This window comes from Pelmatolapia mariae, linkage group LG13 (genome assembly GCF_036321145.2).
Source record: "Pelmatolapia mariae isolate MD_Pm_ZW linkage group LG13, Pm_UMD_F_2, whole genome shotgun sequence".
Taxonomy (NCBI): domain Eukaryota; kingdom Metazoa; phylum Chordata; class Actinopteri; order Cichliformes; family Cichlidae; genus Pelmatolapia; species Pelmatolapia mariae.
This window is the reverse complement of record NC_086238.1, coordinates 13,062,311-13,292,686: the sequence shown is the minus strand read 5'-3', so window position 1 is coordinate 13,292,686 and position 230,376 is coordinate 13,062,311. Positions and strand designations below refer to the sequence as shown.

The 230,376-nt window shown below is 39.7% G+C and overlaps 9 protein-coding genes across 26 annotated transcripts; 6 read left to right on the top strand and 3 right to left on the bottom strand.

Moving 5' to 3' along the window:
* Positions 1-10,556: 10,556 nt before the first annotated feature.
* Positions 10,557-35,323, bottom strand: prim2 (DNA primase subunit 2). Of its 2 annotated transcripts, none has more exons than XM_063491511.1 (14): positions 35,238-35,323; positions 34,263-34,412; positions 34,018-34,130; positions 33,274-33,368; positions 33,052-33,172; positions 30,988-31,083; positions 29,845-29,982; positions 26,592-26,659; positions 24,560-24,632; positions 24,135-24,320; positions 17,446-17,572; positions 17,169-17,251; positions 15,061-15,129; positions 10,557-12,802 (listed from the first exon to the last, which is right to left on the bottom strand). In XM_063491511.1, the coding sequence occupies exons 2-14, from the start codon at positions 34,405-34,407 to the stop codon at positions 12,575-12,577; spliced, it is 1,542 nt and encodes a 513-aa protein (XP_063347581.1). In that variant the 5' UTR covers positions 34,408-34,412; positions 35,238-35,323; the 3' UTR covers positions 10,557-12,574. The 2 variants fall into 2 exon arrangements, with proteins under 2 accessions (XP_063347581.1, XP_063347582.1); XM_063491512.1 differs by having other exon boundaries at positions 35,233-35,286.
* Positions 35,324-36,814: 1,491 nt separating this feature from the next.
* rab23 (RAB23, member RAS oncogene family) lies at positions 36,815-43,883 on the top strand. The gene is made up of 7 exons (XM_063491409.1): positions 36,815-37,194; positions 39,339-39,572; positions 40,486-40,571; positions 40,810-40,966; positions 41,095-41,177; positions 41,277-41,369; positions 41,476-43,883. The coding sequence occupies exons 2-7, from the start codon at positions 39,418-39,420 to the stop codon at positions 41,607-41,609; spliced, it is 708 nt and encodes a 235-aa protein (XP_063347479.1). The 5' UTR covers positions 36,815-37,194; positions 39,339-39,417; the 3' UTR covers positions 41,610-43,883.
* A 921-nt stretch (positions 43,884-44,804) lies between these two features.
* Positions 44,805-47,559, bottom strand: bag2 (BCL2 associated athanogene 2). Its single transcript, XM_063491774.1, has 3 exons — positions 47,244-47,559; positions 46,828-46,937; positions 44,805-45,558 (listed from the first exon to the last, which is right to left on the bottom strand). The coding sequence occupies exons 1-3, from the start codon at positions 47,363-47,365 to the stop codon at positions 45,164-45,166; spliced, it is 627 nt and encodes a 208-aa protein (XP_063347844.1). The 5' UTR covers positions 47,366-47,559; the 3' UTR covers positions 44,805-45,163.
* Positions 47,560-48,667: 1,108 nt separating this feature from the next.
* Positions 48,668-57,667, bottom strand: znf451 (zinc finger protein 451). Of its 3 annotated transcripts, none has more exons than XM_063492030.1 (13): positions 56,784-56,909; positions 56,474-56,537; positions 56,142-56,225; positions 55,921-56,034; positions 55,270-55,381; positions 54,736-54,883; positions 54,502-54,628; positions 54,255-54,414; positions 53,932-54,070; positions 52,275-53,791; positions 52,137-52,205; positions 50,153-50,218; positions 48,668-48,781 (listed from the first exon to the last, which is right to left on the bottom strand). In XM_063492030.1, exons 2-13 carry the CDS (start codon positions 56,531-56,533, stop codon positions 48,741-48,743), a joined length of 2,637 nt encoding a protein of 878 aa, XP_063348100.1. In that variant the 5' UTR covers positions 56,534-56,537; positions 56,784-56,909; the 3' UTR covers positions 48,668-48,740. The 3 variants fall into 3 exon arrangements, with proteins under 3 accessions (XP_063348100.1, XP_063348099.1, XP_063348098.1); XM_063492029.1 differs by lacking the exons at positions 48,668-48,781; positions 56,784-56,909 and adding exons at positions 48,792-49,614; positions 57,610-57,667; XM_063492028.1 differs by lacking the exon at positions 48,668-48,781 and adding an exon at positions 48,792-49,614.
* Positions 57,668-60,065: 2,398 nt separating this feature from the next.
* On the top strand, positions 60,066-164,897 carry LOC134639590 (dystonin). 15 transcript variants are annotated; one of them, XM_063490846.1, is made up of 99 exons: positions 60,067-60,440; positions 60,796-60,827; positions 61,982-62,170; positions 66,059-66,272; positions 81,954-82,015; positions 84,941-85,030; positions 86,891-86,989; positions 88,068-88,145; positions 90,660-90,752; positions 99,597-99,763; positions 99,965-100,077; positions 100,187-100,293; positions 100,377-100,496; positions 100,747-100,842; positions 100,937-101,064; positions 102,899-102,992; positions 103,078-103,232; positions 103,325-103,793; positions 103,889-104,017; positions 104,100-104,177; positions 104,284-104,445; positions 104,695-104,799; positions 105,011-105,106; positions 105,191-105,316; positions 105,404-105,556; positions 105,649-105,803; positions 105,912-106,038; positions 106,207-106,390; positions 106,998-107,155; positions 107,246-107,424; positions 107,523-107,661; positions 107,747-107,940; positions 108,054-108,216; positions 108,295-108,378; positions 108,575-108,682; positions 108,774-108,872; positions 114,886-115,032; positions 116,207-116,295; positions 116,381-116,489; positions 124,676-124,828; positions 124,917-125,150; positions 125,261-125,545; positions 125,829-126,377; positions 126,920-127,096; positions 127,928-128,051; positions 128,722-128,930; positions 129,054-129,371; positions 129,455-129,621; positions 129,759-129,915; positions 130,350-130,476; positions 130,664-130,714; positions 130,975-131,210; positions 131,357-131,486; positions 131,736-131,935; positions 132,033-132,531; positions 132,640-134,108; positions 140,996-141,157; positions 141,257-141,427; positions 141,717-141,883; positions 142,023-142,182; positions 142,403-142,729; positions 142,882-142,966; positions 143,660-143,901; positions 143,996-144,202; positions 144,294-144,413; positions 144,536-144,643; positions 144,731-144,949; positions 145,037-145,240; positions 145,552-145,783; positions 146,026-146,252; positions 146,342-146,464; positions 146,549-146,650; positions 147,546-147,647; positions 148,002-148,175; positions 148,455-148,610; positions 148,875-149,072; positions 149,409-149,537; positions 150,104-150,274; positions 151,255-151,410; positions 151,754-151,960; positions 152,218-152,337; positions 152,871-153,040; positions 153,127-153,286; positions 153,823-154,017; positions 154,104-154,232; positions 154,585-154,728; positions 155,023-155,211; positions 155,341-155,470; positions 155,663-155,826; positions 155,914-156,076; positions 156,161-156,315; positions 156,396-156,470; positions 156,671-156,688; positions 159,492-159,609; positions 160,287-160,352; positions 162,431-162,621; positions 162,881-162,991; positions 163,557-163,683; positions 163,799-164,897. In XM_063490846.1, exons 1-99 carry the CDS (start codon positions 60,257-60,259, stop codon positions 164,053-164,055), a joined length of 17,190 nt encoding a protein of 5,729 aa, XP_063346916.1. In that variant the 5' UTR covers positions 60,067-60,256; the 3' UTR covers positions 164,056-164,897. The 15 variants fall into 15 exon arrangements, with proteins under 15 accessions (XP_063346918.1, XP_063346916.1, XP_063346919.1 ...); XM_063490848.2 differs by lacking the exon at positions 160,287-160,352 and having other exon boundaries at positions 60,066-60,440; XM_063490849.1 differs by lacking the exon at positions 86,891-86,989.
* On the top strand, positions 117,246-124,464 carry LOC135933739 (uncharacterized). The gene is made up of 6 exons (XM_065471888.1): positions 117,246-122,556; positions 122,660-122,806; positions 122,925-123,140; positions 123,219-123,362; positions 123,453-123,689; positions 124,282-124,464. Exons 1-6 carry the CDS (start codon positions 117,331-117,333, stop codon positions 124,462-124,464), a joined length of 6,153 nt encoding a protein of 2,050 aa, XP_065327960.1. The 5' UTR covers positions 117,246-117,330.
* Positions 164,898-171,047: 6,150 nt separating the features above from the next.
* Positions 171,048-186,721, top strand: zmp:0000000760 (collagen alpha-1(IX) chain). Its single transcript, XM_063490877.1, has 26 exons — positions 171,048-171,126; positions 172,178-172,301; positions 173,664-174,057; positions 174,158-174,235; positions 174,330-174,425; positions 174,507-174,560; positions 177,980-178,033; positions 178,128-178,181; positions 178,254-178,307; positions 178,437-178,490; positions 178,578-178,631; positions 178,710-178,763; positions 179,162-179,215; positions 179,316-179,360; positions 179,438-179,491; positions 179,586-179,639; positions 179,731-179,784; positions 179,926-179,997; positions 180,083-180,118; positions 181,026-181,070; positions 181,167-181,199; positions 183,467-183,613; positions 184,093-184,269; positions 184,986-185,076; positions 186,180-186,257; positions 186,519-186,721. Exons 1-26 carry the CDS (start codon positions 171,048-171,050, stop codon positions 186,719-186,721), a joined length of 2,292 nt encoding a protein of 763 aa, XP_063346947.1.
* A 6,532-nt stretch (positions 186,722-193,253) lies between these two features.
* col21a1 (collagen, type XXI, alpha 1) lies at positions 193,254-216,972 on the top strand. The gene is made up of 29 exons (XM_063490867.1): positions 193,254-193,370; positions 197,508-197,635; positions 197,763-198,317; positions 198,491-198,656; positions 198,748-198,976; positions 200,062-200,232; positions 201,505-201,582; positions 202,692-202,775; positions 203,977-204,039; positions 204,455-204,508; positions 204,595-204,648; positions 204,739-204,792; positions 208,543-208,596; positions 208,687-208,740; positions 208,816-208,869; positions 209,246-209,299; positions 210,767-210,811; positions 210,905-210,958; positions 211,030-211,083; positions 212,119-212,172; positions 212,726-212,797; positions 213,098-213,133; positions 213,756-213,800; positions 214,156-214,188; positions 214,279-214,425; positions 214,532-214,586; positions 214,669-214,860; positions 214,940-215,017; positions 215,154-216,972. The coding sequence occupies exons 2-29, from the start codon at positions 197,539-197,541 to the stop codon at positions 215,339-215,341; spliced, it is 2,874 nt and encodes a 957-aa protein (XP_063346937.1). The 5' UTR covers positions 193,254-193,370; positions 197,508-197,538; the 3' UTR covers positions 215,342-216,972.
* A 1,177-nt stretch (positions 216,973-218,149) lies between these two features.
* bmp5 (bone morphogenetic protein 5) lies at positions 218,150-228,567 on the top strand. The gene is made up of 7 exons (XM_063490882.1): positions 218,150-219,076; positions 221,419-221,611; positions 225,692-225,840; positions 226,201-226,398; positions 227,114-227,190; positions 227,316-227,426; positions 227,559-228,567. Exons 1-7 carry the CDS (start codon positions 218,584-218,586, stop codon positions 227,706-227,708), a joined length of 1,371 nt encoding a protein of 456 aa, XP_063346952.1. The 5' UTR covers positions 218,150-218,583; the 3' UTR covers positions 227,709-228,567.
* Positions 228,568-230,376: the final 1,809 nt, after the last annotated feature.

Genomic DNA, 230,376 nt, shown 5'->3' with positions numbered 1-230,376 from the left:
GTGGAAAAATTCATTCTTTTCTTAACCTTACCATTAAATGACTGAAGACCATGCTATCACTGTGCTTAATTGGCCAAACAAAACCCAATGATACATTATGGGGGTTCAGGTCATACTGGGTTATTGCCATACAAGGTTCAGACAAGCTGAAGGCCATTATCAAAGGAAGGCTAAAGTAACACCTTCATGCCACACCATAGTGATGCAGTAAGTTGTGGCACAGGAGCCCCGATCAAGTTCTGAGTGTATAAATGAACTTACATTTCAGAATTTAGAAATTTCTGTATCGTGTAGCATATATTTTTTATTGATCTCTCTGAGTTTCATGAGCTATAAGCCAGAATCAAGGCTGGAATCACTTTACGTAATTTTATTTCTCTGACACTGATAGCAAATTCATTATATCACTTTAGCAGCTCAATGCATTTATGCAGGCAGACACGTTCACAATGACCTGATGAAGTGGCATAGTTGCTGTTAGCAGATGGACTGGTCTGAGTATTTTAGAAAGTTCTGATCTACTGGGATTTTTCCACATAACCATCTCTAGGGTTTAGAGAGAATGGTCTGAAAAAGAGAAAATATCCACTGAGTAGCAGTTCTATGCGTGAAAATGCCTTGCCAATGTAAAGATCAGAGGATAACAGTCAGACTGATTCAAGCTGATAGGAAGGCAACATTAAATCAAATAACCACTTTTACAACCAAGGTATGCAGATGAGCATCTCTGAACACACCAAACCATGAAAGCACATGGGCTACAGCAGCAGCAGGCAACTGTGGGCTACAATTTGCAAAACTGGACAACAGAAGATTGGAAAAACATTGACTACTAAGCCTATTGACTACTGAATGTCGATTTCTGCTGTGACATTCAGATTGCAAGGTCAGAATTTGGTGTAAACAACATGAAAGCTCTTACTATCAGCGTCTTTTAAAAGCCACAACCTACCTGAGAATTGTTGCTGACCATGTTCATCCCTTTATTACCACAGCGTACCCATCATCTGATGGCTGCCTCCAGCGGGATAACACACCATGTCACAAAGCTCAGGTATTCTCAAACTGGTTCCTTCAGCAAATGCCCTCCACAGTCATCAGATCTTAATCCAACAGGGCACCTTTGGGGTTCATTTAATGAATGTGCCTCTGACATATTTGCAGCACTTATGTGATGCTTTCATGTCAGCATGGACCAAAGTCTCTCATGAATGTTTCCAGGGCCTTGTTGAAAGAATTAAGGCAGCTCTGACAGCAAATATAGTATATACACCCACCAGTCACTAACAATGTGATATTTTTTAATTGTCTGTTAACTATATAGGCTTACTTAGGCCTCCATGTAACCAAAGGTTAATTTTAATATAATCACAGACAGAAACAACATTCCCAAGTCACAGTTAAGGCATTACTGAATTATCCCTTCACTGCTGCATTTCTTTACTAAAATGCCTTGAGGGTTGCTGCAGCAAGCTGATGAAATCGATTACAAGCTTACATTGACTTCACCTTATCAGCGAGGCAACCCTAGGGGAAGTATTAGCACTTTGTCTCAGTGAATGTTTTTCACATCATTTTCAGGATCGAAGAAAAGCCAACTATACGGGAACTGCACACAGAGCCTCTCTGGCATTTTGAATTAACATTTCTCTCAGTTTTTCTCCGCAGACTTACTTTTCAACCATGATTTGTGAATGGCAAGGAAATGTTAACAGGCCTTTAACAGAAAATACTTCTTAGCCTGAATGCAGGCACTTGACGGACTACTTTAAAAGCTCAATTCTGTAGGTTTTGTGCCTGATTTGATTGTCATGTACACATTTTCATGTATAAAGCTAAGTATGACATAGATTCCATTGCTGGTGAAAAATATGAGTCATTAGTCAGTGTGTGTTTGGTGTTGGCATTATGCTCTAGGGTCACACTGACGTAATTCAGGAGAAGAAAAAAGGTATCTTTTTGTAGCTCTCTCTGAAGTTGCTGGCACACATGTGAGGTCTTGACCAGCTAAGACATCAAACTACAGACAATTATGGGGCCTGGGAAAACTGCAGTTCTCTATAGCGAGTGCTGCTTCAGACCCTGTGAAGATGAAACATGCATGTGAGTAGTGCAAAAAAAATCCCACCTCCCCGAGGGGTGCCGAGGCTATGAACTACAAGGAGGAGATTAACCAATGCAGCTGCGGGAGAGAGAGAGAGAGGTGAGCTCCTGCACCCCACCCCCGCTCTGGCTGAGATTATTTCAAAACAGATTTATTTTTTAATAAATGTTCAACGGCAGGTGTGATTTAATGGAGCAAATAATTTGTGTCAACTTCCATGGCCCAAAGGATGGTTTGTTCTCTGAGTGATAAATGCAGTGCTTTTGAGAGAATAAAAACAAACTTACCAATTTAAGAATATACTGATGTTTCACTTTATGGCATTCATTTTCTTTTTATAACTAACCATGTTTGAGAAGACAGTAAAGACCATTCCTCTGTTATCTCATTTCCCAAAATGTGCCTGACAACAGTTTACAGAGATGAGCGAAGTGAAGCGGTTAAACCAGCCTGCCTTCAGGAACTTATAAAGGGATACATCGTGTAAGGTCTTCATCTTAAAGCAGGCTTCAGATTTGAATTAAACGGCTAAGAAACAATAAATTTTGACAGTGTTTTCATCTTACTGTAACACCCCCTTAAGGAGGTTATCCGCAGTAAAAATAAAGGGGCAAAAAAAATTCTTTTGTATCATTCAATCTCAAGGGGGCAATCTGGTGGATTGGTGAGATGTGGCTCCTCAATTTATCAACGTCAAAGAGACAATCCAGGAGATTGCTCCCAACTCTTTTTTTTCCCCCCTCACACTGCCCATCTTTCAGTTTCTTATCTACTGTCTGTTCAGACCGCTAACTCAGTGTCAGCTCACGAAGCATCAACAAGCTCCAGCTCTCCGTCTTCACCAACATCCCCCTGCAGGGAAAAGGGATGGGCACAGAGCTGGTTGATTGTCAGTGCCATTATGTCGCCCCAACATCTCACAGTCTCCACTTCCACAATTCCCTCCATTAACAAGGGGGTTCGCTTCCCATTTCCCCTTTGATGTGTCACACTCTGCTGCAGATTTGGTTTTAATATGTGTGACAGAATCCACTTAACTGGTAGTAGGAAGACGTGAGGGGGGCTTCTTCTTTTTGTTCCTGTGGAGAAACAGCAGCCATTCAATACAGACATCACATTTAAATTCAAGTGGGAGTTTCTGAGAATTAATTTAAACAAAAATCAATTATAGATGAGTTATCATCAGATATTTGCAGTAGGCCGCAAATGCATTTTTAAAAAAGTTTGTGTTTTTACTTAAAGGAATAGTTTGATTTTGAGAAACACTCTAATTAGCTTTCTATTGGATAAGAAGCCATTTATTTTTACAAAAAAAGTATTTTTACTCCCTCTTGTGATGATAACATATTTTACTTATCAAGTCACTGATGCGGTCTGAGAGAAAGCAAAGCGAGTTTGAAAATTTAAAGGTGCTCAAACTTATACTGTGATTATTTCTACACTCGTGTGTTTATAATAATCCAAGCAGAACATGCACCCAAGCAAAACGAAGGAAGGAAAGCATTGTAAACAAAGATCTAAGTCATTTTCAAGTCAAATATGGATGCACAATATGATCTCATTAAATCCAACCTTCAAAGCTCAAATAACTCAGGGGAAAAATAACTAGAGAAAGAAAGAGGGAGAGAGAAGAAAAATGTAAATGTACGTTCAGTTAAGCAAACTTGGTAGAGTTTGGGGGCGGAAATAGATGGTCACTGTTTACCAAGCTGTTTGATCCAGAACAATACGAAGAAGCGTAAAGCCAAGTCGCATGCGTGCTGCTGCTGATTAAAACATTCCTGCAGGAGCGAAGGGGGATGTTTAGAGCAACTAACGCACCACTTTCACGGGTTTTGTCCAACACGAAGCGACAACGTGGCTGCAGGTAAGGCTCAGAAGGAGCGCGGAGTTTGCGAGCGAAGTTAATCACATGAGAAGAGACTCACACATCTGTCAGGTTAATGAGACAGCACCCGCAGGAATAGTGATGCATTTACATACAGCTGCAGGTGGTTTTGTGTCCAGTTTTGCAATCGAGAGTTTTGTCACGTCTCCTGGCTAATTTAGTGTTTGGGAACAATCACGATGGCAAATATATTGTTTCTTAAATTATCATTTACGAGCCCAACATCACACTCTACAGCACTGCAAGAATTGCCAGGATTCACAAGAATGAGAGAAGATGCTGATGGGAGTGTAACCGATGCTTCCATCTGGTGTTACAATCAATACCAAGCAGTGACACCAAGAGACGGTAACGGACACTCTCGGTTCTCTACATTTAGATCAGTGGAACGATGCCAACAGGTGCACGGACAAAGACAAGTAGTGTGTAACACCTGCAAATGTGACAAAAAAATCAAAACAAAATAAAATTTATTTTTTAACTAGTCGTTGTAGAATATGCCATGGTGGGATAATTGAAAGAATCTCACTATAAACACTGGTTTAGGATTATTTTTCAGTTCAATTATTGTATTTTGTGTGTGTGTGTGTGTGTGTGTGTGTGTGTGTGTGTGTGTGTGTGTGTGTGTGTGTGTGTGTGTGTGTGAAATATAAGCCACGCCCATGTGGAAGTGGGGATTCCACTCTAGTCCAGCTGAGTACTGGGAGTAGTTGATTGGTGTGGATTTGGGCCCTTCTCTATAAATAGGACAGAAAGGCAGAAACAGGAAGGAAGTATGTTGTAGGACATGGTTAAAGCTGGTGAGAGAAAAAGGCATTTTAAAGGACAATAGTTTTAACTTGGCCTGGATGGTTTAGCTGTTAAAATAATTAAATTTTACTGGAAGGAGGATTTGTTTTAATTTGGGTTTATATGGATTTGTTGTGATAAAAGACCGGATTGGAAGCTGCTGGTTTGTTGGACCTGTGTATTAGGGAGTTTAAGCCTACTCTGTAATTAGGGGGTGACCAACCAGAAGAAATCGCTCACGACCTGGAGGGGAAGAGCTTTAGAGTTGTATTCCCAGGACCTGCTGTGAAAACGTAGTCCCTACTAATGCAAGGCCTATCACAAGCCTTTCTCGGGAAGATGCAGACCTTTTCCTGTTTGTAACCGTGGTGGCTTCAGGTCTTGGATTCCAGGCCAGAGCTAAGCCTTCAGTCCACTACTCTGCTTAGAAAGAAAAATAAACCTTGTGTACTCTATTTTAAGTGAGTGTGGTGGTTTTCTACTCGTCACTATTAGAACTTTTTTTTTCTTCTACTGAGGCCTTTTTGTTGCCCACTTCTTAACATAGTGCTGTGTGTTGCTATCCGTAGCATCAGTATTCGGATCGATCCGCTCTCCTCTAATTTAAAGACATCAAAAGAAAGTACAATCTTTCACTTCTAAGGTTTTACATATCAGGACATAATAAAAATTATCTAGTCATTACCATACATATTACAGTGTCATTATTTATTTAACTAAAACTAAGCTAAAATGAAGAAGCAGCAAGTACACTTCATGATTCAGTAGCTTGTAGAACCACCTTTAGCAGCAATAACTTGAAGTAATGGTTTTCTGTGGGTTTATCAGCCTCTTACATCATTGTGGTGGAATACTGGCACACTCTTCTTTACAACATTGTTTCAGTTCATTGAGGTTTACGGGCATTTGTTTATGCACAGCTCTCTCCACGGCATTTCAATCAGGTTGAGGTCTGGACTTTGACTGGGCCATTGCACCCTGAGTTTTTTTCCTTCTTCAGCTACTCTGATGGAGATTTGCTGCTGTACTTGGGATTGGCAATTTAAAGAGGGTGTACTTTCTTTTTACCATGACTCAGTCTGTGCACACACAAAAAAAACAACATTTCTATTCTAGTGGTTTTCTAGGGCAATAATTCCCCATACACAGGACACAAGACATCACTAAATGGTTTGAGAAGTATAAAAATAATGAGTGCCGTATGCTATAGCCTTCGCAATCACCATCATCCACCCAGAAAGGCCTATGAGAGATTTTGGGGCACCCTGTTGCCATTCTCCACCATCATGATCAAAACACCAAATGAGGACATATGTTTTAGTAGAATGTAGAATTCCAGAAGACTTCCAGAGGCCTGGAGAATCATTTCCAAACAGCTACCATAAGAAACAAGCAGGTAAATGAGGATACTGAAAGAATTTTAATTTGGTTGAATTAAACATTGACTCATAAACTGAGTCCTGTGAACTTTACTGCATGCTCCGGATGATTAAAATACTCTAACTGAACGATGAAAATCAAACAGAAATGTAATCAAAGCTCTAAATGTTGGAAACGGTGCTTAGTAATAAAAGACACTTTAAATAGAAATTTCTATTATCGGTCTTGCAACAAACTGCAACACAGTTGTACAGCCACTGCCTTCAACTTTGCAAACTAATCTAGCAGGACAATTTCTTCAATAAGTGTCTCCATTATTAGTGAGTCATATGAGCGCTCACGGGGAAGTGAATTTGTTGAAAATTAAAAAATATTTTCCTGATTGGTTGTGTGGCACATCAGTTGTTTTAGCTGCTGTTAGTGGATGGAAGAAATTTTTTTTCATGGAAATAGTTTGTCTGCCAGAAAAGTAAACACCCAAACAATGTTGGTTTTATATGTTTCAGAGGGACTTTGAGATGGAGGACAGACTCTGAATATTCTTTTTTTCAATATTTGGATTATACCACTTAGGTTTATTGGGAAACCACAGGAATCAGATACTTAAATAAAACTACATTCATATTTACACACAGATACATTTAAAAGCAAACCTAAAGAAAGCTAAAAGAGCCCTTATTAGACCTTTTTGTTGGTCTTTATCTGCCATATACTGCTACAATGATGGATGCTCCTGTTAAAACATGACCAGAGTTTCAAATTTTAGATCAGCAAATTTACAGACAGCTCAGAACATGGTTTCTCACAGTTTACAGTCCAATAGTTTACTCTCTTGGATGTGTGATGTCAAAGAGATGTGATATCCTTACCTGTCTTTGACGGGTAAAGTACAGCCAGGCACACAGCTCTGGCTGTACTGTTTTAAACTGTGAACTGTGCAAAGCAATTCTAGTATATTAGCAATAGTGACCTAGAAAAAAAGTGTAATAGATCCACTTTTAATAAAACCAACTACCTTGATCAGTTTGAACTCTGTGGTCAGGTTACTTCTTGTTTTTCATTATCTTGACATTTTAGAAATGTATTAAATAGGCTGTACACTAGCCACATGGCTAGATATACAGTTAGGTCTAGAAATATTTGGACAGCTAACGTTTTCTCATTTTGCTTCTGTACATTAATACAATGACTTTTAAATAAAACAACTCTGATGCAGTTTAAGTCCAGACTTTCAGCTTTAATTCAGTGGGATGAACAAAAATTGCATACAAATGTGAGGAACTGAAGCATTTTTTAACACGATGCCTCAATTTCAGGGGCTCAAAAGTAATTGGAAAAATGAAATAAGTGAAAATAAAATGTTCATTTCTAATACTTGGTTGAAAACCCTTTGCTGGCAAAACAGCCCGAAGTCTTGAATTCATGGACATCACCAGCTTCTGGTTTCCTCCTTTGTAATGCTCTGCCAGGCCTTTACTGCAGCAGCTTTCAGTTGCTGTTTGTTTGTGGGTCTTGCTGTTCGAAGTTTAGTCTTCAACAAGTGAAATGCTCAGCTGGGTTAAGATCAGGTGACTACTTTGCCATTCAAGAATATTCCACTTCTTTTGTTTAATAAACTCCTGGGTTTCTGTAGCTGTATGTTTTGGGTCATTGTCCATCTGTATTACAAAACACTACCCAATAGATTTCACTGCATTTAGCTGGATTTGAGCAGACAGTACAGTAATCATGTATATATGTCAGAATTAATTCGGCTGCTTCTGTCCTGTGTCACATCATCAATAAACAGCCAGTGCCACTGGCAGCCGTCAACGCCCAAGCCATCACACTGCCTCCGCCGTGTTTTACAGATGATGTGGTATGCTTTGAATCATGAGCTGTTCCATGCCTTCTTCATACGTTTTTCTAGAACTGAACTTTACTGAGACTTGGATCGATACGCTTACCTCCTGGAGAGTGTTGTGAAGGGGTTTCTCTTCACCATGGAAATTATTCTGTGATCATCCACCACTGTTGTCTCCACTGGACGTCCAGGTCTTTTTGCCGAGTTTACCAGTGCTTTCTTTCTTTCTCAGGATGTATCAAACTGTAGATTTTGCCACTCATAATATTTTAGCAATTTCTCAATGTTTTTTTTCCCTGTTTTCGCTTAATGGTGGCTTGTTTCACCTGCACGGAGAGTTGTTGTCTGTTCACAGCAAAATCTTCCAAATGCAAGCAACCCACCTCAGATCAGCTCCAGGCCTTTTATCTGCTTAACTGATAATGACATAGCGAAGAAATTGCCCACATGGTTGGAACTTAATGCAAACATACACACATAAGTTCATATTTATCATCTGTTTCATCCAAGTCAGGAACCTCGGCATCCATCATTTTGGACATTGATCTAAGTTTTGATAATCACATCAATAAGGTCACCATAACTGCTTTCTATTACTTAAAAAATATACCCAAGGTTAATTACTGTTTCGAAGTGACTCTGAGAATTAATCCATGTAGACCAAGTGGTAAAATTATTGTAACGCTCTGTTTGCAGGAATCCCCAAATCAGCAGTAGGGCATCTTCAGGAACTTGATTGGCTCCTAGAGCAATATAGACTTACCTTTAAAATGTTTTATATTAGTTCACAAAGCTCTCAATCTCTGACTTGCTCACTGGCTGCAACCCAGTCAGACCTCTCAGGTCATCAGATTCAGATCTTATAATTGTTCCCAGAATCAGATCTCCGTCTGCTGAAAGTGCTTTCAGTTATTGTGGTCCTGTTCTTTGCAAAAGGCTGCCTGCTGATCTGAGATCAATTATATCTGTGTGTACATTCAAAAACAGACCATTTCAATTACACATGCCTACAGTTAACAGGTGTTGTTCCCCTTTGCTGTTTTCACTGCTCTGTGGCATTTTTTTAATGTCTTCTTGTTCCATATTAAGTACATCAAGTTCTTATATGATGAAATGTGCTATATAAATAAAATTGCCAATTGAGGCATTTAGACATGTTCAAATGACCAGATGAAGTGGAATGGTTGTTGATGGCAAATGGGCTTTGAGAAACTGCTTATCTGCTGGGATTCCCACTCTATGCTTTATGGAGATTGTTCAGAAAAATGGAAAAATATTCACTGAGTGAAAGTTCTCTGGGTGAAAATGTCTTGTTGATGCAAGAGTATAATAACCAGACTGCTTCAAGTTAATAGGAAGGCAACAGCAACTCAAATAACCACTCATTACCGCCAAGGTATGCACAAGAGCATCTCACAACACATCAAACCGTGAAGCACATGTAATACAGTAGCGGAAGACCACACCAGGTGCTACTCCCGCCAGCTAAAATCAGGAAACTGTGCAGCGCCAGTCTTAAAAATGGACAATAGAATATTGCATTATTATCGTTTGGTCTGTGAAGCCTTAATTTCTGCTGAAACTTTTAGACGTTAAGGTCAAAATTTGACGTAAACAGCCTGAAAACATGAATCAACAGTTTAGGCTGCTTTCGTGGTGTTGTTGTCACACAAGACCTGAACAATTTTCCAGCACTTTTCTTAATCTATGCCACAAAGCTCTGAGGCAAAAGGGAGTCCAACCCAGTAAGTGCACCCAACAAAGTGGGAGGCGAGTAAGCTTATTAACAAATATAGAATTGGTCAGTTCAGCATTCAAAACTAAAATGCACCCTGAAGTAAAACTAAGTAACAACAACATTACATCTCAGCAAACATGTTACACACCACTGCATGCAGAATGGCTCACTGACTCAGTTTTACATAATGAACCACAACTTTGACAAAACAGTCTTTAGTTCTTTTAAATTGAGTTTAAAGAGTTCACTCAGTAGCTGTTTTTCTTTCGTAGCTCTAACTCACATTTCATGGTCTTGTAGAAATGGTTTCGCAGTCAAAGCAGCGACTGAGTGCATGATGATTTTTATATTTTTTCTACTATAAAGAAAGAGAAAAAAAAAGAAGCAGCAACAAGTACATGACTTTAAACTCACCAAACTAAAAATCCATCCATCATTCACCTGCTTAACTGGGAGCGAGGGGACTTCCAGCTTATCCAGCTGACACTGGAGCTAGGCAGAGTAAACCCTGGAGAGGTTTCCAGACTATCGCAGACCTTCACCTCAAGATTTCACTTTAACCTGCGACAGGCTTTTTTTCTAGAAAAGCTCAAACTTTTTAGATTGAAGAAAAAACAGTGAGACACCGCAGTGACAAAAAGGACTCTCGGCTCATTTAAAAAGAACTAAACATTGCCAAATCCTCCCACTGAAAAGCTAACACTCCGTAATGACTGCAAACCATTTATTAGATCTGAAATAAGGACTGAGACAGTTATCAAATACATTTTGCTAATTTTAATACAGCTCAAGGGTGAGATGTACAAGTATGCATTATTAGATGCTATCTAATCCTTAAAAAGAAATAAACTACGTGCACACAAATCTCCAAATTAACCAGAGCTGCCTCTGGTGAGGCGTACTGAATAACAAATGACACTGCTGCAAATTTAGTCCCCTGGGTAAAATTATGCTGCATTAGGACAAAAAGATACATCATGCGCTGAGCAGAAATGAACAATAGAGTCAGAGAAGTAATCATTACCACTGATGAATAACCTTTTGATTCGCTGTGGTGCTCTTTCACATCCCAACAAATAACAATTGAGTATTTTTTTTTATGTTTTCTGTAACTGGCTCATAGTTTAAGCTTAAGGTGCCTCTTTAAATTTTTTAAGTGTTAGTCAATATTATTTGCCTGTGAATGGAAAACAGATGAACTTGGGGATTTTCCAGATTGCAGTGCATTCACAAAGCTGCAATAAAGGCATGGACGTCACTTTCCATATGAGGCTTCTGAAACAAATGCTGCGATTACCTCTTGGATTATGTTTCTCACCCTTTGCATAATGCACCATCCCCACAGTACACCCCTGGTCCATGTAATGACTACAGGAAGAGAACAAATCACACAACGAAAGCAAGTTCATGACTAATGATTGTAAATCCATTTGAAGGAGATAAACACAGTCCTAGTCAACTGCCTGCCCACAGTCTAAGAAAGTGCCAGCTTTGTCAGATGTAGTCATGCTCCACCAAATATTAAACATCAAGGGTCTCTTGCTGACAGCAGCCCGGCTGTGCACTGTTATCCAGTTGCCTTATTATACTGAATAAATCCTCTCCATGTCAAGCACCATGCTTGGATTTTAAGACCTAATTTAATTCCAGCCATGCGCAGCTCGGGCGCTCTGATGTTTAAAGTGAGAGACACCGATGCAGGATGCTTTGCATATGCCAGAGGAAGTCGTGAAACAGAGAAATGTGCATTAATGGTACAAATTATTATGTTTTTGGTCATCATCAGGGACATTTGGCTAAAGTCATCTATGATTAAATTACAGATTGAGGTTTCCACAAAATGACCCAAATGTTTCCTCCAGCCTCCTGAAAAATGCATTTACATTCATAAACTAACACTGCTGTCCCTCTAATTGGATCCAAAGTTAGCAGTCTGGTAAAGTGCATAGTATGAGGGGAGATAAGAGCACAAAACTGTACCTCCTAAAGAACCGAGATTAGAGTCTGTGTTGCTAATTCCACAGCAGCACAAAAAGGTTAGACTTTTAGACAGCCACCTTTTTATTTTTTTAAACAAATTATTGAACTGAGGCTCAAGAGGAAATATCTCTTGACCACGTATGCTTTGAATAAATTGCATTGTGCACTAGGAGGCAATATTCCAAGGCAGCATAATACAAGTGTGGAAATTGTTTATTTTCATCCGCCCTCCTGCCACCATTCATCCATACTGCTGCCAGCAAATACAATGACATTGTTTTTGAGACAGCTGGGAAATGTTCTAGTCATCACCCCCCAAACCATGTCTCTGCCAAAATACTGTGCACTGAGAATATAAGCCATCTGAGTTCAGACCAGTGTAAAAACAAAGAAAGAAAACAAACCAAGAGAGCAGTTTTAACGCATGGTTACGCAGAAATAAATGCAGGATCACGGACATGTGAGCAAAGAATATCATACAGCGGGAAAAAAAGAAAAGAAACGTCTGTGTGAATTTTTGAAAGGTTGACTCAAAACCTGCAATAAAGAAAATAGAAAAAAACATTTTTAGACAATAAAATACAAAAGCTTACTGTCTCAATTATAGATTTTTTAATGCAATTTTTGGTCATAATCTTTCTATTTTTCCTTTCCATGAGCACTGTGGTGCACTCCTTTAATTTTCTTCACTTTTTCTCCCAAAGTCTGCTATGCTGGAATTAAAAGACTGAAAGACAGATTTTCAACTTTAATACTTAATATAACAGTTTAGGGAATTTGTAAGATTCAGCACAATTCAGGGCATGTCCAGAGATACAGAATTATTTGTATGTGTATTTAAAAGTTTGAGAATCAGGCATCTTGAAAGAAAGAGTCCAAATCTTCTGTCATCTCGGCCAAATGATGGGAGGTGTTTGCTGCCACCTCTTGAGTTGCGGTGGATCCTTTGGAGGCGGAGTTTTCCTGTGACCTCTGCGGGGCATCCATCTCTCTCTTTATGTCCTTGCCTCCACCCAGAAGTTTCTGGCTCTCCAGAAAGTACTGGTTAGGGTGATTGAGTGAGAATGATGAGTCTTCAATCTGTTTAAAAAAAAAAAAAAAGAGAGAGAGAAACCACAGGAGAAGGAAGGTCAGGAGATAGTAAGAATAGCAGGTTTAGTTTTCACAAAAGTGGCAGGTTGCTAGCGCAATGATTGACTGATTCAATAAAATGTCACCTTTTATAAGACGGTCATTTAGCATCTCCGTTAGTGAGGGCGATGTGCAATGGTTTACTAATTTACTAACGATTTACTAATGAGGACAGGAGGCTTTCACAGCCACATTAGTGAGCAAAGTCACCTGCTAACTATTCTATCGGAGCACAGTGAAAAGATGAAATGGCCTTTCAGGAAATAAAAATGTCAAAATCATTCATGATGAGTAAAAAACCCATTAATCAATTAGTGGATGGAATACAAATTCTCTTTCTGTGACCTTTTCTGTGATTTTCTTTTAAATAATTAGGTAATTTGATTGATGTTTTCAAAACATTTCATTGTGGAAAAAGTAAATGATTTAAAATACCCGAACAGCGTGTCAGCATCTTCAGTTACCAAGGAGATATTTCACTGGCTATTCATACCTATTGAACCGCTAGAGTACCGGCCTTCCTTTTAATAGTATTTTAAGGTATCTGCAAGTAGACCTAAATGGTAGTCCGTCAGCTCCTAACATTTCTCTGGCTCAAAGTCAGCCTCCCTCTCTCTCTCTCTCTCTCTCACTCTTTTTTAAGTTGTTGGGATGATAAAAATTAAAAATGTGCATTCAGTCTATGTATTGCCATGTGAGGCAAATAAATTTATTTTACACATGACTGCAAAACATACTGTTTATTATTTTATTATTTGTTTGCCTGGAGAAAATAAAAGTACATGTAATGACTTTAACTAAACAAGTGACCCACAAATTATAAATGAAAAACAATAAACAACCCACGTAGCCCCGGGAATATTCCCCACAAAGGAACATCAGAGCAGATGTTCAACACCAGCACAGTTTATATCAGTGAACCAAATTTTGTTGCACTACTTAATTATACAGATAATGACAGCAAAGATATATTTTACCAGTAGTAACTGTTTCAGTTGGTAAGATTTATAATGAGCAGCAAAAAGATAAGGCACAAAATAGACTAAGTAAGTCAATCTTTAGCAAATTAGAGTAAATTAGAGTTCTAATGTATATTGAAATAAAAATGATTGACATTATTTTTTAAAAAGGAGATATGCATGTAAAGTCCTGGAAATCTACAGATTTAAGATTGACATGTAACATGATAAACACAGGCTAATGGATCTATGGTCTAAATTAAGACCATGTTGAATTGAACTACTAGATGTACTATTAATGTACTCATCAATACACACAGGGATTCACTGCCCAAACCTAGCAGACCACTGTTTCGTTTATACTGCTTTAGTAGAGTGAAGAGATATAAATCACTGACAGAAAGACTGAATTTTAAAAATCTATCTAAATTCATGTAGTGTACATTTTTATACATTGAGTCCATTTAAATAAGGACAGGAACTTGTAATAACACTAAATATTTACCTTACTAAAAGTGCAATGTGTCATTTTCCCCTATCAGCATTAATTGTAGTGATGCCTTCCTTTTGACAACTGAACACAGTCACCTGTTGGTTTGTGAGCTAGTGGTTTTAGGCCTCATGTGAGGCCTGGATCTTCTCATTACGCACCGAATTAAATGTCAAAACATGAAGTCGCCACATTCTGACTCATACCTTGCTGTTAATGTTAGTATAATATAAGTATATGTAAAGATGTGCTTAAGAGGATAAACTCAGTATTAAAGTGTTTATTAAGGTAGGATTAGATGTAAAGTTTGACTTGTTCCTGAAGCCAGAGGTGTTGCCCCCTGCTGGCCATTAGAATGAATGAACTTCCACGCTGACCTCTACTGTCCATCACACTATACCAGAAGCTGTGTAAATGCAGCGCATCCATGTGTGCAAACTCCAGCTGAATGACCTGAGCAATCTGCAGTAACAAGAAAATGTGTTGTCACTTTCAGTCCTAGCTTTACTGACTGAACAGGATGATGACTCAGGCACATAAAACAGCTTAAATTAAATAAGCATCCACAGGGGGGCAAAATAGATTGGAATGCTATAATAAACCTATGAAAATTAAGCGGCTGTGACAGACTGCTAATGATGGATGGGATGACAGTTTTGGGTCTCTCCTGAGCCTTCATGCATGAGATGCAAGGACCAAACCCCTGCCTCTGACACAGGTACCCCTGCTTACTCCCTGCATCAAATCACTCCACTTACATTGTGTGTCAGCTCAAAGTATTTCTGGCATGCCAGCTGGTAGTGCATTCCTTTAACCAGCTCCAGGATCTGCAACAAAAGGCACAGTTCACAAAAATTAAGGTTAAACTTCTACACCTTAGATACTGATACAGCAACTCTACAAAGAATACTGTTGCCAATTTTTGCTTCCCCAGCACTCTATTTAAAATGACTTTATACATTTTTTATTTTTTTTAGTAAATCATCATGACAGAAGTGAATACATCCTTCAAAAAAATCTCTTCAAACCTAATAAAAACAGATCACATACATATTTAGACTAATCTAAATATTCATGCCCTGGGTCAGCTCTTTGGAGAATAACCAGTGGCAATGATTACAGATCTCAATTTTGGGGGATTTCTATTTTTTTTTGCCTTCTGAAGCTCTACGAAGTGGAAAAGGGAGAGGGTGAACACCCAGCCTGCAGCCCAACTTTTTACTGGGTCACATAAGAACGGCAACGTTCTGGTAATAAAGCCACTGTAGTGTGCAGTGAGACTGCATACCCAGGGTGAGTGACCTGCTGAAAAAAGAAAAATCCCAAGTTATCAGTACTCACTAAGAGAGAGACACTTCTGAGGAGTCTGCCTGAACTTAGTTCCTTCATTATTCCCCAGATTCCTGAAGGCTGCCTCCAGCGTGAAACTGCCACCAGCATGCTAAACACTGAGGCTGGGGTTAGATCAGTGTCGAGCTACGCACCGTTTCAGTCAGACTTTGCTGTTTTAATCAGAGCTTTAGTTTGCTTAGTGGAATATGAGGAGCATTTGCTAAAATGCACACAAACGATGGATAATAAAGGAAAAATACAAGCTGTGTTATTATGGTAAGGCTTTTACTTTGTGAGGTTTATTTCTGAAGGTTCCTCTGGGATTATAGAACAACGTCTTAGATTCACAAGACATTTCGTGATACTATAACAGCCTTAGTTATCTTTACCTTTTTGGTCTCTCAGAAATAACTCTCTTTTATATTCACAAAACCTCATGTGTGAATATATACCCAAACGTCTCTACAAATGCTGCACAGATTGCCATAAATTATTGACTTGTATATTTGTTTTTCACCTTTTTTTGTAAGCAATCTGCACACCATCTCCCTGCTGAAAGAGTTCAGAAATTTTTAGAAGGCTATTTATTATCAGTAAAACTCAAAATATGTATATTGTAGTTGTATTTACCTGTACTGATTTTTCTGTGTAAAGCTGCTCCAAATCAAAGCTGTACCACATGGCATTAGCTTGCCCCCATCAGATGTGTGACAAAAAAGGTGATAATGTAGGGTCAAGTGATTAAAGCCCAGAGACCAGTCCAAGACCATCTGTGATGGAAAACTGTATTTCCAGATTGATTGACCAGTCATTGATGGAGGCTGATGGCAGTCGCTGGGAATTCGATTGCTAAAGACCCGGTCACACAGGCCTAGAGGCAGGTCAATGATTGGCAAACACCAGTCGCTAGGGTATATGCTGATCTGTTGGCAAAAAACTTCTTGCGATTGTTTTGGTGACCAGCAGATTGCTGCAGTCCCCCGTAGTTTGCATGAAACACACCAACTTGTCTCCAAACACTTCAAAGTCAAAGCTGTGCCTCAGTGTTAAAGCAAACATGCTTTAGCAAATTTTGAAGGAGAACATTCTCCTTTTCTGCCCTCGGAATATGTTACTATCACTGGGCTAGCAGTCAGCCAGAAGACTAGTGGGGGTCTTACGTGCAAACTACGGGCGACAATGGCAATCTACAAGTAAACCTATATATGTATATAGGTTTACTTGTATATACATATACATATATATTTTATTTATTTATTTATTTAAACCCCCCAAAAACAAAAGAAGCTCTATTCTGCAGGGGGCATTTACGATATTTAAGACCAACTGCCATCGGCTACTGACATGAGTACTATTTGGTGGTTTCTAAATTATTTCTTTGACAGTTTTTATAAATCCAATAAGATTGCTGGCTGAGTTTTGTGAGACTGAAGAAGAAACATAACCCACATGCTGTCCCCAGTCAGAGAAGGGAATTGTGGCTAGAGGGCTGTTCAACCATTTGACAAACCGACTGTGGACAGATGGCACCCACCTGATTGATTCCACTGGGAGACACTTTGTACACTTGAAGCTTCTGCTTCAGCAGCTCCGGGTCGCTGTGACGGAATGGACATCCTACAAAGATAAGACGGGATTTTATTTAAAGGAAAAAAAAAATGCAAATAAAGAATTTCAACAGTTGGAAGAAAATAAAGGAGCATGAAAGCACATTAAACTATAACTGCAGATTTGCACAGATTTAGCGAACACATAGCAAAATGTGTTACTGTTTCCAAGCCAACCACTTCTTCCAACAGCCGTCAACTCACCATGATGGTCTCCTTGGCTGGGTGGGTTTGATAAAATCACCTTCATGCAACTGTAGGGGGTGTAGTCTGTTCGCTTGCCTTCTTTGCCAAACATGTGGCGGATGCTGTAGGCATATGCTTTGTCAAACTACAGAAAGGGAGAGAAGGAGAGAGGAAGCGAAAGGCATTAGTGAGGATGAGAGTGTAAGAGGGACAAGGTAAGGGTGAAAAGAGTCATTGTCATACATCATGTCAGTTTTGACAGGGTGTTTTCCTCAATGAAATATAGAGCTATTAGAGAGAACCTGCTGTAGAGGTGTCGCCACACTCGAGATAGTTGAACCACGGATGCTGTAATATGGCCATCTTTCTCAGAACTTTTGCCCACTGCCCTGTAGAAGGACTCAACTCAATATGAAGTAGATTTTAAATTCAACAAAACAAAGCCCCAGAACACAGTTTAATGTGCACAGCACTTTTGTAATCCTCAATGTGCAGCTCACATTCAGATGAGTTCAGATGAGCAGTTCAATCCTCTAAACTGCTCTAATGAGTTTACTGAAAGTAAAGCAAGCATTTTATATTTCAGTACAGCAGTTGTTTGTGTGAACGTCTGCCGTTGCCATTCATTGTGTAACAGGCGTTTTGGATTCAACCTATTGAAGGTGACATGCTCAACATGCCAGTCGTTTTAGCTTTGACCTGCCCAGAGTGGTACCCTGCCTTTCGCCCAGTGACAGCTGGGACAGGCTCCGGCCCCTATGATCCCAAACTGGAAAGCAAATTAAGAAAATTGATGATATTATGGGATGGATATGCTGAATACATGGACTGTAATTACTACTTTTTATATTTTATAGACTTAAAAAAAAAAATATTGATAGATTTCTTGACAGTGAAAATGATCGTGTTTTTTGCCCTGCATAAACATGAATATTTTCATTTATACTACAGCTTTGCATTAGTACTAACCATCAAGTGTACAGTCAGACTGAATTTACACTCAGATAAAGCCAGGTCTTGTTATATCTTATTCAACAGTTCAAGGGCTTAAAGGCAGCAGAACTATGCAAATCCTGATTTGATATCTTGAAAACCCTTTACCTGATCTGCCCTAAAAGTAGGAGATCAAAGTCAAGGACACACATGAACTGTATTACAGACCTCTGAAATCCTTCTCATCATCTTCTAGCTGGTTATACTTTTTGATGGGGGTCATTTTACACAATCTTTGCAGTGAACTTTTTATTGCACAGTAATTCTGTGCAGTCATTAAAATGCATCGCAGTGACCGTGCCTTTAAAAATCCGACTGTAAAATACACAGAGCGTGCTCTGACAGTGGCAGAACACAATCAACATGACTGCACCCATCATAACACATTAATGTTGCAATAAAACCCTGCAAACTTACTAATGTGCCAAGCTGCAGTGGCAATTTAAAAACTTGTAAAACCTTCTTTAAGTACGATAAATCAAATAATAAATATAAGAGGTCTTTTCCTGATTTAAGACTCCCTTACTCTATTAAAACAAAGCACGGGAACTCCACAAGTGTTACAGCATATTCAAGATGTTACCTGGAATTTAAAAAACGATCACTTCTAAGCTAAAAGTGACACAAAGCCTCAAAAACGATACTAAACAGTCATTTGTCCCAGCAAAGCTGAGGTAAAGCACAACCTGCCGTGTGAATGAAACCCCTCTGAATGTGTTTTTTTATGCTTTTGTTTTGCCTCAACCTACACTTCAGATAATCCTGGATATACCCCAATACAGCTGACCCCCAAACTGAGCAAATTTACAAAAGATGCGTTCAATGGAGTTGAGCCAAAGCTGCTCTTATGCATATCTTGGCTCATGGGACTACATCACTATAACATCCCCCCCACACTCTACAGCACATTCACAAAATCCTGAATTAGGTCACAATCAAAGGGATTACTTAAGAGTGTGTGTGTGTGTGTGTGTGTGTGTGTGTGTGTGTGTGTGTGTGTGTGTGTGTGTGTGTGTGTGTGTGTGTGAGAGAGAGAGTCTGTGTAAACTTGGCATGGCTTCTTAGGCTCAGCCCATAGTGACTGATGTGCTTATAGCTCCAATCCCTCTCATGTTAAATACCATTATAATACATTCCCCTTTCAATCTGCACAACGGGCCTTTTCACACCAAAAAACAACAACATAAAGGTGAGTGACTATAAAATGCAGGAGCAGCACACGAGTTAAGTAGTTTGATGTTGCAGAAAAGAAGACTTTGATCGCTTTTTAAAAAGGTCATTCACGCAAGATTAGCATTTAACTAAATGGCAGAAAAATTAGAGCAGCGAAGTCACTGAAACACAAAATCTGTAACTCACGAAACAGCTTAAATTAAATGGGAGGACTTAAAAAAACTAAAAAAAAAAAAAACATCACTGTGACAGCTAGAATTTTAAGGAATTTTTAATTTTAGCCTATTTTGACATGTCACACTAGGAAAACCGTGTGTGTGTGTGTGTGTGTGTGTGTGTGTTTGGAGGGGGTTGCATTGGTTTCTTCAGCTTCAGAGTCCTGGTGTTGCTGTCTCACTGTCAAAAGTGTCATGGCTGACTGTTCTGCCTTAAAAGCACAGCTTTTATGCTATCCCATGTCATAACTTTTGCAGTAGGTGCCTATTATAGCTTCACCAATACAGAATTTGACATGACTGCCAAGACACATGGGCTGTTATTCTTTGCTGACAGATCCCATAAATTAAAATTTTGAAGAATTGTGACCAAAATATTGCCACTGGGTAGCTTTGAAACTCAGCATGAGCAGTAAAAATAAAGGAAACTCTCGGACTATCTGGCTTTTAAACATTATATATCACATAAGTGATTTACTGGCAAATATTCTGTTAATTTGGGTCTGGAATTGAGACACAAAAATTCTAATTAATTCCTACATCCTGATGCTACTAATGAGTTGAATGTTGTTTAAGAAAGAAAGAAAGAAAGAAAGAAAGAAAGAAAGAAAAAGTAATTAAGACAAAAATCATCTCAGGATTTATTTAATATGGGGTAGCAACAAAGAGGCGTGGGGCTCCTTTTAAATTCTACTGAAAATACTAGAGATAAAAATAGCATGGTGCACATTTGTAACACATCTCCAAGAGCAGTTAATATGACATGCCATCTAATGACTCATTTGTTCCACCTACATTATGAAAGAATGTGTCAGTTAGTGAAAGTTAATTAACCTTAAGTTAACATTTGAAAAACAAGTAGTTTAAAAGCAGGCCTACCCCCTCAAGGCAATGCAACACACTCAAATGTGGTACAAATAGACACTCCTCCAAATGAATTGGCCAACTTCTGTAGCAAGAATAATGGATAGATCAAGTTGATTTCATCAATTTTCTCTCCCCCTCTAGTCTAATATTACATTGCCTCTTCCTCCGGGCCTCCCTTTTGGCAATGCTGCCTCCCATCTTTTTCCTCTGTGCCTGTCGCATACTAATGAGCAAGCTTTGTGCAGCCTGCCACAAAGTGCAGTCCCTGACACAACACATACATCACTGAGAGAGCTGCGATCTGGTCAGCGTGATTCTGCTGCCTCTGCTGTGGAACAAGAGCAGAGCTTTGTGCACAGCTACTTGCTCTGAGAACTTGTACACGGGAACCAAGCCACCTCATGTACAGGGTGCTAAAGAGGGCTGTGCTATACCATGAGGCTCTCACTGAGACTGCTTTACTAGGGTTAGTAAAGGGTTAGTAAATTAACAGCTTGAAAAAAAGGGAATGGAATACCTTTGTGGCTCAAGTAAAATTCATTTTTTAAATATCTGCATTCAAGAAAAAAAAACCTCACTGAACTAAACTCTAAAATAGCTATCCTGACCTCAATCATGGTTCGCATCAGTGCAAAACTATTTCTGAGAGCTCCACAAATTATTCAGTGATATTTTTACTTTTCATCTCCTTACTATGCATGTATCTGTATGTTCTCCAACCAGAATTACCCTACTTTAACTATTTTTTGGAGTGAATATCTATATTTAAAATGGCAGAGTACATCTTTTAATAACACTCCTATTAACCGTTCCCAGAACACAAACACTATATATTGCCAAAAAAATATGCCTATTACAATTTCCAATCAAATTTTATGTCCTAAACATGCAACTTTTTGTGGCTTTTATGGATTGCAATCATGCAATAAACAGCAGTGAAGAACAGTTTTGAGTCTCTTCGATTAATATTAGACATTAGGGTTGCTAAAATTCATTACCCTCCCACTGATCCCATGTACACCCTGCTTCCGCAAAGCTGGTCTTTACCATGCAGCAAAAAGATTTGAACCTTACAAATGACCTGCTTTCTACGCAGCTACAACCATGTGCATCTTTGTGTATCCATTCTGGTCAGAATCCTGTAATCTGTCTCCTTATTACTCTTTCAACTGAGGCACCAGCAAGAAACAGGGGCTCAAGACAGTCCCACATGCTTGGACAAAATGTCTGGCTGATGCAAAACATGACCCAGACTGGAAAGAGCGCAGGCTACCTGGGGTAACATGACCAGGATGCCAGCCGTGTGATCTACTACTACAAATTAGTATTCAAAGACTACAGGGCTCTGGGATCAAGGCCCGTCCATAAGGACAACCACGCCAGACTGCTACATCAGGTGTCTATTCAACTCAGCACAATCACTTCTTGGCACTTGCTGTGCAGTCTGTTAATAGTGTATCTTTTGATGAGCACTCAAAGCTGCAATCCACTTATGTGTGAGCTCTGCATGGATGTCAGCATTAGTCAGATCCACAGTATTTCTGCACATCTTATAAAATATAAATGATTTGATGACAGCAGGTCAAAACAGCTCATACGCAACTACTTTTGCAACTAACACAACCAACGTTTTCTCAATGCATCTTTTAATCTAGAACAAACGCACCAGGATTTAGAGGTTTCCAGAATATACTACAAGACAATGAAAGGTACCCATTTAAGAAAATAAAGCTGACAAATATTTTGGATTTTGCATGTCGAGTGGTGCATGTAATTAAAGTGAATATAATTGCTGACTAATCAGCTCTTAAATTAGGTTGGAACAGAGCAGCAAACAGTCATAAGGTGTAACAGTGAGTCAAGTGTGGAAGAGCAAAACACATTCAAAGACTTTAGACAACTTTAGGAGAGATTGTTTTCACATCTAATGAACATTAGAGTGCATCTTTTAGGAAACGTGATATCTCAAGAAATTCCCAAATGACCACACTGTGGATGGAGCATTTTAAAACAAAAAGCCTACTCAAAAACCACAGGGCAGCCATATTTCACGTCTAAGATAGCCCAGACAAGGTGAGGCATGTGAGGAGGTTTCCAACATTCTGTAGTGCTTACTGTAAAGGCAACTAAAAAAGCAACTTGATACAACAAGAGAAATTAAGAAGTTATTTTCTTGATAGATGATAAGGAAATGCTTTAACATTTATATGACCAGACTTTGAATCGATGTACGCATGCCAGACCAATTCAGAGACATCCCATCTAACAAAGGAGGTATGATCACAAAGTCCTGCAATGCTGCAAACCAAAAATACTTTGTGCGCTTTGATGCATAAAGCATCAAAGGGAAGGCTTGAACTGTGGTGAGTACAACACAAAGCGCTCGAAAATATGCTTGTTTTTTGACATCAACAAAAAAGTCTCCACCTTTAAAGGCTGTTATTTTTCACAGAGAGAGGAAATCCAGCATGCATGGCGAGTAAGTGTGTTCATATTGCTGGAAGCCAGAGGTGAATAAGAGGATGGCCTTGAAAGTGAATAGCAGCATAGTTTGTGCTTTTAATAAACCCACTGAACTTTCTGATCACACCTCCTAAAGTATCTGCAACTATGGTGAATGAACACGGGAAACAAATATCCCCTGCCTGTTAACATAACACAAACAACACGATCATATCCAAACTTTTAGAGTCAAGTCAAAAAAATCTAAAAAATTAATAGTCTAATAAATTTATATTTAAAGCCTTACAAGACTAAAAAGCATGATTCATAGCTACTTAACTCCACAGCATGAAATTCTATTTGTTCTATCTGAGCTGGTCCATTATGTGGAGTCTCCTGTCACTTCTCTCTCTTACTCACATAAAGAGTGAGCGTTTTCTTCATGCAGAACAATTTTAATGTCTTTACTGTGTCTGTCTCCTACCGAGAGACATAATAACCCAACTCATAACCACTTCAGTTTTCATTAGCCTCATCAAAGCACTGAGTGCACCTAATGACACCAGTGAACTTTCCTTCAATCAATAAAGCTTTGATGGAACCACTTAATCTCCAATAAAAACAGCCCCACCCACTGAAGTGTTGAGCAGACCAGACCAGAAACCCTCAGTCTGAGAAATTCAGACATCACTGTATCACTAGATTTTACTTAACAACTTTCAGCAACATATGTACCATCACATGTTGTAAAATAAACAAGAATGTTTTGAAATGGGATCAAATTTAGTCTGTAAAATAATAAAAAACTGTAGCCCATGTCATTTCTGTGATGGATGAACGATTACTGAGTGATGCCTGTATGTTATGTAACATTTTGTTGACTATGAACCAATTATGAATAGGATGGACTGAACCACCCTTCACCAGGAGAGCAGGTAGTAGGCATCTGCTGACTTTTTGTTTTAAAGATACTCAGAAAATATTCATTTACAATGCATTAAAATGTATCACCATTACCTTGTCTGCATCCACTTTGCCTCTTATGAACTCCATTTTCCAGAACTGCAGTGCCTGCTCCAAAGACAGGCCGATACCTTTGAGGAAGAGACCATATTGCATCCGACCTCCGTGGCGGAGATGATGGTTTTCTCTAAGAGACTGGTGGAGCTGCCTCATACACAATGGGAATGACTTCCCTGAAAGCTGTAAGCAGGTAATTGTTAATGACCAACCTGAAGATATGTATTATATAATTTATATTTCCTACAATTATCTATTTTGCATCTATGGAGTACAAAGGATATTAATTAAGTGAAATTAAACACCACATATTTTTGTATTCACTGCCCCAGACCAGCAATAAGGCCCTTCTATGCAAAAAGGCACCTTGAAGAATTTGCCATGCGAAGAAATTTCAAGAACAGATGTTTAAAGCAACTTACTGAATCAATCTGATCCAAGGAGATTTTCCCAACATTCTTCTGGATGCTGTAATCCTGTCCCACATAGGCATGACTAAAAGAAGAAAAACAATACATTATATGTGTGTGTGTGTGCACGCATATATATATATATATATATATATATATATATATATTTATTAGGGGTGCAACGATACACAAAATTCACGGTTCGGTTCGGTTCGATACTTTGGTGTCACGGTTCAATATTTTTTCGATACAAAAAATGTTCATGCTTTTTTAATTTGTCATTTATTAAAATTATAAATATATATTTTAACTCAAAAGTACAGTTTTTAAATTTAATGTTGCTGAAACGACAAAGTAATAAAAACATAAATATCTCATGGAGAAATCCCTCATCTTTGGAAAAGAGAGTTTATTACAGAGAAATGGCTCTTTCCAAAATAAAAGCTATACTATACGCTTCTTCTGGGGTATACTCTCAGCAGCATATTAAACATATCAGGTCCCCATAAGGAGAATCATGTGCTAACGGCTGTCTAAATGACTCTGGTAAAGTTTGTAGCATGCGTGCTTGTTGTTTTTGTCTGCTTCCACTTGTCTTTGCACTAGGATGATGTCGGAGTAAATGTGCAGTCATATTCGTTGTGTTCCCACTAGTGCTGTCAGCGTTAATCTGAAATGACATTAATGCCACAACACGGCAAATCTCCGTTAACGAGCTACCGCGGATCGCCCCGTGCGTGGGGCTGGACAGCGTCAACACGTTAACGAGCAAACTGCGCTAAGCACTAGTTCCCACCCATGTAATTGAGCATTGCGTGGCACATCCGACATACTGTTTTACTTTTGTCCATGATGCGCTTACCTTCAGGGTCATACTTCATATGAAGACCAAAACAGTTCCAAAGGCCAGATCTGAATGAGGGTGGGGGAGGTTCAATTTGCCATGTTGCAACGAGCTAAGCTTCTGTCTTGCTAGCTTGCGCTGCGCTCAGTGGCTCTGCGCTCGACAGTGCAGCCTAGGCGGAGTAGTCGAACGCAGGTCCACTGAGCTCTCAACACAGACAGCATCGTCAGAAGAAAAGTTGATAAAATAAATTAAAAATTTTGTATTGTTCGATACACATGCGTACCGAACCGAAAGCACTGTATCGAACGGTTCAATATCGATACGAGTATCGTTGCACCCCTAATATATATATTTATTTCCTCCTACATATTCTATGATTTGCTCTGAGTGTGTAAGTGGCAATATTTAAAGTGAAAGCATTTAGGAACCATACCAACTCAACTGCAATATGGCAGACCACGCAAAATTACAGAGTGCTGAGGCACACGGTACATAAAAGTTGTCAGCAATCTGATGACTCAATGACAGCAGAGCCTCAAACCTGTGCATGTGAGCTTCATATCATAGGTTTCCTGGCTGAACAGCACCTGTAGATGCTATAGTACTTTTAGCCAGTCTATTCAGTGTTTACTGTTTGCCAGGAACTTAAAGTAGAAAACTCAAATGATCTTTTTTAGATACATTCAGCAGATTTAAAAGTATTATACAAACACCCATAACAGCTTAAGATGACGTCTTGAATTGTCTTGCTTTGTCCAACCAAGACCACAAATAATAAAAAGAAGCCAAAACCAAAATATTTTCTATCAACTCAAATATCTATACCGTTTATTCCCTTACCTTGTTCTTAAAACTGCGACTGTCTCTCCACCTTGTAATGACCCATGTGAACTAACACGACTATCATCTAATATTTTCTCCCAGAAAAGCAGCAGGCATGGTAGATAAAACAGTGCACAAGTTGGATATTTCTAGTAACTTTATGATGGAAGAAGCATTAAGATCAGTATGAGATTATGCTGAACACGCACTAAGGGGCAAAAAGTTTCCACAACATCTGGACTTTATTTAAAGGGCCAGTCTGGGTTAACTCAGACCAACCGAAGACACTTTGGTGCAGAACATCAATTATGCTAGAAGTCTTTTTCATGGCCACACTGGCAAAACAGCAGCGATGTTATTCATCCTTCTTCTTACCTGAGGTGGTTAAGGAGAGGTTGGAGCCGTTCATCAGAATGCACTGCTGGTAGCGAGCGAGCTGTCAACTGCAGGAGAGATGGGCATCACATGAGTAATGGCAAACAGTCTAGGTCAAAGTGTTATAACGGCCCAACATTGCAGGTTAAGTGCACCTGATTCGTTTTAAGCTATTTGCACTTTAAACTAGCGCACAGAATCTCGTAATTAAAACTGTCTTTCTGGACCGCTGTTATCCAAACAGATCAGAAACGTGTAAACAATTTAAACCAAAAGTCGAGTTCGCCACAGTATCTATCATTAAAGACTTTGATTATGTGTTGCTCAGTGTTTACTAATTTCCAACGAAAAAAAAGAAAAAAGGAAATTGCTGGCTGTGTGATCAATCCTGCGACACCTATAAGAATCCACGACATTCAAAACAAATTACAAAAATCCTGATTTATTAAATGTATCCTTGCAGCCTCTTGTCAGCTTAGTGTGTCAACGCCCTTAAGAGTGATAACGTTAATGCATCTCCATGCAACCTTGGCTTAAAAAACAGTAAGATGATTTTTCTGACTTCAGGTTGAGCAAATCATTTACGCAACACATTTTAACACCATCCTAAAACATGTGACAGCAACTGTCAGGCTATTCTTTACAACATCCTCTGACTTGCAGCTTTCGCATGCTGTCTCAGTCTAAAAACAGTCAGCTGTAGGCCTGAATTATGTTTTTTTATTTAAAAAAACAAAACAAAACAAAAAACACCCCTAAAGATCCATGTTCATCCGTCTGCAAAAAAAAGCTTTAGTCTAAATCCTGACTCTTGACTTTTAGCCAGTTCAAGGTCTGCCTTACCCATGCACCAAAGACATTTTAAGATGCAGCATTCTGTTTGTTAAAATGAACAACAAACCAATAAATGGAGTCACATGGAGAGGCAGCTTTCCGTTTCATACCTTTTTAATGACACGTTCTCTGTGATGTCCCCTTGCTGTCCCCAGCGAAGGAGAATAACCATTACAGTAACACACTGGCTGGCTTACAAGAATACTAGTTTTGTTGAATTATTCCATTCCAGCAGTTAGTGGTCTGGATAATTACCTGAAAATTGGAGAATTGCAGAACTGAACAAAGTTGGTCTTTTTCATTTGAGCTTTATTTATCTCTTCTAATTTGGAAAAGCTGGTCCTGCCTGATCAACTGTTGTATGTGAACAATAGTGCAAATGCAGTGACTTCCTGTACTATACCATCCATGCAAACAGGTTTCCCGACACTGGTTATACTACAACCTAAGAGGTTTTCAGAATCATAGGGAAAACTTCACCTAAATGGTACACTTCTTTCTTTTTGAGAAATAAAAAGCACCAAATTGCTCTGCATTTATTCTCAGCTACATCTAAAACTACTCTCAGAAATCACAATCCGATCATTCTGGTTATCAAACAATTCATTTAGACAGAAGGGAGTTTTAGATAAGTAGTTCAAATTGCCAGAAATTATTTTAGCTCAGTGGCTCAAAGAAGCCCACTCTTTGTCATGAGGACACGGTATTAACTGAGAAGACAGTGAAAGTGGCTACTCTGTTACAGTGACAGACAACATAACACAACCACATCACAAAAGCTGAAGTGTGCATTGAAATGATTTTCTCTTAGAACTGCCGCTCCTTTGTTTAAACTACCAGACTCCAAATGTGGCGTCTCATTTAACTTAAAAACCTTCGCTAAAATCAGCGCTCTAGTTTAAAACACTACACGGAAGACTGATGTACAATTATAGAGGGGAAATCAATATGAAAGGTATGTACGGTAATGGCTGACACATATTTTGCAGGTACTGATAACATACTGTATGTGAAAAAAGCAAATGAAATAATCATGAAAGGTCTTTGAAGACAAATAAAAATAAAAAGTGATTAGTGTTTTTTTTTGTTTTTTTAAACAGGTGCACTTTTGAGAAACTCAAAGGTCGTCTCTGGCTGTGTTACAACATGTGGCTGTACAAAGGAGTAATTTTGTCATGTAGAGTAAATGTATGTCTGTCGTCTACTGGTTAATTAGGATGTGAGAACCTGAGTATTGATGTTTTGATGGGTGAATATAGTGAACTCTGACCACCCGATGTGGATCTATACTGGGAAAAGAGCCAATTTTCAGCAAAGGGTGCCAAACTATAAAACACTGACCCCTCATATCGATCCAATATTTACTCCACCTTACTGTACCAATTAATGAGCAGAGTGTGGTCTACTTCAGACAACTTTGAGTTTCTTCCTACATTTTCAGCTTCTTGTGCCAAAAATAAAGCGACGTTTTCTCTATAATTCTTTTAAACAATGGCTTCTCTAATCTAGAAATATGTGTAATTCCTGTATCCACCGCTCTTACCACTCTATAACACAAAATGTAATTCACAAATACTGGTAATTGTAATGAAATAAAATATTATTTTCTGTGTCTCAGTACAGCAAGTCATCTATTTTAAGATTTCTTGCCTAATTAACGTTGATTAATGTCTATTCATAAACCACAAACTGACACTGCCTTTAGTTGCTGCTCCTTGTGCCCATTTCGCCATCTGGACTGCTCGCCACCATGGAGCTGAACTTGGGTTGTCTTCTCACATATATTATATATTATATATTTAGAAAAAAAAGGCCTCTGGTTCCCAAAACATTGCATTTCAAGTCCCTCAGGACATTCTAAGCAATGCAAAAGCTTGGTGATACGGTGCCATCATGAACCGCCTTCAGCAGCCTTTAAAAAAAACATCATGCCTGCAGGGACAATAAGCACTTTCCTACTAGATGTCCCCAATCTTTCCTCCAGACATTTTATGTCACATGTGCATACTTATTCCCCTCATTTGAACCCTGTGTTTCTACCATTTCCCTCGGGGCACTGAAAGCAACAATGGCAATTTAATGATAATTCTCCTTATGGAATCGGGGATTCTGCATGCACAAATGGCATGAAAATGGCCACTAGTGTAAAATAATATAAAGTGAAGGTGTGATGGAGTGAGTCACAAAGGTGATGATTAAAGATGGTGTTGTACTGGAGGCAATAAAATGGGCCTACATGTTTACTGTAGTCTGAACAATACTGGAGTTTAAAGTATATGCAGATTTGGAGGTTTTAAAAAGCTCAGATTTAAGTTTGAACTCTTATGTTTAGGCTTAAAATTCAACAAAATGCTGAGAATTCTCAATTGTGCTCCTCCATTATTGTGTTAACAAAACAAAAAAATAAAATTTCACTTACTGCAAGAGCTTTAGACAGCTTTGTGCGGAAATCATTGAGAACAATAGTGACAATATCCTGATGGGGAATGTACGCATAGCCTTGTTTGAGGTACACTTTCCTCAGTCGCACAAGATCCAGGGCATCTTGAAAAGGCACCTTTAAAATGTAATGACAGTTGGAGGAAGAAAAAAAACAATTAAATCATGAATGTGTTCACAATATAAAGGCCAGCCGTGTGTCCTTAGTAATTTGGCTGCTTAAATTGTGATACAAGGACACAATTTAAGCTCAGCAAACCAAACGGGATGATTTACATTCTCCCAGTGAAAATGATTGTCAGTAGCAAGGAAATTTAAATTAAACTCCAGTCGTAGCTTTTAAATTCTGTTAATAGAAAAACTGCATTTAATCCATTTGCATGTTAAATCATTATGAGTAGAGACCTGACTGACAGAACATAATCACAGCCTTTAAAAGATTTGCCTACTATGCACATCAGAATATACAACATAATGTCAATGCATTTCTTTAGTAAGAGTAAGATAAATACATGTGGCGTTGTAATTCTACATTTGGAAAAGCTGGATTTTTTTCCATAATGTTGGTTTAAACTGCCCCGAGGAGAAATATTTGCTCATTTATTTCATATCGGTGATGATCTGTCTCCATCTGATGAGATACTGGCTCCCGGGGATGAGGGGTTTATTAAAAAAAAAAGTAGAGCTAAGCAGACAAATCAGAGTTTTACTCCAGTGTATAAAAGTTAAAGGTAAGCATTACACAATACATATGATGCAAATGAGAAAGCTTGGGTGGTAATTTGTCCAAGTCTAATACTAGACAAAAAAGAAGACGTTACTAGAATTCAAAACACTCCTCTTCACAAAAGGATCCAAGATGTTCTGCAAAGTCTGACCAACCTACCTTACACCATATATTATCATGCACTGTGCTATTAGCTTTAATGATCACTACTTCAAAAACTCTCCTGAATGACTCTCAACTATGCAGAAAGAGAAATCAAGCCATCATGACACATCAACCTAACAGGGCCACTGTCTAGATGTCTTGGAAGTTACATTCACTCTGTGGTGTGTTCGTGAATATATGTCTTATATATGTCTCCCATCACTACATGATGCAAAGACATGAGCAGCTCACCTTGTAGAACTCGTGTTCCATCACCTTGACTCCACTGACGCCAAAGCTGGAGTTTATAAGTTCATCCTTCAGCTTCAGCTTCTCCTCACTGCTAATCTGAAAAGTTGTGAGATTTCATTGAGGAGTTGCATAAGCTGAACTGTTAATATGATGTTAATAAGCTTGTGGAAAACAAACATTGTTTAAAAAACAAAACAAAAACCTAAAGTTGGCTTTGCATTCTTGCTTACACCTGATTCCCACCCCGCCACCACCATGTTATCCAAACCTACTGTAGTTCTTTCCTTTTGTGAGCCTAAAAACAAAACAGAGACTAAGTACACTATAATCGTGTTATATTTATGTTTTGGGATTTATTATTTAAAAAAAATAATAATAATAATAATAATACACACATATTGGAAATATTATTTCTTCACAATTAAATCTTTTGCTGAATAGGGCCAACTTTTTAAAGATGGAAGATGTTATGATGATTGAACAGCTCCACCTAGTGAAAATACAACTGAACACCACTATGCTGTGTATAGAAACGACTTGCATGGATTCAGGCCCGTCTCCTCTGAGCCTGACTTGGAAACAAAATCCAAGATTTTCTAAAACACATTATGCTGAAGAGGCACTTTTACATTTAACTTTACACTTTATCACACCAACATCATCCTTTTTGTTAAACATATTTGTAAATTATTCTACAATTATGCTTTTGTCACATTAATTTTATAATTTACTAATATGAAACTTGTAAAGTCGTTCCCATATTTTTATTCTGAACATTTACGTTCGTCTTTCAATGTCAGTACAGAAACACAGTTGAATGAATTAGAACGTTTTTCAAAGGATTGCGAAAAGTCCTGTGAAAAACTAAATCCACTCTTAGTGTTAACTGGCATCAGCACCTTTATAAAAGCAGACATGTTGGCAGATTACTAGTCTGGAGCATATTGCTGAAACTGGGGCATTGTGTTAATACAATGCAACAACATTCCCAAAAAGCGGATAACCCAGCAAATTATCCCAAGCTACGGCCATTTAATGGTAAGAGAGACTGCAAAAACCCAGAGTCTGCAGCCCTCACTTAGCATGTTAAATGTTAAAATAAATGTAAAAGCACGGCTTTGGTTTGCAAAGTTGCATCGGGATTTATGGATCAATGTAGAGATGTTCGGCCTTAATGTACAGCACCACATTTGGTAAAAAATTAAACACAGCATTACAACAGAAACACCTCGGACCAACTGTCAAGCCTGATGATGGAGGGCTAGTTTAGGCTAGTTTTGCAGCCACAAGACTTGGACACCTTGCAACCATGGAGTCGACCATAAACTCCTTTGTGTATCAAAGTTTTCCAGATTAAATGTAAGGCCATCTGCCTTACAGATACCAAAAAAAAAAAAAAAAAAAAAAATTCTTGCCACTCAAAATTACCGCCAGATTTATGATTATTACTATTTATTTTGATCTTACCACGATGCATACAATAGTAAATCATAGTTGTTCGGAACCAACAGTCCAGTAGACTCGCCTTACAATTTGCATACTATCTGCCCCGTCCCAATTTTTTTTAATATAAGGAAACATATTTACTTTCAGGGAAGCAGAGAAAATAGTGATTGTTCTAAGAGAGAAGCCTGCACCTCTAGGCAAGAAATAAGGAGAAAAGCTGTAGAAAAATAAGTAATAGTGTTTGAGGTCCAAGGAGGCAGCTGGAAGAGAAACAGCTTTCCAAAGTGTTTCCATTGGACTGATGACTGTTTTGTTTTGTTTTTTCAATTACTTAATTAATTAAAAACTCTCAGGCTGAAATGATGGGAGAGAAGAATATAATTTTCCCAGAGAAACTCACTGTAGCTCAAAAAAAAAAAAAAAAAAAAAAAAAAAAGGCTGAAGGTGATATAAAAAAAAAAGACGATGATATAAAAAAGGTATGTTTCTGAATAAGACAAGAAGACAGAAATTTCAAGTTCCCAGTCGGAATTTTTTTGTGGTAAGCCTCCTTAACTCAAATTTCCAGAACAAACCTGTTTTTGAAATGTGCCAAGTGTTTTCTTTAGAAAAGCTTACTGTGTCATAGCAGAGATTATTCTTGTGAAGAAATGCCAGTTGTTGTTCTGGGTCCAACTCATTAAAATGGAAGCGGAAAAGATCAACTTCCTGTTGTATAAACCAGCGTCTCAGATCTTCCCTTTGAAAGACAAATGGAAATAAACATTTATCTTTTGCAGCTGAACAACTTATATTCTGACCACATCTTTCAGTATTCCTAAATGGAGACTAAGGACTTACGTTTGGCAGTAGGCCAGTCTGAGAATGAAGTGGGAGATATGGTCTTTTCTTCGTTTTTCATATTCACTTGGTCCACTTTGAGATTTCTTGTCATTCTTACGAGTTAGAAAACAATTAGGTAATTTGAAAGACAAATAGACGTCAATCATTTAATCATCATTCACTACTTCTTGTCATGTTGTACAGTTTTTGTTTTATGTACATATATGAAAAAATTATCATATACTAAAAGTCATGTTTATGGTAGCTGTACACTAACTTCCATTATCTCAGGCTCTTGTAATTCAGCATAGGGTCTTAAAATGTTAGTAAATGAGTCGTGTTTTCAGCAACACCCAGTAGTGTCTCTTCTTTCCTAATACAAATACATTTTATTGCTAAATCATGCTATTTCATCACTATTGCAAAGAGAATTTGATGGATCCTGCACAAGCTTAACTCCTCAAAGTCAATACTGTGTCAATACACATCGAGCTAAACACTGGTCTCACTCTAAAAGCTATGCCAGTTTATTAGATACGTCTCACTGTCATTTTAAGGGGATCACAAGCACCATGAAGTGCAGTGCGATGTTACAGGAACCTAACCAAATCCAAACCCTGTGTTTTCATTAAAACACATAGCGGGTAAAAGTTTAAAAAGAAATCTCTTTGTGATAAAGCTTTAGTTGAAGTTGTTGACAACATAACGCAATAACTGACTCATTAATACTGTTTAAAGGTGCATAATGGGAAACATACTCACAGCATCTGGTCTGTAAGGAAAGTTCAGAGTTCTAAGCTGACTCTCAAGTTTGCCTTTATACTGGTCTGTAAGCTTGACATGGCTCACGCCCAAGTTCTCCACAGTCTTCAACACTACAGTGGCATTAAAACAAACATTACAAACCACACGTCCTAAATAAAATGTATTTCACAAGAGCAGAGAAAACAATGCTTACAGTAATTTTCATCATTTGAATTTCACAAGTAGTATGAGACAAATCTTACACTTCAGTCGTTCCACAGCAAATGTTTCAAATTCAGAGAGAGAGATGTTTTCAAGAGGAGGCTGTCCATAAAACTGCAGGTGCTGCCCATAGAGCTCCGACAGAGGGTTAATGCTATTCTTCTTTCTACTGCCTAGAAACTGCATAGTGCCTGATGGTAAAAGAAATCAAACATGTTTTAATGTACCACTTGCTAACAAGCTGGGACCCAAACCTGCCATATCTGATGTAGTAAGCCATTGACCAAAGCGACCTTCAATACAAATTCATGAAAATGAAATAAGCTGTTCTTATTTCAAATGCATAACGCTTGATTTTGCCATTTTCTCTTTACTAGGAGTTGAATAAATAAAACACACTATTGTGGAGAAGACCCGAGCCACCATTTAAACGCTTATGACTAACAAACATTAAGAAATTCACTGAGCTTCTTTGATTTCACACAGTAAAGGATGCTGCCATACAAAATCAGAACAAACGAATTGCTGCACAGCATCTGCTATTAACCTTTAACCAGTCTGTGCAGAAGTGGCACCCGGTATAACTTAAAGCAAAACTTGGCAAACGGAGTTTCTCCTTGACTAATCTGCATCACAGTCTCTCAGCTATGGATTGAAGAGAAGAGTCGAAATGTTCCTGACAGCTAGAAATCAGCCTCTGCAGACAAACTGAACTGACAGGGTGAAGCTAGCTATGTTTTGTTATGTTACACTGGCTCAGTAACTGTCGTTCTCATAAACTCAATTTCTACGCTCAAGGCTAAATGTAGCCGCTAACAGAGACTATTTAGCTTATGTTAACGATAGAGCCCATAGCAAGAAGTTAAGGGTAGTGAGAAACACTCCAACTTTGACGTTTGCTAGGTATCAGATTTGAGTTTAAACTGCGTTGAAAAGACCGAGCTCAAACACAGCCCGAGAAACTTATTTCACGGTTGAGGAGCAACAAGAAGCATATAATACTGTCCTTACATTACCGATTAGATGCTGCTTTTAGACTCCTAATAACGCAGTCCCGCCAAACAAAAGGGGCCGTTCAACAAACGCGGGTAAAAATATGACGTCGCATCCGACACCGGAAGAGAACGAAAGTTGTGAAGTGGTGTGTACTCGTTTTACTTTTCAGGACAGCCCGCCCCGTCTCTCAAAATAACGATGACCTCCATGAAAACTCAAGCAAACGCTTTCTTTTAAAATACTATTACCCAAACTTGGCTTGAGCCAAGACAAGCCACTGCCATTTCACACTATGTTTCCATTTCTGTTTTTTGGCGTTTGAACCAAATCCGACACAAACTCACGGGCGCACGTGTATTACATAACAAACGCCCCAATAAAACGCGGGTTCACCTTATCTTCAAATCAAGAAAATCATTGTTTTTTTAAAACGATTAATAACAGCTTTAAAATTAAAACCAGATATTTAAAGATATTTAAAAAAAAATCATACAGAAACTCCTTTCCCAAATGCCCATTTGATAAGGTTGGTTGAACTGATTTTCTTCTAAAATATCACTACTCCACAGACATTTTACCTATCAGATCAGCAAATTTCCACAAATAAGGATTACTGGCACTGTCCTTAGCATATAAACTTCTCTTCACACAGACACTGCATATGGATATACGGGTGTGTATGTAGGAATGAATGAAACACCGCATGTTTGACACAAGAATGTTAGATTTAAAATAAACAGAATATATTCTGTAAAGCACTTTCTGGAAAGGTTTAAATTCCATGTCATTTATTCCTATGATTTTTGTGGTCGAAATAGATCAGACATTTCGCATTTATTTTTCCACTGTATGTAATCCAAAGTATTCTGGTTTAACGTACAAAAGTTTTGTATTTAGAGAAATTGGTAAATGGTCATGTTATATTATAGAGACATTTTAGTTTATTTTGTGGCTAACTCAATAAACAAAACAAAACAAAAATTCTAACCCAAATTCTGCTCATTTTTGCTAAGTTTCATATGCATACAGTAAAATGAACCTATACAAAAACAAACGTCGTTACGTTTTTAACTGACATCAACCATTGCTACAATTTTCTCAGCAGAGGGTTAGGTGTTTTCTGCCTTTTAAAAAAATGAAGCTGCAGTTATTTAAAGTTATTTAACTAACTATTTGATAGTTTCACATTAATGACACATATTCAGAAAGGGAGAAACTGTAGTGGAAAGTACATTTACTCCCTTTTAACACATTTCCGTGTTTCTGCTTTATAACATGCATTTTACTTCACATACCTGAAAGTAAAATGCACGTTTTAATCCGGTTGTGAGTAATTTTCACACGCTTTTTTCTTGGTTGTTGTGATCCGTCCACATAAAACACGCGTAGAAGACATATATAATGGTTGTGAATAAAATAATATCAAAGCCGGGTAAAAATGTGTGCGATAATGACAATAATTCAGCGTTTAAATAGTTGTGACTTTTAGGGCTAACATATGAGAACTACAAGTGTTCCCAAGACTCCCGAGGACAGAGGCGCGTTCACGCCGACTCTCTTGCTTTGTGCATTCTTTGGCTCTGCTGCTTAGCAACAAACACTAGCGAGCTAGCCAACAGCCTGCCTGGCTAGCTCTCACACGCAACGTAGCTCACTGAAATAGGCAGCAATGCATATCCATTCTATAAATGTCATGAGAGTGACCTCAGGAGTTGACAGTCAATAAACGGTATCTTTCGTTTAGGAGAGAACGTTTTTGCACTACACAGGAAAGAAGTCGTCAGCGAACGGAGCAGAAGGTTGTCTTCCTTCTGTGAAAAGTGGCTAATCTTAGCTAGGCACCCTTAGCACCGGAGTCTCTTGCGTCTCCTCTTGCCACGGAGAAGAGCGGCGGGAGGCTGTAGATATGTGGATGTGGGTTAGCTGACTGCATAGCTCGCCTAATGTCATTGGATGAGTTGTAGCGTCGTTTTACAGGTAAGAAACTGCACGCTTCTCTGGCATGCTTTCCCATCATTTCTTCACCGTTTATTTCACCCAGCTATAACGCACTACCTCGGGAGCTGCGCTGTACTTCAAGGGGAGCCTCCTTTCAGCAATTCAACAGGTCTTATCTTGACCAAGGCAAGGGATTTGAGTGAAGAAGAGGAGTGGGAAGTTGACTTCAAACTTAATTCCCATCAGAGACTATGAACGCATTACATATAGCAAAAGTCTTCGACAGAGTTGAATAGCTTAGTTGCGTGTCATGGCGTTTTGATCTGTGTTATTCAGTCTTTGCTTCAAAAAATTGTGGTGCCCCGCCTTGAGGCCTGGACAAGTAACGGTGAGTCTATGAAGATGACTCACTGTCTAGCAAGGGGGGTGTATTATCTGCTTCATACTGAGCAGAATTCAGTACTATGTGCATAGCAATGCAAAGCATACCCTGCTACCATGTTATTTAAAAAAAAAATGCAGTAGGCCTGTATATTTCAGATTCTGTGTTATCACATTTGTATTGTATGAATGGGGTAATGATGACCTGAAAGCCCAGAATTTACTCAGGACAGTTGTTTGTGCAGGTATGGAGAATATTGTGTTTAAATGTGTAGCTGATACCTGTCTTGAAGTGTTAAACTGCACCTTCCAGTCACTTCTTTAGAGCTTGAAAAAAGAAGGCAGCTGGACTTCTTTCAAGAGGCGTTTTCCCTTAAAAAAACAAATGGTGGAAAGTCACAAGTATTTACCCTGGGAGCACCCTATTGGAAGTGATCCTTATTGATAATGTGAGTCACGAAATGAGCCAAGATGTTAAAAAAAAACAAAACAAAAAAAAAAAACAACTTGGGTCACTCACATTACCATCAGTGGGGGTTCAGAATGAAACCTCTGTGAGGCCTTGCCCTAATATGACCTATTGAGATCACCTGAGGAGAGTTGTGATTCATTTCAGAAATGTGGGGTATAAGACATGACCACAGTGCAAAAAGATTGCCCCACACTGTTGTTGATACTAAGAGCACAATTATTCAGATCTCATTTTCAAATACTGTTAAAGCGAATCATCATCATTTATCTAAATCTGAATCATGTTGTTCTGAACTTATAGTAGTTATAAATAAACAATACATAACCAGCTTCTTAATCTCCCAGGTTGACAGTTTCTGTGATGATAAAACATATTTAAACTACAAATCCCGAACCGACTACACTTGAATATGAGAGGACTAGCTGCTTGAAAGGAAGAGGAGGTCTTTGTTCAACTAAAGTGAAATGCAAAGTCAAGACTTTAAAATAATACAAAAGTTTACATTAAAAGAAGAGCATACTATTCTATTTTCAGCTGTATTTTGCCTTCATGTTATACCAACTGATGTGTCATTCAGCTCAATTACAGATACATATTGTGACTCAAATTCAGGCAGGCTGTTGAACACTACAGTCACGCAGTAGGCTGTCAGTGTCCACTGAGAACAGCTTTCCCACAATATGTTGTTTAGCATAGCACTCAGCCACTCCACATATATAGCTGTGGGGACCCGGTTGCTATGCGGAGTCTGGAGTTTTCTGCACTAATGGAACAATAAACATAGTGAAGCACCTCTCCAGTCAAGCTGAAAATTTGTTTTACAACAGTTAGTAAAATGTGCACCCATAACAGTTTAAAGGCTAATTACAGACGTTGTGTATGTGACACCGTGTATTAGAGTGCAATGAAGTGCTTGTGGTGCTGGCGAATATGATAATTATATTATTAAGCCTATAAAAGTTGAGTTGTGACTGTTAGCTATAAAAATGTATTGTAAAACATTTTTTAGGCTTTGACAACTACATTTGTAACAGTATATTGACATATCAAACTGAAAATAAGTTTGATTAGTATTAAAAAGAAGTAGCAGTCAGTTGCGCCTCTGCTAATTTGCTTGATTGTCAACCGCACTTTAACAGCATTTATAAGTAACTTATAAACTCAGTAACAATGTTGGTTTTCATCATATTTGTTCAACTGACAATGTCTCTGAAGTGAGTAATTCATATATAAACCACATTTGAGTTGCACTTGTCCAGTGTTTGTGTGGCTTTTTTTGTTTGTTTGTTTGTTTTTTTGTAGTATCTAATATTTTATTTTACACTTTCAGCTGGTACATGTGCTCCCGTCACAGCTCTGAAACAATACAGGCACAGTGGAACTGAGAAAATCAGCCAGACGTCACCACCATGTTGGAGGAGGACATGGAAGTGGCCATCAAAGTGGTCGTGGTTGGCAATGGAGCTGTCGGCAAGTCCAGTATGATCCAACGTTACTGCAAGGGCATTTTCACTAAAGACTACAAAAAGACAATTGGAGTGGACTTCCTGGAAAGGCAGATACTGTAAGATATTCATTTGAAAGATGTTCCACATTATTTATCAGTTATAGTCTATAATCAAAGTCACAGAGGGTCTGTTAACTAACTACAACTTCAGCTGTATAAAATTGTTTTACAATATTAAATACATATTGGATAGTGGAATCCTGTTGGTACCCACATTTTAGGTTTAATCAGAAATTACTCTTTTTTTAAAAAAAACTGAATTTTACTAAATTTGAGACATTTTACTTAAAAAGGCCACTTTGTTATATTATATTTAGCTGTTATTTAATTAACATTAATTATTATTATTTAATATTTTATTAACCACAGCACAGTGGTGCAGTGGTTAGTATTGTGGTTTCTCAGCAAGATGGTCCTGGGTTTGAATCCACAGGCTGGCTCGGGCTTTTCTGTGACTGCGTTGGTTCTCTCTGGGTGCTCCGATTTCCTCTGACAGTCCAAAGACATCCATGTTGGTTAATTAACCAGATTTTTTTGTTTTATTTTTTATTTTACTTCAATTCTTCTATTTAATGCCTATGTAGTTTTTACTTTTTTACTTTACTTAGTAACTGTGTACTGTATGTATGTATGTATGTATGTCATTACACTCCTGGAGGAACAAGAGCCCTCTTGTGTCCAGAGTTAAATGAAATAATTTTCCACCCTAGAAGAAAACATGATAAAATATTTTTTTCCATGTTATAAATAATAACTAAAAGAGAAAGTTATTTGATGAGAATTTAAAAAATACATATATATTATTACTTTTGTTTATTGAAGAAAATGTTTTATTCCAAATGTCTTAAAATTGTAGTTTTTGTGATTGTCTATTAACAGAAAAACAAGTAGAGTGTGCTGAGTAGGATATAATAGGATATTATAGATGGATGAATATGTAACTAGTCAATATTTTTTCTCATCGTTTTAGTGTAAATGATGAAGATGTCCGACTAATGCTTTGGGACACTGCTGGGCAGGAGGAGTTTGATGCCATCACTAAGGCCTATTACCGCGGTAAGATCGCACCTCTGAAACAAATGACTTTTGCTTATCCCGTATTTCTAGGCTTTCAACCAAAGTGTAAGCACTAGTATATATATACATATATATTTCCTAGAGGGCTTATTCTTAAATCCAATCTGTGTTTTTGCTCTCGGACAATGAATTATGCAACATGTGCAACATGCTTTTTTTTACAAGATGTAACAGCTTGAGAACGTGAACTGTTTGTGTATGTGATCTTACTTTGCAGGTGCGCAGGCATGTGTTCTTGTCTTCTCCACTACAGACCGGGACTCGTTTCAGGCTATTGACAGCTGGAAGGAGAAGGTGGAAGCAGAAGTTGGAGATATTCCCACAGTTCTTGTGCAAAACAAAATTGACCTCCTGGAAGAGACTGTTATAAAAAAGTAAGGATTCTGTGGTACAGAAAAGCAATTAACTATTAAAGAAAAGAGTGCTGACTGTTTATTGAAAATAAGCCTGTTAATTTACCAGAAAATTAAGAAGTGCTGTATTTCCTTCACTTGTACTGCAGTGAGGAGGCAGAAGCATTGGCTAAGAGACTTAAGCTAAGATTTTATCGCGCTTCAGTGAAAGAGGACCTAAATGTGAATGAGGGTAGGTTACTGAAAATCTGAACAACTGATCAGATGCAAATAAAATGGCTTGTTTCTTAATGTTACTGTCATAACATTTCTGCTTGTTGTCTTCATTTAGTTTTTAAGTATTTAGCTGAGAAGTATCTACAGCGACTCAAACAGCAAACAGCAGAGGAGACAGAGGTGGTCCACACAACAAGCAATAAAATAGGTAAGAAATCTTTTTCCGTATCACAATTTAAGCTCTGGTATTTTGTTTTTGTTTCTTTTAAATAGCCTTGAATTACTCATTCTTTCTGGGGTTTTTTTTTCCAAAGGTGTTTTTAATACAACAAGTAGTAATGTCTGCAACCAGAGCTCCAGCAACGGCAGAGAAGTCATCACTTTGCGTCCTAACAAGCAAAGAACCAAGAAGACTAAAAATCCCTTTGGAAGCTGCAGCCTCCTCTAGAGAAAATCATTTCATTTTACTGACCGACAGTTATTTCTGACACTAGATTGGTCGTTATTGTAAGCTGTTGAGGTAGCCACAGTTAGTGACCAAAGCTCACATAGACTGGGAAACACTACACTATATTACTTTATTAACCTAGTGTTCATCTTCCTCGTCCCATGTTGATAGGTGTATTGCTGTCTCGGATATTCATCAGCGATCTGGGCACAAAACCTAACCTTTGTACACACTTGGATCCTCCTAATGGTTGCCTTAAGAAACAACTGCAGCTACAGTATGTTGTGTTATTAATTTAATGATGCCCAAAACAACTGAAGTTCTAGCTGTTGGCGCAGGTGGATTTTCCCCCTTATGGCCGAGGCTTTTGCTCTTTTTTTCTTTTCTTTTTTTTTTCACTCTTTTTTTTTGTTTGTTTGTTTTAATGAAACTTGACATACCGACTCTCATCAAAGTATGTAACAGCAAAAGTTGCACTCCATGGAGACTTTTCCTTCTGTACGTGGTTATTCTGTTTAACATTTCAGCTGTGCAATACATTTGCATGTATTATAAAAGATAAGCAGATTATTTTATTCCATATTTTTCTAACTGTTAAACAGATAATGGTTCAAACTATATTCTTCGTCCTGATTGAACGCTGAGTTAAATCTCTGTGCGTGAAGTATTTTTGTACGAAGCACAATAGCTTTGACTGATCTTATGTGCCAAATTTTCTCTTTCTGAGCTGTGGTTAAACATGTGCTCTCATAGATATACGTATGTAACCAATGACACAAAAATAGTCCTTTATCTGTCTGCTTACACTTGTTAACCAAATTATTTTAGACATAAAACACGATTTACACTAAAAAAAATCTCTGTTATTTCAATCATAGTACCTCAAGTTACAACCAATTGTCAGTTACAATACAATACTATGCTTTTGATTGCAGTTGTTTACATTGTTTTGTTTATTTTGGTATAGCTTTGACATATATATTCAGAGTACAATAAACACAGTACAGAATTCTCCTATTAGTTTTTTGACCTGGATTGTGAAGAACCTTCTACAGACTATAAAAAAGGAGCTGTATTGGGGCCAGAAAGTGAAAAGAAAAATGAAAGCTCACTGCTCAGTAGGTACTGTACCTGTGGTGTGGAGTTTAGGGTGGGATGTAAACTAATGCTCTCAGAAGGTGTTACAAAAAGTTGGCAATCAAGAGGGGATGTTTTGCTATTGAAACGCTTACGTGTGTCTGATTATGCAAGAAAATTACATTTCTTTCTAACTAAATGAGAGTACTCCCAGAAACAAATCTCCCAAACTAATCCTTAGTTTTCAATACAGCTAGCTGTGAAATGTGTAATGTATTCACCTTTCCTTCTGTTTTTCAGAACTCATTATTGGGTTACACAGGTTTACCAAGCACAACAAAATATTTAGTAATATAGAAAAGTCTTAGATTAAACCTCCTGTCTTGAATGAACATCTCCTTAGTAGTTTCAGTTGTAGCTATCTAATGGAATTATAATACATAGGTCATCTGGGAATACATGTGCATGCATGCTTTACTCTTAAAAGAAAAAAAGATTTCAGATCTGTGTTCAGATTTTTTTCTATTGTGAAAATACCAAAAGGTGCTTAAAATGTGTTCTACAGTTACACCATTGGTACTAAGATTGTGTCACATTTCAAAGTTTCCCATTATTTTTTTTTTTTTTTGTAAACTGTGCTGTTTTGAAGACAAGCAAAGTGGCATAACTATAATGCATGCAGGCCTTTTTTCCCTCCCATATCAGTGAATGTTTAATCATTACAATGCCTTGTCAATGTTTACATTCTTCAGAGTACACATTTTAATCCATCCTTTTGCTGTTTTTTTTTTTTAATTGCCTTCACAGTAGATCTGTAAGTAATGTTTTTCTCAAGCTTGTGCTAGTTTGTGTTTACTTTGTCTTTTGACTGACTTGATTCACTGCACTTTATCATTAAGATGGCGTATAATTTTAAAGAATCAGCAGTTAAAACTAACCATACTTAAGTGCTGTCACTCAGGTGTAATCTTTGTCTTAATTTTACTTTTACTTTTTCTCACATGACTTCATGAGCAGATTCACACCTTTAGAAAGACAAACCAACTTGTGTTGGCTTTCAGCCTGAGAAAAACGACACGACTTGCAGTTTTGTTGTGTCACACCCTGGAGTGTGCCACACAACTGTGTGTCTGTTGTTTTGTTTGCGAGGCAGTGTTTGGTGGCAATCTGATATGAATAAAAATTTTCTTGAGCATCCATTGTATGATTTCTTGACAGTTTCTTTAACCAGAATGTTATTATTATTTTAACTGGGTACATTTAGTTAGAGTGAATAAGGTTAGATAATTTTAGAAGTGCAGACAGTTTGGATAAAAGATGATTGTCTGTACCCGTGGCGGTTTTTCAAGTTAATAAACAACTAACATGGGTGTAGAAGTTTAGCCTTGCTCTTAGTACCTTGACACGAGAAACTCATGATCCTCATATTCTATGTTATTTCATATCCTTATGCCAAATGCCAAACAATAGATGAGTTTGCTCAAATGCCATCCGCTGGGGAAGAGCAAGTGATAATATGTAGGGCTCCTAGACAAAGGCAACCTTAACTTACTTAAAACATTGTATGCCCTTTGCTTTGCTGACATTGTTTTTCTATTTGACACAACACAACTAAGTGCTGTAAGTCTCAATTTTTAAATTTGTCCTATAGATTATCCTCTACACCACGTGTGTGGACATTCCTAAATAAACAGAGGCACTTGCCACATGCTGCACTGCACTTGTTTGCAAGTCTGACCTTAGAGCGCCATTATTTGTTGCCAACTAGGAAAGAATAAACTACAAAACATTTAATTCAACTGTATTTCATGTGAGTACTTTGATTTAGCAGCAAAGACCAAGGAAGTATTTCTCTCTAATATCAAGTCCCCTGCTCATAGCAGAACATTCTTAACCCTGACTTGTCAAGAAATTGAATATTCATCTTATTAATGGTTAAAAAGAAACCAATACAAAAAGCAATGAGGAAATGCTGATCTCAGCACGAAGTCATCAAAACTTTAAGAAGGTCCAAGGAAAACCATCTGGGAGGTTGACTGCTGAAGAGTACTGTATATTTAAAGAAGTCTCTGCCCGACACTCATAAGACAACAGGTTTATTTAGTTTCTTGACACGTGATCTGAAATAAAACTCATATGTGCAAATACAAACTAAAATCCATATATCTTGTGTTGATTTCACACAAAGAGGTAGTGCGTGCACTTACAAAATCAACTACCTAAATTTAAAAGTGAGGCAATGAAACAAAAAGAGCCTTATTTAATTCATTGCTGTTCAGCATCTTTTACTGCACTAGGTGCATATGTGAACACACACGTACATTGTATAAACATTAAGTAACCAATATTAAGTAGATCAATGTAAAAATGACAATGATTTGGTAAAACTGGATATCTGTTGCTCACTTTTCTTGCTACAAGTAGCAGCCTTCTGAAAGCGAACATTCAAGGCACATTTAATGCTTTGGTGATGAGTCTTATTGACTACCGTTTGCTTTTGTGTTCTCGAGTTTTTGATGATCCATAATCTTGATGTTCTTTTCAGCATTTTCAACATTTCTCAATAGAGTCTCCAGCCTCCGCTTTATGTTCTTCTGGTCCTCCAGAGCGCAACCGATCACAATGGCCTGAAACTTCTGGTTGATGGGAACGGCCGGTGCTTCAGTCACACATGCGGCGTGCAGGGCCAGCAGCTTCTGCCTGCTCCCCTCCATGTCGTCCAGCAACTTTTTCACTATTTCATCTATGATGGATGTGGCTTTTTGTAGCGCCTCCTCCTGCTGCGGGTTTCTGATTGTCCCAACAGAGATTTCCACAGACAGCGTCCGGCCCATTAAACGGTTTGCAGTTAAAGTTAACTCCTCTCTCTCTCCTAAGAGACACAACACATGGAAAAAAATAATAATAAAATACATACTTTAAGTGAAAAAATACATTCACCACAGATAACTAGGTTTTGTAAGGGGTAGCATGTTGGCTAGATTTATCTAAATTCAAATCCTTGCCCTTGTCTTTATTATCTGAAGTTTCTATGTTCATGACTGTGCTCAGTCTACCACAAGCCAGGGACACAGTTATTTTATGCAGTGTAAAACAACAGGGTGGGCTTGCACATCTGCACTTCAGATCTGCAAGGCCATCTTGTTGCAAAGCCTTTCTAAAACAATTCTCTGAGAGACAAAGCAGCTGGTGTAAAAACAATCTACAGCAGATAAATAGTATCAGAAAATCAAGTCTGCTGATTTTGAATTTTCTGCCTCAAACTGTCATCAGTATGTATGGAGGAGGTCAGGAAAGAGATACAGCAGTAAGTATCAGCGGTGTTTGGGATCTTGTCAAAATTGATAAATTATGAACACAGAAAACTACCGTCAGATTTTGATCCACCATGCAGTACCATCTGGAAAGCATCTGATTGGCTTCATTTTTCAGCATGACAATGATCCCAAACACATTGCTAATGGATTAAAAGCTAGACAGAGGAAACACACAGTGGAACACTATCTGTAATGGACTGGACTCCCCAGAGCCCAAAGCACAACATTACTGAAGCAGGGTGGGATCGTCTTGACAGAGAACAGAACAAAAGGCAGTCGCCCAAATTCTGTTTTGCCACATATATTTTGTATTTCCATTTATTTTTGCATGTTTTACTACATCACTGCACTTATTTCCCATTTTACTGGCAATATATAAAGAAATAAGGAGTGGCTCGAGACTTTTGCCTAATACTCTACACAGTAATGACTTATTTGCAAGTGGACGCTTTCTTTGGAAACAACACATGAAATACGGGTAATCAGATAAAGACTGCAGGTGGTTTTCAATGAGCATGTTCAGCCTACTTTAGTGCCTTCATTCAAATGGAGCTTGATGTATAAATGACATCCATGAGCTGTAAACAACTACTTGGGTGGAACTCTTTAAATCCTCAGACATTCACGAGCCCACCTCCACCCAACAGCAAAGTTAACTTTCAAGCGTGTCCTCATTGGATCACAATGTTGCAGTGGCATCAGAGCAGAAAATACAGGAATTCAAAACACAGCAAAAATGATACTAGGAGGCTATATGTTCACAGTGACATCAACCAGCGCGTGACTTTTGAGTTCAAGTTGTGATAGTCAGCAAGCCGCCTCACCAGCACAGATGTTACGCATTTCTTGGCTGTTCTGTAGAGATTGAATCATTTCCAGGATGCACTCCCTTTCCTGCTCCATGGCCGATGCCGCTTCGCGTAAAGCCTCCACCCTGTTGGAGACAACAAAGCATGACAATAACCATCCATTGAAAAGCATCCTTAAACTGCGAGAGTAATGATTATGAGGCTGTGAGCTACGAACTAAAAGCAATCCACCTATAAAGCATATGCGTAAAATGTGATCATTAACTGTTCTCGGAAAACCGCTAAGAAATTAAAGCTACTTTTATGGCACATTTTAAGCGCTATAATAACTTGTTATAGAAGATGTGAGCAGTCATCTATATCCCACAAACGACAATGGTTGAATAGGTGGCTCGACATAAAGCACATGCTAAGGCCCGTTACTTAACTACCTCATTTCCAGCTGGTCCAAACTTTCCAGCAGCCGCCCCGAGCGATCTGCCATGGATAGCGTCCTGCTGAACTTGCTACAGGTAGCCTCGTTCATCTTCGCCTGTATTTTTGCCTGAGCCATGATGATGAATACCCGTCACAAGGATGATCCGTTCCGGAGTAAAAACAAATCCCGTATGCGGTCAACTTCGAGCTGTCCAGCTGACTGTAGCTCCACCGGCTGCTGCAGCAGCGCCCCTGGGAGAACATTTCCAAACATGGGCTGCAACTTCCTTCACTCACTCCTCATAGAAGCTTCCCGAGGAGTCCAGAACTATGCTCTCAAAACGAGGGTCCGAGGACCCCGGAAACGGCCGTCCGGTCCACAGAAATACTAGCTAGGATTTAAATTAATAGGATAACAGTCACTATTTTTTGTTCAACAAAACTAGTTAATAGACTTTGCTGAATCCACCACCAAAACCTTTTAACTCTGAAAGTGATTTCTATCAATGACTAAAGTACTATATAATATAAAAAATGTATGCTATATCATAAATTCCTTACATTAAATGAGGAGTTTTTCCTCACCAACAAAGGCATCTTCACCTCTGGCACTGCAGTTAGCCTGGAGCTGCCAAATTCTACAACCAGGAGCCCAGTGCTAATTAACTTGTACTGTGTCAGTACACAACACCCAAGTCTTACCTCATAGTCCATTATCTCAAAGCTTTTGCTCTTTAGCCCACTTGCCCAAAATCAGATATTTGGCTTGTAACAGCCAAGGGGATGAAAACCTTCATGGATATATTGCAGTTGATTACAACACGATAATTCTAAATGCATATTTTTAGTGTTAATCCATGAAAAGGAATTGGCTACCCAGATCAGTGTATGCAGGGATGAGCTGTTAATTTTATCCAAGAGCCCACATGAGAAACTGGTACTGCGTTAGTCCCAGTTTCTAATGTGGGCCCCTTGGGAACATTAATTGCTGGGCATACGAGTTTTACTCGAGTGCACTCTTAAGGGTGTGCACCAAAATAACACATTTTTGGAGCACAAAAATTATGTGAATTTATATTGCAGACTTCTGGGTATTGCAAAAGCTTTTTCCTTAAGAAAAATAATCTAGCATTCTAGCGTAGAAGGATCGGGATTCACATGACACCATGCAAAGAGAGTCTGTGACATACAATACACTGGAAAACAGAGCGCAACTGGAGACACAGCACTGTGGTCACATGTCCAGCTCAGGCATCTTGCAGTGTGGTGGATGCCATCTATAGCACACGTGTCGAAACACTCTGGCTCCTCACAAGTGTCAAGCTTACAAAATTGCAAATCTGCAAGGTTCAGTTTGGTGTCCACTTACTGCAAATAATGAAAAACTCAGAAAAAGTAAGAAACAGGACAAACATTTAATTCTTTATTATATTCTGAACATGTTACCTTGTACAAAACATTCTAGTATAACGTTCGATGAACAGCATGTTACAAAAGCACTACTGGCTTTCTCAGAACTCCAGAAGGCTTCTTTTGAGAGCTTCTTCCAACTCTGTGAAAACAAATTACAACAGAAAACCTTCATTCATACCAGCATGTCCATATGGAAAACACTACAAACTGTATCATTTCAACAACACTGAGAACATTTTATGTTGACCACAATGTCATAACTTTGACATTTCTATTCTTTCATATCTCCAAATCTATTTATAGTGATCCCCAAAATGTTTCCTTCGTCTTTGAGCCAGCAGAGCCTTTAGGTCATCCACACTCCCCGTCCCCCTCTTCATGACGTCTCACAGGTGCCATAAAGATTGACTCTCACTCCGTGCCGACATCATTCTAAAATCTTCTCCTGGGAAAAATATTCTTTCAGTAGGCAGCTGCTTTGTTTTAGATTTCATGTTTTGATGAAATCTAAAATCTGGACACTGATTGGAGTTTCTTACGCCATTCAAGAGATCAGCATGAATGCTAAATTTGGACTTGTCTGAAAATAACACCTTCAAAAGCTGCAGACTTTCTGTGCGTGTTATTTGCAAATTTAAGCCTAGCTGTCCCAGTCTGTGAGCTGGATAGTTTCCACTCCCCTCTACCCACACTTCGAATAGTCTTTGAACCGAGCTGTGTCTGTAATCCTGCTCAAAGCACTCCTCTGTGGTGTTTCTAAGCATTTTTTGTAATCAGATGGTGGTCTTTCTGAGTGCCTTTTGTTCCGAGGACTGACTTCTCTCTTCATCTTTCTGAAAATATTTCATAACCATGGAGGATTGAAGATTGAGATGGTCGGATGAACGTTGTGTCATCCTATGCTTGAGCTCACGTCACCGTCTTTTACTGTTTGCCCCCAGTAGGAAGGTAATTTATGAATTTCTGAAGAACCTGTTTACACAGATGTAATTCATCACATTACTTTCCGATTTAAGCAGCAGGTTCATGCTTTCTCAAATGTAAGCCTGACATCATTTTGGTACACAAAACTACAGTCGAGTTTCTTTTTCATCCTTTTGATCAAACACATTCTTTGTCTCGACATTTGTTAAATGTGTTCAAATTCCTCCAAGCAGTGAGTCACGGTTCGATTCCTGGCCAGCCAGACTGCGAGTGCACATCACACTGCATCCCATATTTCCTGTCTGTTCCTATCTAATAAAAGAACAAAAAAAAAAACCTCTCCCAAAAGGCTGGGAATAAACCTCACTGAACCAACTGTTCAAAAATTTTTAGGCCTGCATGTTATCCATTGACATTTTCATTCCTTAATGTGCAGGGCAATGTTAACAATCACCGACTGTATAACGTACTGGATGTTTATCTGAATACAATAAATTCAGCAAAACAGACAATATGTTGTATTGTACTGACTTACAAACTGTTCAAAAGAGAAAAAGACTATATCCTCAGCCCTGCATACACATACCTGCAGACTCTTGTGCTTCTTCTGCACTCAAAGACAGCGCGCGTTTCATTTCGTCATCCGATTCAACTGTAACAGAATACAGAGTCGTTTATCCAAGCTGTTAAAAATCAAGATTAATGAGGATACTTTAAGACAAGTAAATCAGTGTGTTGTTGTTTGACAGGACATTCATAGGATTAAATATGCAAATAATTATTAGCAGTTGAGCTAAAGCAAGAGTTCTCTTTAAACAGACAGCCGTTAGGGTCTCATGACAAAAAGAGAGAAAAAAGAAGTAACATTTATGTAGTATCTAGCCTTTTCTTTCTAGTTACAGGTGACAACAAAATTATTAGTCCCCTATGAAAATTAAAATTTTGTCCATTTCAAATTTGCTCTAGTGCTTTTTTAATAGAGCTAAGGATTTTCAGCATAGGATTACTAAACACACTAGTTTTCTTTAGGAAGCATAAATTATTTTTATTTGCACACAATAACAGAACTGTTTCAGAAAAAAACAAAAATTACCAGGGTCGATAATATTAGCTCCCTGAGAAAACTGGCCTTTTTATTTAGCTATAGCAAAAACCACCACTGTGCAATGATGTGCTTTATTTTTGTAATGCTCAAAGCTTGTAAAATCATTAAAACTGTGGGTTTATCTTCCAATTTAAAGAAAGCATAACAACCTCAAAAAGAGTTTGAGTTATCACGTGAAAAACACCTTTGTCAAAGTCAAAGAAATCCTGAAGGAAAAAAAAAAAAAAAGATTTTTAAAGAAAACCAGGAAAATTGGGTCTGAGCAGTCACTTTGTCTTCCAACATGACAACATAAACAATAAGTCACTCCTGGTGAAGAACTACCTCCAGAAGACCAAAGTCAATAGGGCTGTGCGATATGACTAAAATCTAATATCCCGAGATAAAACATCTATCGTCCGATAACAATATAAATCAGAAAAATTTTACATTTTCTGTTTATGTGAATCTCGGGCAGCTCGACTTGCGTGAAGTGTTTCCAGCTGGGTGTCGTGTACCTGGAGTCGAATGTTTTAACCAATGCATGAAACGATACATTTTTAGACATAAGTTGTAACAGCCGCCGTTTTCTTTGTGAGTATTTATTACACGCCGTGCTGTGGGGAAAAGTCTGTTCTAACGTTTGAGTCTAAGGTTTATTTTTTAGCACCTGACGGCTCTTTTTTGCTTCTCATCCCTAAATACTCTGCATACTCTTTGACGTGATTCAGTTTATTTTGAAAAGTCTCAACAGGATCTTGAGCTTTATTCTGAAAGATTTATGTGGAAAATAAACAAGCGGACACGCGATGGTTTTACCGTCGTTGTTGCTAACGAACAACGCATAAAAACATGCTCTTGTCCGTCTGTAGCGTGGTTATATTAAATATAAGAGAAAGAGAGAACTTTAACAAATTAATATAGCCACTACAGTGACCATCAAAACGGTGAAAAAAAATATTGCTGTAAACAGTTTATTTTGCGACACCACGAAACAAACGATAGCGTAAAATGAAACGATAGACGTTTTTATATCGTCATCCGATATATATCGTTATATCGAACAGCCCTAAAAGTCAACATTACTGGCTGGACTGCTCAAAGACCTGACTTGATGTGGGGTAAACAGAAGACCAAGGACTATGCCAGGAGCCCATCAAATCTGAAAGCATTTGAGAGACTCAGCAAAGAGGAATGGACAGGGATTGCTCAGGCAATGTGTGTGAGACTTGTTGAAAACTACAAAAAACTATTGCAGGCTGTTATCCAGCAAAAAGGATACACCACCTACTAGCATCAGGAGGACCTATGTGGTAGTTTGTGTAAATAATTTGGTTCCTGTGTGCAAAATAAAAATAATGTAACCAATAAAAATCTAGGATTTTTGGAAAAGCTGTGATTAAAATTCCTTCCTCTGTTTAACAGGGCCTAATAATTCTGGCCTCATCTGTATATCAGTGATATATATGTATAGTTTACTGCCTACCTTCCTGCACTTCACTCTCGTCATTGGTGTGATCAGTGTTGAAAAATGTCAGCGTTTCATCGTCAATCTCTGCAAACATGAATACAAATTAACATTCAAACACAAGACGTTAAATGTGAATCAGTTTAACCGATTTACCGTTGCTGTCTGGTTTGCTCTCCACAGCATTAGGTATTATTGGAGTGGTGGGTTCGGCTTTTGAGCTTTTCCTGCAGGTCCTGGAACTCATGCAGGGATCCAGTGTACAGTGTTGCAAGTGGTAGTGTTTATGGAAACTCGGTACATCCATAAAACTCTCTTGGCAGTCTTTGCATCTGATGTCAAAGCTCCTGTCCAGGTTCAAGGCTGTGTGTTTTGTGTGGACATGAGTCTTGATCTGTGCATAGGATGGAACAGATACATCACAAGGCACACAGATGTATTGGCATTTTTCTTCCGCAGCCAGATTCCTCATGCATTGTGTGTAAGTGGCTTTCATGTCCTCTTTACTTTTTTCCGAACCCATGCACGGGCATGTAAACTGACTGGTCCTCTCAGCGGCAGCAGCGGCATCAGCGGCATCTGGCTGAACAACTTCAGCGTCATCCATGCAGTAGTAGTCCTTACTGTGAAGATTCTTGTAGTGCTCAAAAAACTCCTCCTCAGATCCGAACTCCATGCTGTCGCAGAGGCCGCAGAAATAGGAAGTTTTTACTAGCCCATCATGCTCATTCATACAGTGTCTCCGTACGGTGGACTCTTTGAAGAACTTCTGAGGACAGTGTCCGCAGACGAATCTCTGAAAGCTGTGGCTACTAACATCGCTGCAGTGTTTGTGGACGGCAATCTCCGAGTCAAACACATCCTCGCACATCCTGCACATCCAAGACTGCTCTACTTTTGATGAAGACACCTCTGTGCTCAGCTGGACTTTGGCCACAGACGAGGAGTGAAATGTGACGTCACTGCTAGTGGATGGCTTGACATCAACGATTATGGGAAGCTGCTCAGGCACTTCTTGTTCACTGAAATACGTGTGTCCGCTGTGAGCTCCTGCCACGTGTGACAGGATGTCTTCGTACCGAGGCATTTCCACTTTGCACTTGCGGCAGTAGAAGAGGAAGTTGGAGAGATGAGCGCCCCCGTGAAAGCGACTCATATGCAGGCGTGCAATGGAAGACTCCCCCATATGTTTGCCACACACGCCACACTGATGGAAAATTTGGTTCACAGCCAGAAGGTGCTTACTGGCTCCAGCCTCGTCTGAGAACTGAAGACCACACTCGCAGCACCAAGCTGTTACGCTCCCGCTACTGGTGACAGTCACACTTGTGCCCTGGCTCTGCCGATTAGCTGGAAATCTGTCATGGTCGCCGCTCTTCTTGTTTCTTTTGAGAGGTGTTGCAAGGCCAGTGGTCTCCTCTGTGTCTTTTGAGTCTCTAGCTCTCTTCGAGTGTTGAATTTCACTAAACCTGCAGTGCTGAAGAAGTGCTTTTGCCATTGTTTGGTTGAGTTCAACTTCATGCTGCATCGACTCCCTGTGTCTCTCAATTTCAGCTTGGCTGAGGAAGATTTCACAGCAGACAGAACACTGTCCTCGCACTTGCAGCTGCTTCATGACCTGCACTATTGTCTTGTCAGCTTTGGCCACAGCACAGCCCTGTCTGCAGTACACACTAAAAAGAGGAAAATGAGGGACAAGGGCCATAAAAAGGAGTTTCATAAAGGATCTGAATACAATCAGTGAAATATATATAAAGAGATTTCACTACATTCAAATGTTGTAAAAAAACCAAAAACAAAACAGTAAACATACTTAAAGTGAGCTTGAGCTGCTTGATGGGAGATCAGTACGTTATGACACAAAGAGCAGCGGACACTGAACGCTACATCTTTGCACAAGGCGATGAGACGATTCTTGACATGTTGAGGGACAGGGACTGGCAGCGGACTTCCTGTGGGTTTTTTTTTTTTTAAAATCAAATGTAAAATAAAATGCAAATTGGCTCAATTAGCTACTTTCCAGTATCTAAGATCTTCTAGAACCACACAAACAAAGGTAACCTGAGTAAATATAAAATGCTAAGTTATGATTTTATTTATTAGAGGAAAAAAAGAAAAGAAAAGAAAAAAAATTACCTCTTAAGGCGAGTGAGTCTTTGAAGTGGTTTTCGGCTGACATGTGCTGGAGACACTCGTCTCTGAGGTTGAAGAGGTGGTAGCAGGCAGGACATGCAAAACACACAATTCGCTGATACATCTGGTTGATGCTATGACCATCGGCATTAGATGAGGACACCTAGTAACCAAAACAGTTCTGAATTATTACACCATGCAGGGATTCAGGCTGCAACTTCTAATTGCACAGTCAGAAAAGTGCACAGACCTTCGACTTAACATGGTTCCTCCAGGATTCTTTGGCCTGAAAATTCTTTCCACATGCAACACAGGCAAAGAACTCTGACGGACTTCCTTTAAGATTGATAGTCGGGTCACATGGGGAGTGATCAAACCTGCATACAAGAGCTTTTACTCAATACATGTGCAAGAGACAACCATTTTTCGTGAGGAAAACAGTTAAGCCGCTGCACCAACACACTCACGAATGAAAAATTATTACCTTTTCAAGTGTCCATCAAGGAGGGAAGCATTATCATAAACTCGACCACAGTTAATTACTGGACAAGTATGCCTAGTTGAGATACTTCTGTGGAAAGAAGCTCTTTGTCTTCCCTCGGAACCACCACTGATCGCTCCAGGTTTAAGACCTAGATAAACACAATATTGCAGTATGTTAAGTCCCACAAGCCAATCCACTGACAACTATAACAAAAAAATCAGCCAATAAATCATTGATTTGACCCCGGTGGATGCAAGCCACTCTACATCACTAGAAAGTTTGTTTAGAATTCATTCAAAACATTTCAAGCCATTGTGTTTACAGATAGACAGAATAGCATGTACACATGCAAACACTACCAAAAACATGACCTCCTTGGCAGAGGTAATTAGCATACTGATAGAAATGTAAAAAACAAACCAAAAAAACCCCCAAAACAAACAGCAAATACATGACAGGAAAATGTTTTAAAAGTCATTCTACTTATTTGAGTAAAAAAACTACAACAGGTTTCTAATCCCGATCAATAATTACCTGGCATCTTTAACCACATGTCTACACAACGTTTGGCTTCCTGATTAATCCCATTTACAGCGCTAACAGCCAGCTCCTGTTGTCCATGAGCTTTTTGTAGGATCTGCTTCTCCTGAAAAAGGGGCAAAGACGTAACAGGTAAGATATTTGCCTCACATGGAAAAAAAACAAAACAAACAACAACAAAACAAACAAACAAACACATCAGTGAAAACCAGCTGACTGTTTAATGTTGGTTCTCTAGGTAATGTTGCATGTTAATTAATAGACTACCTTCCCCATCTTTTGTGCCCACAGGGGGGCACTGCTGCTCATAAAGTTGGGCTTAATCTACCCATACACTAACCCAGTAAAATCTTGGTGAGGATCTAAAGTTGAGTTTAAATTTCATGTTCTTTGTAAATATGTTAATGAGCACATGTACGTGTTAGCAATTTAAAATTCATAGTAAAATTTATTTTACAACAGTTCACATAAAGCATAAGGCAATGCATCTTCTACTTTCCTGCTGTGCATTTAAAAAAAAAAAAAAGGTACAGATCTGAATGGAAACAGTGAAAACAGAATCAATTTTCTGACAGGCTAAATGATTAATGAAAGTCCAACAAACAACAAATGACAGTGACTCAGTTTATTTGTCAACAACCTTACCTTGAATGCTCTGCATTTATCTGCTCGTTCCTTTTTCTGTACAGCCACTTGGTGCGCCAGTCTGTCCAGGGTAGACGTAACACATGCTTTATGTCGGCTGATTTTATCTTCAAGCTACAATTGAAAGAAACAGTGCGTTTTTAAGAAAAAAAAGGATATTAACATATCAATTAAAAGGATTAAATAACCAAATGATCTGTTAAAAAAAAAAAAAAACTTACAGTAACGGGCAATGATGAACATCCCTCATCCTCACTGTCACTCAACAGGTCAATACATTCCAATACTGGTCTGAGAGGGCCCTCCTGCATTAAAAAAGGAAGAAAAAGAAAAACATCAACACTATTTCAGGCTTATAAAACACATCTAAAGTCCAAATCATAAGGACCTGGACAGTATGAGACATCAGTGAATGGAGAGGAAAAATAGCAGTATGTTTATTAGGCTTCATTAACGTGACAGTGAACAATGCCACTAGTTTGAAAATCAAAAAGCGTGTGTTATCATTTTCAACTAATATTTATTTAATAGAGCCAGAGTGCATATGACTTACTGATACAAACTCGACTTCTTTTTCCACCTCATCTTCATCTGCGTCAACTGGAGAGGACATGTTCCTAAAGGAAACGGGAAGATAACAGACGTTTTCAAGCTGGAGTACGTACTTATAAAGCTTAGCGACAGTTCTTCGGACAATATAGTAACAATTATAATTACTTCTTTTGGTGCAGTTAGCTTAACGGTTACGTTTAAGCTAAGCCTGAACAACACAGACAGTTAGGCAAAGGAAACAGTAGCAGCTGGATAGCTTAGGTCTCGTAGCAAATATGCGAGGAGCTGAACAAACGAATATTAGCATGCACCTTTTTTGAAAACTTCTTGTCGTTGTCAAGCCTTTTAAAAGTAGGAAAATACGACTTGCTTTAACGAGGGTCACCCGTGTAGAAATTCAACATGGGGGCATAATTTCTTCCTCGTTTTGCCACCTCATTTAGTACTTCTCTTCGGTGCTGCCTCTCATGTGGGAGCTGCTCTACAGCAACTATTCAACGACTTAAATCAGTGTTGTTGCAGTATACATATTAAACCAGCGGCGGCAGTAGTGAGCTGCGAGCTTCTAAACAGCACTTCAAAAGTGGAACGAAGAAGAAGTTACGCGCCACTACACTATGGTGGTGCGTTCACGGGCTGCATGAAGTTCAATGATCATAATATGTAAATCAAAGCGATTTTTACACACATTGACATGATCGAAGTTAAAAAGCCCTACATGTCACCGAGAATTTCACTCGTCTTCTGCTGGGGGATTGTTCTACCAACCATACTCTGGTGAAGACTATTATTAGCAGTGATATCTCCACTCTGAAAGAAATAACTCATGGGTCCCAAACACTCACTGTGTGAGATATGCAAGACAATTTTATGTTGTGTAATGTTAGATTTAAAAAATTTAAACACTGCAAACAAGTGTTTGCAGTTTTGGCGTTTTCACACCGCTTAACTAATGTCCGCTTCGTAGGCCATTACTGGAAGTGTTTCTGAAACTAAAACCCCCATTCCCACAAGGTGCTACACGACCTTCTCTAAAAAAAATAAATGGATGCCGATGAAGGGCAAACGTCCGGTAAAACCGATGAAATACGGCATATCTGAGACTCATAGTTTAAATTAAGATAAGCATCGCATTACCTGTACCTCTGTTGCTCACTCTGTCAGATTGGTAGCTCACTGCTACAACATCCCAAATAAACGTAAACGCAGCTAGTCCGGACGTCATGTATAGCGGGTGCGGTTTTTTTGTTCACAGAGTGTGCGCCGTGTGGACGGAGCTTGGGCTTGCTACAAAATACACGAGAGAACAAAGTCCGCCTCTGCGCTCTTATCTAATCCGGGACGAAGTGCGATGATGTTACAAACTACTACTACTACTACTACTAATATTCTAGTTATCCCCGCCAGAGGCGCCAATTTTACCTAGATTCATATTTATGTATCATATTTAACATCGTTTAGTGGAGAGATGAATTGTACACCTTCACATACATAAACACCAAACACATATGTAAATAGCAGCATTACATGGTGCTCATCTGCGCCCTTCTCTACCACGTTGAATGCAGAATACACATCTACTCTATTCTATAACTCTAGTTTCATCCTGCATTGATTTGCAAATCTCATAAACAAATATTTTATTCACAATAGAAAAAAGTATAACACATCTCAAAAGGGTGGGGATAGGGCCATGTTTACGGCTGTGTAGCATGCCCTCTTCTTTTAAAAGGAGTCTGTAAACGTTTAGGCAGTAATGAGTCCAATTGTTGGACTTTTGAGAGAGGAATCTTTTCCAATTCTTTTCTTATATAGGATTGTAGTTGCTCCACATTCCTGGGTCTTCTTTGTTTTATGTTATTTCGTGATGTGTTAAATGTTTTCAGTTGGTGAAAGTATAGAGTTTAGTGTCACTTGTTGAAATATGCACACCTTACAGCACTGATTGTGGCTTTCCAGATGTGCAACCACAGAACAGTTTTGTACTTTAAAAGAGTCAATTTTAAGGGAGCTTTGTCTCAGATCAGACAGCAGCATTTCGGGATCATGTTCACATAAGCTTTTCTTGTTTGCATGACTAAGCTTTAACTTGCATTTGTGGATGGTACAGTGAACTCTATTCAAAACACATGCAGTGATTTCCATAGCAGGATCATCAGGTTCGTCAGCCTAGTCCCTTGCAACATGCTCCTCCAGTTGTTTCTTTTTAGCACCACTTCCAGGCTTTAGTTGCCCAAATCCTGACTGTTTCTAGATGTACTGATAACATCAAATTCAATAATAATTTTTTTTCATGAAATAGTAAAATGTCTTAGTTGAAAGATTTGATTTTTTTATAATGTTCTATTGTGAATAAAATATTCAGTTCCAATATGTTTTTATCTACATTTTATACAGCATCTTACTTTTTTGGATATTGGGTTTCATTCTGTTCTGTTCTGCTCTCTTCTCTTCTCTTCTCTTTATTAAAACTCATATGTTACATATTTGACACAGGCAATATGATATCACTGCATAAATGGCAATATGCATTGATATTTATAGCAGGCCATGTAGTTAGAAAGTTAAAGCCAAGCACACAGACATAACCAGGATTCAAACAAGGTGAAATGAGGTCTATAGGTTGTGTTTTGTTGTTGTTGCTGCTGCTGTTTTATGACAAATGATAACACTTTCAGACATTTTAGTATAGCCTTGTGCAATCTAGGGCATCAGTTGCAGTGTGTAAGTACACAGCTTTTACAATAGTTTATAAAGATTACATTTTGTAACACATTTGAAAGCTTTCAAAATTATACAGTTTAATTCAATAATACTGAAAGCTGTACTCTAAAACATCAAAGATGACCTGATGGATAATGAGAACTAATTATTTTATTTGAAAAATAAAATGTCGATTTTTATGTCTAACTGTTGGGATGATTATATTTGTAAGTTGGTAAATGTATGAGTGACACATACAACTATGTTGTTATACGTAGGTGGAAAACTGTATTTACTAGTCTAAGAATTTAAATAGTCTAAGAATAGTCGTATGTAATTTACATACCTACACCCACAATGTGCGGTGTTGTATAAACACGTGTTTCTCTCCTGCCACACTTTGCTTGTCTGAGTCTTTCATTTAGCAGAAGGAGAGATGATGTCATCTCACCCCAAAATTACATAACCCGTGTTGGCTTATGATCAGAGTTTCTGCTCGCTCTAATCCTCAAAGTATCTGTGCATAGGACCTGCCTCATCTCAGCACCTATCAGTACATACATTTTAAAACTATACTGGGTAGACCTGCTCTACAAAATACGAACGATATTTCATTTCGGGGGGGAAAATGCTGTATGTGTATGCAGTGGCGATGACACTCTAGATCACATTTAAAAATATTAAAGAATTGTATATCGTCCCTACTAGTGCAGTACATCCACGGGTCTACACGGATTAGTGTTATTTACTATTGCAGCGTTATTCGAGTGGGCAGCCCCCTCTGCAGCAGATTACAGTGATGCTGGGATGAATCTGCTGACTCTCCCTGCCCCCTGTTAAAAAAAAGGAGAAATAAATAAATTAAAGTGGCGTCTCTGCTGAGTCATGCATTGTACCCCACAATAATGATATCAATAGTCTGGGCTGTCCTTTCTGGACCTGTGCGCTCTCCACGGTATACTGTGCGATGCTTCACGTATGTCAGTGAGTGTCTTTATTCTCTTGCCGAGTTATCAGCGACATAACGGCAGCGGAGGAGCCGGCAGTCTGAGGCTGCCAGATCTGCCCTATATCTCGTCTTATGATGATCGCTGCGGCGTTTTTGGTCCTACTAAGGCCGTACAGTATTCAATGTGTGCTGCTGTTGTTGTTGCTTTTGCTGGGGACTATTGCGACAATTTTGTTTTTCTGCTGCTGGCATCGCAGGCTTCGTAATGGAAAGCATCCAATAAAATCTGTGCTCTCTGGACGCCCCAAGAGCCGCGGTGAGTAGCGTACAGGCCAGCCGCATCTTCTCCTCCTGACAGCTCATGGTACATATATTCATGTAGCCTACAGACATTAGAGATACGTGTAATCGTTCATAGTCTGATTATGTTTGTCTTTTCTATATAAAAGCAGAGTCACCACTGTTAACGCCTGTTTGGGCTGTGAGACTCAGAGGTGATACTGTGCGTAAAGATCTTGGATTTTGTTTTTGTTTTTTTACTTAAAGTAACCTGAAGCATCTTAAACTTGTTATTACTTCTGACCAAATGCCTATCTCATAGCCGAGCTGCAGTCCTTGCAATGTTTTACACCCTAACATCTTTTTTGTAACATCTGTTATCTGTCTTATAGTTGGCCTGCGAACGCATCATTTTCGATCAGAGGTAGGATGAACTTTTTACATAATGGCTTTGTCACCTAATAGCCAGGAGGAATGATGACTTGTGTTAAAGTGAGACTACGTGAGCTTTAAGCTGTGATTTAACCAACGCTTCACCTTAAAGAGCGTTTCTTTTAGACTTTTATCGAGGGCTGCATGGCTATTTTAGGGTCTATGCTGTGCGCAGTGCGCATGTGTTATCAATAAATGATGTGGGTGATATTGCAGTTTCACTACTGTTTGTTCCCAGAAACACATGGGTTAGAGCTAACTCTGAGTCCACAGAAACCGCTTTTTTTTCTCCAAATGATCCACAATATCATTATGTTAAATGTCATTTGGTGCTGACGACTGAAAACATGAAGACCATTTTCTGTCGATCCGTTTCCGTTTTAAGCTTTTTTGCTTTCAAAATAAAAGTAGAAATGGTTTAAGAAAACAGCCATGTAAGTACTAAGCTTTTAGCCTGGAAGGGAATGATTACGAATAAAAATAAGCGCTGCAAGAGCTATGCTAAACTAAAAATTAACATTATGTTATGGATAAAGCTGTTTTAGTCGACGGTTTTAATCTTCCTGACTTGGCCTATGAAAGAGAGAGCCTCTTTTTAACTACAATTGCAACTATAGAGTTGTTGGAAACTAATTACAGTGTATTCCAATAAGGTTTTAGTAAAGCTATTCTTTATTTCAAGTGCAACATTGGCAGACCAGTGTTATGGCCAACCACACTGCTATAGAATGCAGTCTTCTTGTTTTTATAGTTGCAAAACCAAAAGCTTGCCTTCCTTTGTAGGTCATGTTATTGAACCACATGATACTGAATCCCTACTGACTCAGTACTTTAGCTGGTAGGGATTCAGTATCACATTCAAGGACATCAAATGCAGGGCAGTTTTAGAGCCTTAATGTTGTAAAACAGTGTCCTCAATCTTTAAGAAAACTTGAGATAAATGTAATTTCAAAAAGCACGTTTTCTCTTCAGAGTGACTGAAGTTTCTCTGTGATCAGCCTATAAAGTAACAGCATCCCACCTCTACTTTAAACCTGACTTACAAACGCTGTAATTCTTCATAATCTAACACAGCTTTTAACTTCTTATGCTAAGGTATGCCTAATGCATAATCTGTTACCAGCTTGACGTGTTCATGTTCCCCAGGGCTTCAGGCACAGTCCACATCGCCCGAGAAGAAGCATACATGCTCGAGTGACAGAGGAAAAGCCCAATCTGGTCGAGGTTCCTGAAAGTGAACCCGACTCATCGTCGTCTCTAAGAAAACGCAAAGTGAAGAAGAGAGTCCTGCCAGAATTTTACCAGTCTGTACAAGTCACCCCTACACGTAAACCTGTAGGTACCCCGCTTCACTGTTACCATTAAGACTAATGATAACACAATACGCTGGATTTGCTTGCTCCCCTCAACAGGAACATCACAATGTACATTTGATTCTGGAAAAGGAGTGCTAACTTGCTCTAGGGCAAAGGGGAGATGCTTATTTAAGGAACCTGAGACTTGGGTGTGCTTTGAATGATGGGTTTCTTCCCAAGAAATGAAACGTTGCTGTGTTGATACCGCATGGTGTCTTGTTCAGTTTCTAATCATCATAATCAAGACCAAAGATTTAAAGATTTTTTTTTTTACTGCCAATCCGCTACCTGTACAGGACATACTGAAGAATTGAAATACTGTCTCTCCCTCGTCTTAGTATAAAGAAGAATTAAGAAAAGATAAAGGACACTCTAAGGAACTACTGCCACTATGTAGAATAGTGTCAGTGGTGCAAGATATACATTAAATAAATAAAAATAAAGTAGCCTTTGAGCTGTACATGGACAGTAGTGCAAATAACCAACAGCTTCATTTACATTTAAAAATTTAAAAAAGATATTTACCAACAGATCCTGTAAACTTTGCTTTAAATATTTTTCCCCAGAAATTAAAAAGTACATGAACTCAACAGAAATAAAGTATTCTATGGATATGCCCCATGCCGCGGTGTTTTAAAGGAGCTGCATCATTAAAAAGGTTTAGTGCACTCAACAATCCAAACATATTTCACTTAATTATAACAATAATTATAGTAATGAACTCTGGTTTTGCTGCAGCTTGAAGTTCACAAGTGAATCACCCGTTTTATTAGATTTTATGACTCCTTAAATAATTTGAATTAGTCATCCTAGCCTGCACGCTAGTGCGTGCCTTTGGAAGCATAATATGGTACGCTCAATGTGCCCTTTAACTCACCGCAGTTTTAGATCTTCAGCTTTTCCACATCACCTTCTTTGTGTTATCTTGTCTGTGAGCTACACTGCTCAAGAACGCGAGTGGGCCTGTTGTCCTTTAATACTTTTGTTACTTTCAGATTGTGCTGGTAAAATTTACAGTAAGGAGAGACAGGGACAACATTTGACCCAAAGACTGAGTGGGTGGGGGGATAATGTATGATTACAGGAGCACAAAGCAGAAGAAGGAGGGGACCTCCCCTTAAAGAAGGAGACTTACAGAAACAAAAGGTGCAACCACATGAAAGTCCTTTGGTTTGATGCCCTTTCTTTATGTATTGCTCCTCCAATCTGGGAATATATTTTTGAATTCCTGAGACAGAAATTCTGATTTCACAAAATCATCTTTTCTGTGGGTGTTTTTGAATGTGTCTGATTCAAATGTGACTGCATTGAGAATGTTAAATACACTAACCAGCACACAGCATACCCCTACTGCTTTACATGTTGTTTAGTATGAGTGTATACATTTAGACTGACAAACTGTCCAAAGGATCCTATTGATCTCCTCACACCCATCACTGGTGCAGACTCCACCGATAGTTGTTTGTTGTGTTGCAATACTGTAGATAACAGAAACACTTTTGTGCTTTTTATCATTTAACTGGTCAGCAGACAAGATGAATAACAACTTGACTGGAGCCAACCATGAGGAAAGACTTATCTATGAGATGTAGTCATTTGGCTTCTGAACTGGATGTTTTGCTGCCACCAGTTAACATTTTATGTGACATTTTATTTATACATTTGTTATGCAGGTGAAATGTTTAACCAAGGATTAAGAAAAAGATAAATGATGCCATGACACAGTATTGTTAGTCTAACAACACAGCAAGAAAAGGAGGTTTGCAAATTACTTGAATCACAATGAGAATAACAGTTCAGAGATGAATGCAATTATGAAAACAACAAGATCAGTGAGCACGGGCCTAATTCAGGCCACAATACATCATTTATAATGTGTTTACATGCCTAGCTCACAACAGTCTGTGTAAAATGAATAATCCACCATGGTTCTCTTGTTGTGATAAAACCAAATGTTGTTTGTGTATTTTTTTAATAAACATGTAATCTATATAAATGACACTGACCAGCAGCAGAACACAGCTTAAACAAGCAATTTCAGCCCAGTGCTGATTCAAACCAGGTCATGAGTGGAAAAATTTGGTATCTTTTACAGTAACCAAAAGAAGTCTTCACCATTAAAGAATAACCTTCGTGATGATCGTGCTCATATTATTTTTAGCACCAGTAACAGCTCTTGGGCAAAGATTATGAGGTTTTAAAAAGTAATAAAGAATCATCTACTTCCCCAAGTGATGTGAGAGTGGCTCTAATATTTCAGCTAGTCTTATGCCTGTAATTTTCTTTAAATGAAACTAAGTGCAAACTGACTTCTGAGAACATGCTTTTATTCCAGTAGTAAGTTAGTACTAACTTTCCTCGAATCGTGCAGTTGTTTTGCATTTTATGAGTAGGAATTATGAAGAGAGCTGATAAAAACTGCAACACTAAGCTGCACTTTTTAGGACTGATCTCATCCTGATGAAAAGTGATGCGACAATTAAAAAAAAAAAAAGGCTGCTAATATTAACAGCATGTTGCTTTTATCAGCTCTGCAGACAGCCATGAAAGCAGCTGCTATTTTAAGCCACAAATCACTTTCTGTCACACCAAAGAAATAATATCCTCCACTTTCACAATCTGTGCAGAAGCTCTAGGTTTACCTTTTAATAACACCAGGACCAAGAGGAAGGCAGACCTCTTCCTTTTCTGTCCACAGATTATCTGTTTCAAGTGTCATTAAACTGCACTTTTGTCACTTAAGTGATTGAAGTTGCTATAACTTTGCCCCACCCTATCCACTGGGCTGTGCTTGCCTGTATTTGTTCTCTTGCCCAACCTCAGGTGTGTTAGGGTGCAGCAAGGAATTGCAAAAGAAGGTAATCCATTTACCAGTCCTGCCTTTGAGCATTTTTGTTGTGGCTTGTGTTACAAAAGGAGAATGTGTGAGAACTGAACTAATTGGTCAATCCTGGAACTAAATGTCAGTTATTTTGGTTTTGTTCTAAAATATACATTTCTGATTTAATCTTTAAACCAAGTGTGTCGTGTTGTGCAACCGCTGGACTCTGACTAGCATAGTGGTTTACTGTATTCTCTGTTTAACACTTCAGTGTCCATCCGCACGTAATTGTGTAACTGTGTGCAAAGTCAGAGCAGTGACCCAGGGGGGTCTGTTGTGGAGTCCTCGCCATGGTAATCAGTGGGATTACCCCCCCGTCTTCATATTAACCCCGCGTTTAAGGTCGCTATTTGTAGCAACACATCAGATTTGTACAAGGATGGCGCTCTAACACCACCGTCGCTGCTCCTGGAGCTGCTGTTGTTGGCTACCGGGTGTGACGCGCAGACACATGCATTCTGCTCTCCCATCACGGTCCAGCTTTGCCTCGACAACACACAGCGTATCATCCCTCCAGCCCTCTGGAGATCTGACATCACCTCACATCTTTAATGCTCCGACAAGGGACGAACGCGTGGCCGGAGCATCACTCAAAGGGCGTGGCACCTTGTGAAAAATGTCTATGAAGTCTGAAAGCTAATAACACGCATAAGGATTTTTTTCTTTTTTTGCCTTTCTTCCAGCTGACAGGTCTCCATGTATACAGTGGTAAGTGTTGTCATTGACCTGGCGGGGGAGCCAGATACTATTGATTTCGCATCGCTTTCATTTGCCTCGTTCGCTTATTGTTACGGGTCATTTGGAGTTGGTGGATCAAGTGTGCGTCCTCACACCTAACGTGCCCATATTTATGCACCTTGACCCGCGATGGTGAGGCGGGGAGGGGATGGGTTGTGAACGTTTTAATTGCTTAGCTGTGTTTCTCATACATTTCAAGACAAGCATTGTTCTTTCCACCCTTATCCCCATTTTTCTTTTGTCTCACAGAGCTCCAGTTCGGGCAATCCTTCCCTACACTGCTCCATGTCTTCCTCGGCGGATTTTTCGGACGAGGATGAGTACAGTCTTAAATCTGGATCGGCGTCTCCTGCACCCGGAGACACTTTACCCTGGAACCTGCCGAGACATGAGCGGTCCAAGAGGAAAATCCAGGGAGGATCCGTGCTGGATCCGGCGGAGAGAGCTGTGCTCAGGATCGCAGGTGAGGGGGAGTCTCCTTAATATGAAGTTATTAGATAGCAATGTGCAGTAAGGACAAAAACGTTATGTAACATAACGATATGTTACAGTCCCCACATATGATGTATTTAGAGGAAAAAATGATAGACCTCCTTAAGTTTATTATTTTCTCGTGAGCTCAGGTTTATTTGGGGACAATCTTGTCTGTAGTGACGTGGATCTGTGGCACATGTGATGGTATTTTGGTCTGCCTGTTTTCTGCTTTTAGACTGATGCTTTAAACCCAACCAACAAAATATTGATTGTCTAGTGTAGTTTTAACATTTGTCCCTTGTTATTAACCAAAAAGTAAAAATTTATAATAATAATAATAATAATAATAATAATAATAATAATTTTTTAATGTATTTGCTGATATGCACAATCACAGTACACATTTATTGGCGCCATGGGCTGGCAGTTGCTTCACACTTGATAACTTGATCGGAAAACTTGTTTTATAGCACGTAAGCATTTTATAATGATACTTTGACTCTAATTAACGCCGTAAAATCCCTACGAGAAATAGCGTTTCAGATACAGATTGTCATGCGTGACGCGTTCAATGAAAGCTGGGTATCCGTAGGTTTAATGTAGAGCTTATGTCGGCAACAAAGATAAATATACGATTTCAAACGTTTTGTTTGGGCTAAATCAGCCAAAACCGCTCGGACACGCCATAGCTACACGGTCCTCTAATTGGAGAGGCTGACAAGAATAGGCGTTTATTTTTGCGCACTCTAAAGAAACGAGCAGTTAGTATGTTTTAGCCCAGTTTTAAAATCCTACTGAGATGAGGTTCTTCCAGTTTAATGAAAATCACTCGCGATAAGATTTTGAAATGGCTTTAATTTATCTTTAAAGCCAGTATTGATTTAAGTGACATGCTAAAAAAAGTGAACCTTAGGTTGTTTTTTTCCAGTGTAGCCTGTACGACAGTCATTCCTATCAATCTGGTGAAGTCCGGAGAGGAAGTGTCGCCTATTGGTCGGAGCGCAGACAAGGGAGGGTTGTAGGGCGTTTCCTTTCGTACAACAACAGCGCCGATTACACTCTGAATCCACACACATACACACGCACACACACACACTCACCCGTGCTGTGTCCCTGTCCGTCGCTGGTGAATGTCCAGTTTGGGAAGCCCGGGTTATGGCTCAGTACACACCGCAGGCTTATGCGCTTTCGGACGAACAGGAATACCTCCAAGCTTATGAGGATGTATTGGAAAAATACAAAGGTAGGAGAGTCAGTGTTGAATGGATATCTGTCAGCTTTAGGGCGAAGAAGAAATTGCCTGATTGCTGCTTGACAGTTCAACAAATGTCAGCCTGCTCCCCCGTTCTCTCTCTCTCTGGTGACTGGCTGGTGTTAGTGTCTTTATCCCCGCTGTGGAAAAAGTGGGAATATTTCCTGCATGACATCACATTTAGGTTGAATTTGAGTAGTCCAAACAAAGGCTTTTTGTCATCATAGTTGTTCACTAAATAGGAGGCTTATTAATTATTTTATTTAGCTGTTATATTGAAAACATTAGTCTTGAAATATGTGTAGGAAAAACTCTGATTGCGAGCGTCAAATTGAAAGGTCCAAGTGGATAAAACAAGTCTGCAGTATGAGCAAATCATATTTTCACAATGTAAATGATCATTATTATTATTGTTATTATTATTATTATTATTATTATTATTATTATTATTGTATGTTTAAAATGGTCTCGCTTACAGGAATGAAATTCAAATGTCTGGTGCTTCAGACCTGGCAGGACAATGACATAGCAGGCTACACGTCAGCTCTCATCAGTAGCTTTTGTAGCTGCTCCTTTTGGGTCTATCTCATTAAATAGAACAAATCCATCACACGTAAAGGGCTAACTTCATTCAGCATATCTGTGACGGCTAGATCTTGACATCTCATAATCATGCATTCTCGTAGCAGGCTTCTGGAGATCCGGTAGGGCACAATTCAAACAGACAGTCGTGCTTTTAACTCTTGTATTTCCTGTTCACTGAATCTGAAGCATCAGAACAACATGTAACTATTACTATGCCCTGTTGGACCAGATAGTTGTTGCGAGTATGTTCTCTCAGCTGTTGAGTATTTTAGCCAGCAGGCACAGTCAGCTGTGGTATAAGGCTTAAACGCCCCGAATGCACTCTAATGGGATCATATGATGTAGCATCATTAGGAATCTGTGGCTGGTGTCTTCCGGCAGAAGAGCTGCAATAAGACAACAAGCAGACTTATTTTTGAGTGTTCTTTTGCCATCATAGCTACTCTGTGATCCGCTTTAGATGTTATAAACTGATTTTAGGGAAAACGTTAACTCTGCATCAACAGTTGCATGAAAAATGAACTTATCAAGGAAGGGTAAGGTGCTTCTTTTCTGTTTTCCTCATCATTTTAAGAAACTATTTTGCATCAGTCTGAAGCATTGTCGTTGCAGAGTAATGCTTATATCTTACCGTTTAACCAGTTTATCACTATGTCAAGAAAAATTAAATAGGTTTAGTGTCCTTGTTTTGGACTTATTGATATTATTCTGCACAGAATTGTTTGGACAGACAGACCCTGGTTAAAACTTAAGGTTTGTTTGTGAGTTTTCTTATAGCCAATCTGCTTTGGTTACGTTCTGCACTTCATCGGAGAAAAAAACAACAAACTTTGACGGTTGAAGTAAAAAGATTTTTCAATAATTATTTACCAGAGTCTGTCAAAGAAAGCAGAAACACATTACTTATGAGCTGAAGTAATTCTTTACAAAGTTCTGGATTGTTTGCATCTGCAGTTTTACACAACAGGAACAGTTTGATAAAATTACTGGATTGAGTTGCCTTAATAAGTCGTGTTTATAAGCGGATGATACCCATATGGAAAAGAAATATAAAAAACTTATAAAAGACTTGCATCAGATGTGGCCTACTTCATATAGTGAATCATATAAGGCTTATATGATTTACTCATTAAAGTGGCCACTTTCATATATTGTTTTAGTAAGTATCCAAAACATACAAGTTTCATTTATATAATTTTTCTAGGGATCTTATATCTGTTTTCACTCTTGTATGCTTTTCATACAAGTTTCACACAAGACAGATACAAACTTTATAAGATTTATATATATTTTTTCCATATGGGTAATGCTGATAAATATCTTTAAATCAATCCTGTGCAACCTTTTGTTCATTAAGTATGTTGTTTTCTTCAGAGCTGAGACATTTTTCCATTGGACGTTGTCTAAAAATCGCTTTATTTTTTTAATTTATTTCCAGTTGATACGATCACAGCCCGAAGCGTCTCTCCATGTGATGGCCAGAGTATCAAAGAGGCGCTTTTTCATAGCAAACTCATCAACAGTAACTAAGCAAACACAGACCAGTAAACAGAAAAGCCAGCGAGCAGGCTAAGAGACAGATTTTTGTTTGTTTTGTTTTCATTTTTAACTGTTGAAATTCAGGCAGTTGTTATATTAATCCACGCACACTAGGCCTCCGTGACATGAGGAAGCATTTCAGTGTGCGATAACATTTCTCAGTACTGCAGTGATGACAAGATTTGTGACAAGTAAAGAAATAATGAAGTGTGCATATTAAGTATACACTTCTATACTGTGCCTTCAGCTTTAAGACTTAACCATGAATACTCTGCGCTCACTGAATAAAGCTATTAGATAAATTATGTCAAACATGTTATTAGTGAAAATAGAATAGTGGTGCAGTTTTGATCCTCCTTGTCAGCTTAGGGCTTTCTGTGTGGAGTTTGCATGTCTTCCCTTTGTTTCTGTTGGTTTTCAGTGGATGCTCTGCCTTCCTCCCACCGTCCAAACATGCTTGTTAAGATAATTGGTGATTGGTGTGTATTATCTGCGATGGACTGGTGCTCTGTCCGGGGCGTACTCCGCCTCTTGCCCTATGACAGCTCGGATAGGCTCCTGCAACCTCTAAGAAGATAAGCAGTAAAAAAAAAATGGATGGGTAGATAATGCTGCACTGGGTCACTGCTGAGCGTGAATGCTTTGTTCAATAAATAATAACTTTTATAATTGTTTGGTATCAGTTATGTATTTATCACTAATGCTTATATTGCAAACACAAGGAAAGTATACGTTTATTATGCTGATTATTGTCCTTACACTTTTGGCTTTAATATATTATATTACCTTCTGTACACTTTACCATTGAAGAGTTAAATCAGTTTACAAATATACTGTGGTTCTGAGCTAATGTGAGTTCACAGGTCTTAGAATTGCCACAATTGCCATCAAATGAGGGCAAGTATGTTGCTGTTATTATACCTGATTTGGAATGTGGCACTAATTAGGTACTTGCACTAATAATACGTTAAACAGAGCGACTGCTTTGGGTTGAACTGAAATTCAATGCAGGGTACACATACAAAAGACTGTAAACTCGAGGAATGAGTTAAAGACATGTTTTTTAGAAACATACAGTGCTTAATGGCACTGGGCAGTGGCTGTATGGGATCACACTGTTCTAGCAGAGCCTGCTTGGTAGGCTGTCAGGATGAAGGGGCCACTGGGTTTCTTAACAGCTGATGATCCTTCGACATCAGGAAAGATTTAATGGATTAAACATTTGGTGGTTCAGTCAGCTTTTCTTGCAGTTCATTTTGTTCTTAAGAAGTTTGATGGCCTGGATGGTTTTATTACATTGGAGGAACAGTGTATTTTGAAATAAGAACCCCATATGCATATGTTTTGCCTGCTGATAAAGGAGAGTCTTGCTGGAAATGTTTATTTAACTAGTCTTCTTCAAGAAGACATACATGAAAATAAATTTTCAAGAAGATGTGTACTGTAACCAGCTAGGTACTAAAAATATGTGTTATTTGCAAGTACTCATACAAAGCACTGAACCGGTCTTTAGGATGCCTGTTCTGTTTTTTATTAGGGTGTGGTCTGCCAGTGTGTCTGTCAGATTTCTCTCTGTGAGTCTCTGTGCTCTTCATTATGACTTGCAGGACTATTGCAGATACTTGAAAATATCTTCATATGATTTAAGCTAACCCCTTTTAATATTTTTATTGCCTTGTTTTATCACACACAGAGGCAAGTGAGAGCTTTGCATTTTTTGCACAGTCACTGCCTTTGTCCACCCTCCTGGGCTGTGCAGCCCAACCCCTCTGCTCTATGTCGACAGCCCACTCATCACATTCAAATGGCCTAGTGGCCCACACACAAAGCAGGCTGGCTGTATGGAGACAGTCTGCTACCGTACAAAAGATACTTTGTTTTAATGGAAGGAAGATACAAGTTGCAGACACATGTTCATTTGCCATGGCGATTAAGGTGACACTCCTGAAATTCATTTATTTATAGGAAGTGTTGAAAGGAAGAAAATGAGGTTTGCCCTGTCATATTATGCATCTGATAGCTGCAGATTCATGTGCTCATGACTGAAAAATTACATTAGATTTCTGGATCAGTTTCTGATTTCAGCTTTATCATCTTTTTCTTTTTTTTCCGCGTCCTGTTCGGCATTGTTGTCTTGAATTGTTGTCTGAAGGCCAAAAAATGCCAAACAGATTTACTTTCACAAGTGGAGCCTTACAGCTTTCACTATAATTGTCCACTTGATAGTCATATTTTATTAGAAGTTAACTTGTTTTTTTTATTTTGGATTATTACAACCATAACGGATGAGACTGGGGGCGGAAAAGGGGAAAAAAAAGGAAAGAGAAGTTGGGAAGAAAGTTAACAGAAGGAGAAGAAGGGAAAATAGACGAGATGAAAAGGGATAAAGAGAGAAAAACACTGCTTCAACAGCTGTTGAGGAAAAAAAGCAGAGCAACCACAGCAAGAACCAATATATGCATAAAAAACAATGTTACTGAAAAACACACAGTAATAATACAAGATTTTTTAGAGGCAGCAGCAGCCCAAGATAGTGTATGTTTCTCAGTACCTGTGTGCACACCTGTGTGAACACTTTTATGTACACCTGTTTGTGTGAGCGCGCTTGTGTTCGTAAGGTTTCTCCATGTAAGTGGGTAGCTGAGGACCTGAAGCAGGCATGAAGGAGACCTGGGCCCCAGACATCATCAGGCCCCACAGAGCATGAGAGCCTCAGTAGGACCACCGCAGGTACTACCGCGACTCAGAGAAGAGCAGAGGAGAGACCCAGCATCCATGTTGCAGAAGCACCAGATGGCTGCAGTGGTGCACTGGCAGCCAGCTATCCCAGAGCAGACCGAGCTCTGGGCCCAGAGACCTGAGACCCAAGGGCACCCCAGCCCCTAGCAGAGGCTCAACAGAGCCAGCGGGCCCAAGGCCCGCCAAGTGGCCCTTGGGAGTGAGCCAGTACACACCAGAGCACCAAGCCCCAGACCCCGAGAAGTACTAATGCACCAGTCCATGGGGACACCAGCCACTGGCAAGGAATGTAGCTTGGGAAAATAGGCCCCATACCTGGGGGAGCCTGAGATGTTCTAAGAGAGAGGGAGAGTCTAAGATGTGACCTGACACCAGACAAACAAGCATACACAGACACAAGCATGCATTCCCTCTATCACATACACATACACAAACACTCACACACACCCAACATGGAGGCACACAGAAATGGACGACGTACACACACTCACACTCTCCATACCCTCAGAGTGCTCTCAGTTTCGTTTTGCAGGTTTCGCCAAGATGCATTCCTAGATCATACTGCTTCTTATCTACAGTCAGTAATCAAATGCCTGATTGTTTTCTTGATATTGGCCAGTACATTTTGTTTACAGCAAGTGCTAAAGCATGATGTTGTTCTTGCTGCGAGGTCCTTCACGGATCTAATCAATAAATCTAATTTCAAAAAAACATAACAACTCTTAAAACACTTCTTTACTATTCCCTTGTCTTCAGCGACAGAATTGTGACTTACTATTTTTGTCATATCTATCTATCTATCTATCTATCTATCTATCTATCTATCTATCTATCTATCTATCTATCTATCTATCTATCTATCTATCTATCTATCTATCTATCTATCTATCTATCTATCTATCTATCTATCTATCTATCTATCTATCTATCTATCTATCTATCTATCTATCTATCTATCAAGTTGTAATATGGCTTTACTGCAGTCCAGTGTCGTTGCATTAAAACAAATCTGTGCCTGAGCACAGTGCATGCTCTCTGTTGTATTTATATGCTGTCATGGTGATGAGACCAGCATGACTGAACCTCATTCCACAGGCCCGCTTAGCTCCGCTTACATGAGATCATCTTGTGAGTCTCTGTGTCCCACCCCTGACTCATGCTCTGGAGCCTTTCCTCTCCCGCTCCAGCAGCAACACCCTTCTCTCCCAAATGCAGCCGTTGCTGGGAAGCAGTGCCACAGTGGTGCAGTGGCAAGAGGAAGCAGGTTTCCTTGCTCTATGTTTTAAAGTGGAACAGCCATTAAATGAGTTGTTCCATTGCTTTTTGTTTTGCCTTCACATTACGAAACCTGCTGGTTAAAAACCATTTCAATACTCTTGTGATTATCCTTATACCTCGTGTAACTGGTGAAAATGAAAACATTATGAATTCATATTAGATTTAGCTATTGCTATGCTCACTTGTAAGAAATTAATGTAGCATATAAGCTTCGCAATAATGGCAAATTAGTGGAAAAACCTGAATAAATGCACGGAGATACCTGCTTTTGTACAGCGTGAAGGGAATCATTGTTTTGACTGAAAGCGGAATGGTGCTAATCATATCTTATTATTCCTTATGAGGAAGTATCTGTGGGAAAAAAAGAGGTAGAGTTATTTAGTAAGGACCACTGAACCACCTTATAGATACCATTGAATATTCTGTCTCTTTTAATATTGTAAGAACAAATCTAGATAATTCTTAGCTTTGTGTATCTTATACAGTAGAACTATGCATCCATCCATCCATCCATCCATCCATCCATCCATCCATTCTCTTCTGCTTATCCAATTTAGGGTTGAAGGAGGGGTAAAAACTATCCCAGATACCATAGGCCAGGGTACACCCAGGACAGGTTGCCAGTCTGTCACAGGGTTAACACAGAGAGGCAGACAACTATTTGCACTCACATTGACACCTATGAGCTGTGTAGAATCACCAGTTAACCTAACCCCAGTAACTGCATGACTTTGGACTGTGGGAGGAAGCCCGAGTACCTGGAGAGAAACTGGGAGGGAAACTAGGACAAAATAATTCAGCATGATGGAAAAATGTGGCTTTGTTTAATTTTGTTTTATTCTTATGGTCTGTAAAACACTGTGAGTTGTGAATCTGTGTTTCTTTAATTTAAAAAAAGAAAAAGAATCAGTTGTTGATGTTGAGTGGTCATTGTTTTACAACAGTGGATGGCAGCAAAATTTGAGTGCGATCTGGGTGACGTCCAGCACTTTTACCTCAATTAGGATGCTGGCAAACGTTGTGTCGGGCAAACCTGGCCAACAAAGTTATGAGATGGGCTTGATGTGTGTTATGACAAGTGTTTTGTGGGCTGCATATAGAGTGAACCTGTGGCTGATTCACCCTGAGTCAATGGTCTTAGTCAAGGCCAAATATGGCCCACAGAAATCTACAGATATGGGTCACATTTGAGCCAAATATTCATTGGTGTCATGGTCCAATAAGGCAGGTGCAGCTGCTGCACAAATGGAAGCTATTGGATTGTTTGCAGCTGTGTGTGTGTGTGAGAGCGTGTGTGAGTGAGTGTGTGTTTTCAAGCAAGTGCCGTAAGTCTGTATTTATGTGCCATTAGCTATCATTAATGGCTCTCTGTTTCCTCTGCTGGACCTGAGTAGTTACAGCTCATGTCTGTGGGTACGCTGCCAGCTTCATCTTTATGCTCCATTTGTATTTTATCAAGGGTCAGCTCACCCGTGGGTGTAGCAGGGCACATCATTATTACACCAGAAATGGTAAGAATAGTCATTAATTATTATTTTCTGTCTGTGTATCCAGCTAATATTGCAGCTACTGCACGTTTTCAGAAAGCGATGGCTCTTTTAATTTAATGATATGCAGCATTGGTTCATGCTGTCCCTTTTTTAATGTAGAGCCTGCACTTTCTCAGCAGCAGTTGTAGGAAAGGAGTCATAAACAAAATAATATTATGGTTTCTTTTTAACGTTAGTCTCCAAAAAAGCAAAGACTGAATGAACAGGCTGCTCTGAAGGCTTGGCAACCTGTTCCAGTCGCATACCTCTGTCTTTGCCCTACCTTTAAACTGGCTACAATATTTCACTTACAAAGAATGGGAAAAATGCACCTTCCGGTATCTCCCCCTCTATGATGTTTTCTGTCTTTGTTTACACCAGGAACAATGATGTCAGCGTGCCTATTAAAACACACACTGGTTGCAGCTGATCATATTGAACTGAGCCACCAGTCGTCCGCTGTTGTGACTCAGCTTATATAAACCTCCAATTTATAGTTTGACAGGCATAAGCTGTTGAATAATAGAATCAGTAATATTAGGTTGCTGTAAGTTGCAAGAGACTTGATGTTTAAGGGCTGACAGTCTCTCGGTCCTATCACTATTTTTTTCTGATTTGATTGACTGTGGTATGTGTCATGTGTCTCTTACATAGCTCCATCACCATCAGATTAACATTTCATTTTAGTTTGGATTATGAGTTATGGCCCTCAAAGCTATACCAGCTTAGCCGTAGACTGTGTTTATCACTAATTAGGAAATGCAAGTATGCTATTTAGGGCAATATGCTAAGATAGCAAATATGGTATGTATTTGGTAAACATTCTGACTCGCCATTGTCTTTATGTGCACGTTCGAATCAGGAGCATTATGTTAGTAGAAGAAAAGGCAGTTGAAGTAGTAGTTTAGACTGTTTTTCCTCTACTTAATCTATTTTTTGGTAATAAATAAATTATTAAAATAATTAGCAAAACCCCCAAAATAAGAAATTGAAAATGCAGTTAAAGTATCAAATAATAATAAATAGCCATGTTTTGCATCTCCATATAGATTTTTTTGGGGGGTAGAAAAATAGCTCAAAAATGTCTCTTTCGATAGCAAAGGTTGCCGACCTTCGTTCAACAAAGACCAGGGGTCACCAGCATGTTGGTGTTTTGCTCAAAGCGCCACTCTTCTAATGTGCAGCCTCACAAAGCCACAGCTGCAGGGCACTACTGTGCACTCTTGCTTCAAAACATAATAAGCGTTTAAATAATAAACACCATAATTATGATGTAGAGTGATATAATAAATATATAATATAAATATATTTATTTCAACATTTTCAAAAGGAACACGCAAAGACTGAACAGGTTTTGTCCTGATGGAGTGTTTAGTGAAAGGTTTAGTTTTTTAATTTTTTTAATGTATGTTAGTGTATGAGCAGGATCACTACTGTGTGGAGCAGGGCCTTATCATTTGAATTATTTCAGAGTTTTTTTAAATGACCAGAGTCACTGTTAAATAAAGGTGCAATGGGTTACCTTGTACTCTAAATAAAGCACACAGGCCTTTGCTTACTGAAGTGGCTGCAGCATAAGAGCTGTGAAAGGAGGCCGTTTAGCAAGAATGTTCATTGGGTCCTCATCAGTGGGTTGAAAGTTGAGTGCTCTTGAGTTTAGGCTTTATGTTTGTTTTTATTTCCTTCACATATGAGAGCAAAGGGATTACATAGGGTGGACTGTGATTGGTAGAGCTTTCTTTGCTCCTCTCAGAATGTGAGGATATTTTAGGCATTGTGACATAACAAAATACCAAAGGGTGTCCCTGTCCTTCTCTGCCAGATGTTCTCAGGAAAACTGAAATTCATCTGTTTGTGTTTCTGCTTCTGTTTAAACAGAATTATGAAATTACAAATTGAACAGCCAGTGAAAGGGTAGGCTGTACTACTGCTGGGTTGATTTTCCGTTTTCTGAAAGTCAGTTGAAAGCAAATTAGAATCTGAATTGTTTATTTGGATACAAAATCAGTGTCATATGTTGAATATGTAGTTTTGAAAATGCAAATTTGACGCTGGTGAACATATCATAGGATTTGATCCGTTTTGTTTTGCGCTACATCAATCAGATTCTAAAATCAAAGGATACAAACTTATACAACTTTAATCTCTGTTCAAATAAATAAATAAATACATTCACTTCTATTACAAGGACGACTTTGCTTCACTCATCTTTGCATGGCAGAAAATGAAGGATGTCACCTGAGTGGCACAGATTATGTAGCCTGCAGTTGCAGGGGCAGCATGGTTTAGGGTTGTAGCTATTTATAGCCATGCACATGTGCTTTGCTGAGGTCTACAAATAAGTGTCTCAGGCTGACCGTTTGAATGCTGTGGGTGGACTCTTGGCTTGCACTGGGCTTGGACTGCAGACCGAGTGCACACAGGCCTCACAACAGTGTTATGCTCATCATCTAGTTTTATACAAGACTGGCTGCTGTGGCTAATGATTCACAGCACTGCAGTTTGCTGTCATTGTTAAAAGAAGCTATTCACTTGAATATGTTCACATACTTAGTTATGATGTAAGACTGTGCAGTAAACAACACCTTAATTACTACCAGTTTGACTTCCTGTCTCGGTGTAAATTTGCACATCGGAAGAAGGTTTTGATAAATGCATTCTGTAGACATCGCCTGAGGTTGTAGACGTTAGGATGGTGGTTTGTCAGGTCGGGCTTTCTACAACTTGTGATCCTTCAAACATCAACCGTTTAAAGTCAGAGGTCACAATCCAGTTATCCGGTTCCCAGACTTTTGGTGGAGGTGAATCATCTACCAAAGTGAGAACATTTAAACAGACACATACAAGCAATCACACACCGTAAGTTTAGTTACTTTGCAAACCTTTACGACAAAAGGCGTAAAGGTTTCCGAACATCATACATTTACTACCTCAAGTATTGAGTTATTAATTAGTTCATATGATTTTTTCCTCACTTTCTTACTTATTTATTGACAATATAATAGTTTTTGGCATCATTCAGATAACTGCTAAAATGAACTGCATGGATGTTGTGTGTCACTGATGTCACTGAATGCGGTTGAGCCAGTATATTAAAGAGATTTCATCTACATGCTCAAATGATATACTAATTCAGTATTTCAGTAATAAATAACACATGTTTTAGTCATTACTGAAATGCTGTATTAGTATCTACATGTTGACTTGTGACAGATGGGCGATGTGTCCAGGGTGCACCCTCCCGATCACCCTGTGACAGCTGGAACAGGCTCCCGCAAACCTAAACTGGATAAGTGGGAGGAAGTAGATGGCTCAAATGCAGCCACACAGGCCAAGAGCATGGCCAGCAACCTTCTGGAAACCTCTGGTTGCTAGGGAAAAACGTGTATTGCTGGACCAGTTGGTGAGCAGCTGATGGCTGTCACTGGGTCACAAAGTCACAGTGTGTGCTAGCAATCGCTAGCAGGGGTCACTTTGACCGTGTGCAAGCACTCGGCAACCAATTTTCTCAAATGACCTGTGGTTGTCAGGGGTGTCATTGACCAGTCTTTAGGCCTGTGTCACTGGAACCTTAAATGCAGCACCGGATATAAGGTGAAAAAAAGTCCAAGCAGTGCAATCATAGAATTTATTAACTGTGATAAGTAAGTGTGCGATAAGACTGATAAAGTTTTATATCATGAGGAGACGTTTGTATAAACACATTAGGTCTGACTTTAGTTTAGAGGGACAGAGATTGAGTACTTGCTGTTTAATATCTGATCTTCACTGATTTCATAGCCAAATAATATATCACTAGAATTATAAGGCACTTTTCAGGCTGCGCTTATAGAGTACTTTTATTCTTGTTAAGTCCTCAAGAGGGCACCATACCACTAAACTCACTTTAATAATATTTAGGAAGCTTATTTACAGAAATAACTTGCTTTGTAGCACATAATAATATGCTAAATAGTTCATTATCTATTTATACTGTATTTAAACATGGATGGCAGCAATAATGTCAACCTGATTGCCATGCCATGACATTTATTGATATGAGTGTATTGACTGTGCGGTATCAGTAATCTGTGAAATATGTGAAATCATGTGCTCTAAGGTTATCTGTTACTGACTGTGATTGAAAGCTGGTTGATGACACTTCTTTCAGCTCCTGACCTCTGCTCTGAGCTGGAGAGTTTCCTGGAAAACTTGCCCAGTCAATCTATATTAATGAGCTTTTCAGGAGAGGTTTATGTATTATGCAGCAGAGAGCTTAGACATGGGCATTACACACCAAATTGGTGTCCTGCTGCAGAGTGCACTGCTTTATTTCTGTGTGATTCAGCTGCACGACGGAGTCACAGGGACATTCACATCAGCAATGACACAGCAGTGCTGCTGGGAAGGGGTTTCACTGCATCACTCTCGCTTTTCCTTTCAGTTTGCTTCTCCTGATTAGTTTTCTTGCACTGTATCCTTTTTTTTAAATTCAGTCTTTGAGCTTTGTGCAGATTATCAAAAAAAGGTGATAGTTATCAGTCCAACCCACTTTTGAATTCTCAGCTGCTTTTAATCATGCACTATTTTTAGATGAGCTAAATGTACAAATCTGCAGAGAATACAGTCACAGAGCTCTGAAGGCGCCCTGTTCTGAAAATGCATGTTTCTAGCTTCATTATAAACCTGAAGGACTCTTCCTCTTCACATGCAAAGATGCTATATCATTGAAAAGGGAGCTTATATACTGTCTGGGCATCTTTCAGACTCTGTGACTCCACAGAGAATATGCTGTCCTTTATAAACTTAGGTAGATACAGAGTGGCTCACTTCTCGTTAGAAACTAATGCTTTCAAGAACATTTTACACACAGGATTACAATATTACAAACAAATATTATAGTTGTTTATCAACCAGGCATTGCAATACATTTGCAGTGTGTTGGATGTGAGTAATGCAAGTTTCTGAAGCATCATTTGTCACTACAAGAGCACTTTCATTATTTGTCTTATATAACTGTGATGTTCAGTATGATAAGAAAACAGATGAAGGACTTCAACTAAAAACTGTTATTATTCATGTTGCATAATAAAAGGTGTTGGCCGTTCTTTGACTTAAAGTGTTCTCAGTTGTTTTTCCTGGAGTAAACATTGTAAGTCTTGGCGGCAGTTGAACAATAGAAAGATGATTATTTTTGCACTCTTGAAAATTGGGGCTCACAGTTGAGCATGTTTATATTGCATAAGATGCATCTGATATGTGAAATAGTTAAGTGAGACATGATGTCATGAGAAAGCGTGATACATGGCTTAAAGAAACTAGTTCTTCATTCATAGTCAGCTAACAAGGAGCATTTTCTCTATTTTCCTTTTTTCCATGAGGCACACTGACTTTCTTATATGATTTTTGAGCGCTGCTGCTAGATAAACAGTGAACCACATGGAAACCAAAATTAGCAAGCCGCCATGGAAAACCTGACAGGACTCGTTCTGGAAGTTTGGCGAGAGAGGGAGTCACAGCTAGAGCCCTAGAGGGTGATTGGCAAGCAGGCGAGAAGAGGGAGACTGTTGCTGCCGCCTCTTCTTCAGTCACTTATCCGCATGGCATCTGTGTACCTGGATCGCGATCCTCTCGACAGCCCTCAGGAAGGGGTGCAGACCATGAAGTACCGCCTAATGACAGAGAGGGAACGTAGGGAGCGCTGGGTAGCGCTAATGTGCTGCATGGGTTAGTGTTCGTCTTACTGGTTTTTGTCATTTCCTTAAAAAGATTAGTCATGCCTGTACTTGCTTCTTACTAACTGCAGGTAAAATGACCTTACGCAAAACTTATTTTGCAAGCCTAATCTTCCACGCTGAAGATTAGTAAAGACAGGAGGTTATCTGTGTTGTTTGTCTGCAGTAACAGCTTCAGGCTTCCACAGTGTTGCTGGAATGAATGTGATCTGGCTGACAGATGGTGTAGTCATGTTATTGATTGAGCATGTGAGTTTTTTTCTGTTCAATGAGGATGAGTTGCTGGAAGCTGGAAGATGTGGAATCAGGGGAAATGAGTCATAGCTGTGGTGACAGGGTTGATTCTGGTTTGCCTCTGCCAGTGAATGGACGACCAACTAAAAGAAAAATATGATGAAAAATATTAAACAAGTCACTGTTTAGAAAAGAGTGTAGTTTTTCTCAGTCGTTATTATGTTACTGAGAAACATATTTTAAAACTTAACTCGATTTCATTTCCTAGTTTTCTTTTTTTTCTCCTTTAATTGCATCCATTTGTTTCCTGGTTCCACCTATATGCCATTTTCTGCAAGAAGTCTGGCTGCTATGGTGACGCAAAACAAAAAACACTGTCATACAGTTATTTCTGTCTCTTTAGAGACACTGGGGCATATTTTCTCTACTTACTTTTCAACATGATTTTCATCAAAGCTGTAAATCCACAAACTAATATTACAGATTGACTTACTGGCACAGGAAAGACATGATTTTACTTGAAACACTTACAGCACATTTTAGATGCCTGTCTGTGGGGAAAAACAACCACCTTTACCTTCATACATACGTTGGGGAAGATTTTATTTCACACTTTGCATAATGTAATCTATACAGCACTTGTTAGTGTCCTGTTGCTACTTTAAACACAAAGCATCCCAAAAGGTTATGTAGAATAGGTATGCATAGCAGGATTAAGCTTCTTTAGTGGTGGCATGTACAAAAAGGGGTGTATGTTGCCAAAACACCGAATCTAAAGAAAGTGTTTTTTTTCTCTGCAGATGAAAGAGACAGAGTGCAAAAGAAGACATTTACAAAATGGATAAACCAGCATCTGGTGAAGGTAAGAATCATTGCTGATTTATGAGTGCTTCTTTTGAACTTCTAAAAAATTTTTTAATATCCACATTTCTGTGTCCATGGCGTTTATAGATTCAGTCTGAATGCCTGTTAGTGTTCCAACATTTTTTCTCCACAGCAGCTTGAAAAACCATTTTCATGTTCTTCATTATTTATTGGCTAAGTAATATGACTTTCCCTGTTAGGTCTTAACACGTTAACATTCCTCCTCAGATGTTATTAAAGCTTATTAAAAGTCATTTAGAAGGACATGCTCTGCTGCACCATTGCAGCAAATGATTGCCTTTTGTTGACTCAGGAATTTGAAATGCTTACTGTGGCGTTTTAATCTGTGGATTTAATGAAACACTTTAGCAGACAGACAGACAAGCACCGGCACGTCTCATCTAATATGTCTTTGTAATAAAAGAATCTGGGCGCAATCTACAGTGTTGTCTTTATGAGGTTCTTGCATAAGTGGTACATTAATCACCAACGTCTCAATTATGTCCAGTATGTAATGCAAGTTATAAATATGTAGTTCAGTTACATTTTTTTCAGTTTAAATAAAGTCCCTAAAAAGAAAAGGAAACATACTGAAGCAGAGAAAAAAGTGAGCTGCTCATTAGTTCTGATTAGTTCCTAATCCTATGCTCCTGTGAGTAGGACGTCTTTATCTGTCTGTGGTATTAAAACTGAATAAATGCCAATACAACAAACATTTTGAGGAGCATTTTTAATCCATTTGTAGTCAAATGTGGTGTCATGCAAAAATAAATTCAATGAACAAAGCAAAATATAAAAAAGCATTTTGACTTTATATTATATATATATATATAGACATGCATGCATCTGATTGCTATTAAGATTGTGATATTTCTGGTCTTGGGCTTGCACTGACAACGGTGATCTTGTGGCTTTTCCTACATCAGTGTCAGTCCAGAGTTTTCACATATCCTATGCCAACATCAACATTTGGCATTCCCCACACGATGAATCCTACAGATGTTAATGATCCCCTGACTTTTTTCCAGCATCAGCATGAAGTTGAGACAGTTTTGAGTGAAATGTCCCTGAAACATTGCCATGAAGGTTACAGTGCTTTGATGTATGGCCAGTATACACACTAACCTCCTTATTAGGTACACTTGCTAGTACTGGGTTGAAGCCTCTTTTGTACTCAGAACTGTATTAAGATTCAACTAGCTGCTGGAAACATTCATCAGACATTTTGGCTCATATTGACGTGATAGCATCGCACAGTTGTTGGAGATTTGTTGCAGATGTTTTGGCTTTGGGGGTCATTTGATTACAGTGAACTCACTGTCATTAAAAAAAATACTGTTAGAGTAGGATAACTCCTGCTGATAGCAGCCATCAGAACATGAGTACACTGTGGTCATAAAGGGATAGCATGGTCATGGTTTGTAGCTGACAAAAGTGGCACCTGGTGTGGTTTGAAGTGTTGTGCTCTTCTGCATTTGAGTTACTGTTGCCTTCCCATCAGCTCGAAGTAGTCTGGCCTTTCTAGAGAAATGCAGTTCACTGCATATTTTCTCTCTGTCTTTTTTTTTTACTGTTGTCTGTAAACCTTGAAGATTGTTGTGTGGGAAAATCCCAGTACACTAGCAGTGAAATACTCAGACCAGCCTGTCTGACATTAACAATCATGCCATGTCCAAAGTCACTTAAGTCACCTTTCTCCCAGTTTTCGATGCTTAGTTTGAACTTCACCAGATCAACTTGACTACAGCTAAATGCCTAAATGCATTAAGTTGCTGCCATGTGATTGGCTAGATATTTGAGTTAACCATCACTTGAACAGGTGTGCCTATTAAAGTGTCTGGTTAGTCTATATATGATGGCTTAAGAGTATTTTGTGCTTTTCGTGCAATTATCAGTAAATACGAAGATAAACTTGGAATAAAGAACTGGTTTCTTAAAATCAGTCGTCTATGGGCCTCCTATTATCAGTGACTGGTTATGATGTGTGGATAGTTGCATATGAGGTTAAGCAGAAGTGTTTTATTATTTTCAATAGTAAAAAAAAATAAAAGGGTGAACGAGAAGAATCTACTAGTTCCTACCTTGAGGAAATGCTTGCTACAGCTTGCACCAACATACCATGTAAACTTTACCACAATCTTGGCAGAAGAAATAAGGAAATAATGTTTTCTGTCTGTACTACAGTAAAAGCATGACACATCAATAAATCTATAGATAGTAATACCATCAGAAACGTTTTACCCCTAGTTGTTTCAACTTGACTTAATGGTTTTACTGTAATATTTACATTAAATTCTCTGATCCACCGACAGATTTTGGGCCACTTTGGGTTATTGTAATGTCTGTGTGAGCAGGCCTCACACGTGTTCCCGGAGAATTCAGAGGTGCTGAGTAATAGTCGGGGACCTGCTTTGCTGATCCAGTAACATAAGGGTACAGGACTATTTTGGCTCTACAGCTGTGGCCACTATCTGCGATTACAGTGCTGAAAGCCCTGTGTGAAAGCAGGTCATCGGGCAGCAGGGTGATTTCAGAGGCGCGGTATTTAGGGCAGGAAGGAGAAATTGGCCTGCTGTAAGGAGGAAGCATCAAACTGGATTTGCAAAGTGCCTTTCGCAGGTGTTAAGATGAGGTGTCACAGTGTTATCCTGCTACAACTCAACAGATTCAGCGTGTTTTAAGAATGTGATCTAAAACAAGTTTTCCCCAAATTAGACCTTAAATGAAACCAATTTAAGTGATTGACACATGGAAGCATCAAAAACAATGACTGCCATACCAACTTTATGAATGTAATAGACCTTCATTGTTTGTGAGATCTGTTCTTAAAATGTTTTTAAAACTACATTTAAAAAAAGAAAGTCTGGTATTAATATAATGCATGCAGTTAGTTTACAGTGTGGTTTCTTCCCTGTTTCTGTAGGTACGAAAGCATATAAATGATCTTTATGAAGACTTACGAGATGGACATAACCTGATCTCGCTGTTGGAGGTTTTGTCTGGAGATACACTGGTGAGTTCATGTTTTTCTGTTACTCTAGTCATAAACACTGACAGTGTTTTGGTACTTGTGGATCCAGTTGAATTCTTAGCCTGAGGAGTTTCCTATGAGACCAGTCTTACAAACCCATTCAGATTCTCATTTGACTTTAATAAACAGAGTGCGAGAATTATACTTTTTCCCATGGGGCACTATGTCATACTTTCTCATAACTGATGCACTGGCCCTTCCCTCTTCTTACTCACATGGCTTATGGTGGGAGGGAGGGATTCTTGGGAGAAAACCATCCGATCACTTTTTTGTATCCACCAAAACCCACTCATCAAAATCCCACTTTTAATTAATTTTCCTCTCTGTCTTCTCTGTGACATCAATGCAACTTCCTCATGTGGTCATTCTTTTAATTTATTGAGCTGTTCTACTCAGTCTAAGCTGAATGTGAGCAGTAGAGTATGTCTTTTGTTTTTTACATTCACATTTTGTTACTTGTTTATTTGTGATAGTAGTAGTTGTAGTAGTAGTGGTAGCAGTATTACTTCTCAAGTTGTGCCAAGCTTATGTGGGATTTGATATGACATTTAAGTAGTGAAGGAATTTTGTCTGTCATTCAGAAATGTAAACTCTAAATTAGCTCTGTGGTTGCCCACTGTGGTTTCTGACACATTAATTGGCGCACTTAACAAACTTGCTAACAAGCTTTTTAGCCCTCTAACTCCTGAGGCTGCTTTTAAAACAAGTGATATAAAAAGTTGCATCACAGCTCAGAGGAATAATCACTTTACTTTCAGTGCTTCACTCAAAACAACAAAAAAACAGTCTCTACCCTCATGAGCACGAAGCAATAATTTAGAGTAAAATGCATGTGAAATAAATAAAATTGATGTTTCATTTATGAAAACAATTAATTATTAAAAATAATACACTTGGTTTAAACTGAATGTATGCTAAAAATGTCAATTTAATTTGACAAGATGCATTACATTTCATATTTTATATTTGACTTTATATATACGATGTAAAATCTTTTTAAGTGCGGCAGAATTGCATTGAAAAAATATAAACAGTTAAAGTCAAAGCGTTGGGATTTCTTGTAGTTACTGAAGTCTCTTGAACACTTTTAACTCTCCCATAAGAGACAGATGCTACTGTAGGTCTGTGCCTAAAAAGTCATGTCATCTCCCATTAGTCCAATTGGCATTCAGAGGACAAAAATAACAGAAGCTTTTGGTATCCTTTTGCAAGTTGTTTAAAGTAATTTTACAGTCAATAGCAACAGTTTGCTGAAGCCACTTTCTGTCATGCAAAACCTGGAATGACCAGGAAGTGAAACTGAGATTGATTTTTTCCAACATCATCGGTCACCACTGTTTTTTCAGAAGTTGTGTTGTTTCTGACCAGCATTTTGCAATATGTTAATCTGAAGTATCGAGTAGTCGTACTGTGAAAATGTATACTCAAACAAAACTGAAAGTAAAAACTATGTAGCTGCAATGCTTTGCTCCTGAAGTACTGCATGTTATCAGTATTGAAGTATTTCATTCATCTGTTAACCTGTTAATCCTTCATTTACCTGAAGTACATTCATATATTTTTTGTGCATACTGTAGTACATGTCAGTGTTAATATGTTGCTACTCTGTATATTTAGACTGCATGTAGTCCCATGCAAGGAATCCGAGCAGTTATTCCCCGTTAGTATGACTAACTTTCATCCTCCTACATATCTGTTTTCTGTTTACATCCCACTTTCCTCCTCCTCTGTTCTCCACTCTTTGACTTGTTTCTGTCCACTGTCTAACTTCCTTATGATTTGGCCGCTGTGTGTGTCCATGTCTTCCTCTTCTTCCCCATGTGTTGCCTTTTCGATGATAAGCCAAGGGAGCGTGATTTTCTGAAGACTTTGCGGTTGGTGAGTGGGACAGACGCATGCGCAGTTGAGCAGCATGGAGACACGGTGGATGATGATAAGGGGGTACGTGTGGCTTGCCCTCCCACCCCCTTTAGTAACAAACTAATTCAGGGCGTGCTGTGATCAGTTAACAGAAGCACAGACACAATCCCACTATAGGATTTGTGCTTACTGTAGTCTAAAATACTTGCTTTAGCAGGGAAGAATTTTACAACTTTTCCTTCTATGAAACACTTTATTTCATAGTCACCTTTTTTCATGAGCACGTTATATAATTTCGTTTATATTATAATGTGATACTGATGGTACAGAAAAATGTGCCCTTGATCCAAAGACCCAGGCTTTTTAATTTTCAGTTTTTGTTCCTGTTAAAAAAACGACAGAGCGATTTGGCTCACTGATCTTGCAAAATCATTAAAAAGATTCAATAAAATATGACAGAAGCTGTCCATAAAGCTTGGGCCTTTATACTCATTTCACTAGCTTTGCACATCATTAGTCATACAGTCAAAACTCTTCAGTCTTGCGTGATGATCTGGACATTTTTCATATGCTGCTTTTGAGAAGAAGGCTTCGAAAGGGGAACTGAGTATCATTCACTACCCAAATGGGGTTTATATTTATGGTGTCATTTCATCGTTACTAAACAAAACAAGGTAGCTGAATGCAGTGCAAGTCTTTAGCTGCTGCTGCATCCTGGCATGAATGCATTTTCCATTTCATGACCTCATTCAGTGGCCCCTGACTATTCACAAGCATCTGCCGCAAGAGATCATATTATGCAACTTTCTGTGATGATTTGAAGACAGACATGTGAGCAATATTGATTCATTCAGGTCAAAGCTAAGGAAGCGTGATTTGTTATGACATGTTCAGGTGGTAATGGTGGAAAATGTTCTAAGACGGTACGTGATATGTAGCATATGCACAGAGTTTTTCTTTAGGGAGATGGCCACTGTTGTTGTGCAAAGAGCTTTTGTGTGTTTGCTCTTTTATGTCATCTTACCAGAATAGTGGGTAAGAACCTTAGACGCATGTCCTGTTTCCTCCATGTCATTTGTATTGTTTTAAAATGTGTCCTTTAACATTGAGAAGATCCTGATTTGCACACATGGCTCCCTTTCCCTTTTTATGTCCACAGCCTCGGGAAAGAGGGAGGATGCGCTTCCACAGACTCCAGAATGTACAGATAGCGCTGGACTATTTAAAGAGGCGGCAGGTATGAATAGTGACTGGAGTCATTTCACCAATATTGTCACGCTCTTTTTAAATTATACACCATCAGCTTGACTATTGGAAATCAGCTTGCATACAAAGCTGAAAAAACAGCTGAAAGTTTCCATAAAAAGTAGCTGTAATTTTTATACTTAGATTTGGTAATGAATTAGAGTTAGATCCATATGTTTTTGGCCAATTACACTTTTATTTTGGTCATTTGACCTCTGTATTCCACCACAGTGAATTGTAAATAAAACAGTTAATATCTGATAGAAATGCAGGCTTTCAGCTTCAATTCAGGGGGTATTACAAAAGTACTGCATTAACTTTTTAGGAAAGCAGTTTTTATGGACAACCCCCCATTTTCAGAGGCTCAAAATTAATTGTTTTGTGGTTAGACCTGTTCTCTCATTATTCCTGATAAAGCATCTGGCATTGATTCCAAATTTTGAATTGGAGCTTTGCAGCTGTTCACTCTAAATCTCGATATGAGGTCCGTGGAGGCCATCATTGAGCTGAAAACCAAAAATGAGCCTACTAGAGAGATATCTAAGATTTTAGGAGTGGCCAAGTCAATAATCTGGTATCTTCTTTAGAAAGGAATGGACTGACCTGCTCAGAACCAACAAAAGGTCTGCACAGAAGACAACAAAAGTAGAATATAACACAAATCTTTCTTTTTTTAAGAAAATCAGCTTCTCAGTATCTAACCATGTCGAGCCCACATTCTTGAGGAGGTAGGTGTATCATTACCAGATTTTGCATTCAAGAGACAAAGAGATAAATAGAAATACAGTGAGTTTGCAACAAAGTGGAAGCCACTGGGTGCTCTCAAGAAACAAGAAGGGCAGATTAGAAACAGCCAGAGCCTGCAAAATTCTAGAAAAAGATTAACAAGTGAAACCAAGATTAATTTTTACCAGCATGATGGGAAGAGAAAAGTATGGAGAAGGAGAGAAATGGCCTTGGAGCATTTCACCTCATCTATCAAACATGATATAGAATATATCATCGGATGGGAGTCTATGACTGCCACTGGAACTGGGTCACTAGTGTTTATTAATGATGTGACTGCTGATAGATGTAGTAGGAAGAACTGTGTACAGAAATGTACTTTCTGCTCAGATTCAGACAAATACTACAAAACTGACAGACAGAGCTTCACAGTACAAATGGTTAATGACCCAAAGCATACTGCCAAACCAAACCAGGCTCTCGCAAGGAAAAAGAAATGGCATATTCTTTAATGACAAATGAGTCACCTGATCTCACCCCAAGAGAGCATGATTTTCAGATGTGAGACCCACAAGGAAGCAGCAGCTGAATGTTGCTGCAGTAATGGCCTAGCAGAGCACCTCATAGGAGGAAACAGCCTTTGGTGACATCTATGGGTTTTAGACTTCAGACAGTCAATGACTACAAAGGATTTTCATTCAGCTACTAAAAACAGCCCTTGCAACGCTTTGTTAAACCCCTTGAATTAAATCTGAATGTCTGCATTTCAGTTACATTGTCATTTGATTAAAATTTGATTAATGTGCAGTAAAATTGTTGTGTTGGTGTACAGAGGCAACATTAATTAACTGTCTCATGCCCTCAAGAACCTATGGATTTAAGTACACATAAAGGCTTACAAATGATTTACACAAATATATCAGTTCGTGTTTAGGGGTAGCTATCTGTTTGTTTATACAGCAAAAAAGCAGATATCTGGGTTCAAGCAGGTTCTCATACACTGCCACCATCAGACACAGCTGGATTCATGGCATTTTGCTGTTTCCTTACAAAAAATTCATGAAACATGAACACTAATAGCAGCATTTAAGGAGCGCTGACTGCAAATCCCATCAGTGGGATTTCAGAGAGCTTTGATTGCATCCCCCTCCCCCACCATGCTCAGGATGAGAAGACGAAGGCAGCCTGGTTGAGCCACAGCCAGATGTGACGCAAGGCTCGAGACAAAGGATTCATAGATTGCAACAAATGAGTTGTCCTATTGTTTTGCTTCAGTACATACCAGACACATGATGCAACTTCTGTAGTCATAGCATGTAAACTGTCCAAACTGAACTTTGATTGATTACAGCTGTTACAGATGATCTGATGGCCAGTGGAGGAGTTCGTTATTAAATGCTATAATATCTAACTGTGGTCAGACTATTTTAGTTTTTTAGTAGTTTCCTGCTTTATTTGAAGGGGGTGTTTAAAAAGTGCACTTTTTTCATTATATTATGTTATAAAACAATTCATGCAGGTTTATAGCGTTTAATTACTACAAAACATTAACGAGTTCCCATCAGTGCCACACTGTGATTATGGTAACGATGTTCCCTAGCATAATACAATGGCGACTGTGCCCTCTTGTGGTGGTTGTGGAATGACAGGCATAATATGGTAGAGGCAAACTCATTGTTAGTGCTTAAGGGTGAATATATTAAAAAAAGAAGAAGCAGGCTATGACTACTTAAAGACAGTATAAGTCTGCATGTGCTAAATTTGCATTTCCTTCTACCAGGTCAAACTTGTAAATATAAGAAATGACGACATCACAGACGGCAACCCAAAACTGACGCTGGGATTGATCTGGACCATAATTCTGCACTTTCAGGTCAGTCTTGCACTCCAGTTATTTTGTCATCCTCATGCTTTTAATTGCCAAGTAATTAAGATCTTTGCGCCCTCTGCTTTTGAATGTTTTGTGTTGGGCTACATGAGGTCAGATGTTTTAAAATGAGTTCACAACATTACTTGTGTGTTTCTGTTTTTGACCACAAGGTGTCAAAGTTGTGCAGCATTTGTTATGCTGGGTTTAGAGAAGCACATTATTTGTGTTTTCAGTGTTGCCATAGCACCATAGCACCATGGGGTCCAGTTTAGCTTTCCTATTACATTTGTATGACTAATTTGCTGGATTGCCCAACAGTATACGATTTTAATGAATTTTCTAAAGGCTAAAGTGAAGGTGACTGCTACATTTTCATAAGCACCCTTACTGGCCAAAGCCATACCTCTGAGATCCCTTTAAAAAGTGTAGAGACAACGGCTCAGGACCTTCAACTTAAGATATTATGCACACCCAATCTGTACTTTTATATTACTGAAGAGGTGTTACTGTTACAGGAGACCAAGAAAACGTGTATTTTAATGCCTGCAGAAGCTAACAGCTTAAAATGTTTTCAAGAGTTATAAACGCAGTAACAGAAAAAGAATCAACTATTAACTTCATCTAACCTTGGACTGTCTTATTCTGCTGTATAAAAGGCGCGACAGTTTGTGGTGACATAGGTCCTTGTTACCGTGGTTAGTTTTGATAAGTAACTTAGCGACAGTGTTTACTTAGGCCATACTGACCTAAGTAAACACTTGTGAAAAAGTACTGCGTGACTGTTGTCATAAGAAAATAACAAACTACATTCGCTGTTTCACGCAAAAGTGTGGGAAAAGCAGCATGAACATTTAGAAAAGCCTGATGCTTTGAATGATTTATCTGTCTAATCTGATGTAAAAACACAGCATCCTGTACATGAATTTAAACCATGTAAAGTTGAGACTGTAGGTGGATATGTGTGGGTATGTTATTTGTTGGAAGGTGCCAGGAAGGCTGCTTGCTTGATATAAACATCAGCCTTATTATGGTTCCTGAGGAACATACTTAAGGACACTACAAAAATATCCAAAAATGTTTACAAGTTAGAAGAAAAATAACCGCTTATTGATTTCATATATATTCATTACTTTAGCCATTTTTTCTTGATGCCTTTTAAGTTTCTTGAAACCCCTCTCTGGATTTCATGGTGGTCATATCCACTGCGATGAAAGCATCTGCCATCACAAGGCCCGTCTTCCACTGTTGGGATGCACCAAAGAGAAACTGTGTCCCCTCTCAGACCCTGGAAAATCATCCTGTTGGGCATATATACTGGAAGTTCATCACTGTCACATTTGGTAGATGAATTGCTGTAGCCAAAGGGTGACCCAAGCACCTTTCTAACTTCTTGATGTTCACTGGGCAGTAGGTTCCCCCCAGCCACAGTCCTGGCACAGCCACTGCAACAGACCACCACTTGCAAATAACCCTTCTTTCCAAGATCATCATCTCACCACGATCATCAAGACGACACCCATGATGCCACTGTGATGGGACATGCTTGCTATACTTCACTGCTTCATTTGTCAGCCAGAGATGTCTTTCTTTGCAGAGGCTGACTCCACATGCAAAAAAAGGCTTGTATATTTGCACTAGTCCAGATTAGTAGCTTTAGTTAGCTCTTAGTGGGTGCTGACCAGCAGTATATTGGTTGGCTTCCTTCCTGTTGGCAGTAGCAGCTATATTTACAAATGATATAGATAATTTTTATAGATATAGATATCCATATAATACATCTCCCCTCCAACATGAGCACCTGTAACGGCTCCCTTCTGAAGGGAACGCCTCTGTCGTACCTTCTGATATTATTCAGTGTGTTTCCTGTGTTTGTTGTTGCACTGGGAAGTATCAGCAGCTTAACTTGGCATAATTCTACTGCTTCTATTATAGCCCCTCCAGTAGTATTCAATATCAGTTGTGTAATTTAGAATCACTATCATCACCTCTGATGGTGTTACTTCACCCCTGCGTGAGTGTCATCATCTGGCCTGTGCACTTGTGTGAAGTGCTTCGTCACAGCTTGGCTTTACTTAGACACAAAGCTGTTTATGAGCACAGAGATGATGTGACAAGTTGTTACAGACACAGTTGATTCATTTGTAATTAAGTTTGTTAATATTCTAAGCATAGTGAAAAAAAAGACCTTTCCTTTTGATAAGAATGAGTTCTTACCCCTTCTGAAGCTGGTTTGCCAAGTGCCATACCCCCCATCAAGCCCATCATCAACATTCATCTCTCTGGGCTTTTTTCTGTCTTTCTTGACAATTTACTTTAGTTCATGTTTAATTCATATCCAGTTGTAACATCAGATAGCTCCTAGCAGCCTAAAGGGCCTTTAAGGAATATTAAATGTCTAAACAAAAGGGAAATTACTGAAAAAGAAAATTTTTTTTAATGTTCTCAGTATCTCGGGAATGTTTGTGCACACATTGGTACGACTAAGCATTAGTGTGCATTAACAAAAAAAGCTTTGGGGTATCGTGTGCTCTAGAGTTGGTTATTTTTCCTCCTGAATGCGCTCAAAAATATTCTTTCACTGAACTGTCGCATATCATGCCAAGCGAGCTAGTCTGCATGTGCGTGCCAGAAGAATGTGAGTGTCCACCCAGTATGCAGTCTTCTTCTGAAGTCTAGCAGCATGCAGAAACTTCACCCATCTCACCTTCTTTTGTTATATTAATTGTATTTTTGGCACGTGGCAGTTGTGAGTCAGAGGAAAAATATTGCAAAAATAATTCTGTGTCTTACGGCGTATAGTGTTAATAGAACAAACATCTGTCTGACTATCCCTAAGTGAATTAATGGAGGAAAAGTAGCTGATATAATTTTGCTTGGACATGCTGACAGGTAGCGTCTGCGAGGATGCCAACACCTGCTGCTGTCGGTCTCACGCAAGCCCTTAAGCTGTCGATGTGGCAGCAAAGGGCCTGTTTCTTCTTGATTTGAAAAAGGATACAAGGGTACTTCAGGAGAAAACTTGAGCTTTGCTGATAGTGTACACCTTTGGTTTTTATTAAATGTCACAGCTGATAGCACACTGGCATGTATGAACTCAACACTAGTTTTATATTGCATGAAAACAAAGGGTTGTTTCCACGACACGCTTTTCTTATACCTGCAGGCTACTTTAGTATGACTTATGCAAATATTTGACTTCAGTTAACTCGTTATGTCGCTATTCATTGTTTATTCCTGTGTGTGCAAGAGGTTTCCTTGCTACGCAAAGCCGACAATATTCCTATTCTCGAAATGGTGCACACTGTATTTATCTTTATTTTTTTTACCTGTGACATGGGGAACCAGTACAATATTAATTTTAGTGTGGAGGACTAGATGCCCCTGGCATGACAAAGCACTGCTGCTGCTGACTGAACCAGTTTGTTTTACCCTAATGAAGTATCACTCTTTCCATGTGTGCTGTCATTTACCTAACACACACACACACACATTGATGAGTGATTCATTCATGTTTTATTTCATTCACTATAGAGCTTACCATTAACAAAAAGCCACATGCTAACACACTCTTTTGAAGATATTAGCATGTTTACTGTCAGATGTATGAACATAGGCTAATACTGCAGCTTGGCCAACGTAGTTGTCTCATGAGGTGAACGTGAGAAGAAGCAGGAGTGATCGGCAGTTTGGACTGTGCTGGCTGTCAGGTGACTTTGACCTTCAGGGACACGTTTAAATGTTACACTTAAAGCTATTTTAAGCTTTCCTGTGTGGTGGCATTATAGTTACACTTTAACACACTTATTATTCACTTTTTTCCCTCATTTTTTCTGCAGTGCGTTTGTCCCGCTCTTTTTCAGACAGTGTTTTAAGTGGATAAGTGTCCAGTGTTATATAATTCTTTTAATTGCTAGAAGAGTTTTATGCGGTGAATCATTTCTCGGGCACAGCATTTGCCCCCATGTGAACTGCTGCCATGGTGATCAGCTGAGATCATATTGTTTGGTTAAACCATTGGACTTAAGCCCAACCTCTGGCTCAGCCATTGTGCAGAGTTTGAGCGATAGACAAAGTGAAAGCACTATGTTGTCCGGCTCGGATCTGCCTGAGCTTGTTCTGCTCTTTTTGGCCTATATACGTTTCTGTTTTTCAAAGCTATTCTGACTCGTCGCATTAAACGGAACTTTAAACTTGTTGAACCAAATTCTCAAGCAGCATAGCTCGTGGTTTTCTACTGGCATGTACTTTCAGTTTGAGATCCTTCTCCTCTTACCCAAAGAAACATTATGGCATTACATAAATATTAGGACAGGAAAGAGGCGGCTATCATATGCGTGTTTACTGTTTTGTTGCAACAGACTAGTCATCCTGAAACAGGTCTATCCACAACACTTTTTCATTCCTGCTCTGAGGGCTACCAGCACACGTCTGTGTGTGCATTTATGGTGTTTGTGCTGGATTATCAAAGCCAGAGAAATGTTTCAAAGGTCAAAAAAGATTCCAGTGTCAGAGGAGAGACGCATGAGAGAGCAAGTGAGAAATGCGGAGTGAGAGAGAGAGAGAGAGAGAGAGAGAGGGGCTGACCGGTTCTCCGCAGTCAACAAAAGGACGGAGGCAGCTCTGCTCTGAGTGGAGCCAGCTTTATGTCTGGCTGCCCTGCTAAGCGCTGCTTACGGTGCTCTACTTGCAAAGCTGTCAATGGCTTCATGTCGATGGGATCCTGCTTTTTTAGATCGAGTAGAGCTTACTGGATACTTCGGCTGAAAACCGGTCGCTGTTTGGAGCTTAACATTGTGGATGTTTAGGACACCATATGATTTACAGCCATGGGAAACACCTGTGGTTGTGTTCGGGGTCCGAAAGAGGAATATTATTTGGACCCCAAAAGGGCTCCTTTGAGACCTGAATCCAAAGATCTTAAAGGTCGCCGCTATTTTCAGAGGAAAAAGAGGAAATCGGAAGACTTACAGCCTGCTGGATCTCTCAGAAGTCCTGAAAGTGAGACTGTCGTTACAACCAAGGCAATCTGCAGTGGTGGAGAGTGTATAAATGACCCAGATGGCAACACAGGAGAAAACCAAACCGAGCTGGATGAGCCATCAGGAGTGGACAAACCTCTATCTAGGCAAGACAGCATCAGCAAAGGTGTTTATGTTGGAGAAATACCAGTTCTGATCCTTCGGGATGGTCAGACTCAACCTCTTGCCACAAGGTTAACATGCAGGTTGGAAAAGTTTTCTACAAACCAGGCAGATGGTGACAGAAGGAGGTGCTCTGTAGAAGAAAGGCTCCATGGTGTCAGCACTACTTCCAAAGGTGTCCCGGCTAAGGAGGGTTTGCTTGTAAAGAAGCTTCTACAACGCCAGTTAAGGAGGGCGGTTAGCTTTGGAGCAGTGGAGCACACGCTGCGGACACTGAGGGGTAATGACAGACCTGGAAGTGAGGAAACCTTTGCCAAGATTATATGGGGCTCTCAAGCACACCGAAGGAGAAGACGGAGGGCCTACACCTGCTCTGGTTACGTAGAACATGCTCCAGCTCTGGCCAAATGTATTTCCAGCGAACACGAGGTAAACCAAGAAACCATGTGCTATTTGTAGGCGGTACAGGGGTAAATAATGATAGATTAGGGAGAAGGCTGATACTGTAACAGTGCAGTGGTGTCCAAGTACATGATAGGAAAGCAATATGATAAAAATACATGATAAAATAGGTCACTCTGCATTGTTAAAAGCTTTTTGTAGACGCAATAACTCAAAGATCACATGAGAGAAAACGATTTGAAAACCATATTCAGGTCACATAATCACATTAGCTAAGAACTATTGTTTTGAACTGAGAAGAATATAATAGAATAATTCATTATACGTGTATGTTTTTGTATATTTCATATAGAAAATTTTTGATTTACATTAAAAAAAATCATACTATACTGATGATCAGTACATACAGTACACGATATTTTAACAGTATTTCAAAAATAGTTTATAAATATGGAAAAAACAGTGAAAATAAGCTCCTAATTTCTGTTTTACCATTTGTGAACGAGTGAAAGCATTTTGTATAAATGTGTTTTAATGTGTGACTATTCTGCACTCATCTCAATGCTTTGAGAGGAAATTCAGTATCTGTACTTGTGTACTTGAGATTCACTGATTCAATGCAAATCTGATATTTTGGTCCAAACATTTGTGTTTGTTCTATATAAGGCACATCTATAGATCTCCTTATAGACTGAACAGTTTATAATATTACTGTTATTACATCTAAGAGTAGAGATGTATATGATTCATTTTTGCTTTGCTCAGTTTGCAAATGACTTTATCTTGAAGTATGGGAGCTATTTCTAGTGTCATGCTTCTTAGAAACTTGTTTGTCATTATTCTTCCTCCTTCAAACAAAATCTACAAACTCCTGTTGATGTTATCTGCGTTAGCTGGCTAACACTATCAGGGAATGCTGAGTATCATTCAAATTCATCTTCATCTTCATCTCTTTTGGTCATTAGCAGCAACTTGTGGTGAAACAGAGAAGCGAGAAAACTGTAGTTCTCCACAGAGTAAAGTTTGGTAGGAGATAAAGTAAATATCTGTGGTGCATTATCAATTGGCTGTTTGGGAGGAAGTGTCAGATATGTGACAAAAGTATTTGCGCTTTCATATTTAACTTTGTATTCACGTATGCAACAAAAAAAAAAGTGTAACCTCAAACCATTTTGCAACTCAGTCACATCAGTAGTTTTTGGCACTTTTTTCCCCATTTGTTTACAAAAATAAACAGATAAACCATATCAGAAAAATAGTTACTCAGATTTTGCTTTTGAATATTTAACAGCTCAAATATTAATTTGTATTTTTACATATTTTTATTATAATATTGTAGCTTCAGTGGGTTATGGAGGCTAAAATGTGCAAAAGTAAATGATATAGTGATTCACCCTGAAATGCATCTCTGCTGATGATCCACCAAATTGCTGTTAGTCTTATTAAATCTCCTTTACCCTTGTGTTGTGGTGTGGTATGGATGCCATAGTCATGTGAAGGCATTCATTTAAATTAATGAAGTTAATCAGATTAAGCTCTTTAACACCTCTATTAAGTGCACTTTGAAGAAAGCTGTGGTTACCCTGGCTTGTCCGTAATAATCCCTGGTTGGGAAGTTTGACTTACCACCACAATCATAATTAAGTCAGATCTATACTCAAGTGGAAGATTGATATTTTGATTTGCAGTCATTTATATTTGGTGGCATGATACTGTTCTGGGAAATCAAAGCCCTTTCACGTGTATACATGCAAAGAGGAGACAGAAGCAGCAAGTCCTCAGCACAAAACATGGCGTCAGTGACAGATATGAGATTCTCAAGGTGAAAGCTAAAGCTGGGTTGTAAAGCAGCTTGCAGATGAGCATATAAGTGCTCTAGCAGCCTAAACAGTTTGATTTCCTGTATGTCAGATAGTGAGTTGTATATTGATATCAGATAAGCAATCAGCTGATGTGTACTGGCATTGAGATCAGCTGATCTGCTGGAATTGTGGCTATAATATAATAATAATAGTAGAATTGTTGCATAATTGTGCCCGATTGTGCTCACTATATATGGTTTCCGTTTAAAGCATAAAAAGACTAAAGTGGTGTCCAGTTAAACATAGGTTTATACATCGCTGTATTTTATTTATGTGTATGTTAAGGGTTTTGTTATTTGTTCTTTTTTTGCCATGTTTTTGTTGTTGTCACCATGTTCCCTACCTGAATAGATTGATTTACTGATCAACTGACTGATGATTTACTGAACTGACTGCAGTTCATTCTGTAAAAAACCCACAGTCTGTGATTTTTCTGCTTTATGTGTAAAGCCTTTCTCTCATGCATAATGTTTCCATGCTTTCGGCTACTTGGTATCTGTGTTCCACAAAAACAAACTCCTAAAAAGTTTTGAACGAAAGTTAAAGAGATTTTCCAGATATGAAAATAAACTTTAAAGCTAGTGCACCAACCACACATTTTTAATACACGTTATAAACACACAGCTGTAAAATCAACCTGTGACGTGGCAATGTTTGCTTTACGTCATTATACCATACTGAAGCTGTATAGTGTGCTGTAAAACTATTGGATAATTTATTATGCAACTCTGTCTCACGTTGCTGGTATGTTGCAGACATTTTCAGCAAACTTTTTCATATTAATCAAATCAAAACTAAAACTTTCCTTATAGAGTTGAATATCCTCACTGTGAGCGAGTTATCAGGCATACAGGTGTCGATCTAGCAGTCATTTAAGTTACAGCTGTTGGTGTTGCTGTTCTTGCATGCCCTTCCCCTCATATTAATAATAATAATAATAATAATAATAATATTAATAAAAAAAATTCTATAATGCACTTTCAAACAAAGTGGTAAATAAATAAAAACAATACAGTTAAAAACAGATAAAACAAAAGAGAACAGCAATAAGAACCAGTAAAAACTTTAGGCATAAGATTAAGACCAGCAGGATAGAGTGAACAAGCTGGTCTTTAACTTAGCTTAAGTTAAAGATGGGGTATGAAAAGAAAAAGCACGCTGCCCAGTAGTTCTTCTTCTGGTTTTGGGAACTTTTTGAAGGCCAGGGGCCTGAGATCGGAGAGGATGGGATGGAACACAGAGATGCAAAAGGTCAGAGAGATATGAAGGCGCCAGACCATTTAAAGCCCATTATAAAACAGGCAAATCAGTGAAGATGAAGTTTTAATGCCACAGAGCAGTGCATCGCAAGTTTATGGGTTTGATTTGATGTCTTTGAACCCTCAGGCGTCGAAGTCATGCCAGTTCATTTCAGCGTTTTGGTTTTTTTTGCCTTGCTGCAGATCTCAGAGATCCATGTGACGGGAGAGTCCGAGGACATGACAGCCAAGGAGAGACTGCTGCTCTGGTCCAAGCAGATGACAGAGGGCTATGTAGGTGTGCGATGTGAAAATTTCACAACCTCCTGGAGGGATGGGAGGCTATTCAATGCCCTTATTCACAAATACAGGTACTATAACAAACACACACACAACACAGCATGTTTTTGTAGAACAAGAGTGCTTTTGGTTTTCTTTTGATTTATTCAAAAAATGCTGCTAATATGGACATCACTGCTTGAGTTTATTTCTATACCTTTAGTTGCCCTATCCTTACAGTAATACACCGTATATACCTTACCTCTACCTACCTCTGCCTCTTTCTATTACAGACCAGACCTTGTGGACATGAGCCGTGTGTCAACACAGACCAACCGATCAAATTTAGAAGACGCATTTTGTGTAGCTGAACAGCTGGGGGTGGCCAGACTACTGGATCCAGAGGGTAAGAGCCACATACAGAGTCATACAAATCATGAAAAATAACTCTCAGAGTGCAGCTTGCTCTTGTTTGCTGTCATTCGTGACCCCTGGGTTTGTACGTTTCTCATCAGATGTTGACGTCCAGTCTCCTGATGAAAAATCAGTCATCACCTACGTCTCAACACTGTACGATGCCTTCCCCAAAGTACCCGATGGAGTTGAAGGAGTTAGTCCTAATGTAAGTTAAGCGACTTCAACGAGTCCAAGTTAAAAGGTTAAGAAATCCCTTATTTCTCATGATTCTTCTTCTCTTATAAACAGGACGTTGATATCAAATGGGTCGAGTACCAGAACATGATTAAATACCTCAGCCAGTGGATCAAACACAATGTGGCTATAATGTCAAGTAGATCATTCCCCAATAACCCTGTAGAACTCAAGGTATGGTACCACAACAAGATGAGCTCCAGTTATCTTGTTTTACACTGTGTTTGGAATGTAGGCATATCTGTATGTCTGAAAGATAAAGGATAATTGCAATTTAATGCACAACTTAAAGCGATGCTAATGATGTGAGAGGGCAGCTGCATCCGTTTGCTGCATGAGAGATTGTTATGCAGGGGGTACAGAAAAGTGATTGGACACTTTTAAAGTTGTTTTTTTTTAATGTAATCTCCTCTTTATTTTACAGGCACTTTATACACAATATCTTCAATTCAAAGAACATGAAATCCCACAAAAAGAAAATGAGAAAACAAAAATCAAAAATCTCTACAAAATGCTTGAGGTACGCATGTGCACGATTGGATTACACATTTCCTGCATTTATGGTCTTACACACTGCAGCGATAATAAGTGTGTGCCGGCGTTGTCCCTGACAGATGTGGATCGAGTTTGGACGTCTTCAGTTACCCCCGGGTCATCATCCGAATGATGTGGAGAAGGAATGGGGTAAACTAATTGTCGCCATGCTGGAAAGAGAGAAGAGCCTGAGGCCAGAAGTGGAAAGGTACGTGTGCACTTTTTCTGACCAGGCTCATCCTAATGTGATTTAAAGTCTCATCTTTATAGTCTCTATAAACTAATTTATTTATGACTTTATGGTTTTATTGGGCAGCAGAAATTAACTCTGCTAATGTGTAGGCACAGAAGTCAGTGTAGTGGGTATTTAATATGACAAACTGTGTGTGTGTGTTGGAGGTCACACGCAGAAATCAAACCATCACTGATGAGCTGCTTTTCTTTAACCCTAGAACACTATCGCTATAAATAGTAACACAATCACTAACGCCGGGTGATTTGTACCCGATATAATATGACCAACTAAAAGTGCTTGTCATCAAAATATATCAAACACATGACAAATCAGAGTGGTCAGCTTTTACTTTCAACTGTGCCATGTCTAACAAAATGAAAAAATGCTAAAATAATGCTCCAAAATTACAGAAAAATCTGGAATTCAAGAACAAAAAAATCCTAAAAAAAAAAATGACGCTGGAAAGCTGGTCTTTGATATACCCATTCCTGGGACATTTGAGACTTCCCTGGTGAAGGCACAATCTCCTCGACACACTAACAGCTGCAGGAGAGAGAAATCATGTAAATGTATTTGCTCGGGTGAAAATCACCCAGCGATAGTGTTCTAGGGTTAAAAAAAAGGATAAACATAAAGACACATGCTAAGTGAGTCTGCAAAATATTTTCTGAGGGTGGCGTGAGGAGAGTGCTTCGGTGTTGTATTGCAAGCCTGCTAATGGCTTTAATGAAACCAGACACCGATGGTCAGTGTAGCATGTCAGAGAGTGATTTGCCTCATTAAAGCAGAAATCCCCCAACTGATCTAAGATCTCGTTTACATGACATATTTCAGCTCAGGTTTACAGCCAAAGTGCATGCTACGCATATGATGGGGATGGGTTACATTCTGCTTGAATAATGAAGTGCAAAGTCAGCAGCAAAAAAACAAATCTTGATTATCTTGATTCATGGATTACTTTAAAACTGCTCATTCAGTGTGTGGCAAAAATTTGCAAATGCAATCAACATTAGTTTGTATGTTTATGTCAAAGTGTGAACTGACGCAGCGATTTCCTTTGGCGAAGGCTTTCAAGTATTTGAACCCCATCTGTTGTTTGCTTTACTGTGTAGCTGGTATTTCTATGGAAACTCACACATCACCTTCCCAAATTCCCTATGAATGATGGTCGTTTAGACAAGTTTACATATCAATTCCTTCCTCCATGGTCTATAAACACGTCATATTTACTGCATTATTTCGGGGTGTGGTGAAAACTGGCAGAAACAGCAATTACAGCAGTTTGGCTGTCCTCCAAACAGACTCAGTTCTGACAACGGTGTACTGTCTCAGCCTGCCGTTTAATTTTTATTCCCCGAGGGCAGCATAGTATTTCAGGGTGGGAGTTTGTACACGCTCCTCACCTGGCTGTGACACTATAAATATGAGCAAGTTGAAAACAGCTCCCTCAGTTAGGTCTGCGAATGCTTTCATCCAGCGGTCGAGTTTGGAGCCCGAGATTGTTTCGGGGGATGGTTAGGATGAAAAACAGTGATTTTGTCTGCAGTAGCAGTTTTGCATTGTAAAGTAAGATGGCTTATTTAAGCGGGAGCAACAGTAGTTTCACCAGCTACGGCTCTGGTGACACCGTCTACTCTGAGCCTTTACAGATTAATAGCTCAGTGTTTCTCAATAACAACATTGCCTATGGATCCAGGTGAGCGCACTGTGTGACAGCTTCAATTTTTTGGGGGGGTGGGTAGTTTAGACATTTTGACTTTAAACAAGTGAAAACAAGTAAAATAACTTTCCATCTTTGTTTTTTTAGGCTTGAAATGTTGCAGCAGATTGCCAACAGGGTTCAGCGGGACTGTGTTAATGGCGAGGACAAGCTTGCACTGGCGAGAACGGCCCTGCAGTCTGTAAGCATGCACTCTCAGTTTAATACTCGAGCAAGCTGTGATAAAATAGCAATGAGTTAGAAGTCCTTTCTTTTTCTTTTCAAAGGATGCAAAACGTCTTGAGTCTGGTATTCAGTTCCTAAATGAAGCTGAGATCGCTGGCTACCTGTTGGAGTGTGAGAATATTCTCAGACAACAAGTAGTGGATATCCAGATTCTCCTGGATGGAAAATTCCCATTTGCAGATCAGCTTGTCCAAAGGTAAAAAGTACATCCTTCTGTATAAATAAAACACTGGAATTTCCTCATGTCATTAAAAAATATATCTCACATTGTCATCTGCTTCTATACAGGGTGTCAAAACTCCGCGATGATCTTCTAGCCCTGAGAGCCGAATGCTCCTCTGTGTACAGCAAAGGCCGCACCCTGACAACAGAGCAAACCAAAATGATGATCTCAGGCATCACACAGAGTCTGAACTCTGGCTTCTCCCAGAGCATTAACACTAACCTGACACCAGCCCTTACTCCTGCACTCACCCCAGGGGGAATAGGTACCCCTGGGTCCACCTTCACCTCCAGCCTTACGCCGTGCCTCACCCCATCCTTGACTCCTGCCTTGACCCCGAGTCTGCAGCCTGCATCAGTCCAGAGCTACTTGGGGAGTGGTGATGGCATGGACCCAGGTAGCCTCAGGCATTTGAAAAACATGCAGATCCGGAAGCCCTTACTGAAATCCTCACTGGCGGACCCCAGCTTGACAGAAGAAGAGGTCAACATGAAGTTTGTTCAGGACCTTCTAAACTGGGTAGAAGAGATGCAGGTGAGCATCTCTGATTTATAACTTGGTGTGGGTTTATTTTAAGGCACTTAAAATGAGATGCTAAATATTTGAGTTGAGTTTTTTCTGTTTTTAAGATGGAGCTGGAGCGTTCAGAGTGGGGATCTGATATGCCAAGTGTGAAAATGAATTTAGATAACCACAAAAATGTACACAGAGTGATCGAAGAATTCCAAATGAGTCTTAAAGAAGCCAAACTAAGTGAAGTAAGTATTTCTTGCAGTTGCATAAATTTTTGTTAGCTGTGTTAGACCCCCCCCCAAATTAAACATGTTTTTCTTTTCTCAGATTCAGATGACGATGCCTTTAAAGCTCAGCTATTCAGACAAACTGAACAAACTGGAAAAGCAGTATGAACGACTCTTGGTGAGAGATTTGTCGAGCTTAATATTCCTAATTTATGAATGGCTTTCCAATAAATACTACAACTGTTTACGTGCTTGTTTTTGTCTGACTCGCTCGTCTCTTTCAGAGCTCATCTAGGGAGCGGCAAAGTCACCTGGAGAACCTGCATGACTTTGTGTCACAGGCAACTCAAGAGCTCATCTGGCTGAACGAGAAGGAGGAAGAGGAGGTTGCCTTTGACTGGAGCGATCGCAACATTAACATCTCCAAAAAAAGGGATTACCACGCTGTAAGTCTTTGCTTGTTGAAGCTAGTAAAATCTTCCATCAACAACGATTTGGCTTTCTAGTTTTTGCTTATGTTATAGCTCCATTTATTTAATGAGGCACCATTCGCATCAAAAGGAACTGGGGCTTGAATATTTAACTTTCAACTTAAAATCAGTGAGACGGGATATGAGATTTTGTGAGATGATGGACTAACTGGTTTTATGCTGTGGCAGAATGCCAGTGATGCTCAGCCTAATGTCTTAATACAGGACCTGATGAGGGAGCTGGATGAAAAGGAGGAAGCCATCAAGTCTGTGCAGGACAAGGCAGAGCGCCTTATGCTCAAGAACCACCCAGCCAGGCTAACTATTGAAGTAAGCCCTTTGTGTTTTTTGTGCATCCTCAGTATGACAATTAAGATTCCAAATTTTGGACTAGCAGCAGTGACTCCACCCTGCATTCATCTCTCACAGCGATTACAAGATTATAAAGTCCTGATTCAACTTGTAATTTTCCAGCTATGATGCCAAGATATATATGTATTTTTTTAATCTGAAAAAAATAATGTTGGGGTTTCTTTTTAAGGCATACAAAGCTGCAATGCAGACCCAGTGGAGCTGGATTTTACAGCTCTGCTCATGTGTCGAACAACATCTCAAGGAGAATGCCATTTATTTTGAGGTGAGTTGCTGCCGTGGACTGTTTCAGCGAATGCAGCAAAGTGTTTGCCACATCTAATTCAACTGTCTTTCCCTCACTGTGCAGTTTTTCAGTGATGCCAAAGAGTCCATGGATTACCTAAAAAATTTGCAGGATTCAATTCAAAGAAAGTACAGCTGTGATCGAACAAGTACCCTACACAGACTGGAGGATCTCATTCAGGAGTCCATGGTAAAATGACAGAAAGATATGATGTGTGTGTGCATTTGAAGGTGAAATGAAGAAAACTAATCTTTTTGTGGGTTTCTGTGTCCTTAGGACGAGAAAGAGCAGCTTCTTCAGTACCGCAGCACTGTGGCTGGGCTGGTGGGCAGGGCTAAAAATATTGTGCAGCTCAAGCCCAGAAACCCTGAAAATCCACTAAGATCCTCCATCCCTGTTAAAGCGATCTGTGATTATCGTCAGATAGAGGTACTATTATTGGTGCCGTGAATCACCACATTTAATCTCGGTTTATATAAAACATTTATAGTAAATCAGTTACGGTTTGTCAACTCTTTCAGATTACCATTTATAAAGAGGACGAGTGCGTACTGGCCAATAACTCTCACCGGGCTAAGTGGAAAGTCATCAACCCAGCAGGTAATGAGGCGATGGTTCCCTCTGTTTGCTTCACTGTCCCTCCACCCAACAAAGAGGCCGTTGATATGGCTTCAAGGTGAGTTGGTAGGATGCTAAGTTTCCTACAGTTCCCCTATAGTAGTCTTTTTCACAAATTTCATTGGCACAGCAAATAATATTAATAATATAACCTTTGCTTCTGCAGAACTGAGCAGTTATATCAGAACGTCCTGGCACTGTGGCACCACTCCCACGTCAACATGAAGAGTGTGGTGTCTTGGCATTATCTAATGGCTGACATTCAAGCCATCCGCAACTGGAATGTGGCTTCAGTATGTCGGAGTTTGTTTTTTCAGACTGCAGTCAGTCGAGCTTTTCTTTTGACGATCATTTGTGATAATCACGCTTCAGTTTGATAACGATCATTCTAAGGAAAATGCCAATTTGTGTTATTTACACTTGTTTTTGTTTGTTTGACTGTTTTGCTCTCATCACTCCAGATAAAGACCATGTTGCCAGGTGAGCATCAGCAGGTCTTGAGCAACCTGCAGTCCCACTTTGATGAGTTCCTGGAAGACAGCGAGGAGTCAGAGGTATTCACTGTGGCGGACTGCGCACAGCTCGAGAGAGACGTGGCGGCCTGTAAGGAGTACTACCAGGAACTGCTCAGATCCGCAGAGAGAGGCAAGGCTCAAATCTCCCTTCCCCTTCTGCGTAACAACGAGCGGCTTGTGTACATTGTACAAAACACAGAAAAGGGAAACACATGGCTGTTAAGCCTTTTAAGCCTTAAGTTAATACCTATTGGAATTACTCTGATTTTGCTGTGAATGTAAATACTGCACTGGTATGCCGTTAATGTGTTATGTGTAGTCATGAATTTTAATTTTGAGAAAATTTGAAGAATATTTGTTCTGCTGTGTTGATACATATGCACGTGGACAGTATTCACATATACAGTATAAAATATTTGCATTTCCTTTTAAAAGATTGTGTATTTTTCTCAATGCACTAGTAATAATTTTCTCATTTTGTGACTCACTCCATCTCAGCAGCATACAAAGTTCAGTGGATTGAGCTCTATTGCATAAGACCTTACTTGACCTTATAGCATAATAAGGGTGCCACCTAGAGGCTGTCAGTTTAAACTGCAGTATTTGTGGGTTTAAATTATTTTCCTTTGGATGATTTTCAAAATAACGCAAAGCTTTATATTTATTACTCTTAAAAAGAAAAATGCAACAAAGCTGTCAGTATTTTTAAAAGACTTTGATCCTTTTCTGTTACACAGAGGAACACGAGGAGTCGGTGTACAATCATTACATCTCGGAAATACGCAACTTCCGTATGCATCTGGAGGCCCATGAAGAACACCTGATCAGGCAAATACGCTCACCCCTGGAAAGAGATGACCTGGAGCAGAGTCTGCAGCGTATCACAGAGCATGAGGTACACATTGCAATACTCATTTATGATAATCGAGAACTTCGCTGTTGCTGTCAGTTTAAATCATCCCCCCGCCCTCATCTGCTCTTGCAGAGGAAGACGGCAGAGCTGAATAAGCTGAAGGAGGATCTGGATGCCATGAAGGAGAAGTGTGAGCTGTTCCTCAGACAGGCTGCAGGTTCTCCGTCTGTGGCAACGCTTTCATCTGAGCTCACAGTCCTCGTTCAGAGCATGAGCCAAGTGTACTCCATGTCTTCCATTTATATGGACAAGTAAGAGTTTCCCTTCATTGTAATTAGGTAATTCATTTATATGTATGTTTGTAATACAAAAGAATATTACAACTAAAGACCTTTTTCTTCTATTGCAGATTAAAAACTGTGAGTTTAGTGGTGAAACACAGTCAGAGTGCAGAGGCGCTTGTTAAGGCCTATGAGTCCAAACTCTACGAAGAAGATGCCATGAACCCTGATGTCAAATCCATTGAAAATGTCATTTCCACACTAAAGGTGTTACACCATCATAATTCAGTATTTCACCAACACACCCAGTGTTTTGACTTCACTTGTTAACCATTCCTGCTTCTGCACACAGCACTGGCGGACAGAGATTGATGAGAGACAGGAGGTATTCCATGACATGGAGGATGAGCTGCAGAAGGCGCGCCTCATCAGTGACCGCATGTTTAAAGCGCACAACGAGCGTGACTTTGACCTCGACTGGCACAAAGAAAAGGCGGATCAGTTGAGCGAGAGGTGGCAGAACATCCACTCCCAGATCGATAGCAGGTTTGGCTTTTTTCATTTATTCATCCTGAATTAAATCAAGCACACCAGCTGTTTTTGCAGAAAATAGTCAGTGTATGTATTGATCACTAAAAGGTTATCCAATCAATTTTCAGGCTCCGAGACCTGGATGGTATCAGCAAATCTTTGAAGCACTACATAGACTCCTATAGTAGCCTTGATGAATGGGTTAGAGACATGGAGGCAGCACAGCTGAAGGCCCAGGAACACAAACCTGAGGATAGCAAGGCACTGGCTGAGCTGTTAAACAAACAAAAAGTAGGACAACACAGAAGTTATTCACAGCAAAAAAACATTTATATAGATACACAATGTATTAAAATGTGTGTTTTTCAGATCCTTGTTGCTGAAATTGAGCAGAAACAGAGCAGTATCGACGAGTGTCAAAAGTACTCAGAGCAGTACTCATCTGCTGTTAAGGTGAAGCCATTTGTTGTCTTTAATTTAGTTTAACCCCCCACTTTACAGTTCTGTTATCTAAACAGTAACGCATCAGGTCTGTAGGCTTTTGCAGAATATTTTTTGTGAATATTGCAGCAGTTAGTCAAAGAAGACTGAGCAATAATAATCTAACTAAAAGTAGTTCACCATCAATTCATGTGAAATTCTTTTTTAGGATTATGAACTTCAGCTGATGACGTTCAGAGCGATGGTCGACTCCCAGCACAAATCTCCTCTAAAGAAACGGAGGATGCAGAGTTCTTCTGATGCCATTCAGCAGGAGGTAAAACTTTATTTTGGCTTTGTCAGCAGAAGAAATGAGTTCTGTATGAACAGCAGTGCCTGCTCAGTGATATACTTGGTTGTGTTTACAGTTTATGGATCTCCGAACACGCTACACTGCTCTGGTGACTCTGATGACTCAGTATGTGAAGTTTGCCAGCGAAACACTGAAGAGAACTGAGGACGAGGAGGTGAGTTATTCTTGCTTTAAGACATAAAACTTGGCTTTCTGTGGTAACAGGGATTCGTGTAGCACTGTTTCAATTTCAATTTGTTCGCCATTTGTTTCCTGATGCCAATGTAGCTGTATTGTCGCACATGGGCATGCTTCCTGGGTGGTCTTCTCTTTTTTATCAGCTTGTTTTAGTGGCTCACAGTACTTCCACTACTTGTCTACCTTGACTTCTTCACTCACTCCAAGACAATTATCCCAGATGGAGGTCTCATCGTGAGGGAAGAGAGTTTGCTTCATTGTACAAAAGAAGCAAAGGAAATGGAGCAGTGCATGTCTGCATGGATGGTAGCTCCTTCCTGGAGATGTTGAATTGCTGGGATGAGAAAGCTTTTTTCTAATTCTGCTGCAGTAGATCTTATATGTTTCTTTTAAATGTCTCTCCAGGAAACTGTGCATTAGTTCTAAAGCTTAGTTTTGACATATAAAACTGTAACTGAAATCAAATCAAACCTAAAATATTGATGGTATGTTTGCAGTTTTTAGGCATTTACAGTACAGCTATCTCTTCTTTTATAAACAAAATGCATTAAGGAAATTCCTGGAGAGATTGTTTTATTATTAATGGCACTAATTTACAATGTCTACAGTGGATGATTTGTGTTTTTTTCCTGTTATAGAAGAGAAAAGCTTTTGAAAGAGCAGAGAATGAAAGGTGGACAGAAAGCATGGAGCTCCAAAAAGCTACAGGGGATATAGAGATTAGTCAACTTAAGCAGCGGGTCTGGGAGCAGGAGGCTTTGCTGACTGAGAGGCAAGAACAGTTGGAAAAGTTGGAAGGAGAAATAGAAACACAGCAGAAGACAATTGGTGATCTAAAGTGTCAGAAATCCCAGCTCGAGCATGATCTGAATCAGTATCATGCTAAATTAGAGATAGCAGTTAAAGACAAAATGGCAATTGAGCAGGAATTAAAGCACACAAAAATGATAATCGAGCAGTCAGAGGCCACATGGTCTTTGACTCAGAAGAAGCTAGACGATTTCTTAAAAAATAGAAAAGATGGCCACGATATTAATACCCAAAGCCTTCACAGAAAAAAAGATGTGGATGAAATAGACTTTGCCACTGTTCATGAGCCGCAAAGCCAAATCCATGCTAAAAGTGTGGCTCAGCAGCCTTTGGCCTTTGACAGCCAGTCAGCAGGAGACTGTGAGCTGAGATCATCTGCATTCAGAGAAAATGACAGCACGATGGTGGATGTTCTGCAGAAGAAATTAGAGGAGCTGGTCCTGGTCCAGAGAAAAGCAGACATGGCTGAAGAAAAAGCACAGAGTTATAAAAAGCTGTTGGATGACAGCAATAACAGACTGAAGAAACTTCAGATGGACTTGGAAGCTGAGAGGATTAGCATGAGACAGAAATCGGAGGAACTCCAGCAGGAAACACAGAACATGAAAAAATCCATCAATGAGCTTCAAGATGAAATCAGATCTCTCAAAAGAGCAAAGTCCTCTCTGGAACAAAACGCGTTTTTTCACAGCACTGAAATAGAAGGCCTTAGAGAGCAGCTGAACATCGCCCACGGAGAGCTGCAGAAAAAAAGCTCCATTGAACAGGAAAATAGTTACAAGATTAACAGCTTAGAAGAAGACCTGGCTTCCAAACAGTCAGTAATAGATCAACTGAAGTTTAAATGCAGTGAGCTGACGAGGATGAATGTCTCATCGGAGAGTAATATTCAAGGTCTTCAGATCCAGATGGAGTCAATGGAAAAAGAGAGGTCACTTTCAGAACAAAAGCTCAGGTCTTTAAGGAGAGAGATTGACAGCTGGAAACAGCAAGTTCAAACAGCAAAGGAAGAAAGTAGCTTAATAAAAAAATCTGAGCAGGCGCTGCAGGGCAAGTGTAAATATCTGGAAGCAGAACTTCAAAAAAGTGAATTAGCTGCTTCTCAGTGGCAGGCAAGAGTAGATGAGATGAAACAGATCAATCTGGAGATGGAGGAAAATCTAAAGAACATAAAAGCTAAACTGGATCAGGCGACGATGGAAATTGACAGCAAGGATCAGCAAATTAAAATCTTCAGGGCTCAAGTAGAGGGCACCAAATCACAGGTCAGAATTATCGAGGAGGAGCTGAATAAGAAATCGCAAAGCTCTCATGAGCTTCAAATTAAACTGCAAGATTACAGTGAGGAGGTAAAGAAAATGACTGAACTGCAGCAGAAAATCAAAGCTCTCAGTTCAAGTACTGCCAGTTATGAGAAAGAAATAACCTCTCTTAAAACTGAGCTGATGTCAGTGCTTTCTGAGAGAAATTCGGCAAATCAAAAGGTCCACATGCAGAAAGCTGAAATCAATGATTTGAAAGTGATGCTGAATACTAAAAATGCACAACTGCAGAAGGAATCTGCCGAGAATCAAAAGCATCTCAGTAAAATCAAGGCTTTAGAAGATGAGCTTTTCAAACAAAAGCACAGTTTTAAGGGGTTAACCAGCAGCTCGGAGAAAATGACAGAAAACGTAAAGCAGGAACTTTACATGCTTCAGAGTGAGAAGAGAGAAACGGAAAGGAAAACCGAGAACCTGAACGCTAAACTTTCAGATTTAAGCTCCTCACTGCAAAGAACAAAAGACGAGTTAGCGAAAGAGGCCCAAGAGAGAAAAGTCAAAGAGTCCAAACTAATTCAGCTGGAGGCTGAGCTTCAGAAAAATAGAATAACAATCAAAGAAATGATGTCCAGTTCTGAGAAATCCAGATCAAACCTACAAAATGAGAATACACTTTTAAAGAGGGAGAAAGCTGAGGTATTAGAGAAAAGCATCTTATTGGGTTCTGAAGTCAGAAAACTGAGAGAAAACCTTCAGCACGCCCAATCGGAAGCCGAGCAAAAGCAAAAAGAAAATGCTGCGCTTCAGCTGAGGTCCCAGCAGATGGAGGAACAACTGGATAAGTGTAAGAAAATGCTGGAGGAGTTAAAGAGCAAACTAGAACTCCAGAGAGAGGGCTATGACAGGCAGTTGCTGATAGTGAAAACTGAAATAGAGAGAAAAATCATTTTACTGCAGTCCGAACTCACAAACGAAAGCGAGAAATCCAAAGTGCACAGCGCTGAACTAGCAGAGATGCTGAATAAGTATTTCAAACAAGACATGAAGCAGATAAAACAACTGGACCAACAGCTTCAGATCAAAATGGACAAAGTGCAGCAAGAGAGAACGAAGCTCGAGCGAGACTTGTCAAAAGCAAAATCTCAAATAGACGAACTCGAGGGAGAAAAAGTCAAACTCAAGTCAAAAATCAGTGCTATGCAAAGCCTTTGCAATGAGCAAACGGGTGAATGGACAAAGTTTCAACAGCTGTATGTGAAAGACAACAAGGCTGATCTGATGAATGCAGATGTTGCTATAATGCAGAAAATGGTGCACTCAAATCAAGATACAAACAGCAGGAGAGATGAAGAAATGTTCTCAGTGAAAGAGTCCTCACAGGTACGCACAAGGCTAAATTTTGCATTACTGGAACATAATAGTGCATTTATTAACAGATCCAGTATTTTTAAATGCAGTATGCTCCTTTTAGTAGTTGTTTTTTCTGTTAGTAGATATTAATAATTGTAGCTGTAAAAACTTAATAGCTCTTCCAATGTCACATCTACAGATGGCAACAACGGAGAACGAAATCACTCTCGAAGGGATTAAACATGTCAGACAAGATAAGAGGGAGATCATTCACAGTCAAAGCCTTCAGCAGGATTCAACAACAAACACAATGTTGGATAGCTCCCCTTATCAAACTCCCGCTTTTCTCAAGAAAGATGTGGAAAGTGTGACTTACAAGAGCCACGTTAACACTGATTTCCAAAGCTCTGTGACAGCACAGCGATACATGGCTCTGTTGGGACTTACAGACAAACAGCTGCACGAAACTAACGTCAGCAAGACAAAAATGTACCAAAACACATCAGAGAGTAGTATAACAGACCAGGATGGACAGCAGAGCGTGACATATTCAACTCCCCAAAAGCTCCCAGACCTCAAAGGGGGTGTAAGCATTCAAAATATGGTCAAATTTAGGCTCTCGGATGAAGAGTACATCGGCAAACCGGCTGCTATTGCTGGAATTTATGTTGAGTCGAGCAAGAAAAAGATATCCTTCCTGGAAGCTGCTGAGAAGGGCTTCCTAGCAAAGACATATGCCCTTGAGTTTCTCGAGGCTCAGGCTGCAACAGGAAGCCTTACAGATCTGGCTACCGGACAAACGCATTCAGCTGCCGAGGCATTGGAGAGGGGGATTATAGATCCGAGCCTGAAAGACAGACTGATGGAGGCTGAGAAAGCTATTAGTGGCTACATCTTTAAAGGCAAAAAGCTGTCTGTGTTTCAGGCCATGGAGGAAAGGATTCTCGATAGATACAAAGCCAAAAAGATCCTCGAGGTCCAGGTTGCTACTGGAGGACTGATAAACCCAGCAACCGGGGTCAGGGTGCCAGCTCACGTTGCTGTAGATCAGAGTCTTTTGAACAAGGAGACTTTACAGAGTCTCTATGATCCAGTCGGTAACCCCAAAGGTTATCACAACCCTGACACTGGACAGAAAGCATACTACTCTGACATACTGAAGGCATGCTTGTACGACATCAGTGGTGGAGTGTTTCTCTTTCCGTTTGGTGAGAGGCACCTAACAAGCACATCTCCTGCCAGCTCTCATAGGGTGTCAGTTGTCAACAGCAACTGTGGCACTGAGATGTCAGCGTATGAAGCATTCAAGGGGAAACACATTGACAAGAAGACATATCTGTTTCTGTCACAGCAGGAGAGTGAATGGCAGGAAAAGTCCACAGCTGACCCCAGTGGAACCCCACTTCACGTCATTACTGATGTCAAAGGTGGCCGACAGCTTTGTCTAGAGTCGGCTCTAAGTCAGAGATTCCTGGAATCGTCTGAGCTTGAGAGCTATCGCAGAGGTCTTCTTAGTATCACTGAGATCGCAGACATGATATTTTCAAGAATGGTTGTTGTGGAAGATTTTAACAGCCCCATTGCTGGGCTTTGGGATGTCACTCAGAAGAAAAGGCTTTCGGTTTTTCAGGGTTTTCAACAGGGCTTTACTGACAGAGCTACTGCTTTGCGGCTGTTAGAGGCCCAGGCCTGCACTGGAGGTATTTGTGACCCCTCATGTGGAGAGAGAGTTACCCTCACCGAGGCTCTCAAAAGAGGTCTTTTGGATGAAGCACTGAGTCAGCAGCTTCTGCAGTTTGGCCAAGCATTTAATGGCTTCATTCATCCCAAGACTGCAAAGACTTTGTCTGTTTCCCAGGCTGTTCAGGAAAATCTCCTCCCAAAAGACGCCGGTTTCCGCTGTATTGAATTCCAGCTCCTGACTGGAGGATTGATAAAACCTGACACCCACGACAGAATCTCACTTGAAGAAGTCGTTCAGAGCGGACTCGTTGATAAAGTTACCGCCACTGTACTTAAAGACGAGAAGTTCCACACCAAAAGCCTCACCTGTCCAAGGACCAAGAGAAGAATTACATTCAAAGAGGCTCTGGAGAGAAGCGTGTACGACTGCCACACCGGGTTAAGGTTACTGGAAGCTACAAAATCCCACGGTTTTGGACCAAAGTCAACATTTCATTATGTTTGGGCATATAAATAAAAACCTGTCAGTTATTATAGCATTAGCTTTTGATGGGGTGGATTTAAAGTCAGTGAGTCTTTTCTCGTTATCTTTGACCTTTTGATGAACAAAGATGCCTCTTGTGTTATTGCCAATGAAGCCTCGCATTGCTAAACTGGTTAAAAATATTTGTATTTCAGTGCTGCTGATTCTTCTTCAACTCTGACCAAAACAGTTTTTCAGTACATGGTTGTCCAAAGCTTTCTTGTGTTTTCTTCTTTTGGTTTTTGATTTTAACCTGATTATGAATGGATTTTGACAGCGGCCCTCGCTCTCTTCCTGTGTTTTGGTTTATTTTTGTAGCAAAGTTAACAATCTTGTTAAAAGTCCGTCTATTTTAATTCTAGAGATCTGTTGATGAGGAGAAGAGAGAGAATGGTGATAAGGTTAACAAACTATTGCAGTGGATGTCCAGTGTGAAACAGACCGTGAGCAATGGTGGGGATGCTGTGAAAGATAGTAATGCCAACACAGATGCTTCTAATAAGCCGCAGGTAAATAATGTGTGTGTTCCTGGTGTGTCCTGTTTTTTTTTTTTTTTTTATTGCTAACGTTTGGTTATATATGAGGTTTTTTTATGACAAAAACACTCCAATCAAAATGATCCCACCACCCTTTGCTGTCACAGCGTTTGATTTCTAATAAAACAAACTGTCTACTTCCTGATTCATTTTATCCATATATGTTGTGAAGCTCATGGATTTAATTACTGCACTTACAAAGACCTACAAAGATAATATGAAATACTTTTAAATACTTATTTCAGTTGACTCATAATCAAAAAAAAAATGCATATGTTGCACAAGCACCCATATTTAAGCACTTCACTGAATAATAAATGGCGTCAGTCTCACAGGTTATTGAAATATTTTAACATGTGGCCCAAAACTGATATTATTCACCTTAAGGTTACACGAAATTTATAAAAAGCTATCCCTGATGTGTTCAGTATATTGCAAAAGCAATTAAATCATGGTTAAATAGTGCTGCGAGACCAGGTCCCTAATTAAATCTGCCCAACATAAAAGAATAGAAAATAAAATAAATGTGTGAATTAAAGAAGTTTAGATTTTCATTACATGTCATTTGCTAATGAGAGCACTGGCTTCTTATATATCTTTTGATGTTAGTAGTGGACCCTTGCATTTCTGTAGTAATACTTTAATACACTTAAATAAAGGTCTGTAAAGTAAAATCCCAATTCAGTAATTACAGTGTAACATAATTTGACTTTATTTTGTCAAATTATATCAAAATCACCTTCACCTTCCCCTTATTGTGTTTCTGATATCATGCCCCTTATGTAAAACAGAATAAAGCACAATGTGCACAGTGCTATCAGAAATAACAGTGTTAAAATTGTAGCCTCATTAAAGACTGTATAAATCAGTCAAGTCCTCTTTGGCAGAAAAACTAAAATGTTATGTAGGTTTCCATAGCTAATATTTATTGCAAAGTTGTTGTGTGCATTATGCTTCATGCAAATAATGAATCATGAAAAATTTAATTTAGTCTGTAAAAAGTATTTGTGTGTCTGTGTGTGTGTGCATTTTTGAGGATTATCTTGTTTTTTTGTTGCAATTGTAAAGTAAAACTTACCATAAAAGTCACTATGCATCATTGACTCTAACATGGTGATATGAATGTTGTTGCTGTTTGATGTTCTAGGTGTCAGTGGAGGAAATCGTCACTAAAAAGGAACAAATTGCAGAAGCGCTGAGGTCCACACAAACGATGCTAAACAAACACAGTGACAAGTAAGCCTCCTTACCTGGACTAGCATGCAAAAGACTGACTGGTAAAGTTCGGGGCTTCCTCCTTAATATTTTTGTGTCTTTACAGAATGACAGAAGAGGAAAGAAAGAAGGCCCAAGATCAGCTGCAGTCTCTGACTCAGGCCTACAATGAACTCTCTCAGCAGTGTTCAGATCAGACTCCCTCTGCAGATGAGGTTGGATTATAGGCTTCGTGTTTAATGGAGTGTGCCCTACAATGTGTTGGAAAACAGTGCCACCTGACGTTCGATTGCATGTCTAACCATTATCCTCTTTTCCCTAGTACAGTGTTTGCCAGATTCTCTCGCACTTTCTCTTAGACTGGCTCTTTAGGAACAGAAACTTAGTATGGCTGAAACCAGTCAAACCTGAGTATGCTGTAAACATGCTAATTGCACCAAGCTGTGGTCTGATATTTCACCTCTTTCAGTGTGCTTATGCTCTCTTTAAGAGCTCAACAGGATAGCAGATATATAACTTTACAGTGTGCTGTGTGACTAACGACACTCTTTTTGCAAGATGCTGAATGCTTTTATTCCAGATGCATGATAGCTTTAAATGTACTCTCCATCACGCTCCTGTTGCAACCCCGTTGCAGTCTTGCTCTTGCACAAATGCTGTCTTAACAAACCCGTGTCTGTGTGGTGGTGAGTATAGATTTTGTCTTGCCTCAGTTAGTAAAATTTGAACAAATTTTGAGGCTGAAGCCAAAGCTAGTGAGATTAATTGTCATGCTTTCATTTCCTGCAGGATTTCAAACCCCTTGATAGGATTGGGACTGGAATGAGTGGCCTGATTGATCAGAGAGGTTTGGTAAATCATCAAGGGGCCCTCCTAACCTCCAACCTCTCTGCACCCCAATTTCATCTTGGGTGTGATGACGCTATCGAAGAAAATCGCATCTACACATCAACGCTGAATCACTTGCCAGTGTTGAATGATTCAAGCAAATGCATACAGAGTTCACATGTCTCCTCTGTGTCCCTGTCTGACATAGCAGCAGCTAGAGAAGGGTCCATGTGTGAAGATATGATCATAAAGATAATAGAGGCCAGCCAGGTCAGTGATGAAGTGCAGATGTGCTACACAGGGGACACGATGACCCTGGAGAAGGCATTTCAGTGTGGTTTAATTCCTGCTTCTGTCTATGTAAACATTCTTCAGAGGAAAAAGTCTCACCAGGATATGATAAATCCTAGCACTGCAGAAAGTCTGTCTTTTTTAGAGCCTGAAGAGGAGGGTGAAGCTTGTGAGGCTAATAAACTGATATTCAAGGGCCTCAGCAGAAAGAGATCAGAGACATCAGAGAGGAATATTAACAGTGTGACTTCGGGTGGTTTTAGTAATCAGGAGATTATGGTGAGGTTGTTAGGTGCTCAGGGGGATCTAGAAGGTCAGAATGAAACTGAGGTGTCAAATGGTAACTTCCAGAATGCTGGAGGTGGGCTGAAGGTGGATGCGGCCATTCAGTGTGACTTGATGAGCTCCAGCAGCACACTCATCGTGCTGGGAAATCAGCAACAGTTCATGGGACTTGCGTTGCCTCACTCTGGGGAAATCCAAACGGTGTCTACCTCGCATGAATCTGATTGTCAAAGCACCTCCAGTGAGTTTACCTGCAGACTTTTTACTAATCGAGGGAAAATAGCAGCATTTTACATTCCAGAAAATTCAGAGGTGATAGATATCACTACCGCTATTCAAAATGGTTGGATCGACAGTCACACAGCAGAGGTTCTGAAATCCATAGAGATCCCAGATGTGCTGCCAGATGTTGATCACCTTAGTGAAAAGTTTTCATCTTGGCTCACTTATAAAAAGCTGGCAGTTGATGGGTGGCCTCATGATGGTTCAGAAGTTAATCTCCCCTCTCCCACGGAAGCAAAACAGTTATTCATCTCATACTTAATGATGAACAGTTACATTGATCCAAAGTCAGAACAGAGGGTTTTGATACTTGATGATCAGTTAAATAAAATGGCTCATGCTTTTCTTGAAGACACGCTTTTTTATCCGAACGATGATGAAGGTTTGACTGATTTGACTTTGTTTGATGCCAAAAATCCTTTTGAAGACGCAGATTCTGAGATGTCGCTACACATAAATGATGAATCAGAGTTAATAAAAAACACAGAGGACGTGTTTGATCGTCATGACTTTGTGTCCCAGACCGGCAGGAGAATCACCTTTGATGAAAACACACAACACACATTTGAGCCCCATAATTTCGTTTCCTCTGGCAATGGAAGAATAACCTTTGATGAAAAATCTAATAAAAATGACAAAGCTTCAAAACACGATCATGCCAGGGACCTTTTAGTGAGTAGTGACATTGATTTTGACACCAGAGGTGTAGAGGTGGAAAACGTGTTTGAAAACGACACATGGTGGACAAAGTCAGATCAGTTTGAAGAAGGAATTTCTGGAAATACTTTAAAAAAGGAGGCCGGAGATTATGCCAGGGAAGATCTTGATATTCCAGGTTCTCTACATGTGTCAGTCCCTCACACATTTTGCTCTGGGGAAAGCAGAAATATTAGCTCACCTTCAGTGATGATTGACTCTGAGTCCTCATTTATATCTTGCCATCAGGTGCTACCACACTATAAGGCTAAGTGCTTTGAAACAACAAGTGTTCATATTGAACAACCTCTGTTTTTAAGCTCCGAGGACTCAGTGGAGGGTAGAAATGAGCGGAAGAGTGCTATTGAGCTTCTGAAAACCCAAATGGAGGAAGAGGGCATTTTGGACGTCACCTCTGGGAAATGTTATAACCTGCAGGAAGCTCTTAATAAAGGATTAGTGGATGATAAGATGGTACTAGAGCTGCATGACTCACAGTCAGATGAAAAAACTCCTATCCTAATGGTTGAGACAGACAGATTTTCTGGATTAAAACCGGCATTGTCAAGCAGATGTCACACAGAGCAGAGCTTTTTGAGGTCTCATTGCAGCAGGAGCACTGGTGAGGCACTCCCATTTGAATTAGTCAAGGATTCAGATTTGCAAGGCAACTTTTACCCAGAGGAAAACTGTGTTTACTCTCTTTCTAAAGATCAAGATCTGGGTTTAATTCGTGCAGCTGAAATTCACAAAGCTGAAAACACACAGCAGGTGATTTCAAGGAATGCTGCTGTCACGGTGCTTGATTTAGCCAAAGAAGAGGCTAATAACAAAGAAGGAGAGAGTGAAAATAGAAATCAAGAGTTGGCGTGTAAGGCAGTGGGGAGTGTAGAAACAATGACTAATAAAGTACATCTTTCCCTTCCATCAGAAAGTGGTAACATGCCCCAGATGATCTCACCCTCTTTATGGAATCAGGTTACAGCAGAGCGTACCAATCATATAAGAAAATTGCCTTTAGGGGCTGAGGACAGTGAGTCATACACCTTAATGGATAGCGAGCTGACAGGAAGAATCTCCGGCATCAATACTGATTCCAAAAGCCAGACTCAGTCTGCCACTTTTGCTTATCACTCCGGTAAATATGACAGCACACCCAGTGATGATGATGTTTTCAGTGATGGATATGATACCAGTGTAAGAAATCAGACATTCATTCAGAGTGAAACCGGCACGTCAGTTTCATTTTGCAGTGCTTTGTCTTTGGAAGCTAGAGTGGAAGATGAAAGTGGGGTTCGGTCAACTTTGGGCAGTGAGCCAGCTCCGAGTGTGGATTACACATCGCTCGGGGATTTGGTTGAGGGTGCAGTCATTTCGGTTTCCAGGGGTAATTGTAACTCTGTGAAAAACAGTGCAGAAGATGTCAGAATTGCATTACGTCAGCAAGCAGAAAGTGATTATAGTGATGAATCTGAGCCCAGCAGCTGTCAGAGAGATCAGAGCCTGATTGCAGCTGTTTGTGAAAGACCTCCAGAACAGCAGAGCTCCTCTTCTGAAATACCTGCTGTTTACAGCAGCATAACAGCAACAAATACCATCAATCACAGCAACTATGATATTGAAGATACAGTCCTGACTCCTAAAGATTTCTTAGGGTTTACAGATGGTGGAGCAGGTGATTCTGAGAGGCCTTCCCTAGAGAAGCAAAATGATGACATTCTCACTATTGATGGTGAACAGATCTCCATAGCTCTCCGTCAGCGAGATCAGAGCCTGATTGCAGCTGCTTGTGAAAGACCTCCACAACAGCAGAGCTCCTCGTCTGAGTTACCTGCTATTTACAGCAGCATAACAGCAACAAATACCATCAATCACAGCAACAATGATATTGAAGATTTAGCCCTGACTCCTAAAGATTTGTTAGGGTCGGTCCATGGTGGTGCAGGTGATGCTGAGAGGCTTTCCCAAAACAGGCAGAACAATGACATTCCCACTGTTAATGCTGAACAGATCTCTGTAACTCTCTGTCAGAGAGATCGGAGCCTGAGTGCAGCTGTTTGTGAAGGACCACAACAGCAGAGTTCCTCTTCTGAGTTATGTGCTGTTTACAGCAGCATAACAGCAACAAATGCCATCAATCACAGCAACAATGACATTGAAGATTCAGCCCTGACTCCTAAAGATTTGTTAAGGTTGCCCCATGGAGGTGCAGGTGATCCTGAGAGGCTTTTCCAAGAGAGGGAAAACAATGATATTCTCACTGTTGATGCTGAGCAAATCCCTGTATCTCTCTGTCAGAGAGATCGGAGCCTGAGTGCAGGTGTTTGTGAAGGACCACAACAGCAGAGCTTCTCTTCTGAGTTACCTGCTGTTTACAGCAGCATAACAGCAACAAATACCATCAATCACACCAACAATGAGACTGAAGATTCAGCCCTGACTCCTAAAGATTTGTTAGGGTCGGTCCATGGTGATTCAGATGATGCTGAGAGGCTTTCCCAAGAGAGGGAAAACAATGATATTCTCACTGTTGATGCTGAGCAGATCCCTGTATCTCTCTGTCAGAGAGATTGGAACCTGAGTGCAGCTGTTTGTGAAAAACCTCCACAACAGCAGAGCTCCTATTCTGAGATATCTTCTGTTAATAGAGACATAACAACAAGTACTATCAACCAAAGCTGCTATGATATTGAAGATTCAGCCCTGACTCCTAAAGATTTGTTCGGGTCAACACATGGAGGGGGAGGTGATGCTGAGAGGCTTTCCCCAGAGAAGCAAAATGATGACATTTTTAATATTGATGCTGAACAGATTTCTGTACCTCTCTGCCAAAGGGGTGCACCTGTTTGTGAAAGACCTCCGGAAGAGCAGAGCTCCTCTTCTGAGATACCTGCTGTTACAAATACTGTCAATCCCAGCAGCAATGGTGTTGAAGATTTAGTCATGACTCCTAAAGACTCGTTAGAGTCGGCGCTTGGTGTTACAGGTGATGCTGAGAGGCTTTTCCCAGAGAGGCAAAACAAGAGCATTTTCGTTATTGATACTGAACAGATCTCTGTATCAAGAATGGACACAGATAATCCTGATAGTGATAGAAATGTCTCCTGTTTAAATCCATCGTTTCCCTTATCAGACATCAACTTTGGACAGCCTGGAAGTAGAATAGGAGAAGAGTTGAGATCTGATCCTCAAGAAGAGGATCAAAGTTTAGAAGCATGTGTTTCTGTGGATACTCACACAGTTACGGATTTCCTATCCGAGAGGAGCATAATACCTGTTGTTTCCTCTTCAGGCCCATCAGTGTTTTCTAATCCTGGAAACACATATGCAGATAACCAGGGGGAAGATATTACACACAATGATAAGAGCAGTGGTTTGGAAAGGGCACAAGTTCAAGATTCTCAAGATGCCCTTGCTATAGATAAGAATAATGCACAATCTTTACATAAAAGTATTTTCCACGAGTGTAGCACATCTCAAGGACTCACAGAGAGCAGTCACCCAGATCACCTCATGAATTTACTGAAGCAAAATTCTCTCAGTTTAGACAGCGAGGACACGAGGAAAGCAAAACTGATATGCAAGGATGAAAGAGGAGGTCAAGAGATAGAGCAGTCTGATGCTCCAAATATCCAGCTGCAGCTGCTGCAGGTTTTTAAGACTGTTTCCACAAGCCAAGACCTTTCAGTGCTTAAGGAAGTGATGGATACCCTCAGCAGCGCTCTGGGGTGTGAATCACAGCAGGAACAGTGGCACACACTGGAGAGCATCAAAGAGGAAAGTTCAGAGGGAGAGGATGAGGAGTCAGGAGAGGATGACGGTGCTCCAAAGAGTCACCAACCATCTGTTGAGGCCTCTGCCAGCTCATATGGCTGCAAAGTTGAGGAGGTCAAATATAAGGTGCGGTTTATTTTGCCTGAATGCTAAGCTCATCATTTCTTAGTTTTGGACATTAGTAACATCTGTTCCTTTTGTGAATTCATTTTTTTTTCTTTATCCATAGCTGTTCTCCATCCACGATTATTTGGAGTGTGTTGGGAGACTGCAGGATCACTCTGATGTTTTAGAAGATGCCAGAAAAGACCTCTCAATCCCATTACCCACAGACAACAACATGGAAGAACTGCAGAACCAAATAGAGGAATGTCAGGTTAGAAATGACCAGCTGAAGGCCATTTGCTTTTGAATAAATGATCGATTTTTAATATATTTCAAATGTCAACATGTGTTTCAATTCCTGATCAAATTCTTTTTTTTTTTCTATCTAGTCTCTGCAGTCTCAGCTTTCTAGTCTGGCTGATGTTCTGACAGTCGATATGGAGAAAGCCAAACAACTCATAAACTCTGCTGATGAAGACGTTCCCCAGCAAATCCACCACGACTTGGCCTCGATATATCTGGAGTTAGAGCCAAATTTTACTGCTGTGTCTCAGATGTGTGCAGAAAAAAGCAACTCTCTGATTCAAGCGATGGAAACAGGGAAGGTCAGTCTTAACACAGTAATTAAAATACAATAATATAACAGTAGCATCAGCCACTGACCCCTTTATATATGATTTTAGGTACACTTGGAATCAACATATCAGCAGCATCTCAGTGATCTCAATACGCTGGCGGGGCTCATTCAAACTAACTCTGAGATGTTGGGTGTGGATTTGAACACATGTGAGCTGGACACTCTGAAACATCTGAGCCAGCAGAATAAGGTATTTTAAAGTGCAGTTTAAAGCATTGCACAGCTTGAGTAAAAAAGAGGAGAAAAACCCTCAACATCCTTCCATGTTTTGTTTTCCCAGGACATGGAGGACCATCTGCAAAAAGAAGCCAGGCTCAAGTTAGAGGATGTCACGTTTGATATCCAGTGCTTTATTTCAGAGCACACTCAGTTCCTGAGTCCGGCTAAGAGTAGCTACCTCCTCAAGTTCCTCAGCACCACTCAGCGAGCATTCAGAGACCAGATAGAAAGGCTTGTAACACAGAAGAGTGCCTTAGATGTCCTGGTTGACGACAGAGAGAGAGAAAACCTGGCAGAGGTCTGCCTGTGTATATGCTATAAATATATCATTTCACTGAGATTTTTCCCGGAAGGAAAAAGTGTAGCTCTTTTTTGTTGCAGTTTAGGCCCCGAAACCCCCCCTCCCCCCAAAAAAACAAAAAACAAAACAAAACCATGTTGTAGTGTCTTGATTTAATTTTTTTTAATGAGTTAAAGCCATATTTTACATTACCCTAGGACTGTGTTAAGTATTAATACCGTGAAAGCAATTATCTCAATAATAAAAATAGTCGAATGTGGCACTACACCCCACCAGGGGGCTTCACAGTTTGAGAACCACTGATGTAATGAATGAATGAGATTTTTTAAGCCCTCCAACAGGCATAGTCAGGCTCTCATACACAGAGATTGACATTTTCAATTGTTGTACTTGATTTTAAGCTGTAAATCTGAGTGGTTTTTTAAATTTTATTTTAGACATTCTGCATGTTTCAGTGTATTCTGGTCTGAGTTTGTTGTTTCTTTTCCAGAGTTTGAGGTTGTAAATGCTCAGAGAAATAACAGCATTGCATGCTTGAGTGCTCGAACCCTGCTGCAGACTAACTTCTGTGCTTGTTTTCATTCTACAGGCTTCGAGACTCCGGCAAACCATTAACAGTGGACAAAATGCGCTATCTTTGTTGGAAAATGTCCTGAAAAACAAACAGACTAACACACAATATGATGTCCTCCTGTGCTTTTTAGCACCATGGCAACAAATTGGCAAACAGCATGTTTACAGCAAACTCGATATTTACACTGGTTTGATTTAGGAGAGTTTATTCTGAAGCAAACTTTGCACGTTACCCCTGTGTGCTCGAATTCTTGCTCCCTTCCTTTCCTTTCTTTCATTTTCATTATGTGAAAACTATTTTACACCTTTGATGTTTGTTTCTACATGAATGTTTTAGTGAGAATAGATTTGCGCAACACGAGATTTAAAGATATAAAGTTTGACCTTAACTTTTTTTTTTCTAATGTCAGTCTTTATTGGAGAAACAGAAGGAGTTTACAGACAAGTTGGCGGACGTGTGTGATAATCTCACGCTGACCGAGAACCGCCTGATTGGCCATAAGCAACAGGCTGAAAATGCTGAGAGTATTACAGACCTGCAGCAGTACCAGCAGGAGCATCAGGTTTGTCATAACTTCACTTGGTTTGCCCTACAAAAAAATATATTATGCTTCATTCATCAGTTAAAAAAACGTTCTGTTTCTTCACAAGGCTCTCCAAAAAGACGTGTTGACAAACGCCAGTGCCTTAAATGACGTGATCAGCAGTACTAATAAATTTCTCCTGGAAAACCGAAGCAAGATGACACCAGATCAAATCGCCGCTATTGAAAGCAAGCTGGAAGAGGCTAAAAGCAAAGCCAAGGTCATCAACCAGCGAGCCGAGGACTCCAGAAAAGATTTGGAGAAAGCTGTCACGACAGCCATACAGCAGGAGAGCGAAAAGGTTTGGCTTCCTTCCATTTGTGCTTTCTGTAAAAACTCTCTGTTTCCTGAGAATTTGAATTGTATGTTAGAGTGAAATCAGCATTGTTAATGTGTGGTCTGTCGGCACAGGCAGCAGCTGTTGAACAGCTTGAAGAGAGTAAGAGCAAAATTGAAGGTCTTCTGGACTGGATTTCCAATGTAGGAAATAAAAACAAGAGCAGCCTGGATCAAACAGACCATGTAAGTCAAGAAAATGGAAACCTGCCAGAGGAACCTTCAGCTAAGGGACTGATAACAGAGGCTGATGATGCCAACGGAAACGCTTTGCAGACCACTGAAAAGGATTTTGGCAGAGAGACCAGTGGCGAGGACAATGAATCCCCGAATCTTGATAAGCAGTACCAAAGGCTCAAGGTATAGCTAGTTTGTTGCAGGTTATTTATTTATTTTCAATAGTTCATACTGTTTCATACCATTTTTTCTAACAGCTCACAATATTAAGATTACTAGACTGAAAACATGAAGCTGTCTTAATAACTGAAATATAACATTTATTAAAGAGATGGTGGAGACAAGAAATGCCTCTGAGTGTTTTCAAAACATTAAAAAATAGATAAGACTACACTTAAGGTCTCAAAAATGTCTAAAATATCTTATGGCATACTAATAACATGTTTTGCTATAATTGTGACCACAGGCCCATCACCAGGAGATTCTGTCCCAGCAGCAGGACCTGATCGTGGCCACCCAGTCAGCTCAGGCTATGCTTGACAAGCAAGCCAACGTGCTGTCTCCACAGGAGAAGGAGGCTTTGCAGAAGAACATCCAAGAGCTAAAGGAGCGCTATGAGACGTCCCTGACTCAGGCTGAGCAGCAGATGAAGCAGGTGCAGTGTGTCCAGGAGGAGCTGAAGAAGTTCCAGGATGACTGTGAGGAGTTTGAAAACTGGTTAAACCAGGCTGAAGAAGAGATTTTGGAACTGGGAGCGCCTGCAAGCTCCCTTAATATCCTCAGTGATAACCTTCAGCGACAGAAAAGCTTCTCGGAGGATGTGATTTCCCACAAAGGGGACCTTCGCTTCATCACTATTTCGGGACAGAAAGTGCTGGACGTGGCTAAGGCGTTTGGATTGGCTGACCCGGCAGCTAAGGATCCGCTGCTGCATGTGGATACTTCAGGGACCTGTTCTGCTGTCAAGGATAAACTAGATTCAGCATCCAGTCGATATAAAACACTACACTCGCAGGTATTTAGTATCCAGCTGATCAGAATGGGCGTAATGGCTTATTCTTCCCACTGTGTGGCAGCATCTGTCAATAAAAAATAAACACCAAAAAAAAGTTTTAAATGGCAAATAAATTTTTATTTAAATGTATATAAGGTTAAAGTTGATGTAGTTTAACATGAAGCTGATTTGCTGCACAGAAAGTTTAGAGCTGTCCTAGTTGGGCTTATATATACACAATATGCAGTATGATTTACAATTTAAAGTTCATTTTGTTTACTCTTAAATCTAAAATACACTAAAGGTGCAAAAATACAGTAATGCACATCAACCAAGGGGAAAATACTACAGTTACAGAATTACAGTGGAATAAATAACAGAACACATTGATTGAAATTAGATTTGAAAATATTATTTTAAAATATAAGTAAAACTGCAGCACCTCTTTTAGTTAACTTTACTGTGAAAATGGCTTTTTGAGATCGAGATCTTATGGTCAATTATTTTTGCTATTATTCTTTTAGTTAAACAACCAAAGTGAATGTATTTTTCTTTTGTCACAGTGCAATCTGCTTGGCAACAACCTCAAAGACGTGGTTGACAAGTACAAAAAGTATGACGACTCAAGCACCGGTCTTTTGAAGTGGCTCAACAGCTCAGAGGAGGAGGCGAGAAAGCAGCAATCAGAGGCCATAGCAGCTGACCCTCAAACGCTACAGAAACAGCTGGAGGATACCAAGGCAAGAACCGCAACAAAAAGCTGAACTAATTAGGCCTAAGAGCTTAAAGTCAAGTCAAGAATGTTGTGTTGAAAAGCCGAGATTTGTTTCACTCTGTGGTATTTTTTTCTTTAATCTCATTGTTATCCCTTGTTATCGAGGCCAAAGAGAATTCATGTGAAAAGATACTTTTAGACATTTTTTTATGTTATTTTTTGTGTTATTTATCCTCGTTATAGTTTTCATCAACTCAGCGTCAACTCTAAAGCTTAGGCGCAATCCGAGCACAGACAGAAGGAACAGCCTTGTTTAGACGTGACAGTTATAAGGGTTATAAGGGCAATAGACCTTGCCTCGCCATATACAGTGTTTCCACTGACTTAAGTGCAACAAAGTTATTTTTAGCTTTGCGTTTAAACTCAAAGCCACATGTGAATAGTTTAACTCTGGTCATTTGTAGCGCGCATACTCCTACGAGAAGATAACGAACTGGGCTGACAGAGCTGTCTCTGTCAAGGCTTTGGCTGCAGCTAGTTTCAACATTTCTCTGTAGCGAGGTAGTGACTTACAGGATAAATATGCACAGATAAGAGCTGCCTGCGAGCCAACCAAGAAACACAGTACTTTGGGCTTGGACTTGAAATCACTGCAGAAATTCTAAGCACTTCTGTAAGAGTAATAGTGAAGTCATATAGGTGGATTCAACTAACCAATATTAAACCCAGGCATGATCGCTCTGAGGTTATTATCATCAAGAACACTATATAAAAAGCGTAGACTTTGTAGAAACAGACCATGAATTTATGAGGATTGTTTTTTTTAACTTTCTTGTCACTATTTATTAATCTCCAGGTTTTACAAGGTCAGATGATGGGGCACCAGACTGCTATTGATTCTTTACGTAAAACAGCTGAGTCTTTAATAACATCTGAAGGTGACCTGCTGAGCAATCCAGATGAGATCCAGGAGACAGTAGGTGAGAAAAATAAAAGTCAGCTGCACAGCATGATCTGTATACCTAATGGCTCAATTTCCCAGACAGACATTAAGCCTAGTGTCCTAGACTATAAACTTTTTTAATGAAAGTCTGCACTGCTTGTTCTTTTAGTCTGGGCCTAATCCATGGTCTGGAAAACCTACTCAGGGCTGAAGGGACACCCAAATTCCTGCTGTTCAGATTTAGACCTTTTAAATAAGTAACTTGAAAGGCAGCAGACAGTTAAATAATTTGGAAGTAGTTTTGGAAAATTTTACATATTTTCAAGTGCCCTGTAAAATACTAATCGAGCACTGTGTTAATGCAAAAAAGAAAGCCATGATTTATCAAGCTAGGTTGGTGTCAACATACCACAAAGAGTTCACCATTACTTTACTACAACAGAAAAATGTTATCAGTGTGATTCATGGCTTTTGAATCATTTGTGTTCATTTTTCCCCAGTTATTGGTTTCTTGGCATGTACTTAAAATGCTGTTACCTCAACCAAAAAGCTAATGGATGTCCTTTGCCAACATTATAGCCTAAACAAACTCATAAAAGCCAAATATGTTTCTACCTTAGTTTGAAATGTTTACCTTATGGTGTGTTCCAGACAGCGAGACATGATCCTGTTTTAAGCAGAACCTGATTTGTTTTCGTGCGTTTTAGATGACATAGTGGAGCGTTACGACAACCTTTCCAAGTCTGTAAGCGATCGAAATGAGAAGCTGCAGATCACCCTGACTCGCTCTATGAGTGTTCAGGATGGCTTGGATGAGATGATGGGATGGATGGAGGGAGTTGAGGCCAGTGTGGAAGAAAAAGGGCAAATAAGCTTGGACTCTGCATCTCTTGGAGGCATCCTGAGCAAAGAAGCAGTATGTGTTTTTTTTGTCAACATTTCAGCCCTCTAATAATGCTAAAATTTCATACCAGCTTCATATTTATTTTAATAATCTAATAAAACTTTACTGTTTTCAATCTTTTTTTTTTTGTTTAAGGCTTTAGAGCAGGACATAGCAAGTCGCCAGAGCAGCATCTCAGCCATGAAAGCCAAGGTGAAGAAGTTTGTGGAGACGGCTGATCCCTCTGCTGCCGCGCTTCTGCAGTCTAAGATGGACTCTCTCTCCCAGCGCTTCTCTGATGCGTGTGATCAGCACAGGCAAAAAATTGCTACTCTGGAGAAGCTGAAAGAAAAGGTAGAGCAGTTTGAGAATGTAGCCGAAAAAGTCCAGCAGTTTGTTTTGAAGCGCTCACAGGACCTGCACGAAACAGACGGCCCGGGGAAAACTTTCAATGAACTGTCTCAGCTAATGCAGGTGCGTTTAAAAATTTTGACTATTTTCTCAGTAATCTAATTTCATCGTGCACAGATTAACTGACAGATGATATTTTTCTGCAGAACACCAAAGCTGAGATGGCTGAATATGCTGGTGATTTGGAGAAGCTGCAGACTATGTCCAAGGAGCTGTCTGAAATAAGCCCTGATGGAAACAAAGCCCAAATTCAGAGCAAGCTGGACAATCTCTCAAATGTTTTCAGCACCTTTAAAGACACCATCAAAGAAAAGTAAGTCTGGAAGAACAGGGTTTTGCTATTTTTTAACTCTTAATTTTGTGTTCTTTTTATTAACTTTAACATTTGTGCATTGTTTGTAATATCCAAATGGATGCAAACTCTGACTGATTCCTCACGTCTTCTTGTAGGGAAGAGGAACTGTCATCTTGTCAGGACCAGCTGGGAGAGTTCAGATCTGCAGCTAGCGCTTTCACTAAGTGGCTGGAGGAGGCTAATGACAAAGTACCTGCAGATCAGCCAAGCAGCAGTGAGAAAACTCTGGAGAGCGACCTGCAGATAGTCACTGTGAGTCATGAGATAAATACAAAGTATATTTTAGAGAGAGTGTTATTTTTATATGTGTTTTATCTTACTGCAGTTAAGGTGCTGGAACAGAAGCCACTGCTGTTTACACCTGACACAGCAGTTTGGAATTCATGGGTTTTGCAATAGGTAGTCACTGCATTTTAGTAGATTATAGTCCAAGTCTCCTTAAACTCCAAACTACCCAAATGTGCTTGCTCTGCCTGCTAATGACAGCTAAATAGTTGGTGTCTATACAGGACATATCTAAGAGTGAAACAGTGCGCTGTCCAGCAGAGAGACTGTTTTCTTCACAGAAAAGATCTATCTGTCTGTCTGTCTGTCTGTCTGTCTGTCTGTCTGTCTGTCTATCTATCTATCTATCTATCTATCTATCTATCTTTCTTCTAAATGACATATAATGAATGTTTTATCAGGGATTACTAGATGAATGGACATCCAAAGGCCCCGCTGTCCAAGACCTGAACACTAAAGGATCTACGCTGTGCAACTTGATTACTTTCCTCACATCACCTGCCAAGACAAAGACTCCCAACAAGTCGGGTAAACATCAGCACACATAGACTCGTGTATATGAGTCATAAAACAAAATCAGATGGGTAGTGTTTGGGTTGTCTTCTGAGTGTTGTTTAATTACTAACTGTTAAAGATCATTGAAGGATCTGGTGCCATGAGTTCTGGTCCATCTGCTTGTTCCTAACATAAGCTTTGTTTCATGTCTTTGCATCAGCTCTTACTAATGGTGATGGTCCAGCAAGCCATACCTACCTAACCAACAAAGGTAATGAAGTGTTTATGTGGGTGCTGCTTTGTCATCAGAGTGTATGTGGTCCATGCTGCGTAAATAACCTCTAAGTATCTTCAGATTACAACTAGTGGTTAAAGAAAAAAGACTATAAGAAATGTCCTCATATTCTGAATACACTGTCCTATACCATATAGCATGTTGCTAATGTATTACTATTATTAATATCTCATGCTGACTATAAATGTCTGGAAAAAATACAATTATAACAGTGAGATTATTTTTCATATCCTCAGAGCTGATGGTTATTCAGCAGAACATGTCTTCCATCAATGTGGGGTACACGGACCTCGGAGAAACGCTGAAGAATCGCTCAGCACAGCTGAGTAGTTTGTTGCAGAAGGTGAAAGAGGCCCAGAAGGAGACAGATGACATGATGCTATGGCTGAAGGACATGAAAAAGACCGCGCAGTCCTGGAACAGTGCAGCCACAGAGAAAGACTCAGTGAAAACACAGCTTGAACAGCAGAAGGTACAAAAAGTGTTGCTGCTCTCCACGGGGAGTGTTACATTTAATTATATAACAAAACTGCACGTGGTTCTCACTGTAGATAAGATAGTCATTGGACAATCTTAAAAGAAATCATTAGGTATTTATGATTTGTTTTGCTCTTTCAGGCATTTGAAGATAACATGAAGCAAAAACAGGAGGCGCTTCACAAGCTCAGAGAGAAGCTCCTCGACTTGATTAAGACTCATCCAAACTCACCCGAGGCAGCAAAATGGAAGCAGATGTTGGCAGAAATAGGTATAGCCCCGTGTTGTTTATGTCTATGTGTCTATGTTGACTTCTAATGCTTCATATCATAAATTCATTTATCAAAATGTGAGCCTACCTCAGTCCCTTCCCCCGGTACACTGGTTAAATTAACACATGTGTTGTGCCAGGTTGTGAATAGGTGGGAGGCTTGCTAGGAGAACAGTGGGACAGAGGACATAAAGGTGCTGTTGTGCTGACTAATGGACATTGGTGTGATTGTTCTGTCCTCCTGTTCAGATGCTGCCTGGGCAGACATCAGTGGCTCTGTTGAGGAGAGGAAGCAGCACCTGGAGCAGTCCAATAAGAATCTGGACATCTTCCAAACAACGGAGCAGCAGCTTGGTCAGTGGCTTTCAGAGAAGGAGCTGATGATGAGTGTCCTCGGACCCCTCTCCATAGACCCGAACATGCTTAAAATGCAGAAGCAACAAGTCCAGGTTAGAATGGCACCTTTGACTCATTTTCACTAAGCATTTCCTGAGGATTTCTTAAGGTGTGCTCATCGTCATCTGATATTCTTTTTCTATCCCCCAGATCCTCCAGAATGAGTTTAAGAGCCGCAAACCTCAATATGAACAACTTGAGGAAGCTGCCTCCGCCATCCTAAGCTCATCAGGCGATCAGGACCCTTCGAGTGGGAAGCTGGTGAAGGAGCAGCTTGCTGCAGTCACTCAGAAGTGGGCAGGCCTCACAGGACAGCTGGACCAGCGAGACAGCCTTATTGATCAGGCAGTGGTGAAAACCGGGAAGTTTCAGGAGTTACTGAGGAGCCTCAGTAACACTGCCACTCAGCTGGAGAGTCAGCTCACAAACCATCAGGGCCTCAGCACGCAACCTGATGCTGTGAAGAAGCAGTTGGAGGATGCCCAGAACATCTCGGCTCAGCTGCGAGAGGAGAAGAAGAAGCTGAAGGAGGCTGAGGCCATCAATGAAGAGCTCACGGCGATGGTGACTGAGGACTACCTCAAAGCAGACCTCGCAAGGCAGCTGGAGAGTGTTTGCAAGCCTTTTAAGCAGTTGGAAGAGAAAGCAGGTTAGTGTCCTGAAAATTAAAAACTGTTTGGTTATCTTGTATAAAACTCACTTTATCGCTGGTATTGATCAACTTACTGAATATGTTTCCCATATTTCTCTGTTCCAGCAAAAAGAATTGAACAGTTAAACTCCACCTTTGCCAGTTCTCAGCAGTTTCATCAGACTTCCAAAGATTTACAGTCATGGCTGGGTGAGAAGCTACAGGACCAATCGAAGCCCAAACCCATCTCTGCCAAAGTGGAGGTTCTGCAACAAACTGTGGAGGAGCACAGTAAACTCCAGAAGGCTCTCGGTGAACATGAGAAAGCTTTTAATACAATCATTGGAGAGGGAGAGATGCTTCTGCACAACATTGATGGTGCAGAGAAGTTAGCACTACAAGGTCAGCTCAGTACCCTCTCATCCAACTGGGAAGAGGTGAAGAAGAGCTCCGCAGAGCAGGCTGACAAACTCCAAACTGCTCTGATGAGATCACTGAAGTATCAGGAGCATGCGGAGAAGCTTAACTCTTGGATTCAGGAGTGTGAGGCTAGCGAGGGCCGAGTCAAGCTCACTGTTGATCCTGCTGCTGTGGAGACTTCCATTTCTCAGTTGAAAGCTCTCCAGAAGGATGTTGATAAGCACAGAGGGTTGGTGGAGCAGCTCAACGCAGCTGCAGATAGCCTTCTTGAGGTGGCCAACACAGACACTGACGCTATAAAAGAAGAGAAGGCTAGCACTGGCAAAAGAGTAGACAATATAGTGGAAAGTCTGCAGAGCAAAAGGGAATCTTTAGAGAAGATCTCGCACACAGTAAAGGAATTTAATGATGCGTGCAAAGAGGCAAAGACTCAGCTTGAGGGAGCTAAGAAGCAAGTGGATGCCTATGAAACACAGGGAGTTCAGGCACACAGCAACAAGAGCCTAACCAACATGAAAGCCCAACACAAGAGTTTAGAGGCTGTGCAGAATCAAGTAGAGCACATGAAGGCCTTGGCCACGGACCTTGTGGTGGATGTCCCAGATGCTGAAGGAGTGACAGACCTCTTACTACAGGCAGACAGCATAGAAAAAGACTACGGCAACCTTAATAAGAAACTGGAGGAGACGTGTCAAGCATTGGAGGGTAAACTGCAGGGTATCGGACAGTTCCAAAACAACATCCGCGAGATGTTTGCACAGTTCACAGAGCTGGATGATGAGCTAGACAGCATGTCCCCAGTGGATCTCAATCTGGACACTCTTAAAGAACAGCAGGACAGCATACAGAGTTTTGTGGCTAAGCTGCGAGAGCTCATGGCTAACACAGCCAATGCTGGAGACAGCTGTAAGAAGATGTTAGAGTCTGAACCCTCACCTGACCTTCTGGGCCTGAAGAGAGATCTGGATGCTCTGAGTAAGCAGTGTGGCAAACTGTTAGACAGAGCCAAAGGAAGAGAGGTCCAGGTGCAGAGTACTCTCACAAAGCTAGAGGAGCTGTATGGTAAACTCAATCAAATGGAAGATAAACTCTGCAGAGCTGTGGACAAGGAGGCATCCCAGGAGCCGGTCGGCATGGAGACAGAAGTGATCAACCAGCAGCTGGAGGCTTTCAAGGTATGTTTGTCCTGATCTGAGGCTTTATTTTCATTTTTTGCCTGATAATATGGCATTTTTTTTAACACATTAAACCACAGTATATCTGCACCTTTTTGGTTTGTGATTTCCGGGAATCAGAGTTGCTACAGTGGTAAAGCTAATGATCATTGTTGTAAGGAACTTTATACCTCCTTATACATCTAGCTTATTTCAAAAGTCAGTAATTTCTTATGATCATAAAAAAAATCTCAATTTTTGTGCCTTTCATTCACTTTTTACTTGTGGAAAAGCATTTAATATCATTTAATATCTTATCATGTGTGCTGTGTTTTTGTCAGTTTGTATTCTAATGACTTTGTTTCGGATGTAAGCCCTCTAAAATAAAAATTAAAGCTTAATATTTTCTAGTAATTCTAGTAATTTCTAGGAACACTGAATATAATATAATAAATTCCACAATATCTATAACAATATAAATAATATATCTAATATTGCTGCTAAAATTAATTTTTAAGCATTAAAGTAAAAATTTTCATTTTACAATAGTGGATTAAGTGCTTTACAAAAAAAAATGAGTTAAGAATGATCTATTGTTTTGCTGGAGGGTTTTTCCTGTAAAGGGGAGTTTTTTGTTTCCACTGTGCTTGCTCACAGAGGATCGTCTCATTGTGGTTTTCTTAGTTATTCTAAGGTCTTTACCTCACAGTATAGAGCACTTTGAGGGAACTGTAGTTGTGATCTATATAGATTTAATTTAATTAATTGGAATTAATTTTAAGCCTAAATCTGGAATTTGTTAGGTTTTTGTTTTTTTTTTTCCAAAACTTTTAAAACCTACAAATACATGCTATCTACCCACAGAACCTTGCACAGGAGAAAATTATACCAGCACACTGAGCACACAATCCTCTGGGGAATCCTGGTTCATTTGGGGCATCTGGCGTCAACAAAAGAGCTAGGGCTCCATATGCAGTGATGGGGCAAAAGGGAAGGACCGTCATAGCCAGGTGGCTGCCAGCAGGGTGTTGCTTGATTTTATGATGACGCTGAGCCTGCATCTTGCTCTCTTAACACGGATATAGTTGTTCCAAACCATTGCAACCTGATCGTCTGCAGCTCTAAGCTCAAAGTCAAATGTCTGTTATTTTGACCCCTGTTGGTAAAGACATTGCTGTCATTTTTAAAATCCCCTGAATAATATAGTATTTGTGCTCGGTTAAGTATCCATTAAAATTGGTGAAGCATTTTTAAATGCTAAATATAGTGTATAATATAGAGCCATTATGTATTTTTCTGTAATGCCTCCACTACAGAATATGAAACAAGTTTTAGCCCCACAGCCATGAGCCATTAACAGTGAGGTCAGCCCAATAAGCTTGTAAAACACTTGCTGTTTTCCCTACATAAGTCATATTCATTCATCTTTGTTATATATACCTAATCTGGACAGCCTCTATTTTCCATCAACTGTTTTATTGACTACATAATTAAATCACCTTGATTATCTTTGAAAAGTAAAATATAGCTTGATTATTTAAACTAGCTGCTATGTAATTACAGCCTGTGCCAATGAACACTTTAATCCCAAAGGCTATAAATTCTTGATTTCAACTTTTGCCTGTAATTTTTGGATTCAGTGTGTAAAATTGATAGACTTAAGCGTATTGGCTGTGTTATTGTAGGGCCTTTAAGCATATTGGCAGTTTTACAGACATAATGGTTTGTTTTCAAATTAATCTTCCTCTCACACATTGTTAACAAAATTATGGGTGCCTTTGCTGATATCACTTAGGGATCAAACATGGGTTAGCCAGTACTAAGATTCACAGACAGATGCAAAATATTCTAAAAGCTCCTAAATTCCTGTGGATTCAAAAGCAGATTAACCTATATTTGCTGTAGAGGTGCAATGATGAAGGCCTTCTTTATTTATAGTATTAGCATTTACCAAAACCCCCCAAAACAATGTAAACAGCTGTGTATAGGCAAACCGCACAGATCTGTCCTAATATGTAGGTCAAGGGATTGTTTTTTCTCAATTAATGGGGTGCTGCACTCGAACAGGGGAGCATCCAACCCCCACAAGGGATGCTTGTATTAAAATATCATTGGGGTAGCAAGGTCGGAGGTGCCTGCTTCTAGTGTGGAGTTTGGTTTAAAGAGCTTGCAGGGTAGCTATTAACAAAGTGATTGATTCAAGTTGTTGCTAAGCAGCATTGTCACGGTGATTCACCCCCCAAGTCTTTGTCTTATTGCCACTCTGCGTTTAGAGGGCATACACGGCCTCAGCTGTCAGCGGAAAATCCTCTTTACACTCATTTGTAACAATATCAGGGGGGGAATGGTCCAGGACAGCAAATCAGTGTTGGACCTGAAGTTGTTTCTTTATTTAGCAGCAGTCTGGATAATTGTGTCATCTTCTTTTTTATATCCAGTGAATCAGGCTATTTTTTGCTGTTGGTTAAGTGGACTTTATTGGCAGCTAGTGAGCAAGAAATAAACAGAGAAAGACAGCGCTTGGATTCCTTTCTTTCATGTGCTGTTACCATTTTAGGTCAAGTTTCGAATGAGACGTCTTCGACTTCATGTGTTTGCTGTTGTTTTCCCGTGAGTTGTGTAGGAGCTTGGAAGCCCCCGTGTATCTTTATGTGCACCCAAGGTCATGTTTTAGTGACTCAACTGTACGGGTGGGGGGCTGGTGTGGCAACTTTTTCTCACTGTTGAGACATTACATCAGTGTCTCTTGCAAGTCAAGACAAATTTCTACCTTCTGAATCACACTGTAGCTACTCCAGCTCATTGAAGGTGATGATAGTTGTAAAAAGTGTCACTGGAGCCACATTATTCATTATTTCCAAAGTCATGAGAAATTATTATTAATGTGAAACATGAAACCCCTGTGGGCCAGCCGAACGGTGTAATGGAGTTGTTATGTTGAGTTTTTACTCATTAAAGGTTTCTAGTGTTGGAGAGAGCAGACATAAAGTTTAGATGCAATAGGATTTTAAAAAAGACCCATGTAGTGTGAAAGCAGTGAGTATGAGTGAAATGTTGTTTCAGGCCTCTTGTTCTCCAGGTGATCAGCTGACTTCATATCTAAATATGAGAGTGTCATCTTGCTCAGAGAAAAACTGAGGTGGTCATGACAAGACTTTTAAAGCAAAAATGGCAAAACTTTAACTTTAAATATTTGTCTTTAATGATAGTAAAATTACTTGATTTTGGCCAGTGTGTCATCTTAAGATATAGTAAATTATCATGACACCTTTTTTTTTGATAAGTTAACCTGTATAGGTTTCAGGTCCTTCTAATTTTATTAAAAGTAACAACTCGATAGAGACGAAAGCAAAGCAAAGACTGAGATTTGGTAATCCTTGTAAGGAGTGCACACACTCCCTCGAACACACACTACATGCACTCTAACTAATGTTTGCTCATCTTTGGTGATAATAAAAGAGCTTTACTCAATTTAAAAAACAAACAAAGAACCTCTTCAACCTTTAGTGCCCTCTACTTTTGGTCTTTAGAACTTAAATAAAATGTAGTGTTCACAATTTATGAAAGGTTTGCCAGGTTTTAAAGTTACATGTAACTTACAAAGAGTGACAAAGAGACCTGCGGCAGCTGAAAAGGAAAAATAATTGGTATTCATATATTCAAATTTTCAGACTTGTCCCGGCTTCACACACGCTCGCTTTAATATTCTGCTTTTTTATCCCTAACATCTTCCTCTTTCCGTCTCTGCTCAAGCGTGCAGAACTGGAAACCGTGGTTTGGGTTGTTGAAATTCACGCCGAGCCGCTGCGGTGCTGACGATCCAGGAAACAAAAATAAACTCTTTTCATTATCTCCTCTCTATCCTGCATTCTTCTGCTACCCCCGGTCAGTGGACATTAAAAAGTCTCTTCATGCACTTGGCAGAGCCGTCGGTGTTAAATTACCTGGGACCTGTGCCTCCCTCAGCATTCCACTGTAATTAAGAATATCTGCGGGGTCCACAGCAACCGTCCACGAGAAGAAAGCAGAGGGCAAAGCGAGAAAAGACGGAAAAATAAAAAAAATGTGTGTGTGTTTCAGCGTAGTGTGATGTCATCACAGTGAGAGCTGGTGCGTACTGCTTCCTCTTCTCATTCCCTCAGTCACTGAAGGGAAAAAAAAAGGGAAAAGTGAGAGTGTGTGTCATGATGCAAACGATGGGTTAGAAGTGAAGTCATATGGGCCGTGCGGACATAAGGGGGAATTAAACAGGGGGAAAAAAAGGGTCATATGCCCACCAATCAACATGTGCCGGAGCGGCTCAGAGCACAAAAGGAGTTGTGGCAGATGTTGTCTGAATAATGAGCGGGGGCGGGGCATGAAACCCTCTGCCAGCAGAGTGTCTGTCAGTGCGAGGGGAGCGATGGGAGAGGAAGGGCAGGCTTTTTTGTTTATCTAGGAGTACTAGCTCTCCTCAGAACTGCCTGCAGTTTGTAGTGGAGCCTGCTGGATTTGTTTCTGGATATTTTCACTTTGCACTGAGGATTTTCCTGAAGTTTACGTGGATGTTGTAAGGATTTCAGGAAAAAGGAAGCACTTTCTACCAGAGGAATAGTAATTATGTATTTGGCAATACTTGGAGAAGAGCCCAGAGGAATATATTTTTGGAATAGGTGACTTTATTGAAAGACTGAACTTTCATTCCTTTTATGGAATATAAAGTTGTTTTACAGTCCGAGCATTTTTGGGAGATATTGTTTGAATATTTTTGTATATCCAAAGCCTTTTGTTTTGAAGTTTGATCATCTTAATTGTGGCTTAATTTGTAATTTGAGAGAATATTTTATTTAAAAAATAGTTGAAATGTTTTATATTCAGTTGTTAGCTTCTCATTTAAGAGAGGACAAACAGTGTTATTTTGCACACGGTTACTTCTCGTGTAAGTTGACCACATGTTGGCTTCTTTTTAAACTACTCAGCATACACTAAAATTATACCTCAAAGGATTTCAATACCTCCTTTATATTTTCTTTTTTCTTGCAAGCTGTGACAATTGTTTTAGCATGGGCAAGCCTCTGAGCAGACCAGATTGCCTCAGACAAAACCCTTCCTGTGTTGGGAAGGGGGAGGAGGAGGATATGAACATTGATGACTGCTATGTGCCCCAGAGATCCATTTATGACACCGTCCGCCTCAATGAGCAAATAGACTCGGGCTCTAAAGGTAGTCTTTCTTCCCGTCACTTCACGGGCAACCTCCCTTACACCCATCGCACATTAGACCTCAGCAGCCTGTGTGGAAATGGAGCTCTCACTCCTTCTAGCTCATTTGAGATCCAAACCAGAAAACCTGTCACGCTAGATGAGCGTGCCGTCTTTGATGGACTTAAGCTGAATGGGGACGTTATTAGGGTGAACGACACAGTAATGTCGAAGTCACGTCTGCAGGGAGGAGAGAAAAAGGACCATGGCGGTCATCATCGGCGGTCATGGCGGACTTTTGCCCCCACTAATTTGGGCGAATACGCAAGCCGCAGTGGAACAGTGAGCTCTGGTAGTGCGGAGAGGCCTGGCCTGATCAATGGCAAGAGAGGACAGAGTAGGACCAGCTCACTGACATCTGAAGAGGACTCGGGTTTGTACAGCCCTACTGTGGAGAGGGAGCGACATGGTCGTAGATCCCACATAAGAACAGGCCCCGGTACAAGAAGCTTCTCATCTTCCGAGGCAATGCATGTGTCTGGGGACCTGAAAACAGGGCGATCGCTCAGCTCAGGGCAGGAGGACTTTCCTTTCTCGCCTGTGAGGGACAACCAATCTCTTTACCACAGTAGCAGCTTGGTTCAGGGGACAGAATCCTATGGGATCAAGGTTAATGAAAGGGATAACCTAAGCAATGGAGATTATAAATCTTCCACAGGGAGGTCATCTTCAGGGTCAGCCTCCAGAGCTCAAAATGACACCTCTGGATGGCGTTCCAGGACTTTAACAGACTATGATGAGCTATCCACTGCTGAACTGTTAGAGGACGTGTCATCTCAGGATGACTGTGAGTTGGTTAGTGTGGTAGTGACACAGCCTGAGACTTACGGAAACTCTGTAACTCTACCCACGGAGAGCTGCCAGCAAACACAACCCGGTACTGTGCAACAAGGGGCGTCCAAATACAGCATGGAGGAGCTGGAGGAGTTTCTGCAGTCACTGGAAGCCTGTCTGCCTAAAAGTATACAGACATTCCAGCACGCAGGGGAGCAAGAGATCGAGGCTTTACTGAATGCCATTGCTGCGTGCCCCGAAATGGACCCTATGGGCTTATTGACCCCACAGGTGGCCAAAAATAGTTTCTCCCTCCATTTCTGAACTTTTGACCACTATTATGCATCTCTTTAGATACGTTTTTCATGGATGATGGATTGGTGTTTGTCTTACATATCTGATTACACGATGGGTGAATTAGGTTTTTCTCAGCAGCCAGACTGGAAGTCTGTCTGCATGATTGTGTACAGCTGGGATTTAACCATTAACCAAGCTGATGACTCCTTAACTGGTTAAACAGTTGAATGTGTTAGCTGGATTTTTAAAAGTTAACCTAAAGTGTTGATGTGGCGATTGTAGTCTCTGGACATGAATAATGAAATAACTTCCTGGCATTATGCACTGAATTTATGAATTTTTATGTGTGTCTTTTTTTAGCTGTTTTTGAACTAACTTATAAAACAGGACGTTATTGTAATTCACCTTCTCAAATTCCAGATTTGTAGAATGAATTCATGGAAAAATCTGTTCTTTCCATACACGTAATGCAAGTTTAATTGGATTTGAATGAATGTGATTTTTCAAGGCCACAAGAAATAATGCCCTGAAGATTAATGACATTGTATTTTGAGCAATTCTAACATGTTCATTATGATTTGTTCCATCTCTATTTAGGCTTTTCAGAAAGAGGACATTGATCCACTGCAGAACCAGCTTCAAGACATCAATTCCCTCGGGCAGGGTCTGATCCAGAATGCTGCTAAAGGCACCAGCACTAAGAAACTCGAGGACGACCTGGAAGGTGTCAACTCTAAGTGGAATACCCTCAACAAAAAGGTTACACGTGTTTGTGTTTTTTTTTCTGTTGTGAAAATATAAAGACTTGACCTTGGCCCTTAAAACAGGTGACATCTATATTTACCGTTTGGTTTGCAGATTGCTGAGCGTTCAGCCCAGCTGCACGAAGCCCTCTTGCACTGTGGCCAGTTCCAAGATGCTCTGGAGTCCCTACTCAGCTGGTTGACTGACACGGAGGAGCTTGTGGCCAATCAAAAACCTCCGTCTGCTGAGTTCAAAGTGGTGAAGGCACAGATACAAGAGCAGAAGGTAAGCCAGTGGTGCAATCACAGATTCACACAAAGAGAAAACACAGTGAAGTCTGTTTTAATGTTAGCACTTCAATACTTCATGTTTGCTTAACATTGGCCCCGCCATTAATTTTATTTAATTGGCATTAATTTTATTTAATTGGCATTAATTGTTAAAAACAAGTGTGGTACACAAAGCTTTGTGTTTAAAGAACACTTCTTTTTTGTTGGGTAAATTTACTGTTTTTTTCAAAATAAAGCAATGAAAAGGCACCCAATGACTCTCTTTCTTTGTTTGCCTTTGACAGCTCTTACAGAGACTGCTGGACGACCGAAAGCCGACAGTGGAGCTGATAAAAAAGGAGGGAGGGAAGGTTGCTGAACTGGCAGAGTCTGTGGATAAGGAGAAAGTGGCAAAAGAGATTGAATGCCTGGGACAGAGGTGGGACACACTCCTCAAGAAGGCTGAAAACAGGTTAGTATAAACACTGCAATGTAAAATCATAGACTGCATATAAAAGATGGGTGGATCCTCAATATTTAAAAGCGAAGGTGCATTCTTTCTAATGACCAGTAGGAGTAAGTCTGTTGGTTGGTATGATTTCAATCTCCAGGCACAAACAACTAGAGAGCATCTTAGTGGTGACTCAGCAGTTCCATGAGACTCTGGAGCCGCTAAGCGAGTGGCTGTCAGCCACAGAGAAACACCTCGCCAACTCTGAGCCAATAGGCACTGAGACTTCTAAGCTGGAAGATCAGATATCTCAGCACAAGGTAATATACATCATTTTTCATCATTTCCATTTGTTTTCATGCTTTTTTAAACTATCAGTTAAGTTTACTTCAGTTTTATTCATTTTGCTTGTTACTTGTAAGTTTGCATTTCTCATTATTTCCCATTCATCTTTCTAAATTTCAGTTGATTATTTTTTATCACGTGTTTGTTTTTTGTTTGTCATGTTTTCTTGGTCCATTTCCCATCCCCTGCCGCCAGGCATTAGAGGAGGAGATTATGAATCACAGTAAAGACCTGTTTCAGGCTGTCAATCTTGGCCAAATGCTCAAAACTGTGAGCTCAGTGGACGATAAGGAGTTTGTTCAGTCTAAACTGGACACCACTCAGGCCAGTTACATAGAGCTCCAGGAGCGATGCAGGAGGAAAGCTGAAATGCTTCAGCAAGCTTTGGCAAATGCCCAGCTGTTTGGAGAGGATGAAGTGGCTCTCATGAACTGGCTCAACGAGATACACACAAGGCTGAGTGAAGTGTCGGTGGAAGACTACAGACTAGAGGTTCTTGAAAAGCAGCTGGCAGACCAACGGGTATACACTCCTCCTCAGGCCACACATTTTGTAGCCCTTTCATTTAAGTTGCATCAATCATGTTTCAGTTTATTTTGCTCTTTTGTGTGTCACCATAGGAACATTTCTTGTTACTCTCGGTGACTCTCTGAAGTCTCGTTTTTTCTTTTCAGGCACTGCAAAGTGATATTGACTTAAGGAAGAAGAATGTTGACCAAGCCATCTCCAATGGGGTAGAGCTACTGAAGCAAACAACAGGCATGTCTTCATTTATCAGTGTAGCAAACAGTTCTGTCTCTGTACTACTCATCATAAGGTTTATTGCCCTTTTCATTGAGCAGGGACCTTTTGCATGAATTACATTGTTTTCACATCTATGAACTTCTTTAGAGAAATAGATTTCTAATTTTTTGATGATGGTGAGATAACACCTGTCTGTCCAATGGGATTTATATTTATTTATTGCCAACAGCCAGTTAGCTTAGCTTAGCATAACAGAAATGCTCAAAACACGGTAGCTGCTAGCCACCATCTATTTAATATATATCTCCATATGAGTATATATTTTGTAGCAATAAGAGAGCCTTGGTTGTGCAAATAAGCAAGCTTTGTTACTTTTGGACAGGGGCAGGTGAACTTAAGGTTATGGATAAAACCCCTGTTCTCTGATTTGCATAGTACAGGACAAATACAATGAAAAAAAAAAAACTCCTTCTATGTTTGCAGGCTTTGTGATCAGCTAAGCTAACCTTCAGCTAGATGTATGTACCTATAAATTTAATATGCAGATTGTAAATGACAACATTGTGTAGGACGCTTATTCTTTTCCATTAACCTCATGAATTTTGGCCCAGAGTTCAGCTAGCAGGAAATTGTTAGCATAAGGTATCTCTGTATTAGAACAAAAGAAGCATATGACAGTGAACATTATTATTTACTTTATGTCTATAGGTGATGAGGTGATCGTTATCCAAGGCAAACTGGATGGAATAAAAACAAAATATGCTGAGATAAACTCTATGAGTGACAGTGTTTTAAAGACACTGGAGCAGGTTTTGAGTCTGTCTTCTAAGCTGCAGCATACTCACACGGATCTGAGCTCATGGCTAGAGAAAGCAGAGGCTGAGATTAACAGCTTTGCTCATCAGGAGCCAGTCGGCGAGCAGCTGATTCAGTCACAAAGCAGACAGAAGGTAAGGATTTCTACAACTTTGTGCAAAACTTTGTAATTGTATTTGAACAATGCACCAATGCATTTATTACTTATGAACTGGTGCTTTTGTCTAGGCCATGTTGAAAGAGATCAAAGACCAAAAACCAGTGTTGGACCAGCTGAATGAGTTGAGCAGTTCGCTCTTGGATTTGATCCCCTGGCACACTCGTGAGAGTTTGGACAAACTTGTGTCTGAGGATAATGAGAGGTACAGAGCTGCCTATGACACTTTGACCCAGAAGGTCGACCAGATCAATGCTGACATACTCAAGTCACAACAGGTAAACCAGATAACTTAACGCACTGGCTTTTATTCTCATTCGACTGTGTCTCTCTCTTTTTTAAATTTATCTCTTGTTTTCTTGTTTCCAGTTTGAGCAGGCCGCAGACAATGAACTCTCCTGGCTGACTGACGCTGAGAGGAAACTGCTATCGATGGGTGAGATCAGGCTGGAGCAGGACCAAACCACAGCTCAGCTCCAAGCACAGAAGGTTAGCCGTGTGTGTGTGCATGTCTGTGTGTGTGCGTACAGATCTCCATTTAAACAAATTAGAGTAAACACAGTGGTTTCTTTTGTTGACATACAGCCAAACTTGCTCTACTGGTTTTACAGATTTTCTCCATGGACATCATGAGACACAAAGATGCTGTAGATGAGATTGTGAAAACAGGAAAGGCCATCATGACCAGCAAAAACCCAGAGGAGAAAGAAATCTTAAAGGTAAGAAAATATATTTCAAATTTCAGACATTTTTCAGTAAGAAAATGGACAGAAACTTTAAAATGATTCTTCTTGGGCTTCAATCAGGCCAAGACACAGACTCTCCTCGAGAAGTATGGTGTCGTCAGCCAGCTGAATTCAGAGCGTTGTCTGCAGCTTGAGCGAGCCCAGTCTCTTGCCACTCAGTTCTGGGAGACCTATGAGGAGATGTGGCCATGGCTTCAGGAAACTTTAAGCACCTTCAGCCAGTTACCCCCACCTGCCATCGAGTATGACACGCTCAGGCAGCAACAAGAGGACCTCAGGGTAAGCGGCCAATGTACGCTGATGCTCAACACAAAACATTTAGTCAAATGATTAAAAACTAAACTGATCATGTCACATCCTCTCCAGCAAATGCGGGAACTGATTGCAGAGCACAAGCCCCATATTGACAAGATGAATAAAACTGGGCCTCAGTTACTTGAGCTGAGCCCAGTGGAGGGTGAGCCCATCAGAGAGAAATACACAGCTACTGACCAACTTTACACCAAACTGAAAGCTGATGTCAAGCAGAGAGCTGCCACTTTGGATGAAGCCATCTCCAAATCCACTCAGGTAAGCAGTAGCTGTTTGTTAGGTTTGATTATTTGATAATATGTGATTATTGGAAATAATTAAGTTGATCATAATGATATCTGGTGCAAATGGTGGTCATAGTTTGCAAATGTAAACATCAACATTACCTTGGCTGTTAATTGCCTATTCAGTTAGTTGAGTAGCTTTTAAATATTTGAATATGTGCAAATTTGTCAAAGTAAAAAATAATTATACAGATATGTGCTTGTTTCAAGGTAACTTTCCATAATAAAAACCTACGATATAAATTATATATGCAAACTGACGTGTTTCCTTTCCTCCTTTTCCAGTTCCATGATAAAATTGATCCCATGCTGGAATCCCTGGAACGGATCGCTGAACGCCTCCACCAGCCTCCATCCATCTCAGTGGAGGTGGACAAGATCAAGGAGCAGATTACTGAAAATAAGACGGTCTCTGTGGATTTGGAGAAGCTGCAGCCATCTTATGAGACACTGAAGCAACGAGGTGAAGAGATGATCGCACGATCCGAAGGGACAGACAAGGACCTGTCTGCCAAAGGTAGATATGCATAGATATGCTTTCAACCATTTTTTATCCATTTATTATTATTTATCAAACATCAAGCTTTTCTCCAGGTGCATGTAGCTTTTATGTATTTCCTTTTTCAGGATAAATAACGAATCAAGAAAAAGTCCAAGTTTCCCGCTGTAAATCTTGCTGTAAATGTTGCTGTAAATGTGGAAAATTTTTCTTTGCCTTATTTTGTATTCCTCCTAATTGTGACTTTTTCTCTGTACAAGCTGTGCAAGACAAACTGGACCGCATGGTTTTCCTGTGGAACGACATCCAGGCATTGGTGGAAGAGCGGGAGGCAAAGCTGCTGGATGTGATGGACCTCGCAGACAAGTTCTGGTGTGACCACACCGCCCTCATCGTCACCATTAAAGACAGCCACGACCTGCTGAGGGAGCTGGAGGAGCCCGGAGTCGATCCTTCAGTCGTCAAACAGCAGCAGGAATTTGTGGAGGTAAATGAAAAACCTATTACAAATGGATAATTAAGAGAGGTGGTGCACTTTGATTATTAAATAATAAAAAAACCAATGCATCCATACAGGGATTTAAGGAGGAGATTGATGGGCTGCAGGAGGAACTCGATGGGGTTCGAAACCAGGGTGCAGAGCTCATGACTGCCTGCGGGGAACCTGATAAACCTGTGATAAAGAAGAGCTTGGATGAAGTAATAGACTACACTGAAAAGCACTCACTCTAGAGGTTTTGCCTACAAGATAATCGTGCTAAACTATTTGTGTTATTTTTTCAGGTGAATACAGCGTGGGAGAATCTCAATAAGACGTGGAAGGAGAGAGGAGAGAGACTGGAAGAAGCCATGCAAGCTGCTGTGCAGTTTCAAGATGGCCTGCAGGTGCTTTGATCACTGCCTCGAGAGCAACACAATTAGAAAATTAAAGGGTTTAGAATATTTAAAAAGTTTTGAAATAGCAGAACTTTTCCAAAACTTCCCAGTCATGGTTCTCGTGGTTTTTAACTTTATTTGATGTTTTTTTTAAATATTTTTTTTATTCTTTATGTCTTGGAAGCCTAGGAGTAACCCTTGAAGCTCTTTTTCTTAAGTGGGGTTTCTCTCATATATCAGGCCTGCTTATAGAACAAAACACTGGGGATGCATCAGAAGTTAATGAGGGTCTCTGCCTGTGTAGCTATCCTTGGAAAAACCTGGAAACTGTTCTAAGGGTCATCAAACCACATCTTTATTAATATATATATAGAGGTGTCAGATTAAGAGGGAATGTCGTCTTTAAGGGGTAAATACTTAATATCAAGCTACACAATACACAAGCACTTGTTCATCACGAGATGTTTGATATTTAACAGATACAGTGAGCCAGGGAGTTTCCGAGGCCTTTTGATGAAATCACATATTACCATGCAGTTGATCTAACAGTTGATATAACATTTCATGAGAGCTCTACTGATTTTGAGACGCCAGCCAGAGCGTGGTCGTGATATATTTGGCTCAAACATTGACTAGTGTGTAAGAAAGTTTCACGGTGAGGAAGGATTCTTTTACAAAAGTTTAACTTTCCTCTTTGCAACTTCTTCAGCGCATTGGCATGTAACCTCAGGGCTTGTTTTTTTTTTTTTTTTTCATTTTCTTTGTGTAATTTTTTTCCTAATTTATCAGCCATACAGACCAACTGTAAGATTCAGGGCATAACTTGAAACTCAGTTTGAAACTTGACTCCCTGTGCACCCAGCTTTGTTCTCTCACTAACAATGGTTTCCAACCCTGTATGCAGGGTATGTTTGACTGGGTGGATATTCTGGAGAGCAAGTTGGATTCAATGTCACCTGTGGGCACGGATCTGGAAACCGTCAAGCAACAGATTGTGGAACTCAAGGTACAGTCTTGTAGATTTGTGTTTTGTTTTGTTTTTTTAGATCAAAACTCATTCACAAAAACAGAAATATTACTATTGTTATAGCTCTTCTCAGACTTTTCAATTCTTTTAACTTGTCTCCTTGATGTTAGAGCAGCTGTGTCAAACACCAGCTGTGTTTATGCTGAGTTCTCGATTCATGGTCTGCTTTGTGTTAGTACAAAAGCACTAAGAAAATGGCTTCATAAAGTAGCCGGATTTACTTTGATGTACAATAAGACAAATCTTGTCCTGAAAACACAAAGCTGGTATTGTCTGTGCGTCCTTTCTTCTGTTGACTGATTGGGTGTACCGCTGCATGTGCTGGGTTGCCAGGAGTTCAAAGGAGAAGCGTACCAGCTACAGATCGAGATGGAACGTCTGAACCACCAGGCCGGCCTCCTGCTGAAGAAGGTGACAGAGGAGGCTGACCGCTCCACCATCCAGGAGCCGATGTCTGAACTCAAAATGCTTTGGGACAACCTGGATGAGAAGATCATCAGTCGGCAGGTCAGAAGAGAGAAAGAAGCAGAAGGAGAGCTTCACACCAAAAGTGCAAGCTATATAAGAAAACAGAAATGCTGACACTGATATCTAAATTTAAAAGGAATGGCAATATTGTTCAGGTGGCATTATCATGTTTAAAAAAAGGTCTGCAATCATTCTGTGAAATATATTGTATCGTACCTCTACAGCTTCTTGTGGACTAGAAACCAGACTCAGCAATGGCTTAAACAGTTTGTTTTCTCTTCCTGTAAAATTTAATGGTTTAATCTGTCATTAATCCAGCACAAACTGGAGGGAGGCCTTCTCGCGCTGGGGCAGTTCCAGCATGCACTGGATGAGCTGCTGGCCTGGATGAGCCACACCGAGGAGCTGCTCAATGAACAGAAAAATGCTGGAGGAGACCCCAAAGCCATCGAGATAGAGCTCGCCAAGCACAACGTATGACAAACCTCTTATCTTGTGGTTTTTAAGGGGGCTGTTTTTCAAATAAGTCCTTTCAGTTCAGTTTAGTTCAATTTTATTTGTATAGCCCAGTATCACATACAAAAATTTAAAAGGCTTCACAGGCATAAAACCATATTAAGTAAACATTTATGGTATCTGTCAGTGTGCCGTTTATTACAGTAAATTAGTCATTATGCACTTTGTGCTTAATGTCCATCCACACAACATCTTGCCGTTCCTCCTGATTTATCTCTGCAGGTCCTCCAGATAGATGTGTTGGCTCACAAGTCAACAGTCGAGACAGTGAACAAAGCCGGCAATGATCTGGTGCAGTCCAGCGCTGGAGAGGAAGCTTCTAGTCTGCAGAGCAAACTGGAGAATCTGAACCAGCGATGGAAAGCCATCCTGGAAAAGACGGAGCAGAGGAAGCAACAGCTGGAAAGCTCTCTGCTTCAGGTATATTAAAAAAAGTTAACTGTTAACCTGTGTCCCATTTCTTGTTAAATTGTGGAGAAAATAGTTTTTAGGTTGAAGTCAAAAAGCTCTGCAGGGAGGAGAGACTTCTATCCCTACCCCCTTCTTATTATTCGATTTGCATCCTGAAAGCTAAAGTAAATCATTCTATTGTTTTCACTTTAAGGTTTTAATTCATTATGAAACAGGCTTATAAATACCGAGCTAAATGAATCCAAGGAATTAAAAACTCACACATCCTCCTCTCTGAATCACAGGTTGCTAATAGCGAGTGTGTGAGGCACCTTTTGTCCTGACTCAGGTTGAATTGTGTTGCAGGCTCAGGGTTTCCATGGTGAGATAGAAGACATGCAGCAGTGGCTGAAAGACACAGAACGTCAGCTGTTGGCATCAAAGGCTGTGGGAGGCTTACCAGACACGGCCCGGGAGCAGCTTAACGCCCATCTGGTATGTGTTTAACAATATGAGAGGCTGCATACAGATGGCAGACTTGGGAGGAGGTGACTCTGTGTTTTCTGTGTTTTATCTGAAGTGTGAAAATTAAACGACGCTACAAAATACACTACTCTCATTGCCCTGCAGTCTGTGATAAAAAAGAGCTCTTTAAGTGTTTCTAATTGATTCATCCGTATCTGACTATAATGAATTTAGGAATGTTTTCCTGCTTTGTCTTCCTACTTTGTAATGGAGACACTTTCACAGTGAGCTCTCCCTTAAGAGGCAGCAGTGGAGACAGTTCAGGGAACTGAAAACAGACAGATTACTTTTATCAAATTAGTAACATTATCCTGGTCAAATGTTTGTGAGAAACATGCTTCTGAGATGCTCGGCATGCCTCACCATGCTCATTCTTTAACCATTTTTGGGTTACATTTGGACTAGCGACTGACAAATCCATCCCATTGAACACTGCAGAAATCCAAAAGTAACAATAGATCGGTCTTTAACTGTAATTCAGCCTGTTTGACAACACCATCACTCTCCTCTGTGTTGTTGTTTTTTTTTCCTCACAGGAGTTGTGTTCTGCCTTTGAGTCAAAAGAGGAGCTGTATCAGGAGCTCCAGAACAAGGGTCACCAACTGCTAACGATGATGCCCGAGGGTCCAGACAGTAACACGGAGCAGGACCTCGCCAACCTGAAGGAAAAATGGGAAGCGGTGCAAGCGAAGGTCGCTGAAAGAAAGGTAAGGGAATGACTGAATGGCTTTCACTGCCCTTAGCTTGATGACTCAGGATTTCAGGTTAAGGGATCGCTGACACACACTTGAGCCATGACTGTGTGGTTGAAAGCTTCTAATCCCAGTGCCGATAACCAATGGTGTAAAGACAGAGTGCTGGCGAGGACACACAGGATGCGGTTACACTGTAGATCAGAGTGGAACAACAGTGGTGTCATATGTTTCCACAGTGTAGGGTTGACAAAACATCAGCTAATTTTTAAGCCAAATGTCATCATTCACTTGTGGTTTTTTAGTTTTGTTGCTAAAATGTATAAAACGCCACCACTGCTCTCAGATATGGTGCTCCTTATTTTAGCTGCTTCAACTTTTACTGTAACATCTTGCTTTTGCATCCTATTTACTTTGGCCCTCTTCCCAGGAAGTCAAAGTCTGGTAAATCTTAGCACTGGTCAGAGCTGCTGGCCAAACTCTCTACAGCCTTCCCTGTGATACCTCTGCAGTCAAGTGGCTTATTTTTCTGTAGGACGTATGTACTGCTAAAATACAATTCCATATTTAGCAAGACACTCGACATGACCCACGATAAATGGGAAAAACACATCAGCAGCCGTAACTCTCACCAGGTTTGTAATGTCATTAGCACAGCATTTACTGCCATGTGATGACCCTGAGCCACCGGCCTCAGCTGTACCAAACGGATGTTTTTCAGTGATGGAGTGGCTGTTTCCTTTACTCAATTAAAACCTCATGATGCCTCAGCCATCAGTCCCCTCCAGAGATATTAACTTCCTCTCTTTAAATAGAGGTCATGTTTGGCACTGTTGAAGTGCAATTGTATCCCCCGCAGTGCCCTCTTTATCTGTTGCTATAACAACCAGAGATACTTTACACCGCTAAACAATGTACATGTGTTATAAACAGGATAGCGCTCTTTGATTTTTGTCCAGTATTATTTCATTTTTTTTAACGTTTCGTCTCCACAGGTGAAACTAGAAGAAGCTTTGACTGTGGCCACAGATTTCCACAACTCCCTGCAAGATTTCATCAACTGGCTAACCCAAGCAGAGCAGACGCTGAACACGGTTTCCCCCGCTTCCCTCATACTGGAGACCATCATGTTTCAGATAGATGAGCATAAGGTACGTGTTTGCACGTGGAGGACAGGCCTTCTGGTCCAACTTTGCTTGATTACTAGACATTACTGCGGTAACGTCTAGTAGTCTTATTGAGTCGGTGAGAAATTAAAATTATTAGTACCATGATTACCGGTTCATGATTACCAGCTCATCATTCTGCTTTGTCTTAAAGCCAACAATGACTTAATGGCATCTGTATTATCCTTGAGAACAGAGCTCATTAGCACATTACCCACATGACTTACATTTCCTCTGCTGTCAGTTGAAAAACCTTTATTCCTTTTTTATTGTTAGAACATCTGGCCTGAATCCTTTCCCTTTTCTCCCTCGCATTGTGTCTGTGCAGATGTTTGTGACAGAGGTAAACTCCCACAGAGAACACATTATTGAACTGGACAAGACGGGCACACATCTGAAGTACTTCAGCCAGAAACAGGATGTGGTCCTGATAAAGAACCTGCTGCTCAGCGTGCAAGGGCGCTGGGAGAAGCTGGTGCAGAGGTCTGTTGAGCGGGGTCGTCTACTGGACGACGCCAGGAAGAGGGCGAAGCAGGTACTGTTCTGTGAATATTTATGCTGAGTTTGAACAGGCATGACATCAGGACTTTTTATTATCATTGGAAAGCTCTGGAAATAGGATATTAAACCTGTTTCTTATTCTTTCTGCAGCCTATTACAGAATTTTCTGAATTATAGGGCCCTTCTGCTCCAATCATGCTAACATTAAGCAGGGCTGTGCGATAAATCTAGTGAACTCATACCTGTTTTAAAAATGCTTTACACTGTTTTTTGTTCTTAATTTTTCATTAGTTCCATGAAAATTTCAATAAACTGATGGAGTGGTTAGATGAATCTGAGAAGACTCTGGACTCTGAAGTGGAAATTGCCAATGATCCCGATAAAATCAAGACGCAGCTGGCACAGCACAAGGTAACTGAGAGAAAAATGTGTTAAAACAGTCAGAGACATGGAGCAACATCTACAAAAAAAGTTTCATTCATTAAACAGAAATATCTGATGTACCAGAGCTGGAATTTAAAAATAGGATCTGTTATTTGAAATTACAGAGTCAGTAGAATCCAAATGCTTATATTGCTGTTGACTATTGTTGTGTTTGTGGTGTTATGCTGGGAGATTGTGCTAATCCCGTCATAATCCCTGAATGGACCAACTGTTTTAAGGCTGTCCTTGCTTTTGGATACATTTAATCTCTACGGAGCAAGAGCTCTTGAGTTTTGACCTCCTTTTTGTTCTCCTCGCTGAAGACTGTATTCTTAATCACAAAAAGCACACACCACACGCAGATTAAGATACTGTTTGACATGCCAGTAGTAATAATAATAAGAAAATCTCTTGAGACGATTTGCTGTTTCCATTTGAAGATAGAGGCATTATGAGTCCACTAAACCGGACCACTGGGGGGATTGTGTATATTATTTTTCCTTTTTTTTCCCACCGTGCAGGAATTCCAGAAAGCTCTTGGCAGCAAACACTCTGTGTATGATACTACCACTCGAACAGGACGGGCCCTGAAAGACAAGACCTCTCTACAGGATGACAGACAGAAGCTGGACGACATGCTGAGTGAACTGAGGGACAAATGGGACACTGTTTGTGGGAAGTCAGTGGAAAGGTGAGGATGTTCTCCCAATGAGTGATGTATTTCATTCCACTGTCCGCTAAACAGCCTCACTGTGAATATTTTGTTCTGTTCTGCAGACAAAACAAGCTGGAAGAGGCCTTGTTGTTCTCCGGCCAGTTTACAGATGCTCTCCAGGCTCTTATTGACTGGTTGTACAGGGTGGAACCTCAGCTGGCTGAGGACCAGCCCGTACATGGAGACATAGACCTGGTTCTCAACCTGATAGACAACCACAAGGTAGAGAACAGCTCCACACCGAAGACCCAAAATCTCTTTATTTTGTTCATTGGCCCATTTGTTGCTGATGTTAGTGGCAAAAATCAAGTGAAACCTTTCACTGCTGCCACGCCCAAACCTTTTATCATTCCTAACACAATACAAGACGAATGAATCTTAAACTAACACGGGGATAGACAATACATTAAAACAACAAAAGGGGAGGCATTGTATTACTTTCTCATTGAGAGTCTGTTTTCTTTCGGGTTGTGTATTGAGCAAAGGTTTGAAAATTGATGCTGGTGTGTTTTTCTGTACTCATTATTAATATTATATTAATAACATTCTTTGTGTTAGCATTTTATTGAAGTAAGAAGACAACAGATACTGAAAGCACCCTGTTTTATGCTTCTTGTCATTGGGCCAGCTATGAAATAGAGACAAAAAGGATGTTTTTTGAAATAATGTTTAAAATAAATTTAAGAATTTGCCATTTAAAAAACTGAATATTGTTAATATTTTGGCTGACTGTGTCCTCAAATGTCTCGTTACTGCAGGTTTTTCAGAAGGAGTTGGGAAAGCGGACAGTAAGCGTCCAGGCCCTCAAACGTTCAGCCAGGGAGCTGATTGAGAACACTCACGATGACTCCTCCTGGGTCAAAGTCCAGATGCAGGAGCTGAGCACGCGCTGGGAGACGGTGTGCAACCTGTCGGTGTCTAAGCAGACCCGGCTGGAGCAGGCTTTGGGCCAGGTATTCCTGACAGTACTCCAAACAATCACAAGGTAGAAGGTAAGTTAAGTATATTAGCCTGACATACGCGTCTTCTCCCACCGCAGGCTGAAGAATTTCACTCTGCTGTTCACATCCTGCTGGAGTGGCTAGCTGAGGCAGAGCAAAGTTTGCGCTTCCACGGCAGCTTGCCCGACGATGAAGAAGCTCTGCGTGCGCTTATTGAACAACACAAGGTAAGCAATGCAAATGATTCTGCTTTTTTTTTTTATTTCAGAAAAAAACTTTTATGTCTTACGTTGTTTCATATTTTTGTTGCTTTATTAAAGAAATAAAACACGTTGCCAATACTTTGCTTGAATAAACAGTTAAGATCCTGACTCTGTAATTGCAGCCTGTCTAAAAGTAGATGGCATGCTGCTTTCAGTGCCAAAAATATTTTTCTTAACTATGAGGTCATCTGATTAAAATTACTGGGGTCTGCTCCAGTTTTAAACCAAGTATGAGCAATGTTTTGTTTTTATTTTTAGATAATCCAGTTCCAAATCCCAACGCTTTTTCAACTTAAAAAAAAAATTTCTTTTAAAGGTGTTCATGAAAAAACTGGAAGAAAAGCGAGTGGCTCTAAATAAAGCGGCCAGCATGGGGGAGGCCATTCTCAGCATCTGCCATCCAGACTCTATCACAACCATCAAGCACTGGAACACCATCATTAAAGCCCGCTTTGAAGAGGTCAGTCCACTGTTTCATACCTTCAGGTTTAACAGAACACATTAACCTATTTTGATAAATTAAAATAAGGAAGAATTACTCAAATCATTTTAACAAGGGTTGGATCGGAAACTCTTTATAACACTCAAAAAATTAGAGAAAAAGTTACTATGGATAGTCATTATATTAAAAAAAGTAATAATGATTCATCTTAGCAGGTAAACAAAATCAAGCTGTGTGCAGTTAACTTGATTTCAGTGTATCTGAAATTAATTTAGTTATTAGTAATATATGTGTAATACTGCTGTTACACAGGTGCAGGCTTGGGCCAGACAGCACCAGCAGCGACTGGCCACAGCCCTCACTGAGCTGCTAGCTACTCAGGAGCTGCTGGAGAATCTTCTGACATGGCTACAGTGGGCTGAGACCAACCTCAACGACAAGGATAAGGAGCCACTCCCTCAGGAGATCGAGGAGGTCAAAAACCTCATAGCAGAACACCAGGTACATCAAAACAGCAAATAATAATAAATCTGATTTTATAACTTTAATTTAGATTTTTTTTTATTCCATATTTTATTGATTGCATTGGCATTCAGTTAACAGTAGTTTACTGCTGCTCGCCCCCTGCAGGCATTCATGGAGGAAATGACCAGGAAGCAACCAGATGTTGACAAAATCACCAAGACACACAAAAGGAAGGCTGCTGCGGAGCCCCAGATCCAATCTCAGATCCCCGTGTTGGACAAAGGAAGAGCTGGAAGTATGTATCCCATCACTGTTCCTCATAGAGTATGACCCGAGCCATCTGGCCATGAGCTGAATCACTTCAATGTGACACGACATCCTCAATTTGCCCATTTTAGCACCTGGAATGATGTCAGTGTGAATGCATTCCTCCTGATTATATGGTGGAAACACAGTCATTTTGAAGGTTTTTGTCTTTCCCTTACAGGAAAACGTTCTCCCACGCAAGCGATGTATGCGTCATCAACACAAGCTCCCATTGAAACAAAGAACCCACGGGTTAACCTGCTGGTGACCAAGTGGCAGCACGTGTGGCTGCTGGCTTTGGACAGAAGGAGGAAACTCAATGATGCTTTGGACAGACTGGAGGAGGTAATCTAGCAAAATCTGCAGACATTTTTCTGCAAATTTCTAGCTTTTTAGTTATTAATGTCGACCTTTCTTTCTTTATCTGCTCAGCTAAAAGAATTTGCCAACTTTGACTTTGATGTGTGGCGGAAACGTTACATGCGCTGGATGAACCATAAAAAGTCTCGCGTCATGGACTTCTTCCGCCGCATTGACAAAGACCAAGACGGCAAAGTGACGCGACAGGAGTTCATAGAAGGCATCCTCTCCTCCAGTAAGTGTCAGACTCAAAGCTAAAAAACATCTACACCACTGAACAAAATGCTTCTTTTTGTAACACTCAGTGTCTCTTCAACAGAATTCCCAACAAGTCGTCTGGAGATGAGCGCCGTGGCAGACATCTTTGACAGAGACGGTGACGGCTACATTGACTACTACGAGTTTGTAGCAGCTCTGCATCCCAACAAAGATGCTTACAAACCACTAACAGATGCTGACAAAATTGAGGACGAGGTAATAAGAATGCCTGTGGCATTAATTTCACATTTTCAATTGTGAGGCGTCGCTTAATAAAAAAAATGATGCGTTCGCAGGTCACGCGCCAAGTGGCGAAGTGCAAATGTCCAAAACGATTCCAGGTGGAGCAAATTGGTGCCAATAAATACCGGGTAAGCACATTTTTATGTGTTTGGCTTATCTAACAGCGAAATTCTTTTAAGCAATACAAGCTGTGACATGGTTATGAAATAATTTAAAATAAAAGACTTTTCAGGGAATACTCTTGTTAAAGGTAAGTGTTGAACTTGATGACAAAAGTGCGAATATGTGCTAACCTTTTTATATTTTTTATTCTTCCTCACATCACCAGTTCTACCTTGGAAATCAGGTACATCCTCTTTTCTTTCCCTCCTTCTCTTCTGTGCCTTATCGAGCCTTGCGTCCTTTTTTCGTTTACCACGTTTGCTGTCCAATTAACACTTTCTGCCCAGATTCCTGGCTGATGTTCTCAGATGTTCTGGAACTCAGAAGTAGAAATAAAAAAAGTCTATGGCCCGCTGATTTAATCTAACTTTATTTAACACTGGCCTGAGATGTGTGTTTGGTCTGAGAATTTATGGTAACTTCACACATAACTCTAAATCTGATTTAAAATGAGTAAATGAAAGAAGCATGCTTCCAAGTTTTATGGCAGTCGACGTTTATATCCAATCTAAATTTGTTCTTTTCACATAGGTTATGTTTTTTTGGGGAAAATAAGACTTATTTGTGTTATAATTAGTGCAGTTAATGTTTTTTTTTTAAATATATATATATATGTATATCTGCTTTTGAGTTTCAGAAAATGCAATATTGGCGTGCCAGTACCATTTCAGCCCATATTTTACTGGTTCATGGGCATAAATTCATCTGCTGGGCATACAATAATGCTTTCTGTGTGCTTGCCTTTGGTGCTTCAGTGTCATGGGAATGATTTACCTCAGCACTGGCTGACACTATTTATTACATTATTTGGGCAACTTTGATGATTTCAATGAACACGTTGCTTTTCATTTCTCTTACTTTGTTAATATGTGCTGGCAACCTGCATGTCAGTAAAAGGTCATTACTGAGGGGTCAGTGAGAGGGGATAGGGGCGTTAGTGATGCTTTATGAACTAGTTTGTATTATTGTTATCACACAACAATAAATTAAAAATAATTCTTTTGACAGTTTGGTCTGGTTCACTGCTTACATGACTCCTTAATCGGCGATGAGACAATAGCAAACAGGGAAAATCAAAATCTTACCCCCCACCTACACGTTGCAGTTTTGGAAAGCTGTATTCTGGTAAATGGTTATTCTTAAGCTGTTTCTTGTGCCTTCTTTTACTCCAGATCATCATCACCTTTAATGTATTTGATCACTAGACTCACCAGTGGCATTAAATCATTATGATAATCATACAAGTGCAGGATTTTTGTTATCAGTTAAAGAGATACCATATGATAATAGGAAGTTAGTGGACCGTCATCAGTGTTTGGTCATGTCTGCGTGTCACACTGTGGTGGTGGATTTAAACAGAAGTGATTTGAACCATTCCTCATGTGTGCCATTTGGAGCTAGCTGCATTGGATCTGCATCAGTGTCAATGCATCCTGAGTATTTGTAGCTGTAGAAAGTGCAACAAAGTGCTGGATTGTAGGAGATTGATGTTTGTGCGTTTGATCAGAATGTGATGTTGATTTTGACAGAAAGCATGCACGCTGTAATTGCAAACTCCATTTTTGTGCCTGATGCTCATGGTCTCATCCAACTGGCTGACATGTGTGGTATCCCCTCATAAAGCTTGAATCATTCTCCCCCATAACATGCTCACTGTTCTTATGTCTGCTATGTGTGGTAGGTGACATGAAGTCAAATTATTACACACTGGGGCCCCCTGGTGGTGTAATCATGTGCCTTCAGTTATGGTGTTTTTTTTTCTTCACAGGCTCCTTCTGCAGTAAAAGCGGAGTCTTACATTGCTGAGATAAAGCCAGACACATAGACATTACAACCAGAAACCACAATTACACAGTGATCACTGAAATAAGAGAGAAAAAATAGGCTGGTTAAGTTTGTAAAGCTGTGAAGTTTGATGTATTTACTGCTTTACAACATCTCATATTAAGTTAACCCTCAACAGCAGCAGGTATGAACGTAGAGCCTGACTGATGATATGGCTTTGAGGCTGATTCTGATAGCTCTAATTAAAAATACAAGTGAAATTATATGGTTAAAAGAAAAAAAAAGTCATTTGCTAATCTGTCAGCATCAGCATTTATTGGGACTGGTAAATGAAAATTAAAAAGTAAAAAAGAGACTGGAGAAATAACCATTCAACCATGTTATGAGTGTTGATGTGTGTCCACCAGAGGGCGCTCTGAAACCATTCCAAGCAGAGGTGGGCGTGTAAATAAATAACTTCACATAACCAATGTGAGGTTTTTTGTGTATGAAAGAGAAAAATATATTGGCCATTGGAATATCATTGGTACGGGTATCAGTAAAAATCATTCGGACTTCACAAAATTCATGATAATGCCACAAAAAGCTCTTTTTGAACGTTATGTTGTGTAATTTTTTTATCGTCTTATTTACACAGACACCAATATCCTGTAGGTGATATCTGAAGTAAATTAATATCAACTAACAAAATCAGTCAGGCTCTACTTCAAATTGTAGCGTATAGTAAATGAATCAATGACTATGAAGTAGTCAGTTCACTGTAGCATGAACTCAATGAGTAAATAGAAATAGTAAAACAATAGCACACGCTTGTAGAAAAACAAAGTTGGATTGACCTTTGTGTAATTTGTGTTCTGTTGTGTCTGAGAATGAAAAGTTAAAATTCATGTTTTTGTGTCAAAATCTTTTTGTGTTTATGATTGTACGTCTACGTGCGTGTGTTTAAACCTGTACAACATATAAGAGAAACCAGAAGCAGATGTGAATCTTTTCCGACAGGTCGTTTTTGAAGCTCAGTGAAATAATCTAGATGAAAGCCATCTGCTCCCCCACAATTAAAATAATTAGCTGGAATAAATGTAACTCTTCATTCTACTCTGGTTTCCAGTGTTGCACAGCTTCTGGTCTGCAGTGTGAGTGTGCTCACAGGAAGGTCAGGTTTTTCACACATTCCTCTCTCTATTTTCCTTCCCCCATCGCAGTTTGGAGACTCTCAGCAGCTTCGCCTTGTGAGAATTTTGCGCAGCACTGTGATGGTGCGGGTGGGAGGAGGCTGGATGGCACTGGACGAGTTTCTGGTGAAGAATGACCCCTGTCGAGGTGAGTTCAAAGGTTAACTTTGAGGAGTCACAATCCAATTTTGTTTAAAGGTCAGCTGTTGTACTGACTTTCACTTTTTTTGTTCGTGTGTGATGAAAGAATTTGGCACAGCAGGAAGGCGAACACTGCTGATCTCTTCACTAATCTTTTTATTGTATATCACTGTTTTTTACTACCCACACATGGAGGATGATGATGATCTTGGTTAAGATTATTGTGTATTCAGTGATGTTAGCTCAGTTATGGAAACATGAAATATAACTACTGTCCAATGTCTATTTATATAGGCCTGTTTGAAATGGCAACTTGAAGCTTAAAAACAGAAGATATATCACATATATCGATAATTCATGCAATATATTATATTATATTATATATTTACATAATATACTGCAATTTTCTGAGGGTTAAAATGAGTTTATTTTCTTTTTTTCCCGCTATCTCAACACAGAACGCTTGAATGAGATAACACAGTTAAATCATCTGTTAAAAATATATTTCATTTGTAAGCATATTTTTATTAACAGTGCTGCCTACATATATACTTATATATACCATAATGCGACCCAAATTTAGCCTTGTTACTCCGACATGTTTCTGCTAGCATCTGTGTTAATGATCAATTTCTGTTTTTCCCACTAAACCCGCCTCCTGCTCAACATGAACATTTCTTCTAGTGCATCACCACGGGAGCAAAATGTTGCGCTCGGAATCAAACTCTTCAATTACTCAGTCTCCTATAGGTTGGCAAATCTCAAACTTTCTCACCTTGCTCCATGAACCCACCAGTGGTATGTGTGTCTGCACATCCGAGCTTGTGTTGGTCCTGGTGTGTGCCGTACTGTAGCTGCGTGTGAGCGCTCAGTGTGAAAGAATGGCATCCTCGGAAACCGGCTCCACCTGCAATCAGCTGTCATTCAGCTGCGGCTGGTTTTCATGCATGCAGTTGTTTGTGTGAATCACATCACCTTCGATCACTTCAGCACAATGAAACTGGCTCCTTTAACTCACGCCGCATGTCATAGGGAGCTCTGAGTCAAGCTTCTTTTTACAGTCCAGGGTTCGAGCGGTGCTTATCTGACTGTATTGCCTGGTCATATAGGCTCCTTCATAGGGGAAAATGGTTACATTGCCTCTATGAAACACGCACCACAAAACCGAAGCAGTATTTCTTGCACCGTTTACTTTGTTTGACAGGGTAGCTTAGTGTTTAAAACTGCATGCAGATCTGTTTGTTTTCAATGTAACCATACTGTTTAGTTTATACACTGTAGTGTAGTTTTACTTGGTTCTATAATTCTTCTTCTTTGGTTTTTGAGAGTGTTTAGGCTCACTTTGATTTATTTTAGTTTTCTCGCTGTCACTTCTTCCACTACCGTTGCAACAGGAACTGGACGTCTGTTCAACAGTATGGATGAGATATGAAACTGCATGAGCTGTTTTGTTGTTGAGTCACATCATGGTAACATTTCATTGGTCTGTTCTTTGGGGTCGCCTGGAAATTGCTGTGTAGTTCAGTGATGATTACAAGAAAAATACATTGGTAAATTTCCAATTCATTATATTACCGTTAGAAGCAACAGATTTCTACACAGCCGGGAATACAGCTTAGCATGCAGTGTTGTGCACGACAAGACATGCACAAGTCTGGAGCCACCCCTCATTTCTTTATATTTTTCATTGAAGGATCCAGAATGTTTGGTAAAGGTGGTCTTGAGCAATAGTTCTTCTGGGTTTTTGGAGGTCTTTCAAAATGTTTCTTTGGACATTGGCTGCTTTTTCACTCATTTTTATTCTGGTCCTTGCACCTGGCCAGCATCAGAGGAATGCTTTTTGTTTGTTAAGCTGATTAACACCGTCCTGTGAATCATTAAAGCATAAATCAAGGCACTTTACGCAGTGTTGTCTACACACAACAGACAATCTAGCAAAGAACCAGTTTTAAATGGTATCTTTAGGTACTTTGTTACTAAGAGCTTGTTGCAAAAACTCATGTGGCTGTCAGGACGCAATTCTTAAGAAAAGGAAACAGAGAGAAGAGACTGATGTGCACCAAATTATACAAAAACTGTACTGAAAATAAGTGGCAACATGTCTTAAGGAGTGATAAATTCAGATTTGAAATTTTTGGTTCAATTGGTGATCGATATGTACTGAAGAAGTCAGGAGAGACACAGCAGTGAGTGTCAGCAGAAATCTGTAAAATTTAGTGGGGGTTCTGACGTGGTTTGGACCATTTCAGCCAGTGGTGTCGGGGATCTTGTCAAAATTGTTGGAATCATGAACAGAAAAAACTACCATTAGATTTGGATCCACATGAAATACCATCTGGAGAGGATCTGACTGACAACACCTTCACTTAACAGGATGACAATGATCCTGAGCCCACAGTGAAACACTGTCTGTCATGGATTGGGCTCCCTTGAGCCTGAAGCTCAACATTATTAAAGCCGTGTGCAACAAAATGCAGCCAACATCTAAAAAAGAACTTTGAATATCCTTCAGTAAGATTGGAGAACTATTCCTGAAGACTACTAAGTATCAGAAACCATAAGAAGCCTTTCATAAGAGAGTTCAAACTGTGCTGAAGAATAAAAGCTCATTAGAATTGTTCAGACTTTGCCTTATATACTGTTTTCCCATTTACTCTCAGTCTGCATGTTTTAATAAATCTCGGCATCTCTTTCCCATTTTTCTGGCACAATATAAAGAAATGAGGGGATGGGTTGTTAACTCACCATCATCTTAATCACCATTAACACAAATATAACAGTGACAGGTGTATTCGTGCATCATGGCTCATTTTGAGTGTCTTTCTTAGCTAAAGGCAGGACCAATGTGGAGCTGCGAGAGAAGTTCATCCTCCCAGAGGGAACCACTCAAGTGATGGCAAGCTTCCGCTACAGAGGCCGGAGGTCTCGGCCGTCATCTCGAGGAGCTTCTCCAAACAGATCCACCTCCAGTCAGAGCCTCCCCGTCCCCACCAACCCAGCAGCGACCAGCACACCCAAGGTGAGAGGCTACACCTGCCATTAGAGCTGGATGCTGCCTCATTCTGTCTCACTGTAGATTGTTCACCCCCAACCTCTCCACCACCATCATGATTTTCCTCTCATTTACCTGCTTTTTAATTTTTTTTTTTTTTTAATTACCCTTGCATAATTTGATCATTTTGTTGTTTGATTTCTGTGTTTCTTCCATCCAGTGTTCCTGGTAGTTTTTGAGTTTGTGAATCCATATCTCTGTCTTTTGATTTGCCATTGTTCCCCAGAATCCCCAACACATAACCCGCAATTATGATAAGCCATGGCTTACAAACAGCAAACCCTCCACTCCTCTTAAATCATCAGACTCCTTTGGGAGCCAAGGTTCATCCTCAGAGGTATAGTCATAATACTAGACATGACGTGAAACACTTCACATATATGACCCAACTGAAATCTATTGAAAAATCTTTTCTTTCTTTTTTTTGTTTTAAAGAAGTAAAAAGTGCCTTTGTGTAGATTTATTTCTGACTTCGTTGGATGGAAATGAAAATAATTAGATGCAAAATGAGCTTAGATTTTATTTGGGTCTGTAACCTTTATTTTTCTTGAATAATTGGCTCAATCACTAGCTCTTTTCTTTCCTAACCTTTGTTTTTTTTATACCACTACATCATGTACAACTTCATATGTCATCTCTGAATGTCATTAATGTCTAATGACGTATTGCTCTGCTGTACATGAATTCATACTAACTGCATCTGACTGATACACCTCAGTTATGGGGAAAATTCTGATTTTACTAAAATGTTTCTTTTCTTTTTTTTTATAAAAATTAAGACTAACTCAATAATATTATTACATATACATACTCAAGACCTTTATTTTTAAAAATTTTGTCCCCTATGTTTTTAATAATAATTGCCACTGATTGCATTTTAATAAAAGTTTTTTCTTTCACAGAGTAATCCGGTTCAAGGCAGCAAATTGCGTTTGCCTGGGTACCTGTCCGGCAAAGGATTTCAGTCAGGTGAAGAAGGGAGCTTGATCAGTGCTGCTGTACTAAAAGCTCGAACTCAGACAATAGGTGGTGAGTAGAAAGCATCATCTCTGCAACAGTTTCTCCACATCTATCCATCACATTCACATCTTTTGAATTCTTTTTTCAGTGTTTCTTAAAGTGTTTCCCAATTTTATCTCTCTAGAATCGAGAAAAAATTCCAGCCGACCAGGAAGTAAAGCCGGAAGCAGAGGAAGCAGTCGCAGAGGAAGTGACGCCTCCGACTTTGACATCTCAGACATCCAATCCGTGTGCTCAGATGTTTCCGAGACGGTCGGCGACTCTGCCAGAGCGACGCCGCGCTCCGCATCCCGTCAACACGGAGGGAAACCCTCTAAGATCCCCACACCACAAAGAAGAATGACCCCTACAAGCAAACTGGCCAAGGGATTGAAGCGATAGACAGTGGCCTTGAAAAAAAACAAACAACCAACCCAGGAGCTATTTGCACCCTAAACACATAATGGACACTGGAGATGTGTAACTTAAAGAAAAAAAAAGTAAAAAAGACTGCAAATGTGTCACGTGTTATTTAAATTCTTGCAAAGATGTAAAATATTCTGTTAAGAGGCAATATGGTTTAATATTTTGTGAGAATGGAAAGTCAATGGCCTTGTGTATTTGTTTTTAATGTATTTTATTTTTTGTGAAAATATGTCAAATTGTTTTTATTGTACTTTATTTTTATTTATGCAAATCCTGTAGAGGATTGATGAACACTAGAAAATCTGGGAATGATCAAGCCGAACTAACATTTCTACACTAATGAAGGGCAAAGATGCAGGATAGTGCTCTAAGAGTTACTGAATGTACTATTATTTATGTATGCTTTTGTTTGGAGTAGATGGTGCATTATGGTACCGTTTGACACACTGCGATTATCTATTTAAGTGCTATGTTATACTGCCAACATGCATTTAAAGGGCAATGCAATATATTACAATAAACCCCACTAAGCACTGCAGAAGCCTTCGAAAACCCCTATTTAAGACAAGTAGCAAAAACCTCGTAACCATGATGCTTTTATGTCCCCGTTTGTCAGCAGCTGCAGCCCGTCTTTTGTTTAACCACCTCACAGCAAATGAGTACTCTGACCTCGAAGAGGTACCACTTCATGTAGACATTCTCTGTGCATCCATGTCAATGTATGGTTAATTTCGGTAGAGCTGAAATTGTTACTGTAACATTACTTTGTAATAAACCTGCTTGCAGAAAGCCACCAGAGACTGGTGTGCACCACAGAATCGCCTCTGTCTCCTCTGTCATTTTTAGCTGCATGGGCAACTTCACAATGGCTCTGTAGCTCTGATGTTGGTCACACCACCAGCCAATCTCTCAATAGCCGTCTGAAAGATTTCCCTGAATAGGCTCCGGCCTCCCCGCAACCTTGATTTGGATAAGTGAAAGAGACTGGATGGATATTTCTCTTCATCTCTGTTTGTCTGTCAATTTACATAAGATGGAAAACTTGGTAAATGGGAACTTGTTTTATTAAGCAAAATTTCAAACCAGTTTATTCAATTCAATTCAATTCAATTTTATTTATATAGCGCCAAATCACAACAAATGTCGCCTCAAGGCGCTTTATATTGTACAATAGATCGCACAATAATAAATACAGAGAAAAACCCAACAATCATATGACCCCCTATGAGCAAGCACTTTGGCAACAGTGGGAAGGAAAAACTCCCTTTTAACAGGAAGAAACCTCCGGCAGAACCAGGCTCAGGGAGGGGCGGCCATCTGCTGCGACCGGTTGGGGTGAAAGAAGGAAAACAGGATAAAGATATGCTGTGGAAGAGAGACAGAGGTTAATAACAGATATGATTCGATGCAGAGAGGTCTATTAACACATAGTGAGTGAGAAAGGTGACTGGAAAGGAAAAACTCAATGCATCATGGGAATCCCCGGCAGCCTACGTCTATTGCAGCATAACTAAGGGAGGATTCAGGGTCACCTGGTCCAGCCCTAACTATATGCTTTAGCAAAAAGGAAAGTTTTAAGCCTAATCTTGAAAGTAGAGATAGTGTCTGTCTCCCGAATCCAAACTGGAAGCTGGTTCCACAGAAGAGGGGCCTGAAAACTGAAGGCTCTGCCTCCCATTCTACTTTTAAATACTCTAGGAACAACAAGTAAGCCTGCAGTGCGAGAGCGAAGTGCTCTAATAGGGTGATATGGTACTACAAGGTCAATAAGATAAGATGGGGCCTGGTTATTTAAGACCTTGTATGTGAGGAGCAGAATTTTGAATTCAATTCTGGATTTAACAGGAAGCCAATGAAGGGAAGCCAATACAGGAGAAATATGCTCTCTCTTTCTAGTCCCTGTTAGTACTCTTGCTGCAGCATTTTGGATTAGCTGAAGGCTTTTCAGCGAGTTTTTAGGACATCCTGATAATAAAGAATTACAGTAGTCCAGCCTGGAAGTAATAAATGCATGAACTAGTTTTTCAGCGTCACTCTGAGACAGGATATTTCTAATTTTAGAGACGTTGCGCAAATGGAAGAAAGCGGTCTTACATATTTGTTTAATATGTGCATTGAAGGACATGTCCTGGTCAAAAATGACTCCAAGGTTCCTCACAGCATTACTGGAGGCCAAGGTAATGCCATCCAGAGTAAGAATCTGCTTAGATACCATAATTCTAAGATTTTCAGGGCCGAGTACAATAACCTCAGTTTTATCTGAATTAAGAAGCAGAAAGTTAGCGGCCATCCAGGTCTTTATGTCTTTAAGACATTCCTGCAGTTTAACTAATTGGTGTGTGTTACCTGGCTTCATGGATAGATAGAGCTGCGTGTCATCTGCATAGCAGTGAAAATTTATGCTATGTCTTCTAATGATGCTGCCTAAGGGAAGCATGTATAATGTAAATAGAATTGGTCCTAGCACTGAGCCCTGTGGAACACCATAATTGACCTTAGTGTGTGAAGAGGACTCTCCATTTACTTGAACAAATTGGAGTCTATTAGATAGATATGATACAAACCACTGCAGTGCAGTACCTGTAATACCTACAGCATGTTCTAATCGCTCTAATAGGATATTATGGTCGACAGTATCGAACGCAGCACTGAGGTCTAGCAGGACAAGCACAGAGATGAGTCCACTGTCAGAGGCCATAAGAAGATCATTTGTAACCTTCACTAAAGCTGTTTCTGTGCTGTGATGAGCTCTGAAACCTGACTGAAACTCTTCAAATAAGCCATTCCTCTGCAGATGATCTGTTAGCTGTTTGACAACTACTCTTTCAAGGATTTTTGATATGAAAGGAAGGTTGGAGATTGGCCTATAATTAGCTAAGACAGCTGGGTCTAGAGATGGCTTTTTAAGTAAGGGTTTAACTACAGCCACCTTGAAGGCCTGTGGTACATAGCCGATTATTAGAGATAGGTTGATCATATTTAAGATCGAAGAATTAATTAATGGCAGGACTTCTTTGAGCAGTTTTGTAGGAATGGGGTCTAAAAGACACGTTGATGGTTTGGAGGAATTAATTATTGAAGTTAACTCAGAAAGATCAATTGGAGAAAAAGAGTCTAACTTAACATCAATGGTACTAAAAGTAGCTGTAGATAATATTACATCTGTGGGATGATTATTGGTAATTTTTTCTCTAATGATAAGAATTTTATTAGTGTATCAACTACTTTGTATCAATAGGTAACTTCACATCTGAGCAGACAAGTATCACATGTGGAGTTCCCCAAGGTTCCATCTTGGGACCCCTTCTGTTTAACATCTACATGCTCCCACTGGCACAGATTATAAAGAACAACAAAATAAACTATCATAGCTACGCAGATGACACACAAATATATATCACAATGTCACCAGGAGACCGAGGCCCTGTACAGGCTCTTGGTAAATGCATTGAGGAAATTAATGACTGGTTGTGCCACAATTTTCTCCAGCTAAACAAAAACAAAACTGAAGTAATAGTCTTTGGTGCCAAAGAAAAACGATTACAGGTCACCAGAGAACTTCAATCTATACACCTAAAAACCACCAACCAGGCGAGAAATTTGGGTGTAGTGATGGATGCAGACCTAAACTTAGAAAAACACATTAAGACAATAACAAAATCGGCTTACTATCACCTCAAGAATATTTCAAGGATAAAAGATCTGATGTCTCAACAGGACCTGGAAAAACTAGTCCATGCATTCATTTTTAGTAGGCTTGATTACTGTAACAGCATCTTTACAGGTCTACCTAAAAAATCAGTCAGACAACTACAGCTCATTCAGAACTCTGCTGCTAGAGTCCTCACTAAGACCAAAAAAGTGGACCACATCAGTCCAGCTCTGAGCTCTTTACACTGGCTGCCTATCCGTCAGAGGATAGACTTTAAAGTTCTGATGCTGGTTTATAAAGCTCTGAATGGTTTAGGACCAAAATACATCAGTGACCTCCTGACCCAGTATGAACCTTCCAGATCCCTCAGGTCATCTGGATCCGGTTTTTTATCAGTTCCCAGAGTCAGAACCAAACACGGAGAAGCTGCATTCAGCTTTTATGCTCCATATATCTGGAACAAACTCCCAGAAAGCCTCAGATCAGCTGAAACACTCAGTTTATTTAAATCCAGGTTGAAGACTCACCTATTCTCAGCTGCTTTTGAATAAAGCACCAAATCCACACTTTTAAGCTTAAATTTCAAAACTTACATTTTAACTACTGACTTTATCTACTGTTCTGATTTTATCTACTGTTCTGATTTTATCTACTGTTCTGATTTTATCTACTGTTTGATTTTTGATTTTAAATACTGTTTTGTTTGTTTGTTTGTTTGTTTGTTTGCTTGTCTTAATCAATTTTAAATCATGCTTTTTATTTGTTTTTGTTTTTAATGTCTCTGTAAAGCACTTTGAATCACCTTGTTGTTGAATTGTGCTATATAAATAAACTTGCCTTGCCTTGCCTTGCCTTGCCTAGTGAAGAAGTTCATGAAGTCATTACTAGTTAACGTTAAAGGGATTGTTGGCTCAGTAGAACTCTGACTTTTTGTCAGCCTGGCTACAGTGCTGAAGAGAAACCTGGGGTTGTTCTTATTTTCTTCAATCAGTGACGAATAGTAAGATGTTCTGGCTTTGCGGAGGGCTTTCTTATAAAGCAACAAACTATTTCTCCAGGCTAAATGATGATCCTCTAAATTTGTGACACGCCATTTCCTCTCCAGCTTACGAGTTATCTGCTTTAGGCTACGTGTTTGAGAATTATACCACTGAGTCAGGTACTTCGGATTTGAGGCCTTAGTTTTCACAGGAGCTACAGTATCCAGAGTCGTACGTAGTGAGGAGGTAAAATTATTAACAAGATAATCGACCTCTGTTGGAGTAGAGTTCAGATAGCTGCTCTGCTCTATGTTGGTACAGGGCATTGAAGATGATAACAGTGGGTGGATTATATTCTTAAACTTAGTTACAGCACTTTCAGAAAGACATCTACTTTGATAAAGTCTACTCTCCACTGCTGTGTAATCAATTATTGTAAATGTAAATGTTATCAGGAAATGATCAGACAGCAGAGGGTTTTCAGGAAACACTGTTAAATGTTCAGTTTCTATGCCATATGTTAAAACAAGATCTAGAGTGTGATTAAAATGGTGGGTGGGTTCTTTTACATTTTGAGAGAAGCCAATTGAGTCTAATAACAGATTAAATGCGATGTTGAGGCTGTCATTTTTAGCATCTACATGGATGTTAAAATCACCCACAATAATTATTTTATCTGAGTTGAGCACTAAATCAGATAAAAAGTCTGAGAAATCAGAGAGAAACTCTGTGTAAGGCCCAGGTGGACGATAGATAATAACAAGTAAGACTGGTTTCTGAGTTTTACAGCTGGGGTGGACAAGGCTAAGCATCAGGCTTTCAAATGAATTAAAAGTCTGTCTTGGTCTTTCGTTAATTAATAGACTGGTGTGAAAAATTGCTGCCACACCGCCCCCTCGGCCTGTGCTTCGAGGTTTCTGGTAGTTAGAATGACTCGGGGGTGTTGATTCATTTAAACTAACATAATCATCCTGCTGCAACCAGGTTTCTGTAAGGCAGAGTAAATCGATTTGTTGATCAATTATTAAGTCATGTACTAACAGAGACTTGGAGGAGAGAGACCTAATATTTAATAATCCACATTTCACTGTTTTACTCTTTGGTTCAGATGTGGATACTGTATTGTTCTTTCTTTGTGATTTTTTATGTTTAAGTTGTTTATTGCTGGTTTTTGGTTTGTTTTTTGTCTTTTTGGGAGCTGACACCGTCTCAATGGAGATGGGTTTTTGGGGGGGTAGCAGGAGGAGAGAAGCTGCAGAGAGGCGTGTAAGACTGTTTATGTTCTGTTCTGTTCTGTTTTTTGTTTTTTTTTCATGTGTTGCAGGTATTTATTGTAAGCAGTATAATTCAGCAGTGTTTAGGTGCAGTGGCGGGTTAGATTGAAGGTGTGATCTTTTCTACATGGAATGTTTGCAGAGCGTCTTGTGTTTAGCTGTGACATACTGCATCTTTCTCTCAGAGAAACTGATTTTCCGAAGGCAAATCACTAAATGCAACTATTTTTTAGCATAACTGATCAAAATTTTGATCAAAGTTCAAGGACAGGATTATTTTCCAACACTGAAGTATCATTTCAGTAGTTTTAACTTGCATAAAGTATACCTGCACTTCTTCAATGTGGTGACGCAGGGCTGTGTAGTCATCTTAGGTCTGGCTGGCGTATGAGAAGAGAAGGATCCTCTGGGGACCAAAGGTGGAGTGGAGCTCAGGGGTTCTCAGGGATCCTGTGATTGAATGATCCTCCTGCTCAGCTCAAACACCGGCCCTGTGATGGCACTTTAGAATGGTTTAAATCCACACACCACAAACTGGGAAAGATCCATCAACGGGAACTCCCAGAAGTTTCACAGGAATATGTAAGTAATTCTAATATTCCATACAGTTTTCTTAACTTTTACATTTAATACAACTTAAGGAGGTAGCAGGAAAGTTTTAAAAGCAATAAATGATATCAGGTTGTTGAGCACACAATTTAATTGGATCAGTTACACATGTTATCTAGTTTTTTAATTGTAGCGTAGGTAATAATCTAGGTGCTTAAACTGCAAATCATTTGCGTAGGCAAAGCTGTGACTACAGCTCATACTGAAGATAATCTTGCATTAAAACATAGTCAGAAAAATGCTTTCTTATTGGTATTAATATTACTCTTAGTTTCCTTCTATTCTTTTGATATCTTTAACCTTTGTGCATGGGTAGGGAGTACTTTTGGAAGACATCGGAGGGTTTCACAAAGCCTATATTAACATAGTGTGTGACCTGATCTCTTAGAATTATTGGTTTGTTTAATTGCTGTATTACAGGCACTTATAATCCCAGACATCAAAAAACCAAAAATGCCAGCTCAGAAAAATATGCTGGTGTTTGTGGCTCTCTTTTCTCTTTTGCGACTGGCCCAGTGTCAAAAGTTGCCAAGTAAGTTTACATTTTTTAAATGTGTAACCTCATATTACTGCCTATTTTCGAATGTATATAAATAACAAGTTATTATGCATCATAACCAAATGTAGACAGGTGTTGGTTGATTGTGTGGGTGCAGCTCTTGTTATACATGATGCCATCTAATCTCAGATCAGCCCTTTGTGGTAAAAAAGTAAACGCCAGTTATAATCCTAAATATCATATTATAATAAGTATTTGTTGTTTTTTCTTTTTCTTTTTTTCTAAACGGTAGCCCACTACTGTACTCTGACCAGCAGATGTCACTGTTTGTCAGCCTAGTGCCTGGTCCAACAGCTGCTCCATGCCAATATGCACAGTAAAAGGTGTGCAGAGGTCAATCTAGGGTTAAGATTTGCACATTAACCTTTGAACTCCTGCAGCAGAGTTACGCTGTCACTAAAAAAAAACAGTTATCGTTGTGTTTTTATTTCTTTTGACAGAGAACAGAGCAGCAAAAAAAGATGAGAGAAATCAGGAACAAATGTTTTGAGGATTAGATTACTAGTTGGAGCCAAAGAGTGTGCAGCCTGCAACATTTTTTTTTTTTTTTACATTTTCTTAGCTATGGTGTCCTGTTCAGTATCCACAGATTAAAGTCACAAACAAGCCAATTCACAACCCTAACCTGGCAACAATGTTTTCCAAAAATCTAAGGCTAATATTTCTTAGCAGGTGTATATTTAGGTCACAGTGTCTGTAATCATAAACATTCCCCAGCTTTAATCTGAACATTTACAGGAAATTCTGCAGCAATGCTGATCTCATTCAGAGTGCAGTACAAAGCATCCAGTGTTTAAAATTTAGTGGTTAAATTCACCCATGAAGGAAAATAAACAGCCTTGTTTTGCTAATGGGTTTAATGGATTACCTCACTGATTAGATGGCATTAATAACAACACTGAGTAATGCATCTATCTAATAAAAGTCGGTGATATCAGCACTGACATAAGATTTAGAAATAGTCCAACACCTTTGATGCTCAACCAGTTATACAGCAAACTAACCTGAGTGTTTGTGCTGCGAGGTTTTGACTTACTGGAGGAGTTTCATGTGCCTGACTCAAGAGGAGTGAGGAGGGTGGACGGCTCTCAACCTGAGGCAGTGGCCTACCGGATCAACCCCTCCATCCATCTACAGAAGTCCATGAGGTACAGATCTGCTCTGCCCGAGTCCAGCTAAACCTGATTGGAGCTTAGAAATAATTAAAAACTAACTTAAGAGCACTCAGAGAACTTCCCCTGAAGGTCTACACTAAAACTTTGATGTTTTATGTTGTTTTATTATAATATGAGGATGTCAGCCTCCTCTTATTGGCTGATGTCTGACCTTTGGCCTATGACCTTGAGGCATTACATGCTGACTTTTAATTATCTTTATTCATATGACTGGAGCAGAATTGCCTGAAATCTTTGGCTTCTATAAGCTGTGAAAACTTGAGAATATAAAGATATAGTTATCCGTGTGCGATTTTGCCAAACCATAAGGCGTCATTGTGAGGCATCTTAGGGCATCATGCTGACAAAATAAAACGTTTGTTGTACAGCTCTCTCAATTCCCTTTCATATGATATATTACTTGATGTGGTTTCTTGAAATTTTTTTCTCAACTTCAACTTTGATCTTGTGTGGTAACAATGAAGGTCAAATCCACTCGAGCTGTTATGGGTAACTACTGTCACATAAACATTTGAATGTAATCGATTAATAATCAAAATCTTGGAAACTGTGCATGCAAGACTGATAACAGACAGACAGAGAAACAAATGGAACCAATTGCATACCCCCTCCCTTCAGGGGGAGAATTATCCAAAAACCTTGTTTTACGGATCTCAAGTGGTGTAACCAAGCTGTGTGTAGGAGTGTACACTGAATATCAGGTGTGGTCACAGGTGCAGCAGAGGACACCTCTGATCACACTGCATCTGGTCAGGAGCGCAAACGGAGCTGAATCCTTTAATCTTTCAAGACTGGTGTTAAATTTCTCTTTGTTGGACAACTTAACACTGACAAATGTGTTGTGTCTGCAGTATGAACAAACAGCTGTGGTGTAGGATTCTGGTACAGGTGTCACTGACGCAAGTTAAAGCACTGCAGGTCAAGTTCCCACAGTAGAGCTTTTTCACATCAGAGAATTTGACTTGTCACAGTAGGAAAATCACAGGTGCTAATGATGGCTTTGTTTTGCTCAGAGAGGGAGGTCCTGCCTTTGTGCAAGTTCACCATTTAAAACATCTGTTTAAAAGCTTAGCCACATTGATCGACACTTTATTATGTAGAAAATGCATTTTAACATTTTTTTCATTTTTAGTTTTGTGCATTAGCTACCAAGCTAACTTTGGCACTAGTGATATATAAAACACAACGCACCCCCACCATAGTTCAAGTGTCTCAGTTTTTACTTCTTCATATAAAATAAAACTATTAAATTCCCAGAATTTTTTTGCTGATTTTTGAAATAAAGTACCCTCCGTTTAGTCACCCAGCCCTCTAAACCTGATTCTTGTGCCACAGCGACGTGTACCCAGATGGACTTCCCTCCGACTACTCGATCATTGCAACATTTAGGGCGACCAAAGACACTGCCAAGGAGTCCTGGAACCTGTGGCAGATCAGTGACCCTGAGGGACAAGAGCAGGTTGGCCTTCGGTTCCAGGGTGATACACGTTCCTTAGACTTCTTCTTCACAAGCCCCCATGGGAGCCAGATGCTGAGGACCTTCCATGGTGTGGAGAAGGTGTTTGATGGAGAGTGGCACAAGGTAGGACTGAGTGTGAAGGGCAGCCAGGTGAAACTGCTGATAGACTGTGAAGAGATCAGAGTGGAGTCCATTGATGAGCCAAGGCCAATCATCCACCAAGGATATACCTCCATTGTAAAGCGTGCTGCAGGAGATCGCTCTGTATCTGTATGTTGACACTTTGCATTTTCAATTATCTTAACTAGTCTTTGTTTTGATTTTTTTTATATAGCTTTATTTTCTTATATTATCATCCGTTTCTTTCAAGGTGGATTTACAGCAGATGGAAGTGTCATGTGACCCAGAAAAGGCCTATTCAGAAGGCTGCTGTGAGCTCTCGAGCGTGGTGAGTCATCCATCTAACATCACTGCATCTTTGTTTTTAGCGATAGGTGTGGAGTATGTGTGGAGTCACATGGTTACCTATATGTCCATTGCAGTGTGGAGGATATGCAGAGATCGGCCTCACGGGGGGAAGACCCTCTTGCAAATGTATGCATGGGCAGCCTGGCATCCAGGGCGCTCCAGGACCAAAGGTGAATGTCATTCTGCATGCAACTGGCTCAAGTTGACAGACAAGTTGAATCTGTCATGCCATATTTTTTATTCTTCTGCAGGGTCATAGAGGCCTTCCAGGAGAGGATGGAGACCCAGGGAGACCAGGGAACTGGGTAAAAAATATACAATATTCCATGCAAGCGTCAAACCTCACTGGATGAATGCATACTGCAGTATATACATCATGTATTCTCAGCATGAGCAGAATCTTCTTCCTCTTGCCGCTCAATAAAGAGTTAAGTTGGCTTGTGGGTGAGGGAGACTGTAAAACTTTCATTCGTGAGACAGCAGCAAAGCTGTGGAAAATGGCAACAGAGGCACAACTGAGAGACGACAGGATGGAAACAGATCTGGAAGCAGAAGCGCTTAGCGATAGTAAACACGGGGGCTCCATTCACGATTTGAAAACTCATGTTGAAGAATCCTAGATAAACATGAACCAACATGGATGCGACAATAAGCTGTTGTTGTAGCTCTGAAATATGCATTTGCATCTTAAAATTTAGCCGCTGTTGTTTTAGAATACAGGATTAAACTCAAACTGGCAAACGATCACAGGATTTGTAATGGTTTTGCTTTCCCATTTGGAAGAAACCGCTCCAAACGTAATGAATCCCACACACAGGAAAACAAGGCAGTTGAGCAATAACCATGCCCTCCAAGTGCTTGGTAATGAGTGGCATTAGACTGCTTAACTATTGTGTAAAATTTGTCAAATGTATTGTTTCTCTAAAAGGCAAATTCTTTTACAAGAGGAGGACTGAATTGGGAAAAAGAGAAAAGGTGTCAGAAAATTTGAACGATTAAAGCATTAGGCTAAGGGAGCCAGTTATACATGCATCAGTGAATGAATAAATACTCCCACTTTTCTATCCTTCATAGAGCTGCAGACGTGATTATTTCCACTTTAAATTTATGACTTGTTAATCTCTTTGATGCTTAGCAGTCACTGTTATTGGCACGGATCAGAAAGTCTCTGAACATGTGTTTAAAGAAGGAGAATTTTTTTTATACTTGTGTGTCAGTTTGGCTTTTTAACATGCCCTTTGCTCTCAAAGAAATCTCCCATGCTGCCTGAGTAAGCACATGTAGGCCTGTAGACTCACATACACTTAGAGCACATTTCCAGAAGTGTACATGCTACATTATTCATGTCCCAAATTGCGGCTGTAGCGCCTCTGGGAATAAACATCTGTCTTGTGTAAGTGGTTAGAGTTTTGATCTCCTGCTGGCTTGTGAAGTACACAACCCCAGCTTGATTATCTCCTTCCCTGCTGGCATCTGACGAGGGCATTTCCTGGCACAGAGGATATGAACTGCCCATCTCAGGTGGTGGGTGGTCCTTTGCTCCTCTCAGCCTCACTGCCTCTGATATGTCATAAAGTTCAAGGTCATGCCTCTCGGCTCACTGTTTAGAGGTTCAACTCCATCCAGCTGAGTCTGCGTAAAGACAGCTTTAAGTGAGATAGACAAATAAACTGTCACGACAAAGGCATCCTGGCCTTGCTTAATGTGTTTGCTGACTTAGTGAAATGCAGCCAATTGGGAAACACTTTTCCTTCTACTACTAAGGAACTCAGCATCTGTGCAAACAACAGTGATCCATGTTATACCAAGGTTTCCTAAATAGTGCTTGTGTATATTTTTCATTGAAGTGACTAATATGAGAGCGCTGACATTTACAGTATTTAAACTTATTTGTATTCTCAGACTAGTTTGACAGTAAGAAAAATAAATAAACTTGTTCCAAATGGTAAGCTTAATACTTGGAAGTTCTAGCCTTGAAAATGTTAGCTTAGCATTAGAAGGTCTAGTCTAAGATCAAAAGATTAAAAAAAATAATAAAAAAATCAATGATAAAATAGATACTACACCTATCTATTACACATGAGCACCAAATGACTGAAGTCCCCCCCCCCCCAGGTCAAAGTGGGCTAAACTAAACTCACTGTATCCTGGCTGGGGACTAATTTTTAGAGCAATAATGTGACATTTTAGGAAATATACTGTCTCATTTTTTCTTTCTGTTTGGAATTAAATCAAAAGATCAATACCAGATGAATATAGAGACACGGTTAACAACTAGATATCCAGCTTTTTCTCTAAAACACAAACAAAAAGGCAAAAAAAAAACTTCCTTTATTTGCCAAGAACATTATTTACTGTGTACTGCTTTTATGTTTGTCTAAATAATTTGCTGTGACACTGTACAAATTTGTCCCATTCTCTACTGAAAGCTATTTTCCCCAGCTGTGCGTCTAAATATCAGCTCTAAAGCTAAGGTTAATACAAAGGCCAATAATGTTGCATAATGGAAAATAAGCAAAAATAATGCAAAAAAAAATTACAGTTTATGTTTCTCTGGCTGTTTATATGGTAGACTTTGCAGTGTTTTTAATCTTATGTTTTGACATAATGTCAATGGTTTTGCTACTTTAGCTAATTTATTCCATTAGCTAAGCAATGTGTTAGATTTATGGTTTTGACTCTTGGTGGGAAAGGGAAGAAAATAAATATTTTTATTTAAAATGTTTTCTGCTGCCAGTGGCATGGTGGTTAGCACTGTTGCCACACAGCAAGAAGGTCCTGAGTTCTATTCCTTTTCTTTCTGTGTGGAGTTTGCATGTTCTCCCCGTATTTGCGTGGGTTCTCTCCCAGCACTCCTGCTTCCTCCCACAGTCCAAAGACATGCAGTTAGTGGGGATAGATTAACTGGAAACTCTAAATTGCCCATAGGTGTGAATGCGAGTGTGAATAGTTGTCTCCATCTTTGTGTTAGCCCTGTGACAGGGAGGTACCTTGCCTCTCACCCTAAGACATCGTGGATAGGCTCTAGCCCCCCCCCCCCCCCCCCCCCCCCGGCAACCCTGAAAAGGATAAGCGGAAGTGAATGGATGGATGTTTCTTTCTCTATTCTAGCTCTATCTTACAGTGGCCAAATGATCATTTTGGCTACTCCATTTAGGGGTTGCCACAGTGGATCATCTGCCTCAATCTCACCCTTTCCCTGGCTCATCTGTCACACCAGCACTCTGCATGGTCCCCTTCACTACATTCATGATTCTTCTCTGTGGTCGTCCTTTTCTCCTCCTGCCTGGCAGATGTATCTTCAACATCCTTTGTATAGTATATCCACTCTCCCTCCTCTGCACATGTCAAAACCATCTCAGCCTCGGCTCTCTAACTTTGTCTCCAAACTGCTCAATCTGAACTCTCACTCCAAACCATACATGATATCAGCTTGTAGATCTTCCCTTTCTCTCTTGCTGCTGTCCTTCTGCCCCAAATCACCCTGTCACTCATCTCTCTAGCACTCCACCCTTCCTCCTTGTGTTTATTAGGGATGAAAGTTGCCAAGAGTGTAAGAGACTCTTAGTCTGATGTATCCAATGTTTAACGTCTAAAATCGTATTAACTTGTAATCAGTGAGAACAGTCACCATAAATTTTACGCTGCTCCCCAGGCCTTTCACCAACAAATAGCTGTTGTGCAAGAAGTCTTGCTTTTGATTAAGTCAAACTTTATTTTGCAGGGCATAAGGGGGAACACAGGAGATTATGGCAACATTGGCGAACCAGGCCCAAAGGTGAGATTTGTCTTTAAACGATCCCATCAGGGCTGCACTTCACTTTGGCTCGTTCTCAAGATTCATTAATGAAACCTCATGTATGCATCCTCAGGGTGAAGAAGGAATCAAAGGCGAGAAAGGAATGAGAGGACCCTGGGGCCAAGTGGTAATTTATCATTTTCTTTACCTCAGAATTTTACAAATGATGATGAATATTAATGGGATGCTATGTTAACAGGGAGACAGAGGTCCCAAAGGGCTGAAAGGATTAAAAGGGGCAACGGGCTTTACGGTAATAACTCTTTTGAGTTCTTGCTTTAATTGGCAAGCCACTTAATGAAGTTATAAGTTTGTTGTTGTAGCTATATAACTTTATAGATTACTCAAAGAAATTAATGTTGACATTTGACTGTAATTACAGGGAATTCGAGGACCACCTGGAGACATTGGAGAGACTGGAAAATCGGGAGAAGCTGTAAGTTAACCTTTCAGGCCCAGTGGTAAGTCCTTAAGCAAATCATTATATAATTACTGTATAGCTAACATTTTGACCTCCTTGAAGGGTGTTAAAGGCATCAGAGGATATGAAGGGATTCCTGGGTTTCAAGGAGTTAAGGTATTCAAGTTTCCTGCCAGTTTACTTAATTTTTCCCTCATATTATATAATCTGAAACTGTTATGTTTTTATTTTTAGGGTGAAAAAGGGGCTTCTGGTGCAACAGGGCGACCTGGGCTTAGAGGAAAGCAGGTGGGTGGTTGTGGGATTCCCTTTTCCATGATCCATAAAAAAACCACTCTACAGTCTTTGTGCGCTTCCTTCAAAATCCCCTTATGTGAGCGTGAAGGACACGTAAATCATTTTTAATGTTGTAAAACACTGGAATAGAGCTATGTTTTTGGCTTATGTGCCGTCTCCATAAACAACATTAGTTCATGTGGCTGGATTTTGGCTGAGATCTCAGGGCCTGAACTATATCAACGTAAGCTGGTGAGTCACTGGAAGAAAGGCTTGAACTGCAGCGATAGCCTACATGATACCTACACTGCATGAACTATATGAGGGCACTTCCTATTAATTTACTACTGAAACAAATGTATTGCAGATAAAGCAACATTTTAACTTATGTCACTTTGATGAATTTACAGGGCATTGTGGGAGATCCTGGAGAAAGGGGAACTCCTGGACTGAAGGGGGAACCTGTAAGTCACAGATCAACCGTGGGGATATATTATTTAGTTTGATTAAATTTATAACAGCATAATTTAGAATTCTTATGAGTGTTTTTGTCTTGAAATCTAGGGAATTCAAGGACCTGTGGGCAGAGCTGGCACCGTAGGACCAAAGGTAATTCACTGCCAACACACTCAGCACATCACACCCGAGGGCTCACTTGCACTTGCAAAAATAATATGTCTCCCTAGGGCATTATTGGAGATCTGGGCTTACCTGGCAGAGATGGTGATCCAGGAATAGAGGTATTATATTCTTCTTATAATGACATGTTTATGTAGAATTTTGGAAGCAGTGCCCATTTATCATTATACTGTAAATGTCATCTGTTCTCTACAGGCTTATCAAGGACCACAGGGCCTCAGCGGAAAACTTGGACAAAGTGGAGCAAAGGTAACTCACTGATGTTGTTAGGTTTTGTAAATTAGTGTAAAATGTAGTTTTTTTTGGCAGATTAATATCTGGCCATTTGTTCCTTTTACAGGGGGAGAAAGGCACCCTGGGGCCACCAGGAGAAATGGGTCCCAGAGGGCAAACTGTAAGTCACATTTTCAGGCATTTCATTCACCGAAGACAGCACATAATCCATTTTGTTTGTAAAGTAGTTTGCCATCCTAAAGGGAAATGACAAAGAATAAAGCTGCAGCTTAGGTTGGTTAATAAATGTTATATCCTCTAGGGCCCCAGAGGTTACAAGGGTTCTGCAGGAAAGCCAGGAAGACCTGGATTTATTGGCCCACCTGGACCCACTGTAAGTGCTCCAGATGACTTTTCTTAACTCTTCCAAACACTAGTTCATTTTCTTCGAGCTATTAAACCATGTCATCTTTTTACAGGGACATGTGGGCATGCCTGGAAAACAAGGGCCCAAGGTAATACATCCCTATCCATTACCCATTTGAGAAATAAAATGGGGGCAAAATTACTGTTAATGGTTCAATTATAGCTGCTATTTGGGAATCATTTGCTGGGTCAATGAGCCACATAGAATTTAAGATTTACAGATGGATTCTCTTTCCAAACCAAGACATTTTCCTGGTTTGGAAAGCAACCTTGTATTTAGGTAACAATGGTAGGTCCAATTAGATACTAGACAGCACTTTTTTATAATGTTATATAAACCATCCCTAATTTCGCTGCCCACTAATGTAACATAAGTTGGTAGAGTTCGAGGAAACAGTTTAATATGTCAAATCAGAGGCTGCTGCTCAGGTCATGTTGGCTTAGTATTTTTTTGTCTCTACATATGGACAGGAGGTCACTAAAAGTGCTAAACTCCCCCACAGGACCTGCTCTCAATGTTTACAGTACATCCCACACCAATGAAAAGGGCAGATATTCATGCAGAAACCACTGTTTTACTTCACATGAAGAAGAAAAACAAATAATTTATGTATCAAATACATAAATAAATGAAAAGTAATTTAAAATAAAGCATGTTCAGAATTGTTTTCAATTTGCAAACGTGACTTTAGCATATGGGTTGGTAAAGGTCAGCATGGATGGACATATGGTATTAGAATGCATGCAGGAGATATGCTTACTGAAATATTTCATAGCTCTATGGCTGGATCATCTCAGCTGTCAGCCCACAGTGGATGTGGGATGAACACTGGCAAAAAATGATAGAGTAGAGTAGATAACAGTGTTGGACTTTAGTGTATGGGACTAACCTGCTAAAGTATGTGTGGGACTGCTCAGTGTGAATGTAATGAATATAATGAACCAAACTAATTGCAAAAAATCATGAAAATGTTATTTTTCTTTTGCCTTGTACAGGGTGACACGGGAATCCAGGGTATTAAAGGAGTTACAGGTGTACAGGTACTGCCTTACTTATCTTTTCCCTGTTGCTCATTCTTTACCTGTTGCTCAACATATTCATTTTTTCTATCTTAACATCAAATTATTTTTTTAAAGGGAGAACAAGGAGTTAAGGGCCCAGCAGGACAGGTGAGATTTCATACATGAGACTGTATGTGTGTTTTTTCTTAACGATAAATTGAAGCATAATAATTATAACACCGACTAATGATTAAAGGTCTTGGTCTTGGTGCACAATATTCATTTAAAGAACAAACTGATTTAAAGAGTTCAATTGCAGTTACAGGAAAAAAGTTTTGGACTCTGTGGAATTACTTGAAGTTCCAGACTGAGTGTCATCTAAGTCAGAGAGAATTACAACATAAGTTTTGCACTTCTTACAAGTTTATGCATCTATATTACCCCTTAGTGTGCTCACTGTGCTGCTGCTTATTTCTAAGAAGTCAGAAATTTTAAAGTGCATTGTCTACAATTGAAAATTAAAGGTTTCTCAGTTTCTTGAGTTCCCATAGTCTAATAAAGGAGATATAGAAATAGCTTTAGTTTGTCACAAGATTGAAGTTAAATTAATTGTATTCATTGAACACATATCTTAATGATAATGAATAGTTATGGCACCAGAACTATCTAAATGAAAAATACATTTATATATTTACTGCATCACCATCTGAATACAAGCAAATTCCAATGACAACAACACAAAGTTTGCACTTCTGAAACTCTCAACATGATCTACTAAAGACCAAGTTATGTGTTCAACAAAAGTTGCCATAGTGATCTAGCCAGGTAAAAAGGGAGCCACCTCTGTGACACTGAAAACTCTCAACTCTAGGCTCGACCTACTTTGCTAAGTCATTAATCTTGCTTTCTAGTACACTTTTCAAGGTGTTCAAGCCAAAGTAAGAGAAACAAATGGATAAAACTGAACACTGTTGCTACTTTTCCTAAGCAAAGGTCTTCTCCAATGATCACATCAAGAGCACAACCTGCAAAGAGCTCGGTGGTAACAAAAAACACTTTAATAAAACTTGCTACAGTGTAAATGCCACTTGAGAAGACTTAAGAATAAGAATGATGTTACTGGAATTGCACTTTGCAACACGTCCTCAGTTTACAAATGTCCACGGAGATGTTCCACAACACATCTGAGACTCTGTTCTGTCACAGATGAGACTTAAGTGGAAATAATGGAACTGCTCAGCAACACCCAAACTTCATCCCAACCACAGATGGTGCAGGGAGTATCATGACTTGGAATTGTTTTGCTGCCTTACCTCTGAAAGACGTGCAGCCATTGAGATAAATTTTACAGGTGAATGTGAGGGCAGCATCACATAAGCTTAGGACAATACCCCAAAGCACACGAGTAAGACAGCACAAGAATTATGGAAAAGGGGGAGGGGAAAAAAAAATCCCTTTTCTGATTTCGAGTGCTGATCTTGACTCAGTTGAGCTTTGGCTTGACTTGATGAGGTCCGTTCCATCAAGAACAATCCAAGAAATGTTTTGAAAGACTTATTGTAGGAGCAATGGTCCAAATTTCCTCTTTATTGTTGTTCAAGACTCATAAGCAGCTGGAGGAAGTGTCTGCTGAAAGTCTTGGCTAGTAAAGCAGAATGCGCTGAGTGATTACTCAATGCGTTGAATAAAGGCATGAAAAGTACAAATGTTCCTGTGTTATTAGTTTAGATTGCAGCTATAACTGTGATTAGAACACATTTTAGGAATAATCAATTCAGAATTCCTGGGAATTCCAGAGGGATCATGAACCTTTTTTCTGTCACTATAAGCTGTCGTTTGCAATCAACCCAGTTCTCCGATTTAATATAACAGGCTAGTTGTGATTAGTTGAGTCACTGAAGAGAGGAGTTGTGCAGGTGTGGAGTTTCCTAACACTATAATATTTCTGCAGCTACGGTGATTAGAAAATCCGATCGTCACATGATACGAATCCATTAAATAACATTCCAAACATATTTAGAACATCTGTGAATGTGATAAGAACAGAAGCACAAATGCACTAAAATGAATTCTGCACATTTCTCAAAGCTCTCCACCAGATTTAATTTCTATTTTCAAACGTCCATAAAAATATCATGTTTTTTTTAAAAAATATATTTATACATTATACTTCCAGGGCAGGTTTTGGGAGGCTGAAAGATTTTACTCTTTAAATGTCTGTTTACACTTTCTTTATTTCCTGTATTCAGTATAACATTTGTCCCTAAAAATAATAACCATTCATATCATTCAGCTTGTTTTGACACAGATTTCAAGCAGTTAATGCTTTCCATAAAGCTTGCATCCATGCAGAAGTGATTACATGTTGTATCCTGATGTATACGCTTGCTCCATCCTGAATCGTGTCCTGCTGATGTTGTTAACATCCTGTGTAGGTTGGAGACAGGGGTAAGCAGGGTCCTCGGGGAGGACGGGGGAAGCGCGGGCCTGCAGGCCCACCTGGACGTTCAGGTCCTGTCGGAGTCAAGGGTGTTCGAGGTGAACTTGGACCAGATGGTTTTCAGGGGCCGCCAGGTCCCCCAGTAAGTAAAATACAAGTCTCTGACTTTTTTTTTTTGGCTGATACAAATAACATTTAAATGCTTACAGTATAGAGTAGTACTGTTTGTATTTAGCTCTGTAACTGACATGAAAAGCAGTCTCTACTATAATTGGCACGTCATCGTTCTGTGAAAAATGGCACAGAAAGAGCAGAGTAATCATTTGCTCTAGTAGTTACACTGACTGGCACACACAGTGTTTGGTAACAGCTTTGGTGTCAAGAACACATTTAAACAGTGTCTCATTAGCCTGCAGTTAGTAGTGAGTCACAGCAAGAGTTTCATTTAGTGTGGCTATAAATCCATAATGAGCCTCGGGAAATATTGTTGGCTTTGTTCGCTGCATTTCCCTCAGAGAGGCAGCCGTTGCTTCAGCGTGCCCCGTCCTGTAATAATCCATTTTACATGTCCCGTGGTTGGGTTCCTTCCAGTGATGGATGTGGTAATGATTTCTTACACAGGGTCCGACCCTCCCTGCTCAACACGTGATTGAGGTTTGTAAGAAAGTGGTCCTGGAGCAGATGTCCATGTTTGCCAACTCAGTGAAGAGGACATGTGCTGCTGTCTGTCCTCTGTACGGGGATGTTCCCATGGGTGCCCCTGGTCCCCCTGGACAGAAAGGACCCCCCGGACCACCTGTGAGTTTTACACTTTGGGTGTTCACTGTTCAAAACGTATCAGTCTACACTCTAGGAACATTTCCTATAAAAAAAATATATATTGCACATGTCCTGTGCAGACCTTTAGCTTAAACACACTGTCAGAGTCCAAGTACATTCTCCATACATTGTTCATTATTGTCTGCCTGGCTGAGTAAAATGCAAACACATTGCGAAGGTCTGGACTGGACTAAGAGAGCTGAAGTATTTGGCAGAAAAGCTTGGAATGAAAACATTACGATTTTCCACGTCTCCATGAGGACAAATAAGGAGTCAGAGACTAGACACTTGGTCTGTTTTGCATGGTTTTTGGAGAGTATCAAGGCTGTCCTTGGATTAGAAAGGCTTTTCCACATTATTATACAGTGTAGAATCAATTCATGTCCCACAACTCCTAATCACAATAACTCTCTGGCTGATAAATGTTCTTGAAACCATGACTATATAAAAATATTCCTCTATATTAGATTTCGGATGGTAAGCCCGATGTTGTGGCGTTTGGTGCCAAAACAAGTGATGCACCAGTAAAATGCAGTGTTTTCCCATCAGAGTATTGAATTATCAGCCAAATAAATCTTTTCAGGCTTTTTGTTCAGAGCTGGTTAGAGGTGAAACAGGACTTAAGTGGTGGCCAGGTTCAAGCTGAAAACACTCAAAAGATTAACAATGTGTTTTCCTGTTGATGATGTTGTCAGGGGGATCCTGGTAATCATGGCACGGAAGGAGAAGTGGGCCCACCGGGATTCTACGGAGAAGCTGGAGAGGCAGGCCGAAAAGGAGAAGCAGGTATGGATAACAAACAAGGGAGGCTGTATTTATGAATACAGTCTAATATACATGAAAAAATAATAACTAATCAAGGTTTATTTTAGACAGAATACGTGCTGGAAAGAAAGCTATGATATCCTATACTTAAACAGACATCATTTTATTTTTGGCCTCTTAACAGCAGGACAAAAAACCCCAGAAATACATCAGTACATTATGAATGGAACGCTTACCTTTGTAATCAGTACAACTCAAAATACATGGTGTCTGGCTGCATCACAGATTTTGCACTGTCGTAGAATCATGTCCCAAATGGACACTACTGAAAAAAAATCTCTTGAGTCTTTTAACCCTTCCACCAGCCCAGTACCTGCACCCTCCAAGGGGTCAGGGTCCAGGTGTACTCTGTGTGCATCATATTTTTGAGCAATGACATGGTTATCAAGCAACATGATGATGTTATAATATCTGATATAGATAATCAACATCAAGCTTTACCCGTGTGCACAGTTTGGTTGCTCAGCTCCTGGTCATGAACGTGTACATTTTCTTATTTATGGTTTGAGGCCTGAGTGTGATGTCACGGTCATACCCCTGCCAGGCCAATGAAACTGAAGAATATTTATAAGGTGTTTTAAACATTTATTTACCAGTGATCTCAGTAACACGTATGGTGTTTAATCAACATCAACAGCTTGGTCATTAGTAGAGTTCAGAAAGGAACTGAATATGATTTCCTGAAATATAGAGTTTGAGTAGTAAAGTCAGAACTCTGGCAATTACACTCCAGTTAAGCTACATAGCGGTGTCTAGACGCTGGTGGTGGCAAAGATGAAGCAGGTGGAGACTTGGATGAGGATCTCTGTCTGGTGGAGATGGGAAGAAGCTGGGTCACACACAGAAGTGAGGCTAAAAGACAGAGTAACAGAAGAGTACTGAGAGTTAAAGGGAAAGAGGCTGATTGGTTCATATGAGGCAGCCAAGAAAATGAGTGGACCAGAGTGATGACTACTTAAGTTTGAAAGCATGGCGAAGCGGAAATGATGTAAAGAGTAGTCAAGCAGCCCAAACATACAGATCTTTCTTGAACTCATGCATCTGCGTGTGTGTTTTGATTGCAGGTGACAGAGGAGAGCAAGGTGATAAAGGAGCCAAGGGTTATGGCCTACCTGGTAACACTGGAGACCCCGGACCAAAGGGTACTTTTTACTTTTCTTTTTAACTGAAATTGAGGCATCAACTCATGTGGACATCTTTGCTAAGCATGGTCAGCTTATTCTTAGTTTTAAATTCCAGGGAAAAGGGGCTGGTGTACAGTAACATGAGTACTTCTTGGACAGAATGAAATGATTTTTCTCTGGAAGTACGCTGGTCTTGGAATCTGCACAAGAAGCATTACTCAGCTCACTGAGCAGACTGCACGAACTGAAGACTAAACAATATTTTTGACTCCATCGCAGGTCAGCGTGGACGTCCTGGCAGAGCTCTCAATGGCCAGCCTGGAAGGCAGGGTCAAAGGGGGCATACGGGCCGGCCTGGGCTCAGGGGCCATCCGGGTCTTAGAGGACCTCCAGGTGTGTGCATCACCTCTGGGTGTGCTCAGCTGAACTCCACTGGTGGGACACCGCAGCCAGCAGAGCGAAGGATGAGGAATCAGCCATAGATGAAGAAATATAGATGTTGAATACTGACCTTAACCTCCTAGGACCTGGCGTCCACATATGTGGACATCACATTTTGGGTTATTTAGACCAAAATACTCAATTTTGCTCTACAAGGGCCTGATATCTACTTACGAGGACATTATACTGCTACTGTTCTATTGAAATTTTAAACAAATATTGTCATATGTGGCTCTCATTGTTCTTAAAAACAAAAAATAGGTAAAAAAAAAAAAATCTGGTAATTCTTTGTTTTTACATTCATCAGGTCCCAATCAGCCCAAATATCAAAGAGAAATTAAGAATGCATGCCGTGGAAGAGTTCGGGTCTTAGAAGGTTAAAGGAATAAAACATGCAGGATGGGTTTTTTGTTAGAATCTGATAGTATACATTTAAATTTAATGTAAATATGCAAATCAAACCTGAACTGATCATGTGAGAACAAAAGTGGTGCAAAAAATATATTTGTAAAAAACAAAATTATGCATCTTTATAATAAATATCAATTTTTGGTAAGAGAGCATGTTATTGTGTGTGCAACAACAATGTAGTGTTTGATGACTGCTAATAATTGCTAATCAATTCTTAATTAATTGTGACACTGTGCATGTATTTTTTTCTGGTAAAGGCAGAAAACTTTGGTACTCCCACTCAAAGTAAAAGATAAAAGAAAATGCAGCGGACAACAACATATATGCTGCTTGTTCTCAGGAAAGGCACTGGATGCTAGTGTGATGTTAGTGTGCTGAACAAATTCCACTACACTACATTCATTAGCGCACACGTGACCGAAGTGCCAACCCCCCCCCCAAACTACCCTCATTTTTTCCCCCCCTTCAGTAATATCGGAATTGAATCTTTCCAAAAGTCTGGAAGAGATTTATCTGTATTTTATTATTATTATTATTATCATTGCTTTAATTGCCTGGGTCAGACGATGTTGCTAAATGCTTAAAGTGTTCCAAAAGCAAAGAGAAACATTCTTGGTGTTTGGACTCGGTGAGCAACATGCAGTGTTTGAATAGGGCGCCAACTTGGAACGTAATATCAAGTTTGGGTTTTTGATTTCTTGTGAATAATTATTTCCTTTGTTGAGGGGTATTGCACTGCATTCAGAGATTTTCCTATCTCCAAACCCTGTAAACTGATTTACAGCAACCATCACTACAGCAAGTAAGTACAGAGTCTCTGTAGTCTTATTTGAAATAAGAAATCTGTGATTGTTCATTTTGTATTAGACATGGAAAAATGAAACCCCAATTAAAAATGTATTTTTAACTCTGGATGGGTGTTTCCAGAATCTCCTCGAAGCAGAAAAATCCCACACAAAGACACACTTACTGAATTTTCTTATAACATTTGCCAACAGCCATCACAGTCACCATGATGCATTTTAATAAAATCCGGTGTTGGTGTACTTTTCAGCCTTTTGAATTTTACACATCTGTGAGTCCTTGCATTCAATGAGCAAAACTTTCAAAATCCTACAACAATTACACATGCTGCAGTGTTTCCTACAGAGTAGCTCTTTAACTACTGTTACAAAGCTTTTGCTTCACAGCAGTGCAGCAGAGTTGGCTCAGTCTCAGCCATTTGTGGACTTTCCAGCTGAAAAAGGTGCTGCTTAAGTGGAAAGGAGGCTCAAATTGCTCGCGGGTAAGAGGTGCTGAGTCTATCTATCTGTATTTGCCGTGTAGTTGGCCAACGCCCTACGCGGGGCATTTCCCTGCTTTGTGATCCATTCATGCTGGAAAGGTCCCATTAATCCCGCAGCCCACAAAGGACTCAATGAGTTGAGAAGAAAGATTTCTTTCCACTGTCCAAATCTGATGGAGAAAGAAGAAACACACGTGGAACGTTGTGTGTGGCTCCTCTCAGTGTCTTGTTTGTCTCCTCTGCAAAGCCCATCAAAAGTAGATGGTCATCCTCCAGACTCTCTGTGACTGCAGCATCATGTGTGCCATGCTGCTCTGTTTTGCACCATCAAAGAATGCTATAGCAATCTCTGTCATGGAAACTATTACTAATCCATGATTATCCTCCGAGTTTTCGCTCTGTGTTCAACCACTTGCTTCAAGACATGCTTGCTATTTATCTCTGTGGCGAACCAGACAAGTGATCATGATAAATATGACTTAATGCGTATGAGTTGATTAAAAACGACTCAGTATAGTTGAGCTTCAAAGTGATGGCACCGAATCAGAGATTCTCATAGAGCTGTTTTATGTTGTCCTCACACAGTTACTTAAAATTTAGCAACAACTGCCAGACGCTGTAAATGTTGGTCAATATGAGTAAGAAGCCAAATTTATAGTCATGTTTTTTGTAGAGGTGAGAGTCAGCAAAGTGATAATAAAGACAAGTAAACCTTTCATTAATGTTACTTTTAAGCCCATTCACAAGTTTTAATATACTGGCAAATGCGATGGCACTGTATGGGCCGATGACATAATGATGGTTTCATGCAGATATATGATTTTCCAATTTGGGCAAACCAGATTCATTTAGTTTATTAACGGACTTCAAACTGATTCATCCCTTTTTCTTTTTTTAAAGGACAGGACATTGGAGTTCATCCCAGATATAAATGTTAAATATTGTGGGGTTCAGTTTTGTGCAAAAATGTCTTCTGATCATGAAGGAAAAAGAGGGCAATGCAAGAATCTGTTAAAAGGCCTTTATTCCTTTAGCCTGAGCCTGTGGGGCCATATCATGGGAATCACTTACAGTGATGAACAGCCAAATACAAAGGAGGCTTTTAACTGATTTCAGCTGTCTTTGATCTGCCTTTTTCCCACATTATTGCCTAAAGGCGAACTTGTTAATAAAAAGAAGTTACAGAATTTGTTGTCATACTGAAGCATTTACATTTTCCATACAGACAGAGATCTAATTAAACGGGACACGTCTCTGGAACAACACCAAGAGGTGGAGCACCGTTCTTCTAAAACAAATTCCCTCATTTAGTGTTTTGATAATGGTGGGAGATAGCACTGATACGGGTAAAATAAGGATTGAATATGTCACCAATTTTCTAAGTAAATATATTTCTAAAGGTGCTATTGACATGAAATTCTCAGCAGATGCCTGTAAGAACCCATCCAATTCACACATGCAAAAAAAAATATCAACTATAGATCTCCATAAGTTATGTGTAATAATGAGAAATCAAACAGGGAACAAGTATTGAACACATGAAGAAAGGGAGGTGCAAAAAAGCATTAAAGGTCACGAGCTGAAATCTATCAGCAGATATAAAGTATTCCTGCCCCTTACTGCAAATTAATATCAGCTGCTTGGCCTATAAAAATGCGTATCATTACCAAGGTGGTACACATTAAACATCTCATGAAGGGTAAAACCAGTTACAGAAGAATTTTTACACTACTGAAGGTTCCGGTGAGCACTGTCGGTGATGAAGAAGCATGTTGAAGTGCATTTAAAGATAACTGAACAACATATAGACAAGCCTGTGAAATGCTGTGAGAATATAGTGTGGTCAGATGAGACCAAGATTCAACTCTTTGAATGCCATAATACACGCCATGTTTGGAGGTCAAAAGGCACTGCATATCACCCCAAAAACACCAAACCAACAGTGAGGTTTTGACTTGGGAACATGATGGTGTGTGGCTGTTTTTCAGCATACAGAACTGGCGTGCTTCATATAACTGAAGAAAGGATGAATGGAAAAATGTACCGAGACATTCTTGATAAAAATCTGCTGCCATCTACCAGGATGATGAAGATGAAACTCGGGTGGACGTTTCAGCAAGACAATGATCTCAACCACACAGCCAGGGCAACTCTCCACCAATTGCGCATAGAACTGAAGAAACTTCTCGGATGAGAGGTGAAATGTCTTCAAGAAAACCTAAAGAAGTCCAGACGCATGTTTTTCCACTATTCACCTAAACGACATTATTTATCCTGCTCTGCTGGGTCAGTAAACACAATGGGTTGTGTAATAATTAACCGAGAGAAGATCATTTTTAAAGCAACACTTGCAGACAAGACTACATGAACACATTTATATACCTCAGAGACAGAATTGGTTGTTTCCTCAAGCAACATGTGAATGTTTGCCAAATAAAAGCCCAACAAAGACTCCTTTTTGGTGGGGGTACAAAATGCTAGCACATGACTTTACCCAAGGAGACTGTGGTTTGTATCCTGTGCATGACCGTCTTTTGATTGAAAGGGTCCAACTATTTTTTGTTGTTGTTGTTGATTATGCTCTTCTTCAGTCTCTGTTTGGTTGACCAAAACTTCTTGGTTTGGTTTGGGAAAAGATCATGATGGTTTGTATTAAAATAGACCCCTTCACAATGTTTACCACATGTTTGAAAACCTTTCTTGTAGAAAGCCCCTATCTATCTATCTATCTATCTATCTATCTATCTATCTATCTATCTATCTATCTATCTATCTATCTATCTATCTATCTATCTATCTATCTATCTATCTATCTATCTATCTATCTATCAGGTCTTTGCATTATGATCTGCATTACTGAGCATTTGTGGATATAAATGACATGTTATTGGCATAAAATTAAAATGATGGGATGCTTGTAGGTTAATATAGGTTAAAACAAACAGGCTATTTTAACCCATCTCTATGTGGTTGCCAAGCATCATGATGGTGTCATAATATTTCTTGTATAACTTGTGTAAATATCAATGATGATTTAAAAAAGGGGTACTAAAATGTGAAAACAGGTCACTTTTAGCCAAATGTTAGGTGGTTGCACAGAAATATGATGACATCAAAATACATGGTATAGATGAGAACCCTCAGGGACCTAAGATGCAACCTTGTGCGAAGTTTTACTGCTCAACTCCTGATCATGTAGGAGCAGTTTGCAGACAAACAAACAAACAAACAAATACACAGACAACAATTTTGTGTATTAAAGTGAGATTAATCAAATAAGACTTATTTATTATTTCATGCTTTCCTTAAAACAGCTTAAGTGTCCCGTGCCATTTAATTGAATAATCTCAGATCAGATATTTCCAGATACGACCACTGCTCCGTTCGAGGTTTCTTCTAGCATAAATACACATGTTCTCCTCTGTGGTTTCTTTGATGATCATCTCCTGTTGGTTACAAACTAAAGTCCACAGAGACAGGAGATTACTTAGCATTGGAAAGTCTGGTCTCACCAGAAGGCTGGCCACTCCCAGGTTCCCAGCACCACGTTAGTATATGCCTGTGTGATCCACCAGAGTGTGCTGAGGCTCAGGGTCAACAAGGGCGTCATCAGGGAACCACTGCTGCTCTTAGCGTAAGATGACATTTTTATTTTTAGATATTTTATCACTGTGCTGTCTAACAATTTGGTTTACCCTACACAGAGGGGGATACTGTATAGAGTAGTATAAGAAGAACTGTGCAGTTTCCTTTTTAATTCTTGAGGTAATTACAAATGAAGAATAATCAGAAATTTAAGTGTGGAATGCTGGCCTTTTAAAAAATCAATTCTAGTTTTATTTAGCATTACAAATCTTGATTATTACTGGTAATTAACATGATAGGAATCTTACTTTAACTGCTTGAGTACATCTACTTGTATTAAATAACTTCAATAAATTTCACATAATGAAATTAAATGTTAGTATTCCAGTTGTTTTAATGCAAATGAGACATTTTTGAGTTTTTCTTGCATTGTTTTGGTTATATCTACAGTTGCAAAGGTTAATTTTATGCTGCACTATAAATCTGTTGTGATGCACTGTTCTGTATTTTGCTCTGTGAGTTCCAGCCTGGCACAAATTTACTACTGTATGCATTTGTCTTCAAGGTAAAGTTTATAAACTGTGTTGTTCTGTACAGTGTGTCAGGCTTTTTGGAGCCTTCACAGAGCCTCTAGCTGCTGTTGTTAGTTGATGCAGAGCAGGCTGCCCCTGAGTACAAACATGATAAAACTTGTTAGTGCGGATCAAAATGAAATCTGCCTGCTCTACAGATAGCAGATTAAGTTGTGCATTTCTAATGACTTCCAGCTGTCTGTGCAGAGAAAAGCTCTGCAGTAGCTTTTCACACCTTGTTCATTGCCGACTTGTAGAACATGATCTGCTGCCCCATTGAGTGGTGAATTGGAGTGAGGAAGGGGGAATTCAAACAGGGGTAGTGCAAAGCATTGCTGAGCACTCTTGATCCTGGTGAGGGTACCATGAAAGAATACAATATGTGTGACTCAGTGCAGCAAGAGCTGTATGCTGATCCCGTGCTTGTCTTGCATCCAGAAAACTCCATGTTCTCTGGTTATGCCTTAAGCAACAATCCAAACCCTCAACACTTGGAAAGAAGTTCTGCTCATTACTATTATTTTCCCTTTGGACTGTTGGAGATGGGTTGTCTGGTTCACTATTTCATGCTCTCCTTATCTGCTTCTCTTTCCACCCATGGTAATTGAGGGTGGCTGCGGGCCAGTAAAAGTCCGGAGTAAGGGGGGCCGGTTTGAGAGGAAGAAGGACAGAAACAGAGGAGAGCTTCTAGAAAGGGCAGGCTTTCATTCAGCAGTGAAACATGTGCACTTCTCGCGAAATCCACTTTCTGTGAATCTGGGGCTGTGAACAGTATTGATCACTGGCTCTCAATGAGAGGATTAATGGGAATTCAGACAAGTGCTTGGACGCTTACTGGTAACTTTTGACTTCCTTTCTGTTTTTACTGCTAGGCAAAAAGTAATTTTGAAACTTAAAGATGCTGTTGTACTGTATAGGTTTTTTGTGCGCATAGCGAAACAACTGTTAGCTAATTTCAAAGTGTTTGTTCATGATCACTGACATTCACATGTTGACATGATTTTCAGTCTGCTGTGTGTCATAATTTGGTAACATTGCTCAGATTGGACTGCTTAGTTTGGTGTACTAGACTTGTTGCAGTTGCATATTGAAGACATTAAATAAGTTATCAGTCCCTTGTTTATGAAACTATCATAAAAGAATGAATGGGATTCTTCTCAGGATTATTTTTCCTGGCAAATTCTCCTCTCATAAAATGTTTTTTCTGTCATATTTCTCAAATCTTTGCAAACGTTCTGGATAATGCACCACTGCACAGCATGTATTGTACTCGTGCACTTTTTTTTTTTTTTTTTTTTTTTTTTTTTTTACAGATGTAAGAATTGCATGCATGTCAAGCACAGTCATCTTCATAAATAAGGAATGAACTCATTTAAAAATGGAGATGTTTGCTGAAAAGCTATAGGACCTCTAAGAGCTAACGTTTTACAACGCATTATTTAACTGTTTGGATTAGTTGAACAGATTTCCACGCAGAACAACTGATAGGGTTTGGCTTTCCCTTGTTGCTTGAAGAATTTGGCAGCAATAAATCCCCTCGATCTTGGCAAGTGCTGCACATGCTGAACAGCAGTTGTTGTTTCTGGAATGGAACAACTTCCTTTAGCCAAATTTGCAGCAGATAACTTTAACTTCAGCAGTTCACGTGGAGTTAAAGTCTGCAGTTGCATTGCGCACACTACAGAAACAAGACAAATAGAAAAATGTGTTAATTTTCTCCCATTGCGAGCTTAGTAATAAAAAGTGCTATCATGGTCACATTTCAAGTAAGGTGTAATTGTTAAGCTTAAAATATGAGGTCTGATACTTTCATTAGTATCTGTGATGACTCAGTGTGTGTCGCCCACCCTGAACAAGTGAAATGTTATCTGGGGGAAATGTGAGATATCATTTGTTCAGCAGCTTTCTGAACAGCATTTCCAGCTGGAGCTAAAGTGCTACTAAACTAAGCTTCACAAAAATTCTATTAAAGTAGAATAAAATGCAACAAACAACAGATTCAGCACAGAATGAGTGTCTTGTGGTAGCTATTTTAGACCTTTTAACTTAGTTTTATTTAATCCTCTGCATACCAGCTTCACTGTTGAGACCACCAAAAACAAAACCTGGAGGTTAATAGCGTCTGCGCTGCCTCCAATAACACAAGAGATCAGTGCGCCAGTGAGATGATTACCTGCAACAGGAGTGCACCTGTTAACTCTGCTACATTATGCATGAAGGATGATGGCACGGCACGTGCAACGTTGCTTTTTTTTTTATCCCTCGATGAAGGATGACTCCCTTCATCATGACTACATGTGTCTGGTCACCGTCCACAGCTGGAATTTGACTGTCTGATGGCGCAAATCATTTCCATGTGGCTCGAGCAGAGGTGTAGAAATACTCGGTTTGAGGAAAGTCAGTTGAGGGGAAAGTCATCCTGGCTGGACGCTGCCAGTGAGGGGGTTTTCCAGCAACCTCCTCCAGCTCTCTCTAGCGGGGGAAAAAAATTCTGAGGAAAACGGCTTGCACAGCGACGGCAGCTTAACGCCTCCTTCAGCTGGTGTCACTTCCACGCTGACTTTACACAGTGGAAAAACTTAGTCATGTTAAAGAGTGTGACCGCTCTTTGCCCGCACAGGAATAAAAATACTCGTGAGGCCAGGGGTCATATCCTGCTCCGTGTGTTCATTGACCTTCACATGTCACAATCAAAAGCTTCAAAAAGGTATATGGTCAGTTTTTTCCCATCAAATTCCTTCCACAAGGCCTGAGTCTTTTACTGCATGCGGCATATCTGGTCCTCATTTGTAACCACTTCCTTTCAGCATGTCAGCAGTTTCTTTCTTTCACGTGTTGGGAACCACTGTAAAGGATGATTTAATAGAAGAGCCAGAGAAGCAACACACAGTTGTATGTTGCACTGTCTAGTTCACTATGCTAAATATAAAAACAAAGCTTTCATCGTTTTACGGTGTTGTTCATATATCTATTAGAACAAACATAATGATCACTGCACTGCACTATAATGCAACAGCATTAGTGCTTACTTGTAAAATATACTGAACAAAATACAGACATACATATATTTTTAGTATTAAGTACTGTTAAAAGACAAACTCTGCCTTGTGCACTTGCCTTGAAACTGCTTTATTTCAGTATCATTCAATGACATTGTTGTGCAGGTGGATAAGTAGAGGCTGGGATGTGAGATCACCATGGAGTTTGTCAATTAGGTAATAAATTGTAAGCACAAGTGAGGCTAATGTAGCAGAGCCAGAAAAGTGATGAATAAGCCGAAGAGAGTTTAAAATAATATGGACAAAAAACAAAAGTGATTAATCATAAGTGCAAAACACTTTAGCAGGCATCTCCCCAAACTTTCATTCTCTATGTTCATTTCTGCCAAAACTTTAAACATTTTGCCAGAGTGTACAATAACCTTACTCTTAAGAATGACCCACCTGACAACATAACTGCTGTACGTCTTTAGCAGCATGTGGCAGACACCGGTTAACATTTCTCCATGTGCTGATGGGAAAGAAAGAAGAGGAGGAGGGAAAGTGTGGGAGTGAAGCTTTTCTGGGCAGGCGTTCTGTATTTGGGCCAAGGGTGGGCAGAGATTGGCAAATGGCAGCAGATTTGAGGAAACAGCTGATAATCCCACAGGAAACACTGAGCACTGGTTTTCAGAGCAGTTGTGGTCAGAGGTCCAATGAATTGTTTACTTGGTGAAGCTGACAGAGCCATGTGAGGATGTGGTTGATGAGGCTCGAAGGGAAAATGCTTAGGTGTACTGAGGCGGCGGAGGCTGTGCGGTGAGATCGGAAAAATGTTGTGCACCACATGAAGGAAGGATGCGAGGGAGATGTGAGGAGATTAGTGGTGCTTATTAGTAAATATGGAATTTCTGGAGTCACGCAGGAATTGTGGCAGCATTGGAGCGAGGAAGTGAATGTAAACAAATACAGGATAATAGGATTTATACCTGATAGCAGCAGTGCGAGTCAGTCATGTCGTATTCTGGGTGGCTAGTGAGTAGTGCTGTCAACAGAGCATGATACTCTGTAGCTTTTCCTTTTGTGGTTTAGCACTCTAGGAAAAAGCGTAGTGTGAAAACTTGTCCTGCATTATGTCACAATTACATTACCTTATGTGTGGCTGATGCCAAAAAATACTTTTTGGGTTAGGGTTAGTGTAACTTTAAGATACCACTAATAGCATTCTACTTTGAATTTAAAGCTGCTCCAACTAATATTTATTTTTAACGTGAAATAAATCAAGCACCCAACTTTAATGTGAAAATGTCACTTTCAAGGATGAATTATTAGCTGACTCTGCAGTATCTCAGCTCTTTGCATATTTTTAAGATCATTGTCTTTCTGTTTTTTTCCCCTACAACTTTATTGTTTCAGTTCATTGGAAACACAGTGAGATATCTGCCGATCACCCCATCTGTTCTCTGCTTAACTTGGGCCTCAACCTAACAACAAAGTTTACAGTATAGTTTCTGATAATGGACCAAGACAGCTTGACGAGACATTGATCTCTAGTAATATCTGTGGCGGAGACAGTTCTAAAAAGAAAAAGCACAAGTGGATAAACATTAAATGCATAACTAGAGTATGAATCATTAATTCACGCAATTGCCATGACCTCAAAGCGTAAATGCTGCACAGTTGCTTCTAATTTGCATGTGTACACAAAGCTTGAATCATTCATCATCATTTTGAAAAACCCATTATGTGGCCAACATCCTTGTCATAACTTAAGGTATTGCACACCCTGTATAATTACCTACATGTGGTTTGGGGGTGGGGGTGAGCCAAAATAAATGTCAGCCAAGCATTTAATAATAACAATATTGGGAAAACAATAGCCTGAGTCATTAACTTTTTTCAAGGCAAGAAATACACAGTGACCATGTCATAAATACATGCATTGTCCATTTGTTTTTCTGTGCTATACAAAGCATATTTTTCCCTTTTCCTGTAGGTGCATATTTGGAACTAGTTACTGCTCCATAATGGGTTACAAATCAACATCCATGCATTGTGTGTTAAGATGCCTGTGCTTCATGCTTCTCCATTTGTTTAGTGCGGCTCAAGATGAAGACCTAAGAAGTAAGAATGCTTCTGTCTTCATTTATCACATGTAACACATTGCATATCTAGTTGCTGTTCAACTAAATATGATTTATTAAAACTTTTTTTTTTGCATTGCTAATTGTGCACTTCTTTTCCACTTCAGGTTGTAGGACTGCACCATGTGATTTGGTCTTTATTCTAGATGGCTCTTGGAGTGTTGAAGATGTCAATTTTGAAATAGTGAAGCGATGGCTAGTCAACATAACGACGAGCTTTAATGTTGGGCAGAGGTTTACCCAGGTCGGAGTCGTCCAGTACAGCGACAGTCCCCATTTAGAAATACCTCTGGGGAAGCACTCCACCAACAGAGACCTCATCAAGGCGATGGAGTCCATTGAATACAGGGGGGGTAACACAAGAACCGGGGCAGCTATTGAGTTTGCTACAGACAGACTATTTGGCCTCTCTGAGCGAGCGAGCGTTTCCAGAATTGCTGTTGTCCTCACAGATGGGAAGTCTCAAGATGAGGTTCTGAAAGCTGCTGAGGCAGCGAGGAAAAAAGGAGTAATCCTGTTTGCAATTGGTGTTGGTCCAGAGACAGAAAAGGATGAGCTGAGGGACATTGCAAACAAGCCATTTTCAACTTATGTCTTCTCTGTTGAGGACTACAAAGCTATTTCCAGGATCAGGCAGGTCATAAGACAGAAACTATGTGAAGGTAAGCAGCTGTTGATTGTTGTCTGTGTTTTTCTTCTCCAATATGATGATGTCAAATGTGGTCAAATGTTACTCTCGTGCTAGTAGTATAGTGTTTTTTCTTAATATAATAACGAACTCCATTTATCATCCAGCCTCTTGTTCTGTCCTTTTTATTGCGTTTCTCTGTTACAGAGACTGTTTGTCCCGCCAGAATTTCTATAGATTCCCGTGACGAGAAGGGCTTTGATATCCTGTTACATTTAAATCTGGCAAAAAAAGCAAAGAAGACTCAAGGGACGTTTTATGGCACTAAGGCCTATCAGGTGACGTCTCGTGTTGACTTGAGTGAAGCTACACGGTAATTATGGATCCTTTTCACTTTTCTTTATTGTCTTTATGTATGACAAAGTATGACACGCTGACCATCTTCTATTTATTCTATTTTTTAGGAACCTTTTTCCTGATGGCCTGCCTCCTTCGTATGTTTTCGTGGCCACATTGAGGTACAAAGGATCAGTGGCAGAAGAGGAGTGGGACCTGTGGAGAATACAGACACGAGATGGTAAACCTCAGATGGCGGTAACTTTAAACGGTTTTGACCACACCGTCATGTTCACAACAACCAGCAAGACACCGAATGGGATTCAGACTGTTACTTTTTCACAACAGACAGCAAAGGTAGGTAACACTGTGTAAAGGCTGCATCCTCTGTTGTTTTGTAAGAGCTTTATTAAGTCAAAATAACTGTTGTAGTGTCATCAGTGTAAGTTCTCTTTGCCTTTCAAGACAGCTCCAGCTGTTTCAGAGAACATGAGGATGTTTAAGAGGAAGACAGGCTAATTCAAAACAGTGTTGCATTATGGGAAAAGAGGTAAAGCCCATTTAGAAGCCATATAAGTGGCTAAAAGTTGGGCTATCTCAGCTTCTAAGGGTTTCATTTGGACCATTCTGGTTCAATCTGTCTCTTGTACCTTTAATAGTTTTCTAGTTTTTACTGATGCTTTTAAGCTGTACTGGGTCATTTATCTTCTCTTCATGTTTTTGTACAACACAAGAAAACAAACAGGTTAGAATATACAATAAATGTGATTTCTTTTTCAGACAGAAATACAAAACACGATCGCCACTGGAGTTAAGTTATAAGTGCAATACATACATGAAATGTTCTTTCTCGCTGAAACACCTGATCAAAATGATGATCTTGGTTCTCACTTTTAGTTCACATCTCAAAACTGCCTGGAAGCAGTTTGCTGTTATTTGTTTATAAAACTGTGCACATCCTTAAAACTAAAGTGGGTATTGTGAGATTGCATGGTAGTTATGACTGTCAAACATCCCCTTATTAAAGTGTGTAAGGGTCAAAATCTAATCCTGATGCCAGCTTTGTATAGCTTTGAAGAAGATTAAACTGTTGCAAAGCAATGTACACAAAGTTTTTTTTAAGTTTAGCTATTATGCTCTTCTTTATAGTTCGCCATATACTCACTCACTTGTTGTTCAAACCTTCTGTTTGTGAGGGGCAGCCAATGAGAAAAAGACTGTTTTCAGACAGTGAGGGGCTGTTTAAAGGCCCATTTTACAATAAAAGCTAATTTCGAACTGTGAATCATGCAGAGCTAATCTTCTAGAGTCCAAGAAAAAGAAAAAACAACACAGATCTGGCAGTGAGCATAATAGGTTCACTTTTCATGTGTTTATCATCACACTAGGTTGTTTTAATGTGTTTTGGCTATTCTCGTTTTTTTTTTCTATGATAAATAAAGCTGTTTGATGAGAAATGGCACCAGCTACGTCTGCTGGTCACCGAAGAGGATGTCACTCTTTATGTTGATGACTTGGAAATTGAAACCTTATCACTGGAGCCCCCTGTTGGCATTTTCATCAATGGAAAAACCCAAGTGGGAAAATATGTCAGAAAGGAAACAACAGTGCCAGTAAGTCTATGAGCATTTGTTTAATGAGTAGCTAAGCAAACTCAGTGCCGATATATGTTTTTAACTAGATCACACAATACCACGCAGTTTACTGCTACCTCCTAGGAGACATGTTTAACTCCGTGGGTGATAAATCCTTGGCAAAAATGAGCCCTTTTGTCCACATGGTCTTATGAATCGTTGTTTTATTTGTCTCAGTTGGCACCATTTGCACTAAAAATGTTGTATTAGTAATAAATCATTATTGTGCTGTGTTGTAATTTGCTCCATAGATAGATATATGGAGGTCAGTTCTCAGTGAGGCAACAATAATCACACTGAAAAGAAGAATAGATGTTCTCTGCACTTTAGATGTTTTCATTCTTATTTTCAGTTTGATGGAACACAAACAATCACATAAACGAGCCCGAGGCCCATATGCATGATATAGATGTGCAGGTTTCTCATGTCACCGTTGTGCCACAGTGTTAGTTAATGCAATAAGATTCACCAGAACTAAAATAAGACACGTGAAGAACTGGGAGGCATGAGAAAATCCTTTGTTTTGAAAGAATACCAACTTTTATTCATTCAACATTCCTGGGAATATATTCACATGAACCACAATATTAAACACAGTGAATGTTATTCTATGTGCTGATCCATTGTCATAAGGACCATGAATTTCTGAGTCATTTAACAATGTCAGTCATGGTATTATTTCTGGATAAACACACTTGTAACTGAAAACACATTTTTGTAATTGAGCCTTTATAAACACAGAAAGATTAAACCAGCCAATTTACACTAGCAATATAAGTAAAAATAGTCATCCAACTAGAAATTATATTATGATATTCAAACCTATTTAGGTTTAAAGTCAGTGCTGTTATCAAAGCTATGTGTTGATCTGGTTTTTTTTTTAATGTAAATTATTATTATTATGCTCACATGGTAACTGAAGTGACGCAGTCCCTGGGACCTCCTGGAGACGTTTCACTACCAGCACAACAAAACCAAATAACCAAATAATGGAAGAATAGCGTAACATCAGTGCAGAGCATTTGTGCACACTGAGGGAGGTCTGGCAACATGTAACAGCTCAGCAGCCAATCAGGGCACTTATTTTTCTTCAGCGGTTATACAATAGCTGTTACAATTCATTAGTGGCAAAGGACCGATAAAACTAAAATAAGTATCGCGTAATTGGCCACATATTACAATCTGTTTGTCCCCAATATCGGAAGTTTTGTTTCTAACAACAACCTCTTCCTTTAAATTTTTTTTTCCCAGTTTGAAATTCAGAAACTTCGCATTTACTGTGACCCTGAGCAGAACAACCGGGAGACTGCATGTGAAATACCTGGAGTTGTAAGTATATGAGTCTGCTTGGCCCAACACCTGTTTTTCCATCCAAAAGATAACGTACTTTCACCTACTTTTCACCTCTCCTAATTACATCTGCTTCTGCGCCCATGATGGCGCAGCCAAAGATTTCATCATCAGTTAACTCCACACCTCAGACTGTAAAGTGATGCTTTCTTTCCTGTTATTTCATCAGTAGTCCGTTGCAGCGTTACAAGCGAAGGTGTAAGCTCAGCATATTAATTTTAAGACACATCTGTTCATACACAGAATAATTTGCTGGAGGAGGACCCGTGGCTCAGCTTCAGACATGTTGCACTATATTTTTTATTGCCTGCTGGCTCGAACTGTGTTTGCAAAGCAGTGGCCCGTTGTTGGCTTGGGATTTGCTATAACCGCAAAAGCCAGTGCCAAATAGCTGTTTTTCATGTGAAGCTGTTGGATAAAAATATCAAAAGAGACAAGATGAGAAGCCTAAAATTACAAATACTTTCCAAGTATCGCTACTTCTCTCCTCTCTCTGTGTGTGCTTTTCACTGGTTTGTTTGGAATCTCCAGGATTGGTCATCAATTTTCTTTTGAATGGGGGCTCTCCGACACCTACATATCCAGTGTACATATGCATGTAGGCTAGAGCTAAACACAGTGAAGCTGTTTATATCATGTTAACAACTCTATTTTAATATTCTTAGAATTCTTTAAAAAATTATTAAAAATAACAAGAATAATTCATATGTAAGGATGTTATTTATTCATTTGCTTGAACATAGGGGATCGTAGGGTTTTTCACTTACAATATAGAGCGCCTTGAAGTATTTGTTTGTAATTTGGTGCTATAGAAATAAAACTGAATTGAATTGAATTTTTAAAGCCTGCACTTGTCTTTCACCTTCTGATGTTTGAAAATGTGTTGTTTTTCTCTGTTTTGCATCCTTTGAAGATTATATCCCTCTCTCATGTTTTGCAGCTTTAAAGTGGTTTCAAGAAATTGTGATGCATATTTTCAGTTTTAATGAGAAAGACCAAATAACCCGAAGACTAAACCTTAATATCAGAGCTTTGCAGATTATGTTTAGTGTGTGGCTGTGATTTCTTGTTATGCTTGGTTATTACAGTGCTCTAATAACCCTGATTACGCTGAACCGACTCCAGAACCTTGTGTTTGCCCTCCTGGACCTCCCGGACAACCAGGAATGAAGGTCAATTTGATTTTTTTCTGTCTCTTTCCTCACAGTCTTTGCCTTTTGTCGTATTGCTTTGCACACAGTATCTAACCATGAGATCGCTCAGACACCCTATTGCCCTGTTCATATTAAAAAAGACCTGAATCTAGCCATGAGATCTTTCTTTGCCTGCGTGCTAACACTGCAAGAATTTCTATAAAATGTAGCTTTTTTGTTTTTGTGCAGTTTTGCACACACACACAGACAAATTGACTTTGTTCCTGCTTTGGCATACATTGCTTCCTTGTCCAGCTCCTCAGTGTCCAGACAGCTCATTAAATATTTGCTTTAAGCTGTAGTGGACTGAAGAGATTAATTATCACAAAAGCAACTTTATCTTTAACAGTGTGAGTTTATGTGTAAACTCAGGAATGACAAACTGTATTAGGGCAGAACTCAAACCTTCCCTCTCTTATAGCTCAGCCTTAGTGAACTGTGTGCAGACATCCTGTAAATGACGAGCACACGTTGCACTTCACCAACAGATCAGATCCTACTACCCTGTGAAAACAGATTGTGCCAGAAACGGTGTTGAGTGGGAAGTTTTAGCACTTTAAGCTCTTAAGCACACAGTTACCTGCTGAAAACTAACAGTATTATAATTTATGGATGCACCAAGTGGTCTTTTTTTCTCCAGTGAGGCTTGCTATGGTGTGAAAAAGTTTGTCTTGTAAGGACATGTACGGAGTATTGTACTTTTTTTTTCTTAAACCAAACCAGACTGCTGTCAAAGATAAATACTGGGTGCAATGGAAAATTACCAAAGTGGGAAATAAAACCTACATGTTTGCCATTATTGATCACAGGGTATGAAAAAGCCCCGGTCATAAAAGCCGTTATACAAGGACCTCAGAGAGATATTAGCTTGGCAAAAGACTCTCTTTGTTAATGTTTGTGTTTATAAGGTCACCGGTATGCTTTTATTACATTTACTAATAGATCCAAAATGCTGGGAACATTGCTGGCGTGCAGATGTTCTTTAAGACCCCACATGGTGCATCTTACATTAGATAAACAAGCTTGCTAAGCATTCTTTATAGATAAATTAAATCAACACTGTGAGAAAGTTTACTGTTACCGGAGGTGTGTTAAATGGATTACTTTACTGCTTTAAGACTGCATGATACAGTTTGTTTTAATCACACATGGTTGAATAACGTCATTCCATTTTCTTTAGGGAGAGCAAGGAAGCATTGGTATTCCTGGTCAGCCTGGTCCTCCTGGTGCTGATGGTAAGCCTGTGAGTACTACATAGTTCAATATACAAACATAATCACCAACAGCAGCATCCACAACAGCTTTTGAGAAAACCAGTTGAGTATCTGTGTCCAGTAGATCATAACGGTTTCTTCTTATTCATTATATGTGGTCAGGACTGCTTCAGAATGTTAAAACACACTGGTAAATGTGCTTACTTTCTTAATTTTCCAGTGGTTAAATAAGAAACATCTTTGCTTGTAGCAGCACTGGCAACATGGTGGTGATTTTGTGTGATGAAAACTATCCAAAAGTAAACCACATGTTCTACAGCATGATCAAAAACTCAGAAAAAGCATCTGCCCACAGCCTATAATCATCCAGAGAGCATGCACACAGTGGAGGGGATTCAGATGTTTAAACAAACGTGTGCATCTCTTGTCTTTTTTTTTTTCAAGGGTATCCCTGGGCTTAGAGGAATTCCAGGTTTCCCAGGTTCGCCGGGAATTAAGGTAAATCAATAACCGTGGATGAAAAGTCAGTGATAAGATAAGAAGTGTTGAAAATTTAAAGCTGCTTTCATGTTCCTTGTTTTAAGGGGTCACGTGGACCAGATGGGTACAAAGGAGAGCAAGGGAGGCCCGGTGTTTCGGTAGGAAGGTCAAACAACACTTTGTGGCGTCACGCATGACTTTGTGGCGACTAATAGACATTTTTTTTAAACACAAGTTTATTCTTTCAGGGTGAGAGGGGTATTCCTGGGTTACCGGGGCCACCTGGACAACCAGGGGAGAAGGTGCTGATGTTATTTATTATTTTCAGCTGTTGCCTCATTTCTATTCATTAATATAGTATCTAGATCCAGTTCTTTATATTTATTTAGAAATCAACTCTAGCATGGAAACTCTGCTATAGCTGGAAGGAAAAAAAAGAAAAAGAAACGATAGTTAAAAGTAGAAAAACACATTGAATTTTCAAGCTAAATCTTTTTTTTTTATGAGATCAAATGTAGGATTGAGAGGAAATCCCTGCTAGACACATCAACTTTGAACATTGTTGCATCAATCACTCCAGAAGCCATATGTTTTGAAGATAAAGCAGATCCATTGGGAGAGTAAAAAGTACAGCATCTATAGTGTGGAACAAGAGAGCAGAGAGAGCAGGAGGGTCATCGGAGACCTTTTAAATTTGTTCATATTTCCTGACTTTTGTACCGCCATTTCCTAGGAACGTTAAAAAAGAGAACCGGGGGTGCATCTTCTTTCCTCTTGGTGTCTTGTTCACCCCGAGTTGCATCTTCTCCTTGCTTCTTAGTCTATAACTACAATATTTAAGGTAGAGGTCCTAGGACTGGATTACAAGAAGTGCGGTTAATATTTAGTTGTGGATAGACCACGTGATCTGAGAAACCAAACTAACAAAACTGATCATGCCTTGACAGAGGACTATATGTGTCACATGGATCTCAGTTAGACCTAAACCTCATAATTCTGGAAAAAATACAAGTGACTAGTAACCTGCCAAGGGTTTACCCTGCCTCTCATCCCATGACCGCTGGGAAAAGCACTTTCTGAACTATGACCCTTATTTGGACAAGTGATTTTCAAAAATGGATGGATGGAATCTCTAAGCCTTAGATGACAACAAAACCAAGTTATGGAATCAAGACTTACCCACAATAAGTGGTGCATCAGCTAAAAGACAGCTTCCACTGTTTAGTCACACAAATAGAAATTATGCATGCTGTTATATGATAGGATGCATCATATGAATGCTGAAATGTGCCAGCCACCACAATAGGTCCAAATAAAAAAACGGAGAAAATTTAAATTTTATCCAGCAACAAGAAAGTCTGGAAATCTTCCTTGGAAGGACATTTTTTCTTAGAAATGCACCGTCAATTAAAAGCAAACGAAGCCTAAGTGATCCAGCATTTTTTGCTTATTCGATAACCAAAACAGCAACAACAGACACAGCAGAGTCCCTTTTATGTTCATCTGAACAGCATTTTGTGTTTAGCATTGCTTTAAAGTTCAGTAAGTTAATGCAGCTGCTGCAAACTGCATCATTTCTGTCATATCATCAGTCATCAGTGGGACCACAGGGGCCCCCTGCTATTTGGCTGAAGGGGAGAACAATTCAAGCACTTAGTGTTGGTCTAAAAACTTCTCTCAGCTGGCTGCTGACACTTTTCTGCACCTGGAGTAAATCCTCCTGTGCCATCTGTCCCGGACACATGTGTCCAGGATGTATCACATTAGGTTTTTACAAGCTGCTGGACGGTCTTCTCGATAAGCAGAAACTACACTATTAAGGTGAATTTATTTATTTATTTATTTTTTTATCCCATTTCCAGCACTCTTTTGAAATCCCATAATTGGACCTCTACTTGCGTTACATTCTTCTGGCAGACATGTGTGTCCAAAGTGACTTACAAGAAGTGAATTTTAACCTAAGTGGAGCAAAAGCTAAATATCATCCAAATGTGGGAGTACCTCTTTTATAAACAGAGCGCTAAAAGATTTTTGTGTTACGTAACTGGTTTGGTTTGGTTTGTTAGGTTGCTTGCAGAACTCTTAAAGATATGCATGAAACTTTTACCAGAGTTGGGTCCTCCCAGATTATAAGTAATAAGAGGTTTGGAGTCAATCTAAAGTCTAGATCCAGGAACTTTTGGAAGAATTCTTTACCATTACGAGAAATGCCGAGAGACATTGTCTCAGTATCACAAACTAGTCCAAATCCAGATATCTTTCTGGATCCAGTGATTTAATTCATGGATGATGTGGAGGGAATTTTTCAACCTTGGCAGAGGCATGCAGTCTTGGATTGCTCTTGTTGAGTAAGAGGTAGCAGAGGTAGTCTGAAAAAGTGGTTTTTAGTCTCCGTCAGAAGATGGACAGAGACTTTTCTGCCCTGACTTCACTGAAGGACATTCCACACACATTGTGAGGCCAAAACAGTGAAAAGAGCATTATTGGACTACATGCATGAAATCCTCCTAGCTGTGGGAGAAAGAATAAATATTATATCATAAATTATAACCATTTGGCAATCAGCTTTAAATAGTCTAAATTAAACTAGCAAACCAATTTTCCCTTCATGTATGGGTCAAAAGGTGTTTTCACTCAGCTATTGTTCTGTTTCCAATGCAGAACAATAGCCGAAAAACCTTTCTTAGCAAGGTTAGGTTTAGGTTCCTCCCTTTGCAGAATAAACTGTTTTCTTTGGATACAAACATGTTTCAATCTGCCTTTCAAACTATTCCCATATAGTAAGACCACCAAGGGTGCAATCTTTTTTTCCTGGCATAGGATGTAGAGAACAGAAACATGAGATGTCTGCCAAATTAAGCCAGGAGAACATAATTCAAGGTTATGTTTGTGTATTTGCAGTCTGTGGTAGTTGTTCATGGCCACAGTCATTCATCACCCTTCAATGAACAATTTGTTGCTAATTATGTGGGCATCCAGCCTGTGATATTGATCTCTGTAGTTTATTAACACTGTAACTACAATGGTGGCATTCATTTCAGCAGAAATCAATGAAAACCGCAGCCCAGCTTCGAAAGTAAACACACCTGTTAGCACGAGCCCCATATCAAAAGCTTTCTGCAAGTCACTGGTCAGTCAGCTTATAATGCTGTCTCCAAGACTGTCCTTCTTTTAAGCTCTGTGTTGTCATATAGGTTGGCACATCTTAGCATTTACAAGTAAAACAAAACCCTATTTATCAAAACTCACTGCAGCATAAAGACCAAAAACGAGCTTTCGTAAATGCTTCTTTAATCCCTCTGCCATAGCCCATTTGATATCCATTGCAAACAAGATTACAGTAGTATAGCCAGGGAGATTTCTGATGTGTGTTTTGAGACAGTTGAGTATGAGCATGCTACTGGGTCATGTTTATTAAGTGAACAAAAAATGGGGCTCAGACAGAAAGAGAGAAACTTCTACACTTTTCCAACAGTGTTTTTTGCATTCAGCATATTTTTGCAAACAGAATCTCAACAAAAATGTCACCCACCAAAGTCACTGAGTCAGCCAGTAACAAATGTCATCTTGGTATTACACTATACAGTAATTTGTTCCTTCTTGAGGCCATTAGCATAGTTTTGAATGCAGAAAAACAAGTGATGTAATTCCCCGTTTGTTCCAAAATCATGCTTTTTTCCTTCTGAATATGTGATAATCCAGTGACGCATTGTTCCCTTAACTTGGCAACGCATAACAGAAACTTTACTAATGTCTAGTTTTCGGTCAACAAGTGCAAATTTAAAAATATCCAATGATGCAATACAACATGCCACTCCCTGAAGTTTCAGTCTAAATAGTTAAGTTCACTGTTTATCTAGGAAACAGAAAAGACCACTGCTGCTGCATATTTGTGATAGAGCAGACTTTACTATGAAGTTCTCTGTCTACATTATGGGCCTCAGATTAACAAAAAGTTGTTTGCTTTTCCATCAATGTATATCACAAACAACTCTGATACTCTGGAGCAGATATTGATACATGGCTGTCTGAAGGTGAAAATCTTTCCTTAGGGTGCACAAGGGACCCCGGGAGCAGCAGGGTTACCAGGAAAAACTGGACAAGTGGTACGTGTGCACACAATCCTGAAAGTAGTGCAGAAATTTAAACATGAAATATGCATGCTTTAACTGACTGATTGTCTGCTCTACTTTCAGGGAGAAAAAGGAAGTATAGGACCTCTTGGGCCACAAGGTCCTCTGGGAGAACCTGTATGTATAAAAAACCGAGAATTGACTCACAGCCCATCATAATTGTGTATATAATATAATTTTCTGTGATTTCAGGGTCTACCTGGGAGAGATGGAAAGGATGGATTTCCAGGAAGACCTGGTCAAAAGGTCTGTTTGTTCTGACAGTGTAGTATGTTACAAAGCTCATTCAGGGATTAGGGGAATAATAGAGACACGAGGTTGGATGAGTGCACACACTCCTAAAAGACTTAGCTGTTCCCCTATGTTGTGCTGTTGATGTTTGGCAACCATGGAAATCAAATCATGCATAACCAAGTGTCCCTCTTGTCCTTTTCCAAGTCCCAGCTTTTGTAAACATCGAGCATGCAGTTCACATTTTAAATAGATGTCGACTGACTGACTCAAATTGACTAAAATGTCGGGCACTGTGATTGAGCTGGCATGTAGGTGTCAAATTGAGGGCTTCTAACTATAAATTTTGATTAAATTAAATGTCTTTTTTTTTTTTTTCAAATGTATTAAGGGAGAAGCTGGAGCCAGTGGTATTCCTGGTACTGACGGAAGGGAAGGCCATCCTGTGAGTCATAAACACACACATAGACAGTGCTGATCAAAGGTTTGGTATTTTCCAGGTTGCTTAAGATGCTGCTATTGTCTTGCAACTTTAATTGGAGTCCTAGACATTGAGGACTTGCATGAATATCATATTGTTTTTTAGATTTTAACTTTTAAGCAAAGCATTTTGAACCAGAAGTGCAGAACACTGAGACTGTGGTACATTACATAATGCTTTACAAATGTTCTAGCATGAAATAATAGTAGAAACATACAAAGAGAAGAGTAAAATAGGCCAATGCAAGAGCCGATTTCACGGATCATGCAGGTTTGCACGTATAATGTTTTTTGGTGTATGAAGACTGCAGTGTTAATACAGTGTCAGTAGAAAGACTACCCCTGACAGGCAGTAAATTAGGGGTATTTCCCCTGTAGTTCATCCCAGGATAACCCTGTTATGTAACAAACAGACTCATGCAGTGAAAGTAACTCATCGGGGGAATGCTGTGGCGCTCTGGCAAATCTGTTTTAGGAGGAAAGTCTTTCAACTGGGCAGCCACCCCACTGATCATGATTATAAGCCTCGTCCAAACGTTTGCGATGGGTCTGCAAAAGATGACTCAGTTGCTCCACAAGGCTGTAAGCCATTTTCCCCCACCAGAACAATAGCGCTAGCAACGTATCCAAGGAGGCAGGATTAGAACTGTGCTTCCTCAAGTTAAAACAAGATGCAGTTCTTCTTTGTAGGTCCCAACAAGGGGATTTCTTCACGTGTTGGAGAAGACTGTGTGTTCATGTCAACTCTGTATACTTTCTCACTGCCTTCTTATCCTATCTGTCCCCCTATGCACACTGAAACTTCAGTGTAAGGCAGCATCTGAAAGCATTTATTTAAGCAAAGATAACTGAAACACAAAAAAATATAGTAATTGCTGCATGCTGACCTTAAAAAACCTTCAGTGCATTCACTTAAAAATTATTGCATTTATCTGCAAATACAGTGTATTTAACTGAGGTTCAGCCGAGGTACATAGGGTTTTTCCAGGGATCTATGTGGTTTAGTTTAAAGATCAAACTTAAATTGCAGGAAATAGTTTGATTTGGGGGTGATTACATTTACTAAATTGTTACTCGCAAGAATTTAGCCTCAAAAAAAGCCTCAAGCTACTTTACTCTGCTTCTCATGTAAACTAACCAACCACATCTGGGAAGCATAACATTTTGGTAGGCATTTCTCCATCCACAAGGACTAGATAATGTTTTTTTATGGAGAGAAAATAACAACAATTGCTACTGACACAATGAAATGATCATTTCACAACAATGGTAAGGCATAAAGTCAAACGATGCCTTCGAAACATAGCATTTTATAAAAATGCCATTTCTGTTTCTTACAATGTAAATCTGTAGCACTGATAGTCATATTTTCTTATTTGCATTATTAAATATACTAACTGAAACACCACGTTGTATGTGTCGTTGCTCTTAGGGTATGCCTGGATTGCCTGGAAATGCAGGCCTGGATGGACAAAAGGTAAGAGCTCCTAATGTATGTGCAAAGCAAACTCAACAATGGTTTTGCTTTATTAATTATGACTATATTTGACTGACAAGATTCTCATTAAAGGGAGAAGTTGGTGAGCCTGGACCCAGGGGCTTTAAAGGATCGACTGGACTACCTGTAAGTTGATAGCTGTTCTTGTGTATGTTTGATCTGAAGAGTTAGCAACACAGTTTTGCCCTCTTTTGCAGGGTGAAATGGGATTACCTGGTGAACCGGGTTTGCAAGGACCGATCGGACCGAAGGTAATGATTTACGCCTGTTAGAACATCATGTTTGAGCTTCTTCAAACAGCTGTGATGAAAAGCTAGAATGAACTTAGTGGAAATAATGGCTGACTTTGATCTTAACAACAGACATTTAATACAGGATAAACTATGAGGTTAATGTGAGTTTATCCCCCTTCATAGCCCTCGGGCTGTGAATGCACTAGTTAAAAGTGCGACACAGAGAAATCAATAACTTAAGATTAATCCACATTAATCCATGCTTGCATTAGTGAGCAGCAAGCTGCAGGCAGAGCCTGTCTTGATTGAAACTGTCTCCAATTACAATGCAGTGCAGCTGCCTCCAAGTACAGCAGATCAGTATGGCATGATGTCATGCATCAGTATATATATTGTCCAGCCGATACTAAATGAATTGCAGCACATGATCACATTAGTTTGGATAGTGTTGAATCTTTGATGCTTTCTAAGCTTTGAGGAAAAACAAGAAAAAGTACTTGGCCGGCAGCATTGCATGTTTTGTTTGGTCACTGTTTTGCTATAATACACTTTAGAACAAGTAACTATCTTCTGGCCTCACCAGTCGAGCTAAATTAAGCAATGATCAGGCCCTAGTGCTTTCGTCAGTGGAATTTTAGTGGAAATGTAAGCAGTCTGGGCTTGTCTGGTCTGGACACGCTGTCTCCTAATCATTTTTCATTAGCTGATCTGCTTTTAACAAGCCAATGCGTATTGGTAAATGGCACACAAGTGAAAACGTAGTTTATGGACATGCAGGCACTACTTTGATTTTATGGCCGAACTTCAGACTGCAATTACAGAGGCTTGTTCAGCTGGAAAAGAAAGCACCGACTAGACACAATTAAACTTCAAACTGCACAATCCCAAAACCTCATGAAAGTATGCTCAAACTATGGCATGCATCACTGAAAATGAATTATGATAAGAAAGTGAAAATATCAGCCACACTCCAGTTCATAATAGGATGCGGTTTGGATGCTATCTCATTGTATTCTTTCTGCAATCTAAAATGTGTTTTATCTCTTAATTAAGGGGAATATGGGTGAAAGAGGAAGTCCGGGCATAAAAGGCACACCGGGGCTTGCGGTATGTTACCATTTAAATATGAACCAGATGAGCAAGTTCTTTTGGAAGCTGATAATTAATGCAGTATATAAATCAAAACCACAGTACACACTGATTAGCCACAACATTAACTACAAACCACACTGACAGGTAAAATACATTATTTTCCTTTATTTAAAATGGAATGTTCTAGTGGGAAACATTTGGCATTTAAACTTTGATGCATACTACATACCTAAACAGTGTTACAGAGCACAAAGGCAGACAATGCACCCTGCCACACCACAAACACTGATCAGGAACTGCAAAAAGAAAATGACAAACTCCTATAGAAACTCCTCAACTGCAAAACCCATTGAATACCACAGTATGACCCCACAGAGGCTCCACTCATTAATCCAGAAGTTCTACAACCCTGTGCTAGACCCTACAGGACACCCTGACAGGTCCTATGCCAGTGTTCTGAAGGGTCTGGTTATGATGTTCTGGCTGAACAGCATCTTTCTTAAATAACAGTTATTTCTTTTGTTTGCTCCCATTTTTAACTACTGGGTTTAACTGGATGCTTTTAAAGGGCAGTGCAGGGCAACCAGGAAGTCCAGGTCAACCAGGACACCCAGGCATGCCAGGGATGAAGGGAAGCAAGGTATTTCCATGATCTGTTTTTGTTGATATTACCAGAATTTTGACATCTAGTCAGAAATTCAAAGTATTTTCTTGATTCGAGGTCAGGGTTAAGTCTGTTTAGATTGTGAAATTTAAGTCCATGGTCTGCAGAAACAGCAGTTATAAAAATGACTGCACACTCATATCAATCAGTTTTGTAGGTAAGACACTACAAAAAGTCTGGTGTTAGTTTTCTTTTTGTGATATGCACAGACTTTAGCATGTCTAACTTTAAAAGCATGTTATAAAATGAAACTCTGTGCCTTTGTTTTTTTCACAGGGACAGAGGGGGAATCCAGGTGAAAGGGGCGACATGGTAAGATTCAAGACAAAATTATATTGCACTCAGCACAAGTTAAGCAGATCAAATAATGGTTAGAAAATTGATAACACAACCTCTGTTTTAAATTAGCGCAACATCACCTTTGGGTGTTGGATTAAGATTTGCTTCTGTCCAAAAACAGCTATTACAGTGAAACTGTGGGACCTCAAATCAAAAGTCTATTCCAGGCTTGTGTCTGCTGTCTGGAAGGATGAACTTCTCTTGCTGGAGGGTTTTTTGGACATAGAATTCATAATAGTTCAGTCTACTAATATACTTACAAATCATTATTATCACATCTTGTATCTGGATTTGGAAGCTTTCACGTCAGCTTTACTTGCTTTTTTGGAAGTACAACAGGAGGTTTCTCTGATCTGGGATGTAGACAACATGTTTTTTTAATTTAAGCAATGCTAATGAGAATGAAATGGCTACACTGAACTACATTAAAACCCAATACTACTATAAATATGTGTCATTCTTCCTGTTTTGAGTGGAATTTTTAATGGACAGCACCATCTACAGTACTTTGCATATACAGCATTGGCTGAAGTCTGAAACCTGATTTTATGTGCTTTTTTATAATCTAATGTTGACCTAATGATTTCCACACCAGGGGATGAAAGGTGAAAAAGGAGAGCATGGGCGGCCAGGGGGTGTGGTGAGTTAATTTTGAAAGGCTTTGTTGCATCATAACTACACGTGTAAGAAAACAGTTTCTGGTAGAAATGCATAGTTTAGTGTCACTGATTCATGGCCCAGTCCACCAAAATACTTACTTACCCGGGTATTGAGATTTAACTAAATTTGGACAAGAAAATTAGTAGATAATATTTTTTCTTCAATACCTCCAAAAATCAGATTATCTGTCTATATCTTGGAGTTTGATGCCTACTATTCTAGTTTTAATAATAATAATAATAATAATAATGATAATAATAATAAATGGCAATTACAGTGCTTTTCAGAATGTTTTATCATCTTTTTAAATTATTTATCATTACTTTGATTGACAGGGATCACCTGGTCCAATGGGTCTGAAAGGAGAGGTATGTCAAGCTCAATAAAGCAATTACCTTACCTCAGTGTAACATGAATAATAACTAGTATTACTAATACTGGGGTGGTATCCTTGCCAGAAAGGGACAGCAGGGGATCCGGGGCACAGAGGTCAAGAAGGTCAAGTTGGACGACCTGGACAGCCAGGTCAGTCTGGCCAACCAGGCCCCCGAGGGTTGCGGGGAGATATGGGCCCCCCTGGTCCACCTGGACCCGAAGGAAGATATGTACGTGTGCCTTATACTGTACTAACAACTTGTTTGTAATAGATTTTTTGTAATCATGTTATGTATAACTGAGTGGTTGGTCATGGTCTATCACTTTATATTGCAGTTAAGTGCAATGTCAGACAATCACATTCGGCAGATATGCAGAGAGGTCCTTCGGGGTACGTATCATTTTAAATTACCTGCTGAACATTTTTTATGTATTTTCCCCAAATGAAACTATCTCATTATCAATCCTTCCAGCTGAGCTGCCTCTATTGATACTGAGCAATCAGCAGAGTAGCTGTACCAGGTGTCAAAGTCAGCCTGGATCTCCTGGCCCACCAGGTCCAATGGGGCCACAGGGACTCAGAGGTCTTCCTGGGCTTAGTGGTTCTAGGGGACTGCCAGGCCACCCTGGTCGGCCGGGGTATCCTGGGATTAATGGTCTCAAAGGTAAAATAAAGGTCAAGTTAGTCGCATATCCTAAAACTCTTCTGCACAATCTCTCTAACAAGGACACTTGTGTTTGCAGGAGAACCAGGTTTCAAAGGGGAGAAGGGGAGCCCTGGTCGGGTCATGATTGGAGACCATGGGCCTCCTGGACCTCCAGGTAAAGAACATCACAGTTTTAATTGCCATTCATTTGATAAGGTCATGTAAAAGTGCAGAAGCATTTTAAGTGGATATCTGGTATTTAGCTTTCAGCTGTGTTCCATTGTGGTTGCTTGTTATTTATATCTCCACAGGTCCAATGGGTCCGGAGGGACATGGTAAACCAGGTACTCCAGGTAAACCTGGGCCCCCTGGTCAAAATGGCCCAGAGGGTAAAAGTGGTAATCCTGGCATCCCTGGTGAGCCTGGTGTGTGCGATCCATCCATGTGCTATGGAGGCATGATGAGGCGGGATTCTTACAGCAAAGGCCCAAACTATTGACATAAGGCAGCATCACTGCAGGCACCAGTATAAAGCTGATGCAGAACAGATATTCTCAGGAAGATCTCACCATTACAGTTCCTCTCTGACATGGAAACAAAACGTACCTCTTCTGACACAGTTTATGTGACACCTTTTATGCATCCCAGTTTCTTTGATGGTATTTTGTATTATTAGTCATATGGCTTTGAACATTCTTTGAAATTTTAATGGTGTTAAGAGGATTAATGATTGGCTCCAGTGAATACCTCTTATCCAAGCACCTTGTATGAGGTATCAAATGTGCCAGCCATGTAACGCACAGTACTCACTGCATTTAAGATAACTACGCATAGACACATGCACACCATCCATGAACACACTACAGCTAACAGTTTGATGGATATCTGGGTTTGTGTATAGGTAGGAAATGTAAGTGCAGTGCCTGTCGTATTAGGTGTGGCATACCAAACGCCAGCAAGCATAAATGTCTTACCAAGATTTTATTACATATCAAGAAAGCTTATTATGGTTTTCCAACACAATCTTACCAAATCTTCTGCTTTGCTGACAAAAAACATACACCTGTTTACTGTTTGAGCCTTATATTTAATCTCGATGAAGAGATAAATTTATAATTAGAACTAATGAGCACACCTTTGAGTCTGAGGTGTTTGTCAATCCTGCTGTTGTCTGAAGCTGTTGGCATTTAGTAAGCTCAGAGGAAGGACCCATTTTGAGCCATGCCATCATTTACTTTAAATGAGATTCATGGCATGCACTGCATTAACATCAACTAATTACATGCACACCTACTTCAAAACGTGGGGTGTAGATTGTATGTGCAGATTACACATACAGTCAATTATGTTGAACATTATTTAAATGCAACCTTTCGATTCTTGTGAACACAACACCTAAATAAACCCACCATTTCCAGTGTGACACCTATGAGTATAAGGCCTATGTGTACATTGTGAGTCTGTGCAAATGGTTTGTGAATGCTAAATGAATGGTGATTGTTTGGTCACATCTTAATAAGGCGCTACTAAAGTGTTTGACTGCAGTTGGCTGACATATTTGACTCCTAATAATCTTGAAGTTTGTACTGTAAGTCCCTGTGGCTGGTACACTTTCTTATATTGCCCCCTTGTGTTCCTTCACTGCATGTTGCGTTATAAGATTTTACTGCACATAGAGCAGGTGCCACATGTTCCACTATAAAACAGAACAACAAAAATCAACACACATACACACACATGAAAAAACAATGATGATTAGTGAATTGATTTGTGATGAATTATCACAGAAATTAACACGTTTCAGCGCAAAACTGTGACTTTGATTGCCTTTCGCTGAGTACTCACTCCTGGAAGCTCGAGTTCATAAAGCATTCAGGCTGACTTTTGTGCGTGAAAACTTTTTACAAAACACATCACCCCGGTTACCTTCCTATTGCAATACTTCTTCATTCATTGCCATGTCTTATTTGTTCTATATTTAGGATGTAAAATATATATATAAAAAATGTGCCATCTATGAACACACCAACACTTTAGTTTCACATTTTAATCCATTTATGTTCCCCCAGCTTACCTTTCATTACTGTAGCAGGTTTTTTTTTTATTTATAAGAGAGGCATATCACATTTCAGCAGTGACCTTTCTTAAACATCTTTTGTAATGTTATTATTTGGTGTGAAGGTATGACTTTTGCCATTTTTTTTTCTTTTTTAAAAACTAGAATAAAAAAAAAATCTTTTAAATGATTTGTGAACTTTGTTTGGCCCTTGCTGTCCTGTCTCTGAACTTTACGCATTTATTTCTGCTCTCCTATCACATCACTGATCTCATCTTTCACATGGAATCGTGGGTGTGGTTTGCACTTGGGAGTTTCCACTCGTAGTGAAGCATCAAAAGGGGATTGAGTGCGGTGATGGGTTTGGAAGAAAAAAGAGGAGAGAGATCATCGCATGGCTCGTCGAATTAGGACACTGCTTTAGGAAACTTGGATGAGCGCAGCTTCAGCTAAAACTCTCTGTGACTGGCAGGGAAACTTCAGAAATGACTAAATGTTCGGTTCTTACGCTAGATGGCGCTATGTGGCAACATCTTAGTATGCGTATGAATTTTTCTAAGACTTCCTTTTCCCCCCTTTTTGGACAGTAGCCACTCATCACACGTGAATCCCTCTCTGTTTATATCTTTAATTATCCCAGCATGGCTGCTTTCGCTTGTGTTTATTTAATGCCCCATGAGGGTGGAGCTTTCTGCAATAAACTTAAATACTCATGTTTAATTCTTGCTGTTGAGTGAATTTATGTAATTTTAAATTAAAGCATATAGCCACGTGCGGTATGTGGTTTACAGCAGGCCTTTATCTCCTCTCGTCCTGAATTTAAATTATGGCTTTACTAGATTCTCCTTGTATGTTAGTGTAACATTTCCATACCTGTGAATCCTCCATACATGATAAAAACATGACGCTCGTTGTTTTGCGGTGGATGCAGCTGAAACCCTCTCCTATGAAGACTTCAATAACTTGAGGTGATTAAAAGGCTCTGTCATTATTCTTTCACTCGTTAAGAAGGCCTCTCGGATTTCAAGTGTCTCCTTTTACACTCCTGAGCCGCCACATTCATCATGGGACCGGGCTGAAGTTTTATTGCGGCCGCTAGAGGAGGATGCAAAAACAAAAGCTGAGGAGTGTGGGGTGGACTCAAAGGGCAACTAGCCCCAATACACATTCTCAGTGGGGAGAAAAAAAAAGTGAGAGAGAGGGGGAAAAGAAAAATGCGCGCCGGGGCATGAGTCGAGTGCTTCTCTCTGCTCAATTTTGACACAGTTCAACACATTTCATCCACTTGGAAACTCCAGGTTATCCCCCGACGTTATGGGCGTACCTACACGTTTTTTCATCACAAAGGAGTAAGGTGAGGGACGGGGTCACACAGCTCCATAAATACTTGGTGTGGCTGAGACTTCGGATGGACCCTGGAGGCGTAAATACTGCTGCTGGAGGAAGCTCGCACACAGGAGAGGAGCGGCGATTTTTCTGCAAGCTGATACCTCATTTGTAGAAGGGCAGACTGCTAAAAGCCTCCTCAGTTACCACCGTGAAAGTTGTGGTGCCTCTGGCTAATATGGAAAGTCTATGATTCCGTGTTGGCACAGCTATAGCATAAATTGTTGCGCTTTTTTCTCTCCCTTCACTGAGTGCGATGTAGTTCACCTTCACATCTCAAAGTGAGCTGATTTGTCAAGATGACAGCGCTTACACCTTTGAACCGTGCCGTACTTGGACTTGCGTGGAGCTGTTTGAGTTTCCTGTCGTGCGTGCATTGCGGTTTAAGTGACAATCATGTGCACTCCAGTTTTATTTACAGGCGGTTGCGCAATCACGAGCGCAGGGAGATACAGAGAGAGATCCTCTCCATCCTGGGCTTGCCTCACCGTCCCAGGCCCTTCTCTCCCGGGAAGCAGGCGTCCTCCGCGCCGCTGTTCATGCTCGACCTGTACAACGCCATGGCCGTGGATGAGGAGGAGGGCGTGCAGGAGAGCGCAGGGAAGAGCTTTAGTGCCAAGGCTCAAGGGCACTCTAGGAAAAGTTACTACAACCCCCAGCATGCCGGCTACTCCCGCGTGGCACAGCCTTACCGAGCGGCCCCTCTCGTAGGCCACAGCCCCGCACTCACCACAGCGCAAGACACCAACTTTCTCAATGATGCCGACATGGTTATGAGTTTTGTCAATTTGGGTAAGTGTCATTAAGACGGGATCAATATCCACACGTGCTATTAAATCAATATATACATCGGGATTATGTGCAGGTGGTTCTTGGTTATCACGGACACTGAAAGACATTGACTTATTCATCTTTCACTCGATTTCTATTTCCTCGACAGAGATAAGTGAGGAGTTTTAAACTTTTTACTTCTCTTATTATAGATGACATCAAGGCAAATCTTAAAACACCAACATAAGCTGAACGAGCCTGCTTTTTGGGATGCAAAATATTACCAGTTATTTCTGGAAAATAACCGGACACACGTACAATATTTTTTAAGAAACCTGTGCAACCTCTCATACAAAAACTTGCCGAGGAGCAAATTCAAGATTTATAATTTTTGAAAAGACATTTGTGCAACTAAATGTAAAAATTTAAAGTTCGTCGTTAGACATCAGTCATTCTCAGAGTACCGAGGGGTTGCCACAGACTCCTGTTAAATATTTTGTATTTAACACAATCGAGCTGAACGTTTTGACCCATCAATTTGTGCTGCTTTCTATTTTTTTCTTAAGTCGCTTTTATGTATAATGCTTGTGTTTGTTCGGTAGCTGCGACCCTTAACCCAGCAGTTCACAGCGACTTATCAGATGACTGTCTGACCTTGAGAAAATTGGCCTAAATTATTTCCTGTTGTTAAAAGAGGGTGATACTGACTGATACTCATATTTGAGGTTCTGTCACTAAGAGAAACCACAAGCCCCTTTCATAATATTTGTGCTATTTGTAGCATTTATTGTTCTATCATGAGATTAAAAATATTCGCAATGCCACTCGGAATATTAATCAAACTATTACACAGTCCTGCAGAACTGAATAATTAAAAACAAATCCCTGTAACATATCATCTACAAAGTTTCACTCTTTTATTCTTTAAGGATTGTATTTTCCAAAATACAAAGTAAAACATGTTAAAGCGAATTTGTGGAGACTTGCTTGTAACATTATTCCCTCACCTTGGTCTCAGCCCATCTGTTTCCACTTACCGCTACACCAGGGCATGTACACTGTCAGGCTTGAAGGCTCTGCTCTCATTCTGGAGACTGTCAGTGGAGTGTTCAATGGGGCTCTGTCTTTATTACAGTACACTCAAATATAGCTACTGACCTCAACTGTTTTAAAATGTCTATGTGGCATTTTATGCGGTTTAATATGCTTACTCTAGTATCAATAAGAAGCCAGCTATTCAAACATCCAAACACACAAGACAGCATAAAAAAGGGGGTCTTTTATTAATGAAACATCAGTCATTTGATAATTTCATTACAGCCCAGTTAGAACCAGCTGAATAAAACTGATATCTTACATTTTTATTTAATATTTTGCTATTTCAAAGGTAAATGCTCTGTGTTCTCAGTGGCACTTCTGTTTCAGATTACCACCCGTGGCTAATATAATGGAACACGCTCAGTGGGTAAAAGTCAGAGCTGACCTCTGACCTGTTTGTGCTAAGTAACGGCAGGCGTTCCCTCTCGATAAAATATCAGGGAAATGCACTGCATGATATCACCGTGGATGTCAGAACATCCGCTGACCTCAGCCACATGCCACTTCTCTGCTACCAGGTGGAGGTGAGAGATGGCCGAGGTCACTTTGTCAGCATGTCCCTAATGTAGGTACACTGGAGCTCTTTGATGCTGAAATTGAGGATTTATATTTATATAAAATCAGATGCTTCCCCTTAGAAAAAAAAATAGAAGCTGTGCATATCTTCCACTTGTCTCCATATAGGTATAAAACAAATCCACCGATTTAAAAAAAGACAAGCCTTAAAAAGTAATCTTATATTATCTGTTATATTAGAAATATTTTACTTTCAAGCTTAAGGGTTAGCCAATTTTTATGAAGCCTAGCAGAGGTCAGAATGAGGTCAGAAAAGAGGTCAGAGTAGACACTCATGTGATGCTGAAGAATCCTGTCTGCTCTTTTTCTCACTTGAGGAGCAGACGAAAGTGTCTTTAATTGAAATCAGCCTGTTTTTCTTAACTGACAGCCCATTCATCATGGCCAGAGAATGCAGTTAGGCACACAGTAGAGGGCCTGTCTGGGAACTGCTACCTGTATTGAGTTGACTGATTTAATGAACTGGAAAGTGCTTTTGTTGGTAGTCAAAATGTTTGGATTGGACCTTGAATGCGAAAGAAGATGTGATAAATTACACTTTTTTCCTGCGCATTGATGCTGGCACATTTTCTCCTTTAAACAGCTTAAGAAGCAGTTCAGGAGGTGAACTCATACATTTATATATATTTTTTTATTAACTTTTCTTCCTGGTAGAAATCTACTTTGTCATAAAATATTTTCTTTTCCAGTGGAGAAAGATAAAGATTTTTCTCACCAACGAAGACACTACAAGGAGTTCCGTTTTGATCTGACTCAAATACCGGACGGGGAGGCGGTGACTGCAGCTGAGTTTAGGATCTATAAGGACCGTAGTCATGCCCGCTATGACAATATTACCCTGAAGGTGACCATATATCAAGTCATCAAAGAGTATCAAAACAAGTAAGTGCCAGACCAACCACAACTATGTATTAAATGTGCATATTAAATGTGATTGTACCTCTGTGCATTCGCCCAAGTCCTGAACTGTTTAACTGGGTAATCTCTAAATAATTTCTGATATTTTTATTACATAACGATAGCTTAAACTGTCCAGCAATGTGTAACTAAAATGCTTTACCTCAACCAGTTGGTGTTTACTGCTTTAGTAAACTCATGAAAGTGTTCTTTTTTACTAATGCTGCTACTTGCATTTAACTAAAATGTCCCAGCACTTCTTGGATTACAGTTTAAAGGACTTACTGCTTCATTTTATGGGTATAAAATTATTGTAGATAAACAAAGGGGAAAAATGAGTCATAAAGTGAGTCAGTCTTTTAAAAAAAAAGAACAAAGACAAAGGACCTATGTTAAGTTTGTTCTCAGTTATTTAAAGGTTTAGTGAAATGTAAAACAGGCTGGAAGCTTCTTCCTTGTAGTGAAAAAGCAGAATGAAGTAGCCGCTACTGCAAAAAGTGAGAACTATTTAAAACTATTTGCATCTCGATTTGTATCTTATTTCGTAATGGCCATTGTCTGTCGGGGGTTGAAACTTTCCACTTGCAAAGCACATCCTCCCATGTCAAACTCTGCTCTCCTTCATTCGCACCATGTCTGCCTTACAAATATAGTTCATGGATAAAGAGAACTCCATTAGCAAGTTGGCCACTTATGAAGCTTGGAAGGTCCGTCAGTTATCACTCGTCTTGTGTTGCCTGCCAAGCTGGCTGTGTCCCAGATGAAACCACAAGGACCCGTATCGGGGGGGGGGGGGGGGGGGGGGGGGGGGTTGGAGGCTCCCTAGGGTGCTCCCGTGGTCACTGTTATGCCCGCCACCTGCCTGTCTTAACAATATTCCGGAAGTTTAAAGCAAGACATAGCTGAATACACAAGGGTGCACTTAAAAGTGGGCCCACATTTGCTTGCCAAAAATGTGTGTGGGTGATTGAAGGGAAGATATGGCCCTCCGGGGCTTTGAAAAGGTCCAAGTCAATGGACTCTGCCATCTTAAAGGGGAAGAATGCTCAGTTCATGTTTTCACACATGCTTTCATGGAGAATAGTGTATTTGAATTGGTGCTCACAAACAGGTACAAGTCTTTCACAGTGACTGAAATCTTAGAGAACAGTTTTCTTGATTTTTCTGTCATCATAAAAGCTTAAATGCAGTTACAGTATGAGTAGGGTTCATTTGTAAAGCCATACAGATTCTTTTGTGTTTGCCTCCAGCGCGTTAGGCAGAATGCTGCTTATAGACACAGACGAGTTTCAGCCTGTGCCCTTAATGTTGTTTTATATACTACACAAGTTGCTGGAGGTCTGACCCCCTTTTAAACCATATCCTCTTCACCTTGTACGTTGGAAGCGGGTGAAGTTGTGCCACAAACCTCTACTAAGTTTCTACAAAATGCTGATTATATAAATACTCATGATTGCCAGTGGTTCTCATTTGGCCCATTCAACAAAATCAGTTTAGCACAGATTGAACAGGTTGTGGTCTCTGTAGCAAATTAAAACCATTTTGTTAGGGTATTTTAGGGGTTTAAGAGACCGACCATACACATTAATATAAAGCTTAGAAAATCAAATCCCACTAAAAAAAATTGTTTCCTGTCCACATGTTCTGCCATTTACTTAAAATAATAAAAGTTAAGTAAAAGCAATGGCCAGTGATAGAGAAAATGTGTTAAATAGTGCATGAGAATAACACTGTATATAAGATGCTGGTATTGGGGAAGTCTGTGGAGTCTGTAACCAGAATACACTTTATGTATGTATTTGAGGACTAATAAGTTCTTTGAACTTTAAGTTGTTTTTTTAATTTATAACATTAGCACAAATTATTTTGCTATTTTAAACTTGCAGGGTTTATGTTTACTTGCTAGTGTCTTCACTGAGTTAATGAAACACAGAAACAAAAGCAACTATGTGAAAATGCTCTACTTTGTTGTCAAATGTATACTTAAAGTCAGAGTACTTGTAGTTTCAGACAACTACACACCTATCTCAGAGTCACACCTGCTCTGGTACTGAACTTTACTGCTGAACATGAATTCCTAATGGAAAATATTGACTTGTGAACATAGTTTGTTAAACACAGAGCAGTCTGAAAAGTTACCACTCAGCTTTGGTGTTCACTCACATTCTCTGTGGAACAGTACATCTAGTGACCCCAGATTAAAATGTAGGATAAACATTTGCACTCTTGGATACAGCTACAAACCTATACCTACGCAGGCTAAATTATCACAGGAAATAAGCTAAAAGCTACAAAAGTCAAAAAGGAAGTTTAGAAGTATGTCATGCATAAAGATTATGCTTGATTTTTATTACACCTGCAATAAAGACATAAATGGTTCCTGAAGGACTGACGGAAAATCTTGGTTGTCTCTGACCAGCATCAGGCAACCACAAAAACCTAACAGGCTCTGCTTTATCTGATCTGCAACTTGAAAGGAATCCAATGCAAATTAGGAAGTAGGGCTTTTTTTCAACTTTGAGTTGATTGAGGCCTTATGTCAAGCTTATGTTAAAAAACAGCAAAAGAAAAACAGCTGATATGCATGATTCATAGCTCCTGAAAGTTCTGAAGTACTGGCAAACCCTGTACCCCACGACTCTGCTATTTATTACTAGTGAAAGGTTTTTCCAACAAAAGCACCGCTTTCTTTTCAGGTCCAGCACACAGCAATGAGTTTAACACTCTTACAGACCAAATCAGCACATTTCAGTACTAAGATAAATGTTCGATTTCTTCTTTTTTTTTTTTTTAGTTTTTATTCATTATCAGGAAAAGCATAAAAACATAACAAATCAGACAAACAAGAGAAAGAAAAAAAACAACCCCAAAAGAAATCACAAAAATTAAAATCATTATATATCTTTGTAAATACACATATGGGGGGAAAAAAGAATGAAAATGTTCGATTTCTAAAGGAGGGAGGGAGGAGTTGCCACAGAGTTTGGAATAAAGTACTCAGTCATGATAAGATTCAGTCTACATATTCTAGAAAATAATGCCAAGTACATGTGCACTCACCAGCCACTTTATTTTCTCAGACATTTTGGTCCATATTGATATGATTACACAGGTGATGCAGATTTGTCAGCTGAACATCTATGATGCCAATCTTTCATTCCATCGCATCCCAGAGGTGCCCTGTTGGATTAAGATCTGGTGTCTCTGAAGGCAATTTGAGTACAGTGAACTCATTGTCATGTTCAAGAAACGAGTTTTAAACAGTCTGAGCTCTGTGACATGGTCCTTTATCCTGTTGGAAGCAGCTATCAGAAGATTCAATTCAATTAGGTTCAGTTCACTTTAATTCAGGTTTAGTGCCAAATCACATCGACAGTCACCCCAGGGTGCTTTATGCCAGGGTAAATATCCTACAGCAAAATCAGACAATCTCCTATAAGCAAGCACTTTGTGAGGGTGGGAATAAAAAACTCCTTTTTCATAGGAAGAAACTGAAGAAACTGTCATGACCAGTTGGAGGGTAAGGGGGAAAGGGAAAATAAAAAGAGAGTATAGACAGAAAGCTGGATACATTGAGGCCATAAAGGGATGAACATGGTCAGCAACAATATTCAGGTAGGCTGCAGATACTAGGTGGGATGGATCCATTATTTCATGTTGTTTAGGCCAAATTCTGACCTTACCTAATATTTTCACAATTTTCTGTTGTCCAATTTTTTGCATGCAGACAAGTTCTTTTCTCTTTAGTTTGGTTTTTAAGAAATGGTTATTTGAGTTGCATTTGTGTTTATGGCCATTCTTTTCTGATCTCAGTCACTTAAATCGCCTTTCTTCCCCATTCTGATTCGGTTTGAATTTCAGCAGGTTGTCTTAACCATGACTACAGGTCTGAATTCTCTCAGTTGCTGCCATGTGACTGTCTGATTAGACAGTTGTGTTAACAAGCAGCTGAATGGATGTGCCTAACAAAGTAGCCAGTGATAAATGCACCAGCTGTTTTTGCTCATTTTAACTGTAGCTTATTTAGTGCAGATGTTCATGACATTGTTTTCATTGACTTTTTAGAGATGCAGAGACGTTCTTACTTGACTCCAAAAAGGTCCAGGCATCGGATGGAGGCTGGCTAGTGTTTGACATAACAGCTACCAGTAACCACTGGGTGATGAATCCACAGCAGAACCTGGGCCTGCAACTCTGTGTGGAAACTGTAGATGGCAAGTGGAGTTCAGTTTTTCTTTCCATTACTTTTTTTTCTCTTGTAATCACTTTAGATTTATTTTAAACTCCTAGACTTTTAAAAGGTCAACTTCACCTTTCAAGACAATCCACAATATCTGCATTTGATTTTACAAAAATGTTTTATGTGACATCAGGTCAAATGTCTGGCAGTGTTTGGATTATGATTATTTATCACCAATTCCCATCAATTAATTGCCATAAATCAAAAAATTAAGATGAGCTGACCTGGTTTTTGTATTTGTACTTACTCTGAAAGCAGTCATAAATATCTAAAACTACCCACTGAGTTTAAATGTTGTTGTAAAAGTTTTATTTACCTTTTTATTTTTTTAAAGGACGAAGTATAAACATAAAATCTGCCGGAATCATCGGGAGGAACGGGCCCCAGTCCAAACAGCCGTTCCTGGTTGCTTTCTTCAAGGCCAGCGGGGTGTTGCTTCGCTCAGTCAGAGCTGCTGGTGGGAAAAAAAAGAACCACAATCGCAATAAATTGAATAATCAACAACAATCCTCAAAGGCACCAAAAACTGGAGGTAAGTGGGCTTAAAATGCAGCTTAGATGCTAAAATATGTTTTTGTGAATACTTTCTTTTACCCTACACACAAAGTCTTTTAATAATCTGTTTCACTACATCCTTTGTTCCTGTTGCTGACCTGTTCAGCAGACTGTCTGTCCGTGCTTGTCAGATTAAAAATTATTGGTCTGTATTTCCACAATCACTTGGCAGCACTCGCCAGAGGATGACGTTTTTTAAAAATATTTTATTACCTTGCATGTTCCTTTCTTTATGGTTTCAACCTCAAAACTAACCTTACATTTTATCCCTGTTACTGGCAAGATTCCTAATTAGTGAGTCAGTATTGTTAGTTTTATGTTTGTCTTTGCTTCCATATTGTGAAATGTGAGCTTGACAGCCACGAGGAGGCAGTTGTAATCATAGTTCTGCTGTTCTTTGTTCTTCTTCTCAAAGTATTTTCTTGATTTCTTTCTTTGGAAACAAATTTGTTTATAAGTGGCTACACATGTCATTGATCATTTCGATAAATAATCCAGCACATTGATTAATGCTTATTATCCACCAATTACCATTATAAATGAAAGGTATTTTACTTCAACTTTCATTTTTGGGTGTATTAATAATTCTCTGAAGCATCTGTTAACTCCAAAAGCAATACATTCGTAACAGCATCTTGTAGTAAGTAAAAAGAAAATATTTCCTGTCATAAAAAAGTACTATTATTTTTCAGATTATAACACCAGTGAACAGAAGCAAGCCTGTAAGAAGCATGAGCTTTATGTCAGCTTTCGGGACTTGGGTTGGCAGGTAAAACACAAATATTTTACATCTCTTACAATGAAAAAATTGTTAGGTAATCACACAAAAATGACTAATTTAGTCAAATTATGAGATTATCAATCACCTATACTAAATGTCTTCTTTTTCTAAAGGATTGGATCATTGCACCGGAGGGCTATGCTGCTTTTTACTGTGATGGCGAGTGCTCGTTTCCACTCAACGCACACATGAATGCAACAAATCATGCTATTGTGCAAACGCTGGTAAGCATTCTTTAGAGTGTATCCCGCATGCGCGTTGCAGTAAAATCGCGCTATAAGCTAATAACGTTCTTACCATTTGTAACTCTCTGCTGTTGCACCTCTTTAAACTCTACTTTATGCTCTCATTTATAGGTCCACTTAATGTTTCCTGACAATGTGCCAAAACCATGCTGCGCCCCAACCAAGCTCAACGCAATATCAGTACTTTACTTTGATGACAGCTCAAATGTTATCCTGAAGAAATATAGAAATATGGTAGTTAGGTCTTGTGGGTGCCATTAACGGGCGAGGCCAATTTTAATTTATGCAGTCTGGCATGGGAATTGCTGGAGGTGTGATGTCATGTTCAGTATTATGTATATAGAGTTTTATTAATTTATTTTCCTTTTTTAAAAAAAATAGCACTGAATATTTTGATATTTAAATGGTTAGGACAAAATACTGATTTTACTTTACAACAGTTATCATTTAACTTCTGTGTCCGTTGGCATATACTTTGTATTGGTTAGGACTGTATATCTTTTATGAGAAAACTGTTCACTGGAGTCACTATGATCGCTTCCTCTTCTGTTGTTTTCTTTTCTCCTTTTTTTCTATACATAGTGCGCTACAAACGCTATAAACACTGTATTTCAATGTTAAGTTCTTAATGAGTTCATTCCCAGTTCAGAACGGTAATCGTTCATGACAGACGCATACAGAATAATGTCCCGCGATACTGTAACACAAGCACATTTTATTAACAAGGGGGATCTCCATATTATGCTATTAACACTAACGTCTCAACTTCAACAGGCTCTTGGAAATATTTCAAATTAAATCGGATCACAGGATTAAAATAACACACTGAGCGTTCTCTAATATAAACCAAACTGCCCAAAGCTGTTTTCAAGCTGTCACCGTCTTTCAGCGTTGATACTGTTTCACCTTTTTCAAGCCAGTTTTTTTTCTCTGGTGTTCTCAGAAGGGGAATATGTCAGTCTGGAATGAAACGCTTATAATGTTGAGTGTTAGCTTATTTTTTAACAATGTTTATCTCTTACATAAACACTGTTTCTCATTTCTCTGTGGACTTTGTCATAGTTACATCTTTGCGCCGCACATATTCGATCTCATGTTTGGAAAGTAGTGTATCTTAAGAGTGCTGTGTATTTAATAAATGTACCACTTGAAAGCTCTTATCTTTTGCTCGGCTTTTATTGACTTCACAGCTTTTCTTTCTTCATTTATCACGCACAGCTATAAATCTGTAAGAAGGGAAAAAATCCCTGGTGAAATAAATGCATTATTTATTGGTTTTTTTTTTTTTTTTTTTTTTTTTGTCGTTGTTTTTCTTTTAGGTATTTCTATTTGGAATTCTGTGGATGTTTTACTCACTGATGCCAGACTACCGTCTCAGATTTATCAATGTTTGACAAGTATGATATAAACTAGAAGTACACCCACAGAACCTGATGACGTGCTCTTAGGGAGCGGTAATGCTAAGTAGTACGATGCTACCAGCAAGGCAATGCTGTGACCTCCGATACGAGCCCAAAAGGGTGATTATCATGAGAATGACAGCAGAGAAAAGCAACGTTTTCCAGATTATGGTGGAAAGTTCCCATCAACCATATTATTTATGTGACATGCTTGATACACATATACTTACCAGCATGCTGTAAATTCACATTTTGTCATTGCCCATCTGCTCCGAGCTAAGATTCAACCTTGGAAACAAAATGGAAACTATAAACAAAACCGAGTGAGTGTTGGTGCACTCATCCATGGATAAGCAGGACTTCCCAAAAAGTGCGAGGGAATGTGCTTTTTCCAAAAAAGTACTATGGTTACGCAGAACTCTTCAATGGTCTTGGAAATGCAGGGATTAGGTTAAGGATTAATATTTATTTGCACAACTGTGTTGACCCTCACTGAACACAGGATATGTACTGTTGCACTTTCCCCCTCCACCCTCCCTGTTTTATAACATTTTTTCTGACATGGCAGAACATTGAGTGACTGTATTTCACTTAATTAAAAGCAGTGGCTGGCCTGCCCAGATGTTATGTGGGCTCCATCTAAAAGGAGTGTTGACATTCAGTGAATAGAAGAGGCCACCTGCTAACTTAACTCTTGGCTTGAGGGGTGATTTGCATTCCTGTGGCCTGTTGCCTGGCATGATTACTCCTAGCACTTAACAATCCCATCTACTGTTTAATATGATGGATTCTTTCCAATTCAGCTACATTTCTTCCTTGTCTCTAACGCAGGAGCTGCTATGAATGAGCTTCTATTTAGGTTCTCCAAAATGACACAACCCTCCTCAACAGTAACCTCTTGACCACATGAAAGGGTAACAATTGCCATACTCGGGGCGGATTAATATAGTGGCCCCTTTTCCTCAGAGACCCCCGCGGTCATAAGCAGCCAGCAGTGAGTCAGAGGTGCCTTGACATTTATCAGATCCGCACTTGTAGTGGCCACTTCTGAAAAAGGTCACAACCTCTGGTAGTTTACTTTTCCTGAATGGTTGCTTGTGAATTATTCATGCATCGTGCACTCGGTTTATAGTATATGTCACAACATGCTGTTGGCTTTACATAAACATAGTTGCATAATGTTGAGATGTGTTTCCATGTGCTGATATTTTTTTTCTACCACAAACATGTTTATCCTCTTTACCTGATTAAGAAAACAGAGGTATCCATGTCAGCAGCTGTTAAGAACATGTTCTTTTATTCAGCAAACAGGATATATTTATTAAGGAGACATCATCTTGAAGCTCCTACCTGACTGGGCCAAAAGTCGCAAGTGCTTGAGGATTCAGGTCATTTTAATGTAAACGAATCCACCACCACAGGAAATGCTTTGACCCATGCTGAAAAACAAATACAAAAAGCTGCTATAACGTGCCATTAATCTTGTCAGACCACAAACAGAGGTGGCCACTTAGAGATGACAAAATTAG

Bases quoted from the DNA above. Each gene is read 5' to 3' on its own strand.
- prim2 (XM_063491511.1), bottom strand. From the start codon at position 34,407: ATGCAGTTTCTAGGCAGTAGAAAGAAGAATAGCATTAACCCTCTGTCG. The intron at 24,321-24,559 runs GTAAGTTGCTTT...ACCTGCTTACAG, and splicing joins CCTTGGATCAGATTGATTCA to CTTTCAGGGAAGTCATTCCC. The intron at 12,803-15,060 runs GTAAGTGGAGTG...TTTTTTAAACAG, and splicing joins ACTTTGAGCTGACACACAAT to ATTGAAGACTCATCATTCTC.
- rab23 (XM_063491409.1), top strand. From the start codon at position 39,418: ATGTTGGAGGAGGACATGGAAGTGGCCATCAAAGTGGTCGTGGTTGGC. The intron at 39,573-40,485 runs GTAAGATATTCA...TCATCGTTTTAG, and splicing joins TTCCTGGAAAGGCAGATACT to TGTAAATGATGAAGATGTCC. The intron at 40,572-40,809 runs GTAAGATCGCAC...CTTACTTTGCAG, and splicing joins CACTAAGGCCTATTACCGCG to GTGCGCAGGCATGTGTTCTT.
- bag2 (XM_063491774.1), bottom strand. From the start codon at position 47,365: ATGGCTCAGGCAAAAATACAGGCGAAGATGAACGAGGCTACCTGTAGC. The intron at 46,938-47,243 runs GTAGTTAAGTAA...TGTCTCCAACAG, and splicing joins TTGGACCAGCTGGAAATGAG to GGTGGAGGCTTTACGCGAAG. The intron at 45,559-46,827 runs GTGAGGCGGCTT...TGTGTCTCTTAG, and splicing joins AATGCGTAACATCTGTGCTG to GAGAGAGAGAGGAGTTAACT.
- znf451 (XM_063492029.1), bottom strand. From the start codon at position 56,533: ATGTCCTCTCCAGTTGACGCAGATGAAGATGAGGTGGAAAAAGAAGTC. The intron at 55,382-55,920 runs GTAAGGTTGTTG...CCCCTTTTTCAG, and splicing joins ATAAATGCAGAGCATTCAAG to GAGAAGCAGATCCTACAAAA. The intron at 54,629-54,735 runs GTAATAATTTTT...TCTTGTATGCAG, and splicing joins CTTGATGGACACTTGAAAAG to GTTTGATCACTCCCCATGTG.
- LOC134639590 (XM_063490846.1), top strand. From the start codon at position 60,257: ATGATGATCGCTGCGGCGTTTTTGGTCCTACTAAGGCCGTACAGTATT. The intron at 105,107-105,190 runs GTGAGTTGCTGC...CTCACTGTGCAG, and splicing joins AGAATGCCATTTATTTTGAG to TTTTTCAGTGATGCCAAAGA. The intron at 105,317-105,403 runs GTAAAATGACAG...CTGTGTCCTTAG, and splicing joins ATCTCATTCAGGAGTCCATG to GACGAGAAAGAGCAGCTTCT.
- LOC135933739 (XM_065471888.1), top strand. From the start codon at position 117,331: ATGTGTGAAGATATGATCATAAAGATAATAGAGGCCAGCCAGGTCAGT. The intron at 123,363-123,452 runs GTATTTTAAAGT...TTGTTTTCCCAG, and splicing joins ATCTGAGCCAGCAGAATAAG to GACATGGAGGACCATCTGCA. The intron at 123,690-124,281 runs GTCTGCCTGTGT...TTCATTCTACAG, and splicing joins AGAGAGAAAACCTGGCAGAG to GCTTCGAGACTCCGGCAAAC.
- zmp:0000000760 (XM_063490877.1), top strand. From the start codon at position 171,048: ATGCCAGCTCAGAAAAATATGCTGGTGTTTGTGGCTCTCTTTTCTCTT. The intron at 178,034-178,127 runs GTGAGATTTGTC...ATGCATCCTCAG, and splicing joins TTGGCGAACCAGGCCCAAAG to GGTGAAGAAGGAATCAAAGG. The intron at 185,077-186,179 runs GTATGGATAACA...TTTTGATTGCAG, and splicing joins AGGCCGAAAAGGAGAAGCAG to GTGACAGAGGAGAGCAAGGT.
- col21a1 (XM_063490867.1), top strand. From the start codon at position 197,539: ATGGGTTACAAATCAACATCCATGCATTGTGTGTTAAGATGCCTGTGC. The intron at 211,084-212,118 runs GTAATGATTTAC...CTCTTAATTAAG, and splicing joins AAGGACCGATCGGACCGAAG to GGGAATATGGGTGAAAGAGG. The intron at 212,173-212,725 runs GTATGTTACCAT...ATGCTTTTAAAG, and splicing joins AAGGCACACCGGGGCTTGCG to GGCAGTGCAGGGCAACCAGG.
- bmp5 (XM_063490882.1), top strand. From the start codon at position 218,584: ATGACAGCGCTTACACCTTTGAACCGTGCCGTACTTGGACTTGCGTGG. The intron at 219,077-221,418 runs GTAAGTGTCATT...TTTCTTTTCCAG, and splicing joins TATGAGTTTTGTCAATTTGG to TGGAGAAAGATAAAGATTTT. The intron at 227,427-227,558 runs GTAAGCATTCTT...TCTCATTTATAG, and splicing joins ATGCTATTGTGCAAACGCTG to GTCCACTTAATGTTTCCTGA.